This window comes from Oncorhynchus mykiss, chromosome 1 (assembly GCF_013265735.2).
Source record: "Oncorhynchus mykiss isolate Arlee chromosome 1, USDA_OmykA_1.1, whole genome shotgun sequence".
Classification (NCBI taxonomy): domain Eukaryota; kingdom Metazoa; phylum Chordata; class Actinopteri; order Salmoniformes; family Salmonidae; genus Oncorhynchus; species Oncorhynchus mykiss.
The window spans coordinates 29,138,047-29,426,404 of record NC_048565.1 but is presented as its reverse complement, the minus strand read 5'-3'; the positions used below and the strand labels follow the sequence as shown (position 1 = coordinate 29,426,404).

The 288,358-nt window shown below is 42.0% G+C and overlaps 2 protein-coding genes and 1 long non-coding RNA gene across 8 annotated transcripts; 1 reads left to right on the top strand and 2 right to left on the bottom strand.

The window, feature by feature from the left end:
• The first annotated feature begins 45,679 nt into the window (after positions 1-45,679).
• Positions 45,680-54,472, top strand: LOC118946030. Its single transcript, XR_005041213.1, has 3 exons — positions 45,680-45,748; positions 45,933-45,989; positions 53,506-54,472. It is a non-coding gene; the product is annotated as an uncharacterized LOC118946030 (long non-coding RNA).
• A 10,369-nt stretch (positions 54,473-64,841) lies between these two features.
• mctp2a (multiple C2 domains, transmembrane 2a) lies at positions 64,842-104,733 on the bottom strand. Its single transcript, XM_021598163.2, has 25 exons — positions 104,047-104,733; positions 102,595-102,777; positions 102,057-102,375; positions 101,697-101,921; positions 100,738-100,797; positions 100,538-100,634; positions 93,489-93,631; positions 93,191-93,267; positions 92,958-93,069; positions 92,828-92,860; positions 89,941-90,135; positions 88,997-89,127; positions 88,706-88,892; positions 88,432-88,525; positions 88,225-88,327; positions 88,023-88,125; positions 87,776-87,877; positions 87,608-87,682; positions 87,197-87,316; positions 76,778-76,897; positions 75,687-75,728; positions 70,489-70,598; positions 70,211-70,320; positions 68,077-68,174; positions 64,842-65,815 (listed from the first exon to the last, which is right to left on the bottom strand). Exons 2-25 carry the CDS (start codon positions 102,747-102,749, stop codon positions 65,756-65,758), a joined length of 2,871 nt encoding a protein of 956 aa, XP_021453838.2. The 5' UTR covers positions 102,750-102,777; positions 104,047-104,733; the 3' UTR covers positions 64,842-65,755.
• A 5,129-nt stretch (positions 104,734-109,862) lies between these two features.
• Positions 109,863-237,447, bottom strand: mef2aa (myocyte enhancer factor 2aa). Of its 6 annotated transcripts, none has more exons than XM_036975371.1 (11): positions 237,205-237,447; positions 230,761-230,889; positions 197,013-197,205; positions 174,387-174,590; positions 148,992-149,126; positions 145,808-146,021; positions 119,322-119,506; positions 117,360-117,383; positions 114,183-114,306; positions 113,903-114,026; positions 109,863-113,713 (listed from the first exon to the last, which is right to left on the bottom strand). In XM_036975371.1, the coding sequence occupies exons 3-11, from the start codon at positions 197,064-197,066 to the stop codon at positions 113,356-113,358; spliced, it is 1,422 nt and encodes a 473-aa protein (XP_036831266.1). In that variant the 5' UTR covers positions 197,067-197,205; positions 230,761-230,889; positions 237,205-237,447; the 3' UTR covers positions 109,863-113,355. The 6 variants fall into 6 exon arrangements, with proteins under 6 accessions (XP_036831266.1, XP_021453782.2, XP_021453788.2 ...); XM_021598107.2 differs by lacking the exons at positions 148,992-149,126; positions 237,205-237,447 and adding exons at positions 149,194-149,328; positions 233,548-233,716; XM_021598113.2 differs by lacking the exon at positions 237,205-237,447 and adding an exon at positions 233,548-233,716.
• Positions 237,448-288,358: the final 50,911 nt, after the last annotated feature.

Sequence of the window (288,358 nt, the reverse complement as noted above, 5' to 3'; positions counted from 1 at the left end):
TGTGCATTTGAACTTCACAGTTGAGATAAGAATTCCAATCCGGCAGTATGTATGCAAAGAGAGAAAAATCATTGATCCCTTATTGCTGTCCCAAAGGGTCCACTGGTGAAGTAAAATTAAGAAGCCTTAATAATAAGCTATCATCACTCAAATCACAACAAGCACTGATTGGGTTTAAAGTAATGAAGAAATCAACATGATCAATCATCATCAAGGGCCCTGGCCTTCATGTATGAGCCCAGGCCTTGTACAGGGTGGAACCTAGTGTGGCAGGGAGTAGGGCTCTATTTACAGGGGCCAGGCTGGAGCATGTCCGTGGGGCACACATCCATCCTCCATGATCAACCTCTGACTGTCTGGGACACAGCAACTTTGGAAAGCTGACATTAACTGTTCTCACCAGCCCCATACTGCAGTAGAAGATACTGTAATTGTATTTGATAGATTATTGTATGGAGGATTTAGTCAGGATTAATTTGGGTCAGTGCTCATCAGTAAATCCTAATCCATGGAATTTGCTACGCGTTTATGTTCATAATGAATCAAAACGTTTTGGAGAAAAGCTCTTGATATTGCCTTTATTATTGCCAGAGTTTAAATTGAATTTGAAAGAAAACGATGAATTGAATAACTACTTTTTTATAATCCCACTTTTATAGAATAGAGCACTTGCACCACCTATTATCATTCTAATACCCTGCTGCACTTACTTCAATCTGAGTTGCTGACAAAATGGTTTTCTAAAGTAAGTAGTCTTACGGAAAGGGAAGTCATTTACGCCCATGGTTCATCGTAGATAGCTCTATGAAGATAAGAGACTCGCATAATAGAGCAAATTTAAGAAATATTAAGGAGAATATGCAGATGTACAAAAGTAATCCCTGTGGTGATTAGGAACTATTATGTGATGAAGTATGTGATGGATGACTAGAGAAAGTAAGTGTGTCACAGGAGGCTGCTGAGGGGAGGACAGCTCATAAGAATGAACAGATCAAATGGAATCAAACACCTGGAAACCATGCGTTTGATACCATTCCACCGATTCTGCGCCAGTCATTACCCAGAGCCCATTCTCCCCAATGAAGGTGTCACCAACCTCGTGTGTGTTTGTGTGCATTCACACACAAAATGTATTACGTTGCTATTATCTTGGTGAGCTCACCTCATGTTTAATATGCCACCATTTCATGTTGCTGTTTTTTTGAGTAGTAGTTCCTCACCTATTTCTCCCCGTTCATCTTCCCCATTTTGTTGAAGCAAGACGTACAGATGTGGGATCTTAATTTGATCACTCTTGTTGCTGAGAATTTTCCTGCATTGCAAGAAATGCAGATGAGCTTTGTGATTTACATAATGTCAGTGAAAACAGACACTAACACATGCTGATATTAACAGTACTGCACTTTTCATGTAGCATACTTTGTGCCAGTTAATAGCCTAACCACTGATCATGCAACATTACGGACTACACTAGAGTGTAATGAATACACAGGGAGAAAAAGGTGTAGATTCACGCACAGAGCGTGGCAGATGTTTATTATGCCTTCGCAGAAGGCAGGAATCGTGGTCACAGGCAGGCAATGGTCAAACACAGGTAGGCAGACAAAACAATACCTCAACCATACAAACAGAATGAACTAAATAGGGAGCAGGTGAGAAATGAACAGTGAAATAAATGAACAAAATGAAAAACAGGGCTATGTTCAAGAACACAAGGTTTACTAAGAAAAGAAAGGCAGAACCTTACAGTTCATAAAGGATTGGAAGAATGCGGGGGCGTTCGTAAGGCATGACCAGGTATTCGTAGTGCCCTCGAGCGGTGATAAAGGCCGTCTTGCATTCGTCGCCTTCATGTATACGGACATGGTTATATGCACTTCACAGGTCAAATTTAGTATAGATGTTGGCGCGGCCCACTTGTTCAAGGGATGCTGGGATCAGAGGGAAATGGTTATTGACCGTGATGTCATTTGGGGAATGATAATCAATACATGGACGGAGACAACTGTCCTTTCTTCCAACGAAGAAGCTGGACGCAGCCAGGGAAGAAGGACGAATGAAACCATTTGAGTGATTCATCAATGTAGTTCTCCATTGCCTCCTTTTCAGCGATAGATAGGGTGTAAACACGGCCCTTCAGTGGGGACACTCCAGGGAGTAAGTCAATAGCACAGTCTCCTTGGCGATGTGGTGGCAGAGTGGAGGCCTTGGTTTTGTTGAAGACATTGCTGTACTGGGCGTATTCAGATGGTATGGTGCAGAGCCACCACCATTGAGAGTCCTCAATGGTGGTGGCTCTGCAGGGTAGGCTGAGACAACTGGAGAAGCAGGTAGAAGACCAGGACAGTAGTTCACCTTGTTGCCACGAGATGGCAGGGTCGTGACGACAAAGCCAGGGGTGTCCGAGGATGAGTGGATGTTTGGGGGATGAGAGTTCCATGAGTTGAATGGTTTCAGTGTGGAAGACTCCAATCTGGAGGATGAAGATGTGTCAGGTGCGCGATGAAGCGTGTGCCCAATGGCTGTCCGTCCAGGGTGTTAATCCTTAAGGGAGGGGTGACAGGTGTTAAATCTATGTCAAGCTCTTTTACTAGCTGGTGATCTATAAAATTACCTGCTGCTCCCGAATCTATCAAGCCTTCTACGTACTTGGTAACCCCCTTCACGGTTATCATTACTGGGACGGAGAATTGCTTCTGGGAGATATTTATAAATAAGGACACGCCTACCTGCATGGCAGCGGAGGTACCCTTCGCATCTCTTCGTGGGGGCGAACAGGGCAATGGCTGAGTAGATGATCTTTCCCCCACAGTATAGGCAGAGCCCTTCTTGGATCTGCTTTTGACGTTCGATACGCAGGAGAGGAGCATGGCCCAACGGCCTCAAACAGGAGTTCTTCGGCGGAAGGCGATCGATGGAGATGGACATACAAATGTATTGATTTAAATCCTGAAGTTCCCCACTACATGCCAGCGCCGCCTGAAGTTCCCTGTTGAGCCCTCTTTGGTAGACGGTAAATAAAGTAGCCTCATTCCATCCATTCCCTGCAGCCATGGTGTGGAACGCTAGGGCATACTTGGCAGCTGAAATGCGTCCTTGTTGAAGTTCAATAAGGAGGTCTCCTATAAGATGACTGGAGGAAGAGTGATCGAATACCTATTTGAAGAGGGTGTGGAAATGGGTCTTGGATCCGAGTTCTGTGCTGTTGGCAGTCCATATGGCGGTGGCCAAATCCAGGGCTTTGCCTGCGAGTAGAGACAACAAAATCCACCCTTCTCTTGTCTGTGGCGAAGTTAGTGGGGTTGTGCTCAATGTATTTGAGGCATTGCATCAGAAATCCCTGACATTTCCCAGGCAAACTGTCATATTTTCCAGGCATGGTATGAACGAAGGAGGGCTATGGGTTACAATACCTGGCATCGGAGGAGTAGGAATAGGCTGGCGGAAAAGATGGCAAATTTCCTCAGCAAGCTCCTCTTGCTGGGTTAGGCGCCGCTGTAACTCCGCTGAAGCCATTCCGTTTTTAGGTGAGGTATTGTGTAACTCAGGGAGAAAAAGGTGTAGATTCATGCACAGAGCGCGGCAGATGTTTATTTAATCCATTTTAGAATAAAGCTGTAACGTAATAAAATTTGGAAAAAGTCCCAAAAATTCTGAATACTTTACGAATGCACTGTATCTGCCAATATACTGTTTTACAGCTAGGAAATTAATTAGAGTCATTTTGGGGCCTCCCGAGTGGCGCAGTGCTAGAGGCGTCACAGATCCGTGGTTGATCCTGGGCTGTGTCTCAGCAGGCCGCAACCGGGAGACCCATGAGGCGGCACACAATTGGCCCTGCGTCGTCCTGGTTATGGGAGGGTTTTGCTGCTCGGGATGCCCTTGTCCCATCACTCTCTAGCGACTCCTTGTGGAGGGCCGGACGCATGCACGCTGACTCGTCGCCAGTTCTACGGTGTTTCCTCCGACTGGTGCAGCTGTTTTCCGGGTTAAATGAGCAGTGTGTCAAGAAGCAGTGTAGCTTGGCAGGTTCGTGTTTCAGAGGACAATATTTGTTTGAAAGCCCTGGACAAATACTGTTGCTGCAGGTTTATTATGCTATGACAATATACTCTAGGTCAAATTAAGATCCAACATCTGTAGACCTAAACCAGCAAAGTTTTTTTGCTGATCCAATCCCTACACAGATTCAGTGTGCATGAAACCTCCTAAAGTTGCCTACCATCAATAATGAGGTCTCATTTACACAAATTACTCTGAACGCTGATTAGGTATTATCTAACGGCAAGGGCCACCTCGATCAATCATCATCAGCCCCTGGAGTGTCAATGGACATCGAAAGGTTAACCCAGATCTAGGAGGCCCCTGGCAGTGTCAGCAGAATCAGTGAGGGAGGGCCTCTATAATGTCGATAGAGCAGCCGGACAATTAGGTAATGATTAAAATAGCGGCACCTGGGAGTCAATAAGAAAATGAGCCATCCCGGCATAATTTGAGAATGATTTGTTTACCAATCTATACAGCCGTAGAAGAAAGTCACTCAAGTGCAATCTATTAAATGCAGTTGGTTCTTACGTTCGGCCATTACAAACTTCCTGAATTGCTCTCCTGCATGTGTTCAACAGTTAATACATAGCAGGTAAGCAAGCTCACTCTGTGCTAATGCATGATCTATCACCAGTGTGGTTCTCAAATAAAATGTTATTTGTCACATGTGCCATATACAGCAGGTGTAAACTTAACTATGAAATGTGTGCTTACGACCCCTGCCAAACGATGCAGTTAAAAAAATAATTATAAAAAGAAAAATAGTAACACAAGGAATAAAATACACAATAATGGAGCTGTATATAGGGAGTACCAGTACCAGATCAATGTGAAAGGGTATGAGGTATTTGCAAGGTAATGTTCTTGTTGTCTACGATGACACTGTAGTGGTTTGCAGTAGTGGTTTGCAATGGTACTGATTTATCATTATGAAACTGATGAAACTGATGAATGCTCCCTAGAATTGAAAGGATTTGAGAGCATTCTCTAGGTTCATATTATATTGAAATGTTTTTGGTGTCGATTCTGCATGTTGAAAACAGATGTTTTCTATCCCACCTACTGCAATTGTATTGGCTCAGATATCATAAAATTGTTTTGTATTTTTTCCAGTTTCAGCCATTTGTGTTTGTTTATGGGTGGTATGTGTTTGGCTGTTTGTGTATTGAGACAATTTGTGTCAAAATGTTCTATCTGTGTGCAGTTTGTAATCTGTGTGGGTGGAGTGTTTATGTAAACATATGTTAGAGCCACATAGACACGGGTCAGAGATGTTCAGAGCCTCTGTTCCAAGAAACAGCTGGTAGTTTGCCATGAAACATAGGTGATAATGTCACGTTGTGACAGGAGACAATATACAGGTTATGGATTGATAATAAAGATGGATAATGGGAGATGCTTCTGTTTTTAGAGTCTGCGGAAGTTGAAGAAGACAGAGGAACAATAGGCCTATAGAATCCTACAGAAGAACAGAGATGTCGGTCTGAGACTGCATGCAGAGGCTATTGGCTGGTTGCTGACTCCGGGTTTGAATATATTTCTTGGTCGAATCTAGAAAATAGGTGTACACTCTTGCGTGAGTATTTCAGTGCAAAATATGAGATGTATTATTCAAACCTAGGGTGGTCTTCACAATTTCTGACATTTGCCCAGCAATCCAGAGCATGCAAATAAAGCTAGACTATATCCTAGCAATGGACCAACTATTTTACATTAACTTTAATTTACTCTCTACTTTCAAAGAATGTCAGGTTTGTGTTAGTTTTCTATTGGTGTTTTTCCTAGCATTCATCATGTCTCATTACAGTCATGAATTTTACATTCAGGGAATAAATAACCTCATCACTGGTTAAGCCAACTCTAGGTTGATTTGAATAAGGAAATTAAATCACGTCTCTTTCCTTCCTCGGCCTTCATTGTTTGACTATCACTTACTCTGGGACAGAATATGAACATGACCCCTAATTTAAAAAAATATTTGCACTGCATTGCTGAGAACAGATAGCAAATTAGAGCCATCGTGAAGAGAATGAGAGTGCAGTCTCCTAGAACATCCTTCACTCTCTACAAAAAAAAACATTAGTAGGTTTTACATTTAGTAGGTTATGCAACCTTGGATGGTTCTGTTGAATTGTGATGAATTTTTATTGCAATTTGTTTGTTTCCTTATTGGCCACAACAAAATTATTATAATGATTTTATGGAAAGCTTGTTTTACATTTACATGTACATGTTTTGTTAAGGACACATGCCTAGCACTGATATCACCTGATATTGATCAACAAATCTTCCCAAAGGCTCATGTAACACTAAAACATAATCCTAAATATCGCCTCGGAACCCTGAACCCCATACATTACATCTAGTTCAAGTCAAACATTTGCTCTTAGAAAAACTTGTTACCCGTATCAGTTGTTGGTCCTTGGTATACATACACCCCATAAGTCAGGAGTGCAGAACATGCTGTGTGTATCCCCTAATACAAATTAACTCCTTTGCCTAGGTTCGGCAAACTGATGATAGCTTATAGCAGTGAACAAACTGAGCAGGGTTCTTATCTAATGGATAGCAGTGGGGCATGGCAGTGTTATTATGAAGCACGCAGGCCCATTGCCTCTAGATGGAGGGTAGTGCTGTCTCACAACTGGGATTAACACATGTCCCCCACAGCCAAGTAGCATGCAGCTCCATGCAGTTCCCTGTCTATGGGGCACAAGTAGGGTTATGAGTGTTATTACTCTCACCTTTTAGAAGGGCTTTAGACAGAGAGATTATTAAATGAACCACAGGCCACAGGCCACCTTTGTATCCATAAGGCCATGCTCTCAGTATCTTACGATGCAGAGCCAGAGAAAGCTAGAACCTGTGTGGCACAGAGGTGACAGTAGGTTTGCACCTGTAGTTGCCTTTTTGGCGAAAGCAACTCTGCTCTTTAGATCTGATTAACTTTCTCCCCCCTGAAAGGACACAGACGTAATAGTTTACAATCACTAGAATAGTATGTTATAGCTAGACACTGCCTTCACATCTTACCTTTTTCATTTTGTCACTAAACTTCCATAAACATCCTGCTGTCGGGAGAGTTTGTTTTATCTAATCTAGCTGAGATGGCTATACTTCAACATGAGAGAATGATTGGCAACATCCCCTCACAGAAAATGGTACAGTGTATTGTCATAATCGTCCCTCATTTTTAACTGGCAAATATGTCTGAGTACTTCAGCTATGCTTTTCACAAAGTGTATCCTTTAAATCATTGTCAATAAATACATCTGATAATTGTCAGAGCAGACAGCTGTTTGTGAAAGCTTTGTTGTCTTGACTCGCTGCTTCCTGTCATTCTCACAGAGGGAGAAGTGAGTTTTATACACCCTGACTGCCATCCGGGGAATAGAGACATTTGCACATGAATCAATTGTCAACATCATTGTACTCTGACAACTCTGAGACAGCTCAAATACATTGAGAGATGTTGTTATGCACTTTTTTCTTTGTAGCATCCAAAGTTTACGCAGGTATTTTTTTACTCATCATGTGATTCAGAGATGGAATATCAAGGTTATCTCATCATTCTGAAAACATAACTGCAGAAAGCTTCAGAATTATGGACATGACGAGAACAGGAAACTATATTAAATATTTTCCTTTTTTCAAAATATCCCCTCTTTCAACAACTACTTGAAAGTGAGTCACTCAGATTATGATTGAGGCTCTTGTTGCTCAAGATAACTGCTTGACATTTGCTTATTCAGTCAGTGTCAGTCTTGCATAGTCAATTTTCCCTAAACTTGAAAGCTCTCTCCAACTTTGGCATTTTTCAATGTTCTGTCACTCAAGCAGGATTTGCTATGGTATCAATGAACAAAATATACACATAAAGTGTCTTTATTCCAGAAATAACATACAGTGCTTTCTATCCCTACAATCTGATTAAAAAAGATGGAGACAGTATAGGGGAAAAACATCTCCACAAACTAGGCCCAATAGCTGGTAGATATCAAGTCCTCCTTATGTCTTTTAAGCATTTCATTGTGGGGAAATGTTAATCTTCCTCCTTAACCCCATTTTGGAGGAGGTCCTCAGTAGCAGTCTTGGTGTAGGCAACAGTTCATAAAAGCTTGTTTAAATGCCAACATTAACAACCCATGATGATTTTCAGTCCAGTTAAGCAAGGGCTACTCCTAGACATTTGAAAGCCATTGGCCTCCGAGTCACAGCCCATGGGTTAATAAGTATTAAGAAAATTAAGATGTGCTGACCTGCTGTCGGCACAACAAGCCACTTACACGCCCAGGCAGGCAGTAGCACATTTATCCTCTGTGGTGAGAGGAACGCTCTCCAGTTACATGTCACCCTGCTGAACATCTCTTAAACGTTGGACTTGTGTCAGTGCTCTCAGAGTGCTCCCAGTGAAAAGATAATCACTGCGATCAGTGTTCTTTTAAAGCTTGACCAGCCACAATAATCTGTTCACATCAACAACAGTGCACTCACTTGTGCTTAATGGCTCTTAAGTTCCCTGGCCCCAGACCCCTTTGGCCCCCTCCAACTCACAGCGCTCCAGCTCCAAGGCTGATCAATTAAAACAACTTTATCATTTACAGACCAATCAATAAGCAGTCCCGTTTGGCTCAACAGTTCTTGCCTACATTTGGTTTGCATGTGAGGAGTCAGTTGTTTCCAATCAATTGACTTCAATGTCATAAACAAAGCAAATTCACAGCCAGGGATCCCATTACATGGGAGCTAAATGTTTATTTACTTTCAGTTTTCATGTCTCCAGGAAGGGCTTTTCTCTCCTCAGTCTGTCCACACCTTTACAGTAGGCTATGGAAGCTCATTAAAAAGGCAGCAGATTGTTTATGGAATTCATATCATACAGTATAGGTATTTTCTTAATGACTGGTGGTCTATTCTGGCTTATTTTCCATGTAATGTTTTATCTAATTAAACGGTAATCTTATTGTACTGCACTACAGATCGTTAAAGACTGATACAAATCCTAATTTTATTAGGGAACAATCTACTCTACTTTAGGAGTGAAGCGGGAGTTGCATTCACATCAGTGTGGTAGGGAGATGAGTTGGAAGTTGATGCTATAAATGGGCTGATCCCTTAAGGGAGCCTTACTTGACATGTGTTACTAAATCTTTCAGAGCTGCCATCTGCCTCCGTGTTAACTGCTGGGAATGCTGACCTCTGCCGGCAATAAGGTCATCCAGAACTGATTAAATCCTGAGTGGCATACTCACAATCCTCAGGGATGCTAAACGGAAGTTTTATACTTTCCTAATGTTGCTATTTTGAGACTTCAACTCATTCGATCGGTATACAACTTCCTTACTGAAGCAAATGTGTCAGCTCATTGTAAATTAAGGGTGTTGCTTCTGGCTATTGACTGGACAGCAATGACCTCCTGCAACCTAAACATGCTGAACACAGATGTATCACACAGTTGCATTAGCTTGTGGCTAATAGGCCTCAATGGTAACTTATTAGTTTTGTCATTGCCTGTTGCTAGCAATCCTGAGCTTCACAGAAATATTCTATCCTTCAATACTTAATTTCCATAAGGACAACTGTCACCTTTTTCTCCTTCCAATCGCAGAGTTTTCAGTCGTTAACAAGGCATGAAAATCCCGACAATTCTGTTATTTTCTTCCGTGGGCATACACAGTGTGATATGACGGTGGTGGCAGGCTAAACTGTGGTGGCAGGCAAAACTAATGAAGCTTTGAAGCTAAACTAATGAGGTGTTTCCTATACAAATGTCCATAATGGAATGTTCTAAATATGAACATTTCACAAATATGCAAATATGTGAATCACCACCTGGATTCGATCTTATGTAGCAACATTTGAAATTGTGTTTTTCACATGACATGAAAGTAGAGACTCAGAGCTACAAAATGGTATATCATTCACTGCATTTGAGGAACAATGGGAAAGCAATTATGTTTTGAAAGTTGATCAACTTTTGAGAAAATCACCTTTGAATGTTTTGCTATCTAGTGAAGAGCTCTTCTTTGTCTATCTACATCCATTCAACATAGTTCACAACCTCACCCTAAGCTTTAGCCTCACCCATCTCGGTTCGCTCTAAAAGTGCACACTTAACGCTCTGGCCGATGATTTGTTTACCTCTGGATAACATGATACAGCCTAACCGGGTCTGCAGGCAACAATTTCATTACGCTTTTTGGCAGAAGTTTACTGACACCGACCGTATTCAACGAGTGGTGTACACAAGTCACGTAATGTTAGCTAATGAGCCAGCCAGCCAATGTTAGCTAGTTAAACAATAAACAATGCAAACAATGTCACAGTACTGGGAGCTAACCAACCATGTTCAATGTTAGCTAGCAAACATTAGGCTCTAACTAGAACAGCACACGGCTCTAGGAAACGAATAATAACGTCAGCTAGGGAGCCAGCCAGCTAACGTTAGCTAGCTAGCTAACAGTACACTTTAGCTTGAAATGAATTCACTTTCTTAAAAAATGTGAAAACGTGTAATATCTGAAAATGTAATGTTACCTGTATACATCATTGTACATGGACGTGTCTCCCTGTCAGGAATGAGTGATCCTCCAGAAAGTGGAGAGCCACACTTATGCAGCTCCACTAGACAATACATTTTTTTTAAACCGTGTTGGACAGGACTACCAACACAAACTGACGAGCTTCTATGGCAGACCAATCCGAACTCCTTACTCTGCCTGTCCAGTCCTCTCATTATCTCAGCCAATCATAGCTAGTGGGAAGGTTGCTAACTTTTTCTGTGGCTTAACCAACAAGGCTTGTAATTTAACAATTGTATTCGTATTTACAAATGGCATACAAGTTTGTTATTAAGGCACATGAAAGTTCACATGTTCAACAAGACATTTGGGCCAAATCTTCCACTGTAGGTGCTTTCTTATCCAGTGTTGCTTTGTATTTATTAATGTGCTGCTCTAGAAGAGTCTTCTGTTTGTAAAGGGTTAATCTCCGGCTGACTGATGGAAGCATGAAACTATTTTATTTTACCACTCAGGTGCAGCAGGATTAGGTGCAGCAGAAACCATACCCCTTTCTTAAGCTGATGCCAACCTGAGTAGTGATTGATGAGTTTGTTCACCATGTCAGAGTTATTTTCTGCACTGATATGGTTGACTGTGACAGATTTCTTAATCTCAACGTCATACTCGAACTTGACTCGTTTGATCTGGTCGTCTGGCCATTCATTTCGGTCCGTGAATCCAATCTTGACTATAGATTATTCGTTTTCAGGTTTCAAGTCTCTTGAAGCCTGATCCACTGGGTTCACTGAGGGGTTGACATACTTCCATTGGGTTGGTTCTGTAGCCTCGCAGATAGTATCAAATCAATTTTATTTATATAGCCCTTCACCTTGCATCACCTCATATCTCAAAGTGCTGTACAGAAACCCAGCCTAAAACCCCAAACAGCAAGCAATGCAGGTGTAGAAGCACGGTGTAGCGATTCTGCTGGCAATGAAGGTCTTGAAACTGTATGTACTTCAGCACTGTAGTGCTATCTGTCCAGAAGATAAACTCTTCAAGCGGAACTCGAAGTTCTTGCCTCATCATCTTGTCAACTTTAACTGCGATGACAGCTGCTATATCCTGTGGATAGTGATCTGTTTCAGTGGTGATATTCTGGATTTTCCTATCAGGAAAGAACCATGTTTCTTGCCTTCTTCGTTTGTCAGCAGGAGGTATGTCGCTGTGACATTGCCGTCCTGAATTGCTTCGGAAAAGTAGTGTAGCTGTGCTGTCTTCGGAGGTCCAAAACTTGCAGGCTTGGTACATCTGCTTAATTTAAAGCTAGAAAGCTGCTGCAGGTCTGTCAACCATTTCTGCCACTTCTGAGTTTGCCCATATTGGATTTCTTCTTTCCCGCTTCTCTTCATTCTACATATGTCTCTCAGTAGCAGCTTCACTGTTAGAATGAACACTGCCAGAAACCAAGAGGGTCGTAGACAGAGCTGACCACAGAGAGGATACCTCGCCTTGTGATTGGTTTATCCTGTACGTGCATCTGGAACTTAAACGTGCCCGACTCAGGGCATGAATAGACACTGTGCTCTCTCCATGAAGTGCAGGTTTTTGACTTCAGTGACTCTTTCTTCTTCTGGGATTGATGACAGGACAACTCTGTTGTTGCTCACCCACTTTGTCAAGCAGAATCCTCCACTGGAATACAGAGTTCAGCAATTCCTTGACAGAGCAACGGCGTGGTCTTCTGATGACCCAGATTTCAAGCAATCATCAACATGGACATTTTTGAAGACTGTGCCAACCATATCTGGTGTTGTCTTGTCTTTTCCATAGTCAGCTGTTCTTTGCAGTGCATATAATGCACAACTGGGGATGATGTGGCACCGAATAGGTTCACAACCATTCGGGACTCCATTATGGCTTCACTCAGAATGCCATCTGGCAACCACAGGTAACTTAGTAGATCAGCATCTTCCTCTGGAACTCTGACCTGGTAAGATATCAACCCAATGTCCGACATCGTAGCCACAGGCTCTTCTCTGAATTTTGTCAGGACACCAATGAGTTAGTTGGTGAGGTCGGGTCCCTGGAGTAGCTGCTCGTTCAGTGAGGTTCCCTGGTAAGTCGCAGTGCAGTCAAAGACTACACATATCTTATTTTTCTTTGGGTGGTACAACCCATGGTGAGGAATATACCACACTCTTCCATATTCTCGATCCTGCCAGAAGGACAACAGTCTCCACAGCACTTCAATAATCTGGGTTTTATGGGATAGTGGCCAGACGCAAGCCAATCCTGAGAAAAAGGCACATAACAGCATGCCTGGAGTTTGAAAAAAGGCATGTGAAAGACTCTGAGATAATAAGGTAAACGATTTATGTGGTCTGATGAGACAAAAATTTTACTCTTTGGGTTGAATGCAAAAGGATATGTCTGGAGAAAACTAGGCACAGCTCATCACCCGTTTAACACCATCCCTACCATGAAGCATGGTGGTGGCAGCATCATACTATAGGGAAGCTTTTCAGCAGCAGGGACTGGGAGACTGGTAAGGATAGAGGGAACAATGAATGGAGTCAAATATAGGCAAATCCTTGATGATAACCTGCTTCAGATTGCAAACGACCTTAGACTTGGGCGAAGATTTACATTCCAACAGGACAATGACCTCAAGTATACAGTCAAAGCACTGCTGGAATGGCTTCAGAGAAAGAATGTGAAAGTCCTTGAGTGGCCCAGCCAAAGCCCAAAAGATGTGGTTCACCTCCACTCCCCATCTGACTTAAAAACTTCTTGCTCCTACCTGAGACGCAGATGTCTCATCTAGACACCTGGAAATGCAAATGCACTACGCTAAATGCTAAATGTACTCGTTAAAACTCAAACGTTCATTAAAACACACATGCAGGGTATTGAATTAAAGCTACACTCGTTGTGAATCTAGCCAACAAGTCAGATTTTTAAAATGCTTTTCGGCAAAAGCATGAGAAGCTATTATCTGATAGCATGCAACACCCCAATATACCTGAAGGGGACGTAAACAAAATAATTAGCGTAGCCGGCGCTACACAAAACGCAGAAATAAAATATAAAACATTCATTACCTTTGATGATATTCTTTGTTGGCACTCCTATATGTTCCATAAACATCACAATTGGGTCTTTTTCCCGATTAAATCCGTCCATGTATGCCCAAAATATCCATTTGTATAGCCTGTCTGGTTCAGGAAAAAAACTCCCTTCCAACACGCAACGTCATTTTTAAAAATTATATAAGTTGCCTATATTCTTTGACAAAACACTTCAACCTACTTTTGTAACCCAACTTTAGGTATTTGTAAACGTTAATAAGTGATCAAATTGATCACTGGGCGATCTGTATTCAATAGCAGCTACTCAAGAAAACGATGTCCTTTGTCTCTCTTCCAAAATCGATTGCTGTATGCTGGACGAAATGAAGGATCTATTTGTCATTACACAAAGGATTTTTGTCAATGAAAATGACGTTTTTGGCGACATCGTGTGGAAGTTGTAGGAACTGCAAGCTGCTATATATTTTTGCTTGCAATAAACAATTCAGAGACTGGCGGATGAATACTTTTCTGTGGTTTTTGTGACCAGGTTTTTCTTGGGATTTCGCTTGCTGTTCACATTCTGTTATTGTCACAGACATTATTTAACCAGTTTTAGAAACTTCAGAGTGTTTTCTATCCACACATACTAATCATATGCATATACTATATTCCTGGCATGAGTAGCAGGACGCTGAAATGTTGCACAATTTTTAACAGAATGTTCGAAAAAGTAGGGGGTAGACTGAAGAGGTTATTAACAGATTGAGAAAATCTGCAAGGAGGAATGGGAGAAAATCCCCAAATCCAGATGTGCAAAGCTGATTCAGACATGCCCAAGGCTGTAATTGCTGCCAAAGGTGCTTCTACAAAGTATTGACTCAGGGGTGTGAATACTTATGTAAATGAGATATCTGTATTTCATTTTCAATCAATTAGAAAAAAATTGTAAAAACATGTTTTCACTTTGTCATTATGGGGCATTGTGTGTAGATGGGTGAGGGAAAAAAACATATATTTAATCCATTTTGAATTCAGGCTGTAAAATTTGAAATAAGGGGTATGAATACTTTCTGAAGGTACCATGTCTCCAAACAGCATGTCCATAGCAACTTTAGCTTGCATGTCAATGAAGTTCACCAAGTCTGTAAACCTGGCTCTTCTCCTCTGTCATTCCTGATCATCGAAGGCTGTCCCTCTCCACCGCTCACTCATCTTGTAAGGAAGCTTCGATGCTTGTGGGATTATCCATTACGTCCATGTACTCAATGTCTTTCATGGTGTTCCGGCATCCAGTAGCGCATACATGTGCAATGATTTCCCATCTTCTGTCTTGATCTGTGGCCACATCAAAGCTTTATCCATGTAGGCAATGGCTTTTTCTTCAGCTCATCACCATAATGCTTTTTAAGTAGCTTCCTGTCTTCTTGATAGCAGCTTTTAGGTTTCATGTTCACAGCTGCAGACAAGAACTTGTGGTTCTCCACTGGTGTACTGTTTCAGGTAGTACAACTTATCTCGGCTGCCGTTCTGTCTTGCTGTCGATGGCATGCCCGAATGCTCTGATGGAGGACTTGTAGACGAGCGGGTCACCTTTGAACTCAGGTATGTCTCTATGCTGGAAATTAGAAAAATCTTGCTGCTTCACGAGCATCTCTATAATCTCCTTCTGACGCTGCATGAATTGATCGAGATCTGTCTCCTATCTTGGTTTATCCTGTACGTGCATCACAGGCCTTTGGTGCTCTTCACTGGGATCTGGTCTTCAGCATTCTGTACCTGGGCCAACTTCCATGCCTTCATTCTTCTATATGGTGGTGCATAGGGATCGACTCTGTACTCCTCACTCTGGCTTGAGGCTCCTCTGGATCCTCCCTTGGCCTTGAAAAATCCATCCATGTCATCCAGTGTCATCATTGACTTCAAACCCTTTCAGCTTAGCATTGGATGCTGCAATAACTGTCTCTAGCATCAGTTGCTCCTTCTTAGCATTCAGCTGTGCTTTTTCAAGTTCTAAAGCTAGCTTCTTCTTTAGAGATGCTGCACATGCTAACAGTGCTGCATGTTCTGGCTCTTCTTTTAAGCGTGCTGAACCTGAGGAGCTGGTGGAGGAAGCTACTAATCTGCCTCCAGTAACAGAGCCATGTTTGCCTTTGTTCTTGCGCCGCAGCACTGAAACTTCTGAAATGCTGTCACCTGGATCAAGATCATCATCATTATCTTCATCCTTTTTTCCACCTGTACATTTGTGTACTTTTGTGGTCTATTTCTCAGTATGTCGGACAAACTTGTTGATGCTTGCTGATTTAGGTTTAAACCAGTTAAGTTGATCAGCATTCTTCTCATCTTCAGGTAAGAGAGCTACAGTAGTACTTCTTCATTAAGAGTTTTAAACTCTCCACATAGAGCCCCACAGTGGAGGTGTCATAATACCCATAAAATCTAGCGCGATCAAACATGGAAATGGTTCCAATCGTTTTTCCACCATTCATTTTTCCCATAGGGGATTTTAGAAACACTTAAAATAAGGGCTGTGTTTTGTGTAGGCTCACCCTGGCATGACGTTTTGATAACTATGTAAATCTCTTTCAACAACAACCGGCAATGTATCATTTTCTCTTTCCAATCGCAGAATTTTCTGTCATTAATGAGGCGTGAAAATTCTGTCCTTTTCTGTCGTGGGGCTACACAGTGTGTCTGAGGTCCTCAGTTTCAAGGCTTGCAATGTGAGCATAGTTTGACTAAATTTAGTGGCGCATCCTTCTCAAAAAATGCAACCACAGTAGTCTATGTAAAAAGCAGTGAGTCTGATGCGAATAAAAACATTTAAAAGCTTTGTTTTAACTTTTATATAGTAATGAAAAGTTTACAAAAAATGAATTTAACACGGTCAAAAAATGTATTGCTCCATAGACTTCTTCTTGCCTAATGAGCTAAGCAATTATGTCAGAGATATGATGTCACACAGGCTAAACTAATGGTGCATTCTAATTTCTATACAAATATTCATAATGGAATGTTCTAAATATGAACGTTATACAAATGTGTAAATATACACAAATAATAATATTGTAATCACTTAAAATAGCAAAGTGTTCTTTTCTGCATTTTACACCACTGTTAGCCAAGACAGAGTATAGCTGAGTACAACCACATGTCTCCTCCATTTACATGTACTGACCACTGTTGTTTACATGTATGTATTTGTTTTGCACAGTGATGCAATGTAGGTGGGTTAAGTTTATCATAGTCATCAGAAACAGCCTGTGTAATAGAAGCTGTGGAGATAATTGTGAGTGGAAACACTTGCCTGGAGCTTGAGGTCGTGACTTTGACATACCAGGCCCTCCGACCTTAGAAGTGACTGACAGGAGGAGGCAGCTTGCTGATGTCTTTCACATGGGAATCACAGCTTGCAGCAATTTTAAAACAAAACCGTCTGCAGGATTTTGTGGGAACATTTAATTGTGAGGTTTTTGGGTCCCTGTCTGTTTCGCAGGTTGAAGTTTATTGTCATGAATCTTGCCCTGGAGGCAGGTCTGAGCGATTTCCGCTAGATGGGCCAGCTGCAAAGGCTAAATTGTCTATATCGTAAAGTTTGTTAGTTCAGATAACATTTTAGTCCGAAGAAAGAGCAGCTGTGTTTCAGTCCTTTCCACAAGGTTGTCCAACATACATTTATCACTAAAAATAACTAAACTAATATTTTAATACCAATTCACTTTGAAGTCAATGCACCCCAATACATGTTTTGTATTTGAATCTAACTGTGGCTTTGTCATTGTCAATATCATTAGTCAAAGATTCTGAGTATGGTGTTTAAGTTCTGTTCTGTCTTTTTGAAAGATTCCCCCGGAGTTGGTGTTGAACTAGTATTGCTGTCTGAACATTGAACTCATGATGACATATAGTGGAAATGAGAAACTTCACAGTGCATCATTCTGTCAGCTGTACTGCAGCAGTGATTTAAACGGGTCTACTTATTCTCTGCCATGGACTATTGTGCATGTAAAATTCTTTAATCAGTTGGCAAGCTTATAAAACATCCATTAGTTATAGAGCCATTAAGTCTTCACACCTCAAAGACATCTTGCTTATGGGACAGCGGGGGGCTGCAGCAGACTTTACAGTATGTACTGTACGTTCTTCACTCTTTTGTGGAAGTTTAGCGGGCTTATTACTCAAGGGGGAGGGGAGGGGTGGGGGTCTTCACTGTTTTCCTAGCGTGTCCCAGGGGTGTCTTTTCCAGCTGTAATGAGGCCTCCAGGACCACAGAGCTCTCTTTTAAAAGGGGAGTAATGAGTCTGTGTTGGCACAGAGAACAGGGATTTTCACTCCTCAGTGGAACAGGAAGGTCAATGAGAGGAGTTTTATTTTGGGAAACTGTCTTGTTTCTGAACCAAACAAAGCTTGAAGGGAGACACTACAAGCCTTGGACCGGGAAGGGGCTGTGGTTGTCCATCGGAAATACAACGTCATTTTTTTGACAGCTGTGGAGACTACCCTCACCCTGACTATAGTATGGAATGTCACATGGGGTGATTTTACTTTACTCTAGGATATTTTAATGTGGGCTAGTACTTGGCAAAATTGCATATGTATGACATTTTATAGACGCTTTGAAGTTGAGTAATCAGAGCTCTGGGAAAATGTTTCAAACCTGTTTCACTTCAATCAAGCACCACTGAATAGTTCAGTCACATGTCAAATACTATAATGTCTGTGCCCTGCTTCAGCCTTTCAAGGTCAGCAGCAAGGCTTACTTTCAAAAAGGATAAATTGTAAGTTTGATGAAATGCATAAAATAAAATGTTCATGACATGCATGTAAAACAGGCTCTCTTGAAGATACAGTATAGCTTGTTCTCCTGTTCCTACGGTATCACCGTGTCCCTTAAATGGACTTGTGCATTACAAACCCTGAGAACAGGCCAGCCAATTGTATGCATGAAGAGCAGGAAAAACACTATACACTTTCAACAATTCATGCTAAGTTTAGCCTCAAATGGGTCCTTCACTTGCCCTTCATTGACCCCAGACTAGAGGAGCTTCAGTATACTGTAGCACCTGCTAACCCAGGGCTAGGTGGAGAGGACACAGCCAGCCTCACGTCATCCCTCTCCACCATTAATAGCAGTCCCCAGCCCGACGAGCCCGCCACCCTGCCACATTCAGGGATAATTACCCCTGACAAGAGGGCAAGTCATCAGCACAGGCCTGATAAGCATTACAGCCAGATGACAGCGTACAGAAGTGTATTAGCAACAGTGTGACATATCACATTACCACTGTGAATATAATAAAGGAGATAATAAACACTATGGCAGCTTTAAAGACGAGCCATCTCTCCTCTCTCCCGCCGGGCCATTACGTCCCATTTACTAGAGCTGATATGTTGATTCCAACTGTCACCTTGGAATATAGACGTTGACACACACAAAACACACACACAAACACAGATTAAGACAGATTTGAACCATGTTGATGCCAGATAAGCAATCAATTCATATCATGACTTGAGTAATTGGTGCTGATGGTTACAAGCATCCTGGTGTCTTAGGTGCCATAGTGATATTATGAAATGAATGACTTTGCTAGTATCACAAAATGAGTACTGTGCTGCACAAAGTTCAGCATCAATTGCTTGCGAGGAGCAGCAGAACTACTGCCTAGATTCCACAGGGCATCTACTTTTGGGAGCATTGTCTCATGTTTAACAGATAAACATCTAGACTATCTACACAGTTTGACCACACTAACACTAATTTTTAAAGAATGGTTTAATGACATTTTACATATTTTTCATTTGTTGGTCAGATATTTTTGATATTGACGATCAGATAATAGTGAATGATCGGTGCTAAAAATGGACATTGGGCAACTGATTTCCTATTTGCAGCCAGTGAAAGAGACATTTTCCTTAATTGTTTGAACATGTGTACTAAAGACAGATGTGTAACTGGAGCCCTGAGATACTGGGAGAGGTCTTGAACCTGATAACTTGTACATGTTTTATCGCTGTTACATTATAAATTATTTCCACAGACGGGGGCCTTGTGGGATCATATTCTGTCAGCTTCAGTTCCTGGTAACATAATTTAATGATATTAACAAATTTGCAGCTCTAGTGTTTCAGCGTTATCTGGGAAATCTTAAACGTCTATGGTAAATACTTGGTTATGATATTATCAGGAGCAGCCGATTGTACGCAGGGTGTATCCGGTGGCTATTAAATGTGGGACAGCAGTGGAAATAACTAAGCTCAGAAAGGCCTGTGACGCTGTCGAACAGCCTGCCTGCATTTCCTGTTGTAGCTGACAGAGGACGGCTGGAAAAGTAGGAAAGAACAGCCGTTTTAATGGATGCAGAAGCAACATTTTATGGTTTATTTTTCATGGCTCCGTGGTGCTCTGTTAAACCTCTCATTAACCCCCTCTTTAACTTTTGATACGGTATTTCTGCTCAGTTTCAATGGTGCCAGTGCTAATGAGGCCAGCAGTAAAGTGTGTGTCCGATATGAACGTCTTTTAGGGTTCACACTCTTATACAAGCTATTTGTAATGTTCAAATAGCCTCAAACTATTTGTACAGATTCCTATCGCAAATTGAGCATGTTCATTAGCCTGTACATTTACCTTGCCATTTATTTTTCATTAATGCCATATGCCTCATAATGCCAAGGGCAGCTGTCAATAAGTTAAGGTACACAAGTATTCAGTGTATAACTCCTGTATATAAAGTGTCAACAGTATGGGGTTGTTTTAAACCTATACCTGGTCTCACTCATTGATCTACGTTCATCACCATAGGGTTTCTATGTTCAGCCAACGACAGGGTCCTCAAACTTACCAATGACCTTATCAGAGCCCCATCATGATTAGCTAATGGGAAGAGATTTTGCATTGGAATAAGGCAATTTGAATTATGTTTAGAGTGGTAAGGTACGGCAAGAGCATAATGAACAGATGTAATCATTATAACTGGCTGAGATTTATTAAGGAATATTTCAAAGTGTGTAGCTTATGTTATCTAAATAAGAAAACTTTACTTGTAAATCTGATACTAATGAAAATGTACATGGAATAACGAGCTGCCAGATATCATTCGGAGGGACCATCCCGACATGTCCCGTCTCTGTGGCTGCACAAGACATGACACATTTTAATTTGAGCACGAAACTATGCCAAAGCCTATTTCATCCGGCGGACAGGGAGAGGGATTTGCCTCCACTAATGGAGTTCAATGATTGCAGCATGTCAGATAACTAATAACCATAAGGAGTCATGGGAAGTGAGAGACAGGACAGAGACAGGTGTTGTGTGTGTGTGTGTGTGTTGTTTAATTTTAAGAGGGGAGGCCTCCATTGTCACAGTGCTTTGTAGCACTCTGGATTTCTAACCAGCACAACAGAGGAGATGGGGAAATGTTCACAAAACCTCCTTAAAATCAGACCTAAGGGGCCATAAGCAGCATCACTCCAGACAGCTATTTATCGGAGATGACAGTTTGCAAATATCTCAATCTGGGAGAAGGCACTCGGGGTGACACTGAGGAGAGCCGTGAAATTGGAGGAGTCAGCAGCCAGCATTTATTTCATCAGGCTTTCTCCAATGAGGTACAGTCGCCTGACAGCATGAGATTGCTGGCGGATACGTCACAGCAGTCCCTTCAGACACTTTAATCCATTCTGCATAGATCAGAATTAAGCTGTCTAATGAAAATTTGAAAACTCAAAAGAGAGAAAGAAAAAGGATAAGATAGAACAGCCATTGTGAAAGCAGGGTAGACACCACACTGCAGAATCTGAATGCTAAAGTAGTAATAGTCTAAACGTCCATTACAGTAAAAGTGCTCAGTTGTAGCTTGTTTTAGACCCCAATCACGTTGGAGAGAGTATAACAGAATGTACAGTACATCATATGAATGATGTCACTGACTTTCAGTAGGCTGCCTAGCCTCCTACCTAGCATCCTGACTACAATAAGGCAAGTGCTCAGTCCGCCCTCCCTCCTACCCCTCCCTCCTCCCCCCTCCCTCTTCCCCCCTCCCGCCTCCCCCCTCCCTCTTCCCCCCTCCCGCCTCCACCTCTCTCCTCCCCTTCCCTCTCTCCTCTCCTCTCCCCTCCCTCTTTCCTTTTCCCCCATTCCCCCTACCTCCCTCCTCTTCCAGGGTCTACAGCATACAGTATATCAGTCCCGGGGCTCAGATCTAAGCCATGTCAAGGCCAATGGCTTTCATGATTCTGTAGATTAGAGGAGAAGGGAAACTATGGTGTGTCAGGAGATGTGTCCAGCTGAGGAACACAGCTGTGCAAACGTTATATAACTAATATATAATAACTCAAAAGGAAGCAAATCATTCGCCATAAAGATCGAGGGAAAGGTAAAACCTCTCTCCCCTGCCCTCCTCCACCTTCTGCCCTAGATCATTTCCAGTATGTTTTCCAAGGTCCAAACGAGGTGATTTAGTGCCATTGGCTCAGCCTGTGCTCATGTGGCTCTTTCAAATATAAACATGGCCCAAAAGGCGAACATTATGTAATTATGGTAAGTGCAGGCACAGACTTATTCTGAAGAATCAACATTTCAGCCACTAAACGAGGTCAGGAGCAAACTGACATCATCAGCATATGCTGCAATTTTTTTACTTCTAAAATAGTTTAATTCATAAGAAGCTCTGCTTGTCCCTGCCTCTTGCACGAGTTAGGACACCTTACCTCTCCCTGAAGTATCAAACGGCATAATGCTCCACTGGCCTTCATTGAGCATGGCAGTGTGTTTAAGGCCAGCAGCACACATGAGAGTGTTCATCTGGCTGACAATATGCTGTCTTCGGGGTACAGGACCTTTAGCTGTGATCAGAAGTGAAGGGGAGTATAGCCTCAGCAGTCACAATGGAATGCCTTCTCAGATACCCTCCAATCAGCAGAGACTTCCCTATCCCAGGCCTCCTGACCTCCACCCAGCATGACACAACACTGGCAGTCAGTCAGTCAGTCTTAGTGGTTAACACTGTGGCTGTACTACAAATGGTACCTCTTCATAATGCCTGTCTGTATGTCATGAATGGAATTGGAACTCAAATGGAACAGAATTGTACATACAGGTAACTGCCAAAATAATGGATTCAGGTTCCCACTGTTCAGTACGGAGCAAGGCAAGTTTCATTCCATCAGCCATCGGGCTGCTGAACAGTGGGACATAGGACAGATGTAGTCCTAATACACAGTCAGACAGTAGGTGAAAATGTAAATGTATGACTTGTACTAACCTTCCAGTTTTCCATACAGCATGTCATATGTTGTGTTTGTGTATTTTTATGCTGACGTCACAGAATTGATTTCCATGTAAATGGACTATAAAGTATATCGTATCGTTTAAAAATGCTAGGCAGGCCATTATTTTTTCCATTATTTTGGCACTCAAATCAGGGGTTTATTCATTACGTAGGATGACAATGCCCCCATCCTCAGAAAAGTTTGATGAGCATGAAAATGATGTTAACCATATGCTATGGCTGTCTCAGTCACCAGATCTCAATCCAGTTAAACACTTATGGGAGATTCTGGAGTGGCGCCCGTTTTCCACCACCATCAACAAAACATCAAATACTCCCATCCCTCCAATAGAGTTCCAGACACTTGTAGAATATATGCCACTGTGCATTGATGCTGTTCTGGCTCGTGGTGCACCAAAGCCCAATCAAGACACTTTATGTTGGTGTTTCCTCTATTCTGTTAGTTACCTGTACAATTCATGACATACTTACTGTATGATGGATTGAAAGTATGGAATCTTGAATGTTACTGTTGTAAGGGTTCATTAGAGCTCCACTCAACGCTGCTAATAAAAAACAAGGGTGGGCAGAAATGTATTGTCAAGATGTGTATTCACATTTGAATCAGCTGGGACAACAGAATCAAACCAGAAATTCCCCAAATAAACTCAAATGTATAGGATTGATCGAACCAGTTCAATTGTTAGTCTATGTAATAACCTAAAGGAAAAACACCAACATGTGTAAATAGGCCTAAGAAAAGGCCTTCCAGCGGCCTCCCGGGTGGCGCAGTGGTTAAGGGCGCGGTACTGCAGCGCCAGCTGCGCCACCAGAGACTCTGGGTTCGCGCCCAGGCTCTGTTGTAACCGGCCCCGAACGGGAGGTCCGTGGGGCGACGCACAATTGGCCTAGCGTCGTCCGGGTTAGGGAGGGTTTTGCCGGTAGGGAAATCCTTGTCTCATCGTGCACCAGCGACTCCTGTGGCGGGCAGTGCGCAGTGCGCCACACATTTGTGCGGTTGGCTTCCGGGTTGGATGGCGCTGTGTTAAGAAGCAGTGCGGCTTGGTTGGGATGTGTATCGGAGGACGCATGACTTTCAACCTTCGTCTCTCCCGAGCCTGTACGGGATTTGTAGCGATGAGACAAGATAGTAGCTACTAAACAATTGGATACTATGAAATTGGGGAGAAAAAGGGGTACAATTCACAAAAAAAAGGAAAAAATAAAAGGCTATTTGAAGTCAATAGTCCACACTCTACACAAAGGAACCTTCTCTTGATGACCAATACAATATCCCTGACAATATCTCACTTGTATGGAGTCAGAAAACTAGGTTTTAAAATTATAAACAGTTTTCTAATTACAAACATTTCTGATCAAATGTCTTGCCGTCAAGATAGCTTATTTCCTCTGACCATGTTCCTGACACTCAAATCAGGGGTTTATTCATTACGTCTTGTCATGTAAATCGTTTACCGTTTTAAGAACCCAACGACAGCAAACAGAGCAAATGGAAAGATACAGGGAGGGACCAATCTGAATTTGTCCAATAGAAGTGCTTGTTTTTGTTGCATAATTTGTTCCAGTTGGAGTAAATGTTTTGCAACAGATCGTTTTGCAACAGAATCAGTCTAATGAATATACCCCAGGGCCACGTTCAGTTGCCAAACGTAGTAGAACGTTGCAGATAGAAATTCCATCAACAGAGCTGACATGATTACTTGTTCTACATGTCGGAGTGGCATGTTTGTTCTACATAACATATTTATATCTGAACGTTCCAAAACATTGTGTCCTTCTGATTACGCCACAGTAAGTGACTGTGGGTGTGGCTAGGGAGTGACCAGGGCAGAGCCCACAGCCTATACACATCTCAAGGAACCATGGAACCTTGTGGATTACTGTATTCTAACTAAAGGTAAATATGAAGATCATATAAATGCTTAAATCTTGCACCCTGATTAGGGAACTTTGACCTCTTACATAAACACACCAGTGCAGTATGGCCAGTGGGATTGTGAGAGTAATATTAATGTTAACGTTTTTAGCGTCATGCTTGATATATGCTTGTAGCCAAATATACTGTTTATAATGTGACACAATGATGCTGCAATGGTGTTCCAGACACAAAGGGAGAAATGGGAATGTAAACCCCACAGTTTATGGTCCACTGGTTGTTTGTGTAGTGATATTTTTGAATTGCTTCAGACAAATTTGTTTTGAGACAAGCTCAAATTCTGCAACGTTAAAGTGCATTTCGGCGGATGGAGCGCGTAAAAGGCGTGTCCACAGGGAGCCCTGTGATGCGCTGGTAATGAGTGGAGGTAATGAAAGACTTCACACAGACAGATGTATCCATTTAAAGTAGTAATACCTACAGTTAAGATGGCAAAGAGCAAATTACACACTACTTCCATTAAAGCACATGTTTATCTTGGCTCTGGAGGGACCTGTCATTTTTATCCAGTTCCCAGGAAGATAAGAGCACGCACAACAACCTTCATTGCACCTCAAACAAGGTCAGAACGGTGATAGAGCCTGGATAACATGTGCAACTGGGTTAGGTTCCCCCGAGGACAGGCTTCATTCACAGTGTTATACACCATAATTCTACTGTTACATACAAAGTAACCGGACATGGGAAAACAGGGCGGAGGTGGAACTGTGTTACAGATGTCAAATCCACAAGCAGCTCCCGGCATTATACCTAAAGCAGACATTGCCATTGGCTGCAGGGGGTCGCATTAAGAGAAAACCCATGCAGCTTTATTTACACTTTCAAACACTGGAATGTGAGATGTAATCTACACCTTAGGGTTGAGTGCCATTCTCAAGGGCACGTCGACAAATTTTTCACCTTGTCAGCTCGGGGATTCAAACCAGTGACTTTTTGGTTGCTGGCCCAACACTCTAACCACTAGGCTAACGGGTGACACTGCCCACACCTCCAACACCACCAATACATCAGCTATGCAGGTGTCGGCTATCGCAGGTTAACGCTTGATCTGATTGAATCTTGGCCTCAGTCACATTCATTTTGTACAGTATACCTAAAGGAAAACATGAAAATCAACACGTCATCACAAAGGTCTTCGCTGGGGCCTGCTCGTCATCCATATGATGAGGAGGTTATAGTCCAAAAGTTGATGCTATTAGGGATATGCACATATTTACTTTTCCTAGAATAGCTTTAAATATATTACGAATATAAAATATGTTATGAATATAAGTATATGTTGTTTTGCTTCATTTGCTGCAAATGTTATTCGTACTGTTCCTTTTAATCAATGACTAAATATATAATAACTGCTTCTTGCAATGCCCAACGGCTTACATCATGTTGTAGGCCTACACAATTTACTTAATGAAAATTATAAAATGCACAGCAACAGTTTTGGCTACCATTACCAATAATTATATAAGGGATTTTAAATGTGCACTTTGCCTGAGGACATTATTGCATGACTGTCATTGTAGTTTACCATTATTAAGCAGTTTACAGCAGTAAATATATTGGTGGTGTAGTGATATTATTTCAAAACAACAATGCTATTTCAGATGATGATGCATACCATTAAAACAGTGCAAAGACATACTACAGTCATGTCTGCAAAAACACTACAGTAAATACTACTGTGAGTAATACAGTAAAGTCTGCAAAAACACTACAGTATACTGTATAAATATAGTAATACCTGTAATGTGGTGCATGCTGGTGGCTGGGAAGTCAGGCACAGGAGAATGAACTTGGTAAAAACGGAGATGTTTAATAAACATCAAAACCTCCGAAAACCAAAGTATACAAAATAACAAATAGAGGGTACAAAACCTGTCGCACACCAGAATGAACAATAAACACCTACATACAACAAACAATCTCCGCCCAGGACATGAGGGGAAACGAAACAGAGGGTTAAATACACAACATGTAATTGATGGGATTGGAACCAGGTGTGTAGGAAGACAAGACAAAACCAATGGAAAATGAAAAATGGATCAATGATGGCTAGAAGGACGGTGACGTCGACCGCCGAACACTTCGGCGGAAGTCGTGAAGTCGTGACAATACTACAGTATTTATACCATATTTGTTCATGTGGGTATTACATTACTTCTGCATGCGTGGCATGGATGACCGAGATGAGAACGTGATCATCCATATGGATGGTGAGGCTGCTCAGTGACTTGGTGAATTGCACTCAATAGAGCAGGGCAGTGGTTCTCATCGGGCTGATTCTGAGTGCTGGTGTATTGGTCTGGCCCAACCCCTTCATCCCCTGGCCTGGCAGTTGTCTCAGGTACAGACAGTCAGTGAATCATTAAAGGTCAATAGACTCCATTGACAGGCCGTAACAGTAGCTCATCCTGGTCTGATGGAGACAGGACGGCAGGTTAAAATACATAGCTGTAGTGTACAGCAGCGCTCCTTATCTGTGCACTCTTTTGTGGCCTGTAATTCCCCTGGTATCAGAGTGCTGCTCTGAAGACAGCTGTAGAACTGTTGTTGGGGAGTCACAACATGATGGATGGTGGGGTATTGAAAGAAGATCACCCTCTTCCTGTGTGTGAGAGTGTACAGTGCGTGTGTGTGGTGTGTGTGTGTGTGTGTTTCCACTCTTCAGTGTCACCTCATCCTTCTTCATTCCAGGAGGGTTTCTCTTCCCATTTATCCTGATTTAGACTGGAGCGCTAACATCAGTACTTCTCTTTGAGGCTGGACAGAAACTGACTCTGATAGATATTATTTTAAACAATGGTGTGGCAAATGACTCGAGTCGGTGGTGTGAAACTCTGGAGGGTGTGTGTGTGTGTGTGTGTTTGTGTGTCTGTTGAAGTCGCCTTGTGGCAATAAGAAATGCCTATCTCACTCTCTCTCTGTCAGCCGGCATAGAGATGGGTGGTGTGCCAATTGCCAAAGCACTCCTGCCCACACGCCTAATGGCTGCGATGCGGAAATGACTGGCTGGCTGGGGCTGTGTGTGGAGGCAGGGGATGTGTTAATTGAAAGTTAGGATCACTTTGTGACCATTACAGGGAAACCTGAGATGTGTTAACGCGGCGGAGTCAGGCAGCACCTGCTGTCACCGGCTAATTGTGTTGAGTTTGGTCATGTCTGTCAGCCAGGGCTCCCATCATGCTCCGCCTGCAGTTACATCTGTATTATTACCAGTGTTGACATTACAGCAGCAGCCACAGGAGGTTCTGGGTAACCTGCGACCACACTGCCATGTCAGACAGACAGGCTTCCAAAAGACCACTGAAATCAAAGTATTCTTTAAATGTCTAATGTTGTGATTAATTCAGTGTTTACATTTTAGCTTTAGATCCTTACATTTATTTCCGTTTTTTAATAACATCATTGTGTTTGTAGGGTAGATTGAAGCAAGAAGCTGTGGTCGCTGTAGAGAGGAATAAAAGCTATGTATTTGAAATTCAGCCTCACTCCTGAACCAGGATGCTGTGAGGCTGGTGGTGAAGCCATACTGTGCTTTTGAGAGCCAGCTAGGGGCAGTTATGTATAATCTGATTTAGACTGGAGCAACCTCCTATTTATTTTTAATTGTCCCACTGTAGCATTTAAGAGCTATTGATCGCCGGAAAGGCATTAAGTGACAGAATCACTATTACTGTTAATACTCCCTGCTTGGCAAAGGCACATCAAAGGACATTTTAATGTCACAGACTTTCTGAGGGAATTTGAAGGCCGGGTTTGAACAGGCTAGCCTATGAGTGAAAAGGACACACAATAGACAAATGCAGAAACAAATGTGAGGGCAATTTGCAGCTAATCAAATTGTATCTGAGCATTGATTTTCGAAGTAAATGTTTATCGTGCATGGATTTCAAAAGTTGGCAGCATTGAATGCTGTGTTCCCATGCTTAATCATTTAAACTGTGAGTGGATACTGTGAAAGGATGTATTGCTATTCACAGAGAAATTTACAGTAAACAGTTATTATATTGTGGGAGAGACCTGCAAAATAATGGATTGAGGATATCATTTTTTTATGAGGCCCATTGTTTTTGACAACTGTCTTCTATCAGATATTGTTCCATCAGCACATTCATGTCTTCAGGCTTTGTGTGGTTGCAAAAACAAAACAAAAAAATACAGTTTTTTTGGTCACATACACATATTTAGCAGATATTATTGCGGGTGTGGCGAAATGCTTATGAAAATGTGCCATTGGAACACAGGAGTGGTGGTTGCTGATAATGGTCCTCTACGCCTCTGTAGACATTCCATTACAAGTCAGCCGTTTCCAGCTACAATGGTTATTTACAACATTAACAATGTCTACACTGTATTTCTGATCAATTTGATGTTATTTTAATGGACAAAAAATGTGCTTTTCTTTCAACAACAAGGACATTTCTAAGTGACCCCAAACTTTTGAAAAGTAGTGTAAAATTAGGACGAGCAATGTCGGAGTGGCATTGACTAAAATACAGTAGAATAGAATACAGTATGTACATATGAAATGAGTTGAGCAGTATGTAAACATTATTAAAGTGACTAGTGTTCCATTATTAAAGTGACCAGTGATTAGATATCTATGTATATAGAGCAGCAGCCTCTAAGGTGCGGAGTTGATGGCCTTGAGATAGAAGCTGTTTTTCAGTCTCTCGATTCCAGCTTTGATGCACCTGTACTGACCTCGCCTTCTGCATCCTGTGACATCGGGTGTATCAGATCTCACACCTTTAATTTAGCCAGGCCCTTTATTGAACAGTAGCCTTGCATCCCCTCTACTTTCAAAATATGGTCCTTTCAAGTGAGCCCTCCCCCCTTTTTCTGCCACCACCCCCAGATGTTTTGATTAGCAGCGACTCGTATGCTGGTCAGATCCCCGGATTAATGATGGATAATTTGCCTAAGGTTGGCACAGCACACCGCCGCGCTGCCAGCCTTTGGATGCCATATGGGCAGAAGCAGCTGTTTTCATTACTCTCCCTTGCCCAGATGTGTCAAACAGGATGCCGACTTCAATCCACAGTCTTGCTGGCACTTGGTGGGGGGTGCTTTCTACTAGCTTGGCAGCTAATTACTTTAATGTAGCCGAGGATGGAGGCCCTGCGTGTTTTTTAAAAGCCTTTTACAAACTGCTGAATGCCAGCTGTCACCTCTGTGCACAATGAGGGAAGACGGATAGGTGGTGCCGAGCTACTGATGAGTATGGCCCCAGGCACAGACACATCCCAGACCAGGAGAAGAGCAGGGACAGACCGGGGGCAACAAGGCCTCTTCTCAGGAACAAAGGGAAGGTCATCCCGAACACACGCTGCAGAAAGCCACTGCAACAGCATCATACTGACTCCTACAGTCACACAGTGCATTAATAAACGCCCGCCTCTTTCTGATGCAACTTTTTCCATGTTGTCAGGATTGTCCTCCCAACCTCCGGAGTTGGTTGTTTAGGTTCTGTAGATAGATCAAATCAGTCTCTGATGCTGTAGTAATGTGAGCAGGGGAAGCAGAGTGCCAATTCACAGCAAATAACACACACAGGCTGAGCTGGCACAGGAGCAGAGAACAGAGCGAAAACAGAATGGAGGATGATGCCAAAATGTCAGCCATGTCTTTACACAAGATTCCAGGGACCAGTAACATGTGTTCCAATGTTCCCACTTTCTGCAGAGTAGCTCTTTGTTGTTCAGTGTTACAGTAAGTCCAGAAATGTGTTGTTCTGTTACATTTTTTTAATTATTAGCACATGTAATAAAATTGACAAGATGTTGTAAATTGCCTTTTTACAAGTTCTTTCTGACACCAGTCATATAGAACTTTCCTCAGCAAACAGACATTGACACATGTCAAACCGTTTGAATAATACAAATAGTAGCTCAGCACATTCAATCAATATCATCATTACAGCAACACAAGTCATCAATAAGTCTTCATTATGGTGAGCTATTTGTCTATATCATCACTTACGCAGCGCCCAACGGCAGAGTGGTGGACCAACTCCACTTGAGGGTCAGCAGCACCTGTCTGTTTCTGATATGTCCACCAATAAGGCTTTACTCTCACTCCCTCGTAAGCGTCGCTTCTCCAGTGATGCTTTGACAGATGGAATTGGTGTATGTCTTCACCACATGAGTAATGCTCAACAAGGGCTATGTATCAGTCAATACAAGTGTGACTTCCTGGAGGGAAAAAGGATGGAAACGGTCTTTGTTCTTTCTCTCCAGATATGACTTAACTGTAATGTACACAGAGCCCTGGGTGAATGTCATGTTTTGTTGCCTTATGACATGCTCGAGATAGCTTGAATTCAAACATCTGGACTTGAAAATATATTCAATCATATTCAATCAAATATGTTTTACAAAAAACATGTTTTCATCAGCAGTTGTCACAAGGTGCTATACAGAAACCGAGCCTAAACCCCCAAAGAGCAAACAATGCAGATGTAGAAGCACAGTGGCTAGTAAAAACGCCCCAGGTTAGCCTATTGATATGACAAAACATTAGTGGATCATGAATGCAGTCTGTGAAACCTTTTCTCTAGTTCACCCTAGCGCTCAGTTACTTGTTTTGTTGCAGTTGTTGTGTTCAGTATTGATCACAAGCTTGTGTTTGCTTTCATTGGGGGAAAGAATGAGAAAAGAGTGCATTTAGCTGAATCAAAAGAGACTCTTCAGGCAAGTATATTTTATTTTTTGGTTACATTATGCTCAATTTACATAGCTACTGCACCATAGGGGCAGGGAAGAACTTAAACGATTGTTATTGTACAGACACATTTTTCTTTATTTTCCTGTTGTGGCACATAATTGGATATCTGTTGTTTTGTTTATCATGGCCTGCCTCGTACTCTACAGTGTGGTGAGGAACCCTTTCATAGTCCTACTTTAGTCACGCTCACTCATGGGCATCCGCGTATTTCTCCCATAGGAACCCATTAATATCCTTTACCTACTGTATGCAAGAGCTCGCTGGTTTGTGCATCATACTCACTGAGGGACTTGACACACTTGTTTTTTGTAGAACTAACGCTTGTGTACAGTTTGCTCATGTCTATCGTGGAAGTGATTCTCATTTTGAAACACCTACTCAATGTGAAAGTGTTCATATTGAAAGTCACACTAAGTTTGGCGAGAGCATGGAGGGTTATAGAATGAAGGCAAAATGGCAGGGATACCTCATTTGAAGTGTGGGCTTGATTTTCCTAAATGTTAAAGAATCTATAACTTGATGAAAATATTAGATCTTGTTTGCTCCTATCACCTATTCATTTGCTAATTGTTGAAGTGTGCACTGGCTTGTAGGCTGTAGCTGTTAGCTTTACCTGAAACCATGCATTTTGTACAGTACTTCAGAATTATCCCTATATTTTTAGCTAGTTGGATACTCCCTAAGTGGTGATTTTCTCTCACTAGTTTCATGGCACATTGAGTCTCCATCTATTGGATTTGGAGTCACATAATCAGTTCTAACATAGAACCCTCTTCATTTAAAGTACTAAAGAGCACAGCTGATCAGAGTTTGAGCTAACTACTGTTAATCGACAAGAACTTTACAGTGACTTGAACATTTTAGATTTTCATAGCATGAGGTTAATCATTTTGTGATTTTAATAATTGTTCTTTCTTTTTTTTTAAGTATTGTTATATTAATTTATTTTACATCATCATGATATGTTGAATCCCCCACCACACACTTTAAGCAACATGTTTGAAACTGAAGTTTTCTGAAATACTTAATCCTATAATTGTTGTCTCTGTTTTATGGAAATATGGAAATGTTTTAATAGGTTTTGGAGGGATATGAAATTCTGAGTGTCTGCATGCCCCCAATGAAAAGCCTTCTCTCCAGAGATGCTTTAATTTCAGCTATGAAATTATAATTTTAAAAAGAAAGGGACATATTGCACTTATTCAAATCTAACTTTGTTCCCCATACTGGAAGATTGGATTTTCTTTATTAAATAATCCTTCTTGTTCACACACTCAAGGAGGACATTGGCTCAAGGCATGGAGAAAAATGTGTCTGGGTTTTGGGATGTAAGGTTGGCATAATGCTGATTTGTGAAGATAATGAAATGTTTTGTTCTGGTGGTGCCCTTTTTCAAGAAAGGGTCCATTTGGACTCCCTTTTTTTAACTGGCCTTCCTTGCTTTCTTCTGTGCTCCTCTGTGTTGTGCCAGCATCAGCCCTGAGAAGGCTTTGATGTGGCCCCGCTGGGCCGCCGCCCCCCTGTGCCCTGATTGGTGGATGGCAGGCGGGGCTAGCGGGGCAATGTGGGAGTGGATGGGGGATGAAAGCATGCGGGGCAGCAAGGGGGCACCTGCACACAGAGCCTGGCCTGTGTGGCTGCTTCATCTTCGACTGCTTCCCCGACCGCCGGCTGAACTCCTGTGTCAGCGACCATCACGCGGTTGCTGTGACCTCTCCCTCTCTCCCTGCCTCTCCCTCTCTACTCACTCACTCACTCACTCACTCACTCACTCACTCACTCACTCTTCCTCTGCCCCCCTCTCTTTCTCTCTCTCTCCCTCGCTTTCCATATCAATGTATTATGAGAGCAGAGTTGTCAGTTGACAGGTGTAGTGTGTGCTGTGTAATGTGCAGCTGAAATATGTGAGGTGAAATAATATGTTGCAAGAATATTGATGTCTCTGCCTCTGGAATTTAACTGGTCTTTGTACAAGAGATCCCAGCATGTGCTCAGAACTGTTCAATGTTATAAAGCATTTATATTTTTTTGTTGGCTCTTCATACTAACGTCAGTTCATACTAATATTATAGAAATGCAGAAATTGGTTTCACTGTGAGGGTGTGGTAAGGAAAATTTAACTGAAAATGTAACATTTTTGGCATAATAAGTCAATATCCATTTAATGTGAAGCAGATGAACATTACCCAACATCTGTCAAGTTTCAACTGTAGGGCTGATTTGCCAGCTCTTGAGCTCCGTGGGAATTTGATTAACCATAAAATGGTACATTATGTCACCCCTATTAGGGCCATTTAGTATTGCCAGAAGGTCAGATCAAAAAAGACAGCTTTTTCAGTTTTATTGAGATGTCTCAGCAATAAGGGTACTGTTTCAGTTCAGCTGTATGCCAAGAAGGCACAATCAACTACAATGAACTCCTCTGTGCCATCACATTTAAAGTAATTTTACTGTCCAAAAGAATATGTGGTGTGTATTCTTTTTTCAATTCTTTTTTTATAAAAGGAATGCTGGCCCATGTTGCTAGTTCATAATATCAAATAAATGATGTTTAATTTGAGTAACATGATTATCAATTAATTTGGGTTCATCATGTACAGTTGAAGTCAGAAATTTACATATACTTAGGTTGGAGTCATTAAAACTCATTTTTCAACCACTCCACAAATTTCTTGTTAACAAACTATAGTTTTGGGAAGTCGGTTAGGACATCTACTTTGTGCATGACACAAGTAATTTTTCCAACAATTGTTTACATACTGATTATTTCACTTGTAATTCACTGTATCACAATTCCAGTAGGTCAGAAGTTTACATACACTAAGTTGACTGTGCCTTTAAACAGCTTGGAAAATTCCAGAAAATGATGTCATGGTTTTAAAAGCTTCTGATAGACTAATTGACATCATTTGAGTCAATTGGAGGTGTACCTGTGGATGTATTTCAAGGCCTACCTTCAAACTCAGTGCCTCTTTGCTTGACATCATGGGAAAATCAAAATAAATCAGCCAAAGACCTCAGAAAAAAAATGTAGACCTCCACAAGTCTGGTTCATCCATGGTAGCAATTTCCAAATGCCTGAAGGTACCACGTTCATCTGTACAAACAATAGTACGCAAGTATAAACACCATGAGACCACGCAGCCGTCATACCGCTCAGGAAGGAGACACGTTCTGTCTCCTAGAGATGAATGTACTTTGGTTTGAAAAGTGCAAATCAAACAGCAAAGGACTTTGTGATTATGCTGGAGGAAATGAGTACAAAAGTATCTATATCCACAGTAAAATGACATGACCTGAAAGGCCACTCAGCAAGGAAGAAGCCACTGCTCCAAAACTGCCATAAAAAAGGCAGACTGCGGTTTGCAACTGCACATGGGGACAAAGATCATACTTTTTGGAGAAATGTCCTATGGTCTGATGAAACAAAAATAGAATGGTTTGGCCATAATGATCATTGTTATGTTTGGAGGAAAAAGGGGGAGGCTTGCAAGCTGAAGAACACCATCCCAACCGTGAAGCACAGGGGTGGCAGAAACATGTTGTGGGGGTGCTTTGCTGCAGGAGGGACAGGTGTACTTCACAAAATAGATGGCATCATGAGGGAAGAAAATTATGTGGATATATTGAAGCAACATCTCAAGACATCAGTCAGGAAGTTAGAGCTTGGCCGCGAATGAGTCTTCCAAATGGACAATGACCCCAAGCATACTTCCAAAGTTGTGACAAAATGGCTTAAGGACAACAAAGTCAAGGTATTGGAGTGGCCATCACAAAGCCCTGACATCAATCCTATAGAACATTTGTGGGCAGAACTGAAAAAGCGTGTGAGAGCAAGGAGGCCTACACACCTGATTCAGTTACACCAGCTCTGTCATGGGGAATGGGCCAAAGTTCACCCAACTTATTGTGGGCAGCTTGTGGAAGGCTACCCGAAACGTTTGACCCAAATTAAACAGTTTAAAGGCTATGCTACCAAATACTAGTTGAGTGTATGTAAGCTTCTGACCCACTGGGAATGTGATGAAAAAATAAAAGCTGAAATAAATCATTCTCTCTGCAATTATTCTGACATTTCACATTCTTAAAATAAAGTGTTGATTCTAACTGACCTAAGACAGGGAATTTTTACTAGGATTAAATGTCAGGAATTTTGTATAACAGAGTTTAAATGTACAGTGCCTTGCGAAAGTATTCGGCCCCCTTGAACTTTGCGACCTTTTGCCACATTTCAGGCTTCAAACATAAAGATATAAAACTGTATTTTTTTGTGAAGAATCAACAACAAGTGGGACACAATCATGAAGTGGAACGACATTTATTGGATATTTCAAACTGTTTTAACAAATCAAAAACTGAAAAATTGGGCGTGCAAAATTATTCAGCCCCTTTACTTTCAGTGCAGCAAACTCTCTCCAGAAGTTCAGTGAGGATCTCTGAATGATCCAATGTTGACCTAAATGACTAATGATGATAAATACAATCCACCTGTGTGTAATCAAGTCTCCGTATAAATGCACCTGCACTGTGATAGTCTCAGAGGTCCGTTAAAAGCGCAGAGAGCATCATGAAGAACAAGGAACACACCAGGCAGGTCCGAGATACTGTTGTGAAGAAGTTTAAAGCCGGATTTGGATACAAAAAGATTTCCCAAGCTTTAAACATCCCAAGGAGCACTGTGCAAGCGATAATATTGAAATGGAAGGAGTATCAGACCACTGCAAATCTACCAAGACCTGGCCGTCCCTCTAAACTTTCAGCTCATACAAGGAGAAGACTGATCAGAGATGCAGCCAAGAGGCCCATGATCTCTCTGGATGAACTGCAGAGATCTACAGCTGAGGTGGGAGACTCTGTCCATAGGACAACAATCAGTCGTATATTGCACAAATCTGGCCTTTATGGAAGAGTGGCAAGAAGAAAGCCATTTCTTAAAGATATCCATAAAAAGTGTCGTTTAAAGTTTGCCACAAGCCACCTGGGAGACACACCAAACATGTGGAAGAAGGTGCTCTCGTCAGATGAAACCAAAATTGAACTTTTTGGCAACAATGCAAAACGTTATGTTTGGCGTAAAAGCAACATAGCTGAACACACCATCCCCACTGTCAAACATGGTGATGGCAGCATCATGGTTTGGGCCTGCTTTTCTTCAGCAGGGACAGGGAAGATGGTTAAAATTGATGGGAAGATGGATGGAGCCAAATACAGGACCATTCTGGAAGAAAACCTGGTGGAGTCTGCAAAAGACCTGAGACTGGGACGGAGATTTGTCTTCCAACAAGACAATGATCCAAAACATAAAGCAAAATCTACAATGGAATGGTTCAAAAATAAACATATCCAGGTGTTAGAATGGCCAAGTCAAAGTCCAGACCTGAATCCAATCGAGAATCTGTGGAAAGAACTGAAAACTGCTGTTCACAAATGCTCTCCATCCAACCTCACTGAGCTCGAGCTGTTTTGCAAGGAGGAATGGGAAAAAATTTCCCATTTTGTCTCTCGAAAAATTTTGTCTCTCGATGTGCAAAACTGATAGAGACATACCCCAAGCGACTTACAGCTGTAATCGCAGCAAAAGGTGGCACTACAAAGTATTAACTTAAGGGGGCTGAATAATTTTGCACGCCCAATTTTTCAGTTTTTGATTTGTTAAAAAAGTTTGAAATATCCAATAAATGTCTTTCCACTTCATGATTGTGTCCCACTTGTTGTTGATTCTTCACAAAAAAAAACTGTTTTATATCTTTATGTTTGAAGCCTGAAATGTGGCAAAAGGTCGCAAAGTTCAAGGGGGCCGAATACTTTCGCAAGGCACTGTATTTGGCTAAGGTGTATGTAAACTTCCGACTTGAAATGAAAACATGACTTACATTTTAAGGCTAGACATTTTTGTTAATGTTTTCCTTTTTTAGGCTCTCTGTTTTGGAGAGTTTGTGAGGGACCGACAAACTATTTATTTTTCCCACTTACGGAGGTACTGCTACACTAATACTTCAGAGGCTTGCGACAATGCATCATCTATTAGGCTGAGATGAAAGTTGTGTGTAGATTTACTGCTGTGTGTCCGTGTGTGGGGTTGTCCAAATAATGCACTGTATTTCCTGCTAGACCGGGGTCATGACCGTTCTCGCATATGCTGCCGGTGTGCACCAATGCCCCAGGTTTCAGGGAACACTACATGATTAAGATCCCTCTGCTTTTTAGAGCTTTTTAGAGGACAGAGATCTTAGCTGACCCTGTGTAAATGCAGTTGTTGCAGAGTTGACCTGCTTGTAAATGAGGGTCATGGTTCAGGTGCTAGAGGTCACAGGGGTTGGCCCTCTATGTGCATGAGGGTGCCTCTGTGCCTGCCTCCTCTTCGACCCCCTTTCGCTGAACGTGCATTCGATTGTGTTAGGGCCGATAACGTATGGAGCTCAGTGGCAACAGAGTCACCTCTGGGTGAGAGGTGACAGAGAGCAGGATCTCAGCCAATAAGACCTCAAAGAGCATCTGTCATATGTCACAGACCGAAGTGTGTGCCCAACAACCACAAAGCACTCTTTAAAAGACACATGGATATTGTATGGATGGACAGGTGTTACCTCACTATTGACTGGCACTGAGTTTTGTTTAACCTTTTAATACGTTCCATGTTACTTTGTTGTTTACTTTTCTCCCACAAAGCTTGAGAGATCTTTCAAACTCTCATTTATTCTGACGCTAAAGTTTCAACTTAGAAATCTCCATGTCATGTATCTAGTGTTTAATTATTATACCCACCTACCTGTCCAGACATACAGTAGGAATAGCTTGAAGGAATTGCCAAAGGAAGTGTGAAAGTGCTGCGCTTCTGGCCGTGCAAGAGAATTTCAGAGCAAAGCGTCAGGACTCACAGCACTTAGGCCCAGTCCCAAAGGCCGTGACTGGCGCAGCGTGGCCCACATTAGCTCAGCCACAGCTCTCTGAAATGGACTCGCCTGAGCGGAATGAAGCACATGAGGCACCATGCACACCATGCCAAGGGCTTTATCAGGCACAGATCAATGGGCGCCTGCATTCTCTCAGAGCGCCCGAGTCGCAAGGGCAAATACAGTATCTTGGGGGGTGGTGGGAGTCATTGATAGGCTTAGGGTGTGTGTGTGTGTGTGTGTGTGTGTGTGTGTGTGTGTGTTTGTGTGTGTGTGTGTGTGTGTGTGTGTGTGTGTGTGTGTGTGTGTGTGTGTGTGTGTGTGTCTGTGTGTGTGTGTGTGTGTGTGTGTGTGTGTGTGTGTGTGTGTGTGTGTGTGTGTGTGTGTGTGTGTGTCGCCTGCTTTAATCAGGCTTTCCAAAAGCAAACACTGGCCCGTCAAGTGAAGCGTTTCAGGCGGCAAGGCCTTTCAGCCAGGACAAAAGGTGGGAGAAGCTGTGGGACTGCACGGCCCAGCCCTCTCATTCGCTGAATGCTCCTCAGTTCTCCAGTGGAGCTCAAAAGGCCTTTGCCCTTCCAGCTGTAAAATTGGCTGACAGGGAGCCTCTAAAGCCCCCCACTCATAGATGAGTCCACACAAACTGCAGCATTTACTCAGGCTGATTGAGTCCTGAAGCAACCAAGCTTTTCATCAGGATGATATTTCACCCAGGTAACGACTGAAAATTAAACATTACTTCAGTGGCTGTTTTGGCAAATGTTAAGATGATCATGATTAGAATCATAGTGGCATTTTAACTAAAGCAATCCACTGTTACATAGTTTATGATAATATAACAAAAATATATATACATTAGCGATGAATGATAAGCTTCCATTAAGTTTGGTAAAGATCGATTTTAAATAATCAGAGAAAATGAAATCACACTAATTGAGGAAATGTGTTTTCAGGACCAAAGATGAGTGATACACATTTCCCTGGAAAACACATTGCAAACATATTGATTTCCATTTTTTATCAGTGCAGAATGAAAATATTTATCTCTGAAACCATAGGGATAGCCTATACACAGAATGAAGAGGAAAGAAAAATCAATGGTAATGTCCCAGTAGATTCTGTCTTCTAGCTAGCTATTAAAACAGTCTCTCAGCCTGTCATGATGGTGTCTATGTGAAAGCAAACACAACCATTAGTTTTTCAATGTTGATATTTGGTAGCATCTTGTTAGCATGTAGTTCCTAGAAGGCTTAGCCTATAATTCTGTGATTTTGAATCTGTGTGTGAAAATACACCAAAGTGCATCCTTTGGAAATTGACACTGTGACCAAAGATTACAACAAAAGGACTGCTGATTAGAATAGGAGACAAACCATTTGCGTATGTATGAAATTGGTTAACGACAAGGTTGTGGCCGTGGGCTCCAGGACACTGAGCAGTACAGTCGAGGAAATCTGCAGTCGGCACAGAGCACCAACAGTCAGGTGCCTCACCATGTTGTTGACATGATTCCTAGGACTCTCCTTTCATCACGGCCGCTGCCACTCTCTGTCAGGAGGAGAGAGAAAGGATTGTAACTTTGGCCTATTGTTTAACAGCTCCCAAAGACAGAGGACACAGAAATGATTCTGAAGAGCAGGAGACACACGGTGGCAAATGACCTTTAACTGCACTTCCTTAGCTGAATCTCATCCAATTAGAGCACTGTATATTTTCTCTAATAGCGGCTGATGAGGCAGGGCGTATGAGCGAGCACGCCCGACTGGCGTTGCTATGCAGCGAGATGGCTGCTTAGCACCGGCGGAGCGCTAGGGAATAAGTGAGCAGAGAGCTTTAATTTGATAGGGTTAGAATCCTGCAGGCTCCAGGGTCGAGGGTCATCAGGAGCTCGTCTCACACTGAATATGAAGAAATCACAAGTAAATTGCTTACATCTGCTGCCGGTGGCTGGGAGGGCTGTGATTGGTTCCCAGAGGTGTGCACCATCTCACGCAGGCAGCGGTGGGTGCCTTGGTGCAAGCAAGGCTTGTAATTGGAGTAATTCTGCATTAATAGATGTTAAAAAATCCTTGGAGCAGCTGGTTTGAAAAGCAGAGCCTTTATGAAATGCTTGTGGATCATGGGGTCGTTTTTTTACCCTTCTTCTTTAAATGTCTCTGCTATTATCACTACAGCCTCCTGCAAGTGCTCTCTCTCTCCCTCTCTCTCTCTCTCTCACTGATGGAGGCGATGATGGGTGCATGTGCAATATGTCAGACAGGAGAGCAGATAAATAAAGCAAACAAAACCGCCATGTGAAAATGACTATCCATCAACATTGTCCAAGGCCTGGAATGAAGAAAAACAGCTTGTAATATTACTGCTCATGAATAATGTTACTGGGGGTTAGAGTTCAAGATGCAGAAAATTGCACTCCCCACATTTTTCTTTTCCATGTATAGAATGTATACGTAGGTACCCAACCCAAACACCTCCTCTGTAATTGCTTACCCATTGAATGTGTTTTGTTTATGTTCAAAACTTTGATAGATACAGGCATGCATTTGGCGAGGAAGTAGTTACTTTGAAATTTTTATTTGGATTCAATCACAATTAAGATATTTTGTGGAGCTAAAAATGTATTTTCTCTAGCCAATATAACACTCGCCGGGCGTTCGTATTTCTCATCGTAGCATTTAATTTGGGATTGTGTCCAACAGAAAATTAGACAGGCTGTGAATTATCACAAATGCTCTGGCAAATGACACTCCATTGGAAGGTCTTTGAAACCAATTATGTGTCTATTAAGAAACAGTCAATCAGTCAATGTGCAAATAGCCAACCCTCCAAGGGCTCAGTCATTGACAGGATGCTGTCAATAGCCTATTTGATATGATTTAACTGAGGAGGAACTAGCTGCTCACCTTAGGCTGTGTCTACACTTGACACTTACATGCGACTTCTGCCATCAGAATACAAAGATCGCATTGAAAAGAACAAGTCTCCAGAAAACGTGTGTTTTGAGAGCGAGAGCCATCTTTTCATTATAACATTGGAGGAAATACGTTACTAGCTTGTGAGAAACATGTTTAATGGCCGCATAAATGCTAGCCAGCTAACTGTTATTTAGAAAAATATTTTTTGGTTTGGCTAGAGTTATGGTAACCCGTTTGCAATCCTTTTAGCTTTGCTTGCTAGCTAGCTACAGAGGTTAGCGGGCTAGTTAGTAACAGTAGATAGCTCATGCCATCAAGTTGTTGTTGTGTTATTATAAGATTTAGCCTATTCCATTTAGCCTAAACAACAAAAAAATGAGGAAATAATCTGGAGAATGGACATGGGATCGAATTGCTTCTCTCTCTCTCACTCTCTCTCTCTCTCTCTCTCTCTCTCTCTCTCCATCTCTCTCTCTCTCTCTCTCTGCCCTACAGCAGTCAAAGCAGCAGCAGTACATTTGACTAAACAAAAACGCAAATTGGATGTCTGGTGGACTAATTTGATTTCCGAAAAGCTGAAACTGAGACCCTGTTAGCTACCTCGAATGATGGACACTAATATTATGTTCTCACTTTGTAACTGCGGTTTTAGTGGGTATCCCTTCCCAATCAAAACAACTGCCTCCAAAACATTATTGCATTATGTTACCATTTTGAACCAAATGACTGTGAACTGTCTCCGCTTCATCGGAGAAGTCCAAGCACAAACACATTACAATTACTGCTGCTTGACTCCTGTTTCATAGAGTCCAACTGTCTGTGTCAGCTAACTCACCAACTCTAGATAATGGACTGTGTTGGAATATCATCTCTCTACCTGTCAAGTCCATTACTAAAGATTATTGACAGTGACATAGTTAGACATTTCTATACCATTTATACTAGAAATCAAACTATTTCAACCAAGTCTAATTCTTCCCTCACAGTCATAAGTCATAAGTGACAGGTGCTATTTATGCATTTCACTATAATATGGTCTGTATTTTTTTGTAAGCATTATTCTGCTGCAAAATCTGTCAACGGAGGCACGGAAATGAGAAAAGAAAAGAAGTCTGGATGCTTCATAAGAGTGCTGATGGATATTGGCTGCAGCTTTCACATCTTCTCCCTGTCAAGAACTCACTGGATTGTCAGCTAACATAGCCTCGAACGAATGACAATCCTGTAACAATACATCTGCCTTATTAACCAGTGAGCTGGTAACCTTTATTCCAGTTCTGACATAAACCAACTAGATGATCTAATATGGAAAGTACATTACATTACATTAGTACAGTACATTACGTTTGTAATACATTATTTTCATGACATACAATGCATGTGGTTTTCCTCAGCCACTCAGCCAGTGCTTTTAGGTAGATAAAGTACTGTATGTATTTTCAATATTCCAGTGCTCAGGAGACTCTTTACATCCAGTTTATAGATCAGTGTACCTCAGAGCTAGCTGAAGACCTGACCATCCTCCATAATTACTATGACAGCCTCACTTAGGCTGCTCTTCCATCCAGCTGCATTATCGACATGGATATATCTAAGCATCTTTGTGGTGGGGAGAGAGAGCCTTACAGACAGTCCACCACATAATGGCTGGATATGTACAGTGTGGAAAGGAAACTAACTTTGTATAATGACAGGTGAATAGTATCCCACTGGGAACGCTTTTAAGAAGGAAAGGGATTAGAGAAATTAGTCACATACTCCAAAGTCAGGCGACCATTTTGACGTTCCTTTGAAAACCTTTCCTGTATCCAAAATGTATAAAAACAGGTTGGTGACAAAGCCCCAGATGATGGTACTCATCCAAAAAGGAACCGACTTCAAAATATCCTGTTCAAATGCACAAAAAAGGATGTTTGACCTAAACTTGTTTTCCTCCATCTGTCAAATAATCTTCCCACTAAGCAGAAGGCACCATTACTTTGAATCCCACTTGATATACATTTTAATGTCTAAATGTTTCCCATAACCTTGTTGATTTACATGATCTGTTAGGGAAATAAATTCCTTAATAATTATAAGATGAGGTATGTTTGGCTCGTGAATCAGTGGTTGGCTATTATGGTTGCAGCTCCAGCTGAGGCTGAGGCTGAGGTAGCTAGCTCAATAAGTCTGCTCTCTTCTTCAACGTTAGGCCATGGTAATGGGAATATCTGGAGGTCAATCAGGGTTACTCAGTCTTCCTCAACAGGAAATTGGCTTTTGGTGGGCTGTGTTCCCAAGGTAATGAGCAATGTGTGTGTGTTTAATCTTAGCTAATATTGTTATAATAACTGAATTAATTATAAAAAAAAACAAGCAAATAGCTACATTCTAAAGACCACCAATGTGAGAGGGATCCGTAGATTCTGCATTAGCCTACTAGTTCTATCAGTACAGTGAAGCTTGGTTGTGAGGTAGTATAATTATGATCATTTGGAGAGCAGGGTCAGACAGTGCCTACGGTGATCAAATGTTACCGTGGATGTAGCTAGCTCAAATTTGATTTGATGTACCACAGAATGGGGGCCATGGTCTCTAAGGAACTAGAACACAACCTTAGTTTGCTGGGGTCGAAGGTCATGGTTACTTTGCAAAGCCCATCTTCACTATTTGTTATTCTATATTTACTAGAGAGCAATTTATTGTAAATCATATCATATGTGAGTAGTTCTTTTTTTATACTTTATTAATTAATATTTATTAATCTTTCCTCCCACACACGTTTAACCAGTCCAGTTAAAATCTGTTTAATCTTTTTGACCATTGAAAGGTCATCATTTCCCTAATATCTATTGTTAAGTAGTGAGGATTCTGAATCTAAATGTATTCTCCATATTGTATTCTCCTTATTGTATAACCAAATGCAACTGGTATGATTGGGTAGAGAGGGACAAATTGTCCTCTGCCAAGACGTTTTGCGACTGAGAGCAAAAGCTAATGCTGATCTTCTTAATAGCACAGCTCTGTTCAGAATCTCCATGATAAAGTTGAGCATAAAGAGAGAGGAGGTGAATAAATTGCAAAATGAAGAGCCTCTGTTTGCACGGCATAGTCTTTTCTCCTGTATGTATATGGAGTGGAGCTGGACACACTTCATCCAGAAACCACAGAATGACAAATGCAACTGTTTGGTGCAAGACGGTGTAAATACTTTATTCATACGATGCTAATTACACCCTGTCATTTTGATCACGTCATTCTCTCTGGAAAATTGCAATTAAGTTGGGAGAGATAAAACATGCCAACTGCTCTGCATTTCAAGGCTTGATTGGACTATCAGCTAGTCAGTATGCCGCTGTGGTTTTCATCACTGTTAATTGATCCTTTCTTTAATTAATCTGGAAAGGAAAGCCCATATCTCTATCCTGTCTGATGGTTTCCTCCCTCCGTCATAACATAATAAAGGCCCTATCCTACTCTGCCTTAGCCCCTCGCTCTGGCACTCTGCCAACTGGACTACAGTATGTATGGAACACCTGTCTAAAGGCAGGCACTGCTATATACATGCCCAACATCTGGGTCCATTAACAGTGCTTTACATGCAATCGCCTTAGTATGCCTTTAATAAGGATGCATGGGTTAGTCGTAAGCCAAGCTTCAGACCCCCGTTTGACGTCCAACTCCTCTCTATTTTCCCCTCTCTCTCTCACCATCATATCCTGCTTCCTCTCATCTTCCTCACTGTATTTCTCAGCCCACTTGCTTCATGTCATAGAGGCACCAATGCCTTTTTTTCCCTAAATCCTACTGCTACCTCCTGCATAGTTAACATTTTACTCAGATGGTGGTGCATAGTCCATCACTAGTACCATTATCATCTCAGATACAATCTTCATTCAAGAGTTAACTTATCAGCCTTAAGCCGTATGGCTTTCTTGGGGCAAAAGGGTTGCCCAAGATCTAGCCAACTTCAGTATCATTCATTCTATTCTTCACATCATTGTCCTCTGTTTAGGACATTCACAGCCATATAGTATTTGGAACAGCAGGTGACTAAAGTTGGATATGGTACTTTATTTTTTCAGATTCATGGCTTTAAGACATGGGCATAAGACAAAGGCTTACCTGAGGCATTTTTCCAACTGGTTTCTTTGTTCAATGTAATTGCCTCAGTACTCTCAATTCAGGATTTTCACAGCTCTACTATGATTTTGACAGAGCTACCTGCTATAATGATTACTCGTAGGAGGTGTGAAACAAGGTCTTAACTCTTGGCTTTTTGCAATGAAAGTGTGGTTCTTTTTTTGTGGTTGCAGTTAAACTTACAATAGGACCATAAAGCGTTTCCCCCAATCAGACTGGATGGGAGGCAGCTGAGAAATGAACATGTAAGTATCAGTTTCTGTCTAATTAAATACGGAGAGCAGTCTCAGACCTGCTTCTGCCTAGAGCTGGATCCTCAGCACTGCTGGGTATGCTGCTATTGGTTTTTGTGGTAGCACACTGCCACCTATAGCTCAAACCACAATACTCCTCATAACCACAAACCTTTGTCTGTCTGTCTACTTTCAGATTACTGAAGAGGTTAGGTAGTGACAGATACCTGATGCCAGTTTCATCAGTCAGCTGGTAAGATAAAACATTCTTTTTAAGATCACATACTTCTTTTGATGCTTCCTTCATCACTATTTGTACAACATACACCTGTAATAACACTAATCATCAGAACAGGGGATAATGCAACTTCACCTCCTTATCTGCTATGATATGAGAGTGAAATGTGTTTTCTTAGTGTGAGGTTTTGTGAAGCCACATTTGTTGTTTGCTCCTCCTGAGAAGAAAGGAGAAGAAGAGGCAGCTGGAGGAGCAATTTTTGTCCATCAAGGGCTATTGAGAGTTCAATTATTTATCTTGTGAAGTGTTCCAAGGATGTGGTCAGCTCATCAGGGTCATAATGCACACAGAGAGAGGACATGTGCATGAGGCAATAAGAAGAGGATGTTATTGTAGTTAGTGAAGAAAGGCAAACGAGTGTTTCCAGATCCTCGATCCTCCCACGGTTCATGCAGTGGTTGTGAGGAAGTCTTGGACTCACCACCTACTGTATACATCTCAGCTGGTGAGCTGTAGCAAGACTTTAGTGGTCAACTCTCTGACTTTATTCAGCTGTTTAAGACATCAGTGAAAGACAGACAGACAGACAGACAGACAGACAGACAGACAGACAGACAGACAGACAGACAGACAGACAGACAGACAGACAGACAGACAGACAGACAGACAGACAGACAGACAGACAGACAGACAGACAGACAGACAGACAGAGAGACAGACAGACAGACAGACAGACAGTATCACTGTACTAACATACCACAGGAAGCTGTACACCCACTCATTTAGAGGATAGTCAATGTGAATAGTATAATGAAATATTATTATTATTAGCTGTATAATTTGTTCTTTAGGCCTTTTTGCTCGTGTTTGTAGATCAGTGGCACAACACATTTCCCTTGCCAGGATTCTGAGAATTATGAAAACTAGCCTTTAGCTACCCTACTTTCACAATTCTCAAAGCACATCTGAAAAATGACAGTGAATTGTATAGCAGTGGTTATAATGTTATCTGTTTCAGAATCCATCACCAGACTGTTCACAGAAAATATCACCTTCAAATGTACAGTTAATGCCATCTATTGCTCTCAGTGAAATGGACTGGGAGACTTAAGAGAAGTGACTGATTTTACACTGAACTCAATAATCCATGAAGCCGGTTTTGCTTAAGTCATTGTGCCGTGCTGTGGGTATGTTAACACCATTAAATCACCTCAAATGTCTTATTGATTCAATCTTTTTCACAGTGGACGACAAGTGAATTGAATTCCCCCAAAGTGCCTGTCCATTTCCTGTCTGTGTGCGACGAGCAGCGAGGCTGCTGGGAGAAGCTCAGATTCACTCTGTCTTTCAATGCATTTTACACACTTACAAAACATGACAGCACATATTTCAAATATAAAGATTAGAAACTTAACTGATCCATTTTTGTTGTTGCAATGCTCAAAATATAATATTTTAACCTTCAATGACTACAAAATAGTGCAGCACCAAGTGTGATTGAATATAGTATTATAGTATAAACACCATTCTTTCTTCAACCAATGCACTATACAATAGCTAATTAATTTTACCTCGGAGCGATGTATAATCTTTTCTCTCATCCAGAAAAGTAGTATTAATCCTCTCTCTGTTTTTGAGAGCAGGCAAAATACATGCAAATTCTGGCTCCTCACTCAGCCACCCACCCACCCACCCAGCTGCTGCCCCAGCCTTGGCCCAGCCTGTCAGTGGTACTCTATAGCACGGCTGCTCTTAGTAGCCGTGACTCTGTGACCTGCTTTCCCGCTCTGCTGCGGCGACTCCTGCGTGAATAGCTGCTGGCGCCTCTCTGTGGCCTGTCTCCCAGATCAGGACACAGTCTGAACACATAGAATGGGCACCATTACCACGCACTGTGGATAGTCTTTGATTGTGTTATTTTACTATACGCTTCTTTATGTCTGCCTGTTTCTGCGCTGCTTGACAATGCCCTCCAGGTCAGGTATAAGACTAACAATAGGCGTCTCCTTCTATGTTCCTCAAAGACTCTGTATTGTTCCATTTGCATGCTTCATTCTCTCCCTGCTAACGTTCTGCATGAATAAGGAATATGAGAGAACACAGACAGAGATATAGGCCTTTAGATTTATTTTCAGAAAGACGTGCATCAAATGCATCCCTTTGACCATCATTTATACAAAGGACCAGCAAACAGGGATGGATGTAAGGAATGTGTGCAATGGGAATGAAACAAAAATTGGCCTCACAATGATGCAGGGGCAAAGCATGCAAGTTTTTGAAAGCCTATGTAAAAGTCCAGTCAGTTACCTCTAAATGCCTAATTAAATATGTCTGTAGCCATAATAACTGTGATAAGTTTCATGATGATGATATGATTGCAAGTCCCTTATGCACGAGCACTTATCATCTGTGTGGGAAAGCTGTCCACCATCCCAGTAGCCTACGGATGGAGTGAGGCAGGGTAGACTAGACTCTAGGCTGTGGAGCAATGATTCCCTCTGATTCCCTCTGCTTGCTACCTGCCTAATCCCTGAGTCTTTAAAATTGTGTTTGGAATAAACTCACTAAAGGGAATAGAGATTCAGAGAGCTGAAGGAAATTGAGAGCTCTTTAGGTTTGATTGACAGCTCTTCTCGGTAAGTGTCTCTTAGTAAGAGGCACCTGCCTCAGTCCTGGTGGAATCTGCATTCCAAAGCGAAGCGCAAAGGCGCTGTCTTAATTATCCCCAGGAAAAAAGAAACACAATTAACAGTAAAGTGTTTAGGGTAGACAGATTATTAACTGGGGTCTATTCAGAGGAGACAGACGCTGGGCACTTCTGGGATACGGACATGTCCGTCAGCATGGGATGGGATTGCCAACCAATCCAATTAAATCTCAAATCTTTCAGCCGGTCAGCACTAGCCAACGGTGTTCATCATCCAACAATGACATTCCTTTGGTTTTTCATTTAAATCCAATGTGTTCTCAAGACAAAAGGGTTCTATTCAGTCCAAGATTGCGCAACAGCAATAGTTTGCATTGATAAAGCAATCCTTACAATACACTAAAACACATATGATTACATTATGTTTATCCAAGGTTAAGTATGAGTACAGTATTCATGAAGGTTGTCTGCATAAGGTTCAGTATGGCTGTGAGTGGCTGGTAAAGAGGTTCCTATTTGAGCCTGTATGTAGCCTGTATATTAGAAGCCCTGGTTCTCAGCCATCTACATGGGAGGTTGGTCACTCAGGGTCATGGACATGGGGATTCGGATTAAGACGTTGATGGATGTAACAAAGGAGATGGGGGCTGTGACAGAGGGAAGATGCCAGTGCTTTTCTACATGCACTTCACTGGAGAGCAGACCCTCCAGGCAGTGGCATGCCAGAGAAAGAAGGATTGCAATGAGCCAAAGAACTTTACTTCAGGAGAGGCAGACCAAATGAAAGTCTGGAGCGCTGGGTCTCCGGGTCAGCTAGCAGGTGGGAATGAGATGGAGAAGAGAGGGAAAAACAGGGTGGCGGAGCAGGAACGTCACATCTGGCCTGAATTAGGAAGGTAATACGTTGGGCCATGAAAAAGTGTTTGAGGATCTCGGAGGCAGATCTCCTTTCCTAAGTAACACCAGGTTAGTGTGTCAGCGGGGGCAGATGAGAGTGGTTATAGCTGGTCTTTGAGGAGCAGGTGCCTCTTCTACTGCTGTGTCATACCCACTGCTGCTTAACTGAATGGAATGTTGTTAGTCTAACATTGCCATAGGATATCTACGCAGAGGATAGTTTCAGTTTTACATACTACTCAGTAGTTGCACTAGATCTTGTTCAGTATTTCTCATTTAGAGGTACTTCATCAGATGTGCTATATCATGTTGAAGAAAACAATGGCTGTGGTGAATGTTGAACTTGACCAGTGCACTGTGGTGGAAAAGCAGAGTGTCCCATTTAATCATAGTAAGTGGATTACCTCACCTCACATTACCTCATCCTCTAATTTGTGAACATATTATTTAAAGATATCACAATATAAAACCCCTTGGCCAGCTGATTTAACATCCCCTGACCGCCCACTGTCAACTATTAACAGGGAGATACATTCAGTGACAAAATCCTTGGAGAAGCCAAGAGTAACAACAGCGTCTCCTAATCGTCTCATAATTCCCCCTATGGCTCGATCACATTCAATGTCTCACACGGCTTCTTTCCCCCTGCTACCATAGCAGGGACTGACATTTTGGAGAATTGATTCATCGCTACATTAAGTAATGTAGTAATCAATTACTCAAACACATTTTTTTTGGGGGGGGGGGGGGGGGGGGAATAAGCATATTAAAGAGGCATTAATGTCACTATTGGAGGAATAAAATGGTTTGGTTGCAATGTGAGCTGTATCTGACTGGGAGCTCTCGGAGCCCCTGCTCAGTTGGTAACCCGGGCAGCACAGTGAAGTGGAAGGTCTCTTTTTCACGCTACCATTTCTATCCCATTTCATCGAATCCCCCACTATTGTTATCACATGTTCAAAACAATTCAGTGCTGAGGTTACCCAGTAAGTGAGCCTGCATCTGCTCTCACCGGCGAGTGGGATGAGCAGCTGTGGACAAAGAAGACAGTGTGAGGATCACAGTGTAGGAGTAACTCAGAGATGAAAGGCGGAGACAGTGCTATAACACACTTTTACAGAATACAGTGTCAAACTGGAACACAGCTTTGTTATTCAAGGTTTTCGACAGGATATTGGTCACAAAAAATATGGTTTCATTGTTGTTGTACACTATTATATTCCCCATCCACTTTACTAGAATGCTATATTTTTTTGTACTACATAGTCAGACAAGGTAGTTATGAAGTAGCTTCAGGACTATTATAACAGAATTGAAACACAAATATGCCTTTGTTATATTATCTATACATTTATTGGCACTTTTTTTCTCCCCAAGTTCGTGATATCCATTTGGTAGTTAGTCTTTTCACATCACTGCAAGGACTCCCGTACGGACTCAGGAGAGGCGAAGGTCGAGAGCCATGCGTCCTCCGAAACATGACCCCGACAAGCTGCCCTGCTTCTTGACACACTGCTCACTTAACCCGGAAGTCAGCCGCACCAATGTGTCGGAGGAAACACCGCATGTGCCCGGCCGCCACAAGGAGTCGCCCTAACCCGGACGACGGGTTTAACTTAAGTTTTTTAATCAGAACTGTATGGTCTCCAGAGCTATACCTGAAACCTAGCCCAAAGACACAGAGATGGAACCAAAATCAGATTTTTTTAAATAAAAATAATTGTTTGTATTATTGGCCCACCCAACACCTATGAAGGACAAAGGTAAGTTTGTTTTACATTTTCATTTTTTTTTTGTTTTTTTGTTACATATACACTTCAAATACATGGTACTTTTATACACACATCAGAAATACAGTTTGATATACATTAAATGGTACTCAGCCTTACAGTATCTGATATACATGATATTTAGTGTTTACATATTACAGATCATGAGCTTTAATCACCTCCTCAGATACTCTTAGCCCATCTCACCTATCTCCACAGACCACCCTCTCTTGATTTCCATGTCCCACATATTTTTCAACTGTGCTGTGATGTTTTACATGAATTCTGAACCTTTCTGATCTCATAGTATCCACAGATTGTAAATTAAAGATTACAATTTTTGCTAAGCGTATTATTACTGTATATTGTTAATTGATTGACTACGGCTTTCCAAATCCAACAACATTTTAGTTTGAACAGCTTTTTAGGCTTGCCTCGAGTACATTGTACACCCTTGTGGTTTAACAGGACATAATAATTATACTTATCTAGTAATGGTTGGTGCAATAGTATTGGACCAGTTTAGTATCTAGGATCCTCATCAGTCCATAAGGATATTTATAAACTGGGTGGTTCGAGCCCTGAATGTTGATTGGCCGAAAGCAGTGGTTTACAATATCAGATCATATACCACAGGCATGACAAAACATGTATTTATGCTGCTCTAATTATGTTGGTAACCAGTTTATAATAGCAATAAGGTACCTCTGGGGTTTGTGGTATATTGCCAATATTCCACGGCTAAGGGCTGAATACAGGCACTCCCCGTTGCATCATGCTTAAGAACAGCCCTTAACCATGGTATGTTGTCCATATACCACACCCCCTCGGGCCTTTTTGCTTAAATAGTTCATTACGGATATGAAAATATAATATTGTTGAATATTGAATTATGAAGCATTATGCATAATTTCCCCCATAGCCACCATATCAACATGTATTATTTGTGTCCACACAACAAAATTCAACAATACACAAACTGGGTTCACATAACTTTTGCTGTGTACTATACCCCAGTTACCCACACTCATTGGGTGATGATGGGGGGCCGGTTGGTCGCAGCTCTGTAATTATTTACAAAGAACAATAAACAAAAGACTGACCAAATCAATAAATCAGTAGATCTCTGGATATTTGAGAGGCAGCATTATTTCTTTATTTATTTGGGTGTTTTATTTGTTTTCGTCTCTCCAAGGCAGGAGCAGGAATCCCAAATTATCCAAGGGGTTAGGGGGTGCGGTGCCCCTGAGCCCCTAGCCCCATAGCGGAGGTAACATATTCAATGGCCTGGGGCGAGTGGTGGAGAGAAGCAGCCCTGCTGCATACTGATGGTAGGGAGAGGAGGCAGTAATTGGAGCTACAGAGGAGAGGGGAGAGGAGGGCAAGCACTGGGAGATGATGGCTTTGTTTTCTCTCTCTGTCTGTCTGTGCTGCTCAAACTCCTCCCCCCATACCTCTCCCTCTCACGCTCACACTCACTTACTGCAGATAGGGAGGAATATAAAAGAGATAGTTGCTAATTGGTTCTCTCCTGCTGCATGCTTAAATATCCATAGGCATTCAGGGGTTTTCTAGGGGTTGTATGTCTATTAAAACTAGTAAATGACATATACAGTACTTTGTGTATGGTAATTCAAGAATTAGATAAACGTATAATGTATTGTTATAGTGCACAGTGGCATGTGTGAAAGACTGGTAGTGAAGTTATTAATTAGTCTACAGCGCTTTCAGAAAGTATTCACACCCCTTTACTTTTTCCACATTTTGTGTTACAGCCTGAGTGAAAAAATAATATGTTTTTTCACTGGCCTAAACACAATACCCCATAATGTCAAAGTGGAAATGTGTTTTTTGAAATTTTTACAAATTAATAAAACATTTAAAGCTGAAAAGTCTTGAATCAATAAGTATTCAACCCCTTCGTTATTGTCATGATTGCTCCCGCACTTCCCCCCTGGCGCTCGAGGGCGCCAGGCTCCCCGGCATTGCGTCCTCCTGTCATCATCATTACCCACACCTACCTTCCCCCCGTCACGTGCATCAGCGATTATTGGACTCACCTGGCCTCAATCACCTCTGTCATTACCTTCCCTATATCTGTCTGGCTCCCCGCTCTGTTCTCTGCTTCTGCATTAATGTTCGTATGTCTTTGTATAACCGTGTGTTCCGCATGAAATGTTCAACTTCCCGTACTTGCTTCTCATCTCCGGCCTTACAGATTGCAGAAGCCATCACACGAAGCATCGGGGAGTGCTGACGTTCCGGTTGTGGGTGACGTCGGGTCCGGGGACCGACACCTATGGAACCGGGGGTGCCTAAGCCAGCTCGTCGGTCTGTCACGCCCTAGCTGGCTCGAGAGGTTCCTTGCCCCGTTTGGCTCAGAAGGCCAACCGGGGCCTCAGCCGTATCGTCAGGTTTTTACGCCCAGTCGGCTCGTCAGGCTGCTACGCCTCCGCCGGATCGACAGGCCTTCATGCCTCAGCCAGCACGCCAGGCTCTCACGCCTCTGCCGGTTCGTCGGGGTTTCACGCCCAGCGCCTGTGCCTCGGTCGGCCCGTAAGTTGGGTGCTCCTGTGGGGGTGGTACTGTCACACCTGCCTTCTCCCCATCATGTGCATCATCTATTATTGGGCTCACCTGGACTCAATCACCTCTGTCATTACCTTCCCTATATCTGTCGGGTTCCTCGCTCTGTTCCCTGCTTCTGCATTCATGTTTGTAAAGCTAACATGCTGACCGCAAAATAAATTTACACATACACGTTATTCGATAATTTCACCCACACTGCTCGTGCGCGTCAATGAGCGTCTGAGTAGCCAGCCGCTAAAATATAACTTGGTTCTATTTGTGACACTTGACTCGCTGCAAGTCCCGCCTCTCCCTCATTGGTTTATAGGAGCATATACCCATGTGGGTGATTGAAAGATGAACGGTCCACATTCCAGTCCAGTTGGTAGTGGTAATGCACCTTAAAGCTGGTTGCCAAACGCCATATAGTCCAAAGAAGGAGAAGCCTGAAGGAGGAGAGATTACTAGAAACAAACCTTTAACCTTTTATCTGTGGATGAACTGTCAGAGTAGAGGACCTTGTGCATTTCAGGTAAAATAATAACCCAATGTTTATGTCCCAGGACAAGTTGAATGGCTGTGATAGGCGAAAACTAGGATGGATAAACAGCATTGTAGTTACTCCACAAAAGTAACCTAATTGACAGAATGAAAAGCAGGACGCCTGTAGAGAATACAAATATTCCAAAACTTTCATCCTGTTTGCAATAAGGCACTAAACTAAAACTGCAAAAACTGTGGCAAAGAAATGTACTTTATGTTCTGAATACAAAGTGTTATGTTTGGGGCGAATCCAACACAACACATCACTGAGTACCACTCCTCATATTTTCATGCATGTTGGTGGCTGTATCATGTTATGGTATGCTTGTCATCAGCCAGGACAAGGGAGTTTTCTTAATGATAACATGAAACTGAATAGAGCTAAGCACAGGCAAAATTCTAGAGGAAACCCTGGTTCAGTTCAGATGACCTCAGTTCATCTTTCAATCACCCACATGCTTTCCAACAGACGCTGGGAGACAAATTCACCTAAAACACAATAACCTAAAACACAAGGCCAAATATGCACTGGAGTTGCTTACCAAGATGAAATTGAATGTTCCTGAGTGGCCTAGTTACAGTTTTGACTTAAATCGGCTTGAAAATCTATGGCAAGACTTGAAAATGGCTGACTAGCGATGGTCAACAACCAACTTGACAGAGCTTGAAGAATTAAAAAAATACTAATGTGCAAATATTGTACAATCCAGGTGCGCAAAGCTCTTAGAGACTTATCTAATCGCGATATATTCGTTTTTATTTTTTACAAATGTTAGAATGTGTCTTCCACTTTGACATTACAGAGTATTTTCTGTAGATGGTTGACAAAAAAAAATTGTGAAAATAACACATGCTTCCACATGTATGTGTTCATGCAAAATAACACACAACTCTTTTAATGTTGTGTAGAAACATGAGTAGATATTTTACGCTCTGTTTGTATCTCCTGGTTATAAAACACATGCTTGGAGTCTATGAAAGGCAATTTAAAGCCTGAAAGGATGTAAATTGGTAAATATCAGTTTAATCAGAGCACATCGAAGTTAATTAAGAAAATTACTCTGACAAACTGTCTGAAGCTGACATAAGAATGCAATCCAACATGGCAATCAGGACCTTTTCTTGTGGAACAGCCACACAGCTCCCTCATGTAGGTAAGAGACCTGCTCATTCAGTATGCTGCAGCACTGTACAGTAGATGTTGTTTAACATCTCAATCTAAGAAACAGTACAGGAGGTAGCCATGCATGATAGTAAATGTCTAGCCTACCAGCCTAGCCTCAAAGACGTAACATAGTAAATGTAAAACTGTGACACTCAAATTTTTATATGTTATGTTTGGTATGGTTACGTGAGACCGAAGCTTACTTTAGCCAAAAACAAAGGAGGGTAGTTAGTCAGGGAGAATGGGTGGGCATATAACACGAACGTCTAGCAACCCAAAGGTTGCGTGTTAGAATCACATATAGGGTAACCACATTTCCAATACCCAAATGCGGGACAAAGGGATGAAGTTGCGAGACTTTCTAGGGTGACCACATTTAAAATACCCAAATGCAGGACAATTTAGGTATTGTCCCGCAAAAATCCTCCTCCTGCTGCACAGAACGCCCGCTGCACCGAACTAGCTAATTGAAGCCCACTTTTTTGCCCCATGCAAAATTTGGTAAAGCAGAAATGAGAGAAAAAATGTGTGGCTGTTTTATGAAAATCTGGGAATATTTGGCCACAAAACATTTCTGGTTGGTCTCAAGGAGACATTGAAGGGAGACATTGAAAACTGCATTGAGTAAAGTAGCAAAAAATATGTTGAATGAGCAACTAATGAGCATGGAGACAAGTTTGACAAAATCACCTTATATATTTTCAGTCTAATACAGCTATTTACGTACTTTTGTAGCTCTTTGTCAGACGCAGGCTTTAGTTAGCTGTCCTCTTCAAGTTTAGCTGGAATTTTGACCGAAAGGATTTGATAAAAGTGATTGGTTGATGATATGACATTGGCCTACCTCGCATCTTTCTTTGAACAGAATATCAGATCTCAAGAACAATTGGAAACGTGTTTAACATCACCAGTACCACATTCTTATGATATAGTGTATATCTTATCAAAAGCATAACTTCACTGCAAAAGAGACAGGTTGGAATGGCTGACTGAAATAAGGGGCAAATCAACTTTTTTTTGTAAATTAGTGGCTTTTGCATTTGTTGATAAAATGCGTGACAAGGGGCTAAAATGGTCTGGTCTGCACAATCCGGGACATGTGGTTCCCCTAATCACATCATGGACTTTAGCATTTTAGCTCATTTGCAACTTGGCCACTACTTGCTACTTTTTGTCTACTTTGCAACTACTTAGCATGTTAGATAACCTTTCCCCTAACATTAACCTCTAACCCTAACTCCTAATCCTAACCTTAACCCCTAGCCTAGCTAACATTTGCCATCTAGCCACCTAGCTAACTTTAGGCACAAGAAATTGGAATTCGTAACATATTATACTTAATGCAAATTTGTAACATATTGTATGAATTGCAATTCATAACAAATATGAAATGGATGATGGACATCCACAAACTAAAATATACCATATGAAACGTAACATACTGTATCATACTACATGGAGGGAGACAGGTTTACATTTAATATGTTACACCTAGGTTAAGTCCAGGTTAAGCCTACAAGACCATTTGTGTCTTATGAACTTGCCTTGAAGAATTGTATTCCTTAAACGTTCACATCATCACGGAGCTCTGCTCTGTTGACACAGATAAGTGATGTGACATGCTGGAAAAAGTCTGAGACGACTAACTAGAGGAACAAAACGCTGTTCTCGTGGCGGTGTGTTGAAGTCATTGCTCCCCACCAGCCTAGACTGCAGTGAAACAGGTTGAGCCTGGAGCCTGCGGGTCAGTGGAAGGACGTGAGCAATTGGAGCTTTCATTTCCTGTCAAAGAGGAGCAGCAAGGAGCTTTCAGAGGCATCAGTCACAGCCTAATTGGGCCCCGGTGGGTGACACGGCAGCGTCGTAAATAAAACACAGTTTTAGTGTCTCTACCACTGGACTCTTTAAACCTTCATCACAGAGCAAGCACTTCCAATGAAAGTCTACGTCTAATTACTCAGCTAGAGGATGGATTTTTTCTGTCCCTTCCTGTAATTGATCCTTTTTTCCATATGCATTTATTTTTTAATCTGAAATGAGAGCATACATTGCCTCAGCACTGGAGGACCTGTTAGGAGACAGTAATTAGCAGGCCTGGTTAGTGGGCCTGATGGTATCTGCTGCTGTCTGGCACACTGGTCTGGTGTCACTCTGACACTACTACTGAGGAGAAGGCTGCTGCTGTGTTGGAGGTGAACTCCATGGGGTTATTCTCTTCACTCAACTGCCCAGCCAAACACACACTGTCCAGGCTTAAACATGACTTCACTCACAGTTAAAACTCAGCAACAAAGGGTTTTGCTACAGAACCTTCACAGTCATGTGTAGCCTAACGGCAGTCATTTCATAAACTTAAAAGGACCACTATTATACAGATTTAGAAGAGGGATACATCATCTATAAAGCTATGTTTATTAGGATTTGCCACTTTAATTCAAGCATCAAATTAATAAGCAAGAGGATAAACCTATTGAAAATATGCATGGCCAAATGCAATATGCATTGTGCTGGGGAAGAAGGAGAGGCATGAAACACACAAGTAGCTTTGAATAAAAACATTGATTGAAGATATACGAGAGGTAGTTCCTGCAATACCGTTGGTATCTCTATAAGATTAAAGTAGTATGGCCATGTTATGTTTGTAGTGTGTGATTGTGTGGCTGTTGAAATTTCAAATGTGTAGCTGTATAAATGTATGCTAATTTGTGTAAATACACAACTTGTCCTAGGCTGTGAATTATGAATAGGGCTTATAATATACTTTTAGTCTCTTGGTTCTTTTAAATTCACAGCAGATCAAAATATATCAGCTCCTGATTGTCATGTTGTGGGCTTCTTCATTCTACTAGGTTTGCCCACTGTGATTTCACTTTGTAATTCTGCTATGTCTCCTTCCTAGAGACTGCATATACATATTCATTCTGATGCTATAGAATGTGTCAAATAGAGGTGTCCTAATTGTGTCCTTGATGAAAGGCCATTAATATTGAACATTTTTGCAGTCACACATGTGCCAGCCACTGTGGAAATGTGTTTTTCCCTCCCTCTCTTTCAGTGAGACAAAAAGGAGATCTGTCCTTATCTATAATGATACCGGATTCCCCTGGGGTTAGCAACGGCGAGACTATCGGTGGCTTTAGCAGATTCATCAAACCAAATATTGTGCTCTTTCCTCAGGAGGCTTAGAGTCACAATGTGTTATATCACTGTTAATTAAAATGAAATTTGCAGTTAGATTATTCTGCGTATTGTTGCCTGACGCTCACACTAAGTACAGAGCACCGAGGTAACACAAGAAGTTAACAAAGGCTTTACAGTTCTGTTGCTTTTCTTTTTTTTAAAGTCAGCCCAGTGCTTTTCCTACAAATATGTAAAAGGTTATTTGTCAAGGTTGTATAGCTTCATTTTTATTTTATATATTTTACCAGGATAAACACAGTAACAGTTGCCACTGTTTTTCAGGGAGTCTTGGGATAGGTATTTTGAAGAATAAGAAATTAAGGTTGAAACCAGTGCAAATGCCTCTGAATGACATTGCCCTAGCTAGCTTAATTAAAGTACACACAGTATTTTGAAATAGTGCCCATTTATAGATTACAGGAAGTTTTTGTCAACACTTCATTCACACTTCAAGTAACAGTAGCACAGTAATAACAGCAAGGCTGTCCTGATTTGATGCAAGGCCCTGGTTTCTGTTCACGTGTGACATTGTTCCGAGATAGGCAGAACGGTCGCTGCCCTGAGGCCCATGTCAGTACCCAGGACCCCCTGATCCAAGAGCAGCGCCTGTCAGGCCTGCACCTGTAACACAGAGACCTTGTGGCCCTGCATCCAGCACGCAGGGCCGCCGCAGTGCATCAGACATGCTTTGCATTCAACCACCACTCAAGACCCAGGCAATACTCCAGAGACCGGCCATGAACCCAGCTGTTCGCTTCATTTTAATGCACTCTGAATAATATTAAAGCAGTATCAGTTGAATTTATTAATGCAGGCTGCCCCCGGAGAGATGCTTTTAAAGGCCAATGATTTCATTTAATATCTTAAAGGCTACCATCTATTCTTGATATGTTACAAAGAATTATGGCTTTTGAAAGTTCTTTACACCACAGAGTACAGTGGACCACGGTATAAATTATTAGCAAACTGTGACTTTTGGAAACAGCCACCATTAGCAGTCATATTTCTCTTTGTTGTTAACATTGTCATATTTTCACCCCTAATCCTAGAGACCATATCAGTCCCTGTTCTTGCGCTTTCTAGTATTCCTGTCATTAGAGCTGGTTCTTGAATAAAGAGCGACACTGACAGTATAAAACTGTTTGATTGGCTTTTTTATAGTTGACTTTGAGGATAAACCGACTCCTACAATGCAAACTGGCACCTGAATAAAGCCCTGGACGTCTTTTTAAAAGCTCTCCATGCAGTCTCCTCAGGCACATGCTTATGGAGGCTGAACAATCTGGGACTGTAGCAACACAATCTGGCCTTCATTTGGATCTCGTTACTGAGTTGATTCCAGGAAAGCCTGCCACTTTATTGGTGTCAAGGTCCTCTTAGGATAGGCCCTGACCTCTGGCGTTTTAATTCATGGCAGCCCAGACTCAGGGCATTAGTGCTAATCTCTTTGGCCCGTTTTTCAAATGGTACAACTAGAACAAATGACTAGAACCAAATAGATTTGACACCTGTAAGTATAACCAAGCGTAGTGCCTCTGTTACTCTGCTGCACTGTGGTAATATAGTGTCTCCATGATGGGAGGTCAGAGAACCATCATGAAATCGCTCATGTAACAATTACTAAAAAGAGGTGCGGAGTGTAGTGGAATATTAAAATGAAGCCCTTGCTGGCATCCTCTGAAAGGCAGGGTGGTACACCTGTGAAGGACAGAAGGGATCAGTGTTCTATGTGTTTGCGCTTGCGCTTGCTAGTTTGACGCCCGCTTCGGAGCTACACATCACAGAAGCGACTGTTGAAAAAACAGGTTGTAGGGGTCCTTGCGCACAGCCTGCCTGTGGTGCTGCCTGAAGGACTACCATGGAAACAAGGAGTGTGACAGGCTCTGGGGGGGGATCTACCACAGCTGCAGGCGCTTTTTTTTGACAGGCTGATGAAGACATCACTGCCACGCAGTGCACAACAACAACAACAACTAGTGGAAAAAATATGATCCAGGCAATGTTAACTGGCTCAAATGTTCATTAGCGAGCTTGTAAAATATCCAGGGAGTTTCTAATGCATTCAAGGACCAGATTGCATGGTGGCTTCCTCTGATGAGATATGGGCTTTTCCCGGGAGGAAATAAATGTATAAATAATTTATTAAATATGATTACCTCTATAAAAAGGAGAGAGAAAGTATGGTCTGTGAGAATGCAGTGGCAGTTCTAATCCTATCTATTTATTATCTTTATTTCGTTGACTTCGAATGTCTCAAAATTACACAGAGAGCGTCCAAGCCCAAAAGCTCAGCTATTGACTTGACATCTAGGAAGCAGACAGCCTATTCACCATGACCTCTCAATGCCAATGATGTAATTTGCCTCGATAATATCTTTACTGATGAAAGCTCCAACCTCTTTGTTCCCAGAAGTCCCCAGAGCCAGGTTCAATTCATCAATATTGGCCAACAATGCTCATGTCATACATTATGGTACATGAAGTGGTTTTAACATCAAGACAAAATGTCACATTTTATAGTAATTTGGTCCTTTCTTACAGAAACAATTTATCATCAGTAAGCAATTGCAGTATTTCTCTTTGGAAAGTTCTGTTTTGTATTTTCAGAAGTCCTGCATTGAATCCAAACAAGAGTCTGTAGGATGAAAGATACTGCAGAACACATCTAACTGTATATGTGAGATACAGACGTTCTGGTGTGGCGTTTTTGGAGTGTTAAAATATGATGATTAACAGTACCCTGGGAGCGAAGCTTAATTGGTTTCACCTCTCAGGGACACCTCATTGGGTCTCCTCAGTGGTCTGTGGGAACCCCACCCCTCCTCATTCTCCATGCCAGCCCCACCCGCCCCCAGTGGAGCCCAGAATGCAGCAGGGCTTCAGCTTGTGTGTGGGATTTAGCTCGTCAGAAGCTCAGGGTCACCTCGACTCCCCCTCACTTTGAAATGGACCCCTGGTGGCAGCTCCTGGGAGAGCCCAGTGATGTCTCTATCAGGCTGTCAAAAGAGATAGCCCGGGGCTCCACCAGGTCCCCCTGAGCCAATCAAACTCTTCACAAAGCACAGACGGATGCTCTTTCACCAGCTTGCTACTGCAGAGGAGGGGGAGCGCCCGCAGCCCGACTGGGATGCTCAGCACACCAATCAGTAGGAACAAATTCCCAGTGCTGAGGTCCAGGGCTCACCGTAGCCCAAACTCTTCTTAAACTAGGGCTATTTGTAAGTGTTGCTTACATGTTTATTTATTTAACTAAGAAAACACACCAAATTAACAATAAGTTATTTTAATGGCCTACTGTTTGGAGAGCCAATGATAAAAAAGGCCTATCTCTAAGAACTCTGATAACATGTTATATGTTTAAAGTTCCACTGTTATATGTGCGAAAAGTATTCCACATAGATTTGATCCATCAAGCAATATGTCCTTAGTCTAGAAATGTCATGAGAATAATTGATTTCCCATTGAAAAGAGATAGTAATTTCTCAAAGGCAATGAAAGAGCCAGTTAATGTAGGCCCATCAAGGATAAATCTGTTTGAAAATCATCACATTCAAGTCTAATACATATAAGATCTAAAACAATCTTCCAAACACACCAATAATCATCTCTAAGTAACATCACATCAGTGCTTGAGGCTAATCATTGTGAATAACTTGAAGATGCCTCGAAGCAAACCGTAAAATACCCTCTGATTGGGGATTATGTCTGATGGAAAAGAAACCATATGTTACTCTTCCAAGAACTCCATCGTGGAGAGAAAGACTATCATGGAGCTGTGTGTGTGCGTGTGTGTCTGTGTAGCCACCATTAGGCAGGGGAGGTGATTTTAATGGAAATGTGAAGCACTAAGTGCTGAGGATGGGGAGTACTCTCTGGGAGAGATGAGCTCTCTCTCATGTGGACCCTGTTATTGTGAGAAGGCAACAAAGCGCTGCATTAGCCACTGCACTGGACCGACGTACAGTGCTTTGATGTGAGCTCAGTAACCAAGGCACAGTGGTGGCCAATGCATGAGCTCTGTTCCAATGGGTGTGTTGTGCAATCAGATGTGTTTACTGTGTATACAGGGATAGAAGTGGCCTAATCCATCCCCAGTACAGTGTAGTTAGGGACAAAATCAGTCTGCAACAACTCCAGTCGGAGATGGGATTGTTTCTATATTTTACAATTCATAAAAAATTGATTTGAGGATATACAAAGAAGAACATACCAAAACAGGAAATCTGAGAAGTTGCACAGTAGACTGGAAACTCAAAGTTACATGTATCAAACTTTCCTTTGGCTCGATTCCGAAAATGTATTCTTCATTATGAAAAATATTCTGGTAATTTATACAAATGATTGTACAGTGAATTGACATTTTAATTAAAATAATGATATACAAAGGTTTTAGTTTCTCTTTATTTTTTTAACTATTTTCTAAATTGTAGATGAAAAGTGAAGACAATGAAATAACACACATGTAGTAAATTAAAGTGTTACACAAATCCAAAAATATTTTATATTTGAGAATCTTCAAATAGCCTCCCTTTGCCTTGATTGACAGCTTTGCACACTCTTGGCATTGTCTCAACCAGCTTCATGAGATAGTCACCTGGAATGCAATTCAATTAACAGGTGTGCCTTCTTTAAAGTTAATTTGTGGAATTTCTTTCCTTCTTAATGCATTTGAGCCAATCAGTTGTGTTGTGACAAGGTAGGGGGTATACAGAGGATAGCCATATTTGGCAAAATACCAAGTCCATATTATGGTAAGAACAGCTCAAATAAGTAAAGAGAAATGACAGTCCATCATTATTTTAAGACATGAAGGTCAGTCAATACAGAACATTTTAAGAACTTTGAAAGTTTCTTCAAGTGCAGTTGCAAAAACCATCAAGCACTATGATGAAACTGACTCTCACGAGGACCGCCACAGGAATGGAAGACCCAGAATTAACTCTGCTGCATAGGATAAGTTCATTAGAGTTACCAGCCTTAGAAATTGCAGCCCAAATAAATGCTTCACAGAGTTCAAGTAACAGACACATCTCAACATCAAATGTTCAGAAGAGACTGTGTGAATCAGGCCTTCATGGTCAAATAGCTGCAAAGAAACCACTACTAAAGGACAACAATCATAAGAAGAGACTTGCTTGGGCCAAGAAACACGAGCAATGGACATTAGACCAGTGGAAATTTGTGCTTTGGTCTGGAGTCAAAATTTGAGATTTTTGGTTCCAACCGCTGTGTCATTGTGAGACGCAGTGTGAGTGAACGGATGATCGCATGTATATTTCCCACTGTAAAGCATGGAGGAGGAGGTGTTATGTGGTGGGGGTGCTTTGCTGGTGACACTGATTTATTTATAATTCAAGGCACATCCCATCTGGTTTGGGCCCTACACACCACCAGGCTGTGTAGGGGCTATTTTTCCAGGAAGGAGAGTGATAGAGTGCTGCATCAGATCACCCTGCCTCCACAATCACCCGACTTCAACCAAATTGAGATGGTTTGGGATGAGTTGGACCGCAGAGTGAAGGAAAAGCAGCCAACAAGTGCTCAGCATATGTGGGAACTCCTTCAAGACTGTTGGAAAAGCATTCCAGGTAAAGCTGGTTGAGAGAATGCCAAGAGTGTGCAAAGCTGTCATCAAGGCAAAGAATGCCTACTTTGAAGAATGTAAAATATATTTGGATTTATTTAACACTGTTTTGGTTTCTACATTGTAGAATAGTAGTGAAGACATCAAAATTATAAAATCACACATATGTAAAATATATGTGTGATTTTATAGTTTTGATGTCTTCACTACTATTCTACAATGTAGAAAATAGTAAGAAAATAAAGACTGGTACTCCATTTGTTTTGTACACAGCTGCTATTATCTATGCATAGTCACTTCACCCCTACCTACATGTACAAATTACCTTGACTAACCTGTACCCCCGCACATTGACTTGGTACCGGTACCCCCTGTATATAGCCTCGTTATTGTTATTTATTGTGTTACTTTTCATTATTTTTTACTTTAGCTTATTTGGTAAATATTTTCTTAACTTCTTGAACTGCACTGTTGGTTAAGGGCTTGTAAGTAAGCATTTCACTGTAAGGTCTACACTTGGCGCATGTGACAAATACAATTTGATTTGATTTGTTAATTGTAGCAGAAAAGCTGTAAATAAATAAACAAGGGGGGTTAATAAAAAATATATATAATAATAATAAATAAATGTGACCACAAAGTAATAACTGGATTTAGCACATTTACAGTATTGTATTTGACCTTATATGAAATGAAAATGTAAATGAGTCAAAGCATTGCAACAGTTCAGTTGAACGCCTTGATCTGACCGAAGGCGCATTTTGTACATCAGAAGTACATTAATTTCCAATGTAACGCTGTGTTTGACTTGCAGCATTGCGTTGCAGAGGCAGTTGCAGTGTGCTCCGTGTGGTGCATATGTTGGATAAATACAATGTAAACATCAAATTGTATGCATAGACTTGACAGAAATAGTAGCAAAAGGGAAATGTTTAACTTTTGTTGCATACACTTCCAGCACAAATGTTGGATTACATAATGAAAAAAGTTTGACTGCAGAATATTTTACGCAGCCTTGATGCAATGAGGCTGTTAAGTCTGATCAAGGTGTTACTATTCAAATCTATAAAAGCAAAACAGCAGTGGTTTGAGTTAAACCAAACTCTAGCTCTCATTCTTTTTATAAAATGCATGAATGGATGCAAGCTGGGCCGGAGTGGGCGGATGGTGTCTCTGGCTCTATGATTGACAGCTCCATGTGCTGCCCTCCTAGCCCGGTGCAGTGCACAGCCCCTGTCAGGGGGGTGGCAGAAACACAAGTGGGAGAGCGGCTGACTGCACCCCTGCAGCACGGGGCAGGGGAGAGGGGGGAGCAGGGGGATAAGGGGTCGCAGGTTCTGCTGGCACTGGAGCGTTGTCATCGTAGCAGACTGGGCCGTGCCATTTTCAGAAGGAGCCTGGTCCTTTCATCCAGCACGTCCAAGGGGCTTACCTTCTCCTTCGTGGTGGGCTCTGGACGCTGGGCGCTCTCAGCTCGCTGTACTGCACCTGTAAAAACAAACAGGAGTTTGGTTAGAGACAGGTAATCTGAACTCAGTAGAGCGCACGGTAATGGCTCCCCCGAGGAAAGCTGGTGCAGAGGAAAGCGAGGCGGGCTCGCCTGTAATGAATCATTTTATAAACACAGGAGCAGAGGGGATTAATCACAAGGAGGAAGGATTTGAGAAGTCAAGGGTTCCGTACCAGTGTACGCCCCCCTCCTCTGCCACAATCGCAATATTAGAAGCTGTCATCAACTTTTGAGACAACCTGCCAGTGAGGGAGTAAACAGCATAATCACTCGTGCAAGTTGTGTCCTTTCTGAGAAAACTTTATATGAAGCAAAGAACAGCCTCAGCCAGGTTTCTTGACTAAAGTAGCAACTAGCATCGATGGGATGTCGACTTTTACATGCTTCAATGGGATCTCAAAGATGGCAGATGTCATACGAAAAAAAGAGACATGCCACTTTGGCATTTGATCTTAAACCCCTTTTTCCTTTCAGCTACAGTATGTTTGCACTGTAGAATTATGAGGCTCAACATCAATGATTGTGTCATGTCAATGTTCTGGAGATCAATCTTTAACACAGATTCCTATATGTCCAAAAATATTTGTAACAGGAATTAAGGTGGAAAATCTAGAATTAAACTTCCAAATTGGAGCTTACTATGACCAATGGTTTAAATAACGTTAAGTATCTGAAATATCTGGTATCATTGTGTCATTTTTGTAATGTGTGTAGTGAAAGTAACAGGCCAAAAAACATGAAATAAAATAAAAACTATGTGAAACATTAGTTTGAAAAACATTTAGAAACTCAGCATGATGAAGTTTTAAGAACATTTGCTTTCAAAAGCATTTGTTTTTGCTACAACAGTAACATGGTTCGGTTGAATCAAGGTAGCGACTCCATACTAATTACCAAATCCTGATTATTAGAATGGGAGATGGAATGAATGAGGGAACAAAGTGACTGCCGTCTGCATCAGAACATGAAACTGTTCTCAGAACTGACAGATGCTTCTTATTTCAGGACAGACACACTCCTGTCAGAAGTCCCGGTTTGAGGGGGGCTTTGTAGATTTGCACAGGCTCGAATTGCCAAGTAATTTTGCTGTGAGAAAGGAGTCCATTTCCAGCCTTTGTAATATGGCTCGACTGTGTCCATACCTAGGCCTTTCTAAGGGTTGAAGTTGTAAGGTAACAACAGCAATCTGTGGTGTATTGTTATGGTTATTGTGTTTGTATTATTCAGCAACATTATTGTTCACAGAGGTTTATGTAGTGGTGAGTCATCATGAATGATTTGTAGCCATCATCCAGGACATAGCTGAACCATAAACTAAAAAGTACTGTCCCCATGGTCATTTTCAAAACTTGAACAATTGTGTCACATATAAATGATGGTGAAATTAAATGTATTCATGTTGTTTTGCCAACTTGCTCAGCTGAAAAATCACATAGGCTTCTCTCCAACAACATCACTGAACATTTGGCAATAACTCTTAGAGGGACATCAAGGGGACAGCAGCGAAAGAGACTGGGGTTCAGAGTGTCTTTCCATATCCAGACAGTCACATATCCTGGCTGAATACTGTCTGTAAAGTACCTGGGAGAGGAAGGAGCAGTGCTGCTCTATTTCCTGCCCACACTCAGCCTCTCTCTCAGTCAGAGAACAAAACAGAGAGTGAACAGGATGAACACCCAGCTCCACTTAAAGTACAGCACCCTGCCCTGGCAGCTATTTACTATCAGCCCTGTGATGTAACCGCAAATGACATATCAGCCATGGCTAATATATGATCACATATGGCAGCCAGCAGGACGGCCGGGGCTCACGACTACATTCATTGACACCCCCACCCTGATGTGACAGGGGCCACGTCAGAGTGTCTCAACTGACTCAGAGCTGGGCACACCAGCCACACACAACTACAGCCATCAGGGGCCCGCCACCATCCCCTGGCCAATCATAGGCCCGGATGCCACAGCACTTTTATCACAGAGAGACAAAACTGCTAATCAGGAACGAGGCTGGAGAGATATGGCAGAGGACAGATCAGAGTAGAACACATCCAGGCACCGGGGCGACTGCATCAAACCACTGCCAGAAATAATTGGGCCATGGGTGCTTTAAAGGCGTGAGTCCATTAATAATCAAACAAAGCCAGAGGATATATTTCCACAACACTTGGGAATTCTGTTAGAGCAAATAATGCAGATATCTTCAGGGAATTCCCTGTCTGTATGGAAAATTGGACCCTTACCTTTTGAACATCAGAGGGCACCCTCTTGATGAAATCCAGTATTTCATTATTGTCAATGGCATACGGGTTGCGCAGCTTCTTGGTAAATTTGTTAATGCCTGTGAAAACAAGGACACATTAATAAATAAAGGTGTCATCCAGACCTGCATATTTTTACAAGGATAAAAAAATATTGCTACCCATCGCTAGCGCTTTCACCTCCATAGCTACGTTGATATCGGTCCACTAATCCAGGACTACACTAGTAAAGCCTTTGTGAAAAATGTTCTACATAATGTATTTGAGTGTTTACCAGCATTTGTAACTTGAATGTGATAATTATATGTACAAAACAGTTAATCTGATAATATTTGTGAAATATAAAAATGTTTTCTAGTTTCTTGAAATACTTTGTAAATGCAACTTACATTTTATTTCTATGTGAAAACTGAAATGGTCTATTCATTCCTTTTCCATTTTAGTAGACGCTCTTCCAGAACAACTTCCAGTAGTGAGTGCATACATTTTCATACTTTTTAGCACTGTGGCAATCAAACCGACAACCCTAGCATTGTAAGCTCCATGCTCTACCAACTGAGCCACATCATCACAAACCACTTGATGTCTCAATGTACTCAATTACAGTACTGTGCATTGTTTTTCTTCAGGCTGATGGAACGTCTGCAGGTACTACTGCACAAAAAGTGGTTGTTTTACATGTTATTTGATCAAGACAAATATTTAATTTGATAAGGATGTTTTGTGTCTTTGCCCATAACTTTGCACGTGTTGATGTACATGACAGGGCAACGACTCTTACAATTCATTCATTGAATCTTGCAAGATACTGTTCTTAATTGTGTAACTACCTTTCTTTCCAAAGCAAAGCAACAGACGTCTATATCGATCAGCTAATACTAGTAAAGGCCCAGTGCACTACTTTTGTGAGGAAAAAAAAAATATACTGTATATTTGTAATTATTTTTGTATGATTTTATTTTTCAGGAGGTGCTTCAGCACCCTCAGCACCCCTATTTCCCACATCTATGTTCACCACTGTATGAAATTGCACCCTGTGATGCTATTTGAATTGATCCCCAAGAACTAAATTGAATCAGTACATCAATAAGGTGGTGGGGTTGTATGGACAGTGCAATGGATATGTATCATCACAAATGTAGAAGTTGTCAGCACAACCGTACAGAGGATGCTATAATGCAGGCAGACACACACACATCCATGACAGCTTTTGAACAACCTAACCTGATAGTTGACTGCAGAACATACACTTTAGTCTGTATCCAAAGGCGACTCAGGTCCTCTGAGTACACATTCAGTACAATAGCCCAGAGCAAAGATTACCACCAACCTCCCCTCCCCCTATCACCACCCCACTCCCAACTACCTTTCCATATCACTCAATCAAATACGTTTATTCTTTGCTCAATACTGTTATTTCTCCCCATTTGGTTGCATTCCACAGTAGTTCTGGAAAGAAAACAGACCACAATGGGACCAAATACTCACTGCTAGCTACAGCGCTTACCTCAACGTGTACACAAAGAACCTAAGGACCTAAATGTGTGCAGACTACATGAAAGGCTTGCCTTGCAACCAGACATGGGGGTTAACTGTGGAGTCAGGAGAGTGAATCAGTGCTGTTGTTTGATATGATTTTGGTATCGATTGTGTTGGAGGCAGTGTAGAAGTACAGTTAGTTGTTGGCTAACAGCTGGAGGAGGAGTGTCTGTTTCCCTCTGACCGCTGAGGCAACTGTCTATCTCTGTAGGACTGGAGCAGATAATGAGGGTTTACACCAGTAGCCTACACTGCCCAAGGACATCCTGTTTTATATACAGCATGATGTTCTCCCTGCCTCGCTGCTCGGCTTTGTTTTCTCACAGACCCTGGGCCTAGCCTTAGACTGTCCTGCTTACATCTCACACTGAGCAGAGCTCTGAGCACAATGGGCCTCTGGAGCTAGCAGCCTGAGCTCTGGGCATTCAAGAGGTGTGAGTGTTCAAATTACTGTTATATAATGGATGTAAGCGCTATCTACTGTGATTGTCTTCTTCAACAATGTTTTGCCGAAGGGGAGCTATTCATTACAAATGACAGTATTTATAATAAAAATAATGCTGTATATTTGACTTACCCCATATGAAGATAATGTAGCGCAGTGGGATGTAGTATAATGCTGCTGTTGCCACAAAGAGAACCAAGCAGGCCAGGCAGGACAGGAAGGGCACAGACCAGTTGAATGTGCTGTGGATTAAATATTACATCAAATAAAGTCAGAATATCATTATGACTAGGATGTTACAAGATACTGCACAATCAATAATGTAGTTGCTAGCCAAAGCATTATACACCCACTGCTGAAGAGAACGTTGAACTCACCAGTATACTGTAAGCATAAAATGTCAAACTTACTTCTTGACTCTTTCCCCTATGCATGCGATTTCATCCAAAATGTTTTGGACAGTGATGATGATCTCTTGAACCATATGGATTTTCTCCATCAGTCCCTTTTTCCCAGATTCCTAAAAGTACACAGGCACTGATGAGGTCTACTGTGCTGCATGTCAATTGTTTGAGGAAGCAAACAAAGCCCAGTTCCTCTCTGCCGTACTATCATGAGTAATTCCATCTATTGAATGGCCTATAATGTCTTTTCAGACTATGCTTTTGAAAATGAGGCAGATTCAACGTTGGAAAGCTGTCAAGATTTCTGCTTTTGTCCGCCACAAACAATGGAAGTGCTCTACATCTAAATCACAGATTAACTGGAGGATGAGACGGACATAAAATGGCCATCAGCAATCAGGCAGCATCCCAGATGACCCAGACAGGAAGAGTAGAAAGAGGCTACATGGTGCAACCAATCCACTAGGCGGGTTTAGACTTGTTTTGCCAATTCTGTCCCACCCACCTCTATACTTTGTTTGGCTCTCTGTCCTCACACCTCTGTGTGTGAGAGAGCAGTGGCTCAGCCATCCCAGATCACAGGGTTGTAATCATTGGATATATTTTCACTCATATAAGACTCTAATTTAATGTGAATGGGCTTTGGCTATGTCCACTTTCATCACCAAGGTAGTGTTAATAGTGTTATATTGTTTTTTTGTATTGCTAAATTAATATCATGGTGCAAAAGCCGTGATATGATACAGACATCCTATATAGACCAGATGGACATGGTATGGTGTCTGCCAATTTCAGTGTGGGGAAAAAAATAGATATTCTTCAGTTGAAATAGACATGATCAGATGAGTGCTGGTAACGGCAGAGAAGAAGCAGCACTGTGAAGCTTTCCAGAGGGAGAGGAGAGGCTGCAGATGATAACACCAGTAATGTGAGCTAAAGAGGGCTGAGAAGACATCAAAAGGAGGAAATAATGACAGAAATGATGACAGAGAAGCGCAAGAGAGAGGGGGAGGAAGATATCTGATGGAGTCTAACAGGAGGCTTGAGGATGTCTATATGTTTGTGTTAGAAGGCAGTTCCAGCCCCAGACTGGGCTCAGTGACAGCGTCCAGACAGAATGCCTTTATCAGAGTCTCATGAGGCAGCCCCTGGGAAAACACGCTGTCCGCCAGCCCAGCACAGATCGACTCCCCACTGTCAGTCCCAAGTCTCCTCCACAACAAACACAGGAAGAGAGCAATTCCCACCCCTGTAGAGAGCCTCCCCTACCAGGCCGCTGGAAATATCTCAAATATGCTTTCTCTGAGAGATCCGTGAAGAGATTATTATCCCATAGTGTCATACAATAGAGACAGAGGGATAGTACTGTAGCCTATCATCCTATAGAAGAGACACGGCAATGTCTGCAGCAAGGCATAAAGAAAACCAACCTCAGTCTAATGTGAATGCAGATCCTTTACTTCACATTAGGTGTTAATTGAGCTCTTTCTCCTGAGCTCTCATTCAAAGCAGATTTTTGCCTGCTAAAAGCCATTAAGATCCATGTCTGTGTGCTCCTGATGGACTGAGAGAGCTGCGCACAGGGAAATTAGAGCTCACTGGATATGGAGCCTCATCAGTTAGGCTCAGATTCCCTTTCATATCTCGATCTAAACTTGTTTAAGGCCCCCTAAACATGAATTAGGATTCAAACCTGATAAGAGATATGAACTCTTATTTAACTGTAACAGATAGGCCTGTGTGCACAAGGTAAATGTAGACAAAGATTATCCAAAGATAAGCTTTCATTTGAATAAAAAAAAAAGGTCCAAAAGATATGTACTATAAAGTGCGCATCAACAAGCTCTCCTGATTATCACCATTCATCTCCCTTAAGACCCTTGAAGTACTCCATCTCCATAGTAATGAAAATTGGAAGTCCTTTACTACATCACTCATTTGATGATATTATTTATCTTTGTTCATTTCCCTTTTTAGCCCCTTACAAAACTGTTCTGTGCTCCTGGCAAACAAAAAAAATAAAACAGCTTGGAAAGGGATGGGTATACTGAGGGGGGTGGACCACATAAATCGTAAATGTGTACTGATTAGAAAACATGTGTCAAATCATATTCTCATTTCAGAAAAAAATGGTAAACGCTACCTTTTAAGGCGCCGTAATGGGAACAGATTTGATCTTCTGCACAAAGGTAAATAGCAAATGTGGTTTCACAGGCATGTTGGGCATAATCAAACGCTTAAGAAAGCTCATTTAACATTGCTTTAATTTGAATAAATGGCATCAAATTTGAATATTCATTCAAAGCTTGACTGAATATTTTCTAGTGACTTATTCCACAAAGGCGCGAAAATGCACATCTTAATGAAAAACACCTGTGATTTTGGCATAGGTTCTGGTATGGTGTTAAAACAAGCTAACAAACAAATGAATACACAAACAAACGTGTGAGCAGTGAGCAGCTCTCAGAAGCAGTACGTTTTAGCGGGTACATACCTACCATAATGCACATAACTGATCACAGTCTGCAGTCGGTCTGGCCGGTGTGCTGAAGGTGACCCAGTGGTGACAACGGTCTGAGGGGGTAAGCGAAAGCACCCCTCCAGCTCAATCTGCCACCTCCTCAACCCCCCGAATCCAACCCCCTGCTCCCCTGGACAGTGCTTGAGGAGAATGTGCGCCCTCTCCCTCCCCCAGACCAGCCATACCAGCCAAATGCCATAGGAGACCTATTTTATCTTCTCTGTTCATTATGATGGAGATCTATGGGCTTGTTTTGCTTTGTATTTTTTATGTTATGATTAAATATTGTCTATCTGCACAATTGATACCTAAGGCCAAAAGGAAGTCACTTTGGCCACATCATTTGTAAACCGTCTCTTTCCCTGAGGACAGATTTGTTCACAGAGAGAGAGAGATCTGTTATCCTGCTGTAACGTAGCCGGGCCTTTCGTCTCTCCTTAACGTCATGCCTTCACATTCCTAGTGCTCTAGCGGAGGTTTATATATTTCCTTCCTCCAGGGGAAAACAGGGGAAACACATATTTGAGTGTTTTTTTTCTTCTTTTTTTCTCCCTTTTTTAAGGGGTGGATCAGCTAAATATTGCGGAAAGAATATTGGTTCCATCAATGTAATTGTCTGCATCATTTCCAATCCCCCATATATTTTTGGGGTAAATATATATATTCATACACACATGCATACATATACACATACTGTATATACATGCACATACCTATATAGACATATACTTTTTTAAAGAATATACCTTTATTATTATTCCCCGCAAACCCTACCACCGATCCCCCAATTGGAGTAAACTAATAAACACTTCGGCTTTTACCTTCAATTTATACATCTTATACACATTTTACATTCACAGTCTATTTTACAATAGTTATTTTTGGTTTGTTTTTAGTCCTTCCTCTATTTCTGATGTCCATCCAGTTTGATTTCTATTTGTAATTGTGCTATTTCACAAAAGTTCTGAACATATATCCATTTTACAGACCCCGTATGTTCTACATGTTTAATCTATAACACTCTCATATTTGAGTGTTAATGGTAACCTTCTCAGAGGAGATAGCCTTTCATTCACATCTTCGCAAAAGGACTAGGGAAAAAAGTAGTGCCTTTTGAAGTCATCTCATCTTTAACACTGACCACTCTTTAACCCCAAATAGTTTGAAAGAAGACCTTGATATGAAGTGTAAAGCTACACTGCTTGATCTGCCTGCATGATATCACATTTAAGTGTCAGCAAACCCATAATACGACAGAAAATAAGCCACTTTAAATGAAATCTGACAGCTTAAAACAAACACAGGCAACTGCTTCATTAGTAAATTAAAGAAGAGAGTGTGAATGGTCTTAGCTGGCTCATGTTAAACCGTTCAGAGAGGACTTCAAGGAACAGGAATGATTTGGTTTAAACTGTTACTCCGCAACACATGAAAAATCTCCTCCCTGCTTTTTGAAAATCGCATTTCTTTTTTAATCTTAAAGAAAAAAAGTAAGGTGAAAGGAAACCAAAAACTGTCAAATCATTGAGATGATAAAGACCTGCTTCTAATGATCCTATTTCAGTAGTAGCGTTATTAAAAGGAACACCATAAAAGCGGGCACATCCTCATTCACTATTCATACAAACACACAATTGTCACATCATTGCTATATATATTTGGCCGCAGGATTGTCTCTTCTAAGCTCTTATTACAAATGCAGTGCAGCTAAGCGTACGCTGCGTTATGTGTATCCACACATATCATGAGAGTTTCATCCATGAATTAGCCTTTGCTTTCAGACAGGATTTGGAGGACGGGCCTGTTTTTTAGCGGAGGGTGTTCCTCTCCATATGAAGGTAGCCCCTGGTCATCACAACAGAATATATTGAGCATATTATGGATATGATTCCTGGGCCTAGACGTACTGCAGAGGGATCATTGCTTGGAGGCTTTGCAGCAGATCCACACTTCCCCACCATAAAGCAATAATGCACATCCCATTAACTCTTCGCTCTCCTGACTAAAATGAAAGGAAATGTCTGGATAGGAGGAATAAGGAATAAAGACCATGTCTCTTTTGTCTTCTCCTTTTGGTGTTGGCGTGCATTAAAATAATTGTTTTGGTATTGGGTATCAAGAGAAAAAAAAATCACATTCAGATTAACAATTAGAAATATGACATCATTATGAATACAGAGGTCCAATTGTTTAAGTGAGTGATAATCTTTATAGAATAGATAAGTACATACTGTTCAGATGTCTGTAAATATGTATACTGCTGTACCGTTGCGCTTAGCCTAATTTGTTAGGGTAGGGAAAAGGTAAATCTCATAGTAACCATCCCATTTAGAAAAGTGAATACATCTTCACTCGCTACTAATATCCCCAATGGCAGACAAACTTCAATTAATGATGCAGTTTAACATAGATTTTGACTTTCAAAGGACTGGGATACTGCGGCAGAGCACATTTGTAGTGATACTGAATACCCAATGGAATAGAGTGTAGTAAGTGCTGAAGGAGACGTGTTTGTCACATGGCATTACTATTTCCTACATTCTGTCCTAATTTTGAATGCATTAAATGTTCGTTTCTGCGAGACCATTTTCAGTGGAACAAAAGTCACAACTAGATATTGGATAACTTGGCATACAGAATATTTGACTATTAAGATAGTTAGAAATAAATCAAAATAAAATACCTTCTCATCTTCCTCCTCATCATCGGTCATGTTCATGTTTGTCTACAAGAGAATGGAGAGAGGTGGAGTGTGTTTTCAAATGGACAGGGACACACGCGGGCACTGGAGCATTTTGAACAAACACCTAGTAATGAAATCCTGCTCTAGTACATATACCCCTATTGGGAGAGGCCTGTTTCATAGAGACGGCATCACAGGGGTGACCTCACACAAAAGGAGAGGTGAAAGAGGGCCTTCCTCACAAGAGCACTGTCACAGCAAAGCAATCTCATTTCTTCACAACATCAAAACAGAAAGAGGAAAAAAAAAACATTTAATTTGGATGCCGTTGCCTAGTTTACTTTATGTCAACTCATCCCTGATGCCTACATGGTGCACACTGTGACATTGCCTGTGAACAGGGCTGTGTTACTGCTGGGCACAGGGTCACGGAGAGGTGAAAGAGGCTCCACGCTTGATATGAGGGTGAACCCGGGCTTTAACATTGCCCAGGGACTGGATCTTTGCCAGCAGCCACAAACACAATCAGTGGGTTGGTGTTGGGGATGTTGCTGCAGGGAGGGGATGTTTGCAGGCCAGGGCCCTGGCCATCAAGATAGCTTACAACACAGTGAAATTGGGGGACATTGAGAAGTGGGAACAGCATTAACCTTTACAGACATGGCTAGGGGAGACTTAATTTCCATAACCTCGACTTTGATACAGAGGAGATAGCCGTACCATCTTGAGAATGTAATAAATACCCTGTGTCTAGAACAGTATCAACACAGCATCAATGCAATGTTGTATGCTCAAATAATACTGTGTATGCCTCAACATAGTAAATAAATGAAAAAAATGAATTTTGCTCATATTTTGGAAGAAATGATGTTAACGGCATACTCTTCATTCACTATAATAGAGCATTGTGGGCAGTTCGACACAGCCAAATTCTAGTGGGAGTGCCAGTCTATGTCCTGACAGCCAGAGGCTGCTCTGCTCTGTATGCTTCTGACCAGTGAGTGGGCGAGGGGGACATGAAGAGCTGCTATGACGTGTGTAGTATAGACCAGCTCTGTATAGAGTACAGTACAGTAGGAGGAGACACTCACCAGGTCCTGATTGCTGCTGACCCTCCCCGGGGTGACCTGGAAGTAGTTCCAGCCGATAAGCAGCAGCAGGAAGATGGGCATCATAAAGAGCTCCCAGGTCCACACCATCACCATGAAGGTCTGGAAGGACAGGGGGAGGTCGGGGTGTGAGACTCACAAACAGCACGGATACAGCACGAAGGGTGGCATCGCCGTCATACAACATGGGCTAGAACCCAAGCCCAGACACAATGTCCTGCTCACCCCACACATCCCAGCATGCACCTCTCCAAATAAACATAATAGGTTTACCTACCGCCCAAGCCCCATGAACAGCACAGAAGAATGCAAAGCTACGCCACTAAACTACACAGCATCTTAGTGGCTGGGAGGTAAGAAAGGCATTTGGGGATAATTTTTTATATTCCAAAATCCCATTTATTTACAGTGATAACAGTGCTGGCAGTGTGCCTTTATGCAGAACGGAAAGTCTGACAAGGGTAGGCATGGAATCCTGTATTTTATACAGCATATCAAACCCTCTTAGACTGGGAAGAATTTGGGCTGTCTGACTGACTGTGACTAGGAACATATGGCAACTGGAGAAGCATTTGCAACATTTACCCCTCCACAGTGATGATAGTGAGAAAAGCCAAGACCCCTGGTAGAAATAAGATGGATCACACTGAATGAGTAATCCCTCATAATTCTGTAAAGAAACGGCGGTAAGCATAGCACACAACACCCACTGCACTTCACAGCAGAGCACTAATTGGACGGCTGCATTTAAACCCATTTAGTGACAGCCTAATGAGTTTGGCTCTTGCTGAAATTATCCAGTGTGTGAGGAGGAGCACACCAGCAAGTTGACAATGAAGAAATGAAGTTCTCAAAGTTAGTATTATTTTATATCTATTACTGTGTAACACTCTGCCTAGACATTCATTTTACCCATTTCTGAGGAGGCCATTTTCTTTTGTAATGGATATAAGTACTCCTTTCTATATCATAAAATATGATTTACTCTTTGAAAAGGTACAAAACTTTGTTTTCATGAGAGGAGGAACTTAACCATAAGGCTAGAAGAAAACAAACCTAGTAACCTACAACACCCAATGGAATGAGGAGTGGGATGGATTCTCAAAACTCTACACTAGCTCACTACAATAGCATGCTGTGCCGTTTGAGTGTGGACTGCTGGGGGCTTGTTACAGTAGAAACAATATGTTTGACTTAGACCTTAGACAGGATGTGAACCGCTTGGGCCTTCAGGCCTCCATTTGAGCCCTGTAAACAGCAGACTGGTCCTGTCATATCAGCCTGTTTCCAGCCCTACTGGCTCTGGGGCTGTCTACCTACTGCCACGCCAGGCTTGGGTTCAATGGATTCAAACTGCCTCCAGGGAAACGTGAACCATGAGTAATGCTCCAAACACTGGTCCCTCACAGCCCTAGGCTTCCTCATCACATAGGTTTACTATCGTTCAATAATATATATATATAATAATGTGAAGTGTAGTAACAACACCGTGGGATGACCAAGATGTGAGGACACAATATGTTACTGCAATTTCTCCATATCAAATTATTTGAATTACGCATCCACAACTAACGCTGGTGGGAAAACCTAAAGGTAAACAATGAATTTGCATGATGTGCAGAGGTAGCTTTAGCATGTCTGCTTCTATTTATGAATAACCTACATCATATGTTGTCACCTCTATTCCCATGAGACTATTCTAAACCTACACTAATTTCACCCCAGAGGAATTCAGCAGGCTGCTGGACAGGTAGCTTGTCATATTGAGAGCATTCCCGCAACAAAAAAATGCCTGGAAACTGACACGAGCCCAGCAGGAATGTTGAACCCTTTGCCCTCCCTGCAAAAGCTGCTACATAAACCACTAAAGTCTAATTGCCTGGTCTCTGTCTTCCTGTGCGAGTCAACAATGGGAGGCAATTCATTTCCTCCCAGGGAGTCAGTAGAGAGAATCTGTCACAGGTATTCATAATCGCCCACTAATGCAAATTTCTGCTCACAACGCTCTGGCTTGGTGGACAAGATAAAAGGCTAGAGAAATACAATGGCTTGTGTCTAAACTGAGCACCTAAATGAGGGTATAAACCAAAACTGTCAGAAATATCTCCACAATTCCTCCCTCGCGGGGTGTCAGTTCGTGTTTGGAGAATTTACATGCTTTTTTAAAAAAAAAACACGAATAAAAATGTAACTGTGAACATCTGGGAAAGCTGCTGGAATTCCTTCACTCAGGCTCACAGAGCTGCGTCTTCACCATCAGATATTTCTCTTTAATGAGCAGAGGCAAAGTTATACCTTTCCCCCCGTCTCCTCACATTCTCTGAGGCTTCTGTGAAATGGAGAGAACTAATTCCTTGCTAAGTGGTTTATGTTTTATTAGTGCCGAGCGTGAGTGATTAAAGGACGGGGTGGACAAAGTGCAACCTGTCAGGCTTAAGTGTACATTTATATTGAAAATAATCCACCTTTTAATGGGCCTCAAAGTTGGGCTCCATTTAATTTCAGTCCTATCGTAGTTTTTTTTTATCCCACTACAAATTACACATGACAACGGAAACCTTAAAATCCAAAACACCTCAACACTGATATTTTACATTGGCGGTAAAGCAGTCATTTATTTCACTAAAAGGACAGAAAGCAACAAACAGAAAGCAGGGGAGCTAATAATGAATGATCTACCTGAACGGTACGTTTACACACAGCAGAATTGTATAATGAACGACTTGTAATTGAACAAGTGTTAGTATGTGTGTCTGGGAGGAGTGTCTTTAATGTAGGAAACCTCCCTTGACAAACACCATTTTACTGAAAAATGCCTACATGATTATGCATGGGGTGTCTAATAATGAATGAATTAAAAATATTAGCGCACAGTGGATTAGGTGATGGAGATGTACTCTCCTTAGCCACCTGTAAGAGCCTGGAGAAGGGCCGACCCTGGGCAGCGCCACTCTAACAGTGGGGTTAACAACAGGCTGACAGATTTGTTTTATAGTGCCATTAATATGATTTCAGTAAATGCATTCTGCGCCTTCTCATGCAGATCCCCTGGCCAGCAGAATCCAGCACCTAATAATAAAGCACTCAGCGATTAAAAGTGTGAATAAAATAACTCTTAAAGCTGAGCAAGCATGGCAGCTCACACCACCCACACTCTCCCAGGAGGGGGAGAGGGGACCGCAGTAGGAACAAAAGGTCGAAGACGCCTTCTCCAAGAGTTTCTACCATCCTGCAAATTGATTAATGGGAGAGAGAGGACCCACTCTACCAACCAGACGACTGACTGACTGACTAAACACTAGACAGGAGGGCTGCCAAACCCTGCACATATACACAGCTCCATGTAAACATATACTGTATGTGCCAAAGTAATGCAATGTGTTATGGAATCATATCATTGAATGTATTTAATCCTACAATTATAGCAATTATTACCAATAGTGTATCACTCATTATTACCCTGACATTAAGCTTGCATTAAAGAGGACACCGTAATTACAAATACAATACTAAGCAGCTCTAATACTGTAACTATAGGAAATCTATAAAAAGGGGAAATTCTGATCTCTTCTGTGTCTATCTTTGGTTGAGCTTGTAAAGCTACTGTAAACTAAGAGAAAAACAGAGCAGAGAGAGGAGAGAGCCAACTAGCATTATGGGGGTCAGTCAGTGGGGCTGTGGATGGATGCCAGATTACATGAATGTAGCTGAATAAGTTTAACAAGGCTTACTACAGGCTCCAGGGGTATCTGTCTCTCTCTTTCTCTTTCTCTCTCTGTGTGTGTGTGTATGTGTGTGTGTGTGTGTGTGTGTGTGTGTGTGTGTGTGTGTGTGTGTGTGTGTGTGTGTGTGTGTGTGTGTGTGTAGATGTACTTTTTCTGGGTGAAATCAAGGGCAGTGGGAGTAATCTGCATTGGTTCCTCAAATTAAAATACAAAAAAATAGACATTAATAATGAATCAAAGGCACCAGTGGCTGCTCGGCTCACGCAGGCCTTTTTTTCAGCCAGGCTGGAACAGAGAGTCTAGCTGAGGGCTAATGTTGGGGACGCTAGTCTGTGGTAGGCTTTAAAGCAGCTGTAAACGCAGAGAAATTAGACATGTAATTTGTGGTGAGCTCGGGCCAATAAGGGGACAGGCTTTCAGGGGGTGTCGGAGGCAGAGAGGAAGCACGGATGAGATTTCTCTGCAGGGCAGGTAGAGATGGTGTGGGCAGCCATGGTGCTCGGAGCTAACGCTAAATAAATATTTCACATACGCTCAGCTCAAGTCTTATTGACTAGGGAGAGCGAGAGAGAGAGAGAGAAAGAGAGAGAGGGGAAAATCTCATCTCCCTCTTGGGCATGAATGTATCATCTGTAGCAGCTCGGACCACTAAAGAATGTATACACAGTACACACAAATAAACCATTGGTATAGACAAGTTTCTGATAATCCAAGCCATATCTAAAAAACAATAAAAAAAACAATATGAACCCAAGTTTTACTTACTGCAATGGCTTTTAAGTATGCCATGAAACAAGGCAATACATTTCAATGTAAACTCTATCAATTTAATTAAATTTGAACAATGAATCTACTTGAGTTTAATTCAATAATGATTCATAAATAAGGAAATTGAAAGCTTAGAACTCTAGGAATGTTAAGAAAATTCAGTGGCTGCTAGTAAGGATGCCAGTACTAGTACAGTATAGCGATAGCGGGCTCCTTATCAAAGGGAAGGGAAGACAAGAGAAGATCAGCAGCACTAGGCAGGGCATTAGCATTTCCTTGCAAGACCGGTGTTGGCCATTGTCTCCCTGCCTGTCTGACACATGCCAATGCTAAAGCAGGTCTGGAGTCAGGGTGGAGCGGGGCTGGACCAGGGTTGTACCAGGGCGGTCAGTAGGGGCCCCGTGGTGCCTGTCAGTAGTGACCACTCCAACCCCAAGCTCCAGCACTGGCCACAAGTGTTTAATCCGTGTCGGGAGCGTTAGCACTGAACGACCTCCTGGGTGACAGATCCTTCATGAGAGCCTTTTCCCCCGAGGAGGTGGGGAGGGAGGGAGTAGCGTTTACTCTCTCTCCCTTCCCTCCCTGTCAGCTCGGCTCACAGACATGTTAGCGCACACGGTCCGAGGTCTGCCCCGTTACAGCCACACACAGACACGGTCAGGTCACAGGCTCTTGGGAGAGGTGTCCTCTGTGACTGGGGAGGTGGTGAGCATGTTAGAGGCAGTCATTACGATACGGCACACACCACAGGGTTAAACACAGAGCACACTTCATCTGGGGCCAAAATAAGGACAATATTAAAGCGCTACGGAGGGACAGACAAAGCACCACGGCGGATGCACCAACACAGAAGGGCTGCAGTGTTATTCATAGCAACATCATCTTGTTTATCCTCCGAAATTATAATTTCATACTGCTTTATATTTGTAATGAAAATGAATATATTATACAATACAAGACAATTAATTATTAAAATGAACTTGAAAATAACAAGTGTACTATTTTGCAGAAAATATGTTATTTAATGCTCTAATTGAGAGAGGACAACTGTCTGCCAGAGAAAGGCTCTCTGTATAATAAGAGGACGTGTCTCAAGGTTACGGTTACCAGCTAGCCCCTAGAGCTGTCAACCGACACAATCCAATGTGGCACCTCAATAGCAGTACCGACTATTTCAAATAGGAAGGCGGCTCTCAGTAATTGTACTGATATACTGATATCCCATTCTTTAATAATTAATACATCTTAGACTATTTTCAAAAGGGCTGTCTCCCTCTCCCTCCCTGACATATTCCCAATGCAAACTATGTGAGAACTCCCACAGCCATAGAGTTTAAGAGTGTAACCCCCGAGACGCAAGAACCCAGTCTTTTAAGGCCAGCCAGCCGAGCCACACACAGTCCTCCAACTTTTTCAACAGAAAGAAAACAGATGCAGAGAAAGAAACGAGAGGTTTCACATGCTTGGATACAGTTTGACTTTACAGTCCTCTCACACTCTTCTGGTCATACATACTGCATTACTGCATCGCAGTAAACCCAAAAGGGACAGATCAGTGTTCACCAAACATGTCATTTTTGGGGACGGTGTTAACTAGAATAATTATGACAGCACTGACTATGGCTTTGATCCTGGCCGTCCTGGTATTCTGGGTACTGGGCCCGGCTGGGGGGCAAGCAGGCGTGGTGCGGCGACACCTCACAGGTGGTCCCTTGGGACCTCTGGATCCAGATCTGACCCTGTCCTGCTCTCATCTGGGAGATGAGGATTCTATCAGCCAAAAAAAGCAGCCGTGGCAGCTGCCAACAGTGTTTTTCAGCTGCATCGCATCAAACATTCATCAACAGCCATCTTTACAGTCTGTGATGTGAGGCAATCAGCATTTCACAGGCTGTCAAATGATGTCTAAACCAGTTGCTACCTGGCAGTGTCAAAAAGAAAGCTGTTCAAATAATCACATAAGATATAGAGGTTTCTTTCTAATCAGAACTCCTGACAGACGAGACCACCTAATATGTTAAAATATTAATTCTACTTAAATACTTAAAGCGCTCTAATGACAGAAAAGCTCAAAATCAGCTTTCATGTGTAAATAATCCCTTTTCTTTTTTTGAGGACCTCCATCCATTTAATCTAAATCTAAATTGTTCTCAACTTTAAACCTCTGAAACAGATTAATGTGTCTGGCTAATACATGCTCATTTTAGTAGGTTTGAGAAACTTCTGTTCTGTTGGTCCAGCAGATCCACAGAATGGAGGCTTTCCCTTTTACAGTTTTTCCCATGAAGAATTGTAGCTGGGAGAAGAGTTATCGCCCATCAGGCTCTCCACTACATAGTTCAGCAGTGCTATTGCGCCATCTACAGGCACTGGAAATATCTACAGGAAAGAACTCTGGGTGACCCCTCTCTCTGCAGTTGCTGCTGATGTATGGCACATTCATCTAGCTCAGTATTGGGAAGCAGCATATTTAAAAGGGAGTTATTTGATGAAGATTTTAGCTGTCACACTCTCTCTCTCTCCCAGAAGAAGGGAACAGGCCATTGACAAACTTTAGAAAAAGGCACATCCTAGGCTCATTACTGTGGCATAAACAAGCACTGAAAGAAATCCAAATTTCTTGTTTGTATTTCTGTTTACCAATGAAGACGTTTATGAGGCTTTGCCAGAAGTTTCTTTAAATGCTTGCAAAGTATTATTTGAACATTACATAATTAGAAAGTTGCTATTTTGAAACTGAAACCTATGGGTGGAAAATCCAAGGTATAACTTCAAATAGTATAGACTCCATTTACAAAGGAGATTACGCAATCAGAATCAGTAACCTCAAGCCCTGCAAACAATGACAGCACTGCAGAAGTTTGCATTCTTAACAGGCTTCCTCTTCGCATTATAATTATAAGATGAGCCATCTTGATTTTAAAACAGTGTACATTGTATGCCCAATTTAAATAGTCTACTCAAAATACTCACTTTTCTGATTGCCACACATGAGGGAATTTTTATTTAACCATTATCATACCAGGTAAGTGACTGAGAACACATTCTAATTTACAGCAACAACCTGGGGAATAGTTACAGGGGAGAGTGGATGAATGAGCTAATTGGAAGCTGGGGATGATTAGGTGGCCATTATGGTATGAGGGCCAGATTATCTTATGATAAGTGCCATGGGATCTTAAGCGACCACAGAGAGTCAAGACACCCATTTAACGTCCCATCTGAAAGACTGTACCCTATCACTGCCCTGGGGCATTTCTTTTTTGGGGGGGGGGCTCCTATTGGCGCTTCAACACCCCTTCCAGCAGCATCTGGTCTCCCATCCAGGGACCAACCCTGCTTAGCTTCAGAGGCAAGCCAGCAGTGGGATGCAGGATGATATGCTGCTGGCCAGTTGAAGGGAGAAGTTATGTGACTGAGACGTTTTTGTTTTAAATGATATTCTCAATGATACCTAAGGCTCGAAACATTGCCAATACAGCTCATGGGAGACTAGATTGCACTGTTCCTTTTGTGAGACAAATCTCTCAAACAAACAAAAAATACTTCACACATACCAAAAGGTATTTCATAATGCACACACGAAGATCCACATTCCCTGAATTGACTGCATGTTTTGAGCAGGTCAGAGCATTAGCCTATGGGACTTACAGCGGCTTGGCTAAGGCTTTCTGGTAAGGCACTAGCAGAGGATCCCACAGTCCAGAGATGAAACCACATCAGCGGTAATGCATTACAGGATGCATGTGGTGTAAAACGGCAGCAATGGTCTGTCTGGCTGATAAATAATGTATTGTAATGTATATTAAAGTCTAAGCCTACACTGCAGCAGTCCATAGCAGCATATTCTGAGAAGCAGCAGAGGCAGAGTGCTGCTGTAGAAAGGAGAAGACAATCCTCTAATTATGCACATCTTAGAGGCAAGCGGAGGCCATCTGTCAGTGTCTGAATCAGTTACCTATTAGCAGGGCCTAAAGATATAAATATAGGAGCGGTAGCTTGTTTCATTAAGGCACGGTGGCATGCTGCTTCAGACAGCTCCAAACACAAACTTAATTGCAAATTGGGAGGAGGAGTGGTCCTCGTGTCGTTGTGCTGTGGCTGACCCCACAGAGGGCCAGGGCAATGGCGTGTGTAATGGTACGCCACTGGGCTTGCAATGGCTGTAAAGGCCCCTCGGCTGCACTCTTGTCTCACATGGCAAGGCTTTTGTCTGTGTTAATACTCAATAGTTATCTATCCCTGTCGCTCCAAAGGCCATATTCAGGTTTTGATTGTTGCTGCTCTTCGTGTAGTGAGGTGTTGAGGATGTGATGCCTGATTAGAAATCAGAACTTTTCTCCAGTCTAACTCCTATCTGCTGGTGAGTGGGTGATTAACACGGCTTATTTATCAGCAGGCTGATTCACTCTCTCCTCAGGCAAGTCTTGGCAGACACCTTTAACACAAGCGCGATGCTTTATAGAGGAAAGAGGAAAGCATTTTCCAGAGGAAAGAGGAAAGCATTTTCCAGAGGAAAGAAGAAAGCATTTTCCAGAGGAAAGAGGAAAGCATTTTCCAGAGGAAAGCATAGGGCTCAGTGGACTGCAGATAGCCAGACTGCTCTATTGCAGTCTGTCTCTAAATAGAACTGCATGGGTACAGCTGTGCTGTCCACAAACTGTCCATCTTACTCAGAATCAAGATAACACATTTTAAAACACACCATTTCATCCCTGCAACAGGAGCACTCAGCTCTTACACAAATTCAACAAAACATTTCAAACTGTTAATCTTTAGGTACAAATACGCAACAACAAAAAAGTACATATTTTTGGTCACAGTATGCCAGAGAGTAAGTCTTGTTTTTCCCTTCCCAGATCTCCTATTTGTGGGCTCGTCTTGAACAGCAGGTGTAGTGGAAGTGGAAATGAAAGATTAGAGTGTGCCACCACACACTGGTGGCCTGCAGAGCATCTAATTATAGGTGGGGGCCAGGAGATGGCCCTATCCCGCTGACCTGTCACCCGTCAGCCCGCCTACCCTCCTGCATGCCCGCATTGCTGACTACGTGCCTTTCTCCCTCCCAGTCTCCGTCTATCTGCCTGCACACACTAGCTTCCTGTCTGTCTCCTTGTCTGTCTGTGTCCATACCTGTACTGATACCGTGAGACTGGCCATTGCCTGAGGGGATATGCACTTGAGGATCAGTGAGCAGAGCTTATAGAATACACCAGGTATGAAATACACGTCGCCCCCGAAACAGAACATAGTGAGGAATGAAGGCTGTGAAGAAAGGAATCTTCACACACCCTGTCTCTGACCGCTTCCTCACCCTGACTTGATGCTGCCAGGGCTTTATGGCACGAGGATGCTCTTACTCATGATGACATTACATGTGCTTTAAGGTGGGAGATTCACAGGGTGAAATAAAGATTATTTCAGCTTAGGGTATTAGATCACAATGCCTCATTAAAACAGCTAGACAGAGACATTTAAACAAGGATCAAATCTCCCAGGCCAACTGTCACTACTCCTCCACACAGAGGACACCGTCCCCAGGAGGAGAGGGCTTAGCTAAGAAGTCAGATGACCAAACAGCCAGACCCAAGGCCTTCACATAAAGCCCTCGTGCCAGAAAAACACTGAAGGAAGCCAAGTGGGGTTTGAATTAAAGGATATAGCACAGCTTGTACTTTACTTTCAAATTCAGAATGGAGATAAAGACTGGCCGTGTCAATTCTAGGGAGCATGTGACTGAGAAACAGTAACAATGATCTAAGTAGGCCTATACCTGAACATACTGTACCTATCATCTAACGCAGCTGAACAGAAGAAAGTGTTAAAATAGTGCTGCAGTGAAATAGGATACACCAATTGCACAGCCCAAGGCTTGGAACTAGTTCATTAGCATGTGGCGATGACTTACCAGGAAGGCTATTATACTCCGCTGCCTGCTCTCCCACTGAAAACAGCTTTTAATGTACTGTAACGTATGCAGCACTGCCAGGGTGATTTTCCGAACTCGGTAGATATTCTGGGCAAGGACCTAATGGGAAATAATTCAAACAAAATGGCAGCTAGCATGATTTGATAAAAGCTTTATGTGTATGATTCAAAATCAGGTTTATTCAAGGCCTTATTTGCTGCTGTGTGGCTTTTCTGGTTTGTTGTCTTGAGCCAAATAGTTAGACTATGACCAATCAAAGCTAATATGCTGCTTGCCTATGGAAGCTTTGTTCCAGTACTCCTTTATCCAACAAACGGTATCTACCATGCTCTATGTGTATAAATCGTTATTTTAGACTCTATACGCCTAACATTCATTGCGAAGGCAAACCTTTTTGGAGAATTTTCTGTTGTCCTCCATGAATTTCTCCTCTTTTGGTTTGAAGGTTTTGATGCCGGCTCTAACCTGAGAAAGATGTTACAAATTGTCAAAGACAAAGTGATTGTGTCAATTGTCAAAGAGCATGAGCTTGGCTAGAATCAGCCAGTGAGTTCTTACTGGGTTATAGTGGACCTCCATCACCAGTGAGATGGTCCCTTTGGCTGGACCCCTTAAGTTCTCATTCTTCAACCCTCGGGTGACCTGCTGTCCATTCTGAACCTGTAGCATTAGAAAAAGCATGTCAATCAATTGTACCACATTAGTATTTACTGAAGATGCTCCTACCTCTCTGACCCATGACATGTTTTACAACTTGTCAATGTCAATGAATAAACTATTATGAATCAAAGGATCCCCAACTTACAGAGAGTAGTGGAATGGCCACTCTGCCCAAAAAGTCTGGGGCTTTGTCTCCGTCTTCATCAAAGACCTTCAGCTCCAACACATCATGGATGTCCTTTACTGGGCTGTCAACAGATAACGAGTTAGTCCAGATCTGAAGGAATACATTAATTTGCATTAATGTTTTCAATGTACACTTTAAGACCAAGGAAAAACACATGTACAATGTAAAGACTTTGTTCCACTCAGGGCTGAGTGTTTTGTAGATGGTGTGAGTCTGTAGCCTGCTGTTCCCCAGCTCCAGTACACAGAATGGATCACTTTTCCCTGCAAAGAAAGAACAAAGCTGTGTTACATTGTGTGGAGATGGACTCAGCCATAGAAAGTAACCAGTTCAAAGGGGAATGGTTAAAAGTGGAGTGACATATCACCATTGAGATCAGTTGATGTGAGATCTGTTGCATTGAAAACCTTGACTTGAAGGAAGCCAACCTCCCTCACACCTTTGTGAGAGTTCTTCAAACTCTGCAAAGGTAAAATGATACCATGTCTTAGTTAAATGTATAAACGCAAGTTAGTATTCTGCAAGTTAGTATAGATCGCTTTTGAAATGTATTTCCTTGTCTGCTTGTACTTACTAATTCAAGCATGTAAAATGTCAAAAGTAACATGAATAAGTAGTAATATTTTCCTAAAGATACTAACATATTTCTCCAGTATTTGGTCCCTCTCGTCTGGCTGTTCCAGGGGAGGTTTGTTAATGTCTGATATGGAGACCTCACTGCAGGGGTTGAAGGTGGCCAGTAATATCAGCCTGCCTTTGCCTGGGTCCAGGGCTTGTGTGTAGAGCTGCTGTGTGTTTACTGGCAGCTTGGACAGGTCCACCTCAAACCTGCACACAAGACGGTATCAGCCTTCAATATCACGGCTGAACCATGTCCATTTAAAAAAAACAGTCACGATAACAAACAATCAGACAATCAAGGCCATACTAACATTCCCCAGGATTCCTCACTCTTCCTGCCTCTCTTAACAAACACCTCCACATTCAGTGGCTCCAGCCAGTTCTCATACTTGTTGAAGTCAAACTTCTCCCTCCACCGAGGGTTGGCCTGAATGCGCAGGTTCTGAGGGAGAGAGCGATAGAGCATAGTGCTGATACAGTACTGTAGTGTGGGTGGGCACTGGAACACACACGGCCTGATGTAAAGCGGTGTCAGGTTTAATGCAGTGTCACAGTGAGCAGAGATTACATGACAGGTGGATTTCGTTTTCATTCAGTGCGACCAGGACGGGGCGGGGGAGAGGAGAGGAAAGGAGAGAAGGGGTTATTGTGTGAGCGCTCCTCAGCCTCTTCTCTAGGATTGTAACTACTGACAGCATCCAGTTAGAATTAGCTTTGTTCAACAAACAAACAAGCCAAAACAAAACCAGAGAGGTTTACAGAGAAATGACATGAGAACACAAGACTGGCACGCTGCAGAATCATCAGGAGGGAGGCCAATAAGTAGAGGTAGACGAGCAGGGCCTGCTGGGTATGCAAATCAAGTGAAGCATAGTGAAGCCCTCCACCTGAAGGGGAGCATGGTGCAGAGAGATGCCCAGTCTAATGAGCTGCTCTGCCATGCTCCAGTGAGCCAAGGTGGAGGTAAAACACTGACACACACCTGCTGAGAGAAAGGGAGGGACAGAGAAAGGGAGGGACAGAGAAAGGGAGGGACAGAGAAATGGAGGGACAGACAAAGGGAGGAACAGAGAAAGGGAGGGACAGAGAAAGGGAGGGAGAGAGAAAGAAAGTGAGGGAGGGAGAGAAGGAGAGAAAGGGGAGTGGGAAGAAATTAGTAGCAGAAAGGAGGGTGGAGAGCATGTGCAAATGGGAAGGGAAGAGACAAAAGGAAGGGAGGAGGCAAAAGGACTAATAGATCGAGAAATAAGCTCACCTTGCTCTTGTACTTCTGCTCTCCCAGTCTGTAACGCACATAGACGTCCCCCTGGCCGTATTCAGGCATGTCCTGTCCCTCTAACAGGGTAATACTAAACACGCCACTCCACAGCTGGCTCATATTGGTGGCCTCAGCTGAACCCTGGGTCTGGTCCTTATCCTGGGGCTGGTCCCCCTTCTGGTTCTGGCCTCCCTGGGAGACACAAACATGGACACACAGCTGCATTAGGACACCCTCCATGACAAAACCCTCTGAGTGGCTACCCCACTATTCACCGGTGCCTCAAGTCTGGCACCTCATCTGCATGGACTGCATGGGCTACAGCCTCTTTCTGTTTGAGCACATTAGCCTTTCTCCAGTGAATGTAGCAGAGCCACGTCAGTGGGGAGAGGAGAGGTTCCTGGAGAGAGGGGGGTGTCAGTGAGCAGAGCCGCCAGATGTCCCTGGCTGTGACAGTCCCACTCATCACAGACCTAGAGACAGAGTGTGGGGAGGCAGGACACTTGGCATACTGCACAGGAGACAGCCGGCCGCAGTGAGTAATGATGCAAACCAACCACACAGCCCTCTCATCAGCAAATTATGCATGGATGTACATAAAGCCTGGCAATGACATATACAGCATTGTACACATTGGTCTATTCTTCACTAAATCTCAATTATCCAATCAAATCTCTAAAATCAGCAAGAAGGGTATGAGAGGAACAAGATGTCCAGGATATCAGAACACAGAGACATCAAGGACAGCCTTTCCCAAATCTAACCGTCCTTCCGGGCCACAGGGGAAGACGGGGAGGATCTATTTAACATCAAAAGGAGATCGTCTACTGGCCTATCAGGAGATTAAACTGTGGCAGATGTTGCGACTGAATAGGCGTGAGAATAAACCCACAATCACCATAATGAGAGAAGCGTCAGTCTAAAAAACAAAACAATTTAACTGCCTCCAATTTCAGCCTAAATCACAATGCTTAAAAAGAGATAGATCTGAGGCTCTACAGAGTGGGAGAAACATGCCTTGATACGCATCTATGTGTTCAAAGTTCCCTTGAGCCTGTGCAGTGATAGGCCATCTCTTTCAAAACAAACAGCAGAGAGAGAGGGGATGTGTGTGGCTGACCGTAATTAAACAACAGGACTGTAAATTCGCTCCGACCTCTTTGATACTCTGTCTCCCTCTGCTGCCCTGGCCGGCACGGCTTCAAAAGGCCCAGCCCAGCCCCAGCTATGGCCCCCCTGCCACCCCGTCCCTCCCCTCCTCTCCGGGGTCACTGCCCACACCGTCACCCAGGGGCCAGGCCGCTGGGGATCAAAGCCTGTACGTCTCAGGGACCTGTATTAACATGGAATACCACGGCACAGTGCTGCTCGGCCCTATAAATATCCCCCATCTCCTCTTTAAAGAGGAGGAACACAGCGGAGTGGAGGAGCGACATGAAGCAGGGCCCGCCAAGTGTTTATCTTGGACACATTTCTATCTCAGCGGCCAACAAAACAATTCCACTTAACTGTAAGTGGCCCCTAAAGAGAGTCTATTCCTGGTCCTTAAAGGGGTCTGCGATTGCTTCCATATGCTAGGACAGCATGGGGACGAGCAGGATGGGCTCAGACCTACATCCATTTGGCTGGTAACTCGGCTCTGTCCATCCACAGCTGTGATATTACATCCTAACATCTGGGTTATTGCCCACTATGCCTGGGAATTATCAGCATCACGAATCTTCGGCATCTCATACTGGCAACGTGCCTCAAACAGCAGAGCCCCCGCTCTCCCACACAGCCCCCTCCAGACAGAAACACTATCACACAACGCACAGGGACAGAGTTTTACTGTGGCATTTTCTATTTACTGTCTCTGTGGTAGTTGTACTGAACAGGAGTGGGGAGTAGCACTGGGAGATGAAGAATGATTAAGAGCTTAGTGCTCAGTCCCAGACACCAGGATAGGTGTCAAATGGAACAGGATTTTATATTTATATTTATAAAAAATATTAATTCAATCGTGTCACAAAATTAACATAGTCATACTGCTACAGACAAATCTTGGCACTGCCGTCTGCCTCTGCAGAAGTCTACATTTGTACCATAATTTGAGCAGAGGAACATCGGGAGAGTCGGATCACACATTTCTGTCTCTTTGTCTGTTCTTTTGTCCATCTGCAGAGCATACAATGTGCATATGAAATGTGTTTTATTTCTTATTTATTTAACATCAAATGGAGATCGTCTACTGGCCTATCAGGAGATTAAACTGTGGCAGATGTAGCGAGTGAATAGGTGTGAGAATAAACCCACAATCACCATAATGAGAGAAGCGTCAGTCTAAAAAACAAAACACCTTAACTGCCTCCAATTTCAGCCTAAATCGCAATGCTTCAAAAGAGATAGATCTGTATATTAAACCCCAAAGAGGCTCTACTCCTAAGTGAGCTTATTTAACATGTAAATATGAAGTTAAAATGTTTAGATCATTCTAATGTATGGTTTGGTCTGACATTGTAAACACAATACAATTCCAAAAACAAAACTTGTCGTTGGCAATGTGACAAGGAAGTTAACCCCATTAACTAAGAAATACATTATTTCACACAATTAAGATTGAAAACGCATGCACAAAAACAAAAATCCTCGGACTTGACTTCATTCTTTGTGATGATCATCGTTTATAATGCAGTGATATACTGCCCCCTGCTGCTGGAAATTAGGCATAATATCAGCCATATTTGTATTTCTCATCTGACGAGTAATGAGTATACTGTTAGTATAACTTGTAATGGGAATATCTATTCTAGCAATAGACACATTGCCAGATATTGACATAGAACACTTTTTAGAATTACATGTACACAACAAAAATACGCAAGTAGAAAATTCAATGTCCTACCCTAAATCTTCTTCTATTTTTCTGGTGCCGTTTCTGTAATGGAGATAAACATTTACGGACAAACGTGAAAATATTGAGATTGAAAATCTGAGATGCAACATTATTTAGGCTCCAGTCAAATGAGGCTTACTGGACTTTTGATCGTAGCATCTCTGAAAGTCAGGCATGTGTCAATGACGATGACGCCCATGTCATCCTCCAGACTGCTGGGGTCCTCCAGAATTAGCACCATCTCACTGGTCCTGGACAAAGAGAGAGATACAGACACATACAATCATTTACCAGATTGAGTCTACACAAGACGTTCTGCAGTTTACTAGATGATATACAGGCTGAGTGATTAGTAGTGTGTGTATTACTCACTTGTCTAATTCAAGGTTTTTGATCACAATTGTGCTGGAACCCATGAATTCATCAGAGGTACGGTCCTTATCATAGACCTACAGCAATTAGAAACACCATACTCGGAATGAAATATGTTTTTTGTATGTCAATCAGGCTTTGGCACAATTAACTCTTATTGTATGCCAGTTGTGTATCCTATACAGGCCATAGCTATGACACTTTTAAGATGCTATGACACTTATAAGTACATTGTCGTTCATGTGCAGGTGTTACTTAGACAACGAAAGTCAAAACAACAGATTAATGGGATACTCACCCTCACGTCGACAACCTGCTCCCAATCCTGCAGGGGGAAAGAGAAGGACTCACTCCATTTTGGATTCAGGTTCTTATACACAACTTTGCTTTTGTAAAACGTCTTTCCTTCCAGTTTGAACTTGACATAAGGATCACTTGTACCTAGAGAAAATGAAGGAAAATGGAATGTTCAGATAATAGCAGATAAAAACCATTATAAGATCACAACATTATCAACAAAATCAATCATGACACAAAATCATACTTGCTAAGGGGTGAGTATCATAATTTACAAAAATGGTATAAAAAAAGATATCACACACATACATATATATATATATATATATATATATATATATATATATATGACAATATATATCCACACCCTTCCCCCAGCTAGATAAATCAAAGAGCTGTTGTGTGAGAAACTGAGATATGCAGGGAGGAGGTGCAGCCCACATTTATTTCAGAAAACAGAGGGATGTAGCTGTTTAATTGTGAAAGAGTAGAAACTCTCGCCAGCATGAGAGAACCAGTAAATAAAGTCCAGCAACCAGGAGCAACCGGTGTTAATCTCCCAAGCCTGTTAAGAAAGTCTGCCTGGTGGTGGGGTGGGGGGACGGGGTGTCTTTGTTTCAGCCATTGCATGCAGATTGGCTGAAAAATGAAAGCCAGTCCCATACCTTCATTTGTATGGAGGAATAAAGGGGTGCTTGAGAGAGCCTGCAGGGAGGCTTGAATCACATGACAAAGCCCTGCGGGGATGGGCTGTCAGGCCTGTCAGCTCCCCACTCCAAATGAACATCTCCCAAAGGCAGGCAGGACCCACAGCAGCTCCACCCTGCCAGTCTGTGACAGGGAAACCTCCAGGCAACTTGACAGGAGGAGAATGTGGCAGCCAGTGAGAAGAAAAGCTCTGGCATGACTGAGAACGGTGACGATGGAAATTAACGGTGAAAAGGGAGAACAAAAAAATAGAAGTGGGGGCTGGTGGCAAGGGTCCTTTTAGAATATGTAATGACAATGGATGGTGTTGGTGGGTCTCTGGCACCATGTTGATTGTTGGGAAAATGGTGGAGAGGCAGCGGGCGTGTGGGGATTGCATCATCATCATGGTGACATCCTGTCAGGAAAAGTAAGGTCTCAACTAGCAGGGAGCTGTGGCTCGAGACAACAAGGCCAGGGAAGCCATGGCCACAGTTACACAGGAAACCTCAGCATAAGCGGAGGGCTACATAATTATATCCTCCTGATTCCTGCTTACAAGCAAAAACTAAAGCAGCAAGGAACAGTGACTCGCTTAATACAAAAGTGGTCAGATAATGCAGACGCTAAGCAGATGCTAAGCTGGACTGTTTTGCTAGCAGAGACTGGAATATGTTCCGGGACTCATCCGATGGCATTCAGGAGTATGCCACATCAGTTACTGGCTTCATCAATAAGTGCATCGATGACGTTATCCCCACAGTAACCGTATGTACATACCTCAACCAGAAGCCATAGATTACAGGCAACATCTGCACTGAGCTAAAGGGTAGAGCTGCCGCTTTCAAGGAATGGGACTCTAACCTGGACACTTATAAGAAATCCCGCTATGCCCTCAAACGAACCATCACAGGCAAAGCCTAAATACAGGACTAAGATTGAATCCTACTACACCGGCTCCGATGTTTGCGAGGCCCAGCCGCGAGCTGTCCAGTGACAAGCCTACCAGACAAGCTAAATTACTTCAATGCGTGCTTCGAGGCAAGCAACACTGAAGCATGCATGAGAACCCCAGCTGTTCCAGATGACTGTGTGACCATGCTAGCTGTAGTCAATGTGAGCAAGACCTTTAAACAGGTTAACATTCACAAGACTGAAGGGCCAGACGGATTACCAGGACGTGTACTCCAAGCATGCCCTGACCCACTGGCAAGAAAATGACATTTTCAACCTGTCCCTTGCCGAGTCTGTAATACCTAAATGTTTCAAGCAGCCCACCATAGTCTCTGTGCCCAAGAACCTGCCTAAATGACTACCGACCCATAGCACTCACATCTGTAGCCATGAAGTGCTTTGAGAGGCTGGCATTGGCTCACATCAACACCATCATCCCACTCCAATTTGCTTACCGCCCCAACAGATCCACAGAAGAAGGAGAATTATGGAGTGCTGCATCAGATGACCTAGCCTCCACAATCACCCGACCTCAACCCAATTGAGATGGTTTGGAATGAGTTGGACCGCAGAGTGAAGGAAAAGCAGCCAACAAGTGCTCAGCATATGTGGGAACTCTTTCAATACCGTTGGAAAAGCATTCCTCACGAAGCTGGTTTGAGAGAATGCCAAGAGTGTACAAAGCTGTCATCAAGGCAAAGGGTGGCTACTTTGAAGAATCCAAAATACAAAATATATTTAGATTTGTTTAACACTTTTCTGGTTACTACAGGATTCCATGTGTGCAATTTCATATTGTGATGTCTTCACTATTATTCTACAATGTAGAAAATAATAAAACATTAAGAAAAATCATTGACTGAGTAGGTGTGTCCAAAATGTTGACTGGTACTGTACATATTACCTCAATTACCTCGACGAAACTGTACCCCTGCACATTGACTCCGTACCGGTACCTCCTGTATATAGCCTCGTTATTGTTATTGTTGCCCTTTTATTTTTTACTTTAATTTATTTAGTAAATATTTTTCTAAACTTTTATTATTCTTAAAACTGCATTGTTGATTAAGGGCTTGTAAGTAAGCATTTCATGGTAAGATCTACTACTCCTGTTGTATCAAGGCAGCAGGTAGCCTAGTGGTTAGAGTGTTAGACTAGCAACCAAAAGGTTGCAAGATCAAATCCCTGAGCTGACAAGGTAAAAATCTATCATTCTGCCCCTGAACAAGGCAGTTAACCCGCTGTCACTGAAAATAAGAAATTGTTCTTAACTGACTTGTCCAGTTAAAATAAAATGTATGCATTTGACAAATACCATTTGAAATGGAGAAAATAAAAAGCCTACATATGGCAGCGATGGTCGATGAGGCGAAACTTAAGATTGGAGATCTAAGAAGGTTTTATTGAAATGCAGCCAAAAACATCCAACTGTTTATAAAATCAAACAAACAAAATGTTGCAGTGATGTTAGTTTTCAATAGCAGAGGAGAAATGAATGAAGGCCACGCGTTACTTTCAAACAGCAATTCAGTCTATTGACACTTGAGGTTGCTGCTTCCCCAGACAAAATCCCTTTGCATCCCTACAAGGACTGAGGAAACGTAAAAAAAAATGGAGGTATCCATTTGAGTTATATTTTGGAGGTGAGATTAGAGAATTCATATTCAGAAAATGTTATGTCTAACAATCAATCATTTTTTGGATCCAGACCCCAAACAATCAGTTAGTATTCGACAGTCGATGAGTATAATTCAGGGATGGGCAACTTTGATGGGGCCGACCCTAGCCTTTTGGGGGCCCTAAAGTGTGTATGTGTGTAGGGCCCTTAAGCGAGATTTGGTTGGGGGGCTCCCCCACCTTAAAGGCAAAACATTTTACTGGCCCCTGTCTTGGCGGCAGAGAGACAAGTTTATGTTTTAAAGTTAATTACCTGCAATTTTACAAATGTTTGCCATGGGGCAGAGAGAATTGAGCAATTGTATAACACATTTCATGCAATTCCACAAATTTTGCCATGGGACAGATATTTATTTATCCAGTTAATGTCCTGCAATTCAATCCAATTTGCCATGGGGTGCAGAGAAATGTTTGCAGTTGTAAAGTAAATTTCCTGCAATTATACACATTTTGCCATGACTTATGCCACGTTAATGTGATATTTGAGTGAGAGTGACTAACAAAATCAATGTGGGCCCCCTGGAGGTCAGGGCCCCTGGGCACGTGCCCTGCATGAACGGTCGATATTCAGCCATGATTACTACAAGTTTAGATTGCTGACTAGACTAATTTACCAGTCTAAAAATTGTTAGCTGACATGGCTAATTGAGTGACTGTCAGTGACTGATAAAACACGAGAAACTGCTGATGCACAACCAAGTTTCTAAATTGCACCTTGTGTATTCTACTATTCTAACTCTCAAAAGTACATTGAGACCCTGACTGAGTTCCATAAACAGTTGCCCATCCCTGATCTAATCTGTGTAGAATATGACAGAATATAATGACATTCCAACAAGTCAACATCTACTGTCCTATACAGACTGAACTCATAAGTATGACAAAGTAAACAAACATTTCACACCATAATGATGTGAGATCAGGGATTTCCTTTCAGGGGTTCAGAACACACAAAAAGGTGAGAACTTCTTAGGATGTATTTTAGGACATCTCCAGCAGGTGGCAGTTTGTCATTTATGGCAGGAAAATAGTTTGCCAGCAGCTGCAAAACATTGCATGCACTCTCTAACTGACTTAACAATTTAGCCTCTAAAATTTGCATTGGTTATTAAAACCACACCACATAATTTGTTTCTCCACACACGTTTGCCTACATAGAAACCGCCACAGTGCTTCGCAATCTATTCAGCCCACCACTAGGAATACTGTGGTGGAGCTTGGCTGGCAAAATAAACTTCTGCATTATATGAAGATAATCCATATTTTCCAGTGACAGAAACCTATCTAAGATACCAGGCCCATGTAACCTCTAATGTAGCTGCTAATATGGAGTGGAGCAGGATGTGCTTCCATAAGGAAAGGCTCCCAGGTGTGTTTTGGAGACAGAGACCAAATCTAGTCTGACTGCATGCCTTTCTGGTGTCTCCCTGCTCTTCACCGACAACATTTAACAGGGACCTTCACTTGTAAACAGTAGCATTGATCAAAAGCATTGTCATTAGGCCTACACATACTGTAGACCACACCATTACCCCCTGTTTGACTTCTGTGTGTATGAGACACACCCTGAAAGTCAGGGCGGGATTAATGTTGAGTGAAAGTGGAACACAGTTTCTATTGGAAATTACCATAGTAAAGCAAACAATTTGAGGGACAGTTTCACCAAATATACACTACTGTTCAAAAGTTTGGGGTAACTTAGTTTTTTTTTTTAAAGAAAGGCAACATTTTTGTCCATTAAAATAACATCACATTGATCAGAAATAAAGTGTAGACATTGTTAATGTTGTAAATGAATATTGTAGCTGGAAACAACTGATTTCTAATGGAATTGCTTTTCTATCAAAAACAAGGACATTTCTAAGTGACTTTTGAACGGTAGTGTATAATCTCAATTGCTCTGCTTCAGTTTGTCTAAAACAGTGAAAAAAATACTGTTTAGGGCAGCTATTGTGATATGAACATATGTCTTTACGCAGGTGAAAATAACGATGAACAAGAACAGCATGCTGTAATCACTGTCAAAAATACATTCGACACAGGTAGGTGCCCTTTGTACAGTACTTGCTTCCACAATAGTTTTTAAGATCAGCAAAGTAAATATGATTAACTGCTTTTTCATCATCTGACTCGGCATAATATACTCCTCCTCAAATTGTAAGTATGTACAGTGGAAGTCGAAGTTTACATACACTTATGTTGGAGTCATTAAAACTTGTTTACAGACAGATTATTTCACTTATAATTCACTGTATCACAATTCCAGTCGATCAGAAGTTTACATACACTAAGTTGACTGTGCCTTTAAACAGCTTGGAAAATTCCAGAAAATTATGTCATGGCTTTAGAAGCTTCTGATAGGCTACTTGACATCATTTGAGCCAATTGGAGGTGTAGCTGTGGATGTATTTCAAGGCCTACCTTCAAACTCAGTGCCTCTGCTTGACATCATGGGAAAATCAAAAGAAATCAGCCAACACCTCAGAAAAAAATTCATAATTGGGAGCAATTTCCAAATGCCTGAAGGTGCCACGTTCATGTGTACAAATAATAGTACACAAGTATAAACACCATGGAACCACGCAGCCATCATACAGCTTGGGAAGGAGACGCGTTCTGTCTCCTAGAGATTAACGTACTTTGGTGCAAAAAGTGCAAATCAATCCCAGAACAACAGCAAAGGACCTTGTGAAGATGCTGGAGGAACAGGTACAAAAGTATCTATATCCACAGTAAAACGAGTCTTATATCGACATAACCTGAAAGGCCGCTCAGCAAGGAAGAAGCCACTGTTGCAAAACCGCCATAAAAAAGCCAGACTACAGTTTGCAACTGCACATGGGAACAAAGATCGTACTTTTTGGAGAAATGTCCTCTGGTCTGATGAAACAATGGCCATAAAGACCATCACTATGTTTGGAGGAAAAGGGAGAGGCTTGCAAGCCGAAGAACACCATCCCAACTGTGAAGCACGGGGGTGGCAGCATCATGTTGTGGGGGTGCTTTACTGCAGAAGGGACTGGTGCACTTCACAAAATAGATGGCATCATGAGGCAGAAAAATTGTGTGACTATATTGAAGCAACATCTCAAGACATCCGTCAGGAAGTTAGAGCTTGGTCGCAAATGGGTCTTCCAAATGGACAATGACCCCAAGCATACTTCCAAAGTTGTGGCAAAATGGCTTAAGGACAATAAAGTCACGTTATTGGAGTGGCCAACACAAAGCCCTGACCTCAATCCTGTAGAACATTTGTGAGCAGAACTGAAAAAGCGTGTGCGAGCAAGGAGGCCTACAAACCTGACTCAGTTACAGCAACGCTGTCAGGAGGCATTGGCTAAAATTCACCCAACTTATTGTGGGAAGCTTGTGGAAGGCTACCCGAAACGTTTGACCCAAGTTAAACAATTTAAAGGCTACCAAATACTAGTTGAGTGTATGTAAACTTCTGACCTACTGGGAATGTGATGAAAGAAAGAAATAATTATCTTCTATTATTCTGACATTTCACATTCTTAAAACAAAGTGGTGATCCTAACTGACCTAAGACAGAAAATGTTTACTAGGATTAAATGTCAGGGATTGTGAAAAACTGAGTTTAAATGTATTTGGCTAAGGTGTATGTAAACTTCTGACTTCAACTGTATATATCAATATATCCAGCATGTCTCAGAGATTACATTCATCCATTTGTAGACCTCCAGAAGTTCCAGGTACTTTCCTTCCACTTACCGTTACGGTCTCTGATGACCAGGTTCCTGCCCTCCTTCAGGTTGACAGTGAGGAGGTACTTCTGAATAGGACCAGGTTGGCTCTCTGCTGCCATAGCCTGTCAATGAAAGGAATCACATTAATATGATGTTCTATAGTCTACAGCCTTAGTGTTGTCCATTATCATTAACAGGGTCTGAATGTCCAAGTCCAGTACTCACATTGTTGCCTGCTTGATCCTGCAAGGGCTGGGCATAGAAGTCATTGTGCTCGTTGGGTAACTACGGGAGAAAGAATGTAAGCATATCAAAAAGACATCTACAAAGTATGGAACAAAGTTACATGTTATAATGTTCGGTTGTCATTTTTGACCAACGTTGAACTTACTATAATTGTGACTGCAACTAGTTAGATCAGCAAGTTTCCGGCCATGCATAGCAAACATCAATTAGACAGATCCACAGATAATAGATTGGAAGTGACTTTAGGTCTACACAAAAGCTTCCAAAAAATGTTTGCTTCTATTTGACATCATATCGGGCTCCCGAGTGGCACAGTGGTCTAAGGCACTGCATCTCAGTGCTAGAGGTGTTACTACAGTCCCTGGTTTGAATCCAGGCTGGATCACATCTGACCGTGATTGGGAGTCCCATAGTGCGGCACACAATTGGCCCAGCGTCGTCCGGGTTTGGCCTGGATTTGGCCTGGGTAGGCCGTCATTGTAAATAAGAATTGGTTCTTGACTGACTTGCCTAGTTAAATAAAGGTTACATTTCTAACAAAGAACCACTGAAGCATTATCTTAAGCACAATCCATGACTTTACGCAATTCTATTGTAACAGATCTAGAGACTGATCATAGAAAACCTTGAGGCAGAGAGCAGGCATAACAGCTCAAGAGTGTGAAAAACCAGTCCACATTATTTGAATGTGAAAAGAGAGCTTGCAAATGTTAATGCTAATGAGACCACAGTGAAAATACACTACGTCAAACATACTGTCTTATGGTCACTAAAGTATCCTGTGTTACTGTGACATACTGTAGATACATTTATTTTATATGAAAATGTGTGTGAAAACTGTATTTTAGTCTGTATTTTGACTTTACACTGTGTGCACTAGGCCTATAACTATATCTGTGGAGGGTATGATAAAGTTCAATATTAGTGTGTCATCTGACCTCAATGTCTTCCTGAAGCTCCCTGCAGAAGATGTCTCTGATGTCTGTGGATACGGGGGGCTCTGGCATATCCAAGTCCTCAGAGTCAGTGGGCCAGAACATGTAGGGTTCTTTCTCTAATGGGGTTCCACACGCAGAACCGTCCATGCTGTCAGCAGGGGTGCCCATCCTGTCCACCCTGTTCACTGGCAGAGACCATCTATCTGGAGGGATGTTCAATCTGTCCTGTGGATTTGGAGGAAAAGATCATTTCACTTCTGCTGGTTGTTTCCCTCCCTCACTGGAAGCAGACAGTCTCTCTGTAACTAGGTTTGTTTGGTCAGAGACAGAATAAGCAAATCTTTCAGCAGATGTACTCACTCGGTCCCTAGCAGCCACTCTGTCTTCAGAGAAGAGCAATCTTTCTGTAGAAACATTAATTCCCTCCACTGATGAAGTCAATCTTGTTGTGCACACATGTATATTTGGAGCATTTGATTTCGGGGTAGGTACGGGTGAGTTCCCTCTGTCAGCTGGTATTTTTACTCTTTCTGCTGAAGTAGAAGAAGCAGAAGAAGTTGATCTCTCTGCAGGTGTGTTCCATTTGTCTGATGGCATGTGGATTCTGCCCATAAAGGTTGCCATGTCCTCCTCTTCTGATTCATCATAGAGAGTTTGTGTCTCCACAGGTGCACTCATTCTAGAAACAGACACATTCATGTTATCTTTGAAAGCCAAATCATACACAGTCTTTCTACCTGAGGGGCCTGCATCAGTTGCAGTCAGCCCGTCCATGAATAGAGGGACTGAGATAAAAGAGGCGTTATCACTTGAACCTGAGGAGCTACCAAATAAGATGGCGTTCGAGGCTGTGGGGAATGCACTTTCTACTGCAGAGGATTCAGCTTCCTGAACAAACCTCAGATCCGGCACTGACATACTGCGTCTATAATGCAGGGGCTTGGGCTTTTTCTCATCCAGCTTCCCCGGGGTTGTCTTCTTCTTTATGTTGTTAAACTGGGTCTTGGTCTTCTCACGCAGGTTCTCCCAGACACTTTTCTTCTTGGGGCCCATGCTGAGAGATGCAGAGCACAGGCTACACCTTTCTCACAGAGACAAGATAAAATGACAGCATTATTGGTTCATCCTTGACAGTATATTGACCCACCCGTTGGTCAATCTAAGTAATATAATAGCAACAATCCCCATCAAAATCCATCAGTTTAAGCTAGATTTTTCTTTTGCATGGACTGTGTCTCAATCCACCGCATCCACATATGTCAGCCTTCCGCATCTGTGGTGGAAGATGGCCGAGCTACAGCGATGTTTGTCAGACCATGAGACATCCGGAAACTCAGTTTTCTCATGAAAACATATGTATTGTCCGAATGGTCTGGGCTACACTGTGAAAATGGCTCTCACGATGGTGTTCTCCGTTTTGCTTTACGACCCCCACAAGTGTCACGGGAGTCGTCTGAAGGTAACCCATACAAATTAATGGAAGTATGGAGATATTTTTGTTGGCATAAACTAAAGGGTTAAATATGTGTAAATATATATATTTCCTGGGCTTTATTATATGTCCTAGATATAGGACAGACACTTCAAAACATTATTCATTGTGATTAATTTTCTAACTATCTTTTTTGACATTTATGAATGTGTTATTGAATGTGTTTCTATGGGCTATAGTTGTAAAGACCAAATGCTAGATTTTGTCAAATAATTTTGAAATATATATTTTTTTAACCTAAAGTGGTCCTAAAATGCAAAATCAAATAGAATCATGTTATGACCATCTTAAGACAATTCCATATGTTAGCTTAGTGTGTATGCACATTTCTGGGTTCTCATCAAAGAAATGTCGTTCATTGCGTATCCTATAGAGATTGTTAAAGGCCCAGTGCAGTCAAAATTCAAAATTCCTACTCTACAACTGTTCATGAAACGAACACTGTAAAAGTGTGAAACAATTTGATCATTGTCTTTTCCTGATAGTTGCTGGTTGAAAATACAATCTACACAGGACCTTCTAATCAGCAGGTTTTGCATGAGTGGACTTTTGGCTTGCCGGGTGACATCACCAGGTGGTAAATAAGTTAATAGACCAATAACAAAGTAAGTTCCAAACCTCTCTGCCAATAACAGCTAGTTTTCAGGTTTCCCCTCCCCACTCAGATCACTCCTAGCAAACTCTGACTTGATAAAGTATTTTATGCTTTTGTTTCTTTTTTACAATTTTAATGAAAAGCTGTACAGGAATGTACTTGATACTCAGAAATAATTTGATATTTATATAAAACCGGCTGCATTGGGCCTTTAACAAATTATCATCATATTACATAATTAAATATGAAAAACATCCACATACCTGTTTAGACAGTACACCGCTGCTTCACGACCTTACAGAAAGGAAATATAAATATGTTCCAAGTATGTTGTTTGAAATTTCCAGAGAGTTAGTGAGTTGACAGTCATCAGACAACAGTATGGTGAAAATGAGGAAGTCACTTGTGAAGGAACTTATAAATACATGCTCTTGCTTCAAGACAGGTTTGACAATTGGTGGAGAGAAACAACAACGCCAAACAGGCCACACCAGTTCCACCCTTTTAATGTTCATGGCCCAACCAGGTGAGTTTCATCACAAGGTAATGCTTCCTGTCCACCAACAGCAGGTTTAAGTGGTGAACAGGCTTCTATGTCTTTACTTACCCCATTCATAGATGCAAACTACCTTTAGCACATATCGATGAAGGTATCTTCTTACCAGGGAATTTTTGTGAAGAGCTCTGACAGTCGGTCTGAGTGTGAACACACATTGCCTGTGGTACCTTTTTGGAAACATAAGGAGTGTATCTTTCATACCAGCGAGGCATTGTTTTCAAAAAAACAAAAGGTTAAATTATTACACACCTTTATAGGGTTAGGGTTAGCGTACAATATTCCCTGCCATTTTGGGTGCTACGTCACTCACCTGTTTCTGCATATGCAGAAATGTGCATATTCTGCGGTCAGAACCTGCCCTAACTTGTTAAAGCAGCAGGGAATTTTACGCTGGTGCCAACATTGCCTTTGTTATTTCCTTACTTACAATAACTTTGTACAAGTTTGTGTTCATGCAACACTAAGTACCTTATCATAATGCATTTTGTGTTATGTCGTTTTTTAACTTTAGCACACCGAGTTGGTATTTTTACTAGCCAATTGATTTGCACGTGGCAGCCTCATGTCCAGCAATTTGTATATGTATAGAGATTTGTAATTTGTTGTAACTGCTTACACATGAGTTCTTATTTACCACAAGGTATTATTTCTATAACCTTTAAGGTATGTGCTTATGTTCCTTCCTCCACTAGTTCTTTAGCTATAATCTGTATGCTAGTGAAGATGGGGAATTGTTAGTTTGTACTGCTAAAAGCATCCGCATTCTTCCGAGCCAAAACAGTTCCGAATAATTTGTTTGTTTTGGACTTCGGTGAGGGTTCTTTCGGTTGTTCGAGCACACAAAATAGCATTAATCTCTGTTGGTGTCCGGTTACTGAGTAGACTAAATTAGCTGCACTAACAAATGTATTTGTTCAAAACTGTTCAACTATGGTCTTTCTCTCTTTGAGTTAACTACTTAAAACATCTTATGCACTGTAGTGCTAGCTAGCTGTAGGTTATACTTTCAGTACTAGATTCATTGTCTGATCCTTTGATTGGATGGACAACATGTCAGTTCATGCTGCAAGAGCTCTGATAGACTGGAGGACGTCCTCCGGAAGTCGTCTCAATTACTGTGTAAGTCTATAGAAGGGAGTGAGAACCATGAGCCTCCTAGGTTTTGTATTGAAGTCTATGTACCCAGAGGACAGAAAATAGCTGTCCTTTGGCCACACCATGGAGCTAACCTAGAGAGCGCTGTTGAGCTACTATAGACCTTCATTGCAAAAGTGTGTTTTTAATCTGTTTTTTTGGTGACGTGAATATATTTAGTATAGTTTCAGACATTTTTTTATTTTTTATGTTTCACTATTTATTTTTCTTCTGAAATTCACTGAGTAGGATGGTCATCTCTTCCTCTTCTGAGGAGCATCCACTAGTGTACAGGAAGTGCATGTTTTGCATTTGTGAAATGATTTTGAAGTGGTATGAAAGTAAAGGGCTTTATGTTTCTAGAACCATATTGCAATTGATAATCGAGTCACATTTAGATGGCTGTTTTGGCTGCCAGACAAGTCTACCTCTGAAAATAACATAAGGTCCTTGAACCTTGTTACAGGCTTTGGCTTTCAATTTCGAGGTTGGTTATATTTGGGTGTGGACGTGCACCATCTTCGTTGGTCAGTATGTGTTGCACCGGGCCCCTCGTTAGTCAGTTGTTAGTTTCACCGGTGCTGGCACAGGTGATATTTAAGAGCTGCAGACCCAATGCTCTAGTTGGCATGAGAGCTGTTGAACGACTGCTGTTTAGCACTCTAAGTTGTGAAACCAAGCCTTTTTATCTTGTCTCACCTGTTTCATTTGCACTCCCTTACCTGTTGTTGGTTTTCTTTTCCTTTAGTTTGTCTGATATCCGGCAAAGCGAGTGGGCATCCAGGGTGTTTAAGATCCTACTCGAGGTTGCTTTGCCAGCACCCAGTCAGGAGGAACCCCCATGGATGACTTTCAGAACACATTTTAAAAACCCACCTGTTTCCTTCTGGTTGTCAGTGGCTCATTTGTTAGTCACCTTTTTCTGTTGAGGAGTGATATTTTGGGTTTCTTATTAGGGAACGTAACAATCTTAAGATGTAATGGTAGGCTCGCCTACACTCCTTAAGAGTAAATTGTTGGGCTAGTCGTTACTATTCTTCACAGGCACAAGGTAAAGGCACAATGACGATCATTCTCCACTTTAAATAAATAGAGATCATTTGTTGAGCAAACAAACAGGCCTACAGTGTGGACACGGAAATCCTCAAGTTATGGAAGTGCTTCAAAACAAAGGAACAGTAGGTCCCAAAAGATGAGTTACTGTACAGTATGTCTAATAGTTTTACATTCTGTAGCCACAGAAATTAAGAGGAAAGTACATACACAGGAATGCTTTGATGTTCATATTTATATTGGGCAAACAATATGATACAGATGGATTCTGAGTCATGAAGTCTGAGTAAAGAATGCAGGCTATGGCTGTGATCTACTACTACTGATCTCCAACACTAACATCCAATCACTGCATCACTTGTCTGTAGATAACATATCCAGGCTCTGTTTCTTTCATTCATCTCCGTTTGTTTACAGTGCAACATGGTAAAGCCTAAGCTCATCAAAAGTGAGCATTTATGTTTGCTGAGAATCACCAATAGCTTTGTCCACACACGGATGTTAATACAACAGGCCTAGCGATGCTCACACACTGATCGTCTCTGCATAACAGCGGTGACTCTGTGACAACCGATGCATTTGAGTCTGGACCAAGCCTTGTTCAATATTTGCCAATGTCTTAGAGCTCAGGCACACATGAAAGAAGCCCCAGCTTGGCAACCAGTTAAAAGTTGAGGACTTGGGGCCCAGAGTGGGCAAGCCCCTGTTGCAGGTGGTCTGTTGCCCTCTATTTCAAAAAGTCCCAAATCATTCCTGGTTACTTTACACATGCACACTGGACCTCTTCCAGTACCATGCACAAGTGGCCCAGAACACTGAACCCCAAAAACATGCACTAGTGGAGCACTAGAGGTATATACGCTGTTTGAGGGCAGAGATTAGTAGACCCATGAAAGATGGCCTGTAACACAGAACTTTCAAGTGCCATTGGTCCATTCAAGGGTCCAAATGCACTCATTAGAGTTGCCTTCTACACTCTTACGTCCGAAGTCTACAACAGCGCAATACATTGAAAGTGCCGAAGATATATTTTTTAGATTGCTTGTACATTTTATTCATACCTTTTTTGGAAGTACATACTGGCCAAACGGTAATAAATTAAGATGGTTGCTCAGCTAAACATCATATTTGGAGAATAACGAATGCATTTTGACATAACACTTGCAGAGCTTTCGAATGGGAGTTGGAATCTGAGCTTCCTGGGCGTTAGAGAGGAGACACGTCATGCACTTTTCAGTTTGTGGCAGCTAGCAACTGGAATGAGCTGCAACAAACACTCAAACTGGACAGTTTTATCTCAATTTCTTGATTCAAAGACTCAATCATGGACACTTACTGACAGTTGTGGCTGCTTTGTTTGATGTATTGTTGTCTCTATCTTCTTGCTGTTGTCTATGCCCAATAATGTGTGTACTATGTTTTGTTCCGCTACCATTTTCTGTTGCTACCATGTTGTTGATTGTTGATATGTTGTGTTGCTACCATGCTGTGTTGTCATGTGTTGCTGCCGTGCTATGTTGTTGTCTTAGGTCTCTCTTTATGTAGTGTTGTCTCGTCGTTATGTTTTGTCCTATATTTATTTATATATTTATTTTATTTTTTATTTTAAGTGTGTAAATTTCACAATTTTCCGGTCCTGCTAAGCATTCAAAATGTAACAATACTTTTGTTTGTCAGGGAAAATGTATGGAGTAAAAAGTACAATATTTTCCATAGGAATGTAGTGAAGTAAAATACTTTAGTACTTTAAAGTGTTTTTAATTAAGCACTTTACACCACCGACCTGCTGCCAACTCACTTTCTAGCCAAAAGGCTGGAAGATGGTGATATTGAGTAATTTCATCTTATCGTCGAAAAGGAATTTATACAGCTGCCTATACACTCGTACTCTGTGGTGGAAAATGGTGTTTCATAAAAATGTATGCATATTTTCCAAGTTTTCTTTTGCCTTCTCGCCATTAAATCGAATTAAGGAGGAAATCGACGCCTTTGCAGCCTGAATGGAGAATGCTGAATTTACGAACCGGTTCACGGGGGATATGAATCTATAGCCAGTTACTAACATTAACTTTGGATGGTAAGATGAAACGACTCAATATGGCCATCTGCCGGCCTTTGGGCTACTCACCTTTCAGATTGTTTGTGAACTGATTTTGGACTGATCAGATGCTATGTTGTGGGGTGTTTTCCTAATATCTTTATCCATTGAATGCTTGTGATTTTACAGGGTATAGCCTGATATTGTGAAATGTATTGCCTATTTGGTATATTGGCTTTAGAGAAATATTGATTATAGGATTACATATTATTGATGAAATAGCCTACCTGTTCAGTTATAGGCGATCTGCCTAGTTTGGAGGCACTCATAACTTCAGTTATTGGCTATTTCGATTATTATTATTTTGAACGTCTACGTAGGACAGAGTCAATCAATGTCTTGTAAATACTTGTGGATCCAGCTTACCTTCTAGCCCAAAACCTGTAAATATACAACAGCATGTTTCACCTGATTCCGTTTGACTATTTATGCTTCACACACACTGACAGTAGGGTCCTCCTATTTTACTGGTAGTATTAATGTTAGCATATGATGGCTAAAAAGTGTATTGATTATGGTCAGGCTATGCAGGAGTTCCAGAATATTTTTCACATCCACCTGCCAGTAAGCATTGGTACTGCACAACTGTAGTTCAACATTCCTGCCTGTGTGTACACGGAGTATACGAAACATTAGGACACCTTCCTAATATTGAGTTGAACCCCCACCTTTGCCTTCGGAACAGCCTCAATTTGTCAGGGCATGCTGTACAAGGTGTTGAGCGTTCCACAGGGATGCTGGCCCATGGTGACTACAATGTTTGCAGTTCTTGTCACAAACCAGTACGCCTGGCACCTGCTACCATACCCAGTTCAAAGGCACTTAAATATTTTGTCTTGCCCATTCACCCTCTGAATGGCAAACACCCACAATCCATTTCTCAATTGTCTCAAATCCTTCGTTAACCCATCTCCTCCCCTTGAAGTGGATTTAACAAGTGACATCAATAAGGAATCATAGCTGTCACCCGGTCAGTCTATGTCATGGAAAAAGCAGGTGTTTTTAAGGTGTCGTATACTCAATGTTTAATAGCCTGTAGTGTCTGAATGAAGGTTTTCCAAAAATATCAATGACAATGTGAACTATTAGGTCTGAAAACGCACTTCCTGCACTTCTGTATTATGAAAGCCAACTTGTGCTGACCTTTTGTGAACATTAAATGATGCTTGTAAATAATTAGGACACTTTCCTCTCCATCACTCCCATATGAAGGCACATAGAGTTAGTGTTTAAGCATACATTGAGGTGTTTAATAAAGCTGACAGTCTCTATTGTTGGGGACTTCACAGGGGGACAAAATCTAGGTAAGAGAGTTGTTTACTTCATTTTATACAGGATGAGTGAGAGAACCTAAAATACACAGTAAAAGCCAATAGTTTTACTTTTAGTGAATGTAGAATACAAATTTGTACAACAATCTCTAGCTTGGTATCTTAGTCATTCAATAAAAAGTTCACTAGAATATTTATTGTATAATGAAGATAAAACAACACATTCAAGGGAAATAAAATGCAGATTAACTTAAAATTCTCTCTTGATTTTGAAACAGTTTGTTTCATTCATGGCAACAAAGTCCAGCTTGTGCCGCCAAACGGTTTGAGCATCCAAACCGCAAACAGCTTCTTTAAGTGAACTATTAACTACAACAATTACCAAACACATAGTTCTGTTTTGTAAAAGCCATAAAGCAAAGCATTGTAGGCTTACTCTCGCAAAGCAAAGTGAAGAAAGTACTTCAAACAAAGTTCTGTTGTCTCCTTAAATCCTGTTCTTTCACATTCAATAGTTGTGCATATTTTTACACAGCACATAGACCAAAAAAGCAAGTCTATCCCTTTACATTCTCAATACATTCCTTGTGTGAATCTGATTTCAGGGGAGTGCAGGGTGGGCAAGATTATCCAGTCTATGTACTGTAATGTATGCCAGCTTCTTTAGCTGTAGGGGTGCAAGTTTGGAGCTTTGTGAGGCTTTTCTTGATGTATAACATGAGTAATTCTTTGGGATAAGGCTATTTTCTAACCGTGCATATAAAGAGTGAACCTAGAAAAATTCCCTGATATCCTATCAAGTGCTAAAGTGTGCATGTAATTGTGTGATGAAGTTATTAAAAAAAAGACTGCTACTGCCTTTTAAGAATAGTGTAATGGTTTTATTGCTATTCTGTAACCTGAAGTGTTAAATTTGATATTAATAAGTTATGTTGTTTCTTATGCATCTCTAAAATATTTCTGAATTGATCAAGACTGAGGAAAACAATGTGTTCAAAAAGGTTTACATGATTTCAAATTGATGTGCAACTGCCTATCAAGCTCCCTCACACAGTGGCACTTAAGGACTAAAGGTTAACAGTCATATGTTCATCTGCTCAGGCCCTGTAGGCCCTAAGCACATAGTTCCTACTTCATCATATCCGCAAATCTTCATTCAAGTACTGGGACTTGCAATAACATCTAATAGTAGACTGGACCCTTCAAGTCACATTTTGTTGGGGTCCCATCTGGACAGAGTATGAGTTGTGAACTACATAGATCACTATTGGCTTATGGCCAACTGCTATGGATCAAATGAAAAGGGGTGGAGGTGGGCATGGAGAAGAAACACACAAGGGAAAATATAGCAAATATAAAGAGAGACTCCTTTTGTACAACACAATTCTCATACAAATGTGTGCAATCCAGCAGTGTGAGATCAAGTCAATTCAGTTGCATTGTCTCTACTACGTTTTAGCTGCTGAATTCTCTGACACTTAGCCACTGTGAGGATTGGGTATAATGAAAACAGGGCCACCTGTAACAGACAATGACCTACATGCCTCTGCATGGTCTGATATGCTCACACAGGCAAACATACAACAATGAAACAGAAAATGGCTGTTTCCCCTCACCAGTACTACACCCTGTTTATGACATCATGATTTCTGGATTATTCATTTCCTACTAGTGATGGGGCATTTACAAAGGATATTTTACTGTGCCAATTTATAAAATGGATACATTTTATACATAATCATGACTGAGATGTACATTTAGGCTATGATATTTACAACGTTTGTAACTTAGTTTACTCAATGTGAAAAAATTCACCAGAGTGATCTATCGATGGATAATTTAATTAACCATAAATAGGTTTATTGGCATGGTTCATGAAATGGCATATCTTTCGATTGAGCTAAGCACAATCACAATGGACGGTTTTTCAATGCTGAGATGGGACCTTGGGTTTGAAAGTTGGCAGAGTATCCAGCAGCTGCAGGTAAATAGTTAACACAATAGACGGAACCATGTTATCCTTAGCATTGCGATTTTCCTTCACAACATACGGTATACAGGAACTTTAACCTCACAGCACTGTTATTACAATTTCCTAGGGACAGATATTCACCACTATTAAAGGGAAAATGACCCAAAAAACTACTCTGGAAATAAATCCACTGATTTTAAAACAGTAATAACAAAATTTGAAAGAAAGCACAGTATAAACAAAATAGTAAATATTAACCAGTGAATACTCTACTTAATAAGGATCTCGCTGGGTAAACATGGCAGTAATCCACAAAAATATACCTTTTTCTTGAATCTGGTGATGGTACAATACATACGTACTTAACACCAATGTGATAAATATTAAAGTTGCTATTTACATAACAAAAGAAAACATTTGGCTCAAATTTAGAATTTTACAAACAGAACATCAAGTGTTCATGGCTTTAGATATTGATTCAAGATCTGGCTTGCATGTCTTCGTATTGGATGTAACAGAGCACAGTAAAAACATAACTAAGATAAACAGTTGTTTTTGAGAGAATTGCTAGGAAAACATAGCTACAAAATAACAAATAAACATACAGTACAGCTTTGGCTTACATTACCAATGAATTGTTGGAGCAATGAGAATATTTCTTACTATTACTATGCTACCAGTTCAACTGGACGATTTCCCATTATCTTAATTTCCCATATCAGATTATAAAATGAATATGTTATTATTGCAATATACTTTTCCTCTCTTTTAGAACTAATCACATGACTGAGCCATGTCCTTCCCATACATGATAGCTTTTCCTGTCTCAAACCCCACGAGATAAATTCTACCTCTTTCAAATTACTATGTTGTAGTGTCTCTGAGGTCGATTTTGTTTTAAAATGAGATTTCACATCGATTTGATGTAATAACTTAATAGAAGAGACAAATTGAGTCAACATTGTATGAGATTAAAGGTGTATGCGGTTACACCATCATGTTGGAAACTTGCGCTCTAACAGTGGACGCCACAAGCAGGGGCCCTCAGCCACTAGGCAACACTCAGACTTTCTTTGATTGTTTGCAACTTGCAACCACAACAGCAAAAACAGCAACTACAAGTAAGTGCCAGACTAGACCAGTGACTACAATAAACTAGATTGTTTCATTTGTTTTTTTTCTTTGAACATTGGACTCCTGCAAACATAATCTTGATTGCACCCAGTACCTGATAACATCTGTTTGTGTACATAATTCAGTCCAACTACTTGAATGCTCTTCTTATTCATGTGAGACGTATTTAATTTAGATATGTCCTTTAATTGTATTTGCCATTCTCCTTCTTACAAAATGAAATGGAGTTAAATAATAATATTATAATGATAACTATAAGGACCTTTCCTACCCCATCCATCTCTCCCCCAAGTCTACCCCCTCCCTCCCTCCATCTGACTAGCTGGTGACTGGAGGCTTGACCATGTGGCTCTATGTCACCCAGGTGTCCATGCGCATGCGCTTGACAGAAGGGCTTGCCCTGTTGTCCTCGGTGCCGGCCGGGGGTCTGCCCAGCCCCATGGAGGAGGTGTGGAAGTCTGGCCGGTGGTCCTCGCGGTCGCTGCCATCGTATGAGCTGCAGGAGGAGCTGAGGCTGTCCACTGGCGAGCGGCCCAGGTCCTGCCGGCTGGACGCCTGATGCTGCTGATGCCGCTGCTGTTGCTGCTGCTGGTGGAAGCCAGAGGGGGTGACACGCTCCCGAGGAGGGGAGATGGGTTCTGACTTGATATTGATGTTTTGGCTGGTGTTGATGGAGAGGTTGGAGCCCTGAGGTAGGTGACCACCACCCCTGTGAGAGAAACAGCACGGGCTCAGTGGCCATTTGGAAAGTGACATAGATCAGGTTCTTGGAGTGGTGGTTGGAAAAGGGATATTTAAAGGAGCACAAGCTATGTAGTTTGAATGTGTTTATAATGTGTATTCATGTGTGGGTTTCTTAATGTGTATGTGTGTGTGTGTTTGCTAATGTGTTACTCACACCAAAGAACTGAGAGCTGCCTGGCCCAGTTGATGTTGTTGCCATGCCGACATGGAGCCCAGAGAGAGCCCTGGAGAGCCGAAGCCCTGTAGGGAGGAGATCTCTGCACTGCTCAGGGAGTACTCTGCAACAACAGCACCAGAGAACAGTGAGTTACACACAATCCCCCTCCCACTGTTACTGCAGCAACACCTCTCACCACAGGAGACCAGACCAATCAGTAACAGCCAGGCAGGCAGGGCTGAGGCAGCTGTGGCAGGGGACAGAGGGGTAGACTCACCGGTGTTGTAAGCGGTGGGCATGCCTGAGTAGACCAGGCCTTGAGGGGGCAGGCTGGGGGTGGTGACAGACACTACTGGGGTGGCCAGTGGCTGGGACTGGGAGCTGCTTAGCCTTTGGGTGTTCTGCAAACAAAACCAGGAAAACACAGATGTAATGAACAAAGCAACAGTATGGCCCTATAGGCCTTACTGTAGTGAACCCACATTATACAAAATGTCAGTTGTTATAGATTACATTTTATGTTTTTAAGTAGTAACTTGATAAAGACCATTATTATTGTGACAGTGGACAAATGTGTTGTGATACTACTTTCCACCAAGAGGGGGCATTGTAGCTTCATGTCACAATCCAGATAACATATTGAGGCTTGTTATATGACAACGGCTTGACAATATGCACAATAAGCATTAAACTCAATCCCATTAAGTAAAGACATTGCATGTGTTTGTCCAATATTGAGAAGAGGGCTGTTGTTTGTGGATGAATCTCTTAACAGTTATTCAATGTAGGGATTATGGATAAGGGAATATAGTTTTGAAGTATGATATCGTTTTACCATATACAATAGTGGGATTGGTGCTGATATGCAATCTTTTTCATATTCAATTTTCCTTACAAGCTAAGGCAAATGCTCTTCAGCACTCAAGTCGTTTACAGATGGCAGATTTCTTAAGCCTGATACAAAAAGAGATGGGTCCTACATTTGGATAATATACAGGAGCGACTACTAACTCCTTTTAAAACCGCAATCCTGGCTGCAGTGGCTGGCATGCTGTCCTAAGCATACAGTCACACACAACGCAGTGCCTTCATAAGGCAGCAACAGGACCACAAAAGCTCTGAGGCAGCCTACTACACTCACCAGGCCCACACACTCACACTGAACTCATTTCCCACAATGTATAGATCTATGCATGCTTTTTTTCAAATCTTCTGAGGTTATAACATTCTGTCCATTATGTACCTCTATCAACTTTGAATGCTACACTTGTTCGTTCTGATCTAAAAGTGAGACATACAGTGCATTCGGAAAGTATTCAGACGACTTCCCTTTTTCCACATTTTGTTACGTTACAGCCTTATTCTAAAATGGGTTGAATAAAAATGTTTCATCAATCTACACACACTATCCCATAATGATAAAGCGAAAACAGGTTTTTGACATTTTTGCAAATGCATTCAAAATAAAAAAAAACAGACCTTTTGCTATGAGACTCAACATTGAGCTCAGGTGCATCCTGTTTCCATTGATCATCCTTGAGATGTTTCTACAACTTGGAGTCCACCTGTACTATATTAACTTGATTGGACATGATTTAGAAAGGCATACACCTGTCTACATAAGGTCCCACAGGTAACAGTGCATGTAAGAGCAAAAATCTAGCAATGAGGTCGAAGGAATTGTCCGTAGAGTTCTGAGACAGGATTGTGTCGAGACACAGATCTGGGGAAGGGTACCAAAAAATGTCTACAGTAATGAAGGTGCCCAAGAACACAGTGGCCTTCATCATATAGTGGCCAGGGAAGCCACTCCTCAGTAAAAGGCACATGACAGCCTGCTTGGAGTTTGCCAAAAGGCACCTAAAGGGAAAGATTCTCTGCTCTGATGAAACCAAGATTGAACTCTTTGGCCTGAATGACAAGCGTCGCATCTGGAGGAAACCTGGTACCATCCATACAGTAAAGCATCGTGGTGGTAGCATCATACTGTGGGGATGTTTTTCAGAGGCAGGGACTGGGAGACTAATCAGGTTCGAGGGGAAGATTAATGGAGCAAAGTACAGAGAGATCCTTGATGAAAACATGGTCCAGAGCGCTCAGGACCTCAGACTGGGGCGAAGGTTCACCTTCCAACAGGACAACAACCCTAGGCACACAGCCAAGACAACACAGTGGCTTCTGGACAAGTCTCTGAATGTCCTTGAGTGTCCCAGCCAGAGCCCAGACTTGAACCCGATCGAAAATCTCTGGAGAGACCTGAAAATAGCTCTGCAGTGATGCTCCCAATCCAACCTGACAGAGTTTTAGAGGATCTGCAGAGAACAATGGGAGAAACTACCCAAATACAGCTGTGCCAAGCTTGCAGCGTCATACCCAAGAAGACTCAAGGCTGTAATCTCTGCCAAAGGTGCTTCAACAAAGCACTGAGTAAAGGGTCTGAATACTTACGTAAATGCAATATTTCTGTTTGACATTTTTTATACATTTGCAAACATTCCTAAAAACCTGTTTTTGCTTTGTCATTATAGGGTATTGTGTGTACATTTATTAAGAAAAAAAGAATTTAGAATAAGGCTGTAACATAACAAATTGTAGAAAGAGTCAAGGGGTCTGAATACTTTCCGAATGCACTGTATTTGCTAGCACCTGATAGAGGCAAAATTACATTTAGCATGAGCAGCAGTACTGTTTGGGATCTGGGTGGGAATAACATCAAGAGACACCTTTACTCAATAAGTGTAGCAAACACATAAGGCATATCCTTGTAATATAGTGCAGCTGTAGGTTACATTTGAGGCAATATTGCATCATGACAGTTTGATAAATATTTGCTGCTCCTATTCTCTCCAACGAGGTGACATCATCAAAAACAAACTTCTTCAGAGACTTAATCCACAATGAAGTAATCTGCCCCTCCCAATTAGAAAAATAAATCCAAGATCTGAAATCTCTTCTTGGGAAGTTACTTTGGAATTTTTGTGATATTACGAAACCTTTCGTTTGACTAAATAATATTTGGTGTCTGTCCAAACTACTTTCTTGAAGTAACCAGACACAAGATTGATGTAGGACCTGTCTGATAGTTCTTGTGAATATGTGCATTGTGTGCTCACTCGCAAACAAACAGAAACACACATAAACCCAGTAGGATGTCTGGCATTCCCTGAACAACACATGGGAGTGGCGGTACACAGCACATTAGACAGGTTGAGGCATCTTTAACAGGCCAGGCCTAAAACATGCAGTAACACACTGATGCTACTGTTCATTTCTCAATTTAGTCTTTATAAAAATAAAATGCATTCAATCAAATCAATTCAATAAACCCAGTTCAAGTTATTCAAATCTACAGTTCAAGTACAGCTGTCACTACTGAACACGTGTTACTGATCTATATGCCTCTTTCTATTGTTGCTCATTCAGCCATTTTTCTCAGGCATTTCTTAAAACTCACCAAATCCATTTCCTCTTCCTCTGACTGCTCTCAACAGAAGAGAAGAAGAGAGGCAGGGTTACAAGAGAAGGTCAGGATGGCTTCTACAGTCACCCTTTTAATGTTGAAATCCAAAGTCCTAACTGCCTGATTGTATTCCACAACTAAAAGTCATCTAGACGTGCCTGACCTCTAGACTTACACATTCACTCTGTCCTCTGCTATTCATGTTACCTTGCAAAACCCTCTTTGTCAAACGCAATGTCAATCAATTTCTTTGTGGACTCATGAACTTCCCTGAAATACTTTGGATAGAAGAGTCTGCTAAATGACCATGTTATAACACTTTAGCATTGTTTTTGTGACCATTTCTGAGTTTGACCTATGATTTTGGATCCACCACTATTCGCTACTCAGAAGGTTACTGATGTAAAACCGAAATGGATAAACTCTAAGGTGAAGAGTTTAAGTCAGCAAACACACTTTGACTTGGACTTAACCTCACATTGAATAAGTTCTTAACCTCTCATGCATCAATACATAACTATGTCAATCTAATTACTTCATCAATCCTGAGGCTCTAACGTGACTCATTTGGAAGGCTCTCCACTTTTAAAAAAACTGTGTTCAAGAAACTAAAACTGACTAGTTAGTTCAACTCATGAAAAAACAAATCTTTGTAGCTCATGTAAAGTAGTCAACGAGGTACCAGTCAATGTAATATATTGATACAGTATTACTAAGCCTGCATATTGTGCATGTTTGTTTCACCTAGGGATTACTGGGGTCTCTCTGTATCTGAGGGCTACTGTTCTGCTATACAAGAGACTAACTGGAAGCCCCTCTTCCAACTTCCCTGTGCCCTGGCCAGGACTGTCTTAATACCACACTCAATCAATAGCATCAGGAAGACACGACAAGGGCGACAAGATATTATCTGGCTCACACTGGGCCCCTGATTAAGCCTTCATCCCCACTCTGTCACACTGAGATGTGATTAATTTAATACCATTATGGCCTAATGACAGGCTGTCTGCAGACCTGCCAGCCCCCAAAGCCTTAACCTATCTGGAATGTTGCGTTTACACTGACAAAGCAAAGCAGGCCCTCCCTTTCGTCTCAATACAACTGACACATTCAGGCCTTCTAAATTCTCTCTGTCTGAACCATTCTACCAGTTATATCTAAAATAATGCTTTGTCTTTGTGACGTATGGAGCTCTACCACTTCCAGATGCTGGCATGGTAACAGTACCATACACATGTTGATCTCCTGCTCCAGGCTGGTGGATGGATCACGGGTGCCCAAGCTACGGGCACCCCTGATCCAAACAACGCCTCTGTGTCTTGGAGGAACTCCCGTTGCTGAGAGCTCCAGCAACATGCAGGTTGGAAAGAGTCTATTACTGGCCAATTTTGGAATACTTTTTTCCTCTTTCTCTTTCTTCTCATTTAGATTGATGAGACAGTCTAGTGGAGCCTCCGGTGCTCTGCACCTTCATTATAATAATTAGAGAGGGCCTATCATTTCAATATGAATAATTGAGTGACTGGGCCTCAGAAATATAGACCAACTAGCTATACTGCTGTTTGTGTTCTTGGCACTGTCCAGAATCTTGCTCCTGTAGGTGATCAAATAAAAATGCAGCATGAGAACGAATGCCACTTGCTGATTGGAAGTGAGGAAGTGAATCTAAGCTGCACGTCAACCAGTCCCACCAGGAAGAAAGGGGTCCTCAGACGGCACTGATATCCTCATGACATTGTCTCCTGCGCCAAAACATTTCCAGCATGGCACGCTATACCACAATGATACCGTCACGATCCTGTGTAGGGAAAATTAAACTCCCTCTGTTGCACACATGTGAGGGGAAAGGAGAATGCTTCTAAGCCAGAATCTAAGCCAGCCCTAGGACTGAGAGATACATAGTGTTCCTACAGTCTGCTCATGTGCAGTGAGGAGTGGGGACTGTAGACTACTCACCAGTGGGGGCATCATGCCTTTGCTGGATGGGGGGATCACCACTCTCAGGTCTGGCTTGCGGTTTCCCATCCCCATGTTCACTCCAGGGGGCGGTGGAGACTTGGTGGGCATGACTTTCCCCAGGCCGTTCCCGCTGGGTGTGCCCAGGAGTCCCGGAGAGCCCCTGGAGTTGACAAAGCTACTCCCTGGAGAGACACACAGAGACAAAAGCCATCATGGGACTGTGAGCCACCACAACAACAGGCATCTGCCAAATCTCCAACCATTTAAAGCTGCATAGCTTGCTACGGCATGCAACGTTAAGTGTTCCCAACCCTCTGGGAAGTTTTAATAGACTGATAATTATCCTGCACATTTACCAAAATAAAATGTCCATTTCAGAATTGATGAGCCTTTCATTCTTGCTGTGAGTGACGATATCAAAGTCAACTCCTTGTATCCTGGGATGAGGAGCAATTCACTTAACAAATGTACTGTGACTGCTGTTTAAGGTGGGAATAGCATGCCATTACAGTTGGGTAAACAACTTTGCTAAAAGATAGTTACTTTTTTTAAAGTGACAATATGGGAATACTATGTCTGGCTAAGCAAAACTATGTACTCATAGTACTGTATTCGTGGTACTATATACATTTGTGTGAAATGTAATTTCCTTGTTTTACTCTAATGGTAGATTTACAGAAGAATGAGTCATAAGGCTGGTTTACCCCCCACCCAGAGTCATTTCCTGTGGCAGCAGCTCTAAAACAAAGTGAAAGAAAGCACAGGGCAATGACACCATCTCAGAGCTGATCAGGAGAAGGACCATTACAGTGCATGTCACACCATGCATACAGTGCCTTGCGAAAGTATTCGGCCCCCTTGAACTTTGCGAACTTTTGCCACATTTCAGGCTTCAAACATAAAGATATAAAACTGTATTTTTTTGTGAAGAATCAACAACAAGTGGGACACAATCATGAAGTGGAATGACATTTATTGGATATTTCAAACTTTTTTAACAAATCAAAAACTGAAAAATTGGGCGTGCAAAATTATTCAGCCCCTTTACTTTCAGTGCAGCAAACTCTCTCCAGAAGTTCAGTGAGGATCTCTGAATGATCCAATGTTGACCTAAATGACTAATGATGATAAATACAATCTACCTGTGTGTAATCAAGTCTCCGTATAAATGCACCTGCACTGTGATAGTCTCAGAGGTCCGTTAAAAGCGCAGAGAGCATCATGAAGAACAAGGAACACACCAGGCAGGTCCGAGATACTGTTGTGAAGAAGTTTAAAGCCGGATTTGGATACAAAAAGATTTCCCAAGTTTTAAACATCCCAAGGAGCACTGTGCAAGCGATAATATTGAAATGGAAGGAGTATCAGACCACTGCAAATCTACCAAGACCTGGCCGTCCCTCTAAACTTTCAGCTCATACAAGGAGAAGACTGATCAGAGATACAGCCAAGAGGCCCATGATCACTCTGGATGAACTGCAGAGATCTACAGCTGAGGTGGGAGACTCTGTCCATAGGACAACAATCACAAATCTGGCCTTTATGGAAGAGTGGCAAGAAGAAAGCCATTTCTTAAAGATATCCATCAAAAGTATTGTTTAAAGTTTGCCACAAGCCACCTGGGAGACACACCAAACATGTGGAAGAAGGTGCTCTGGTCAGATGAAACCAAAATTGAACTTTTTGGCAACAATGCAAAACGTTATGTTTGGCATAAAAGCAACACAGCTGAACACACCATCCCCACTGTCAAACATGGTGGTGGCAGCATCATGGTTTGGGCCTGCTTTTCTTCAGCAGGGACAGGGAAGATGGTTAAAATTGATGGGAAGATGGATGGAGCCAAATACAGGACCATTCTGGAAGAAAACCTGATGGAGTCTGCAAAAGACCTGAGACTGGGAAGGAGATTTGTCTTCCAACAAGACAATGATCCAAAACATAAAGCAAAATCTACAATGGAATGGTTAAAAAATAAACATATCCAGGTGTTAGAATGGCCAAGTCAAAGTCCAGACCTGAATCCAATCGAGAATCTGTGGAAAGAACTGAAAACTGCTGTTCACAAATGCTCTCCATCCAACCTCACTGAGCTCGAGCTGTTTTGCAAGGAGGAATGGGAAAAAATTTCAGTCTCTCGATGTGCAAAACTGATAGAGACATACCCCAAGCGACTTACAGCTGTAATCGCAGCAAAAGGTGGCGCTACAAAGTATTAACTTAAGGGGGATGAATAATTTTGCACGCCCAATTTTTCAGTTTTTGATTTGTTAAAAAAGTTTGAAATATCCAATAAATGTCATTCCACTTCATGATTCTGTCCCACTTGTTGTTGATTCTTCACAAAAAAATACAGTTTTATATCTTTATGTTTGAAGCCTGAAATGTAGCAAAAGGTCGCAAAGTTCAAGGGGGCCGAATACTTTCGCAAGGCACTGTATATGGAATGGAACTGATGTGAGGTATATATTCAATGAAATCCTATGGTATCAATGTGAGAGTATATGCAAATTCAATAGCAGTTTCTAACTTGTTTTGATCCATTATTCAGCTTTTTTTTTTAAGATTACAGATAGTAATTTTTTAAATTTGAAACAGAGGGATGAAAGAATCTATGCTATCTATTATTTCATCAAGAGATCAGTGACACAATTCAACAAGTAACTGAGTACTCCATTGTGTTGTATAGAGCCTAGTGAAACACAAGCCAGCTGCAGAATAAGCAGGACCTCGCTCTGTGAAATAATGGAACAATCACCTCTCTAGCTACAGATAAGAAACACCACAATACATGGCCAAATAAACAGTTATGAGACATACAATGGTATCTCACAGCTGAATCAACAACATACGCAATGCAAACTACTATAGCTCCCAGCACTCGCTTTCATCTTATACTGGAAGTGACTGCTGCAAAATCCAAGGTGCACGCATATAATTAGCCATGTAAATGACCCAAACCCTATAAATAGCAGACACTGCAATTGCTTATGGCAAAACATCCAATACGTTAACATAAGCATAGGTCCATTGGAGGACGAGTACCATCTGGGTCAACAACCGTTGGTCAACAACCATTGCAAAGAAAGTATCATCACTATTGGAAAGTCAGTACAAATCAGAATTCTTTATTTCTAAGAAAGATAAATTATTTTCTCAAAGGCAAACTCTGGTTGTGGATTTCCACACAGAGGTTTCTTCTCTTCTTCGCTCTACTCAGAAACCATTGTGGGAGTGGGCGAGCAAATCAAGTGAGGCAATATCTGGGCTGGAGTTTGGGAGGGGGAGGGTCCTATCTAGCTTGATATGACTGTAAAAGGTGCAGCAACACAGCTCTCTGATAATGATCAGAAGCTATGATATCATCGTAAGGAATCCGTCCAAAATGAATATCTTTTGTAGCACAAACGTGGATGTGTAGGCAGTAACTAGGGCCTAACGGAGGAGAAACATGCTCCTTGAAGCTAATTTGACATGGACTAAAGCCAGTTGTGCACAAAAGCAACATGCAGAATAACTGTAGTGTACATTTGTACAGATGACCATGCCTAAAAATTGCAGATGAAGAAAATACTTAAATGTAATTAGTGCCAGCATCCCTTTTACACCTTTAAATGGTTTCTAAATGGGGCACTGTTACAAGATAGAAACAACAATTTTTACCTCACAGTTCATTTTAAAACGAGAAACTGATCACAAGAATGGAGCCAAGCCTTTTGGCAGAATCATATTTGTGGATTTGTTTTCTGCCATCAAATCCTCAGTGAATGACCCCAGGACATGTACAATGATGTTTAGTTTCTGTTTGGGTAAATAAATATACTTTTTGTTGTAAGTAATTAACACCGCCCACTGTGGGAGCAAACTTACGAGGTTGTCTGTACCACTCAAACATTCAGTTTTCATCTGAACGTAAGACAAAATAAACTCTGTTGACTAAATCGTGATTTCACCAGAATGAACCGCAGAGCAAGTGAGGCAGATCTGACCAGACCTGACTGTCATTAAGCAAACACCAGAGGAACATGAGTCTCAGTGAGGGAAGAGAATACACATTAATGAGAAAAGATTAATGGGTGTGAATCAAGAGCCTCTAATAGATTAAGTGGAAAGGAGAGCAAATTATAATTAATGAGCCTGGACAGAAACTCTTTAGCGGGTGCTCTGGTATTGATTTGACTCAGGAAACAGAGGGCAGGGCCACAGTATGTGAGAGATTACAGTACAGTCACTCACTCGGTAGTTGTTCCAAGAACGCCAATCCATATTTCACTTGGAGGGCCCCTTAAGCCCCTTAACATAAAACAAATACAGTTTAGAACGCTTTTTAAAAGGAAAAAAAACATACACATTGGAAGTGGTAATCTACTGGGAACAGCTACGGCTTCCACGGTTGTCTAGAAATAAAGGAATAATATGTTCAAATAGACTCTTTTTGACACACAAACATCCCTTGTAATTGCTCTTCAAGAGACTGTAACGCTCCGGCATTAATGAAAGAATCTGCACAACTTGCAGGCATATTGCACAACAGAGAGAAGAGTGACATCCCTTACATATTGACAAGCTCTCATTCTGAATGCTCGTCAGAGTGGGAATAGAGAGAGCATGGCAAGAGTGGAACCGTGTGCAAAGCAGCCCTAATGCATTGAGCAGTGTGACTTTATCACATTAACAATTCTACATTAGAATGCTAATTAGGAATGTATATATATATATATATAGAATGCTAATATATATATATATATATATATATACATACATACATACACACACACACACACACACACACAGTGGGGCAAAAAAATATTTAGTCAGCCACCAATTGTGCAAGTTCTCCCACTTAAAAATATGAGAGACGTCTGTAATTTTCATCATAGGTACACTTCAACTATGACATGACAACAGCCCCAAAACATCACTGCTCTAGAGGAGATCTCCATGGAGGAATGGGCCAAAATACCAGCAACAGTGTGTGAAAACCTTGTGAAGACATACAGAAAACATTTGACCTCTGTCATTGCCAACAAAGGGTATATAACAAAGTATTGAGATAAACTTTTGTTATTGACCAAATACTTATTTGCCACCATAATTTGCAAATAAATTTGTTAAAATTCCTACAATGTGATTTTCTGGATTTTTTTTTCTCATTTTGTCTGTCATAGTTGAAGTGTACCTATGATGAAAACTACAGGCCTCTCTCATATTTTTAAGTGGGAGAACTTGCACAATTGGTGGCTGACTAAATACTTTTTTGCCCTACTGTATATAACACCTACTCATTCAAGAGTTTTTCTTTATTTTTACTATTTTCTACATTGTAGAATAATAGTGAAGACATCAAAACTATGACATGACACATATGGAATCATGTTGTAACCAAAAGTGTTAAACAAATCAAAATATATTTTAAATTTAAGATTCTTCAAATTGCCTCCCTTTGCCTTGATGACAGCTTTGCACTCTCTTGGCATTCTCTCAGCCAGCTTCATGAGGTGGAATGCAATTCAATTAACAGGTGTGCCTTTTTTAAAGTTCATTTGTGGAATTTCTTTCCTTCTTATTAATGCATTTGAGTCAATCAGTTGTGTTATGACAAGGTATGGGGGCTAACTCCATATTATGGCAAGAACAGCTCAAATAATCCAAGAGAAACGACAGTACATCATTACTTTAAGACGGGAAATTTCAACAAAGTTTCTTCAAGTCCAGTCGCAAAAACCATCAAGCGCTATGATGAAACTGTCTCTCATAAGGACCGCCACAGGAATGATCCAGAGTTACCTCTGCTGCAGAGGATAAGCTCATTAGAGTTTCCAAATAAATGCTTCACAGAGTTCAAGTAACAGACACATATCAACATCAACTGTTCAGTTGAACATCAACTGTTAAGACAAGAATAAGAAGAAGAGACTTGTTTGGGCCAAGAAACATGAGCAATGGACATTAGACCAGTGGAAATTTGACCTTTGGTCTGGAGTGCAAATTGGAGATTTTTGGATCCAACCGCTGTGTTTTTTTGAGATGCAGTGTGGGTAAACGGATGATCTCCGCATGTGTATATCCCACTGTGAAGCATGGAGGAGGTGGTGTTATGGTGTGGGGGTGCTTTGCTCGTGACACTGTCAGTGATTTATTTAGATTTCAAGGCACACTTAACCAGCATGGCTACCACAGCATTCTGCAGTGATACCCCATCCCACCTGGTTTGGGCTTAGTGGGACTATAATTTGTTTTTCAACAGGACAATGACCCAACACACCTCCAGGCTGTGTAAGGGCTATTTTACCAAGAAGGAGAGTGATGGCGTGCCGCATCAGATGATCTGGCCTCCACAACCCCCAAACCTCAATCAAATTGAGATGTAGTGGGATGAGTCGGGCCGCAAAGCAGCCAACAATTGCTCAGCATATGACGGAACTCCTTCAAGACTGTTGGAAATGTATTCCAGGTGAAGCTGGTTGAGAGAATGTCAAGTGTGTGCAAAGCGGTCATCAAGGCAAAGGTGGCTATTTGAAGAATCTCACATGTAAAAAATATTTTGATTTGTTTTTGGCTACTACATGATTCCATATGTGTTATTTCATAGTTTTGATGCCTTCACTATTATTCTACAATGTAGAAAATAGCAAAAATAAAGAAAAACCCTTGAATGAGTAAGTGTTATAAAACTTTTGACCGGTAGTGTATACAGTTGAAGTCGGAAGTTTTACATAAACCTTAGCCAAATACATTTAAACTCGGTTTTTCAGAATTCCTGACATTTAATCCTAGTAAAAATTCCCTGTTTAGGTCAGTTAGGATCAACACTTTAAGAATCCGTATTTGGTAGCATTGCCTTTAAATTGTTTTACTTGGGTCAAACGTTTCGGGTAGCCTTCCACAAGCTTCCCACAATAAGTTAAGTGAATTTTGGCCCATTCCTCCTGACAGAGCTGGTGTAACTGAGTCAGGTTTGTAAGCCTCCTTGTTCGCACACACCTTTTCAGTTCTGCCCATAAATCTTCTATAGGATTGAGGTCAGGGCTTTGTAATGGCCACTCCAATACCTTGACTTTGTTGTCCTTAAGCCATTTTGCCACAACTTTGGAAGTATGCTTGGAGTCATTGTCCATTTGGAAGACCCATTTGCGACCAAGGTTTAACTGATGTTGCTTCAATATATCCACATAAATTCCCCTCCTCATGATGCCATCAATTTTGTGAAGTGCACCAGTCCCTCCTGCAGCAAAGCACCCCCACAACATGATGCTCCCATCCCCGTGCTTCACGGTTGGGATGGTGTTCTTCGGCTTGCAGGTCTCCCTCTTTTTCCTCCAAACATAACGATGGTCATTATGATCAAACAGTTCTATTTTTGTTTCATCAGACCAGAGGACATTTCTCCAAAAAGTATGATCTTTGTCTCCATGTGCAGTTGCAAACCGTAGTCTGGCTTTTCTATGGCGGTTATGTCGATATAGGACTCGTTTTACTGTGGATATAGATACCTTTGTACCTGTTTCCTCCAGCATCTTCACAAGGTCCTTTGCTGTTGTTCTGGGATTGATTTGCACTTTTCGCACCAAAGTACGTTCATCTCTAGGAGACAGAACGTGTCTCCTTTCTGAGAGGTATGACGGCTGCATTGTCCCATGGTGTTTATACTTGCGTACTATTGTTTGTACAGATGAACGTGGTACCTTCAGGCATTTGGAAATTGCTCCCAAGGATGAACCAAACTTGTGGAGGTCTACAGTTTTTTTCTGAGGTCTTGGCTAATTTCTTTTGATTTTCCCATGATGCCAAGCAAAGAGGCACTGAGTTTGAAGTTAGGCCTTGAAATACATCCACAAGTACACCTCCAATTGACTCAAATGATGTCAATTAGCCTATCAGAAGCTTCTAAAGCCATGACATAATTTTCTGGAATTTTCCAAGCTGTTTAAAGGCACAGCCAATTTAGTGTATGTAAACTTCTGATACACTGGAATTGTGATTTATAAGTTAAATAATCTGTCTGCAAACAATTGTTGGAAAAATGACTTGTGTCATGCACAAAGTAGATGTCCTAACTGACTTGCCAAAACTATAGCTTGTTAACAAGAAATTTGTGGAGTGTTTGAAAAACGAGTTTTAATGACTCCAACCTAAGTGCATGTAAACTTCCGACTTCAACTGTATATATCACAGTTGCTTTAATTACATCCATATCATTTATGTTTGAGCAAAGCATGAGTTCATATTCTTGTGAGCCAAGGTCTAGGTATTTGAACGAAAGCCAATACAGATGGCTCATTCCAGACAGAACAATTTAAAATTCATTTCTAACAAAAATCTCTCTGAAAATATATAATTAATATATATTTAAAATATGGCTAGAACAATTTGCCTGCAAAACCAAAACTGTACTTTGTGAGTCAATATTTAGACCCTGACTCGCCTTTTGTCATGGGCACCAAGACCCAGGCTACTTTATGGAGCCCGGGGCTCTTCAAACATAATCTCAGCCCCATCTCCTTATCTATCATGATTCATGCCTGCAGAGCACTGGGACTGAGCCACTGCGAGACCTCTCCAGGAGGAATATTGGAGCACTTTTTCCCCCTTATTTAAACACTGGCTTGTGTGCTCCTCATGTGCTAGATGACCCTCTCTGCTGATACTCATTTACCCAAGTTAAACACAGTGTACATTTAGCACTGCCTGTAATGTTCTACGGGTGAAATTAATGTATGAAAATAGAAAATCCTATTGTGGCTTAACGCGAGATGTGGTGCATTAACAGAAACACACTTTCATGTTTTTGTTTTAATATTATTATGTTCTCGGATTGAAAACAGGCTCATGTTCATTCTGAATCAATTCATACTCAATTCCAATCAAATGACAAAGGCCTCTAATGTATTTCCTTCACACTGCTGCAGAAAGGAAACTATGACAACGGCTCCAAAAAGCTAAAGCTCTCCAGCTGCAGTACTTATGCTTCCACAATGTGGAAGAGAGAAATGCTAAGGTGCAATGAGATGTCATGTCCATGGACAAAATTATTAATTTTCACTTTGTCTGTGCATGTCAATATTAAGAGAGTTTTCTTTCCAAGGACAAGAGCTGGCATGACAGGTAGGATTAGTGTTCGGATCAGGGCCACCATTCCCAAGGCTTAATCATTGATCCTGAGCATTTCCCAGGACATTCTCCATGCTTGTAAGCTCTTCTTACTAGAGATATCAAGCCACACCACCGAGGGAGAAAAGAGAGCAACCAGTACAAGACAAGAGCATTCCGTCTGCTTTGTCCAAAAGGCCTCTCTCCCAATAGCTGCAGCTTGTGAAAAATCTGAGCTATGCAAGAAATGGCCATCTGACAGCAGCACTGAAGAGAGATGTTTCTCTCCCAAGCAGTCTGTCTCTGCTGTTCCACCCAGTTTGGTACATACAACCCCACAACCTTACCGCTTACCCAGCACAGGGTCAGGGCTCCGAGCACTGCCAAAGACCAAATACAGACAGACCAAACATTTCACACAGCACTGACTCAGAGTATTGAATCACCTCACCAACCTCTTACTAAAACTTCTACCCAGCATGTCTAGGCTCACAATTCAGGACAGAATTACATTTAAGATCTATAGCTTTAAAGGGATACTTCGGGATTTTGGCAATGAACCCCTCTATCTACTTCCCCAGAGTCAGATTAATTAATGGATACCATTTGTATGTCTCTGCATCCTGTAGGAAGGAAGTTAGAGGTAGTTTCGCAAGCCGATGTTAACTAGCGTTGGTTACCATAGACTCCCAATCATTGCGCTAACGCTAGTTAGCAATTCCGCTAAAGATAATAAGAAACTTCCTTCAAACTCCACAGAGAGATATACAAAAATGGTATCCACAAGATCATCTGGCAAAGTAGATAAAGGGCTTACATTTTTGTTTTTTTACCCCTTTTTCTCCACAATTTCATGATATTCAATTGGTAGTTTACAGTCTTGTCCCAACTCCACTACGGACTGGGGAGAGGCAAAGGTCGAAAGCCATGCGTCCTCCGAAACACAACCCTGCCACGCTGCACTGCTACTAGCTTAACCCAGAAGCCAGCCGCACCAATGTGTCGGAGGAAACACCGTCCAGCTGGCAACCAGCCACAAGGAGTCGCCAGAGCGATATGGGACAAGGAAATCCCTGCTGGCCAAACTTTTCCCTAACCTGGACAATTGTGTGCTGCCTGCCTGGGATCGAATCCAGGTCTGCAGTGACGCCTCAAGCGCTGCAACATAAAAAAAAAAAAATTATATCTTTATTTAACTTTAAGTCAGTTAAGAACAAAACTTATTTTCAATGACGGCCTAGGAACAGTGGGTTAACTGCCTCGTTCAGGGGACGATCACCGCATGTGTGGTTCCCACCGAGAAGCATGGAGGTGTGATGTTGTGGGGGTGCTTTGCTGGTGACAGTCTGTGATTTATTTTGAATTCAAGACACAAGAAACTCAATTTCATCCTGTAGCTCTAACTCCAAAACGTTTTGGGACACTGTAAAGTCCATGGAGAATAAGAGCTCCTCCTCCCAGCTGCCCACTGCACTGAGGCTAGGAAACAGTGTCACCACCGATAAATCCACGATAATCAAATTTTAAAAAGCATTTCTCTACGGCTGGCCATGCTTTTCTCCTGGCTACCCAAAACCCGGCCAACAGCTCTGCACCCCCACAGCTACTGGCCCAAGCCGCCACAGCTTCTCCTTCACCCAAATCCAGATAGCAGATGTTCTGAAAGAGCTGCAAAACCTGGACCCGTACAAATCAGCTGGGCTAGACAATCTGGACCCTCTCTTTGAAAAATGATCAACCGTCATTATTGCAAACCCTGTTACTAGTCTGTTCAACCTCTCTTTCTTATCGTACGAGATTCCTAAAGATTGGAAAGCTGCCGTGGTCATCCCCATCTTCAAAGCGGGTGATACTCTAGACCCAAACTGTTACAGACCTATATCCATCCTGCCCTGCCTTCCTAAAGTCTTCGAAAGCCAAGTTAACAAACAGATCACTGACCATTTCGAATCCCTCTGTACCTTCTCTGCTGTGCAATCCGGTTTCCGAGCTGGTCACGGGTGCACCTCAGCCACGCTCAAGGTACTAAACGTTATCATAACCACCATCCATAAAAGACAGTACTGTGCAGCCGTCTTCATCGACCTGACCAAGGCTTTCGACTCTGTCAATTACCGTATTCTTATCGGCAGACTCAATAGCCTTGGTTTCTCAAATGACTGTCTCGCCTGGTTCACCAACTACAGTGCCTTGCGAAAGTATTCGGCCCCCTTGAACTTTGCGACCTTTTGCCACATTTCAGGCTTCAAACATAAAGATATAAAACTGTATTTTTTTGTGAAGAATCAACAACAAGTGGAACGACATTTATTGGATATTTCAAACTTTTTTAACAAATCAAAAACTGAAAAATTGGGCGTGCAAAATTATTCAGTCCCTTTACTTTCAGTGCAGCAAACTGTCTCCAGAAGTTCAGTGAGGATCTCTGAATGATCCAATGTTGACCTAAATGACTAATGATGATAAATACAATCCACCTGTGTGTAATCAAGTCTCCGTATAAATGCACCTGCACTGTGATAGTCTCAGAGGCCCGTTAAAAGCGCAGAGAGCATCATTGAGAACAAGGAACACACAAGGCAGGTCCGAGATACTGTTGTGAAGAAGTTTAAAGCCGGATTTGGATACAAAAAGATTTCCCAAGCTTTAAACATCCCAAGGAGCACTGTGCAAGCAATAATATTGAAATGGAGTATCAGACCACTGCAAATTTACCAAGACCTGGCCGTCCCTCTAAACTTTCAGCTCATACAAGGAGAAGACTGATCAGAGATGCAGCCAAGAGGCCCATGATCACTCTGGATGAACTGCAGAGATCTACAGCTGAGGTGGGAGACTCTGTCCATAGGACAACAATCAGTCGTATATTGCACAAATCTGGCCTTTATGGAAGAGAGGCAAGAAGAAAGCCATTTCTTAAAGATATCCATAAAAAGTGTTGTTTAAAGTTTGCCACAAGCCACCTGGGAGACACACCAAACATGTGGAAGAAGGTGCTCTGGTCAGATGAAACCAAAATTGAACTTTTTGGCAACAATGCAAAACGTTATGTTTGGTGTAAAAGCAACACAGCTGAACACACCATCCCCACTGTCAAACATGGTGGTGGCAGCATCATGGTTTGGGCCTGCTTTTCTTCAGCAGGGACAGGGAAGATGGTTAAAATTGATGGGAAGATGGATGGAGCCAAATACAGGACCATTCTGGAAGAAAACCTGATGGAGTCTGCAAAAGACCTGAGACTGGGACAGAGATTTGTCTTCCAACAAGACAATGATCCAAAACATAAAGCAAAATCTACAATGGAATGGTTAAAAAATAAACATATCCAGGTGTTAGAATGGCCAAGTCAAAGTCCAGACCTGAATCCAATCGAGAATCTGTGGAGAGAACTGAAAACTGCTGTTCACAAATGCTCTCCATCCAACCTCACTGAGCACGAGCTGTTTTGCAAGGAGGAATGGGAAAAGATTTCAGTCTCTCGATGTGCAAAACTGATAGAGACATACCCCAAGCGACTTACAGCTGTAATCGCAGCAAAAAGGTGGTGCTACAAAGTATTAACTTAAGGGGGCTGAATAATTTTGCACGCCCAATTTTTCAGTTTTTGATTTGTTAAAAAAGTTTGAAATATCCAATAAATGTCGTTCCACTTCATGATTGTGTCCCACTTGTTGTTGATTCTTCACAAAAAAATACAGTTTTATATCTTTATGTTTGAAGCCTGAAATGTGGCAAAAGGTCGCAAAGTTCAAGGGGGCCGAATACTTTCGCAAGGCACTGTACTTCTCAAATCGGAGGGCCTGTTGTCCAGACCTTTGGCAGTCTCTATGGAGGTATCACAGGGTTCAATTCTCGGGCTGACTCTTTTCTCTGAATATATCAACAATGTCGCTCTTGCTGCAGGTGATTCCTTGATCCACAATGCCCTTCTTTGGACATTATGTTAACAAACCTCCAAATGAGCTTCAATGTCATACAACACTCCTTCCGTGGCCTCCAACTGCTCTTAAATGCTAGTAAAACTAAATGCATGCTCTTCTAGCATCACTACTCTGGACGGTTCTGACTTAGAATATGTGGACAACTACAAATACCTAAGTGTCTTGCTAGACTGTAAACTCTCCTTCCAGACTCATATTAAGCATCTACAATCCAAAATGAAATCTAGAATCAGCTTCCTATTTCGCAACAAAGCCTACTTCACTCACGCTACCAAACATAGTTTTACAAGGGTGACTATCCTACTGATCCTCGACTTCAGCGATGTCATTTACAAAATAACCTCCAACACTCTACTCAGCAAACTGGATGCATTCGATCATAGTGCCATCCGTTTTGTCACCAAAGCCCCATATACCACCCACAACTGCGACCTGTATGCTCTCGTTGGCTGGCCCTCGCTTCATATCCGTCGCCAAACCCACTGGCTCCAGGTCATCTATAAGTCGTTGCTAGGTAAAGCCCTGCCTTATCTCAGCTCACTGGTCACCATAGCAGCACCCACCCGCAGCACACGCTCCAACAGGTATATTTCACTGGTCACCCCCAAAGCCATTTCCTCATTCGGCCGCCTTTCCTTCCAGTTCTCTGCTGCCAATGACTGGAACGAATTGCAGAAATCGCTGAAGTTGGAGATTTATATCTCCCTCACTAACTTTAAGCATCTGAGCAGCTTACCGATTGCTGCAGTTGTACACAGTGTTACGGTTTTCTTCTATCTCCTCCTCTGAAGAGGAGGTGTAGCAAGGATCGGACCAAAATGCAGCATGGTAATTTTGATTCATGGTTCTTTAATAAAGAAACTACACATGAACAAACTAACAAAACAAGAAACGTAACGCGAAAACCTACATAGCCTAACTGGTGCAAACAAACACAGAGACAGGAACAATCACCCACGAAACACTCAAAGAATATGGCTGCCTAAATATGGTTCCCAATCAGAGACAACGATAAACACCTGCCTCTGATTGAGAACCACTTCAGGCAACCATAGACTTTCCTAGATAACCCTACTATATCACAATCCCAATACCTACAAAAAAAACAACATAATAAAACACAAAACACACCACATAATAAACCCATGTCACACCCTGGCCTGACCAAAATAATAAAGAAAACACAAAATACTCAGACCAGGGCGTGACACACAGCCCATCTGTAAATAGTCCATCCAACTACCTACCTCATCCCCATATTGTTTTTATTTACTTTAACAAAAATATATTTTGCACTCCAGTATTTCTACTTGCACATCATCATCTGCACATCTATCATTCCAGTGTTAATTTGCTAAATTGTAATTACTTCGCTACAATGGCCTATTTATTGCCTTACCTCCTTACTCCATTTGCACACACTGTATATAGATTTTTCTATTGTTATTGACTGTACTTTTGTTAATCCCACATGTAACTCTGTGTTGTTGTTTTTTGTCGCACTGTGTTGCTTTATCTTGGCCAGGTCGCAGTTGTCATGAGAACTTGTTCTCAACTGGCCTACCTGGTTAAATTAAAGTAAAATAAAAATGTTAAAACAACTTTTTTTTGAGTCTCATAGCAAAGGGTCTGAATAGTTATGTAAATATGGCATTTAAAAAAAACATTTCTAATAACATGTTTTTGCTTAGTCATTATGGGCTATTGTCTGTAGATTGATGAAATTGTTTTTTAAAATCAATTTTAGAGTAACAAAATGTGGAAAAAGTCAAGTGGTCTGTATATAGTATTCAGTGCATTTGGAATGTATTCAGACCCCTTGTCTTTTTCCATATTTTGTTACGTGACAGCCATATTCTAAAATTGATTAAATCAAACAATTTCCTCATTAATCTACACACAATAACCCATAATGACATAGCAAAAACAGAAATAGCTTATTTACATAAGTATTCAGACCCTTTGCTATGAGACTCAAAATTTAGCTCAGGTGCATCCTGTTTCCATTGATCATCCTTGAGATGTTTCTACAACTTGATTGGAGTCCACCTGTGCTATATTAAATTCTTGGACATTTTTTGGAAAGGCACAAAACTGTGTATAAATAAGGTCCCACAGTTGACAGTGCATGTCAGAGCAAAAACCAAGCCATGAGGTCGAAGAAATTGTCCATAAAGCTCCGAAACAGGATTGTGTTGAGGCACAGATCTAGCAAAGGGTCCCAAAAAATGTATTCAGCATTGAAGGTCCAAAAGAACACATTTGCCTCCATTATTCTTAAATGGAAGAAGTTTGGAGCCACCAAGACTCTTCCTAGAGCTGGCCCGCCCAGCCAAACTGAGCAATGGGGGGAGAAGGGCCTTGGTCAGGGAGGTGATCAAGAACCCGATGGTCACTCTGACAAAGCTCCAGAGTTTCTCTGTGGAGATGGGAGAACCTTCTAGAAGGACAACCATCTCTGCAGCACCACCAATCAGGCCTTTATGGTAGAGTGGCCAGACAGAAGCCACTCCTCAGTAAAAGGCACATGACAGCCCACTTGGAGTTTGCCAAAAGGCACCTAAAGGACTCTCAGACCATGAGAAACAAGATTCTCTGCTCTGATGAAACCAAGATTGAACTATTTTGCCTGAATGGCAAGTGTCACGTCTGGAGGAAGCCTGGCACCATTCCTACAGTGAAGCATGGTGGTGGCGGCATCATACTGTTGGGATGTTTTTCAGCGGCAGGGACTGGGAGACTAGTCAGGCTCGAGGGACAGATGAATGGAGCAAAGTACAGAGAGATGCTCCAGAGCGCTCAGGACCTCAGACTGGGGTGAATGTTCACTTTCCAACAGGACAACAACCCTAAGCCAAGACAACGCAGGAGTGGCTTCGGGGGAAGTCTCTGAATGTCCTTGAGTGGCCCAGCTAGAGCCCGGACTTGAACCCAATCTAACATCTCTGGAGAGACCTGAAAATAGCTCTGCAGTGACGCTCCCCATCCAACCTAACAGATCTTGAGTGGATCTGCAGAGAAGAATGGAAGAAACTCCCTAAATACAGGTGTGCCAAGCTTGTAGCGTCATACCCAAGAAGACTCGAGGCTGTAATCACTGCCAAAGGTGCTTCAACAAAGAACTGAGTAAAGGTTCTGAATACTTATGTAAATGTGATATTTCCATTTTTATTTTTAATACATTTGCAAACATTTCTAAAAACGTGTTTTTGCTTTGTCAATATGGGGTATTGTATGTAGATTGTTGAGAAAAAAAACTATTGAATACATTTTAGAATAAGGCCGTAACGTAACAAAATGTGGTAAAAGTCAAGGGGTCTGAATACTTTCCGAATGCAGTGTATATATTTATATACAGCAATATAACAATTGAAGTTTATTGGTCGCGTACACAGATTTACAGATTTTATCGCAGGTGCTTGTGTTTCTGACTAGGTATTCACTCTCCCTAATATTGTATCATATGAGACACAGTGGCCTGCCTGGCAAGGAAAGTGGTTAATGTCCACCTGCCTCTGCCTCTGCCTCTCACAGAGCACATAGCAGCCATGACAGGCTGTCCGGTCATTGTGTACAGAAGACTTAGAGGGATGTCATGGCCGGAATACCTCCAGGGTTCTGCTGGCCTAGGCATCTTGCAGGCTCTCTCCAGCCATATAAGGGCTGCCTTGTTACTTCCTGGGAATAACAGATGCACCTGTCAATAGGAGGAAGGAAACTGGAGGAGGGATGGTGGTATGGAGGTGTCAGTCTTAAAGGAAACTTTGTATTTATTTACATGCTAAAGAGAATCAGCCTCCTCAACACTACCCTTTAGTATGTTAACTCCTTCAGGCACAGACAAGTTCCTAATGAAGGGAGAGCCCCTTAGAAAATATAGTGACTGTTGTCATCTCTAAACCCTTAACAAAACATGTTTGGAGCAACACAAAGTGAGCAATCTATTGAGAACAAAAGACAGTCTAGTTCTGTTACTATCCAGAAGGAACAGTTGGATGTGTGACCTTCCTGGTGTCCTTGGTGATTTGATTGTGTGTTACTATAGCGGAGGGACAGACATTAGCAGCTGTCGCCATTTTACTCGGTTACTGTACTCAACCATCTATTCCTCTTCTTTGGAACAAATTGCCAAATAAAGACCTGTCCCTCTGGTCTTGGAGCCTTGGATGCATCATTACTCCAACTCCAACATGTCACGGATCACTACTTCACAGGAGAGCCATTTGAATGTGAACTTATTTTTATTTTATTTTAATCAAAATATGTTTTTGGCAGAATTGCCTTCTCGTACATGTGAACTTTCATGTGCATTAATAACAAACTTGTATGCCATCTGTAAATAAGAATGACATTTTTAAATTATGAGCCTAGTTGGTTAAGCCAATGAGTGGGTAATGAGTGGGCTGGACATGCCGAGAGATGAGTTTGGATTGGTCTACCATATAGCAAGCTTCTGTCTATTTGAGCAGGTCAGTATCTCAAGGGAATCCTGTCGAACACACTTTTTTTTTTTTAAATATCATGTAGTAAAACTGCATAAGTGTTTTGAAATCAGTTGAATTCGAGTATGATAGCTAAGGAGATGGAGAAAACACCTGTGTCCGGATTACATCTTCAAATTAAGGGCAACCATGGCATCCGACAGGAGATCCATCCATGAATGATGTGTATGGGTAAGATAGTCTAGCTAGCTACATTTTCAGATATTACACGTTTCAAATTTTGACAGAAAGTGGTTTCATTTAAAGTTAAAGTGTACCGTTAGCTAGCTAGCTAACATTAGCTGGCTGGCTCGCTAGCTAACGTTACGTGTATGATCTTATTATTCATATCTCAGAGCCATTTGCTTGGCTAGCTTTAGCCTAATGTTACCTAGCTAACATTGAACCTGTTTGGTTAGCTACCTGCAGATTCATGCAGGGTAGTAATGTCATGTGTTGGGATTATGGTTCACTGTTTACCTAGCTAGCTAGCTACATGTCTTCATAAAAGACTCCACTATGCAAGTAACCACTTCGGGTGCGTTCGTAAATTCAGTCTGGTCATCTACTCAGATTTCAGAGCACTCTCGTCTGAGTGTGTCAGAGAGAAGAATAGCTGATGAATTTACGAACACTCAACACCCTTTGAATATCGGCAAAAAAGCATAATTCAATTCTTGCCAGCAGCACAGTTACAGTCACCAACGATCTGGATAACATAACAGCCTAACCAGCTCTGCTAGGGCGAGTAATGTTCAGTGTTCTCTTATTTGTGTCTGGAAGTAGCTAGCAAGTTAGCTTGGGTGCTTGACGGCTGTTGTTAGTACAGAACGCTCAGTCAACCCTTAAAGAGATGGGTGGGGATAAAGCTTCAGAGGGTGTGAACGATGGGTGTAGACAAATAAGGGCTCTCCAATAGTAATAATCAAATCAAATCAAATACACATTTTATTGGTCACATACACGTGTGTAGCAGATGTTATTGCGGGTGTTGCGAAAGGCTTGTGCTTCCAGTTCCGACAGTGCAGCAATATCTACAGTAACCATTAGTATCTCACAATTTCACAACAAATACCTAATACACACAAATAAAGGAATGGAATTAAGAATATATGGATGAGCAATGTCAGAGCGGCATAGACTAAGATACAGTAGATAGTATAGAATACAGTATATGCATATGAGATGAGTAATGTAAGATATGTAAACACTATTAAAGTAACATTATTATTACAAATCAGCCAGGCTAGATAATATGGACCCTCTCTTTATAAAATTATCTGCCGAAATTGTTGCAACACCTATTACTAGCCTGTTCAACCTCTCTTTCGTATCGTCTGAGATTCCCATTGATTGGAAAGCTGCCGCTGTCATCCCCCTCTTCAAAGGGGGAGACACTCTAGACCCAAACTGCTACAGACCTATATCTATCCTACCCTGCCTTTCTAAGGTCTTCGAAAGCCAAGTTAACAAACAGATCAACGACCATTTCGAATCCCACCGTACCTTCTCCGCTATGCAATCTGGTTTCAGAGCTGGTCATGGGTGCACCTCAGCCATGCTCAAGGTTCTAAACGATATCAAAACCGCCATCGATAAGATACATTAATGCGCAGCCGTATTCATCGACCTAGCCAAGGCTTTCGACTCTGTCCATCACCACATTCTTATCGGCAGACTCAACAGCCTTGGTATCTCAAATGATTGCCTCACCTGGTTCACCAACTACTTCTCTGATCAAGTTCAGTGTGTCAAATCGGAGGGCCTGTTGTCTGGACCTCTGGCAGTTTGTATGGGGGTGTCACAAGGCTCAATTCTCGGGCTGACTCTCGTCTCTGTATACATCAATGATGTCGCTCTTGCTGCTGGTGATTCCCTGATCCACCTCTACGCAGACGACACCATTCTGTATACCTCTGGCCCTTCTTTAGACACTGTGTTAACTAACCTCCAGATGAGCTTCCATGCCATGCAACTCTCCTTCCTTGGCCTCCAACTGCTCTTCCTCTTGCGACGAGCAATCCCGGATCCGGGATCGTAATCATAGCCTCAAACGAATTAGCATAATGCAGCGGACATAAATACCCCTAGTAACTTTTCCTATTCATGAAAATCGCAAATGAAATGAAATAAATATATTCAAACACAAGCTTACACAAGCTTTTTGTTAACAACACTGTCATCTCAGATTTTCAAAATATGCGTTACAGCCAACGCTAGACAAGCATTTGTGTAAGTTTATCATGGCATAATGCTATGCTAGGCTCTGCTGGCAGCAGGCAACATTTTCACGAAAATAAGAAAAGCAACCAAATTAAATAATTTACCTTTGAAGAACTTTGGTTGCTTTCACTCAGGAGACTCCCAGTTAGATAGCAAATAGCTCCCGCTTGTTCATCATGCTTGGCTGAGAAATCGACCGGAAAATGCTACCATTACAACGCAAAACTTTTTTCAAAATTAACTCCATAATATCGACAGAAACACGGCAAACGTTGTTTAGGATCCATCCTCAAGGTGTTTTTAACATATATATTCGATAATATATCCGTCGAGGCAATTGGTTTCTCATAAGAAGCGATTGGAAAAATGGCTACCTCAGTATTTTACGCAAGATTTTCTGCGGGAGACACCATGTGACCATTGCTATATGTGGTCCCTTACGGCTATTCTTCAATGGAAATGCGTAAAAAGACGTCACAATGCTCTAGACACCTTGGGAAATACGTGGAAAACGTAAGCTCATTCGTAGCTCATTCACAGCCATATAAGGAGTCATTGGCATGAGGCGGTTTAAAAAAATGCGGCACTTCCTGGTTGGATTTTTATCTGGGTTTCGCCTGTAACATCAGTTCTGTGGCACTCAGAGACAATATCTTTGCAGTTTTGGAAACGTCAGAGTGTTTTCTTTCCAAAGATGTCAATTATATGCATAGTCGAGCATCTTTTCATGACAAAATATCATGTTTAAAACGGGAATGTTTTTCATCCCCAAATTTTAATAGCGCCCCCTAATGCATAACTGGTTTTAAATGCAAGTAAAACTAAATGCATGCTCTTCAACCGATCGCTGCCCGCACCTGCCTGCCCGTCCAGCATCACTACTCTGGACGGTTCTGACTTACAATATGTGGACAACTACAAATACCTAGGTGTCTGGTTAGACTGTAAACTCTCCTTCCAGACTCACATTAAGCATCTCGAAATCTAGAATCGGCTTCCTATTTCGCAACAAAGCATCCTTCACTCATGCTGCCAAACATACCCTCGTAAAACTGACCATCCTACCGATCCTCGACTTCGGCGATGTCATTTACAAAATAGCCTCCAACACTCTATTCAACAAATTGGATGCAGTCTATCACAGTGCCATCTATTTTGTCACCAAAGCCCCATATACTACCCACCACTGGAACCTGTACGCTTTCGTTGGCTGGCCCTCGCTTCATACTCATCGCCAAACCCACTGGCTCCAGGTCATCTACATGTCTCTGCAAGGTAAAGCCCCGCCTTATCTCAGCTCACTGGTCACCATAGCAGCACCCACCCGTAGCACGCGCTGCAGCAGGTATATCTTACTGGTCACCCCCAAAGCCAATTCTTCCTTTGGCCGCCTTAACTTCCAGTTCTCTGCTGCCAATGACTGGCATGATCTGCAATAATCACTGAAGCTGGAGACTCCTATCTCCCTCACTAGCTGTCAGAGCAGCCTGTACATAGCCCATCTGTAAATAGCCCATCCAACTACCTCATCCCCATACTGTAGGTATTTATTTATTTTGCTCCTTTGCACCACAGTATCTCTATGCACATTCATCTTCTGCACATCTACCATTCCAGTGTTTAATTGCTATATTGTAATTACTTCGCCACCATGGCCTGTATATTGCCTTAGCTCCCTTATCCTACCTCATTTGCATACACTGTATATAGACTTTTTTCTACTGTAATATTGACTGTATGTTTGTTTATTGCATGTGTAACTCTGTTTTGTTGTATGTGTCGAACTGCTTTGCTTTATCTTGGCCAGGTCGGAGTTGTAAATGAGAACTTGTTCTCAACTAGCCTACCTGGTTATATAAATGTAAAAAATAAAAATGTAAGTGACTATTGTTCCATTTATTAAAGTGGCCAATGATTTCAAGTCTGTGTATGTAGGCAGCAGCCTCTCTGTGCTAGTGATGGCTATTTAACAGTCTGATGGCCTTGAGATAGAAGCTGTTTTTCAGTCGATCGATCCCAAATGTGATGCATCTGCACTGACCTCGCCTTCTGGATGACAGCGGGGTGAATAGGCAGTGGCTTGGGTGGTTGGCTTTGATTATCTTTTTGGTCTTCCTATGACATTGGATGCTGTAGGTGTCCTGGAGGGCAAGTAGTTTGCCCCCCGTGAAGCGTTGTGCAGACCGCACCACCCTCTGGAGAGCCCTGCGGTTGTGGGCGGTGCAGTAGCCATGCCAGGTGATGATACAGCCCGACAGGATGCTCTCAACTGTACATATGTAAAAGTTTGTGAGGGTTTTAGGTGACACACCAAATTTCTCCAGCTTCCTGAGGTTGAAGAGGCGCTGTTGCGCCTTCATCACCACACTGTCTGGGTGGACCATTACAGTTTGTCAGTGATATGTACGTCGAGGAACTTAACTTTCCACCTTCTTCACTGCTGTCTCGTCGATAGGGGGGGTGCTCCCTTTGCTGTTTCCTGAAGTCCACGATCATCCCCTTTGTTTTGTTGACGTTGAGTGAGCAGTTATTTTCCTGACACCACACTCCCAGAGCCCTCACCTCCTCCCTGTAGGTTGTCTCGTTATTGTTGGTAATCAAGCCTAATACTGTTGTGTCGTGCATTGTCATGCAGTCATGGATGAACAGGGAGTACAGGAGGGGGCTGAGCACTCACCCTTGTGGGGCCCCAGTGTTGAGGATCAGCAAAGTGGAGATGATGTTTCCTACCATCACCACCTGGGAGCGGCCTGTTAGGAAGTCCAGGACCCAAATGCACAGGATGGGGTTCAGACCCAGGGCCGCGAGGTTAATGATGATCTTGGAGGGTACTATGTTGTTGAATACTGAGTTATAGTCAATGAACAGCATTCTTACATAGGTTTTCCTCTTGTGCAGATGGCATAGGCCAGTGTGTAGTATGATGGCGACGGCATCGTCTGTGGACCTATTGGGGCGGTAAGCAAATTGAAGTGGGTCTAAGGTGACCGGTAAGGTGGAGGTGACATGATCCTTGACTAGCCTCTCAAAGCACTTCATGATGACAGAAGTGAGTGCTATGGGAAGATAGTAATTTAGTTAGGTTTCTTTTGCATTCTTGGGTACAGATACAATGGTGGCCATCTGGAAGTGGGGACAGCAGACTGGGATAGGGAATATGTCTGTAAACACACCAGTCAGCTGGTCTGCACTTGCTCTGAGGACGCTGCTAGGGATGCCGTCTGGGCCAGCCACAGAGAAGGAGAGCCCACAGTCCTTGGTAGCTGGCTGCGTCTGTGGCACTTTGTTATCCTCAAAGCGGGGAAATAATGTGTTTAGCCTGTCTGGATCCAAAACGTTGGTGTCCACGATGTGGCTGGTTTTCCTTTTGTAGTCCATGATTGCCTGTAGACCCTGCCACATACGTCTCGTGTTTGAGCCGTTGAATTACAACTCCACTTTGCCTTTGCCATATTCCCAGTCACATTGCCATGGTTAAATAGTAACAAAACATTCAAAGGACATTTTCTCAAAAGTGAGTTTACAAGTTTATCAACTTTCAAAGCATAATGACTTTCCCATTGTTCCTCAACTGTACAGTGGTGGCCAACATTTTTGAGAATGACACAAATATTAATTTCCACAAAGTTTGCTGCTTCAGTGTCTTTAGACATTTTTGTCAGATGTTACTATGGAATACTGAAGTATAATTACAAGCATTTCATAAGTGTCAAAGGCTTTTATTGACAATTACATGACGTTGATGCAAAGAGTCAATATTTGCAGTACTTCTTTTTCAAGACCTCTGCAATCCGCCCGGGCATGCTGTCAATTAACTTCAGGGCCACATCCTGACTGATGGCAACCCATTCTTGCATAATCAATGCTTGGAGTTTGTCAGAATTTGTGGGTGTTTGTTTGTCCACCCGCCTCTTGAGGATTGGTCACAAGTTCTCAATGGGATTAAGGTCTGGGGATGTTTTGTTCCCCGAGCCACTTAGTTATCACTTTTGCCTTTTGGTAATGTGCTCCATCATGCTGGAAAAGGCACTGTTCGTCACCAAACTGTTCCTAGATGGTTGGGAGATGCTGCTCTCGGAGGACATGTTAGTACCATTCTTTATTCATGGCTGTGTTCTTAGGCACAATTGTGAGTGAGCCCACTCCCTTGGCTGAGAAGCAACCCCACACATGAATGTTCTCAGGATGCTTTATTGTTGGCATGACACAGGACTGATGGTAGCGCTCACCTTGTCTTCTCCGGACAAGCTTTTTTCCGGAAGCGCCAAACAATTGGCAAGGGGTTTCATCAGAGAAAATGACTTTACCCCAGTTCTGAGCAGTTCAATCCCTGTAACCTTTGCAGAATATCAGTCTGTCCCTGAAGAGAAGTGGATTCTTTGCTGCCCTTCTTGACACCAGGCCATCCTCCAAAAGTCTTCGCCTCACTGTTCGTGCAGATGCACTCACACCGGCCTGCTGCCATTCCTGAGGAAGCTCTGTACTGGTGGTGCCCCGATCCCGCAGCTGAATCAACATTAGGAGACGTCCTAGCGCTTGCTGGACTTTCTTGGGCGCCCCGAAGCCTTCTTCACAACGATTGAACCGCTCTCCTTGAAGTTCTTGATGATCCAATAAATGGTTGATTTAGGCGCAATCTTACTGGCAGCAATATCCTTGCCTGTGAAGCCCTTTTTGTGCAAAGCAATGATGACGACACATGTTTCCTTGCAGGTAACCATGGTTGACAGACGTAGAACAATGATTCCAAGCACCACTCTCCTTTTGAAGCTTCCAGTCTGTTATTCGAACTCAATCAGCATGACAGAGTGATCTCCAGTTTTGTCCTCGTCAACACACCTGTGTTAACGAGAGAATCACTGACATGATGTCAGCTGGTCCTTTTGTGGCTTGGCTGAAATGCAGTGGAAATGTTTTTAAGGGATTCGGTTAATTTGCATGGCAAAGAGGGACTTTGCAATTAATTGTTACGGTTTTCTTCTATCTCCTCCTCTGACGAGGAGGTGTAGCAAGGATCAGACCAAAATACGGCGTAGTTGGTGTTCATGTTCTTTAATAAAGGAAAAACTCAAACATGAACATAATACAAAACAACAAACGTGAGAAAACCTAAACAGCCTATCTGGTGACAACAAACACAAAGACAGGAACAATCACCCACCAAACACTCAAAGAATATGGCTGCCTAAATATGGTTCCCAATCAGAGACAACGATAAACACCTGCCTCTGATTGAGAACCACTCCAGACAGCCATAGACTATGCTAGAACACCCCACTAAGCCACAATCCCAATACCTACGAAACCCCCAAGACAAAACACACCACATAAATAAACCCATGTCACACCCTGGCCTGACCAAAATAATAAAGAAAACACAAAATACTAAGACCAGGGCGTGACATTAATTGCAATTCATCTGATTACTCTTCATAATATTCTGAAGTATATGCAAATTGTCACCATACAAACTGAGGCAGCAGACTTTGTGAAAATTAATATTTGTGTCATTCTCAAAACTTCTGGCCACGACTGTAGTGTATGATTTACCATTTTGAGTCTCTACTTTTATCCAATATAAAACACACAATTTCAGATATTGCTACATAAGACTGATTTGAGCCGGTTGAAATCGCTCCACTATTTCCTGGTTGCTAAAATTCTAATAGTTTGACTAATTTCAGTTTGTGGCAAAACAAGCACTCTATAGTGTAGAGAATCATTTTACCATCTAAACTTGGGTGAAAAAAAAACAATTTTTTTTAAACCACTAAAAATATTGTATTTTCAGCTAAATGAAGCTGGTGTACAAAAACGAAAGTAAAAGACACACAAATTAAACTTATGATTGGAAGAATAGAAATAGAGCATATAGAAATGATATACCACTTCTTAGACTTGCTTTCAATGAGAATGACATATCTATAACTCACATTTCTATGGGAATTTGCTTAGGTCTGCCAAAAAGTTACATATTACAGCTTTAATGCTCCCCTCACATACAGACAACACAGTCCCCTCGCATGCAATGAAGTGTGCCAAAGAGCATGGAATGACCAATTGAAACTGACAAGAGAGGCCGTTGACCATGTCGTAGGCAAATGTATGCAGCCGGTTGAGCTGAGGGCCTGTCGGGCAGAGCAAGAGTGAACTAATCAGTACCTCCTGAGGACATACTTTTCCGGCTGGGCTGGGGCCCACGCCAGGTCTGTCCTTCCCAGCATGCCAGCTAATAAGATGCATGAAATTATATGATTAACCATCTGCATCCTTCAGCTGGGAGCCAGGGATCAGCCTGGATACAGCACTCAATCCTTCCAAAGAAGCTGGACTCATGCTCCAGAATACATGGAATGTAGAATTCTTACTCATCTTTTTGTCAAGCAAAACTTTTTGTGGAAGGTAATAAGTAACCCACAGACCATCACGTACTCAACATCATCGAGATATGTCGTGTTTCCTTGTAGGCCTATTTGGTGGGGAAACTGTGAAGCCAGCTGTGTAGCCAATTGCCTGTTTCTGTTTATTAAAGAATGTGAAACAATGTTGTGTCTGTTTTCTGCTTTTCATTAAATCATGTTCTTTATATAACCTAAAATAAACGTGTTCATATGTGACTCGTTTCAGGAAACTAGGCGTATGTCGTGCATCACTACTTCATAGGAGAAGTACATACATAGTTACCACCATGTACGTACTATTGTCAGGTGTAGTGAAAACAACAGTGAGGTGTAGTGGAACTGACCCGCATTGCCTTGAGTGGAGGGCCTCTGCTGACCCCCGCTCCTGTGTAAGGAGGCCTGAGGGGGGGAGAGCATCCCGCTGTCACTCAGAGAGGCTGCGGCCTGGGTCAGGGCCTGGCTGCTCATGGATCCTCCTGGGTTGTAGGACATGGTATTCTGGTTGGAGACTGGCACTGCCACATGCATGGGGAAGTTCTGCTGGGGCAGCGTTGTGGGCTACAGGAGGGAAACACAGAGACATGAAGAGAATCAAAGACCTGGCGCTGGGCTGATGGTCACACTGGGAAGGAAATGGCAGAGATGGCGCCACATCAATCACATTGGTATGGTTAACAGAGCAGTCCTATTAACTGATGGCAATGTTCCAAATCTAGGTTTATTGGATGCTGACATAAGCCTGTATAATATATAAATACTAATGTATAAAATTAACAGATGACCACTATATTTCTGTAAATGCACAAAACAATAACTTTGCTATTTAAAAAACATTACAGATCAAAACGTGCACAATAGCAAGTGTCTTGTACCAGGTGTTCAGACTTGCATTGTAATAGTCAGCACTGCAAATCATCAACGTTTCTTATTTTTATCCGGATAGTCTAATTGTGTTATTTCCCAAAATATACAGTTGAAGTCGGAAGTTTACATACACTGAAAAACTCGTTTTTCAACCACTCCACAAATTTCTTGTTAACAAACTATAGTTTTCACAAGTCGGTTAGGACGTCTACTTTGTGCATGACACAGGTAATTTTTCCAACAATTGTTTACAGACAGATTATTTAACTTATAGGTCAGTAGGTCAGAAGTTTACATACACTAAGTTGACTGTGCCTTGGAGAATTCCAGAAATGGCTTTAGAAGCTTCTGATAGGGTAATTGACATCATTTGAGTCAATTGGAGGTGTATCTGTGGATTTATTTCAAGGCCTACCTTTAAACTCAGTGCCTCTTTGCTTGACATCATGGGAAAATCAAAAGAAATCAGCCAAAGAATTTTTGACCTTCACAAGTCTGGTTCATCCTTGGGAGCAATTTCCAAACGCCTGAAGGTAACACGTTCATTTGTACAAGCATTAGAACGCAAGTATAAACACCATGGGACCACGCAGCCATCATACTGCTCAGGAAGGAGAAGCATTCTGTCTCCTAGAGATGAGCGTACTTTGGTGAGAAAAGTGCAAATCAATCCCAGAACAACAGCAAAGGACCTTGTGAAGATGCTGGAGGAAACAGGTACAAAAGTATCTATATCCACAGTAAAACAAATCCTATATCGACATAACCTGAAAGACTGCTCAGCAACAAAAAATGCACTGCTCCAAAACCGCCATAAAAAGCCCAGACCGGTTTGGAACTGCACATGGGGACAAAGATCATACTTTTTTGAGAAATTTCCTCTGGTCTGATGAAACAAAAATGGCCATAATGGCCATAAAGACCATTGTTATGTTTGGAGGAAATAGGGGGATGCTTGCAAGCCGAAGAACACCATCCCAAGCGTGAAGCAAGGGGGTGGCAGCATCATGTTGTGGGGGTGCTTTGCTGCAGGAGGGACTTCACAAAATAGATGGCAATATGAGGAAGAAAAATGATGTGGATATATTGAAGAAACATCTCAAGGCATCAGTCAGGAAGTTAAAGCTTGGTCGCAAATGAGTCTACCAAATGGACAATGACTTCCAAAGTTGTGGCAAAATGGCTTAAGGACAACAAAGTCAAGGTATTGGAGTGGCCATCACAAAGCCCTGACCACAAAGTCCTGACCTCAATCCTATAGAAAATGTGTGGGAAGAACTGAAAAAGCGCGTGCGAGCAAGGAGGCCTACAAAAACCTGACTCAGTTACACCAGCTCTGTCAGGAGGAATTCACCCAACTTATTGTGGGAAGCTTGTGGAAGGCTACCCGAAATGTTTGACCCAAGTTAAACAATTTAAAGGCACTGCTACCAAATAATAATTAAGTGTAAGGAAACTTCTGACCCACTGGGAATGTGATGAAAGAAATAAAAGCTGAAATAAATCATTCTCTCTACTATTATTCTGACATTTCACATTCTTAAAATAAAGTGGTGATTCTAACTGACCCAAGACAGGGAATTTTTACTAGGATTTCATGTCAGGAATTGTGAAAAACTGAGTTTAAATATATTTGGCTAAGGTGTATGTAAACGTCCGACTTGCATTTTGGATCAAAACTCCATGTCAGTGCAGTGCAGTGCTGACAATCCAAATAGTTTGTGAGAGTAACTGGTGACAGTGAGACCACTCCATTCACAGCATAGTTCAGTGAGGCAGTCAGTTAGTGATATTATTAGTGTGTTAATTGCAAACAATGGTGCTCTCCATGTCAGAATTAGAGAGAAAACAACAGTTGAAGCACTATACTTTATGCAGGATTCTATGATTGCCACCCGCAATAAGATCACTATTGTCTTAAGGTAAAGCTCTGTGTAATTCCAGGGTACTTTGGTCACCTCCAGTCTGATAGTAGCTTGATGAAAGAGTGGAAGATAAACAGTGATAGTCCACTGATGTTGTGATTTGGCGAATACTTATTGAATTGCCCAAGTGAATGGAGGACCCACCAAGATGAGAAACCAGGAAAGATCATACAATGAGCAAAGGGGAGGGAAGATTAAAAAAAAAGAATAAAAAATTATCCCCCCCTTCGCCAAATGATCCAGGCACTGAAAGAGATTCAATTTCTCGATCTGCTTGGGGGTGAAAATTGGGTTTTGGGAAAAAATACATAAATCACCAAAGCTACAGAACCAGTCAATATTTAAGCCAGTGGAGGAATCTTCCTCTTTTTTTCAGAGGGAAATGTGTCTTTTATAATAAAGAAGCTTCTCCTCCACAATAACAAAAATGCACTTTCCTTTTCTTATAGTTTTCAATATGATCTTCCCAATAGAGCTTTAAAAAGGTTCAACCTGTCATAACAATGTGATCTTATCAGGGTGTACCAAAATATAAGTTGCAGAACAAATCAACAAAATAAACAAATACACTTCCAATGAACAGAAAAAAGGTTATGCTTGAATAGTCCATGTTTGCTTATAGTAGTTGACAGAGGTTGCAGGGTGGGATAATTAAAAAAAGAAGAAAAAGTCAAACCAAAAGGAGGTCAAAATCCTTTGTGCCACAAAGCCAAGCAGCAAAATCATTGCATTTACTTACGATTTTATGATTTCTCATCATATTATCAAACTCCTCATTAATTTTTTTATACTTTTCTTCTGTGTGAGGGGTGAGGACATATGAGGCATCAGGGTCCGGGCTATCACAGCCTCTGTGTTCTTTCTTGTTTAGCGCCTGTAGTGAACATCAACATAAAAACAGGAATCAACACAAAATGGCAGGAGAGGGAAAAAGTACTTACACCACAGCGCTTGTACATTAAATCACTCTCTTCGCTTAGTTTGCCGAAACGGTCGTCCATGAGGGGGCTGTGCCCAAAACAGTCATCTGGATCAGGACTGGCACACAGGTCATTATGGCCTTTGTTTCTTAATTTCTGAAATAAAATTGCACAATTCACACATACAATATATACCGCAGGATACTCAGTCTACTACCACATGACTCTCTGGCTAGGTAGGTTACAATACACCTCTACAAACCTGTTCCCATAACAAAACATGAACAAAAATACTAACATAAGTAAAAGGCATCATTCAAGTCAAGACACTAATTAATTGAATACATATGACAGATATTCAATGACTTGTAATACATCAATTATAATACACCTGCCTTCACATGTACATTTATAAATAATCAAAAAAAAATTGAATTAATTTGTTATTTTTTGGCTTGCCAGTGTGCTGGTATGAGCAGGGAACGGGATGAATACTATCTTCCTATGCAATGGTTAATAATGATAGGCAAATTGAAATGTCAATCCTTATCCTTTCATCCTTTAGAGACCATCACATATTAAACTAAATATTTCTCTGCACTCTTCTCCCTGCACTCTCTCTCTCTTTCTCTTCTCAACCTCTACCCAACCCCCCTTCTCTCTCTCTCTCTCTATCTTCCCGCTCTGTTGCTGCATGTGTGTGTTTCAATGCATATTTCATTATCTCTCAGTTATCATAAGCCACCCAGCTGGAAGACACCCCGGTATAAGAGGATCCAACAGAGCAGCAGTTTAAAACATTGCAGACTTTAATTCAGCATGGCTGCCACTCACGGGATTTTATCAATGTTAAGTAATGTAGGAAATAAAATGGATTACTATACTGTATGTGGTCAAATACGCTTATTAGAGCATGAAATGGAGTGATTATTGTAAGAGTAAAGAGCACACAGTATGGTGTGATATAGCTTCATTTGACCTCTTAAAAAGACTGCACACTATCAAATTAACTAAATAAAAAGAGTGAAACTGTGTTGCGCTTGTTATAACTTTCTATCAAAGGAGCAGTTCTCTCCGCTTTGTTAAAACTGTGAATGATGGTGGTAACGAAAACCCATGACAGCACGTGACAGCATGTGATATCAAGCCAGTCAGAGAACATCAAGTTTGATTTATATATGTGCTGTTCAGGTTCCCCTATCAGGCTGTTGCAGGCCCAGAGCGGTGACCTACCCTGTCTCTGGGCTGCCTCTGAGCCGGATGTCTACAGCAGTCACTGACTCCTCTGGATGGAGGGGTCACAGTGTGAGGGAGAGGAGTAGGACTCAAAGGCACTAATGAGCCCTTCGTCTCTGCCTCCATCTCCATTATCCTGGAGTGCAGGAGGTAACGCTGGTGTGTGTGTGGGTGTTCATGGGCGTTGCAGCAGCAGCTGGCATCTGCTGACAGCTCTCTGACAGTACAGTGGTGTTTGGGCTGATCTCTATCTAACAACATGTCTTACCCAGCCCTGCTTACAGTAACTAGGTCGTTCCACGAAAATAGTGCCTTTTGCAATGATTTTTATTTTAAGTATTGTGCACCAATACTGAATATTACATTTTCAAAGCCTGTTATATTAAATTAAGTGCCCTTTAATATAGACCACATGGTGAATTCAATAAATGTTATTTTTTTTATGAATAAAGGTATTTAAGATTACATCTTCAACTCTAATATGGTCAACCCTGTTACTTTATTTGGCACTTAATAGACACTTACTATAGTAATTTGAGATGGGAAAACATGTTTTTTTCTATGAAGTTGAACATGTGCTATTTATGACAGAATGTTAACATTTTGTGAAATCTAAAGTTTTTTATGATCAAGTTACACTTCTTAAAGGGCGCCGATTTGGTGGAAGGACCCAGATCCCAACATGCTGACAAGCTCTGTATGACACACTACTGTCGGATTTCCTAGGATTGAAATATGAAACTTTACTGGTTTTCAATGATTTCCTACTATACAATGTGCGTGTCTACCAAGGCACAGTTTACTTTAACTTTTAACTTTTACAAATGTACCAGTACTGAATCAAACTACAGCTATTGTATGCAGTAATCAAGTGCCTATGAACCAGAGTTATACTGTTAGCACTGAGGCGGTGTGTGCCCTAGTAGGAAGTCCACTGTGTGAAGCTCACCCTAATCAAACATAAATAACATAAGCATGTCTACATCTGATAAGCTTCCCAGTAAAGCAATAAAAACAATCAAGCATCCCATAAAATTGCTAAAAAATAGCCCACATTAAAATATGTAGGCTAAGAAACAAAGTTCATGAAATCAATAACTATAACTAGCTAGTAACAGATGGCATTCATATTCTAACTATATCTGAAACTCACTTATATAATACATTTGATGATACAGTGGTAGCAATACATAGTTATAACATCTACAAAAAAGACAGAAATGCCAATGGGGCGGTGATGCGGGTCTATATTCAGAACCACATTACTGTAAAGCTTAGAGAGGATCTCATGTTAAATACTGTTGAAGTAATATGGCTTCAGGTTCATCTGCCTCACCTAAAGCCTTGTGGGAACCTGCTATAGACCACCAAGTGTTAACTATCAGTATCTGAATAATATGTGTGAAAAGCTTGATAATGTACGTGAAATCAACAGCGAGCTTTGGAACACCTTCAATGACATTTTAGGGAAAATGGCAAACTCAGCTCCATCATTCTCTGAATCAGATGGCTCATAAATTTAAAAAACACTGATATTGCCAACTACTTTAATGATTTTTTCAATTTTCAAGATTAGCAAACTCAGGCATGACATGCCATCAACAAACGCTGACACTTCACATGAAAGTATAACTGACCAAATTATGAAAGACAAGCATTGTAAATTTGAATTCCATAAAGTGAGTGTGGAAGAGATGAAAATAATTGTTGTCTATTAACAATGACAAGACACCAGGGTCTGACAACTTGGATGGAAAATTACTGAGGATAATAGCGGACGATATTGCCACTCCTATTTGCCATATCTTCAATCTAAGCCTAATAGAAAGTGTGTCACCCAGACCTAGAGGGAAGCAAAAGTCATTCCACTACCCAAGAATAGTAAACCTCCCTTTACTGGCTCAAATAGCCGACCAATCAGCCTGTTACCAACCCTTAGTAAACTTTTGGATAAAATTGTGTTTGACCAGATACAATACTATTTTACAGTAAACAAATTGACAACAGACTTTCAGCGCACTTATAGAAAAGGACATTCAACAAGCACATCACTTACACAAATGACTGATGATTGGCTGAGAGAAATTGGTGATCAAAAGATTGTGGAGGCTGTTTTGTTGACTTCAGTGAGGCTTTTCAGTGAGGCTTTTGACATTATTGATCATAGTCTGCTGCTGGAAAAACGTATGTTAGGCTTTACACCCCCTGCTATATTGTGGATAAAGAGTTACCTGTCTAACATAACACAGAGGGTGTTCTTTAATGTAAGCCTCTCCAACACAATCCAGGTAGAATCAGGAAATCCCCAGGGCAGCTGTCTAGGCCCCTTACTTTTTAAAATGTTTGAGTAAAGCCAGTGTATCTACTGTATGTATGCGGATGACACAACACTATACACGTCAGCTACTACAGCGAATTGAAATGACCGCAACACTTAACAAAGAGCTGCAGTTAGTTTCAGAATGGGTGGCAAACAATAAGTTAGACCTAAATATTTTAAAAACTAAAAGCATTGTATTTGGGACAAACCATTCACTAAACCCTAAACCTCAACTAAATCCTGTAATGAATAATGTGGAAATTGAGCAAGTTGAGGTCATGGTCAAAACATACAACAGTAGCTAAGATGGGGAGAAGTCTGTCCATAATAAAGCGCTGATCTGCCTTCTTAACAACACTATCAACAAAGGCCTTAGTTTTGTCCCACCTGGACCACTGTTCAGTTGTGTGGTCAGGTGGCACAAAGAGGGACTTAGGAAAATTACAATTGGCTCAGAACAGGGCAGCACGGCTGGCCCTTAAATGTACACAGAGAGCTAACATTAATAATATGCATGTCAATCTCTCATGGCTCAAAGTGGAGGAGAGATTGACTTGTTTTTGTAAGAAGTGTTGACAAGCTGAATGTCTGTTTAAACTACTAGCCCACAAGACATGCCACCAGAGGTCTCTTTACAATCCACAACTCCAGAACAGACTATGGGGGGTGCACAATACTACATAGAGCCATGGCTACATGGAACTCTATTCCACATCAGGTAAATGATTTAAGCAGTAGAGTCAGAAGAATAAAAATATTAAAATACACTTTATGGAACAGCAGGGACTGTGAAGTGGCACACACACAGGTATAGACACACGCATAAGCACACACACACTAGCACACACACTCTACACACACGTAATATTGTTATATTGTAGATATGTAGTGGTGTAATAATATTATATGATGTACTGTTTTATCTTTTGTTTTATGTGTGATGTAAGTGCCTTAATGTGTTTGGAACCCAGTAAGAGTAGATGCTGCCTTAATAATACAAATACAAACTATACACTCTACTCTAGCTTAAACACTTGATGAAATAGTGTATGAGCTAAAATCTGAAGCAGGGGAACTCTGAAAAGCACCGAAATCATATCAGTCATATCTGTCTGATAATGTTACTGGAGAGAGAGAGATGAATGATACACAACATGTGTAAATGTGCATTTAGATCCACTAGTGTTTGGTGTGGTACAGAGCCGGGGCATTCTTCTCATTCGAAGAAAACGCCTTCCTGGTTCATTTCCTGTTTACTGAGGCTGCTCTTCAGTTAGGCTCCTGTTAAGGCTATGTTTACCAGGGAAACTATGCACTTTCTCCGCCAGACTGCCACAGATCTGATCAGGACCTGCAAATTAAAGTCCAAACCTGCTCATTATGGGAATAGCTGGGTTGGGCTGGCCGGCCATGGCTATGTGAGATGGGCAGGGCCGCAGGCAGCACTTCCATCCAGCCGCACCCTCTGCCCCTGGCCCCGTGCCCTGCTAGCCACTCAGGGAGGGGCCAGAGTGGAAACATCCAGTGCCAGGGACACTCAGCACTCAGAACAAACCATGGAACATATTGCACTGAGACTAAACAGCACAAACCCCAACAGTGAGTGCTCATATCTAGTTAATTCATTTCACAAGTCAATATTGACCTCTGTGATCTAAGATGAATTGAAATTAAACATTATGACAGCATATAATGTATTCATGCCTAAGAAAGAGTGAAGAGTGACAGATTTCCTCTCCGAGAAACTCCTAGCTGAGCACGTTACAGAGTGAAGGTCTGGGACAGCACGGCAGTAATTCCTCCTTAAATGACTTGGCATGTTTCGGGTGTCCCACAGACGCTGCCCGCAGCTCCCAGTAAATGGATCACTAAATCAGCACATGGCCAAACAGGTGTCTCTCCCCCAAACACCTGTCAGGCCCTGGCTCCCCGGCCCGGCCAATCACACACAGCCTCACACTAACATGGCCTTAGAAGGGGCCACATGGAACCCTGAAGGCCATCAGACATCACTCAACCCAAGGTTTTTACTCTATACTATTGGTTCAGTAATACATACAAACGTTTACACAAAAAAAATACAATCAATGCTGAATTATGGTAAACAAAATTCAAGTTGTGTTCGTTCTATTCCATTTCTTCCTTTCTATTCCTATTCCTTCTATAGTTCAGAAATTCACTTTCAAAGGTCATATCATACTCTGACAATTTCTGTATTTTGAAAGTTCAATATTTTGAAAACTTGATTGCTGACATGAAAAACATTTAGGGACTGTATCAATAGTGGACAAATGAAACAAATACCAAAAGTCCTTTAAGAAAGCAAAGCTGGAGGTGTGTGAATACATTAGAACTTATAGGGCTTTTCAACAACAACATTTATAATGGAGGGTGTGTGGTGAGTCTGTCTGTATATGGGGCTGCAGACAGAGAGTAGTGATGATTGAACTTGTGTAATCTATTCACAAGGCTCATGGAGGCTCATAAAGAGCAGCGGGAACCAGGCCAGCAGATATTTTCTCACAGCCATCCTGGACTGCTAGAAAGTTGGCTCTATACACCAAAAATTAAAATCTGGTTGTCTGACGTCAAACCAGCGGGGCATCATAGTGAGTGTGTGAGTGTAATGTTAAAAGAACAGGCTTTTTTCTGATGTTCCGAAAGTGAGAGAGGCCTTGAAATGTGTCTGTTCACTCATAGTACTGTATGCCCAACCCCCATACTGATGATAACATCTACAGTATCACTCATCTCCTCCAGAGCACCTGTTGTTCATTTATATTAAACTTACAAACGCAAGAGTATGAGCTATTGAAGCAGTGTCTCAATTGTACGTTATATAGAAAATCATTGTTTTCATATGATGTTAGAATGGAGCGATCAATTCTATCTCTATGTCAGGTAAGGTAAGTGACTGTTGTGGGCGGGGGGGGGGGGGGGGGGTGCTCCTGTACTGCCCGCGCCTGAGCGATTGAAGCGGGGAGAACAGGGCATGGCTTGAGAGGCTGGGGTCCTGGATGATCTTCTTGGCCTTCCTGCAACACCTGGTATTGTAGGTGTCCTGCAATGTGCACCCAACAGCTGCACGTATCACCCTCTGAAGCGCCCGTCTGTCTGCGGCGGTGGAGTTGCTGTACCAGGCTGTGATGCAGCCCGACAGTATGCTCTTGTTGGTGCTCCTGTAGAACACTGTGAAGGCCCTCGAGGACAGGCCACCGGAACTTGACCACCGGAACGTCCCTCTTGAGTCTTTGTTTGTAGGCGTGGAGAAGCAAGATGGAGTCATGGTCGGATTTGCCGAAAGGAGGATGGGAGAGGTTCTTATATCCGTGTCGAGGGTATAAGGCCTGAGCAAGAGGACAAGTACATTAGAGTGTCTAGTTTTAAGTGAAAATGCAACTCTGGGATGCTGGCCTTCTAGGCAGAGTTGCAAAGAAAAAGCCATATCTCAGACTGGCCAATAAAAATAAAAGATTAAGATGGGCAAAAGAACACAGACACTGGACAGAGGAACTCTGCCTAGAAGGCCAGCATCCCAGAGTCGCCTCTTCACTGTTGACGTTGAGACTGTTGTTTGCGGGTACTATTTAATGAAGCTGCCATTGGAGGACATGTGAGGCATCTGTTTCTCAAACTAGACACTCTAATGTACTTGTCCTCTTGCTCAGTTGTGCACTGTGGCCTCTCACTCCTCTTTCTATTCTGGTTGGAACCAGTTTGTGCTGTTCTGTGAAGGGAGTAGTACCCAGCGTTGTACGAGATCTTCAGTTTCTTGGCAATTTCTCGCATGGAATAGCCTTCATTTCTCAGAAGAAGAATAGACTGACGAGTTTCAGAAGGAAGTTATTTGTTTCTGGCCATTTTGAGCCTGTAATCGAACCCACAAATGCTGATGCTGCAGAAACTCAACTAGTCTAAAGAAGGCCAGTTGTATTGCTTCTTTAATATGGACAACAGTTTTCAGCTGTGCTAACATATTTGCAAAAAGGTTTTCTAATTATCAATTAGCCTTTTAAAATGATAAACTTGGATTAGCAAACACAACGTGCCATTTGAACACAGGAGTGATGTTTGCTTATAATTGGCCTCTGTACGCCTCTTTAGATATTCCATAAAAAATCAGCTGTTTCCAGCTAAAATAGTAATTTACAACATTAAGAGGGTCTACACTGTCACACCCTGGCCTTAGTTATCTTTGTTTTCTTTATTATTTTGGTTAGGTCAGGGTGTGACATGGGGGATTTATGTGTTTTGTCTGGTCTAGGGGTTTTGTATGTTTATGGGGCTGTCTTCTTTCTAGGTAGTTTTGTATGTCTATGGTTGCCTAGATTGGTTCTCAATTAGAGGCAGCTGTTTGTCGTTGTCTCTGATTGGGAACCATATTTATGCAGCCATGTTCTTTGGGTATTTTGTGGGTGATTGTCTTCTGTCTTTGTGTCATTGCACCAGATAGGACTGTTTCGGTTTTCACATTTGTTGTTCTGTATTTTGTAGTGTTCTTGTTTATCATCTATATTAAAGATGTTGAACACTAACCACGCTGCATTTTGGTCCTCCTCTCCTTCAGCGGAAGAAAACCGTTACATACACTGTATTTCTGATCAATTTTATGTTATTTTAATGGACAAAAAATTTGCTTTACTTTCAAAAACAAGGACGTTTTTAAGTGACCCCAAACTTTTGAATGGTAGTGTACATATGATGTAAGAAATAATACATAAAAAAAAACAAAATACTGCAAAGTTTCCAAATGACTAGAAGTGAGGCGACCTTCTCTGTCGGCGCCATCTTGCTCGAGACGAGGCAAGGTGCCTGCTGTCGAAGCCATATTAGCCAAATATAGTGTTCCATTTAGATCTATGTTTATGTCACAGAAAATAAACATAACTGTTCCAATCAAAACAAAAAAGTTGAGTCTTTTGAGTGTATGATTTAACCACAACCGCAGAGTTTATATTATAGCCCCATTTACATTGAACTTTTAAGAAAACATAATTTAATGAGTTAAAGATAAAGTGGAGCCAAAGCTGTTGCATAAGCCACCTACCATACCTGCTCCTTGTGAAACACTTTCACTGAAATGGGCCAAAGCAATTGCTGCAGTCTGCCTTAGATGGAACACCATTACACTCCAATGCCCCCCGCTTGTGCCGAGCTTTTTACATTTCACTTATTCATGTACTGAATGTGAATAAAAGGGAGTTTGGAAGTAGACAGTAGATGTCGTTACAAAAGCCAAACTTCTCAAATGTGGGGAGAAGGCAGGTTGTGGCTGAACTGTCAGTGTCTTCCAGTGGTAGCTATATAGAACACACACCAAAATAATGCTTTAAGAGCCATTATAATTTGATTAAAGTCTATATAAATAATGTATATTTGAACTATTTTTGCTTCTGTAGTGTTCCTCACCTCATTTCAACTGTGTCCCCACCTTGCACACCCACCCTGCAGTGTTGTGAATTCGCTGTTGTGCACGTTGCCGCACTAAGCAAGGTAGCGTGCTAATCCTCATGACATCACCATTGTGTCCGGCCCGTTCCATCTAATGTGGTTATCAAAGGGCCTCTTTGAGTGTGAACACTGTTGAGAATCAGCATGGGGAGGCGGCTGATAGCAAGGCTTTCATCTGCTCACAAATATTTTAGCTTTTATATAACATCTTAAGAGACAAGTCTTTCACTGTGAGTATGTTCCCATTTTTCCTTTGGTGATGTAGATTTCACTTGAGGGGGAAAAGGGTATGTTGGTTGTTCTCGTGAAGTCTCCAGCTAGTGGCTGTATGTACTGTATGCCATTACCGAGGGCCCTAACAGCTTCTCCTCTCTACACACTGGTAATGGTCATATTCCTGGTCTGAGAGTAGGGAGGGCTAGATAAGGAAATTGGTTTTGATTCCCAGACATATCTGGTTTAATCTCATGACCATTCCACATCATCAGTGATCTAACTGATATCAGGATATGACCCCATGCATGTCCTTCCCCTCCTTCGGCCCATTGTCTGACAGGAAATACAGCAGGAGGTGCACCTTCTCAGCTGTACAGGACAGACTGTGTTTTGTTAGGTTATTATGACCGGACTGCAGCTGTTTGGAAAACAATATATCCTAAAGTCTGATCCAATCCTCTCAAAAACAGGACAATGGCGAGACCACGGTTAGGTCTGAGCTGATACACCAAACAGAGTAAGACATATAAAAGTAGAGTAATCCTGACTGAGCTGTGGTCTGCGTGTCCCTAAAGGACAGACAGGGAGGAGAAAGCCTCTGTCTCAGGTCAGCTCAATTTACAGTAGAGCAGAAAATGATTGTGGTTGACTGGCTAGATTGAAACTTTGATAAATATAGCCGCTATATTATTGAGTAAGAATAAATTGCACAGCAGAGAGCAATACCATTCCCTCCGAGAGACAGGCAGCTGCTCAGAGACTTTGTTGAATAACGGACGTGGCAAAGATATTAGTTGCCACAGTCAAAGAGAACACATTTTCAATCAGTGGCTTGGATATTTTCAGACAATTTAGTCAACTGGGAATTGAAGTCCAAATTGAGGATAAAGGCATCTCAATGTCATCATTATCTACATCTTTAAAAGATTGGGAACAAATGAGACGAACACGTTCCATTACATCCAACTAGCTCTAGACAGCTATATTAAAGATAAAAAGGTATAAACAACCATTCACAAAACAAACTATTACTACTACAAGAAGTTCACTTAACATCTTTTTCCCCGCTCCCACCTCCCTCCCCCTCTCTCTAATTCATCAACATCTCTCTCTCTCTCTCTCTCTCTCTCTCTCTCCCTGTCTCCCTCTCCCTGCACCCACAGAGTGGATCATTAGCTGTCAGAGCCCTTGAAACCAAACCCCCGTCCTCAACCCCCATACTTGCTCGCCTTTAAAATATTCATAAGGACAATTAGGAGTTCCAAAAAGGTGGGCGTAGAGAGCTGGGGCAGGTGTGGAGGGCTGGGGCGGGTTTGGAGGGCTGGGGCGGCGTGGAGGGCTGGGGCGGGCGTGGAGGGCTGGGGCGGGCTTGGAGGGCTGGGGCGGGCGTGGAGGGCTGGGGCGGGCGTGGAGCGGGCGTGGAGGGCTGGGGCGGGCGTGGAGGGCTGGGGCGGGCGTGGAGCGCTGGGGCGGGTGTGGAGGGCTGGGGCGGGCGTGGAGCGGGCGTGGAGGGCTGGGGCGGGCGTGGAAGGCTGGGGCGGGCGTGGAGCGCTGGGGCAGATGTGGAGGGCTGGGGCGGGCTTGGAGCGCTGGGGGCGCACAGCGAAGGGAGAGGGCAGGATATGCCAGCAGGAAGTATGTTCTGTAACACTCAATACCCAGACCACAGACCTGGCCTCATCAATCTTAGCCACAGCTCCCCTCCCTGCCCACCCACCTCCTCACTCAGCCGGGAAAGGCAGGGGAGGGTGGCATGATGCCAGCTAACCCCCCTCCTTCTCCTCCCAACTGGCTGTGCTCTGCTTTGTCCTCACCCCTGGGTAGAGGAGGGAGGTCTCACACTGCCCATGATGAGACGGGGGGAGGGCAAGCTGATTGTTGCCCAACGGAGCTAACATACAGAAGCCGTTCTATATGAAATAAGGGTCACATTTCTGTTACAGGGACCACAAGGTCAGTAGAGAACATGGGGGTGGTCTCATGGTTTGGCCTTCAGTTCCTCTGTCCATATTGGTCACTGTGGTCTCTCATGTCAACTATACATTAGACAGTAAACACAAACTTGGCAAGGGCGTCCATTGGTGGCATGACTGTCATTAAAGTACACTATATAAACTCAGCAAAAAAAGAAACGTCCTCTCACTATCATCTGCGTTTATTTTCAGCAAACTTAACATCTGTAAATATTTGTATGAACATAACAAGACGCAACAACTGAGACATAAACTGAACAAGTTCCACAGACATGTGACTAACAGAAATTGAATAACGTGTCCCGGGGGGGGGGGGGGGGGGGGGGGGGTGCTCTTCGCTGACCATGGCAGAACACTGACATTCCTGTCTTGCAGGAAATCACACACAGAACAAGCAGTATGGCTGGTGGCATTGTCATGTCAGGATGAGCCTGCAGGAAGTGTACCACATGAGGGAGGAGGATGTCTTCCCTGTAACGCACAGCATTGAGATTGCCTGCAATGACAACAAGCTCAGTCCGATGATGCTGTGACACACTGCCCCAGACCATGATGGACCCTCCACCTCCAAATTGATCCAGCTCCAGAGTACAGGCTTCGGTGTAACGCTCATTCCTTTGACGATAAACGCGAATCCGACCATCACCCCTAGTGAAACAAAACCGCGACTTGCCAGTTCTGTCTGGTCCAGCGACGGTGGATTTGTGCCCATAGGCGGCGTTGTTGCAGGTGATGTCTGGTGAGGACCTGCCTTACTACAACAGGCCTTCAAGCCCTCAGTCCAGCCTATTGCGGACAGTCTGAGTACTGATGGAGGGATTGTGCGTTCCTGGTGTAACTTTGGGAGTTGTTGTTTCATCCTGTACCTGTCCCGCAGGTGTGATGATCGGATGCACCGATCCTGTGCAAGTGTTGTTACACATGGTCTGCCACTGCGAGGGCTATCAGCTGTCCGTCCTGTCTCCCTGTAGCGCTGTCTTAGACGTCTCACAATACGGACATTGCAATTTATTGCCCTGGCCACATCTGCAGTCGTCATGCCTCTTTGCAGCATGTCTAAGGCACGTTCACGCAGATGAGCAGGGATCCTGGGCATCTTTCTTTTGGTGTTCTTCAGAGCCAGTAGAAAGACCTCTAAGTTTTCATAACTGTGACCTTAATTGCCTACCGTCTGTTAGTGTCTTAATGACCGTTCCACAAGTGCACGTTCATGAATTGTTTATGGTTCAATGAACAAGCATGGGAAACAGTGTTTAAACCCTTTACATTTAAGATCTCTGAAGTTATTTGGATTTTTTATGAATTATCTTTGAAAGACAGGGTCCTGAAAATAGGTTTCTTTTTTTTGCTGAGTTTATATACAAAAGTATGTGGACACCCCTTTAAATTAGTGGATTCGGAGAAACAATGGCTCAGCTGTGAAGTGGTAGGCCACACAAGCTCACAGAACGGGACTACCGAGTGCTGAAGCATAAAGCATAAAAATGGTCTGTTGTAACACTCTCTACTGAGTTCCAAACGGCCTCTGGAAGCAACATAAGCAGAATAATTGTTCGTTGGGAGCTTCATGAAATGGGTTTCCATGGCTGAGCAGCCGCACACAAGCCTGATATCACCGGGCGCAATGCCAAGCATCAGTTGGAGTGGTGTAAAGTTCGCCGCCATTGGACTCTGGAGCAGTGGAAACGCGTTCTCTTGAGTGATGAATCACATTTCACCATCTGGCAGTCTGACACACAAATCTGGGTTTGGCGGATGCCAGGAGAACGCTACCTGCCCAAATGCATTGTTTCAACTGTAAAGTTTGGTGGAGGAGGAATAATGGTCTGGGGCTGTTTTTTATGGTTTGGACTAGGCCCCTTAGTTCCAGTGAAGGTAAATCTTAACACTACAGCATACAATGACATTCTAGACAATTCTGTGCTTCCAAGTTTTTGGCAACAGTTTGGGGAAGGCCTTTTCCTGTTTCCACATGACAATGCCCCCGTGCACAAAGCAAGGTGCATATAGAAATGGTTTGTCGAGATCGGTGTGGAAGAACTTGGCTGACCTGCAGAGCCCTGACCTCAACCCCATCGAACAGCTTTGGGATGAATTGGAATGCCGACTGCGAGCCAGGCTTAATCTCCCAACATCAGTGCCCAACCTCACTAATGCTCTTGTGGCTGAATGAAAGCAAGTCCCCGCCGCTACGTTCCAACATCTAGTGGAAAGCCTTCCTTCCTAAAAGAGTGTAGGCTGTTATAGCAGCAAAGTGGGGAACAACTCCATATTAATGGACATGATTTTAGAATGAGATGTTGACAAGCAGGTGTCCACATACTTTTGGTAATGTGTGTAGTTCAAACCAAATTAGGGCTGACCTATTTGATGTATTCCGATGTATTCTGACTATGTGTAGCTCTTCCTACATTAACATAAACGCAAAGTAAAGTGGTTATGAAATGACCATGGTGTTGCATGTTGCTGCTGAGCGACATGTATTGCATTACTTTTCATTACAAGTTAGGCCTTCTTTTACAAAGAGTTTTACCATAAGCCATGGTAGGCCTGTGCCAGCTAATCAGTGGCATGCCTCTAGAAACTAAAGAATACATCACTTAAGACATTTGAATCAAGTAAAACAGCGAGGAATCATATATCATGGCAATGTTGAAATCATTCAAGTGTTTATGGGATGATGTCAGCAACATGTAATTCATAGTCAAGATATGAAAACATTTGCCAGAACAATGAGATGCTGTAGAAAGCAAAGAATTCTATTACTGTAAAGGTCTTCATTCCTGGTGTTATTGAATTACATTAAACCATGTAGTTGAGTGTTGGAGATGTTTCATTATCTCATAGACTACTTGAAGTTTGCAGGCCTTCCATTTACGTTAAGGCTTTCTAAATTCACTTTTTAAGGCAGGAGTGTGTTAACCAAGGTGAGACTGGCAAACAGTTTATTCTTAGTTTTAACTGGCGCCACTGAGTCTAAAGCAGCCTGACACATGTCATTGAAAATGTTCAACAAATCATGTGTGATGACAAAGAACATGATCAGTAGTAGAGCATTTAATAGCATCTGTAAATTTACTAACCGTTGTGGAGTTAATGATGCCAGAGAGTGGGGACAGACGTTTTTAAGAGGAGGAGAAAGCATTTTTAAAACAATACAGAGATGGTCAGAAACAAACACATCAATAGTTTCCAAGTTATCAAAATATTCAAGTCAAAGGACAGGTTAGGATCTGTCTCTCTCATCTCAAGACCGGGTTCAGCAAGAAACCAGAAGAGAACTACACCGACACCAACCAGTTCTAATCTAACACAAGAGTGTTTGTGTTAACTAATTAACAGCAAAAATCATCAGTGGGAATATCCCACATCTGTACACACCTAGGAACATAAAGCACTGAAACACTAGTAATACATTTCATTCATATGGGGCCTTCTAACACAAGTACATGAGAAAGAATCAACATAATACAAATTCTACTCAGATGAACAGCAGAGGGAAATGTTTATTTCACAAAAAAAAAGAGCCAGAATGTAATTTGTCATTCAGTTTAAAAAACATGTACTCGTGTCATCTCTCTTGTTTCCTTTCTGAATGAGTGCTAGTGTTTTTTGTACAAAGCCGCCAGTGCAGTGCTCCAGCACTTGAGATTAGAGCATGGCTCATTAGTGTCATTGGAGAGTAATGTTTACAGGGACTGCAATGGCTGGGGGTCTTTTGTTGTTCTCTCTCCTTTTATTTTCACCCTCTCCAAGAAGACCTAGTTTTGAAATGAAAAATACATATCACACTTGAGAGTGAAGGATGAAAAGAAGCTCTGACGTCAATGAAGCATGAAAACAAAAAACTCTTGACTGTAACCTGGTAACAACCATCGCAGTGAAGAGTGCAGGGGCTTTGTTTGAAGAACAGGGGCAAAGGGCTAACACACATGCACACACTTTAATGGGACTCTTCTGGTTGTGATAAACTGAGGAAGATTTATTTGTTCACTGTCCATGTCCTGTTTTTCTGAAACATTAACATGAGTTTCCACAGCAACCAAGCCATAGTGAACATGAGGAAAAAGAGACAATTATAGTCCATTCACGGCTTGTTTCATAAATGTGGTGTGAAATAGGATGTTCTATAAAAGACTTGGATAAAAATGATCACAAGTGTTGCTTTCATAGAATGCAAAAAAACTCCAAAGAGAGTGGTGACCCTTTTTCTAGTGAAAGCCCAGAGGAAATGGAGTCCTTGTCCTATAAACTTTGAAACCCAGCAGGAGACTGGCTACAACCCCATTAGTACTCCTACACTCAGCATGGCAAATTATGGCTTTTCAACCAGAATGCGTACTGCACCTCAGTACATGGGAAAAGGGTACGTTCTGTCATCTAGAACTACAAAGACAATTCTGAAAAGTGTATCCAGCAATATCAAAACATATGAAAAGTGGACTTTAGCTTCTCTTCAGAGAATGACGGAAACATTTGTTCAACAAAGCCTGACTAACAACTTGACTTGTTTTTATGTGTGTGTGACATTTTTTCATCATGTAGTAATAAAGTACAGTGTGTGTTACTAGAAATCAGACTCAACATATCATACCTCCCTATTCACATGTGGAAGCAGATGAAATGCCTTGGGTAGAAGAGAATTGCAGTGCCAAGCATATTTCCTAAAAACACAATCAACAAAAGTAGATCAGTGTTTTATCTTGTCTTTTATACACTTGACAGAATGTACAGACATATGCCACTAGTAACACTCACGACATAATCCTCAGCTATGAGGTTAGAGCTATTATTGCTAGGCCAGTGTAGAAGTCTAATGTTGAATTTGTTAAATGAGAATTGCATTTGTTTTGATTAAATGTAAACATTTATTATGGTGTTGAAATGGTAGTTTTTAAAAATTGTAACCTGTAGGTCACCATAGAAAATGAGACCCTGCTCTCAATGGGCTCCCCTGATTAAATAAAAACACTTATTTTTCTGCTTTCAATATATACATTAGTGATTCCTTGATTATTTTTAGGTGGTTCATCATTACACTTTCCCGCAGATATATCCATGGCCTCATTGGCCTGCTCATAATAATGTGTTTATTTTGACAGTGCAGACTGACAGTACAGGTTAATTTCACTGACCTTTCCTGGAATGCACAGCAACACCTACACTGAACTGGATACACACAGCACAGTAATAGGAAACTAGCCATTTGCTTTGTTTTTCAAAACAAATCCATTACTTTAATATGAGCATTAGAACAAAATCAAATGTTTTTTTTTTCTGTATTACATGATTACAGATAAGCCCAAGCAAACAGGTTCAGGACTGACCCTTGCACACAGTGCAGTTACATTTCCAGTGACAAATGCAGAGAATAATCCCAGACACTGACAGCCTCAGTTTATAGTATGAATGCATGGATAAATGGACACTTCTATTCATATCCTACTCATTACAGACCAATTCCATAGAGAATCCAGCTGCAACAAATATATCAATACAGAGACGGCTTCAAAGATAATGAGCCAATACACCTTATCAGATCCTCAGCTGAGCATTAGATATAATACACTATCTCACCATAAATAGTACTCCACTACACCAAACCCCCTCTATTGGAATAAACATACAAACCGGGCATAGGTAGAAACTATTTGATGTCTCATAGGTTATGAAAAAGAAGGGAAAAGCAAATGAATGTCATTTTAATAAAGCTTGAGAGACCAAAAGGTACACATTTGGTTTGCTGCTGGAAAATTAACATTGGGATCAGCAGTTCATAAATCCTAAATGCCCTAAATCTACTTTAATTCAATGATTATATGTCAATAGAACTGACATTAGTCTTAGCTTAAGATCTACTTCTAATATTGTGGGTGCTCAGAGAGAGCTATAGCGGCATAGCAGTAAGAATGAGAAGGTACTGCTGAAGAAAACAGATACCAAGTGGTGCCAATGATCAGTGAAATGAAATGAGACCATGATGCAAACTAATCCCGACATATGTTAAAGTACAATTTATGAGTAAATATACAATTAAATCATGGCACTATAAAGATAAAAAGGCTGCTGAGACTGTCTAAATGACTTTGTTAGATAGATGTTTAAACTGAGGAAGAGAGTATTGCCCAATGGGTTTTGAAATGCCCAATTGGTTTTGAAATCTTGCCAGATTATATCACTTTGCAGGCAGTGGTATGTAACCCTGATGTATAGTGTGGACATTGCATTGGACATTGTACTCTGTTAAAGTGAGAGTTTTTTTTAGTGGTATAAGAATAAGTATAGTAAAAACATGCTTTAATCAGGGGAAGTGGGCTTTTAGATTCTCCCTCAGAGCGACCTTACACAGGCAAGCCAGTGCAGCTAACCATGTGTACCCTTCAGCCATCTCAAATGTCAAACAAGGCTTTAGTGGATCAGAGGGATTCTGGCTTCTGGCCAACCCAAAGTCAAGTCGCTAAGTTAAGCACTTGCCAATTAAAATGTAATACTTTTCATTTGTGTTGTCATCTGTGCATATCAAACATAAATTAGGCCCCTGACCCCTTTTAGATTAATCTTTCAAACTTGGTTAATCATCCAGGATTGGGAGAGTCAGTAACATCACTGGAGCGTGAGGTAAGTGCAATAATCCATGTGTGATGCCAGTAACTATAAGGCAGAAGAATCTCCTCAGCACACGGCAGCTCCATGTTCTCCTACGACGCAACACTTTGTCACATGATCATACAATATGGTGATTGCTGACTGTTCACGACTCGCACAAAATGTCTTTGAAAATTAAACTAAGTATTCAATTTGAGACTGAAGCTTGTAATTTTATCACCGTTTTCTTGTTTTACTGAGACAAATACTGTAAGGTGCATGCTTACAGCAGACTTCATAGTATGCACTACATTCTATCTGTTCCAGAGAGCCAGCCCCTCTAGAGGAGTGGTATGTTTGAGAGGATTCAGTGGTGAAAGCTTCTCTCTGTGCCAGCCAGAGCCTCATGTGACTGTCCCCATTATCTTGGAATGTCACAATTAGAGATACACAGCACTCAGGCCTGAATCTGTGTCTGATACTCCACAGAGGGAGCCTTCACCACTGGGCTATGATGTTCATTAAATCTGCTTACTCACTAAGCCAACATGACTATGTTCATAATATTCCAGGAAGATAACACACTAGAAGGCAAATCATTTTGATGATTACTTCCTATACTTGAGGAACAGTTGTTTATACGAGTATGAACTAGTGGGAAGCCTTGGTGGGGTCACTTCAAACTGGAGTAAGACACTAAAATGAAAGGACAATGGTTTCCATCATGTAATTACAGCATTATGTGGGCCACTGAAGTGTAGTTGTGTTGTGCATAAATACACAGCATGTCACGTTGTTGCAAGAGACCTGGTGTCCACTGCCTGAGAAACATGATTCATTGGTCCAAATGAAAGGAATTCATCAGGTAAAGTGCCGACTCAGATTAAGCAATTTATATATGACACAAAATATCCTCCTGCTGTTCCTCAAGCAATTGAGAATTGGAGAAAACACCAGCAATAAACATGTAAATGAGATTGCTAATTGTTTTGTCGCACGGTGTCAACCTGACCTGAAATTTGACTCATTACTCACTTAAGTAATTACACATCATGACCCCTTCATCTTGATTGAAAGTGACATCCATTAACCTATCAAGTCCACTTATGTGTAATATAATGCATCTATTACATGGTGATAACCATCCTCTGATCTCTGGTCCGCCTCTTACGAGTGGCAAAGTGCTCAAGACAGAAGTCTTTTGATTCTTCCTCTTTTTTAGATCTAATATCATTACACAGAAATGTACTCAGAACATTTCCATGATTTTCAATTCCACAATTCAACGTCTATTTGAGGACTACATCATTAAATTGAATGCTCCACTATAATAAAATGAAAGAAATTCCATCATCATTTTTGCCTAATCAAATAAAGCATCCGTATTTTGATCGGTAGAGTGAAGGGTTTCGAACAGAGGGCTTCCTTTCCCTCTCCTCCTGTCGATCTTTCTGTGCTGACAATTTTCTTCCCTGTCACGTCCTCCGCAGAAGCACCGGGAGGAAGATAATTGATCAATCAGGCTAATTGAACAGTCTGGACAGTTAGCCCACCATAGCAGATGTGCCAATTTGCATTCATTAAGACAGAGATGAGTCTTAATCACTGTACTGGCTTTGATTGACAACATAAACACCTCCTGTCTCAAACCCTGGATACACTCGCTCTTTTCTAAAAAAGAAAATACAGTCGTTTCTATATGTCAGAGGCCTTTATTTCAGGATCCACTGCCAATGCGGTTACTATAAGCAGGCTTTGTGGTGAAAGAGTGGAATGATTCAAATGGAAAGTAGTGGAGTAAAGAGAGAAAAGCAGACCCAATAGACCTGACATTATGAAATGGTCAGGATTTACATATCTTATTGGATTATTATTCTGAATAGTGAGTGCCATTCATAATAATAGATGATCATTGAAAGTAACAATACTGATAAATCTATGGAGATGATGCAAGTAATATTTACGCTAATTTTCTTTCACTGAATGAGCTCTTTATCTATAGAACACTCAACAATGAGGAACATTGTTCTATTTCCAAAACCACATTTAACAAATACGGCCTCTCTAATGTCGGAGATAAAGGTGAATTTGCGTATGACTGCTCTAGCTTTGTTTACTCCAGAAGATGGGCATGGGAAAAGACAAAAAGAGAAGAAGCAAAATGTCAACTTTTTATGTCCATTGTAGTCCAGCTCTTTACATGCCCAGGCATGGTATTTGAGTAAAACTGCAGCTCCAAATTTGATTAAAGCCATTATTCCCATCATGGACTAATGGGGATCCTAATAAATACCAATGGAGTAAAGTGTAGTCTACCACTCGTGTTTAAACTATTACAGCTGTATAATCCCATTCAATTATATCCACATCCCCTATTTTATGACATTACTTTAAATGTGTTTAGTCCATGTCAATTTCATTTAAATGCAAACTTGATTAATCCAAGCATAGCTGCAAACAGTAATTGTGTTGAGATGTTTTAAAGAAAAGCACAGATGGACGCCAAATCGTTCCTGTGAAGTTGATATCTGATTTTAAGGATTCTCAGCTAGACAGTGAGCTGTCTGTACTCAGAATAACGGTAGGTTATAAAACAGCTAAAGGAAGATTTCATTATCTCCCGTTGGGAAGGAAGAGGAGAAGGGATGATTTGATTATTTTAATTACCTACAGCAGCATTTTCATTTATGGTACAAATGAAATTCAATAAGAGAAGCAACAACAGCTACTATACTGTAGGACTTTTGCCACAGCACCCAACACGAACAGCAATGGTCTAATTATACAGGGTAGTCTGACATACAGTATGCAAGCTGGAGTCGATCTGTTTCTTTATCGCAGTGATCTTGCTCAAGTTGACCTGCATTTGATGTATCCTCCGTACATCAGTCAGATAAAAGGTTTGATGTATCCTCTGTACATCAGTCAGATAAAAGGTTTGATGTATCCTCTGTACATCAGTCAGATAAAAGGTTTGATGTATCCTCTGTACATCAGTCAGATAAAAGGTTCACAGGTTGCCCACTGCAAATTGTTTGTAAAGAAAATAAAATTAGCTAAATTGTATTCTCAGCACAGCACAGCACAGCACAAATGTTCACTCAGCACAGGAAAATGAGTTTGCTCTGGCAAGATATTTGCTATAAAGCCCTTACAGACCCAGACAAGCTTGACCTAACCTCTGAGGAAAGGAACCGGTGAATCAATCTATCCAGCATAGCTACTCAGTAAATAAAAGGCTGCTCTGTAAGCCGGGTCTTTAAAAGGCGAGACGCAGGTGGGATCAGATTGAAGCGGGGACACTTCTAATCAAACGGAGAAGTGGACGTGATCCACAAAGGGAGATTTCATGCAATAGTTCAGTTGTCGCCCGGAGTGTTGCTGGAGTTCAGACCACCACACACACACCCACACATACATATTAAGATGGCGCCGAAGAGGATGGCAGATGTTTTACACGGCCATAACCAATTGTGCTATTTTGTTCGTTTTTTTTTGTTGTTTGTAACTTATTTTTTAAACTTATTTTGTACATAATGTTGCGTCTACCGTCTCTTATGACCTAAAATAACTTCTGGACATCAGAACTGGGATTACTCACCACGAACTGGAAGAAGGTTTTTCCTTTAACGAGTCCGACGAGAAAGATATACTGCTCTCCCGGGAACAGGCCCAGATCCCCATCATTTGCGAGTAGAAAAGACAGAGGAAAAGATGACGCAGATCGGGCTGTATTTTTGGGAATCCGCGAGTAAACTCCCATTGTCATCTATTCTACTTGCTAACATGCAAATCATTGGAAAATAAAATGTATGACCTACAATTACGATTATCCTACCAACGGGACATTAAGAACTGAAATATGTTTCACCGAGTCGTGGCAGAACGACGACACGGATAATATAGAGCTGGAGGGATTTTCACTGGTTGCCATGAAGTGCTTTGAAAGGCTGGCTCACATGGCTCACATCAACAGCATCCTCCCAGATACCCTAGACCCATTTCAATCACGAGACCCCATTAACATCACGAGGGCTGTAGTGGAGCGGGTCGAGAGTTTCAAGTTCCTTGGTGTCCACCAACGATCTATCATGGTCCAAACACACCAAGACAGTCGTGAATAGGGCATGACAAAACCTTTTCCCCCTCAGGAAACTGAAAAGATTTGGCATGGTCCCGAGATGCTCAAAAAGTTCTACAGCTGCACCATTGAGAGCACCCTGACCAGTTGCATCACCGCCTGATATGGTAACTGCTCGGCATCTGACCGTAAGGCCCTCCAGAGGGTAGTGTGTACGGACCAGTACATCACTGGGGCCAAGCTTCCTGCAATCCAGTGTCAGAGGTGTCAGAGGCAAGACTTCAGTCAACCAAGTCATAGACTGTTTTCTCTACTACCGCACGGCAAGCGGTACCGGAGCGCCAAGTCTAGGACCAAAAGGCTTCTTAACAGTTTCTACCCCAAGCCATAAGACTGCTGAACAATTAATCAAATCGCCACCAGACTATCACATTGACCCCTCCCTCCATTTGTTTTGTACACTGCTGCTTCTTGCTGTTTATTATCTATGCATAGTCACTTCACCCCTACCTACATGTAAACATTACCTCTAACCTGCACCCCCGCACACTGACTCAGTACCGGTACCCCCTGTATATAGCCTCGGTACTGTGTTACTTTTTATTATTTTTTATTTTTTACTTTAGATATTTTCTTAACTCTACTTGAACTGCACTGTTGGTTAAGGGCATGCAAGTAACATTTCACGGTAAGGTCTACACTTGTATTCGGCTCATGTGACAAATCAATTTTGATTTGATTGACGCACGCATACACACATGCACAGACACACATTCATGCTCAAGCACAGCTCTCTGAGCCTGCTGTTCTGGTATCTACAGCAGAGCCAAGTTTAAGACAAAGTCCATAGCTCTCCACTGGGCTATCAAACTGTGCCCCAGGCATACATCCATCTGTGAGAAACATGGCAAATGCTCTCCCACACTGCAAGGCCCAGCCTTTATCTATAGATGGTACTACTGAGCAGGAATGTGACCTTTGATTTGGCTTCGCACATGGAATTGGACCGTATGCTGCCCAATGAAAACTCAGAAAGGATTTGCTTGGTCTCTCAAGCGAGGCAGATGAGCAAATAACTGTTTGTGTGGCAATTATCCGTTTAATGCAATTTATACATTTAGATAAGTGTCAGGGTAAGTGTCTCCATGTGAGACACATCAACACAGAGAGAGAGAGAGAGGGAGGGAGAGAGAGAGAGAGAGAGATGGCTCATTAGGAGTGCAGTCATCCTATATCCCAATGACACTGACTACACCAATAGGAAAGCAGCAGCCAGCCAACCAGGTAGACATTCATATCATGTCTTTTCAAAAGAGTAGTCCGTGTTCTAATGATAAAGATCATGTTTAAAAGTGCAGACATCTATCGGCAATCTCTGTGCTCTGCGAGAATAAAAGGATATCCTTTGTCTTTTATTGAAGAGGCTGTCTGGCTTTCTCTATAAGAACACTCCACAACAAGATGCAGCCAACAGCCTGGGCTATATCAGATAAGCCCACAGCAGACACTGAGCTCAGTGAATGACACACGGCTCTGACGTTTGCTCTTGTGCCGCAGCACTTTTTGGACCAGTGAATGGTGGCTTGTGTGGAAATGTTCAAAAGTGGAGCCTGGACAAGCCTGGTTACTTCTGCTCTGCTTCTTCACTTCTGAACCTTGGCCACATAGCCAGCAGGGCTAGAGGGATTTGCACATATCTGCACAGATGCTGGCCGAGTGAGCAGGGACAACGCTGCATTGTTCTCGTCTTTCATTCGTGCAGCAAGAGCAGGGCAGTATCCTTGCAGATGGCTAGAGGGGCTACGTGGGAAATGGACAGATCCCCACCAGCATGTACTACACTTGAGTTAGTGATGGACCATTGGCAGTGCTCCCTAGAGATGACACTGTGTGCCGTACTGAGTACAGTACATGCCAATTACAAGATACAGCTGACACGTACATCAACAATATACAGTACTGTAGCAATAGACACATACACTACCATACTGTAGAATCTCTATGGGTATCTCTACAAAAAGGAAACATGTAATAAATAGCAAACAATGAATCCTCTTCCATCTACAAGAATCAGTTGTTGTACTTGATAAGTACAAGGACTCTCAAGTCACAACAGAAAACAAACATGGTATCACTGTTACATAAGGGAGTGTGTCCATTTATTTGAATGCAGGTGAGACCCATCTCAGCTCAGAGAGAGAGGGCATAGGACCCCTGATAGAGGGCTTAGACTGCTGGATGCCAGAGCACTGTTTTGCAGCTCTGCCAAGCAGGTAATTCAATAGCAGCAGTAACATGAACAAAATATACCTGGCACAGCTGACTCCTTTTATGCAATTTGACTAATTTCTTTAAGTTAATTTTTTAATTTTTTTTTATGTGGGATTCTTGGAATTGGTGTATTCATCATGCTCTTTCAACTCATGAAGTGTCTCTGTTGGACAGATTAATAATAAGGTATGTTTGAGTGAAGTCTGCCAGTGAAAACACAAGTGTATTACGATGCCGCTAGCAGTGCAGAAACCAGGGAAATGTCTGTCCTGTTTAATGAAAACACCTCAGTCAAAACTTGAAACACAAGACCTAGTCTGTGTCTACTTTAAATATTGGCTTGCAAAACAAATAAAGCACATTTATTGTTATTATCATGAATTTTAAACTGGGCCTGAATGTGTTTGTTTTTCATTTAGTCAAAAGTGAAGACACTAGCTTCAGAAAACAGATTCTGAATAGGTTGAAAAACAAAGTGCGTCAGTGGGAGGGATTTGGATCCCGATGGATCCACAATCTCCCCCATTTTCTTTGCAGTGATACTCTTGGCCGACAAATTTGATAGGCTGGCATAACAAGCGGCTTCTTCTTCTTCTGTGAGTGTTTGGGCATGTAGAGGGACACTAGCTGCCAGGGAGACCAAGTGCTGCTGGAATTCTCTCCAACACTCTCAGAGCCAATAGGAATCTCGAAAGTATGTTCATTACATAATGCTATGTAATTAAACCTAACATCTGAGTAAAGTATAGGCTTTTTGTCTTAAACAGTGGTATAATGATTATGGGATTCATCCATGCAGGTATAGACAGTATAGTATCTGGGGGAAACAGAGTTTCCATGCTGTTTGGACAGCTACTGAGTGCACGCCTGTGCAGCGGTAGATTTGTCTTGTCGGTTGCTGGACTGAACTGAAGCTCAACTTATCATAGGCTGCAGATGTCCCTTGCCCTATCTGACTGGTAGCTAGAAGGAAACTGTTACAAACCCTTCAGTCTTCAAAGCCCAAACATTGTATTTTTTTCTGCATAAGCATATGCATGGTTTCCTGCCCTGATACAGTGAAAATGTAAAAGCAACTCACCTCGACAATGTCGGAGTTGGTTCTGCTCTCGTGGGGCTCGTTGTACTCAGTGTATTTGAGCAGGACCTTGTCCATATCTGTGCTCGCATACTGAAAGAGTTTGTTTGAGCTGTTGAATATGATCAGGGCTATCTCACAGTCACATAGAACGCTGAGCTCATAGGCCTTCTTCATTAGCCCAAACTTCCTCTTCGTGAAGGTAACCTGAGGAGACAGTGACCATCATCATCAGTTACACACAGAACAAAATCAGGTTTAAAAAAATACTATTCAAATTCAGAAATTATGCATAGATACATCCACACATATTTAGTATGCATGTATAAAAGAGGGTGATTAAACAGAATTGGAAATGATGTTGAGCAGCAGCCTGGGGGTGTTCTTACTGGTTGGATAGGGGTCAGGCTGCAGCAGCACAGTTTCAGAACTAATAATAAGACACTTTCCTATCTCCATCTCTCATAATACAGAAGTTATAAGTGTATCCCTTTAGGACAACTACAGTGAGGATATGAGGCTGGTGTGATTGGTTAGCAGACCAGAGGTCAGGCAGTGTAAAGTCATGTAGCGGTTAGGTAAGCTGAATCAGGGCGTTGGGAACAGGGATCCATACATTACATTAGCTCCTGACTCCATGTACGGTACGGACAGCGGTCCCTCCCTGCCCCTGCATCACTCTGCCTGTAACACGAGCCCACAGATGGGACTGTAGGTCATGCATCACTCCAGGGGTACTGAAACCTAACCCTCTCTGCAGACTTTCTGTCCTGCATCTCTTCAGCTCTGTATCTGTGGTTGCCTGTACCCAATACACATGTCATTATGTAGCACTACTTTATTGCCTATGCAGTAATGTATGCTATGACCCTGTTCATTGTAGAACCTCATCCAGACAAACAGGGAAACAAGGAATGCAGATGTTCTTCCATTGGTATATTTTACAGGCAGTGTACTTTGAGACTGTACAAGCGGTTCTGTAATGTTGTTTATGTGAAACACCTCCTCGATAGCATTTATGCAAGCTTATCATCCTCACAGTGTGCGTCATGTAAAGTGCATTCAGTTACAGTACAGTGAGAGCTATTCTATGGATATGCCAGTGAAAGCTGTGCTTCAGGCCAAAGCAGAGTGAATGTGTCTGTATTCACTTCCACCAATTTCACTGACCTACTAAGAGGAGCTAGGCAGATGAGCTAGCTTTGTTCAACATTAATTGGTCACAGCTTGTGCCTACTCTCATTTAAAATGGCATAATGCAACATAATCTTATGAGTTGTATAGCTTCTCTGTCTCAACTGAGCCAGGGGGTCACTTCAACTGTGAAAAATGAATTTCAAATGTTCCACACTACAGGTAATTACACAGGTCCATTATAACTCTGAGAGACACACAGGCCCTTTCCACATGTCAGGTTTGGACATGATGACAAAACCAAACACCAGAATAACATTTCCTTTAAATGCATGAGTTGCAAGTCTTAGAACATGTTAAGTTAATGACCTTTGACATATGGATATATATGAGTCCTGCTGGAGAGCAGTCTCTCTATCCATTGCTTTAGTGCATGTCATAGTGTTTATTTGTGCTGTGGAGGCAATACGCTCCACGAGGGCAGACAAGGGTATGTGCCATCTCTGTATCCTTGGTCCACAGAGGACCAGTCCCCACTCTGTTCTCATCAGACCTGACTATAACAATGTATAGTACAGTAGGCTACAGTAGCTCCTGGAGCAGGTTAATGGGCCGGCGTATGACAAGCCAAACCACCTGACATTGACCTCCCTTGACTCACTCTCCTCCTCAGAGTTGCTTGCTTGTTTACTTGTTTGTTTGTTTAACCGTCTGGAAAGCACTGACTGTCATGTGGGGAAATAATTAACAAATTGACAACGTTTTCGCAGATGAGTGTGTCTGCTAAGCTAAGCCATGGAGAGAGGGAGATGTCACCTTTCAGCAGGAAGCAGGCAGCTAACCCTGGGTGAGTGAACTGAACTGGTGGGCTGGGACTTTGTTCCACCTGGCTGGGCTAGCCATCAGTGTGCTGAGTGGAGTAGCAGGGCCACAGCGCTGCGCTGACCCAGGCTCCTGCTTCATTTCACCCAGAGAAGCACAGAGACCTGGATCAGCCCGCATCGCCCCCGCAGAGCCAGCTGCTCTCAAAGAGGAGTGTTCCCTATTCTAGTATACTCTCTGTATCCTTTCACTGACTGGAGATACTGTAGGATGTCTAAATGGTTTCTGTACTGTATTCTCTTATCAGAGAGTAAAATACCATGTCAAACATGCCCACATACTGTGCTTCATACTAATGTACAATGAGCGACATTTTGATCATCGACTAATATCTTAGATGCAGCGAGAACAAGCTGCTTGTGTCATGATTGTCAGTAGCCTACACCGCAGAGTTAAGACCTTGCTAAGGCGTGGGCCTTTGGGTTGACACCCCTCTCAGTGGAAAACCACAAGCACCTTTGAGTTCACGTGGGCTAGTCTATAGGTAGTGTTTTCCTATGGCTCGCAAAGAAACCCACACACACAGACACCATTCTATGGGTTCCTCAAGAATTACGGTGGTGTAATGATTATGTTCAGTTAATGTACTGTCTAATTCATGCAAATCACGGTGACAGCAAAAGTGGTATCCACAGTAAATCATGTGAAACAAACTTCTTTTGAGTACCACAAGTTACTAGTGTGTTACTATTATTCTCTACCAAACATTCAACTGCAAATATGGAAACAAGAAAATGACTAAACTATTCTAAACTCTAAACTTAAAATGCATCTATTTCTCCATCTTTTTGCAGCCTTTGATAAGGTTATTATAATAACCCACACAGAAATTATATTAGGATTTTTCACCTGACTATGAGCCTGGCTGAAAACCTTGACCTTTTCAGATTCTCTCTCATTGCTAGTGACGAGCTGGGGGTGCTAATTCTGCTCTCATAGAAAACTTTCTCCAACTACTTTTCCTTCATGGCTCCACCATTCATCCTATGAAGTGCACATCTCAGGCATTGCTGTTCCAAAATTCTCAGTTGACAACTGTAATCAGCAATGAAATGTGGGAAGACGAACGAAGAGGAAAAGTGATGTGACATCAATAGAGTGTCTAGCTTGGTCAAGTGGTTATATACAGAACCAGTAAAACGTTAGGACACACCTACTCATTCAAGGGTTTTTCTTTTTTTTAAACAATTTTCTACATTGTAGAATAATAGTGAAGACATCAAAACTATGAAATAACACATATGGAAACATGTAGTAACCAAAAAAGTGTTAAACAAATAAAAATATGTTATATTTGAGAATCTTCAAAGTAGCCACCACCCCCCAAAATAAAAGAAATTGCCTCGATGACTGTTTTGCACACTCTTGGTATTAATTCAACCAGCTTCATGAGGTAGTCAGCTGGAAGACATTTCAATTAACAGGTGTGCCTTGTTAAAAACGTCTTAGGGCTGAAATCCCGGGATTGATATGACAACAGCCAGTGAAAGTGCAGAGCGCCAAATTCAAACAACAGAAATCTCATACTTAAAATTCCTCAAACATACATGTATCTTATACCATTTTAAAAGTACTCATGTTGTTAATCCCACCAAAGTGTCTGATTTCAAATAGGCTTTACAGTGAAAGCACCACAAACAATTATGTTAGGTCACCGCCAAGTTATAGAAAAATTCTGCCATTTATCCAGTCAAAGAAGAGTCACAAAAAGCACAAATAGCACAAATAGAGATAAAATGAATCACTAACCTTTGATGATCTTTATCAGATGACACTCATAGGACTTCATGTTACACAATAAATGTATGTTTTGTTCAATAAAGTGCATATTTATATTTAAAAAATCTCAGTATACATTGGCGCATTATGTTCACTAGTTCCAAAAACATCCGGTGATATTGCAGAGAGCCACATCATTTTACAGAACTACTCATTATAAATGTCGATGACAATACAAGTGTTAGACATGGAAATATAGATATACTTCTCCTTAATGCAACCGCTGTGTCAGATTTAAAAAAAGCTTTACGGAAAAAGCAAACCATGCAATAATCTGAGAACGGCGCTCAGAAAACAAATAGAGATATCCGCCATGTTGGAGTCAACCGAAATCAGAAATAACATTATAAATATTCACTTACCTTTGATGATCTTCATCAGGAGGCACTCCCAGGAATCCCAGTTCCACATTAAATGTTTGATTTGTTCGATAATGTCCATCATTTATGTCCAAATGGCTACTTTTGTTAGCACATTTGGTAAACAAATCCAAAGTCATGAAGCGCGTTCCCTAATTGCAGATGAAATGTCAAAAAAGCTCTGTTACTGTCCGTACAAACATGTTAACGATGTATGGAATCAATCTTCAGGATGTTTTTAACATAAAACTTCAATAATATTCCAACCGGAGAATTCCTTTGTCTTCAGAAAAGAAAAGGAGCGTGAGATACCTCTTATGTGAAATGCGCATGACCAGCGCGTAACTGCTGGCAGACCTCTGACTCATTCCCTTCTCATTCTCTCCCCTTTCACAGTAGAATCCTAAAACAGTTTCTAAAGACGGTTGACATCTAGTGGAAGCCTTAGGAAGTGCAACATAACCAATATCCCACTGTGTATTCAATAGGGGCTGGGTTGAAAATCGACCAACCTCAGATTTCCCACTTCCTGTTCGGATTTCTTCTCAGGTTTTTGCCTGCGATATGAGTTCTGTTATAGTCACAGACATCATTCAAACAGTTTTAGAATCTTCAGATTGTTTTCTATCCAATACTAATAATAATATGCATATATTAGCAACTGGGACTGAGGAGCAGGCAGTTTACTCTGGGCACCTTTTCATCCAAGCTACTCAATACTGCCCCTGCAGCCATTAGAAGTTAAAGTATTATTTGTGGAATTTCTTTCCTTCTTAATGCATTTGAGCCAATCAGTTGTAGGGGTGGTATACAGAAGATAGCCCTATTTGGTAAACAAAAACAAGTCCATATAATGGCAAGTACAACTCAAATAAGTAAAAAGAAACGACAGTCCATTATTACTTTAAGACGTGAAGGTCAGTCAATACGGAAGAATTTAAATGATAAAACTCTCTCATGTGTAATGAACACGATGGGAAACAGAGAGATGGTTTCAAGTGCAGGGCGCAGCAGGTGTTTATTGTAAAGGACCACAGGAAGAGGCAGGTAGATGGGTCCAGGGGCAGGCAGAAGGTCATACACAGGGGTCCAAAAAGGCATCAGTACAGGCAGGGAAAAGGCTAGTAAAGTAGTTCAGGAGATCAGGCAATAGGCTGATAACAGGAAATCCGATAGGCTAAAGTACAGGCAGGGAATAGGAAAAAGGCGTCGTTCATGAAGCAGGGAAAAACTTTATATACAGGAGGATGAAATTACACGAAAAACAGACTTCCAAATAGAAGTTTGTCACAAAACAAAAAATATCTCAATGATGGAGTGCAAAGAACTGAACTAAATAGTGTGTGATAATGACATACAGGTGTGTAAACAGGTGATCAGAACTCCGGTGATTGGGATCTGGAGCATGAGCTGCGTTCAGGGGATCTATGTGTTTGAGAGTGTGAGCTGGAAAGTGGGCTGGAAAGTGAGCTGCGTTCAGGGGATCTACATGTTTGAGAGTGTGAGTTGGAAGCAGACATTACATCATGAGGACCGCCACAGAAATGAAAGACCCAGAGTTACCTCTGCTGTAGAGGATAAGTCCATTAGAGTTACCAGCCTCAGAAATTGTAGCCCAAATAAATGCTTCACGGAGTTCAAGTAACAGACACATCTCAACATCAACTGTTCAGAGGAGACTGTGTGAATCAGACCTTCATGGTTAAATTGCTGCAAATAAACCACTACTAAAGGACACCAATAAGAAGATACTTGCTTGGGCCAAGAAACATGAGCAATGGACATTAGACCAGTGGAAATCAGTTCTTTGTTCTGACAAGTCCAAATTAGAGATTTTTGGTTCCAACCTCCGTGTCTTTGTGAGATGCAGAATAGGTGAACGGATGATCTCCGCATGTGTGGTTCCACCCGTGAAGCATGGAGTATGAGGTGTGGAGGTGCTTTGCTGGTGACACTGTCTGTGTTTTTTTTTTAATTCAAGGCACACTTAACCAGCATTGCCACCACAGCATTCTGCAGCGATACACCGTCCCATCTGGCTTGCGCTTAGTGGGACTGTCATTTGTTTTTCAACAGGATAATGACCCAACACACCTCCAGCCTGTGTAAGGGCTATTTGACCAAGAAGGAGGGTGATGGAGTGCTGCATCAGATGACATGGCCACCACAATCACCCGACCTCAACCCAATTGAGATGGTTTGGGATGAGTTGGACCGCAGAGTGAAGGAAAAGCAGCCAACAAGTGCTCGGCATATGTGGGAACTTCAAGACTGTTGGAAAAGCATTCCAGTCGACGCTGGTTGAGAGAATGCCAAGAGTGTGCAAAGCTCTCATCAAGGCAAAGGGTGGCTACTTCGAAGAATCTCGAATCTCAAATCTATTTTGATTTGTTTAACCCTTTTTTACTTTTGATGTCTTCAGTATTATTCTAAAATGTAGAAAATAGTAAAATGAAGAAAACCCCTTGAATGAGGTGTGTCCACACTTTTGACTGCTACTGTATATGACCTACTGTACTGAAAATAATGTGTTGCCAGAGATCAAACTGAGTGCATGGCCGTCTTGCTCTGCCATGAAAGGATCATGTAGACTAGGGATGGGCAACTTTGATGGAGGTGGAGCCACAATAAATCTGAATTCATTATGAGGGTCCGCAGTTGCTCACAGGTCTGTGTCCATACCCACACATTCATTCAATCAATCTATTTGTGCAGTGAAACTACTTAACTCTCTTAACAATGCATTATACCAGTAGCCAGGGCCGGCCCTAGCCTTCTGGGGGCCCTCCCATCTCGCAGGCAAAACATTTTACTGGCCCCTGTCTTAACAATGGAGAGAATAATTTAAGTTTAAAAGTTATTTTCCTGCAATTCTACACATTGTGCCTTGACTTATGACATGTTAAAGGTAGACTCAGTGACATGACGTAGACGGAGAAAGTAAACAGCATAGTTGGTGCTGATGCACAACCAAATTTCAAAATGGTACTTTGCGTATTCTACTATTCTAACTCTCAACAGTAATCTATCACTGTCCATCTGTGCGCCCTGGCACCAGCTGAGAGAGTGACCCGGGCCCCCTGGCTGTGCAGAACTAGAGTACAGTACTAGGCACAGGGCCTTCCTTCATGTCCTGTCTGGCTGGATCAGCTCTGACGATGGGGACGGACATCCACAAGTCCCCCATTCCAATGGATCACCGTAGCACCCAGAGGTCTGGCCAGCCAGCTGCGCTTGACCTTGAAACCCAACAGTAAGTTTCTTCCCATTAAACTCCATGAAATGAGCCCACCGTTCAAGCTCTTCTGCTAGGTCTACATTGATAGTGTATGTATAGAGTTTAGTTGAACAATTTCACTATTCAACTCGGCTGAGCCGGTGAGAGGACTGCTGCTAGAAAAATAATGTAATTATTGTTCAGTATTAGACGTCATTTGAATCATTACAGTCATTACAGTTTTTCTGCTCCTGCTGCTTTCTAACCTGACAACAGGAGCAGACCACTAAACTTCCCTCACTAACCTCTTGCTAATACTTAAATACGTGAAAACAATACATAATAGTCTGTATTATACAGCTGCTACCCTCTCATTTGTAAAGGCAGTTTAAAGATTCTACTTTTCAAACATGCGTCATAGGCAGTGCACTCCATCTAGCCTCCCCTGTTTTCCCTGTTGTCTCTCTCTGCATTCTCTATCAACACGGATTTTACCTGTTCAAAAAAGAACGGCGTTGGCCTGAGAGCTTTCAGAGTTTCAGAGAGGGGAGACTAAGGGATGAAAAATAGTGATGTGCTCCGATGCTTCCCCCGTGAGAGAGGGAGAGACGGGGAGAGAGAGCGAGAGAGAGAGAGAGAAGGAGAGAGCAGCACTGTGCCCACGAGCATGTGACATGCCAAAGCCAAATCCAAAGTGAGCCACAGCTAGGGCAGGCAACCCTCCACCCAGCAGGAAAATCATCAAACTTTTAATGACTTGGGCAATTACCCCCGGTGAGCCTGCTTAATGGCATCCAGAGGACGTCGTTAGACATGAGGAGCTAGCTACGCAGAGCTCTCTAGGCCAGCCACAGCCAGCCTCACTCCACTCCACTACTAAACAAGGCCACTCTGTACCTTTCACTGGGAGGGAGACCCCACACATGCTGCTGCTAAAAAGTCCTTCTCGGCTCTTCCATGGGCTTTCACGTTGTTATTTTGTACTATTCATGAGGCATGGACCGTCACAACACAATCAAGCCACAACAAAGAGTTTCTCTGTTTGCAAGGCACTTCTCATTAGGCCATGTGAGCGTACAAGCTAGATTCGCCCTCAGGGATTCATCTCAGAACATTCCCCTACTCTTTAATTATCCAGCCAGACTGTCTAAATGAGACAGGTGAGTGTTATCATTAGGAGTTGTAATTGTAGGGTGGTGCTGAGCTGAGGATGGATCTATCCACAGTGATCCTGTTGTCCAGCTCCATTATAGCATTCATCCCTTACACAGGTTTTCAATTAGCATGTCAGGCAGGCTGCTCTGCTCTGTGAGGCTGGCTGAGCTGAGGCTTCTCTCTCCCTCCCTTTGCCTGCACTAAGGGCCACACTCAGGGACTGGTGTCTAGAACGGTGTGGGCCCTGTGGGCCCTGTACTCATGACAGGACCTCAGCCTCCATCTTTCATACACCTAGAGGATGAAGAGAACAGTAGAACCAAGGGGATCTAGGATGAGCATCATAAAATAATGCTATGGTTATGAAATCTACATCTATTCATAAAGAAGTGATATGGCTAAAACGTTGGCTATTATTACATTTTAGAGAATTGATAGGCGAGTCAATCCAAAGGTAATCAAAGAAACATCCTAGAAATGACACACTTTACGTGCTCTGCCTGAGCTCATTCCTGCATGGGCTCTTGAGTCTAATCCATTTGTTTTGATAGATAGTGCAATTACAGACCTCCTAGCTCATGCCACACTCGCTGCCATAATTTGTGAAAGGTCAACAGCCCTTCCAGAGCACTTCCAGTGATGATATGAGAAGACGACCCCCCCCCCCCCCCCCCCCCCCCCGCGCAGCGTCCTGTATTACCACGCTATTTAATTAGCCTACTTAAGGCCTTCGTTCACTTTAACGCTATGAATATGGATTGCTGGCAGTGAAGCCACACGGATAACGATTCTAATTGTCTTCCGACAATGAGCTCGTATGCTAATGGTCGTTTCCCCTTGGTTAGGAGCACACCCCAGGGACAGGACACTGTGTGTTTCAAGGTCCATGGAGAGAAGATACACACACATCACATTACCATGGTGAAGCTTCATTTTAGCAGCACTCCCAGTGTATTCACAGTGTGCCCTATTCTCATAGAAGAGTCTCTGTTGCTGAGCCAGCGAAACCACAGTAATGGCAGCGCCTGGGCACTACTGATAACCATTATGGGAGATGAAGTGTGACATTTGAAAATCATATGGAAAGACAACACACACATAAATGACTAAGCAGTGTGTGTCTCCACGCCTGGACTTTTCTGTAAAACAATACAGTAATGTAAGTGTATTTCCCTTCTACACTTTACGCTACAAGCCGCAAGTTTTCAGAGGGTTTCCAGCTTGTCAATTCAGCAATCAGAAACAACCTGAATCTACGTTCTTGCTTCCTTCCTTTTCCTTTTTTGCTGATGTCACAGGTCAGTGCAGATGGTGCAGATACTAATGCTCTGGCATGAGTCTGCTCACCCCTGGACTGCTATTTAGATCCCACCCAGAAACAGGTGTTATGCTGATAATTGGCCCATTGTGTAGATTTTGGTATCTCACTTGGCTGAGCTGCAACCCACACAGTAACTGTCAGAGACATGGGGGAGCAGGAGCAGAGCAGCTGAGGGGCAGGGTCACGAGGTCTCATGTTATCACCCTCAGGAGGGTGAGCAAAACCCCAATTAACTTTCTGTGCACATTGCATGAAAGTTGTTCCACCTGCTAGAGAGTGCAAATTATATTTTGAGATGGTGCGAATAGGAAACATCCTATTTTTATATTTATTCTCAGTAATACCAATTACACCACCGAAGACATTCTTTTAAAAACTATACTCGGTCATAGTATGAAAAAGTATATTTGGAAGAATATTAAGCGTATTCTACAAGAACCAATATCAAATTCTAAAAACACAACCCTATGGAACAATCTTTAGATAGCTTTTCAGAATTCCCCAATAAATTGGTCCAAATGGAAAACTAAAAACAGAGAAAGCGTAAATGACTTGGTAATAGGAAATACATTTATTTCGATGACATAATTAAAAAGCAGTTTTGACTGACCAATGTCGATATTTTCAAATAGATGTAACATAAAAGTTTCATATCACAAAATTTAAATTTGAAATCGTTTGGACATCAGAGCAATTTTGAGGGAATCTTATTTGAGTCAGAAAAGGATGTTCATATGATAGGTAAGATATGCAAAACCTTGCAGAGAGCCTATCCAATTTACAATCTCTTAGAAACTAATAGTAAATAAACTATTGGAACCAAGACTTTAAAACAACTGATGTTGGCACAAGACGGAGTGAATGTTGGAATATACAGTTAACAAAAATGTACAATTAATCCAGTATAAAAAATGTACAAAATGTATTATGTAAAAGACAAAATTCACAAATTCTATAGCACAACGGCAGAGTCATGTCTTAAGTGCAAAACTAACAATGACTCTATAATCCATGCCTTCTGGGAATGCAATAAAGTTGGCTGTCAGAAGTGTTACAATGCAAATGTACACTTAGAAATGTCATTGTTTTTCAAAGAAAAGCTATTTTTTTTACCATTAAAATAACATTGAATTGATCAGAAATACGGTGTAGACATTGTCAATTGTAAATTACTATTGTAGCTGGAAACAGTTGACTTGTAATGGAATATCTACATAGGCATACAGAGGCCCATTATAAGCAACCATCACTCCTGAGTTCCAATGGCACGTTGTGTTAGCTAATCCAGGTTTATCATTTTAAAAGGCTAATTGATCATTAGAAAACCCTTTTGTAATTATGTTCGCACAGCGGATAACTGTTGTCCTGATTAAAAAGCAATAAAACTGGCCTTCTTTAGACTAGACGAGTATCTGGAGCATCAGCATTTGTGGGTTCGATTATAGGCTCAAAATGGCCAGAAACAAAGAACTTTCTTCTGAAACTCTTCAGTTTAATTTTGTTCTGAGAAATGAAGGCAAGAAATTGCCAAGAAACTGAAGATCTCGTACAACGCTGTGCATTACTCTCGTCACAGAACAGCACAAACTGACTCTAACCAGAATGGAAAGAGGAGTGTGAGGCCCCGGTGCACAACTGAGCAAGAGGACAAGTACATCAGAGTGTCTAGTTTGAGAAAAGTCCTCAACTAGCAGCTTCACTAAATAGTACCTGAAAAACACCATTCTCAACGTCAAGAGTGAAGAGGCGACTCCGGGATGCTGGCCTTCTAGACAACGTGCCATTGGAACACAGGAGTGGTGGTTACTGATAACGGGCCCCTGTACGCCTATGTAGACATTCCATTAAAAATCAGCCATTTCCAGCTACAATAGCCATTTACAACATTAACAATGTCTACACTGTATTTCTGATCAATTTGATGTCATTTTAATGGACACATTTTTTTGCTTTCGTTAAAAAACAAGGACACTTCTAAGTGACCCCAAACCTTTGAACAGTAGGGTACTTTTAATCCGTCTGTCTGCGTATTTCAAGACATGGCATATGAGGGTGCAGTGAGATACTCAATGGGTTGGACGGTACTTTAACTGTCAATCATCTTGTAAAAACGTATACTTAAAAACTGGAAATCAACCAATCGTCCCTTGTTAACATAATGGAAAGGTCAAATGCTATATTATCTAAATGTTGAAAGTACGTGGGCAACGGAGAGAAACAAAATGGTACAGTTTGAGGCCATGTGGCAGAGAGTGATGCGGGCGCTGGAGAGAGGGTGTGAGCAGGTGGGTCTGGGTAGGTCTGATGTCATTGATGTGCGACAGTATGCTGTCATTTGTAAATGTATGTTTTGTATTGTTAAATAATATATACATATATACATCTTACCCCCCAAAAAGGATATATATATATATATGTCCACTTCTCCATACTTTATCAAAAGTGCAAACTCTAGGGATCCCTCTTCTCCACGGCTATAAAGTAGGCCTCTGAGACAGTGGTTGAGCAGACAGGACTGGGAAGTGTTGTGCTGTTTATGGGTTTATATTTAGCGTGAGCAGGTAGACAGACTGAATTCCAGGGCAGGCCTCTCTACTCTGTGGCTGGCCAGTACCAGAGCCATGGGAGTTAGAGTCGAGGGACAGAAGGGTGCTGTGTGTCCGGCTGACTGACCCACCCTGCTAATGACAGGGTGCTGTGGTGAAGTGGCTGCTCCTAATTACTACCAAGTAGCTGCAACCGCATGGAGCCGCGCGGAGCCCAGCGAGGGGCCCTGCCAGGCCAAGGGACAAGTCCTCCAGTGTGGAGAGGCCGCAGTCACCCCACTTCGCCCTGCTCACTCACTGCTCAGTGCTCTGGGTTCACTCCCACGCCAAGCAGCCCCTGCTGCAGCTTGCTATACTGCTGCTGCCTCATCAACTTCTCTGGCTGAAATTGCAGGGTGGCGGGGGAATCGTGTCTGTAAATACGACTGCACTGACAAAAAATGCCATGGTGCCTGTTGATCCGGCTGGGACTTTGGGGACATAAGTTCTTTCTGTTCAGATTCATATTGTCAGTGACAGCAGCCGAGCTGCAGTTCCATAAAACCTATCCTAACACTACCCTATATAGAAATGGCCTCTCTTCTGAATGGCGTGAACAGTATTTCAATTGACAGTCAATATAATGGATTAGATATGTTTTGCATTATTTCTGCATCTAATATTTTCTGATAATAAATGCTGTTGAGATGAGGCTTAAATTATACATTTAGTTTAAATTACATGATTACATTACTTTGTTTCATAACACCAGTTTATACCTAGAAAATCTATCTTTATATGGAATATAAACATATTTAAAGCCAGCTGATCCCATCTTTTCTCAACATTGAAGGCATATCATTTTACAGCTAACCCCTACATTGGATAGATGCACTTTATCTTACAGTCCTGGAGAATGGTAATGTATTACAAACAATAAATTACATCTATTGGATTGAAAATACTTGAAGCACACTTGAATACCAGAGAACATTGCAACCTCAAAACAAACAGTCCTGTGCAGGGCCGTGCACAGACCTTTCAGGGGGCAGGTGCTCAAAATGAAAAAAGGGCGCACATCCCCCTTTCATAATCAATATCTAGGAATTCATAACATACCAATTGCCTCTTTAGTGAACATTTTTACATTTTTGAGCATAAGCCTATTTATTTCTGCAACAAAACACAAATTGTAAGCAAGCTATTATTTACAGTGCCTCCTAAGACATGATTGACATTGGGAAATAAGGGTGGGCAATCAGCTGATCATTGACGTTGATGATTGATGTATTTGGTATTTTATTAGGATCCCTATTAGCTGTTGCAAAAGCAGCAGCTACTCTTCCTGGGGTCCACACAAAATACGAAACATAATACAGAAAATGAATAGACAAGAACAGCTCAAGGACAGAACTACATACATTTTTTAAAAGGCACACCTAGCCTATATATCAATGCATACACACAAACTATCTAGGTCAAATAGGGGAGAGGCGTTGTGCCGTGAAGTGTTGCTTTATCTATTTTTTTAAACCAGGTTTGCTGTTTATTTGAGCAATATGAGATGAAACAGAGTTCCATGCAATAATGGTTCTTTATAATGCTGTACACTTTCTTGAATTTGTTCTGGATTTGGGTACTGTGAAAATACCCCTTTTAGAGTTTCAGGACCTGTTTATTACTGCCCACCCATTCCAAAACAGACTGCAACTCTTTATTAAGGGTTATTAAGGGTTTCAGTGACTTCTGTAGCTGTGGCTGCTGATGCGTATACGGCTGAATCATCAGCATACATGGACTCACATGCTTTGTTTAATGCCAGTGGCAGGTCATTGATAAAAATAGAAAAGAGTAGAGGACCTAGAGAGCTGCCCTGCGATACACCACACTTCACATGTTTGACATTAGAGAAGCTTCCATTAAAGAAAACCATTTGAGTTCGATTAGATAGATAGCTCTGAATCCACGATATGGCAGAGGTTGAAAAGCCATAACACATACTTTTTTCCAACAACAGGTTATGGTCAATAATATTAAAGACTGCACTGAAATCTAACAGTACAGCTCCCACAATCTTCTAATTATCAATTTTCTCTCTCTGTTTCCATTACATACACTATCAAGCATTTCACACATGTTATTTAGATAGGGACTGTTCGCACTTGGTGGCCTGTAGCAACACCCCAAAAGAAAGGTACTGAAAGCATAAGCTACAGCTAGCTACCACTGCAGTGCATAAAAGGTGGTGAGAAGTTGACTCATAGAGCGAGAAAGACAATAGTTGAACAGTTCAACAAATTCATTTCTTCAAAAATTAAGGTGAAGCAAGAGAGAGAGATTGTAATTTTTTTCACTTTCAGTTTCACTTACTTAGCTAGCAAATGCAGATGGCTTGTTTAGCCTACTCAACAGAGGGATGCTATGTTAGCTAGCTGGCTATAACTATCCAACACAACATTGGAACTGATCCAAGTCAAGGTAAGCTTTTGGTTTTATTAATGTATTGCCACAGGGGCCTGCCGGTATAACTGGTAAACTGCTTGATTGTAGTAGGTTTTACTAACTCATTAGTTCTATTAGCTATGTTGACTAGGACGTTACTTTAGCTAATATTGGGACAACGATGTAGGCTGTGTGAGGGGGTTATGACATGTTTTTTTTTTCTTCTGGTCACATAGAGCTGATGTCTTGTGCATTGAAGTCCACAAACAAATGTAAAAGGTGAGAGGAGGAGAGTGCATAGAGGCTAGAAGGAATACAATGTGGCAGCTATGAAAGTGAACTGTATTTAGGCGCGATCAGGGGTGTATTCCTTCCAACGATTCTGTTGAAAAACTTTTATTAAACGGAAGAAAACGAAATGGGGATAAAAATACCTGAATTTGTCCAATAGAAACACTCGTTTGCAACTGTTGAACTAATGATTACACCCTAGATAAGCTAGATGCAGACAAGAGTGTGCAAGGCAGTATTGAATGTGTCACAGTCTGTCAGCTCATATTTTTCACTCGACCTGTGTGCACCTACAGCGTAAACTTTCATTCATAGGCTTGGTTGTAGCAACCTCAAGGTGGGTATGGGGAAAATTAGAGTATAATGTAGTAGCCTAAACCTATCGATGCTACATTGAACTGGGTGAATGGAATATGAATGTCAGTCATCCAACATCCTGTAATAGAAATAAGGCCATGCTCACAAAAAAATATATTCTTCCTCCCTCATAGCACAGTGCCTCCACTGTGCCAAAGGCGACTTTAAAACAGTTCGAGATTTCATTGGTTGTGATAGGAGAAAACTGAGGATGGATCAACAACATTGTAGTTACTCTACAATACTAACCTAATTGACTGAGTGAAAAGAAGGAAGCATGTACAGAATAAAAATATTCCAAAACATGCATCCTGTTTGCAACAAGGCACTAAAGAAATACTGCAACAAATGTGGCAAAGCAATTAACTTTTTGTCCTGAATAGAAATGGTTATGTTTGTGGCAAATCCAAAACAACACATTACTGAGTACCACTCTCCATATTTTCAAGCATAGTGGTGGCTGCATCATGTTATGGGTATGCTTGTAATCGTTAACTGGGCAGTTTTTCAGGATAAAAAATAAACGGAAGGGAGCTAAGCACAGGTAAAATCTTAGAGGAAAACCTGGTCCCATCAGCTTTCTACTAGACACTGGGAGATTAATTCACCTTTCATCAGGAAAATATCTTAAAACACAAGATTAAATCTACACTGGAGTTGCTTGCCAAGAGGACAGTAAATGTTCCTGATTAGCCGAGTTACAGTTTTGACTTAAATCTTCTTGAAAATGTTTGTCAAGACCTGAAAATGGTTGTCTAGCAATGATCAAGAAACTATTTGACTGTGATTAATAACCTGAACCAGATTACAGGCACTGGTTACAGTGGACAGTTTGATGAAAACCAGTCAATATTCAGGTCCCCAAGAAAGTACACCTCTCTGTTTACTTTACATACGCTATCAAGCATTTCACACATATTATTTAGACACTGACTGTTAGCACTTGGTGGCCTATAGCAACACACCAAAAGAAAAGGCTTTGGATGTGCCAGGTGAACCTGAAACCACAACACTTCAATTACACTTGACATGATCTTCTCTAAGCATTACAGGGATATGGCTCTGAATATATATATATATATATAAATCAACACCTCCCCATAAGCATTCCTGTCTTCTATAGTTATATCCTTGTATTGCTACTGCTGTATCATCAAATGAAATACACTGCTCAAAAAAATAAAGGGGACACTAAAATAACACATCCTAGATCTGAATGAATGAAATATTCGTATTAAATACCTTTTTCTATACATAGTTGAATGTGCTGACAACAAAATCACACAAAAATTAGCAATGGAAATCAAATGTATCAACCCATGGATGTCTGGATTTGGAGTCACACTCAAAATTAAAGTGGAAAACCACACTACAGGCTGATCCAACTTTGATGTAATGTCCTTAAAACAAGTCAAAATGAGGCTCAGTAGTGTGTGCGGCCTCCACATGCCTGTATGACCTCCCTACAACGCCTGGGCATGCTCCTGATGAGGTGGCGGATGGTCTCCTGAGGGATCTCCTCCCAGACCTGGACTAAAGCATCCGCCAACTCCTGGACAGTCTGTGGTGCAACGTGGCGTTGGTGGATGGAGCGAGACATGATGTCCCAGATGTGCTCAATTGGATTCAGGTCTGGGGAACGGGCGGGCCAGTCCAAAGCATCAATGCCTTCCTATTGCAGGAACTGCTGACACACTCCAGCCACATGAAGTCTAGCATTGTCTTGCATTAGGAGGAACCCAGGGCCAACCGCACCAGCATATCGTCTCACAAGGGGTCTGAGGATCTCATCTCGGTACCTAATGGCAGTCAGGCTACCTCTGGCGAGCACATGGAGGGCTGTGCGGCCCCCCAAAGAAATGCCACCCCACACCATGACTGAACCACCGCCTAACCGGTCATGCTGGAGGATGTTGCAGGCAGCAGAACGTTCTCCACGGCGTCTCCAGACTCTGTCACGTCTGTCACATGTGCTCAGTGTGAACCTGCTTTCATCTGTGAAGGGCACAGGGCGCCAGTGGCGAATTTGCCAATCTTGGTGTTCTCTGGCAAATGCCAAACGTCCTGCACGGTGTTGGGCTGTAAGCACAACCCCCACCTGTGGACGTCGGGCCCTCATACCACCCTCATGGAATCTGTTTCTGACCATTTGAGCAGACACATGCAAATTTGTGGCCTCCTGGAGGTCATTTTGCAGGTCTCTGGCAGTGTTCCTCCTGCTACTCCTTGCACAAAGGCGGAGGTAGCGGTCCTGCTGCTGGGTTGTTGCCCTCCTACGGCCTCCTCCACGTCTCCTGATGTACTGGCCTGTCTCCTGGTAGCGCCTCCATGCTCTGGACACTACGCTGACAGACACAGCAAACCTTCTTGCCACAGCTCGCATTGATGTTCCATCCTAGATGAGCTGCACTACCTGAGCCACTTGTGTGGGTTGTAGACTCGGTCTCATGCTACCACTAGAGTGAAAGCACCGCCAGCATTCAAGTGACCAAAACATCAGCCAGGAAGCATAGGAACTGAGAAGTGGTCTGTGGTCCCCACCTGCATAACCACTCCTTTATTGGGGGTGTCTTGCTAATTGCCTATAATTTCTACCTGTTGTCTATTCCATTTGCACAACAGCATGTGAAATGTATTGTCAATCAGTGTTGCTTCCTAAGTGGACAGTTTGATTTCACAGAAGTGTGATTGACTTGGAGTTACATTGTGTTGTTTAAGTGTTCCCTTTATTTTTTTGAGCAGTGTATCTAAGTGAGTCTCAGAAATTGCTAATATATGAATGTTATCGGATGTTAGCAAGTTATTGATTTCATGAAATTCCTGGGTAGCTTATCAAAGATAGACATAAAATGGAAAAGAGCAAACAAAGCAAGAGAAAAATATATACATTCAGCAGTCCATTAATCAGTTGGTGTATGTAAGTATGTGTGTGCGCTGCAGGGTTGAAGCTACAAACCCATAGGCTTGGCTTTCTCATTCCTTCCAGACTTTTTGAAGAGAGGGTGGTCAATGAGCCTGTCATAGCGGATGTAAGCAATGTCCCCATGTGCTCTGGCAGCTTTCATGGCTGGGATAAGTTATTTCCTCTTCTGGCACACAGCTTAAGGACAGTCCTGATTGAGGAAATATACGTTCCTCTCAAGTTCTTGGCACTTTCCAGAACAGCTCCCTTGTCCTTGAACCTCAGGAATCTGACCACTATCGGCCTGGTCCTGTCACCTGGGCCGGTGGTGAGTTTTCCAGTCATGTGGGCGCACTCCACCTCAACCTTCATGTGGTCCAAGTTCAGTTTTTCCAAGATCATTTCCCTCACTTTGTCCTCAGACTCCATCCAGGTCTCATGTGGAGATTCTGCAGTTCCGTCCACAACAATGTTGTTCCGCCTTGATTGTCCCTTGAGATAATCTGATTTCTCCGTCATTGTTATCATGGATTCACATACAAAACTGATGTCCTCTCTCAATGACTTACAGATTGATGTCATTTTGCCATTCTCCTGAGTATTCACACACCTGTGTCAATACTGTGTAGAAGCACCTTTGGCAGTGATTACAGCTGTGAGCCTTTCTGGGTAAGTCTCTATGATCTTGGATTGCATAACGTTTGCCATTATTCTTTTCAAAATTGTCAAATTGGTTGTTGATTATTGCTAGACAAGCATTATTGCTAGACAACCATTTTCAGGTCTTTCCATAGATTTTCAAGTAGATTTAAGTCAAAACTGTACTCTGCCACTCAGGAACATTTATTGTCTTCTTGGAAAGCAACTCCAGTGTAGATTTGGCATTGTATTTTAGGTTATTGTCCTGCTGATAGGTGAATTAATCTCCCAGTGTCTGGTGGAATGCAGACTAAAACAGGTTTTCCTCTAGCATTTTGCCTGTGCTTCGCTCCCTTCCGTTTATTTTTTATCCTGAAAAACTCCCCAGTCCTTAATGATTACAAGCATACCCATAACATAATGTGGCCACCACCATGCTTGAAATTATATGGAGAACAGTACTCAGTAATGTGTTGTATTGTTTTTTCCCCAAACGTAACACTTTGTACTCAGGATAAAAAGTTAATTGCTTTGACACATTTCAGTATTACTTCATTGCCTTGTACAGGCTTCCTTCTTTTTTTCTCTGTCAATTAGGTTAGTATTGTGGAGTAACTACAATTTGTTGATCCATCCTCAGTTTTCTCCAATCACAGCTATAAACTCTGCAACTCTTTTAAAGTCGCCATTGGCCTGATGGTGAACTCGATGAGCGGTTTTCTTCCATTCCGGCAACTGAGTTAGGAAGGAAGCCTGTATCTTTGTAGTGACTGGATGTATTGATACATCATCCAAGTGTAACTAATAACTTCACCATGCTCAAAGGGATATTCAATGTCAATGTTTTTGTTTTTTCACCCATCTACCTATAGGTGCCCTTCTTTTTTATATATTTTTATTTCACCTTTATTTAACCAGGTAGGCCAGTTGAGAACAAGTTATCATTTACAACTGCGACCTGGCCAAGATAAAGCAAAGCAATGTGACAAAAACAACAACACAGAGTTACACATGGGATAAACAAACGTACAGTCAATAACACAGTATAAAATCTGTATACAGTGTGTGCAAATTATGTAAGGAGGTAAGGCAATAAATAGGCCATAGCGGCGAGGTAGTTACAATTTTAAGCAATTAACACTGGAGCGATAGATGTGCAGATGAGGATGTGCAAGTAGAGATACTGTTATGCAAAAGAGCAGAAAAAAACAAAAACAAATATGGGGATGAGGTAGGTAGTTGGTTTAATGGGCAATTTACAGATGGGCTGTGTACAGCTGCAGCGATCTGTAAGCTGCTCTGACAACCGATGCTTGAAGTTAGTGAGGGAGATATACGTCTCCAACTTAATTTTGCAATTCGTTCCAGTCATTGGCAGCAAGGAACTGGAAGAAAAGGCAGCCAAAGGAGGTGTTGACTTTGGGGATGACCAGTAAAATATACCTGCTGGAGCGCGTGCTACGGGTGGGTGTTGCTATGGTGACCAGTGAGCTGAGATAAGGTGGGGCTTTACCTAGCAGAGACTTGTAGATGACCTGGAGCCAGTGGGTTTGGCGACAAATATGTAGCAAGGACCAGCCAACGAGAGCATACAGGTCGCAATGGTGGGTAGTATATGGGGCTTTGGTGACAAAACTGATGCACTGTGATAGACGGCATCCAATTTGCTGAGTAGAGTGTTGGAGGCTATTTTGTAAATGACATCGCAGAAGTCAAGGATCGTCAGGATAGTCAGTTTTACGAGGGTATGTTTGGCAGCATGAGTGAAAGGAGGCTTTGTTGCGAAATAGGAAGCCAATTCGAGATGTAATTTTGGATTGGATTGTAGATGCTTAATATGAGTCTGGAAGGAGAGTTTACAGTCTAGCCAGACACCTAGGTATTTATAGTTGTCCACATATTCTAAGTCAGAACCATCCAGAGTAGTGATGCTAGGCAGGCGGGTGCGGGCAGCAATCGGTTGAAGAGCATGCATTTAGTTTTACTAGCGTTTAAGAGCAGTTGGAGGCCAAGGAAAGAGGCATATTCCAATCTCCCTGGCATTTGTGGTTGAATCTGTGTTTGAAATTCACTGCTCGACTGCGGGACATTACAGATAATTGTATGTGCTGGGTACAGAGATAGGTAGTCATTAAAAAAATCATGTTAACCCTTTAAGGTCGATGTCCGTGCCACCGCGGAAATCAAATTAGCATAATAAAAAAATCTGTCATTTTAACCCCCTAGAGTTGATTGACGCACTGGTGCATCAATCTAAGTTACATAACAAAAAAATTCCCACAAAAATGTGTCAGTTTAAGCTAGAGATATGTTTTTTTACATTCACCAGTGTCGCACTTACGCATCTACGGTGAAAGGTGGCAAAGCTAGAGCTGTGTTTTTTAACACCATGAGACATCCTGAAAATGTATTTTTTCATGGAAATGTATGTAGTGTCAGTATGGTCTGCCCTACAAGATGGTGTTCTCCATTTTTCTCTACGACCCCCAGAAGAGAGAAGTAAACTCAGGGAATAGGGAGAGCCAGAGCAATAGAGCATGAGACAGAGAAATTAATGGATAGACATTGGTGAGATAGTTACCCGTCTCTCCCCCCTCCCCCCCAAAAAAGTCAACCTCAGAGCCCATCCTTCCTTGCCATTGGATGAGAAGATTGTGACATCACCAGCCCCAAACACTTTCTCTTCCTGTGTCCCCCTCAGCCAATCATAGAGCCCCTACCCAAGTAGATCCATCCCTTTTACCTGTCCTAATTTTGCCTGATTCCGTATAGTTTTTTTCATAAATTCCGTTTTCCATTTTTCCCAGTTCCGTTCACAAAAACCAAATTGAATGTTCTAAATCCACAACAATGTTTACATCACAACAGGAAACCACTTTTGAGGTTGGGGAAAAATGAAACATTTAAAGTTTTGTGTGTAGTCACCCTTTAATGCGAACCAGGAAGAGACCGTTGTTTGGTTAGTGGTGTTTCTGTAGACTCGTGATTGCAGAGTTTGCAAAACAAATGGCCACTGGATTAATTTAAATTATCATAATATCATTCTGTCAGGTAGGCATAGGCTACATTGTAGTTAACATTTTAATGAAAAGGTTTTTGGGAAAGCCTTTCCACCTCTACCAGAAGATTGTTATCATTTGCTTCATCGCTAACGGCTACACAAAGTGTAGACATACGTGCGCACCGTACACGTACACACAGACGTGCATTCCTGTGCCGTTTCAGAAAGTTTCTGGAAAATACGAATCACTGATGCATTTCGTGGCGAACTTGACAATGTCACAACGACTTGCGGGCAGTGGGTTCAGAACAACAACAACAAAAACTGTTTATAAAAAAATGGTATACCCCCACCCAAAAAGGCACTTGGTAAGTGGGAGGGCAAAGGGGCATGTGTTCTGCACAGGTATAACCCTATCTGTGCACATGCCTGGTCCTGTGTTGTCAGTAGGCACTCTAAGTCCTTGTCAAGAATTCAAAACAGGTGGTTAAGTGTTGAGAACTTAGCTCCTGTTTTCAACTCCATACAGGGCAACAGTAGCCTACTGCCATTAGCCTGTGTGTGGCAAGAGAGAGAGAGGCTTCTGTTGAGTGGAGGGTAGGGAGGATGGGGGGATGACACTGACCTGCCTGTTCCTCTCATCCATGATCCTCGTGATCTGTATCTTCTTCCGGCCCATCTCTGCGTCCTGTTTGGTCTCTCTGACACCTCGAGAATATCAGAAAAACAACAGAGCTTGTCTTCTTTCCTTCACTCCTAGCACATTGTACAACACTCTACTCGGTTTTACTCTGTCCTTCTTGTGACCACACCACAATCTGCAGGAGAGAAAGAGAGAGAGAGATAGAAAGAAAGAGGAAAGAACAACATATTTGTTTTATTTAACCAGGCAAGTCAGTAAAGAACAAATTCTTATTTTTACAATGACGGCCTACCCCAGGCAACGCTGGGCCAATTGTGCGCCGTCCTATGGGACTCCTGATCACGGCCGGTTATGATACAGGCCAGGATCGAACCAGGGTCTTTAGTGACCCCTGTAGCACTCATATGCAATGCCTTAGACCGCTGCACCACTCGGAAGCTAACATAACACTGAGTGATCTTTTCTCAGACACATCAAAGCAGCCAAGGAGTCTGTATTCCATTCCCTGACACATACAGAGAGGATCTGAGAATGACCGGAGAACCTTATCTCCCCACATGCACTTCCACAGCAGCTGGAGCCACTGGCAGAACACTTCAGACTTTAAGGGGAAACTGCTTAGAAAATGCTAAACGCAATTGATATGTCCTTAGTGTTGAATAGGCCTGATTCAGAACCAATGAAAAGACTTTCAAAAGCATTTTAAACTTAATTGTGAAATTATGTTTTCCATTTGAAGTGCGAAATTACTGCATTGAGCTGTTATTGAAGTGCACCTTGCCATTTATGACTCCCAACCAAGTACATTTCTACTGTGTTTATCTTTCTTCGATCTTAAAGCCAGTAACAGGACGACAGAATCACAGAGCTTTAACTAATATACTTCTGCTTCACTCTTCCTTATCTGACTCAGGCTGCTCCCAGCTTTGCTCTTAAGATGATTAAGAGTGCACCTAGTCTCAGGTTGACATCCTCAGGTTTAAATCCTCTGAGATGGATGAGGTAGTTCCCACGTGAGGTGCTCTGTAACCTGCCAACCTGGCGACTGGTTCAGACTTCAGCAGGCCTTATGAACTCTGCCCTCTAGCTGCTCCTCTGATCTAAGGGAAATACAGTGCCTTCGGAAAGTATTCAGACCCCTTGACTTTTTCCACATTTCTGCAGCATTGAAGGTCCCCAAGAACACAGTGGCCTCCATCATTCTTAAATTGACATTTTTTTGGAACCACCAAGACTCTTCCTAGAGCTGGCTGCCCTGCCAAATTGAGCTATTGGAGGAAAGGGCCTTGGTCAGGGAGGTGACCAAGAACCCGATGGTCACTCTGACAAAACTCTAGAGCTCCTCTGTAGAGATGGGAGAACTTTCCAGAACGACAACAATCTCTGCAGCATTCCATCAATCAGGCCTTTATGGTAGAGTGGCCAGACGGAAGCCAAAAGGCACATAAAGATTCTCAGACCATGAGAAAAACCAAGATTGAACTCTTTACCACCAAAACTTCTCAGACCTGATGAAACCAAGATTGAACTCTTTAGCCTGAATGCCAAGAGTCAAGTCTGGAGGAAACGTCTGGAGGAAACCTGGCACCATCCCTACGGTGAAGCATGGCTGTAGCAGCATCATGCTGTTGGGATGTTTTTCAGCGGCAGGGACTGGAAGACTAGTCAGGAACGAGGCAAAGATGAATGGAGCCAAGTACAGAGAGATACTTGATGAAAACCTGCTCCAGAGCGCTCAGGACCTCAGACTGAGGCGAAGGTTCACCTTCCAACAGGACAACGACCCTAAGCACAGAGCCAAGACAGTGCAGGAATGGCTTCGGGACAAGTCTCTGAATGTCCTTGAGTGGCCCGGCCAGAGCCTGGACTTGAGCCCGATCGAACATCTCTGGAGAGACCTGAAAATAGCTGTGCAGCAATATTCTCCATCCAACCTGACAGAGCTTGAGAGGATCTGCAGAGAAGAATGGGAGAAACTCCCCAAATACAGGTGTGCCAAGCTTCTAGCGTCGTACCCAAGAAGAATTGATGCTGTAATCGCTGCCAAAGGTGCTTCAACAAAGTACTGAGTAAAGGGTCTGAATACTTATGTAAATGTGATATTTCAGTTTTTTTATTTGTAATAAATTAGCAAAAATGTAAAAAATTAAAATAAAAAGTTTTTGCTTTGTCATTATGGGCTATTGTGAGTAGATTGATGAGGGGGAAAAAACTATTTAATACATTTTGGAATAAGACTATAACCTAACAAAATGTGGAAAATTTGAAGGGGTCTGAATACTTTCCGAAGGCACTGTATATACATACCTCCCCCTGGAGGAGCATTCATCACTGACACAAAAAAAAATCCATATACAACTACATTTCACCATAGAGCATAACCTCTGAATAAAGTTAACGTTAGAGTATTCAGCCCACGTCCAGAGATACAGTCAGCATTACAGACTACTGTGTGGTTACACTTGAGAGCTGACTAACATCATGGGACCAGAAATGGCCAGTTCCAGTTGCATACAGTAATTTGGGGGTTTGTGACACTGGCATTATAGTGTCTGGCTGTCTGAATCTAACCTCCACTGTTAGGCAAACTCAACATGAGTTCACCGAGCCAACAACCCACGCATGGCTGTCCACAGTAAGGAAACTAACCACGTAAAAACCCATTAAGAATTTCCCTAAACCACATCACAACACACCAGTGAGAACGAGTGTACTTTTTCATTCACCGTTTCCAAATACTCATACTGACACTTTTTCTACTGGTGTGTCTATATGAGTGTTTGTCTGTCTGTCTCTTACTTTGAAAGTAAGTTATCTTGCTTGTCTTGACACTGTATTGTACAATTGTACAGTAGGCCTGAATCTATTGACGGTAAAACACACACATTCCACCATGTCTCTAAACTGTGAGAGGATATGTCATAGCAGTGCAGGACAGTACAGGTTCTTGTGGTGTAATGCCTTGTGTCATGACATTTCTGTTACATAAATATGAGATGACAAGCTGAAGTCCCTCAGACACCAGGTGTGCTACACTCCGCTTGGTACAGCCACTCTGAAGAAATATATTTCCTTATTCTATCTGTAAACTTAGATTGACTTGCATCATTTTACTTGAATGAGAGTAATAATTAACACAGTACAAGTTGTTTGCCATTACAAAAATGCAGACCAATTTTATCCTAATAAAAGGTGTTGTGAATCCCAATGTAAAATCAACACATAATAACTGGTGAATGTTAAGGCATACTTAAAATTTTTTTAACTAGGCAAGTCAGTTAAGGACAGATTCTTATTTACAATGTCTTGGTCAAGTGCAGAACAACAGATTTTTACCATGACAGCTCAGGGATTTGATCCAGCAACCTTTGGGTTACTGGCCCAACGCTCTAACCACTTGGCTATCTGCTGCCCCAAAAGAGAAACCAGATGGGAGACAGACAATCAACACCTTTACTGTTTTAATTTACTGCTTTAAACCTTTCACATAACTGCCTACACAATAAAATTCAAAGTAAAAATTAAGTTAAACTTCATCCATAACTAAACTAAAATAAATGCTTTTGGGTTGGTTAACTGCTTGATGGATGTGAAGTGAACAGGTGTAAGAGTTAGGTAGGTAGAGAGCAGAGTTATAGTCTTGACTGTGAGACCTGTCCTAATCTTGTTGGGTGACAGAGCAGAGCAGGGCAGGGCCGAGGCAGCAGAGGGGATTAAAGTAGTGTAGTGGAGATATGTGGCCTATCAATTAATAGAGCTGATGGAACAGGTCGGAATGTTTAGCTTAAAATGTTGAAAAACTATACTTTTTTCACATTTTAGGCGCAGCAATGCAATGTACACACGGCAGCAGGCCTACGAGTGAATGTTCCAAAATGCAATTTGCAGCAAAACACTGTTCTAAAATGTGCACCGCACATGCAAGTGGTTTCATGGACAGAGATGGAAATATCCGTTAGAAAGACTTAGAGATGCAACTATCATGGGTTGCCAATTTGATTAGGATAATGCCTTTGGCTGCTAGACAATGAAAGGAAGTTTAAAGAAAACTAATAGAACAGGACACCACATATGTGTAAGTCTTTATAAAAATAATTGCCTCCACGTTTCTACGGTGGGATTTTGTCTATATGCTACTTTGAAGCAAGGTAAGACATGCCTCATAATGAGGTAAAACATTCAGGTTTCAGACAATTAAGGAATAGGAAAGATATAGCCATGGTAATGATAGGCCTAACTGTCTTCTGGTAAATGGAAAGACTTTCCCAAAAACCTTCTCAGTTAAATGTTAAATAATAATGATATTTTGAGCTAAAGAAACACTACTAATCAAACAATAGTACTATGTGCCTGCACACTGGAATAAAATGGTAACTACCCTCAAGTGTGGTTTAAGCATTGTTATGGACTTAGAACATACATACATCATTTGATGTTTTTCTGTAAAACAAAGAAAGTGTGACTAAGAATGAAAACCTGAAAAATGTGGGAAAATATGACTCAGTTTATCTGTTTCAATAGTAGGCCTACTACAGAATGAGCCTACTGCACAGAACAGCTTGGGTTGGCCTGACTGTCTTCAGTTTATCTGTTTCAATAGTAGGCCTACTACAGAATGAGCCTACTGCACAGAACAGCTTGGGTTGGCCTGACTGTCTTCAGTTTATCTGTTTCAATAGTAGGCCTACTACAGAATGAGCCTACTGCACAGAACAGCTTGGGTTGGCCTGACTGTCTTCAGTTTATCTGTTTCAATAGTAGGCCTACTACAGAATGAGCCTACTGCACAGAACAGCTTGGGTTGGCCTGACTGTCTTCAGTTTATCTGTTTCAATAGTAGGCCTACTACAGAATGAGCCTACTGCACAGAACAGCTTGGGTTGGCCTGACTGTCTTCAGTTTATCTGTTTCAATAGTAGGCCTACTACAGAATGAGCCTACTGCACAGAACAGCTTGGGTTGGCCTGACTGTCTTCAGTTTCTGTTTCAATAGTAGGCCTACTACAGAATGAGCCTACTGCACAGAACAGCTTGGGTTGGCCTGACTGTGAAAGATATGGGATTCATCATTTTAGGTCATTCAGAGTGTATGTCACTGTTTCTCATATCATTTTTCACACAGGGTGCCTTTCCTTTGCCAGGGGTGCCATTTGGAAAGAATTTGGCAAAATTAGAGTATACCCACTTCTCCAGGCACCACTACACCATTGGCTAGCGCTAGTTGGCTGTACCTGCACCAAAACTTCTGTATTTTTCATCCTAAATCTTGTTCTCCATCCTCTTTTTAAATAATGAGCCAACATGTTTTCAGCACTTTAATTTCCATCACTGATCAAAACTCATTTTCTCATGTTCTCGTTTGTCTCTCTGCAGAAGACATACTGTATAGTGAGAATTATGTTTGGAACATCAAATCGGAAGTAAAATCGCAGTCTCGAATCGCAATACACATAGAATTGGGAGAATCGCAATACATATCAACTTGGCACCTAAGTATAGTGATAATATCATATCATGAGGTCCTTGGCAATTCCCAGCCCTACTATCTACAGTTGAAGTCGGAAGTTTAAATACACTTAGGTTGGTGTCATTAAAACTTGTTTTTCAACCACTCCAAATTTCTTGTTAACAAACTATAGTTTTGGCAAGTCGGTTAGGACATATACTTTGTGCAAATGACACAAGTCATTTTTCCAACAATTGTTTACAGACAGATTATTTCACTTATAATTCACTGCATCACAATTCCAGTAGGTCAGAAGTTTACATACACAGTTGACTGCGCCTTTAATCAGCTTGGAAAATTCCAGAAGATTATGTCATGGCTTTAGAAGCTTCTGATAGGCTAATTTACATAATTTGAGTCAATTGGAGGCGCACCTGTGGATGTATTTCAAGGCCTACCTTCAAACTCAGGTACTCTTTGCTTGACATCATGGGAAAATCAAAAGAAATCAGCCAAGACCCCATAAAAAAATTGTTGACCTCTACAAGTCTGGTTCATCCTTGGGAGCAATTTCCAAATGCCTGAAGGTACCACGTTCATCTGTACAAACAATAGAACGCAAGTATAAACACCACACAGCCGTCATACCACTCAGGAAGGAGACACGTTCTGTCTCCTAGAGATGAACGTACTTTCATGTGAAAAGTGCAAATCATTCCCAGAACAACAGCAAAATACCTTGTGAAGATACTGGAGGAAACAGGTACAAAAGTATCTATATCCACAGTAAAATTTGTCCTATATCGACATAATCTGAAAGGCCGCACAGCAAGGAAGAAGCCACTGCTCCAATACCGCCATAAAAAGCCAGACTACGTTTTGCAACTGCACATGGGGACAAAGATCATACTCTTTGGAGAAATGTCCTCTGGTCTGATGACACAAAAATTGAACTGTTTGGCAATTAAGATCATCGTTATGTTTGGAGGAAAAAGGGGAAGGCTTGCAAGCCGAAGAACACCATCCCAAGCATGAAGCACGGGGGTGGCAGCATCATGTTGTGGGGGTGCTTTGCTGCAGGAGGGACTGGTGAACTTCACAAAATAGATGGTGTCACGAGGGAGGAATTTTTTTTGAAGCAACATCTCAAGACATCAGTCAGGAAGTGAAAGCTGAGTCGCAAATGGGTCTTCCAAATGAACAATGACCCAAAGTCATACTTCCAAAGTTGTGGCAAAATGGCTTAAGGACAACAAATTCAAGGTATTGGAGTGACCATCACAAAGCCCTGACCTCAATCACATAGATAATGTGGGGGCAGAACTGAAAAAGCATGTGCAAGCAAGGAGGTCTACAAACCTGTTACACCAGCTCTGTCAGGAGGAATGGGCCAAAATTCACCCAACATATTGTGGGAAGCTTGTGGAAGGCTACCCGAAACGTTTGACCCAAGTAAAACAATTAAAAGGCAATGCTACCAAATACTAATTGAGTGTATGTAAACTTCTGACCCACTAGGAATGTGATGAAAGAAATAAAAGCTGAAATAAATAATTCTCTCTAGTATTATTCTGACATTTCACATTCTTAAAGTGGTGATCCTAACTGACCTACAACAGGGAATGTTTACTAGGATTAATGTCAGGAATTGTGAAAAACTGAGTTTAAATTTAGTTGTCTAAGGTGTATGTAAACTTCCGACTTCCACTGTAACTTAATTAACTACAGCATTGGATTGGTGTAAACATGGCCGAGAGAGTTTCTTAATAACATCTTTTTTTTCACCAGTCTCAGCATTATTCTTTTCAAATTAAAATCACATTGAGTTATGTTTTATTTATTTTGTTTTTTATTTCACCTTTATTTAACCAGGTAGGCTAGTTGAGAACAAGTTCTCATTTGCAACTGCGACCTGGCCAAGATAAAGCAAAGCAGTTCGACACATACAACAACACAGAGTTACACATCGAATAAACAAACCTACAATCAATAATAACGTAGAAAAATCTATATACAGCATGTGCAAATGAGGTAGGATAAGAGAGGTGAGGAAAAAATAGGCTATGGTGGCAAATGAAATACAATATAGCAATTAAACACTGGAATGGTAGGATGTGCAGAAGATGAATGTGCAAGTTGAGATACTGGGGTGCAAAAGAGCAAGATAAATAAATACAGTATGGGGATGAGGTTGATTGGATGAGCTATTTACAGATGATCTATGTACAGGTGCGGTGATCTGTGAGCTGCTCTGACAGCTGGTGCTTAAAGCTAGTGAGGGGTGTAAGAGTCTCCAGCTTCAGAGATTTTTGCAGTTTGTTCTAGTCATTGGCAGCAGAGAGCTGGAAGGATAGGCGGCCAAAGGAAGAATTGGCTTTCGGGGTGACCAGTGCTGCTAGAGTGTGTGCTACGGGTGGGTGCTGCTATGGTGACCAGTGAGCTAAGGCCAGTGAGATAAGGCCTGGAGCCAGTGGGTTTGGCGACGAGTATGAAGCAAGGGTCAGCCAACACTGGAGGATAGTATATGAGGCTTTGGTGACTAAATGGATGGCACTGTGATAGACTGCATCCAATTTGTTGAGTAGAGTGTTGGAGGCTATTTTGTAAATGACATCGCTGAAGTCAAGGATCAGCAGGATGGTCAGTTTTACGAGGGTATGTTTGGAAGCATGAGTGAAGCATGCTTTGTTGCGAAATAGGAAGTCGATTCTAGATTTAGTTTTGGATTTGAGATGTTTAATGTGAGTCTGGAAGGAGAGCTTACAGTATAACCAGTCACCTAGGTATTTGTAGTTGTCCACATATACTAAGTCAGAACCGTAGTGATGCTGGACGGGCGGCAGGTGCGGGTAGTGATTGGTTGAAGAGTATGCATTTAGTTTTACTTGCCACAGAAGGTGAGTTGTATGGCATTGAAGCTCATCTGGAGGTTAGGTAACACAGTGTCTAATGAAGGGCCAGAGGTATACAGAATGGTGTCGTCTGTGTAGAGGTGGATCAAAGAATCACCAGCAGCGAGAGCGACATCATTGATGTATACAGAGAAGAGAGTCGGCCCGAGAATTGAACCCTGTGGCACCCCCATAGAGACTGCCAGAGGTCCGGACAAAAGGCCCTCCGATTTGACATACTGAACTCTTATCGGAGAAGTAGTTGGTGAACCAAGAGAGGCAATCATTTGAGAAACCAAGGCTGTTGAGTTTGCCAATAAGAATGTTGTGATTGACAGAGTCGAAAGCCTTAGCCAGGTCGATGAATACGGCTGCACAGTAATGTCTCTTATTGATGGCGGTTATGATATCGTTTAGGACCTTGAGCGTGGCTGAGGTGCACCCATGACCAGCTCTGAAACCAGATTGCATAGCGGAGAAGGTACGGTGGGATTCGAAATGGTCGGTAATCTGTTTGTTAACTTGGCATTCAAAGACCTTAAAAAGGCAGGGTAGAATAGATATAGGTCTGTAGCAGTTTGGGTCTAGAGTGTCTCCCCCTTTGAAGAGGGGGATGACCGCGGCAGCTTTCCAAACTATGGGAATCTCATACGATACTAAAGAGAGGTTGAACAGGCTAGTAATAGGGGTTGCAATAATTTCGGCAGATAATTTTAGAAAGAGAGGGTCCAGATTTTCTAGCCCGGCTGATTTTTAGGGGTCCAGATTTTGCAGCTCATTCAGAACATCAGCTATATGGATTTGGGTTAAGGAGAAGTGGGGGAGGTTTGGGTGAGTTTCTGTGGGGAGTGCAGGGCTGTTGACCGGGGTAGGGGTAGCCAGGTGGAAAGCATGGCCAGCCACAGAAAAATGCTTCTTGAAATTCTCAATTATTGTGGATTTATCGGTGGTGACAGTGTTTCCTTGCCTCAGTGCAGTGGGCAGCTGGGAGGAGGTGCTCTGATTCTCCATGGAATTTACAGTGTCCCAGAACTTTTTTGAGTTTGTACTACAGGATGCAAAATTCTGTTTGAAAAAGCTAGCCTTAGCTTTCCTAACTGCCTGTGTATATTGGTTCCTAACTTCCCTGAAAAGTTGCATATCACGGGGGCTATTCGATGCTAATGGAGAATGCCACAGGATGTTTTTGTGCTGGTCAAGGGCAGACAGGTCTGGAGTGAACCAAGGTCTATATCTATTCCTAGTTCTACATTTTTTGAATGGAGCATGCTTATTTAAGATGGTGAGGAAGGCACTTATAAAGAATAACCAGGCATCCTCTACTGACGGGATGAGGTCAATGTCATTCCAGGATACCCCGGCATGGTCGATTAGAAAGGCCTGTTCGCTGAAGTGTTTTAGGGAGCGTTTGACAGTGATGAGGGGCGGTCGTTTGACCGCAGACCCATTACGGATGCCGGCAATGAGGCAGTGATTGCTGATTGTGTATTTGGAGGGCGAGTTAGTTAGGATGATATCTATAAGGGTGCCCGTATTTACGGATTTGGGGTTGTACCTGGTAGGTTCATTGATAATTTGTGTGAGATTGAGGGCATCAAGCTTAGATTGTAGGATGGCCGGGGTGTTAATCATGCCCCAGTTTAGGTCACCTAGCAGCACGAGCTCAGAAGATTGATGGGGGGGGGGGCAATCAATTCACATATGGTGTCCAGGGCACAGCTGGGGGCAGAGGGTGGCCTTTAGCAAGCAGCACCGTTGAGAGACTTGTTTCTGGAAAGGTGAATTGTTAGAAGTAGAAGCTCGAATTGTTTTGGTACAGACCTGGATAGTAAGACAGAACTCTGCAGGATATCTCTGCAGTAGATTGCAACACCGCCCCCTTTGGCAGTTCTAGCTTGGCGGAAAATGTTATATTTAGGGATGGAAATTTCAGTGTTTTTGGTGGTTTTCCTAAGCCAGAATTCAGACACGGCTAAGACGTCCGGGTTGGCAGAATGTGCTAAAGGTAGTGAGTAAAGCAATCTTAGGGAGTAGGCTTCTAATGTTAACATGCATGAAACCAAGGATTTTACGATTATAGAGGTCAACAAATGAGAGCACCTGAGGAGTAGGAGTGTAGCTAGGCATTGCAGATCCTGGATTAACCTCTACATCACCAGAGGAACAGAGGAGAAGTAGGATAAGGGTACGGCTAAAGACTATAAGAACTGGCCATCTAGCACGTTCGGAACAGAGAGTAAAGGGAGCAGGTTTCTGGACACGATAGCATAGATTCAAGGCATAATGTACAGACAAAGGTATGGTAGGAAGAGAGTACATTGGAGGTAAACCTAGGCAATGAGTAATGATTAGAGAGATATAGTCACTAGAGACGTTTAAACCAGGTGATGTCATCGCATATGTGGGAGGTGATACAACATGGTTTGATAAGGCCTATTGAGCTGGGCTAGAGGCTCTACAGTGAAATAAGACAGTAATCACTAACCAGGACAGTAATGGACAAGGCATATTGATATTAGGGAAAGGCATGCGTAGCCAAGTAATCGTATGGGTAGTTGGCTAGTTTGTGCTTGCTCCAGGCTAGTTGTTGCTTGCTCTGGGACGGAAACGTTTTCCAGGAGTAGTCAACCCGGCTTGCGGTTAGCTAGCTGCCATGATCCAGATGAAAAGGTTCAGAGTTTGCGGTAGCAATCCGAGGATATGGAGAGAAAAATAGGTCCGGTATGCTCTGATTTGAAACGCGTTGTATGAACTGGTGAGAGATTTCTGAACTAAAGGTTAGCTGATGACCACTAGCAGGGGTTAGCTGACTGATAGCTGATAGCTGGTAGCTAGTTAGCTAGCTAGCTTCAGTTGAGGTATTCCAGTTCGGAGGTAAATAGAAATACTTTAGAAAAAAAACAGATCCACACCACATTGGGTGAGGCGGGTTGCAGGACAGTATTTTGAAGTTGAGGTTTAGGAAAAATCGTAAAAAGAATGCGAAGAAAAATATATAAAAATATACATACGAGACAAGACAGAGACATAGACGTCTGACTGCTACCCCATCTTGGAAATGTGACGAACCTCCCACTCTGTCTGCCGTATTCTTTCTCTTTAGTCTTGTTTTCCTTATTAGGATGCCGGTGGGCGGAGCCGAGAGGGTCGTCAGCGACATGGGACACCTCTTCCCCATTCATTGAGGAGACTCTCTCCATGCAGACGCACTGTTAGAATTTGGTTGTGGCATTTTTGTGTGTTTGCTTGCTTTGGCACCTTTCAACACCCTTCATTATCACATTTATGCACGCAACCACTCACTTACACTACTGATTACTGACTACACACCCCATTGTTAATTGTATTTACGTTACATCAGTTAATTATATTTTTGTTATTCCAAATCTCCATGTTGTCTCCCTTTTGTTTTACGGACCTCGAGCCGGTTCGTGACAAGTGGGGGCTCATCCGGGATTTTGAAGGTATTGTGTTTGGGAGAAAATATGGAGTTCATGTTAAACTCTCTAGGTGCTTTGTTTGAATCTTTTGTTACAGATTTTTCTGGAGTTGTAATGTTTGGTAGGCCCAGTATTGGTTGTCTTTGTTTGGTAAACTTGCCACTGCGGTGGATAGTTGGTTGTGTGCTGTGTTGGAGAGAGTACATTGGTTAGTTTCCAGGCCCCTGCTAAGGTTGGAGACTCTCGCTCTACTCGCTGTTGAGACATTGGTCTGAGGAGGTGAGTACAATCGGCTGTGTACCTCAGTGGGAGATTTGGGTAGGGTAGTGACACTTGCTACCCGGCGCTAAAGCCTTTATTTTTCCCCTGTTAGGTTTAGTGACGTGTTTCACTTTGGAATACGTTGGGCATGGTTATTTTGTTATTTTTGTGTGGTGTCTGGACTGAGTAGTTGTCTCGGGTGCACATATGTGGCTTGGGGGAATCTGCCAGCATGATGAGTGTTTTTTGTTTGTTTTGTTTTTCCTTGCCAGCGGGCTACAGTGCGTAATTACCCACCGCAAATCCGTACGAAGACTATGGTTGAGTTATTGTTGATTTTGGGGAAGCTCCATATATATCTTTATCTTCTGTGGTGCCCAGTGTGATTGTCATTTCTCTTGTTGTGGTCTGGTGTGCTCAGCCGAGGGGAATAGAGATAATTTTTTTATGGTATTTACTTGTGACTATGGTGTCTAATGTAGATGAGTTAATTCGCTTTCCATCAGAGGAACTGTTAGAATTATGTACTGAAGAACAGCTGTTAAAGATTGCTGAACACTACAAGATTGAAATTAGTGCTAAAAGTCCAAAATTCTGATAGGTTGATATTGAAAGCCAATCTGATGGAAAGTGTTATTCTTGAAGTTACCACTGGGGCATCCTCTGCCGAGGACTCGCCGTCTCCCCGTTTCGTTACAATGGCCACGCCAACTGTTAGACCTAGTGGTCTGTCTTTTGAACAGGAAGAACGGCTTCTGTTACAACTAGAGCATGATCATGTAAAGTATGAAAAGGAATTGGCATTTAAACAGGATTTGGAGCGTGCAAAAATCAAGTTGCTACCAGAGGAGAGTTTGCTCTGGGAAGGTTTCTTCTTTCCTCTTAAGGGGGCACAATTTTTATGTTTGGAAAAATAAGGTTCCCAAAGTAAACGGCCTATTTCTCAGGACCAGATGTTAGAATATGCATATAATTGACAGATTAGGATAGAAGACACTCTAAAGTTTCCAAAACGGTAAACCTGATTCCTTTTTCTGTGGCTTCCCTAAGGTGTCAACAGTCTTTAGACATAGTTTCAGGCTTTTATTTTGAAAAATGAGCGTGAAGGATCACATTGCGTAAGTGGAGAGGTGGGGGCTCTCAGAGTGAGTTTGTGAGCAATTGAGTAAAGCCGCCATTGTTACTCCCGCTGTTATGGAAAAAGCTACACACTCGGTTGATATATTATCGAATATATATTTTAAAAACTACCTGAGGAATGATTCTAAAAAACGTTTGACATGTTTCTGTGGATTTTATGAAGACTATTTGGAATTTCCGTCTGCGTTGTCGTGACTGCTCTTTCCTGTGGATTTCTGAACATAACGCGACAAACAAACGTCGGTATTTTGGGTATAAAAATAATCTTTATTGAACAAAAGGAACATTTGCTGTGTAACTGGGAGTCTTGTGAGTGAAAACATCCGAAGATCATCAAAGGTAAACGGTTAATTTGATTGCTTTTCTGATTTTCGTGACCAAGCTTCCTGATGCTAAGTGTACATAATGCTATGCTAAGATATCGATAAACTTACACAAACGCTTGGATTGCTTTCGCTGTAAAGCATCATTTCTAAATCTGAGACACCCTTCATTATCACATTTATGCACGCAACCACTCACTTACACCACTGACAAACAGTAAAAAATATAATTTTTTGTCATAAACGTGGTACAGTATATGATATACCACGGCTTTCAGCCAATCAGCATTCAGTCCTCGAACCACCCAGTTTATAATTTAAAATAATGCCATTGTTGATTAGATGCTTTAAAAAAAAATGTTGGGCTATTTCTGTTGAACCATATGGTCTATCTACTAGAAACTCATTGACAATATGGACACAGATATAAAAAATGATTTTATATATGAATACTTTTTTTATTCAAGTATAAATTACCAAAGTTATAATAGATTGCCTTAGATTTTCTGTTAATTACCAAAATTACTGAAGATTCCAGTAAATTTGGTAAATTACCGGTAGCTTTGCAATCCTAACTACAGTTAAATAAAACTAGCAAATCAGGTCTAAAACTAACTGAAACTAAACAGAATTTCAAATAAAAATAGAAAAACTAGGATAAATAAAAAATAACAAATATAAAAACACAAAAACTATAATAACCTTGCACTCCAGGCCAATACAACAATTTGATCCATAAGGTGAGGTAAACTGAACTCTCCCTTTGAAGCATTACTCAATGCTAATGATGCTTGATAGGATGATTCTGTCCATTTAACCTTGCTTAAGAATGTAAACATATACATCTCACCATGTACTCTTTAGAAGACCTTGATAATGTACACCTGGACCACGTTGTCTTTAAACCGGTCCAGCAATTCTGAAAGGTTGCTTACCAAACATTTGCACCACAGAGATCAATGTACAGTGAATATGTCTCTACGGAGACCACATCAGGCTGACATCAAAATCAATACCAGCTACATGTCCCACAGAATGTCCAGATGAAACCAAGCCTCACGACTACCATCTGAGTGTAGTGAAGCTGTTAAAATAGTGGAACGGTGTTGTGCATTGTTTAGCTTAAAAAGCCCCTGTAGATCCTTGGTATTCATCTAAGGTGGAGTGATGTTTGACCACTTTTGTTGTGTGTTACTGTTTGTGTGAGAGACAGGCCCAGAGAGGCAAGCCCAGTAGCAGCCACTCTCCATCTCTCTGTCCCCTCCTCCCTCCCGTGAGACAGGCCTCTGGAACACGGGGAGGGTTGGTGACGGGATCGGCCCTTTCACACTCAATAAAACATAGTCCACTACCACTGTAATTACTGAACACAGCACATCTGCCTCCCTCACTCTTTCGCTCTCAGTCAGTAAGTCTGAATAAGCTCTGCACGTATGCCTAGTATTACTTAACCTTACAATACATCTCGCAATGCTGGCAAACACAAAATATGACATCCTACATGGTTTATTTCATAAAAAAGGATGACAACAGGAGCTATTATTGACCATGTTATTATGCTGTTATCAACTACAACACAAGACTCTAAAACTACATCCAGAGCATGATGTGGTTACAATGATCTATAAAAACTTAAAGCCAAGAAAAACATCTAATACTTTGAATGTTCAGCTCTTCCTTGCATAATTAAGACTCTGTACTTTCAAACGTGTACTGTGCTGTCTGTCTAACTGAGTGTTTAATATGAGGAAAGCCTTCCCTATTTCCCTTATTCCTCTGACTGCGATGGACATCAGTCATGGTCCTGAGCATAGCCATGACAGTTGTGCTTCCTGTGTGTGATGACCTCATTTGACTATCCTACCACAGGGCCAGGCCACAGCGTGAGCAGACAAGGCTCAACCTCCTGCCTCTCTACTTCCTGTTTTTCAGGACCCCTCTAAATGCCCACTGCAGGGGAGGTAGGAGAAAAATGGAGGGAGAGAAAAAAGGGAAGGAGTGTGCCTTGGGGACACCCTTCCTCTCTGATCCCTCTGCTTGTTACCTTCCTGACTGTAAGTCTGAGACTAAACAACAACACTACTCCATCTCCTGTTGATACTCTCCGTGTGTTTATTATATTTACAGTACATGGCCATTAGACAGGCTGGACAGGCGCATGCTGCCACACCAAGCACACAACCACTTTCTATTCTTTTAGACGTCAGGCCTTTCCTTGTTTTGGCCAAGGATAATGATTTGAAACATAACCTGAGTTACATAATGATGAGTTATGCAAGTTCATACATAACAAGAAAATAGCCATGTAAAACAGTATAAATATTAAATTCAACTCCAAAACTTGAAAGTGTAAGGAAATGGCTCAGTTCCAGTTTGTAAGGCTTTAAGCGGAGTGGGACATAGAGCAAAGAAAACCCTCACGGTTCTGCTGCTTAATTTCAATGAGACCCTGACATAAGTGCATTAAGAAATGAACACCCCAACTCTTTGTTCTTCCTGTCATCAGGCTGTGCTGTACCTGTAAATGGGGCTGTTGGCCTGGGGGCGAGTGGAGGCGAGCCAGCCTCTCTCTCCTGCTCCTACACTTCCCTTTGTGATTGCACGCTTATCTCCCACTCCAGCAGAGCAGGGAGACGGAGGATTGTGGTCCCAGAAGAAGCATCACTAGTGTTAATGTCTCCTGATGCTAATCTGACACAAGGCTGATCCTTCACAAACCACTTTCTCCATTCCTCTCTCTCTCCTTCTTTTTCCTTCTCCCTCTGTCTCCCTCATCTATCTCCCTTTCTCCCACCCCCATCTCTCACCCTCTCTATCTCCCTCGTATCTCTCTCTTTCGCTCTCTCACTCTGTACATTCCCTCACCTCTGTTTCCAAGGCAACTAATGAGATATTAATAAGATCTACCAAAGGGATGTGTGAACAAAAATTAGTGGGAAATAGGCTTTGAGAAAAAGAGGGAGAGCTGCTTGCCTTGTGAGTTAAATAAAATGCTTTAAATATGTGCTCGTATTGGACTTCCTACAGCCTGTTAACTTTATTTGTAAAACATTTATTGGGGTGACATTATCATCCTAGACAATGACTTGAAAAACAGTACTGAGAAGCTAAAATAATAACTATATGAGGGCCATGACTGTTATAAAGAAATGTAATTTCCACAGAACATAGGTTTATGTTTTTGGGATGAACTGATATATGTAGAGATTTTCTACATGGTCATTAAGTTTAAAATGAATTGCTTGGCTTAAGATTTAGATTTTTAAAAAGCATGAATGCTATACTCTGAAGAGGTTTGTTATTTCAATTGTGAAGAAAAAAACATTTGACTTGCAAATCCCAACAAATGATAACTCCTAGGAACCATTGTGTGAACAATGAGTTTAAACCCACACCCTTTGAAATAGCTGTGATACGTTGAACCACTAAAAGCTATGTGAGAAAACTCATAATGAAAATGTTACATTGAGTAATGGCTTTATGTCACTGACGGAATGAAGGGTGAATGTGTTTTTTTTTAGATGACCTCGAGATACCAACAGACAATAGAAAGTATTTTCCTTTGTTTATTTCAATGAATAGTTATACTCAAGTAGGGCTTGTTATGATGTTAGTAGATCCAGCCCTGACATACTGTACATTGGTAATTCAAGTCAGAGTTCAACAAGGGTTGAACAGTGACTCACAAACATTCCAGAGCATGTTCTGCATAGCTTGCATAGTAAACAATAATGGTTTATTGAGCTTATGGCTACTGGGGCATGGCAATGCTTCTCCACTTTTATAACTATTTTAGCATGCATTTTAGACCTACCTTGATCAAGTTGATAAAAAAGAAATCCATTGACATGTATGAGTGTGTGACTTGTAGGGGAAAATGATGCAACGGTTAGCGTTTTCCGTCATGAATCTTGCTCTGAGTGTTTGTGTTGAGGAGTCAAACCAAAGCAGGCCAGGCTGCAAGTGGTTAATCTCTCCAAATGATGACTGCTACCTCAATCCAACTCTCCACTGACCCAGCTGTAATCCCTCATTGGAACAACGCAAGTTCAAACCATGATCCATCCTGCTAGCACCCAACTCTGGCTGGGAAAATGGAGCTACAGACAGCGGCACGCAGAGACAAAGATACTTATCACCTCCACAATGACATCCTCAGGAAAACCCCACTGGATCAACTGAATATTCTCTTGGGGAAAATAGCTTTAGACCCCCACATCATACATCATCCATCAATAACCTGGGAGACAAATGCAAAAAACGTAGCTCTTTAGGAGAGAGCACAATAACAGAACATACACCCTTGCCAATCACTACAGGTATCCTATTGTTACTTTTGAATGTATTCCTCTATTGCATGCTGAAATCAGCTGAATTGAGCAGGTTTCAAAGGTATGGTAAGGTTTGGATAATAGGCTACATCTTCAGAAATATAAAGGACATCAGATGCTGACAGTGAAACTGAGCGCTAGCAGACAGACACCCTCACTCTCAGTCACACAGTAATGTCAGGGGATGAGAGGACTATGCAAGGTGACTTTGACAAAATGCCTTGGGGTCCATGAGAGAATTCCATTGAAGTGACTTTAATATGGCATTTGTTTCTCATTTATCACCATATTGAGTCTGGCAAACCTGTATGATGGAACCAGCAGGAAGAACAAAACCAATACACATTTTCCTCTGGCTTGAAGGCATAGTGAGAAGAATCTGAGGCCAGTAAGACAACTGCAACAAGCTGGAGATACAGTGTACTGTAATCACTGCCAACATGTACACTCTAGCAGACAGAGCCAGTTACACTGCACTGTTCAGGTAACTTCTACTGACAGTGCAGTGAAGTTCAGACTTTGTAACTTCACAGTCTAAACAGATGTTGTTGTGCTGGAGTTTGTGTGTGTGAGTATGTGAGCGCGCGCATGTGTTTCTGTGTGAACTTAAATGGAGAGGAAACAGGGATAAAACCTTGAGATGGATTTGAGGAAGAGTTCTCCCCACCCCCAGCCCCGGTACGCTGGTTGTGTGCAGTAGTCGCAGCGTTGTAACATAATTACTGCTGGGACAATTCTATTCCCAATGATCCATTTGTGTCAATCAAGTTTTCGAGCCTAGCGAATGAATGGATTCTCAGTTTCTCAAGGATAAAGAGATGACCCTCTCCTAACTGGTATATCCATTTCATGTGCAGAGGCCACTCTCCTTCTCAAGGTTCGTCTCGTTATGCTAATTGTTGTACAAGTTTAAGCATGTAGAAACGGATGCAAGCTTTGATTATTCTTGATTAAAAATATCTGGTTTTGGCAATTGAGAAATGCATGATGTACATTAATGCTATCCTAAATTATACTGGCATTGGCAATTATCCATCAATAGTCAACAAACCACAGGCTAAACCCAAACAATATGCAAATATATTCACTTGAATATGTTGCTGTTCTTAGATGAAGCCCCAAATGTAATATTGTTCCATCATCCTTAATACCTTGTTATGTGATAGTCAGTAATCACTTCTAATCAACCAAAATGCTATATTCTACTGCAAAAAATGTACTGACTAAAGTGTCTAACTACTTACATCAAATGAACTACTCACATAAGATTTTAGGGCTCCCGAGTGGCGTAGCGGTCTAAGACACTGCATCTGCATAGAGTTTCAGTGCTAGAGGCATCACTACAGACCCTGGTTCGATCCTGGGGTGTATCACAACTGGTTGTGATTGGGAGTCCCAAAGGGTGCGGCATAATTGGCCCAGCGTCGTCTGGGTTAGGGGAAGGTTTGGCCGGGGTAGGCCGTCATTGTAAAATAAGAATTTGTTCTTAACTGATTTGCCTAGTTAAATGTAAAAAATAAACAGTAACAGCCACTTAATGTCTCGGAGCCAAAACCTCTCTCCAAAAACATTTTATCACCAACATCTCTTACGCCAATTTTACCAGTGGATTTCCTGGCAGGAGTTAGTGTCAGAATCTGACATTCTCCCTGTATGAGCACTTCAAGTGTCACAACGCACCAAGTTCTCCTTTTCTAAATCATTCGGATGGAGTCACAGATGACACAGGTATAAAAGAAATTCACAGACTACACATTCCTCCGTTTTTCTGTACAGTTCTGTAGATTTTCTTCTTCAATCATAACTTCAACTTTTCAGGGATATCAGGAAAAGCCCATTTCAGAGTCTTCTGTAAACATGCATGCACCCACACCCAAATTTACGCATTCTAAATCTTAACCTGTTGTCTGATGTGGTGGTATGTGTCCATTTGCATGGTTGTCCATCATCACAGGGACTTTTCACCAGGGAGAGATAATCCCACCAACGCAGAGGGGTGCGACAGCCCCCTACCCCCCAGGCCCCCTACAAGCTGTGCTAAGTGGCATGGCAGCCTTTTGATGTTCCATAGAACACAACACTGAAATGGTAAACAGCACAGATGAATCAAGATCTTCCTCCTGGGGGAATACGCTGTGTAAGGATGTTAGGGACGTCATGCATTAATGTGTATCGGCAGCACTACAGTTCCTCACTCTCATCCCCTCTCTAAATTCACTGAATATCCAGATGAGACTTTCCGATTCAGTTTAGATATTTCATTCTCCTTCAAATATGTTGTTTGATCAACAGCGGGCAGATTTAACTACACAAACAAATTAAACTGCTCTGAGTTTACCATATTGTGTTGTACACATCCTGTCTAGTTTCTGTTGGCTGTTAGTGTGTTTCTTCCTGTCCTGACCAACAGAGCACTGGTGCTTCTTTTAATGGGAGTTTAAAAATGGCTTGGAATAAATATTAGATTTTCTCTTCCCATTTTTCTTGTGCTCTCCATCCCTCTGTTGCTCAGTGTTCCATTACATAAAATGTTTATGCAACCCAAGCAGCATGGACGGTTATGACTCACAATAACTGTGAAAGGTTCAACATTGATTAGATAAAAAATTAAAAATATGACTCCACACAAACCTAGGCCTACATGGATGATTGTGGAAATGACTAAATGTAACACTAATCCCTTGAGGTAAAAGTACAACAGTTGGAAGATTTTCTAATGCTAAACAACATAATTGTAATTGGTTTAATAGACTGATTTCAACATACAGCCAATAAATCCATATCACTTTGGCAAGATGAAACCATTTGTTTCCATTACAACGTAAGCCTTAATTTTCAACAAATCAGTTTTATGTCGGCTGGTTCCTATTGGTTGTTTAGTGTTTTTGGCATGATAAAACCTCTTCCGTTTATTGTAAATGGGTCCTTGTTAAAACCGACAGGGAGAAGAGGAAAGATGTACAGTAGAGATAACATTAAACACAATCACATCATGTAGGCACAAGGGAGAACGTTCATGGGATGCAAGGTAATTTTACTTCAATACCAAGTCAAAGCTGAGTAACAATTTTCACTTTGAAATAAAAATGTGCTCTTATATAAACAGTGTCTGCCCGGTGCATGACTGGTGTTTATGCAATCAGGTTTGAATGGGGGCATATCCTTGGAAAAGCTACGTTCTTACAGGACACAAAGGACACAAAATGAGTCATATTAAAGTATTTTCTCTATACTTGTTGTTTGTTGCTCAGAAGACTGAATCTGAACAAAACATGAAAACTTTCCTCCAACTAATCCGTCTCAAGATCAAGGATAAAAGTATTGTAAATTATGCAAGAATGTATTGTTTAAGCAAAGGGCTCGACATCAAATAAACAATATTATGAATATTTCCAGGCATTCCAGGAAGAATTGACTTAGTTTGCATAATGATTCAGTACCTTCATAACATACCGGTGCTGGGGAACAACAGGAATTGTGTATGGGTGGAGAAAGTAGAGCTGATACAATCCATCTTTAACACAATTTACATGTTTTGTAGATGCACAACTCAGCCTTTCGGAATTCCCTAAATGTCCTCAGACTCGATATTATACCAAATCAAACCCATTCCTTTTAAAGTCAATAGGACAGACACATTGTGATCACCACTTTGATAGGTCATCAAACAAACATACCCTCACATCCATACATAACTACACACACACACATAAGCATGCACGCTCGCACGCACACACACACACAACACAACACACAGTGAGATAAACCCACTGGCCCTGCTGCCTGCCTCTCCAGGAATCTTTTCAGCCTAACTGTTCTGTGATAGCCTGTGGCCCAGTTGCTGGTGACGGATGCCTCTCCCCCATACATGGTCTGAACACTGTTGGCAGCTGGGTCAGTGACAGGAGGGCGGAGGGGAGGGAGGGAGGGGACTAGGAACAAGCTGGGGAGCATTGAGTGTGACACTGGCCGAGTACAGCCAGAGAACAGCTGATAGACTAGTGGGTTTTGTCTACCATTTCACCTGGATCAGCAGCTCACGGAAGCCACACAGTCTGCTCCCAGGCAGAGAGAGACTGGACTGGTAGAGAGAAGGAGAAGAGAAGGGAGGGAGGGCACAGACAACTGGCAGCCTCAACACACTCTCAAACAGAGGCTTCAGAGAGCTGGGCTCTGGAGATGGAGAGTAGGGTACAACTACTGCAGCCTGGCAGGGATTAAATATATTTTGGGGGGATGAAGAAAGACAGAGTGCCCTAATATAAATCACCATATCAAAACAGCTCACTTTCAAACTCAAACATTTCAGACATCTACAAATGTTTTTCCATTCCAGGTGATAACCTGTAATGTATTACCGCTCCCAGCACTAAGTTGTTATTGTGAGACTACATGTTTTACTACAGGAGTGATGTAATGTTTTCCCTGGTTGGATGCTGCCAGGGCTGTAAAGGCCAAGGAATGATGTCATGCCCAGCCCAGTATTAGTGACACGTCCCTGCCCCGCCTTCCACTTCTCCTCATTTGGCAAGGGTCAAGTCTCCTTTCGTACACTGGTGTAGGAGCATAGTAGGGGAAATTGATGGGGAGAATGTTTTTGGGCTGCACCTACTTCTGATATAATTGTACAGTGTCAAAGCAAAGGTGAGTAAAGACATTCTGAAATCAAGATCAAGTTCGTACGCGTCACACACACAACGCTACATGTTTTGCTGAATACAAAACAACCATGTGGACTTAAACCCCCTACCCCTAGTGTCCCTAATTACTTAAAATGCTCAGTTTGAAAACAAAACTACCGGTCATCCTGCTCAAACACGACCCTCAGAGCAGAGAGATGGTGGGACTTATAGTCTGTCCAGAGGTGGACCCGACCAGCTTTCAAACCAGAAGAGGGTGTTAGGTCACCACCAGCAACTGTACTTACTGACTGCATGGGGTCACACTAGGGACAAATACAAGCCATACACCTGCAAATCTGTTTATTATTCAGGACACACCTAATCAGATTCAATTCTATACTTTTGTATGTATAGTATCAGTCAAAGGTTTGGACACACCTAATCATTCCATAGTTGTTCTTTATTCTTACTATTTTCTACATTGTAGAATAACAGTGAAGGCATCAAAACTATGAAATAACATTTATGAAATAATGTAGTAATCAAAAAAGTGTTAAACAAATCAAATATATTTTATATTTCAGAATCTTCAAAGTAGCCACCCTTAGCCTTGATGACAGCTCTGGAATGTTTCCGGAAATTTTCCATGGGATGTTAAGCCTGGGTATTTCGGGAATTTTGCTTAAATTCATCAAAAATTTAACTTATAACAGTGAGGTCTCCTGGCATATTTTGGTTAAACTATCCCCAATTCAATGGAATTGCAACCCTTTGCATGCACAGTGCATTCTTCCATCACATGTGCAGTGCACTCTTCCATGTACAGCTGATTCTCAAGATCTTGCACACTAATGAGATGCAATTGAGCCCTTACTACTACACTGTCTGAGCCAAGGACTACATGCTTTTAAAGTTTTGATTACAATACTGGGTGGGGTGAATATATTTTATATGACATACATTATTTTTTTGTTAACTAGTAAATAGTAGCCTACAGCAAAGTGTGTTGAAATAATTTATAACTTGTTAACAGTTTCTGCTAGTTAGTTTTTGTTACCATGTGGGTTTTAGCTTGCTTGAGCCTGCTAACTGAGGAGTGTTAATTCACCTATTTCCATACATGTTTCATTTTTAAACATTTATCTTACAAAGGAGTAAGTAACTGCTTAACTATTTACAGTGCCTTGCGAAAGTATTCGGCCCCCTTGAACTTTGCGACCTTTTGCCACATTTCAGGCTTCAAACATAAAGATATAAAACTGTATTTTTTTGTGAAGGATCATCAACAAGTGGGACACAATCATGAAGTGGAACGACATTTATTGGATATTTCAAACTTTTTTAACAAATCAAAAACTGAAAAATTGGGCGTGCAAAATTATTCATCCCCCTTAAGTTAATACTTTGTAGCGCCACCTTTTGCTGCGATTACAGCTGTAAGTCGCTTGGGGTATGTCTCTATCAGTTTTGCACATCGAGAGACTGAAATTTTTTCCCATTCCTCCTTGCAAAACAGCTCGAGCTCAGTGAGGTTGGATGGAGAGCATTTGTGAACAGCAGTTTTCAGTTCTTTCCACAGATTCTCGATTGGATTCAGGTCTGGACTTTGACTTGGCCATTCTAACACCTGGATATGTTTATTTTTGAACCATTCCATTGTAGATTTTGCTTTATGTTTTGGATCATTGTCTTGTTGGAAGACAAATCTCCGTCCCAGTCTCAGGTCTTTTGCAGACTCCATCAGGTTTTCTTCCAGAATGGTCCTGTATTTGGCTCCATCCATCTTCCCATCAATTTTAACCATCTTCCCTGTCCCTGCTGAAGAAAAGCAGGCCCAAACCATGATGCTGCCACCACCATGTTTGACAGTGGGGATGGTGTGTTCAGCTGTGTTGCTTTTACGCCAAACATAACGTTTTGCATTGTTGCCAAAAAGTTCAATTTTGGTTTCATCTGACCAGAGCACCTTCTTCCACATGTTTGGTGTGTCTCCCAGGTGGCTTGTGGCAAACTTTAAACACTTTTTATGGATATCTTTAAGAAATGGCTTTCTTCTTGCCACTCTTCCATAAAGGCCAGATTTGTGCAATATACGACTGATTGTTGTCCAATGGACAGAGTCTCCCACCTCAGCTGTAGATCTCTGCAGTTCATCCAGAGTGATCATGGGCCTCTTGACTGCATCTCTGATCAGTATTCTCCTTGTATGAGCTGAAAGTTTAGAGGGACGGCCAGGTCTTGATAGATTGGCAGTGGTCTGATACTCCTTCCATTTCAATATTATCACTTGCACAGTGCTCCTTGGAATGTTTAAAGCTTGGGAAATCTTTTTGTATCCAAATCTGGCTTTAAACTTCTTCACAACAGTATCTCGGACCTGCCTGGTGTGTTCCTTGTTCTTCATGATGCTCTCTGCGCTTTTAACAGACCTCTGAGACTATCACAGTGCAGGTGCATTTATACGGAGACTTGATTACACACAGGTGGATTGTATTTATCATCATTAGTCATTTAGGTCAACATTGGATCATTCAGAGATCCTTACTGAACTTCTGGAGAGAGTTTGCTGCACTGAAAGTAAAGGGGGCTGAATAATTTTGCACGCCCAATTTTTCAGTTTTTGATTTGTTAAAAAAGTTTGAAATATCCAATAAATGTCGTTCCACTTCATGATTGTGTCCCACTTGTTGTTGATTCTTCACAAAATAATACAGTTTTATATCTTTATGTTTGAAGCCTGAAATGTGGCAAAAGGTCGCAAAGTTCAAGGGGGCCGAATACTTTCGCAAGGCACTGTATCTGTACATGGAATTGTATTTGGGGTTTTTCTTACAATTTTTTTCTCATCTTTACAGGAAAATGCCACGGGCACTCTCTGATGTGTGGAGACATTTCACTGCAACTAATGTAGAAGGAAAAGCAGTGTACTTTTGCAAATACTGTGCCAAATCATATGTGAAGAATGCAACAAAGATACAGAATCATCTGGCCAAGTGCATAAGTTCCCTCGGTGCTCACAACAAGCAACCTCTGACAAAAGTCCCTCTACTTCTATTCAAGGTGAAAATTATGAAACAGACACCTTATCGATAGCAACAGCTCATGGTCCTCCTGGAATCAGAAGTTTATTTGACTCAATGAACATAGTCAGAAAAATGCTGATGAATGTCTTGCTCAAGCTGCATATGCAACTGGTTCACCTCTGATTCTCACAGGCAATGTGTATTGTAAGATATTTCTGAATGTTCTTTGCCAGCATTTAGCCCTCCAACCAGACATGCTTTATCTACTCACTTGCTGGATGCAGAGATTAACAGAGCTCAAGTGAAGGTCAAGCAAATCATAGAGGAAGCAGACTGTATTGCAATCATCTCTGATCGGTAGTCGAATGTTCGTGGGCAAGGAATAATTAACTACATCATCTCCACCCCTCAACCAGTATTCTACAAGAGCACAGACACAAGGGACAACATACACACTGGTCTCTACATTGTAGATGAGCTGAAGGCAGTCATCAATGACCTTGGACCACAGAAGGTATTTGCACTGGTGACAGACAATGCTGCGAACATGAATGCTGCTTGGTCTAAAGTGGAGTCCTACCTTCACATCACACCCATTGGCTGTGCTGCTCATGCATTGAATCTGCTCCTCAATGACATCATGGCACTGAAAACAATGGATACACTCTACAAGAGAGCCAAGGAAATTGTTAGGTATGTGAAGGGTCATCAAGTTATAGCAGCAATCTACCTCACCAAGCAAAGTGAGAAGAATAAGAGCACCACATTGAAGCTGCCCAGCAACACCCATTGGGGTGGTGTTGTCATCATGTTTGACAGTCTCCTGGAGGGTAATGAGTCTCTCCAAGAAATGGCCATATCACAGTCTGCCGATATGGACAGCCCCATCAAGTGGATCAGCCTGAAACTCCTGAAACCTATAGCAGTAGCCATTGCATGGATTGAGGGAAACGATACCATCCTGTCTGATTTTCAGACTCTGCTTGCAGATGTAAGAGAAAACATACGTACTGCCCTGCCCACTTCACTGTTGCTCCAAGCAGAGGAAACTGCAGTTTTGAAATACATTAAAAAGCACGAAGACTTCTGCCTGAAGCCCATATACGCCGCAGCATACATGTTGGGCCCCAAGTACGCTGGCAAGAGCATCCTGTGTAGTGCAGAGATCAACAAGGCTTATGGTGTCATCACTACAGTGTCTCGCCACCTTGGCTTGGATAAGGGCAAGGTGCTTGGCAGTCTGGCGAAGTACACTTCCAAGCAAGGGCTTTGGGATGGAGATGCAATATGGCAGTCGTGCCAACATATCTCATCAGTCACCTGGTGGAAGGGGCTTTGTGGATCTGAGGCTCTTTCCCCTGTTGCCTCCATCATCCTCTAAATCCCACCAAAATCAGGCGCCTCGGAGCGCAACTGGTCGTTGTTTGGAAACACACACACCAAAGCACGCAACAGGCTGAACAACAAGGGTTGAAAAATTAAGGCTTTTTAAGCCTGACAACGAGCCATCCTCAACATTGTTGGAAAGTGACCGTGAAGATGAGGCCTCAGAGTCTGATGTTCAAGAGGTGGACATTGAGAAGGTCCAGGGAGAAGACATGGAAGCCTGAGAGGAAGACAACCAAAGCTTTAGTTTCCAGACTAAATCATTTTACACATTTTGGGAGATGCAATGGATCATTGGGGATCATTCAATATTCCCTTTGTTTTGTTGTTCAGTAAAATCATCCCATGTAAAGAGTCAACTCATTTAATTAAAGTTACATTAGTAACTAAATGGTTTTTTTTCTAGTGGAAGGATTTAATCATTTGCTATTTTTTTTTTACCTTTACTTAACTAGGCAATTCAGTTAAGAACAAATTCTTATTTTCAATGATGGCCTAGGAACAGTGGGTTAACTGCCTTGTTCAGGGGCAGAACGACAGATTTTTACCTTGTCAGCTCGGGGATTTGATCTTGCAGCCTTTCGGTTACAAATCCAACACTCTAACCACTAGGTTACCTGCCGCCGGAATTATGTCTACTTATGATATGGTACAATGTTTATGTTTCTGTCTCCATATGATATGGTAAAAATATCCAATGTAAAACACATCTACATTTAAATGGTATTAATATTAATTTGCATATATTCCCATTAATTCCCATATATTCCCGTTAATTCCCATGGAAAATTTCCACTTCTGAATATTCCCCAAAATGTGCAACCCTATAGACCCTGCAAGACAACTCAGGTCCTCCATCGGGACTCCAAACTTTTTATGTTAAGATTACCGTAAGTGGATGTGTCTTAAATGGGATACAGGGGAGCATATTAGCGGTCACAAGAAATCTTTTGATCTGGCAAATTAGATTATAATGTATTCCTTAATGTTTTTTCAAAGTCTCATTGAAATTCAGTCAAACTGCAACTCAGCAAAGTGATGTTTTCCTTAAATGAATGGGAAAATTCCTAAAACAATTCTGATCTATGATAATGCATGTATTTCAGTGTTATCTGTTAGGCTAGCGCTTTTTTTTTCTTCATCTGCTATTACGATGCAACAAATCTTCAACAACAAAATGAAATCCATTTCTGACACCTACAGTATCATGCAAACAAAGAACAAACAAATCAACCACAGGATGGACTTCCTTGACTATGTACATAAGGCTCTTGTTTTTATGATGCACAACATGATTGTGGTTTTGCTAACGTATCAATAGTGACACTAATATTGTAGAATGAGAGACCAGAGGTCCATCAGGTGCATGGTGACTTTGTTTGTTGCCATCCCCTCTGCTCCACCACATAGCAGAAGCTTTAACACGCTAACCTCAGAAGCCACACTGCAGCTAGCATGCATGTACTACTTATTTTTTCTCAGTTTATATCTTTTGTCAGTCCTCGGTATAACTCAAGTCACTTAACTTGACTTGGTAGAGGTGAATATATCAAACTAAAAGTATGGTTCTTGTCCTACTCCAATTAAGTAACATAGCGGTACACCTTAAAGTTCACATGCAATACAAGTGTGTCACATTTGTTATGACAATGTGTCAGTTTAGCCCTCAGTTTGTTTTAATGATGTGTACCATTTCTTCGAATGCCATAGTGGCGTGGCACTGCTTTATGTTTTATCTGTAGAGAGCCTGTCAGAAATGCACTCAGAAAGAAAGACATCTAAAGATTGGAGTGCACTGTTGATCCAACATGACTCAACATGAAAACTGCTCTAGTCAATTTCACTTAGGGGCGATTCCACGACAGCATGTCCCAAATAAAAAAAAATCTGTTAATTCTCACATAGAAACTTCATTGGAAGGAAGGATGTTTGACATGCTTTTTACATTTGTATTTTGAGACCTATACATGCCTCCTGTCAGAACCTTTGATCTGTGAACCGCACATGATACAGACAATATCTTGGTGTCATTATACTCGTTATGGAGTCCTCTAAAATATGAGGTAAGTCTATGTTCTGAGAAAAATTCACATTGATTTATTCAACCTTGAAAATAGCAATATCAATATCTCAAAAGTACCCTTTTAGATGTCCGTATCCTGCACGGTTCACGTATCATAAGCTGCGTTTAGACAGGCAGACAAATTCTGATATTTTAGTCCACTAATTGGTCTTTTGACTAATCACATCAGATCTATTCACATCAGATCTTTTTTAAGCAATTAGTGAAAAAAAGATCAGATTTGGGCTGCCTGTCTAAATGCAGCATATGATATGTGAACCGTGCAGGATACGGACATTTCAAATCAAATCAAATGTTTTATATTGTATTATGTGATCAGGCCACACAGAGGAACATCTGTGATAATCTGAAGTATCCAAAAAGGCCACGAGATGTCATTTTATAAAAAATTAACCCAAAACTTGAAAGCTAGTAAAATTCTGGTAGTTTAGTGGTAAACTTAGAAAGTTTCCAGTAATATTCCCTCTTTCCGCACTACCTGTGTCAATTTGGATTCGTAGAATACGTTATTTTCTGTTACTGCTGAGCCTTTTAAAGGGAAATCTGATGGAAAAGGACTAAATTAAGCAAATATGAGGGCTCTTGTCAGAGGTAGGCCTTACTGTCAATGCTTTGAATCAGCCTACAGGAGACATTCAAATGGCAATAGCCCAAATCAATGCCATATAGAAAGACAGCTGTGATCATCTAATACCTGGTAACAAATGGTTCATAATGTCCTTATGAAACTTTTAAAAATATCTTTGTGATGATTTATAGATTTAAAAGGGAAAGGTTATCATAAACCATTGATAACTCAATTTACACTATGAACTTCCTCAAGACTGTTTACTTCAACAAGTAAAACATTTTCACATTCAAAGTTGACTTGCAGTCTTAACCCTGTGTGGGCCACTTAAACAGTGAAGGGGAGAGAGAGACAGGGATGATAGTAGTGAAAGAGGATTAGCTGCAGATTGAGGCTGCCGCTTTGGTTCAGCTGATTCTTCAGTATGACCAGAGAGAGCTGAGGGGGTAAGGACAACTCTGTCTGACTGAGGGCTCGAAGGGGAAAGGCAAAGAAGACAGGAAGAAGCTGTCTATCTTTAAGCCGCTCTGCCCTGCTCAGCAGCACATGTGCTGAGTGGGCCGTATGGGGTGGCTTACTACCAGAGGTCACAGCCAAGGGCAGGACAGTTGAAAGGTCACTGTTAGGTGCTCCCTTAGACAACAGTGCATTAGTGAGTGGTTCACTCATGCTTCTGTTAGAAACAGTTTTTCAGGCTATCAGATGTTTATAAGCCACTGTAGTTTAGGATATTGATATTTAGGTCAGAATGATAGGGGGCTAATTGTCAACAGAGTTGCTTTGTTGACATACTACAGTGACATAGCAGGCAGATGTGATGAGAATTATAAATAGGTCTAAAGGAAAAATGTGTGCTTTTTACATTTGCTTTTCCAAGTATACACTGACCATCGGCCGCACCACTGTACGTTATTAGTATAAATCTTTCTTAATTTCAGATTTAAAAACACGTCTAATTATATATTTCAGTGTGGCTTTTCTTTCAAAAAAGAAGAAAAAAAGAACTGCATAATAAGTGTTTGAATATGATTTCAAAATATTTTAATTATATTAACTTTGAAACCGCACCGCCATGTAGGATATTAAGCCGTATTTATAAAGTGTACATGTGGTATATTAGCCTGTGCCAGGGCTGGTCCCTGATCCACAGGCTAACGGTTTGGAAGTCATCATCACAGCACATTAAGGGCCTGCCTAATAAAGTTCCAACTGTGCAGCCTCATAGCATGATAGTTTGATTTGGCACACTCCACAACGTATTTGCAGAATAACTTGACTCAGTTTTGTGAGACTGGAGGAGAGAGGAAAAACGAACAAGGAGCTAATATTTTGATACACATTTTAAATGATAATTTTGTGTGTTTGTCAAACTGGCTGGTATCCTGGGGGTAACTAACCCATTTAGCATCAAAGGTGAGGCTCTGTGACCAAATCAAATCAAATCCAATTTTTTAGATTGTATTATGTGATCAGGCCACACAGAGGAACATCTGTGATAATCTGAAGTATCCAAAAAGGCCACGAGATGTCATTTTATAAAATTCCTCCCAAAACTTGAAAGCTAGTAAAATTCTGGTAGTTTAGTGGTAAACTTAGAAAGTTTCCAGTAATATTCCCTCTTTCCGCACTACCTGTGTCAATTTGGATTCGTAGAATACGTTATTTTCTGTTACTGCTGAGCATTTTAAAGGGAAATCTGATGGAAAAGGACAAAATTAAGCAAATAATGAGAGCTCTTGTCAGAGGTAGGCCTTACTGTCAATGCTTTGAATCAGCCTACAGGAGACAGGAGAGAGGAGAAAGGTGAGGCTCTGTGACCAAATCAAAATCAAATCCAATTTTTTATATTGTATTATGTGATCAGGCCACACTCCACAACGTATTTGCAGAATAACTTGACTTAGTTTTGTGAGACTGGAGGAGAGAGGAAAAACGAACAAGGAGCTAATATTTTGATACACATTTTAAACGATAATTGCGTGTTTTTGTCAAACTGGCTGGTATCCTGGGGGTAACTAACCCATTTAGCATCAAAGGTGAGGCTCTGTGACCTGGTGGTCAGACAGGAGGGAGCCAGGGGTTTCTGGGTTTGGAGCTCAGCTCTCTGTTGGATTGGGTTGTGGGGTTGGGTGACACCGCTAGGACACTGTGCATTCCTCTGGGTTACACAGCCATTGCAGTAGCCACACACGATAGAAGGGGAAGTCAGAGTTGATTTGATGCAGTGTATAAACACAAGAATGAACATCCATATTCATGGTTCGCCCTTTCTGGAATAGAATAACTACATTTATACCCATTTTATTTATTGAAGTACTCAGGAAGCGTTCCTTTAGAATAAATAGTCTAGAGCGTACACAATTGTCTGCTAGGCTCAAGATTCTGCATCCTGCCTCCAGGTCTCACGGGAGAATGCTGGAATCTCCAGTTTGATGATGGAGTGCCATTAAACAATGAATCATGTTGCTGAGAGCATGTGCAGAGGGCTTTGTAACACAGAAACTAAGCAAAGTGGACATAGAGAAGAAGCATAGTGTTTTTCCTGTTGTTGCTCTGACAAATATCTTGAACATAATTGCCAAAGTTCCCTCACACCTAACTCTGAGAATAAGAGAGGACTTCCTACATAGGGCCGCAGTCACACTAGTGAATAAAGAGAGAGTAAGAGTGAAACAACTACTAATTTACACCTCAATGTATAAACACATTCAGTACTTTGATGAGAAAATGTAATATCATGACCTTTGCTGATACTTGTTGATTGTGGGGAGGTGTGATACACAACCTGTATTCTTTGCTTCTCTTCTTTGTTATTGTATCTATCTAAAGACGTTTAAAGGTTAATTGTGTTAGCTACTGGTTCTCTCAAAACAAGTAGTCTTGTAGAACTCTCAAAAAATGTGCTAGAAAACTGTGCCTGATGAGTCAGCTGCAGTTGACACCAGTTCAGCTCTCAAGTGTACTGTAGGGGAAGTGCTGTGCCACAGTACAATGGTGTAACATGGTGAACACTACAAAATCCATGTACAGCTGACACTCTCATGAAACCAGATGGTCTTAATGATGTTTCCCACTTGAGATAAAGAGAATAACCAAAAGGACCAAAGAAAGCATAAAACATTACTGGAGATCTAGGGTTGGGCGATATTACAACAGCATCATCTATCAGCGATGACTGACAGCCATCATCGATGTTGACGACATCGTTATGTGACAGACGATGGTTTAGCCTATTTGAACTTGACTTGCACCGTGCCGCAAAGAATGGAGTCGGAGAGAGCAAAATATTTTTTAAATTCCCTAAAAACTTAACTTAGCCGGGGGACTAATAATGAGAGTGAACAAACAATATAAATAGACTACAGAAAAATAAAGTTCAATCAAGTTTAAGCTGATTAAGAAATAGATTTTCTGTGTGTGCCAGGAAAAATCCCCCCATGCGAGGTTGAAAACCAAATAGCCTATAACCTATCCTCCTACTAGGTCTATCATAAAAGCTTCAAGACAAGTCGTTTCCTAAATATTCAAATAGCTTAAGAAGGAGTTGTCTATAATGTGCCGCTATCAAAAATTACAAGAATGAAAGATGGAATCTATAGGCCGAGGCATATGCTATTCTCAATCACAGCTTTATGAGAAATATAACAAACAATTATAGTTCTGAAGACGGTACGCTTCTATCAAGCCCATGATTTATAACCTAACTCACTATGGTTAAACAGCCCGTTCCTCATCAGTTGACTGTCACTCCATCATGTGCATGCCACACAGACACACACACACACACACACACACACACACACACACACACACACACACACACACACACACACTGACCTGGCCATACGGAAGCTCCACCCGAAATATTATCTAAGTTTTTCCTCCACATAGGCTTTGTCCAGGCTTTCAACAAACATATATTTCGTCAAGTTATAGCATGCAATTTCTGGCTATAGCCCAACAGTTGTTTTAACTGAGTTTTTTTTTCTCACAAAAACAATTTTGGGGGTTGGCCAATAGGGGGCGATGCCATCTTATATCACAATGTTTTATGAGTACCTAATCACCATAGGACAAAGGTTGAAATCATCCAACCCTATGGAGATCCATGGCATATACAATTAAGTAAGTTAAGTGACACTTAAAAAAACAGGAGAGTAAATAAACAGGTAAACAACAACAACAATACCAAGATTTTTAAGAACACGTGGCTTACCCAACTATCAAAGCAGTGATATTCTCTTTATGGGAAAATCCAGCTCCTGTCTGTCTCTTCCTTTCCCTTCAATGCTTCCCTCGCTTGCGTTAAGCTTCCTGCTGCGTTTTCCTCCTTGGGAAAAATGTCCTGGGAGGGGGAGAGGAGAGTTGAGAAAGTGTTTCGCTCATTAATTCAGAGGCATGGTGTAAACGCCAGCATTCTCTTTCTGACAACCAGCGTTAATTGCATATCCGACTTGCCCACACACTCAACGTTTCTCCTGTGTGTCTCCTGGAAGGAGCTGAATCCAAGCTGTGATATTCTGGTGCTATGAAGAGAAGCGAGGTGGGAGACACTCCAGACCCCCACTCCTCACACCAATCACCACCTCAGAACTTCTCCCTTTTACCTGGGTCAACTTTCTTCACTCACAACAAATACTGTATTTACACATCTATCAATTTACAGAGAGACATTTAGGCCTGAACACACAAACACACACATTATGTAATATGGTACTGAGAAAGATGATATTAAATTAATATCTGTATCTACTGCACCCTGACATAACAAACAAACAAAACATTGCATTGCTCTTTCGTTAATAAGGCCACAAATATATATATTACAGACAAGGATGTATATTACAGATCAGGATACTATCATACTATGAGTGCCATATGACCAATTTTACTATAAGTTGTTAAATAAGTTAACTGTACTGCAGCAAATCACCTTTCTATAAGCTGGGGCAGTAATCGGTTGGGGGAAAAATGAATGCAGACGGGACCAAAACAGACACTCAATAAAAATACACACAGATATACCTTTATATTGCTTCCAAGACTGCCGTCCCTTAAAAAATGTTGCCATTTTCATTATCAACAAGCTATGTATACCTCATGGTTGGGGAAACGGGGGGGGGGGGGGGGGGGGGGGCATTAGACATTTATCAGTCAGTATCAACTAAACACTCTCTACTGTTATCTGTCTGGAATTATATACAATGGGGTCAATTCAAGTGGAGATGCCATAAACTTTTGTCCTCATACTGAGGTTCACAGTGCCAGTAAATCATCTACAACAAACTAAGGTCCTGGGGTTTATTATTTGACCATTTGTGTGAGTTTACGAGCTCTTGATTGTACATAACTCTTTACACTGACACCTACAATATGGCTTGTGGCCTTCCAAAACAAATATGCTGAATCAGAAAAGTGTAATTTGTTATTATGTTGAACCTTCATTTAATGATGTATGTTCATTTTAAATTGCAGATAAATGATCACAACAAATCAACACAGTCAATACCACCATGGCTCCTTCATAATACTGTAGCTGTAAATCTGTTCAATCCATTCAGTCATTAGTGCAGAAAAACACTGATGTTGAGGTCATTCTCCTAACTATTCACTGTGACCAGACTGCCTCTCATCAGGCTTGTAATTAGAAATAAAACCATACAAAACAGGTGCAATGACTCTTCCATTCAAAAGATTGAAGCATTGCTGTATTAATCCTTTACTGGGAATAAGTTTGATGTAGCTGGGATGAATCCTTACTGGAGATATGCTCCAGGCTAAAAAAAACCCCCATCAGATTCAAACTATAAATATAATATATCATCAAAATAGTCCCTTATAACTGAGAACAAGACATAGGCCTACTATAAGAAAACAAAATTGCTTCAAAAATAGACATACGTCACATCTTATTGGTGGCAAACATACATTGCTCCATAGCAGAGGAGATGTTGCCCTAACTCAAGCAAATAGCAGTGATAAAAGCAACAATAGAAGTTGAAGTAGCCTAGTTCTAAATGGACAAATGACCACCACCAGCTGACCAGCAAAATGTAGATTTCAGAACTAACAATGCAAAGTATCTTTACCAATAAACTGACACTGTATAGACTACTATATATTACTATTATTTGTTTATAACAAAGTAATCACATGTTTAGGCTACTAACTTATTATTGTGAACCTATTAAAATAAGGAAATATTCTAGTCCACAACTAAGAAAATGCATTCGATTTTACAGTGGTATGCAATGGAATGGATAAAGTCAAGTTTTAGTTGTTCATACAGTTATTGTGCACATAGACGGTTATATTAATTCGCCTAGTCTACACAGACAATTATAAAGGATTTCAAAGCAACCAAAGCAAAAAGCCGAAAAGTAATCTGATGGCATGTAATCTATTGTGATGTGATGGCATTGATGTGAAAAAATGTATATATATTTCAACGTAGATAATACAAAACCAAGTAAAATTGCAAGCAAACGCATTCCTCCTGTTGTCTGAGAAGTCCACGACACTGTTAACTCTACGATATTGCGCGCTCACAAACATAATCAGTAAACAAGTTATTGTAAAGTCATAGCTAGGCATTAGTAATTCAAGACGATTGATATAATCTATTATTCTAAGAAATATCCTGAAATTGACAGACTACGATAAAGTTGATCGAATTACTGTAGGCTACCAAATAAGATAAAGCATAACTGTTTACTTATTGGAGCTATAAGAGCAAAGACGCACGGGCATCTAGGGTAAAATCAATGTATATCTAAAATAAGTGTCGCCTATTATTAGGAATACTAATAAACAATAGTTCATACTATATTCATCCAGAATATAAACACAGAAACTGGCATGGCATAATCACATAGCGCTACATGTAGGCTACAGTATGGGATGGCTTTTCGATCCCAAATTCACTCTACGTCTTCCTCTTGCGCTTTCTCTCTCTCTCACTAGTGCCCCTCTGTGCAATATTGTTGCTATTTTTGCTACTCACCTTGTCTCCCAAGTTCCTCGTTGTATATAGACACTCTATATCAGAGGCTCCAATAGACATACACGTAATTTCAGTCACATTTACACACGAACTGCTATTTTAGGGAGCAGACAAACTCAGAAGAGCCAGTCTCTTGTCAGTGAGAGACTCCTCCCCTTATCTGACTAATACCAGACGAGGTAGAAAATCAACCTCCTCCCACTCGTCTCATCGTCACTACAAAAAACTTAGGTTTGTAGTTTAGCCTACATTGTAGGCTACCTATATCATCTGGATTTCCAAAAGGTGACTCTAAAAAGTGAAAAAGTATGTGGAAAGGACACTTCACGAGCGGGATATCTATGGTTTGTAATACATGTTCAATGATATTAGCATTATAATTCCAGTCTTACTACATCATTCTTTGAAATCTTGTTAAATGTTAACTCGGCTACGTTTGTTACTGATCCTCTCTTCGGTAGGCAGCTACAGTCAAGTGATAGCTACAGTCAAGTGGTTGACACGTGGGTAGTGTAACGCAACAAATGATCTTACATTGTAAGTGATTGACAAGGTTTACTTGTGGCAGAAACTACAGTCAAATGAATTGAAACTACAGTATGAAATCTCAGCGACAATTTTTTTTTTTCTGGTGTTAATTATTATTGTTGGCCCGTCACCTCACACCCCTTAGATACGATTGACGTCATATCTCTAAAAGACAACAGCAGCATAGGACCATTGATTTTGAAAGGACATGTTTCTGATCCAATAGAAATCCTCAGCGGCTGGTCAGAACCAATTACAGAAGGGAGGTGGGACCTGCATAACTCTCATGTGACAAAGTCACGTGTAAGTGCAGGATCTGAGGAAGAGGTGTGGTGCAGATCCTGATCTCAGATTGTTTTTACCGGGATTTAAAGGAACATGTGCATGTGAAAGAAAACGTAGGTCAATTCTAGTTTCAATGTCATTTTTTTTTTTAAATAAGATTTTGAATCGGCACCTTACTGGAGTGGGTTTTGGAAGCAACAAGAAAACAAGTAAATGATCTGGCACCATATTTCCATCAATGTGCACAATAAGCACGGGAAGGTTCATATAGTTGTGTTTTCATATTCATTTTTATTTATATTCGTTTTATTTGAAATTCAGTTTAGTTTCAGTTAGTTTTCATACCTGATTTGTTTTTATTTATTTAGTTTTAGACCTAGTTGTATAAAAATATTTAGTTTCAGTTTTAGTGTTGCGTGGGAGGCTAGTAGCCATTTGTGTTGTATAGTTTTTAAAATTATAATACATAAGGTGATGGGTCAGGTCAAAGGTTAGATTTACATTATAATGTCAATCTCAATATGACTTGGATTTAAAAGGAATCATGCGAGACTGGTGCAAAAAAAAAATGTTAAAAGGACACTCCCTCGCCAATGTTTACACCAATCAAATGCTTTTTAACTGTAGTGCATGTAAGAATTAAGTTAGATATTAGAGCTGGGAATTGCCAGGGACCTCACGATACGATATTATCACAATACTTAGGTCTCGAGGTGATATGTATTGCGATTTTCACAATTCTATATGTATTGCGATTTGATAATGCAATTTTATTCCAATTTGATGTTCCAGACATATTACTCACTATATATCTGCTGCAGAGACAAGAGAGAGCATGAGAACATTCGTTTTGATCAGTCATGGAAATATAAGTACTGAAAACATGTTGGCTCACTATTTAAAAAGAAGATGGAGAACAAGCTATAGAATAAAAAATTCCAGAGTTTTGGCGCAGGTACAGCCGACTAGCACTAGCTAATGCTATCTACAAATCGATACTTGGGATTCAAAGTATCAATATAATATAGTCCCCCCCCCCCCCCCCCCCCCCCCCTCACTATTAGCTATAGCCACATTTTTCAAGCATGGTTAACTGTTAGCCAGACTAGATTCCAACCTTACGGTCATTTTTATATATTTTTAGTTTATTTAACCTTTATTTAACTAGGCAAGTAAGTTAAGAACAAATTCTTATTTACAATGATGGCCTAGGAACAGTGGGTTAACTGCCTTGTTCAGGGGCAGAACAATCTTTCGATTACTGGCCCAAAGCTCTATCCACTAGGCTACCTGCCACCCCAATTGTTCTAAGTACACCTTACCCTATATGGTTGGACATGGCTTCTGTTTTGATTAGGACACAGCAGAGCCGGTGCCAGTCATAAAACGTACCTCAATCCAGGTTATACTATAAATGTACCCATTATCCAAAAAACTACATTTTGGATTGTATGTTGCATTGAACAACAAAGAATAGTCAGCCAATCAGGCCCCTTGTTATTCACTGCAACATGCATTCCAAAATGGCTGCTGTGGCTGCTGCTACCTAGCATGAGGATGGCAAAGGCAGTTTAATTAAACAAAATAGCAGTATTTCAATCTCCTCAATGTAGTTTTTTTGGATTATGGGAAATTTTGGACTACAGTGCTATTCCTGTATTAAAGTATGTTTCTGAGCCATATCTCATGCTGACTCTGTCTTGTCCTAATCAAAACATCATGTTTTTATTTTATTTTAGTTCATTTTGGAGTCAAAGGTAATAGTTCCAGAATAGTTTTAGTTTTTCAAAAAGGTTTGTTAATTATTGTATTTTAATTTACTAAATCGTTTTTTGATGATTAGTTTTCATTTTAGTTTCAGTTTTAGTTTACTATAATAACTTTGGTGCACTGTCTACACACTCTGTTATGACCTGGGTAACACTTTATCATAACTTTCATAAAGCATTATCAAGGATGAAATGTTCATATATGTGTATAAATGCATTATTTGTTATACATGCTTACAAATAATGAAATACTTATTCATTAACAGTTTATACATAATTTATTAATGATTACTCAGGAAAGTTAAAGTTTTTCCCTAGGGGTATCACATTCTAGCTATTGTATAAGTTTATTCTATACCCCCATTAAAGATCAGGGAATAAGGTATACATTGACCTTTTCATACTAATGTACATGGCATTTGTGTCAGAGCTTGTGTATGTTAGAGTAGAAAGGACCAGCACCTGTGGATGGAAATAGGGTGTATACAGACACAGAGTTACATCCCAGATCTCCAAACCACATTAGGTGTCTAAATAATGAATTCCTCAAATGAAGCTCTCCACTGTTAAAATCCCTCATTAGATTGTTCCTACGGTTCGACTATGATTGATTTTAGTGGGTTTATTTATCCCTCTCATAGCTAGACTTCAGTCCTAGCAAAACCCAGACCGTCTACAAAAATAGTCCTGCCAGGGTGAGGCAGATTCTGTAGATCCATTCCACAAACACTTGTAAGCTCTGGAACCCTGTAACCTCAGCCTAATATACCCCTGAAACCCTCTCTGTATACCCCTGAAAAACCTCACCATATACCACTGAAGACCTCAGCATATACCCAGTCACCTGTGATACGATTGGGAAACAGTTATATTCCTATACATCATCACCTTGATAATAATGCATAATACTTTGACATCTCAGTAGAATGAGCCGTTGCTCACCACATGAAAGCTCCTTGCCTGGGTAACACTCCTTCATATAAAACCCTCCTCTTCCATGTGTCAAGATGGAGACGCTACTCATGACACCCCCACACTTTGTGTAACACCAAGCCTATGTTGCTGTGTGTCTCACCTGTTTGAGTTTTTGCACAAATACCTTAACAGAACCAAAAAGGGTCTTCAGGTTTTTTCCTGCAAGGATTCACTTTCTGTATCTCTTGTTTCCTCTCTTTATCTGACTCTCTCTCTTCTTTGTATCACGGCTTCTCTCTTGTTGTTCAAAGCCAGACCAGCTGGCTTTGGATGCTTTCCTTCTTGCCCCTGACAGGCCTGACTTCACACCCTCTGCCTCCTCTTGTCCCTTGGTCTTTCTGCCGGGAGGGAGTGGGGCGACAGCAGTTGGAAGGGTAGTACCCCAGATGGACGTAGACATGCTGGGCATGCGTTGTGTGACAGGGCTCTGGGGCTCTCTGGACGAGCCACAGCTGTCAGTCATGGGCACAGAAGGTATTAGGTTTTTTCTCCTTGTGTTATTGTGATTAATATAAATGTGAAGATGGAGTGCAAACATCATGACTTATCAAGTTAAAAATGACTTTCCAGATAAATTGTTGTAGTGTATTTATGAGCGTATGCTTAAACTGACCCATAAACCCAATTTACTTTTAATGTTACGTTCAGAAAGTTAGATCCTTCATCTTTACAACATGGCATTAGAAGCATGGTGCAACGCCTTCCAAGTATGAAAAATGTTTGTAAACAAAGTTATATTTGTATTAAAAACGACATATGTATTTTTTATGTTTATTTTATTAGGGAGTCGTACTGAGACCAATGTCTCTTTTACAGATGAATGACATAAATTACAGAAAATACACACTTCAAATATGAATACAAAATGCAAGAAGAAAGAAAAACAAAAACATTCTTCAATAATAAGATCCTCAATCAGCTTTCTGAATTGCCCAAGAGGCACCAGAGTACAGATGTAAGAACATTTTGAAGATTGTTTCACAAAAAACTAAAAGCTGGTTTACTTAACTCAATAGAGACCAAAGGAATTTCCAGAGTTAGCCATCCCTGAGACCAGTTGTGGTAACTCGTGCCTACATTTTTAGTAAAGATTTTAGGTACAGTGGGACTTTTTGTAAAAAGGATTTGTAAATGATAACATAGCAATGCATCAAGCTACGTGACAGCAAAGAGGGCCAACCAACTTTTTGGTAGAGAATGCAGTGATGAGTACTTAAAATGTCACCTGTAATAAAGAGCTGTGCGCTATGATAAACTGCATCTAGTAGCTTTAATGAAGTGGCAGCTGCGTTCATATAGGTGATGTTGCCGTAGTCTAGGAGCGATAGGAACGTCGGTCCTATCAATATGCTTTTTAAAAGACAGCTTTCCATCTATCCAGATGCCCAGATATTTGTAAACAGGGACACGATCGATTTGATCACAATCCAAAGTACAGTGCATTCGGAAGGTATTCAGACCCCCTGACTTCATTTTGTTACGTTACAGCTTTATTCTAAAATGTATTAAATATATTTTTCCTCATTAATCTACACATAATACCCCATAATGACAAAGCAAAACTGTTTTTAGACATTTTTGCAAATGTATTAAAAAAAATACAGAAATACCGTATTTACATACATATTCAGACCCTTTGCTATGAGACTTGAAATTGAAAGATCCTAGCTGAGAATTAATCAAGGATTCTAATAGTTTAGCTAGGCAAGAAAGTTTAGAAATTGGCCGATAATTATTTAGGTCTCAAGGTTCACCACATTTGGGAATTATGTATCAATAACAAATCATATTTTACATGAATATTAAGTTGGACAAATACAAACAATAACAACCGGTTCCATCAGAGTACCAACTTTGCACCAGACTACAAAAAGCTCCAGAGACACTTTCCCTCCAATAAAAAAAATATATTGAAAAAAATACTGGTATATGATATTGAAGAAAGATATGGATGTTTACTTGGTAAATTAGGACTCTGCAAACAATGTGTCTCACAGTTTTCCAAGACGTAGTCTGGCCATGCAGCTCTGAAATAACACTTATATATGGCTCATTAGAACAGCCCCTCTAAAAAGCCTTCAGTGCCCCTTTCCAATCTGTGACTCTCAAATCTCTGACTCTCCAATCTTTAACTGTCCAATCTCTGCTTCTCGATGGGGGTACTCTCTGAATACTTTTCAAATCCAGTCATGGGGCAGACAGTCAACAAGCCACATACAATGCATTTGAAAAGTATTCAGATCCCTTGACTTTTTCCATATTTTGTTACATTACAGCCTTATTCTAAAATGGATTAAATCGTTTTCCCCCCTCATCAATCTACACACAATAACCCCAAATTACAAAGCAAAAACAGGCTTTTAGAAATGTTTGCAAATGTATTCATTTTTAAATTCTGAAACATCACATTTACATAACTCCAAGCGGGCTGTTATGTGCCTTTTACTGAGGAGTGGCTTCTGTCTGGCCACTCTATTATAAAGGCCTGATTTTTTTAGGGCCCCTGAGTGGCGCAGGGGTCTAAGGCACTGCATCTCAATGCAAGAGGTGTCACTACAGTCCCTGGATCAAATTCAAGCTGCATCACATCTGGCTGTGATTGGGAGTCACATAGGGCGGTGCACAATTGGCCCAGTGTCATCTATGTTTGACTGGGGCAGGCTGTCATTGTAAATAAGAATTTGTTCTTAACTGACTTGCCTAGTTAAATAAAGGTTAAATAAAACAAAACAAAATAACAATTGTTGGAGTGCTGCAGAGATGGTTGTCCTTCTGGAAGGTTCTCCCATCTCCACAGAGGGACTCTGGAGCTCAGTCAGACTGACCATCAGGGTCTTGGTCACCTCCCTGACCAAGGCCCTTCTCTCCTGATTGTTCAGTTTGACTGGGCGGCCAGCTCATGGCCGGCAGTTTGACTGGGCGGCCAGAAACATCTCAAGAACGATCAATGGAAACAGGATGCACCTGAGCTCACTTTGGAGTCTCATAGCAAAGGGTCTGAATACTTTAGTAAATAAGGTTTTTCAGTTTTTTAATTGTTATAAATTAGTAAACATTTCTAAAAATAAAAAAACTGTTTTTGCTTTGTCATTATGGGTTATTGTGTGTAAATTGATGAGAAAAAAATAATAATTTAATACATTTTAGAATAAGGCTGTAACATAACACATGTGGAAAAAGTCAAGGGGTCTGGATATTTTCCAAATGTCTTGATTTTAATTTTTCAAACTATTTTATATATATATATATATATATATATATATATATATATATATATATATATATATATATGAACATAAAGCAACTTTAAGAACTTGTATATACAGTAATGTCTGAATGTAACAATACACAAATATGTTTTATTAAAGCCTCTATAAAAGACAGTGAAATCATCACTAACACTATTACATATCTACAGCATGTTATTTGCCGCAAAAATATTATTCAACAAAACACAGGTAGCAAGTCTTCAGGTGAAAGCACTGTTTATTTCTAATGGAATAAAGCAGTAAGTAACTTGAATAAAGAAATATTACGTTGTCTCTGTGCAGACTCCAGCTATGTGTTAGATAACTCTGTCAAAGATCTAAAAATACCCAATGTCTCAGCCTGGATCAGTTCTCTCATTACCAACTGTAATTAACACTAACCAAGCCCAGCCAACTCAGAGTAGTGTAGAGCAGCACACAACTGTTATGTGGAGGTATGACATGCGCATTGAGAATGACTGATTACAATATGTCATCTTAGTTCCCTGAGGGAGAGGAACGAGACGTAGCACATAGACAGGGGAATACAAAACCATGACTCACAAGTCAGGCTGATCAAGATCTATAATCATGTGGGTAGGCCAAGAGACATGTCACTCATGAATGCAAAAGTCCTGCCATCCAAATACCCAGTCCAAAATAAACTCCTATCCTCTGGTCAGTTGTACAACCGAATGCATTCAACTGAAATTTGTCTTCCGCATTTAACCCAACTCCTCTGAATCAGAGAAGTGCGGGGGTTGCCTTAAATCAACATCCATGTCTTTGGAGTCCAGGGAACATTGTGTTAACTGCCTTTCTCAGGGGCAGAACAACAGATTTTTACCTTGTTAGCTCAGGGATTTGATCCAGCAACCCGACCTAACGCTCTAACCACTAGGCTACCTTCCGGCCTAGACAGATTCCACCATGTTGCTTACACCCATCCAATCCTTTCAGATCCATGAAAACTGTTTAGGAGTGAGAGTTAGGGTCATGTACTATAGTTGAGGAGTCATAAGCCCTCACTACCTCTGCAGAATTGGTGAATATCCTGGGTGCAGGGGAGAACCAAAAGGGAGCACAATGCATTTGTACGATCCACCGTCGAAGACAAAGCACAGGTATTTGTGTGCCTCTGTTGATTTATGTACAGGAGTGTATCATGTATGTTTTTTCTAGTGAAATAACTTTAACAGCGTACATAAAGGTTATTGTAATTAGTACCTGCATCTGTGCTTATCTCAGGAGTGACTGAGGTGGCATGTAAAGCATGTTGTTTTAATGATTAGATGATCTCCCCTGGGGATTTCTAAACCCCTTGGGCTGTGGTTTTCGAGCCCATGCTGCTCTGTTCTTCACACTGCTCGATGTTTACGAGCTCCGAAGGGGTGAGGAGCCCGAAACAACTTATTGTCTGTTTGTTTTGGCCAGGCCCTTTCTCTGATAGAAGTAAATAGTTCCTGGCAACAATATGAGCTCCTTAATTATCTCAAATATTCAGACTTGTCTTCATTTACAAAATGTGCCAGCCGTAGTACTGAGCTCATTAAAAATTGAACAAGGTTAGAAATGAAACTCTTCTTCCCATTATTCATTTTGGCCTTAATTTCAACTATCATTTCATTTATCACTTAAAATGACTACCAAATAATTCACTCTGACATTTTGTGGTCAGGTAACATTAGCAGTATCTATGCAATAAGCACAGATTGAAAAGTCTGAATAGTGTGATGTTGTACTCTGAGCAAACAAGAGGTACTACCCATTATTGGGATTTTTTATCATATCTTTCTGAAGATGATTCACTAATGGATTGTTGACTTTCATTTATGAATGACAATTGAAAGAAACCACCTGTAATCGATTGAAAAAATACTTAAGATCAGTCAAAATACATTGTTATGAGATGGTTTCCTGAGTACATTCATGGGGTTTTGACTGATATTTTGGTAGCAGTGCTATTATTCATGGCTATGGTCCTGTACGCTAACATGGGATATTGATATTCACTAAGCATTATTATTTAGTTTTGTTTATTTAGTTTGGTCCTTCAGCATTATTACAGGTTCTTAAAAACACTGAATTACTTTGCTGTTACAATAAAAAAAACAAATGTTGAATAAATACAACTAATTTAAAGTGCTAAAAATGTCTATGCTAAAATATAAAATCCTTTTTAATTTAGGAGCCTGCTCAGATAAGGTATTGGTGATCTCCTGTATCTCTCCGTTTGACAGTTTGGGATGACGAGTTTGTTTGAGTTTCTTGTATGACTACCTGTGAGCTCCTCCCAGAGGGTGGAGGGGGGGGGGGGGGGGGGGGGGGGGGGGGGCGGGGGAACCAGGCTCTGAAGTCGGTCTTCATCAGCTTCCTGGCAAAGTCAAGGCACAGTTTAGTGCATCTGTCAGATAGGGTGCACAAGTTGAGGGCACAGACTGCCTCTGGGTACCCTAAGTAGTACCCTAAGTACCTCTGACCAAGGATGTGTGTGTTCTAGCCTTTCAGCCTGGTCTGTCGTCAGCGCCAGACCGGGGCTGCGCATTCCAGTACAGGGCACACATAATCTGTGTAGATGGAAACCAGTTCTGGGTATAGGATGCCACATTTCTTCTGATTCTGCAGAGTAAACGGCTTCCTGTTGGCAGATATCAGCATGTGGTACGCTTGACTGTCCCATCGTAAGTTATTCTGGATGGTGTCACAGACTTCAAGGGTGTTCTGGTCAATGGAGAGAGTCGGCAGGCTGAGTGGATGCCTCATGTGGGTGACATGGAGAACTTTACATTTTCGTTGGGTTAGGTTCTGTGCTCCTCTACCCAGATGTTGAGACCATTCAGGGTCTGTTGGAGGGTACAAGGTAGTTGAGGTGTCCAAGTCTGAGCCAGATACATGTCATCCACGTATTTCCAGGGGTTTGTTGTGTCCCGAAGAGGGCACTGTCAATCAGGACTAGAACGACTATAGGCCCAAGCATGGTCCCCTGTGCCACTCCACAAGTGGGGTATTCCCAGTCAGAGAAATGCCCCTGGTAGGGCACTTTCTGATGGTGGTCGGTCATTAAACTGCAGATCCATGGGATCAAGGCAGGTCTCACACCAAGATCAAGGAGGCACTGTACTACTGTTCTGTGGTCTACAACTCTACAACATTGAATGCCTTGTCACAATCAGTTGCAACTAGTGTGCACACTGAGCCAGAAAAATCAGACTGAACAGGCAATGTTCTGTGGAACGGTTCTGACGGCCATGGTTTGTCTGAAGGCTAGGTTTTCACAGTCTTCATAGGGAATTTTCTATCAATTTCAGGCAGGAGGGTGTTTCAGAAGGCGTCGGCTTTAGCATTAGAGTTGGTTGCTTCATTCACCCCCAGCCATGGATGTGGTTACTTGAGCTGACGGGAAGGAGGATCTCAGTCTTCAAGTATGTTTTCGTGTTGGTGACAATCATGTCAAGGATGGCTTCAACTCTGGTGTTTTTCTGAACCACATGACAGTTTGTTGTCAAGGCAGATTTCATGCACACTGAGGCGGTAGAAGTCTCCAAGAATTGCCAGTCCGATGTCTGGGTACTTAGTACAGAGCAGGACAGATGAGGATATTAGATGTTCAATGAGTTCATCCTGATGTGGTGATTGTGGGGGTACACCACAATAGCAGATATGTGCTGTAGGATTCCCAGGTGTCTCACTTTCACCCACAAGCATTCCAGATGGTCGGGAACACTAATGCAGATTAAGGGGTATGATGGAACACTGTCACGCCCTGACCCTAGATTGCTTTGTATGTTTCTATTTTTCATTTGGTCAGGGTGTGATGTGGATGGGTATTCTATGTTGTATGTCTAGGTGTTGTGTTTCTATGTTTAGTCCTGGTATGGTTCCCAATCAGAGGCAGCTGGTTATCATTGTCTCTGATTGAGAACCATACTTAGGCAGCCTGTTTTCCCACTATGGGTGTGGGTAGTTGTTTTCTGTTGTGTGTCTGCACCAGCCAGAACTGTTTCGGTCGTTCTCTTTGTTATTTTTGTTATTTCTGTGTTCATTAAATAAATATGGACACATACCACGATGCACCTTGGTCCTCTCCTTCCAACAGCCGTTACAGAACTACCGACCACAACCGGACCAAGCAGCGACCAAGCAGAGGGTTCTGGACTACTGGACATGGGAGAAGATTTTGGACGGTAGGGGACCCTGGGCACAGGCTGGGGAATATCGCCGCCCCAGGAGCTGGAGGCAGCTAAAGCCGAGCGGTGGCGATATGAGGAGTTAGCACGGTAGCGCAACAGGGACGAGAGGCAGCCCCCAAAAATTATTGGGGGGGACACACGGGGAGTGTGGCTAAGTCAGGTAGGAGACCTGAGCCAACTCCCCGTGCTTACCGTGGCGAGAGGTTGACCGAGCAGGCACTGTGTTATGCCATGAGGCGCACAGTGTCCCCAGTGCGCAGGCATAGCCCGGTGCGCTACATTTCAGCCGGGCTAGAGTGGGCATCGAGCCAGGAATAATGAAGCCGGCTCAGCGCATCTGGTCTCCAGTGCGTCTCCTCTGCCCGGGTTATATGGCACCAGCCCTACGCACGGTGTCCCCAGTGCGGTCTGTTCCACCCCGCCGCACTTTCCGGGCTATCCAGCCAGGACAGGTTGTGCAGGCTCGGTGCTCGTGACCTCCAGTGCACCTCCACGGCCCGGTCCATCCGGTGCCTCCTCCACGCACCAGGTCTTCTGTGGCAGCCCCACGCAGCAGCCTGTCTCTCCGTCTCCCTCCAGGTGCTCCCTCCTGTCCAGCGCTTCCGGAGTCTCGCTCCTGTCCAGCGCTTCCGGAGTCTCGCTCCTGTCCAGCGCTTCCGGAGTCTCGCTCCTGTCCAGCGCTTCCGGAGTCTCGCTCCTGTCCAGCGCTTCCGGAGTCTCGCTCCTGTCCAGCGCTTCCGGAGTCTCGCTCCTGTTCAGCGCTGCCAGAGTCGCCCGTCACTCCGTGGCTGCCGGAGTCGCCCATCGGAGTCGTAGTTGTTTTTTGTTGTGTGTCTGTACCAGCCAGAACTGTTTCGGTCGTTCTCTTTGTTATTTTTGTGTTCATTAAATAAATATGGACACATATCATGCTGCACCTTGGTCCTCTCCTTCCAACAGCCGTTACAAACACAGTCTCTGATTGACAGTGCAACACCTCCACCACGGCAAGTGGTTCGCCATTTGGAAAAAAGGGTGTAGCCATCAGTGCCCAGTAACTCTTCAGGTATGTGGAGGGAAAACCAAGTCTCTGAGATTGCAGCAACATCTACGTGTTTTTTTGTCACAATGGCTTGAAACTCATCAATCTTACTTACAAGAGATCTGGGATTCGACATCGGGAAAGTTGATAATGTTACGGTGCGTGAATGAGGACCCAAAAGCGAATTAACGTAAACAGAGCTTCTTTAATAACAAAACAAACGTAGGCTCAGATGGACCGGCAGATTCCGACAGGACAGGACAAGGTTGCAGCAAACATGACGATAGTCTGGTTCAGGCATGAATAACACAAACAAGAATCCGACAAAGACAGAAACAAAAACAGAGAGAGATATAGAGGACTAATCAGAGGGAAAAAGGGAACAGGTGGGAAAAGGGGTGACGAGGTAGTTAGGAGGAGACAAGGAACAGCTGGGGGAAAGGGGGGGAGAAAAGGTAACCTAATAACGACCAGCAGAGGGAGACAGGGTGAAGGGAAAGGACAGAAACAAGACACAACATGACACTACATGACAGTACCCCCCCACTCACCGAGCGCCTCCTGGCGCACTCGAGGAGGAAACCTGGCGGCAACGGAGGAAATCCTCGATCAGCGCACGGTCCAGCACGTCCCGAGAGGGAACCCAACTCCTCTCCTCAGGACCGTACCCCTCCCAATCTACTAGGTACTGATGACCACGGCCCCGAGGACGCATGTCCAAAATCCTACGGACCCTGTAGATGGGTGCGCCCTCAACAAGGATGGGGGGGGGGGGGGGGAAGACGAGCGGGGGCGCGAAGAACGGGCTTGACACAGGAGACATGGAAGACCGGGTGGACGCGACGAAGATATCGCGGAAGAAGAAGTCGAACTGCGACAGGATTAATGATCTGAGAAATACGGAACGGACCAATGAACCGCGGGGTCAACTTGCGAGAAGCGGTCTTAAGGGGAAGGTTCTGAGTGGAGAGCCAAACTCTCTGACCGCGACAATATCTAGGACTCTTAGTTCTACGCTTATTAGCAGCCCTCACAGTCTGCGCCCTATAACGGCAAAGTGCAGACCTGACCCTCTTCCAGGTGCGCTCGCAACGTTGGACAAAAGCCTGAGCGGAGGGGACGCTGGACTCGGCGAACTGAGATGAGAACAGCGGAGGCTGGTACCCGAGGCTACTCTGAAAAGGAGATAGCCCGGTCGCAGACGAAGGAAGCGAGTTGTGGGCGTATTCTGCCCAGGGGAGCTGTTCTGACCAAGACGCAGGGTTGCGAAAAGAAAGACTGCGTAAGATGCGACCAATAGTCTGATTGGCCCGTTCTGCTTGACCGTTAGACTGGGGGTGAAAGCCGGAAGAGAGACTGACGGAAGCCCCAATCAAACGGCAAAACTCCCTCCAAAATTGAGACGTGAATTGCGGACCTCTGTCCGAAACGACGTCTGACGGAAGGCCATGAATTCTGAAAACATTCTCGATGATGATTTGTGCCGTCTCCTTAGCAGAAGGAAGCTTAGCAAGGGGAATAAAATGAGCCGCCTTAGAGAACCTGTCGACAACCGTAAGAATAACAGTCTTCCCCGCTGACGAAGGCAGTCCGGTGACAAAATCTAAGGCGATGTGAGACCACGGTCGAGAGGGAATGGGAAGCGGCCTGAGACGGCCGGCAGGAGGGGAGTTACCGGACTTAGTCTGCGCGCAGACCGAACAAGCAGCCACGAAGCGACGCGTGTCATGCTCCCGGGTGGGCCACCAAAAACGCTGGCGAATGGAAGCAAGCGTACCCCGAACGCCAGGGTGGCCGGCTAACTTGGCAGAGTGAGCCCACTGAAGAACGGCCAGACGAGTAGGAACGGGAACGAAAAGAAGGTTCCTAGGACAAGCGCGCGGCGACGGAGTTTGAGTGAGTGCTTGCTTTACCTGCCTCTCAATTCCCCAGACAGTCAACCCGACAACACGCCCCTCAGGGAGAATCCCCTCGGGGTCAGTGGAGGCTACTGAAGAACTGAAGAGACGAGATAAAGCATCAGGCTTGGTGTTCTTAGAGCCCGGACGATAAGAAATCACGAACTCGAAACGAGCGAAAAACAGCGCCCAGCGCGCCTGACGCGCATTAAGTCGTTTGGCAGAACGGATGTACTCAAGGTTCCTATGGTCAGTCCAAACGACAAAAGGAACGGTCGCCCCCTCCAACCACTGTCGCCATTCGCCTAGGGCTAAGCGGATGGCGAGCAGTTCGCGGTTTCCCACATCATAGTTACGTTCCGACGGCGACAGGCGATGAGAAAAATACGCGCAAGGGTGGACCTTGTCGTCAGAGAGGGAGCGCTGAGAAAGAATGGCTCCCACGCCCACCTCTGACGCGTCAACCTCGACAACGAACTGTCTAGTGACGTCAGGTGTAACAAGGATAGGTGCGGATGTAAAACGATTCTTGAGGAGATCAAAAGCTCCCTGGGCGGAAACGGACCACTTAAAGCACGTCTTGACAGAAGTAAGGGCTGTGAGAGGAGCTGCCACCTGACCGAAATTACGGATGAAACGACGATAGAAGTTCGCGAAGCCGAGAAAGCGCTGCAGCTCGACGCGTGACTTAGGGACGGGCCAATCAATGACAGCTTGGACCTTAGCGGGATCCATCTTAATGCCTTCAGCGGAAATAACAGAACCGAGAAATGTGACGGAGGAGGCATGAAAAGAGCACTTCTCAGCCTTCACAAAAAGACAATTCTCTAAAAGGCGCTGGAGGACACGTCGAACGTGCTGAACATAAATCTGGAGTGACGGTGAAAAAATCAGGATATCGTCAAGGTAAACGAAAACAAAGATGTTCAGCATGTCTCTCAGGACATCATTGACTAATGCCTGAAAGACAGCTGGAGCGTTAGCGAGGCCGAAAGGAAGAACCCGGTATTCAAAGTGCCCTAACGGAGTGTTAAACGCCGTCTTCCACTCGTCCCCCTCCCTGATGCGCACGAGATGGTAAGCGTTACGAAGGTCCAACTTAGTGAAAAACCTGGCTCCCTGCAGGATCTCGAAGGCTTAAGACATAAGAGGAAGCGGATAACGATTCTTCACTGTTATGTCATTCAGCCCTCGATAATCTATGCAGGGGCGCAGGGACCCGTCCTTCTTCTTAACAAAAAAAAACCCCGCTCCGGCGGGAGAGGAGGAGGGGACTATGGTACCGGCGGCAAGAGCTACAGACAAATAATCTTCGAGAGCCTTACGTTCGGGAGCCGACAGAGAGTATAGTCTACCCCGGGGGGGAGTGGTTCCCGGAAGGAGATCAATACTACAATCATACGACCGGTGTGGAGGAAGAGAGGTGGCCCTGGACCGACTGAACACCGTGCGCAGATCGTGATATTCCTCCGGCACCCCTGTCAAATCACCAGGCTCCTCCTGTGAAGAAGAGACAGAGGAAACAGGAGGGATAGCAGACATTAAACATTTCACATGACAAGAGACGTTCCAGGAGAGGATAGAATTACTAGACCAATTAATGGAAGGATTATGACAAACTAGCCAGGGATGGCCCAAAACAACAGGTGTAAAAGGTGAACGAAAAATTAAAAAAGAAATGGTTTCGCTATGATTACCAGAAACAGTGAGGGTTAAAGGTAGCGTCTCACGCTGAATCCTGGGGAGAGGACTACCATCCAGGGCGAACAAGGCCGTGGACTCCCTTAACTGTCTGAGAGGAATGTCATGTTCCCGAGCCCAGGTCTCGTCCATAAAACAGCCCTCCGCCCCAGAGTCTATTAAGGCACTGCAGGAAGCTGACGAACCGGTCCAGCGTAGATGGACCGACAAGGTAGTGCAGGATCTTGAAGGAGAGACAGGAGTAGTAGCGCTCACCAGTAGCCCTCCGCTTACTGATGAGCTCTGGCTTTTACTGGACATGAAGTGACAAAATGACCAGCAGAACCGCAATAGAGACAGAGGCGGTTGGTGATTCTCCGTTCCCTCTCCTTAGTCGAGATGCGGATACCTCCCAGCTGCATAGGCTCAGCACCCGAGCCGGCAGAGGAAGATGGTAGTGATGCGGAGAGGGGGGCAACGGAGAACGCGAGCTCCTTTCCACGAGCTCGGTGACGAAGATCAACCCGTCGCTCAATGCGAATAGCGAGTTCAATCAAGGAATCCACGCTGGAAGGAACCTCCCGGGAGAGAATCTCATCCTTTACCTCTGCGCGGAGACCCTCCAGAAAACGAGCGAGCAAAGCCGGCTCGTTCCAGCCACTGGAGGCAGCAAGAGTGCGAAACTCAATAGAGTAGTCTGTTATGGATCGATTACCTTGACATAGGGAAGACAGGACCCTGGAAGCCTCCTCCCCAAAAACAGATCGATCAAAAACCCGTATCATCTCCTCCTTAAAGTCCTGATACTGGTTAGTACACTCAGCCCTTGCCTCCCAGATTGCCGTGCCCCACTCACGAGCCCGTCCAATAAGGAGAGATATGACGTAGGCGACACGAGCAGTGCTCCTGGAGTAAGTGTTGGGCTGGAGAGAAAACACAATATCACACTGGGTGAGGAACGAGCGGCATTCAGTGGGCTCCCCAGAGTAACACGGCGGGTTATTGATTCTGGGCTCCGGAGATTCGAAAGCCCTGGAAGTGGCCGGTGGATCGAGGCGGAGATGGTGAACCTGTTCTGTGAGGTTGGAGACTTGGGTGGCCAGGGTCTCAACGGCATGTCGAGCAGCAGACAATTCCTGCTCGTGTCTGCCTAGCATCGCTCCCTGGATCTCGACGGCTGAGTGGAGAGGATCCGAAGTCGCTGGGTCCATTCTTGGTCGGATTCTTCTGTTACGGTGCGTGAATGAGGACCCAAAAGCGAATTAACGTAAACAGAGCTTCTTTAATAACAAAACAAACGTAGGCTCAGATGGACCGGCAGATTCCGACAGGACAGGACAAGGTTGCAGCAAACATGACGATAGTCTGGTTCAGGCATGAATAACACAAACAAGAATCCGACAAAGACAGAAACAAAAACAGAGAGAGATATAGAGGACTAATCAGAGGGAAAAAGGGAACAGGTGGGAAAAGGGGTGACGAGGTAGTTAGGAGGAGACAAGGAACAGCTGGGGGAAAGAGGGGGAGAAAAGGTAACCTAATAACGACCAGCAGAGGGAGACAGGGTGAAGGGAAAGGACAGAAACAAGACACAACATGACACTACATGACAGATAACATAGCATGGTTGGATGGCCTGTTGTTCACGAGTTTCATTGTGATTTGTTATCAGACCTTCTAGATGAAGGTTGGGGTCTAATGAGGTCAAATCTTCTGCCAACGACAGTCCTATTCTTGCGCAAGATGTTCTTGCGCATCCCCTCTTTCTGATGAATTTCCATCAAAGCCATTGCACCCCATCTTTGCTTAGGATCTTTCTCAGCTAAGGAGTGGATATACGAGCAGATTGTTTGAAACTCTTGAGGAATTCCATAGAGTACTTGAGGACAGGAGCCATTTCTGAATCATACACCCAATCTATTCCCATAATGCATTTTAATTAAGAGAAAAGAAAGGCAGGATAGATGATTAAATAAAAAGTAACTTTATATTTAGTTTTAACTTATTAAAGATGTCGCTAGCTAGGTTTCCATCCAATTGGCGACAGATTTTAATGTGAATATTCTCAAATCTGCATAAATAAAAGATGCGCTTTTTCCCACCCAAAATGTTATTCCATTAAATTGACTGTTGCGAATAAAAGTCTGTGCGTGATGACATAGTGTACATAAAAATGACTTTTGTGGTTAAATTCCCATGTACCGAATTAAAAATACAAGTTAAATGGGTTTCCATCATATTTTCAACTCTACTGATGGTTTTGTTACAAAACATGTGTTATATAGCAAATTTGTCCGCTCTGGTATTGGCATGTACCCCAGCCAAGCATCAATAATCATGTGACCAGAATAAGACCCTCAATATTTATTGGAAAGGAGCATCAACCTTGTCACCTTCCACTTTCACCACCTTGTGAAGTTCATTATAATTTGTTTCATCTGCAGCCAAAAAACTGCATGCTTTACCAAGTTGTAGTGGGAGAACCAAACAACATGTCTTCGTGTTACTCCAATATAGACATTTTAGTAATTTAGCAGACACCCTTATCCATAGTTAAGTGCCTTGCTCAAAGACACATCGATTTTTCACAGAGTCAGTGTCACACCCTGATCTGTTTCCTCTGTCTTGTGCTTGTCTCCACCCCCATCCAGGTGTCGCCCATTTTCCCCATTATCTGTTGCCAGTTTGCCTTGCCTCGTCAAGCCTACCAGCGTTTTTTCCCATACTCCTGTTTCTCGTTAGTTCCTGTTTTCTAGTTCTCCCGGTTTTTGACCATTCTGCCTGCCCTGACCCTGGACCTGCCTGCTGTTCTGTACCTTACGACTATGCCCTGGATTACTGACCTCTGCTTGCCCTTGACCTGTCGCTTGCCTGTCCCTGTTTTGTAAATAAACTTTTGTTATGTCGAACTGTCTGCATCTGGTTCTTATCCTGAGATCTGATAGTCAGCTTGGGGATTCAAACCAGCAACCATGCAGTTACGGGCCCAACCCTCTAACCGCTAGGCTACCTGCCGATGGTTATTACAGCAATATTTCTTGCATAATTCATTTTACAGACACAAAAAGATCCCACCTTATATAAAGTATTTTGTTTTGTCAACATTTGAAAAGTTTACCGACAAATCGTGGCATTTTTTGTATCCAACATGTACTTTAATTCAGCTTAAGAGCTGAATTTTCTGCATGAATTTAGTCATTAATAATGAAAGTGTCATGACATGTTTGAGAGTGGGATGCATCTCAGTTTATATCATACCAGACAACATTTTTGACTCTTTGCATTGTGCTGACTGGGCCTAAAAAGCCAATTTGGAAGCAGTTGTTGCTTGTCATTTCCAGTGTCTCTGTGTCTGCCATTGCTTTAACGAATCAGCAGTTGCCATCACTTCACTTTCCCACCACCTTTAATGTAAGAACATGTTGACTAGAAGCAGGATCAATTGTATGCCTAATAGAGACTTTTTAATTTTATTTGTTCGTTTCAAGACCTCATCTTCTCCAGATGTTGGGGCTTCTAAAGCATATCCCTGTACTAATACTGCCACACTGACCAGGGAAATGCATCTGAGATACTACATAAAAGAGCTGATAGTATTGATTTGATAAAGAGTAAGTTTAACGTCTAAACTTATAATAATGCACATACAAGATATCTGCTTAACAGAAAAACATCTACTTCATCTTATTTAATCTGCTGTGTTCATAAAATACAGGCATTGCTGTCTACCCATCTAATAGTGTTGCTTTTGTTGTGAGTCATTTAAAAAAATGATTCTGTTCCCATCCTTTCACATCTAAGATCAATTTACACTTGAATTCTCTAACACAATCTGTTCACCTCCCACTGATTGGGTGGCACCCAGATTAAACAACCTGTTTCCTCACATATTTTAAGGGATAGATTAAGAATAGAAAATTGTCCACAAAAAAATGTATTGTGATTGTAGGAAAATAACTGTAATATTCTAACAAATGCAGTACGTTACTTACTGCATTTCTATTTAATACATTGCATTCGTTCAATTTGAATAATGACTAGAATATCACATTGCCCTGTGTTCATAGTATACACTAGATCAGTGGTTCCCAAACTTTTTATAGTCCTGTACCCCTTCAAACATTCAACCAGCTGCGTACCTCTAGCACCAGGGTCAGCGCACTCTCAAATTTTGTTTTTTGCAATCATTGTAAGCCTGCCACACACACACTATACAATATATTTATTAAGCATAAGAATGAGTGTGAGTTTTTGTCACAACCCGGCTCATGGGAAGTGACAAAGAGCTCTTATGGGACTAGGGCACAAATAATAATATAATAATAATCAATAATTTTGCTCTGTATTCAACCATCTTACATCTTACATACCTTATTTGTTCATTGAAAATTGTGAATAACTCACCACAGGTTAAGGAGAAGAGTGTGCTTGAAAGGATGCACATAACTTGGGTTGTATTGGAAAGAGTCTTAGTCGTAGATCATTTTCCGCACACAGTCTGTGCCTGTATTTCGTTTTCATGCTAGTGAGGGCCGAAAATCCACTCTCACATAGGTACGTGGTTGCAAAGGGCATCAGTGTCTTAACAGCGTGATTTGCCAAGACAGTATACTCTGTGCGCAGCCCAATCCAGAAATCTAGCAATGGCTTGTGATTAAATTCAATTTACACAGAACCTCTTGTTGCAATTTCGATGAGGCTGTCTTGTTCAGATATCGGTAAGTGGACTGGAGATGGGAAAGTACCTACGTAATTGCGGACCCAACTAACTCAGGTGCTTCACTATATCACATTTGACATTGTCTGTAAGCTTGAGTTCAATTACACACAAAAAATCATACAATGATGGAAAGACCTGTGTGTTATCCTTGTTGATGCAGACAGAGAAGAGTTCCAACTTCTTAATCATAGCCTCAGCTTTGTCCCGCACATTGAATATAGATGTGGAGAGTCCCTGTAATCCTAAATTCAGATCATTCAGGCGAGAAAAATCATCACCCAGATAGGCCAGTCGTATGAGAAACTCATCATCATGCAAGTGGTCAAACAAGTGAAATTATGTTCAGTAAAGAAAACTTTAAGCTTGTGTTAATACTTTGCCCCTTGATAACCGGCGCACTATGGTTGCTGACCATATCATTGCATAGTTGCATCCAAAGAACACCATACCTACTGTGAAGCATGGGGGTGGAAACATCATGCTTTGGGGCTGTTTTTCTGCAAAGGGACCAGGACAACTGATCCGTGTAAAGGAAAGAATGAATTGGGCCATGTATCGTGAGATTTTGAGTGAAAACCTCCTTCCATCAGCAAGGGCATTGAAGATGAAACGTGGCTGGGTCTTTCAGCATGACAATGATCTCAAACACACCGCCCGGGCAACGAAGGAGTGGCTTCGTAAGAAGCATTTCAAGGTCCTGGAGTGGCCTAGCCAGTCTCCAGATCTCAACCCCATAGAAAATCTTTGGAGGGAGTTGAAAGTCTGTGTTGCCCAGCAACAGCCCAAAAACATCACTGCTCTAGAGGAGATCTGCATGGAGGAATGGGCCAAAATACCAGCAACAGTGTGTGAAAACCTTGTGAAGACTTACAGAAAACGTTTGACCTCTGTCATTGCCAACAAAGGGTATATAAGTATTGAGATAAACTTTTGTTATTGAGCAAATACTGATTTTCCACCATAATTTATTTTTGCAAATAAATTCATTAAAAATCCTACAATGTGATTTTCTGGATTTTTTTTCTCTCATTTTGTCTGTCATAGTTGAAGTGTACCTATGATGAAAATTACAGGCCTCTCTCATCTTTTTAAGTGGGAAACTTGCACAATTGGTGGCTGACTAAATACTTTTTTTGCCCCACTGTAACACAATAGATCTGGTTTAGATAATACAATGAAAAAAAACATACGTTTTTTATTTTTATTGTTGTATCATCATCTTTAAAATGAAGAAGATAAAACAAACATTCAGGTAGGATGATGGGGACAATATCAGTGAAAAACATAAGAGGGCAACAGTACTTGTGCAAAGTTTCAGAATGATAACTTCCAAAATGAGTGTGCTACATGACATTTATCATGAAGTGACCCAAGTGGCCAAATTGGTGAAGTTATACATTTTGAATGGAATAACTATATACAAAATACCAACATGGTATTCTAACACACCACCCCCCCTCCCCCAAAAAATAATGAATGGAGAAAAAACACGAAGAAAAAAATATATACATTTACAAAATAACACTTTCAATATTTGGAAGACCCTTAATCCTCTACACACAATATTATGCTGCTGCTCCATACCTGCAGAAATATATCTGTACAGATTAACACCACTTGTGGCAGGAACTGGATGAACCAGCTTCAGTAGGGGATGGACACCTTGGCACTGGGGGCTCCCATTCGGAGTCAGTGCCACTGTGAAAGAAAATGTTCAGTTAGAATAGTTTCACATATGAGCCCTGTATCAACAGGTATAATAAACATATATATATATAGAATACAGGGAACATAAGGTTGAATATATTATTATAGACCTGCTAGATCTACTGTCTCATTTATATTATGACATTACAGCTAGATATACTGTCTCTATTATATTATGACAGACCAGCTAGATCTACTGTCTTTATTATATTACAACAGACCAGCTGTATCTACTGTCTCCATTTCACTTTGGCCATTGTTGTGGGCCTGCCCTCCCCTCAACAGCCTCAAATTAGGCTATTTTATTTCACAAATAATTTTTATATTATTAATTTCAAACAACGGCATTAGCATGAGAAGAACTTACCAGTCCAAAACGATGTCCTCTCCGTTCAAAAAATATTCCTCCATTTGGGAATCGCTAAATGAATCGTCCTCGATCAATTTCTTCTAAAATTGTGTGTACATCTGTACATCTAGACTTAGATTTAGCTTTCCCTGACTTAGTCGCCATACTGATTGATATATAAACAGCTGAATATACGCTTTACCAAAACAATGCTGTGCGCATCATACGTTGCTCCTTCCGGTATGAAACTTTATTGGTGAATGACCCTCTTTACGGCGGAGTTTACTACATGGGTTGGTCTTCCAACACATAAACATTACATATTGCCGTTTACCTCAGCTCATTGGCTATCTACCCAGCTAGATTTCAAGACAATCAGTGGTCATTGGGTTAAAATACAGTCAATCAATGAAACAGCGGGCAAATCATTGGTGCACAATGATGTCATTACTTGTTGTCTTCAAATCGGTTTCTTCCAGTCAATACGTCCCGCGAAATGACCCATCAGGTTTGGTTGTGTTACAAACAAACCAGTTGATTGCAATGAAACCAAACATGACTGGAAAAGTCACGTTCTGTGTGTGTATTTACCTCGAGTGTGTCGTCGAAAATGGAATGAGACGGAATTCACGACACAAGCGGTTCACAAAAATGTTTCGTGTTAGGCTATAAAAATAGATTTTATCAAACAATAGACCATTCATTGTGTAACAATGAGCATTGGGATTGCAAACAGAAGAAGATCGTCAAAGGTAAACTATTTATTTTATTGCAGTTTGTGATTTTGTTCCGCCTGTGCTGGTTGAAATAGTTGTTTTATATGGGGCTCTATCCTCAGATAATCACATCGTATTCTTTCGCAGTAAATCCTTTTTTAAATCTGACAACGCAGTTGGATTAGAATGATTCTAGGCTTTCGATACATGTGAGACACTTGTATTTTCATGAATGTTTAATATGACTATTTATGTAGCGATCACCGTATGTTGTCGAATTTCATCCCGCTACCGAGAGGTTAATGGTATCTGTTTCTTTTATACATATCTTACTACTCGAAAGTTGTCTTAATTCTCACTCAAAAAACTCCTGTGGCTTATTTTTCATATTGGCATGTTTTGTTTCTAAATGTCTGCGCAAGATTTATGGTTTCATCGAGTTGTGAGATAATACTTTTGCACATATAACACACTGGCTGAGGAAAGGCACTACTCCCAATATACATGAACCCCAAATCAATGTAGTTCTCATCATATTTGTTCCTGTTCGGTAGTCCAATATCCCTGTCTGTTCGGTGCTTTCCCAGGTAAGGGGGCAGTAGGTCTTCGGCTGCATCAGATTCACAACTGTAAGTTTCCATGCAAGCTGGGCTAACAACAAATGTAGAATTCCTGATGCTAGCATTGGATGTGCTCGTTGTACCTAAAAGTTTTGAGAATGACACAAATATTAATTTCCACAAAGTTTGCTGCCTCAGTGTCTTTAGATATTTTTGTCAGATGTTACTATGGAATACTGAAGTATAATTACAAGTGTCAAAGGCATCTCACATCTGCCTGCTGCCATTCCTGAGCAAGCTCTGTACTGGTGGTGCCTCGATCCCGCAGCTGAGTCAACTTTAGGAGACGTCCTATCGCTTGCTGGACTTTCTTGGGCGCCCTGAAGCATTCTTCACAACAATTGAATCGCTCTCCTTGAAGTTCTTGATGATCCGATAAATGGTTGATTTAGGCACAATCTTACTGGCAGCAATATCCTTGCCTGTGAAGCCCTTTTTGTGCAAAGCTATGATGACGGCACGTGTTTCCTTACAGGTAACCATGGTTGACAGTGGAAGAACAATTATTCCAAGCACCACCCTCCTTTTGAAGCTTCCAGTCTGTTATTCGAACTCAATCAGAATGACAGAGTGATCTCCAGGCTTGTCCTCGTCAACACTCACACCTGTGTTAAAACCTATTGTGACTAGGGGGCAGTATTTTCATGTTTGGAAAAATAACGTTCCCGTAGAAAACAGGATATTTTGTCAGGACAAGATGCTAGAATATGCATATAATTGACAGCTTAGGATAGAAAACACTATTGTCTGTGAGTATAACAGAACTGATGTTGCAGGCGAAAGCCTGAGAAAAATCCAATCAGGAAGGGACTCTTATTTAGAAAGCTTTTTTTATTGAGCAGTGAATGAGATATCAACCAGATTCCTTTTTCTATGGCTTCCCTAATGTGTCTAGTGTCACAATACATAGTTTCAGGCTTTTATTTTGAAAAATGAGCCTGAACGACAACATTGCGTCAGTGGTCAGCTGAAGTCTCTCAGAGTGTTTGGTGCGTAAAGGACAAATGCGGCCATTGTTTCTCTCTATCCTACTAAGAAGCCACCAGTCCCGGTTGATATATTATCGAATAGATATTTGAAAAACACCTTGAGGATTGATTATAAACAACGTTTGCCATGTTTCTGCCGATATTATGGAGCTAATTTGGAATATTTTTCGGTGTTTTCGTGACTGCAATTTCCGTGCGATTTCTCAGCCAAACGTGAAGAACAAACGGAGCTATTTCGCCTACACAAATAATATTTTTGGAAAAAAGGAACATTGGCTATCTAACTGGGAGTCTCGTGAGTGAAAACATCCGACCTCATCAAAGGTAAACGATTTAATTTGATTGCTTTTCTGATTTCCGTGACCAAGTTACCTGCTGTTAGCTGGACAAAATGCTATGCTAGGCTATCGATAAACTTACACAAATGCTTGTCTAGCTTTGGCTGTAAAGCATATTTTGAAAATCTGAGATGACAGGGTGATTAACAAAAGGCTAAGCTGTGTCTCAATATATTTCACTTGTGATTTTCATGAATAGGAATATTGTCTAGGAATATTTATGTCCGTTGTGTTATGCTAATTAGTGTCAGTTGATGATTACGCTCCCTCATGCGGGATGGGGAGTTACTAGAGGTTTTAACAAGAGAATCACTGACATGATGTCAGCTGGTCCTTTTGTGGCTGAAATGCAGTGGAAATGTTATTTTGCGGATTCAGTTAATTTGCATGGCAAAGAGGGACTTTTGCAATTCATTTGATCATTCTTCATAACATTCTGGAGTATATGCAAATTGCCACCATACAAACTGAGGCAGCAGACTTTGTGAAAATTAATATTTGTGTCATTCTCAAAACTATGGATGCAGGCCTTACTTTTTTTTACCATATATACATTTTTGAGAAAACGGAATGAGCAGCAGCTACATACAGACCGTTAGTGGAATTCCCGCGAGAGAGTAACGGTTAATGTGATTGGATGTTAATTATTTGACTAGGCTACATGTATTTGACATTATGTTGTTATTTCGCTGAACGCTAGATGGTATCGTTTTATTTTTGGCAGTGAAACGAGGCTACTCTGGCAAGAAAAAAAACTCACCCAAATGTATAGCCTCGTTGGAAAATATAAATGCACTGTTTGAAAGTAAATGTTAAAAAATACAAAAGATATATGTTATTATTATTTGGCGTACCCCCAATAGCATTGCGCGCACATACCACCGTTTGGAAATACCTGCACTAGATAACATTTGTTCCATTCGCCGACTCTAAAGGTTGCCATAAAATTGAAGGTACACAATTTCAACAAAGTGTTATGACTCATAGCAAGCATAGACGATCCAACTCTTATCCATGAAAGATAATTTGGTATTCATGTCTTACAAATGCATGAGTAAAATCCTTAGCTAAATCTCCTTGGCAAGAGCAATCGAACAAATCGCAAGCACGTCCTCCGCCATAAAATGCCAGTGAAATGATCCAGCATTGCCAGGCTGTGTCTCTGGAATTCTACAGAAAAACACTGCCATCATATAAGCTTTCCTGTGTTTTGTTTCATGGTTTTTAGTTTTTCCCTTTATTTGACTATTTTCTCAAAGGTAAACAGGAGACAGACACAGGGGACTCATGCACTTTTCCTACAACAGGTAATGAATGTGCGTGTCAGGCCTGTGCATCACAGATTAAACATGCTTTGTTTAGGAATGATTTATAGCTTTGATGCCTGGGTGCACTTGGCTGTGAGGAGCTGAGGGTTTGATGGCGGTGAGGTTAGAGGGGGGGGAGCCAGTGTCAAATTTGTCTTACAGGAAGACTGATCTGTACCTGCTCTGAGGATACCCACTACAACACACACCTCGGCCATTAATCACACGAAGCCTCAGAGTGCTGTGTGCTTTGTCTTCTCCTCCTCTCTTCGGTGCTGCATGCTGCCAGGAGACTGGGGTCTCACCAAGCCCTTCACAGCAGCTCCAGGGCATCAAAATACTTAGGCACAGAGGCCTCTGGGACTTACACAGTGCATAGTACTGTGCTCCCGGTGTAAAAGCAGGCAGATTTTAGGGGGCTGGGGTTTATTTAACCCAAAAAGGAGAGCCCCTAACTCTTTGTACCCCCTCTACTCCAGCTCTCAGGCCTTCTGTATAACTACGGCATGGAAATCTGCCAATGTTTGTCATGCTATGGAAAAAAGAATGAGAGCAAATTATCCCTGAGAAGTTACTCATCCGTAATTCAATCCAATCAATGCTGGACCTTATAACCATATTTTGTTTTAATGTCTAGGGCTTCCTCACTGTTTTGCTGTGACAAAGCATGGAGTCTCTCTGCCTCATATCCATCCTCCTTCAGAAAAGGTCTCCTAGATACACAAGATTAAGATAATTCACTATCCTTGCAAAGAAAGAGCTGAGTCAGCTGGATGCACAGCTACTGTAAAAGCGTCTCGAATTATAAACCAAATACGGTTGGCCGCCGATACTCTTTTAGAAATTTGCAGGCATTCTGGTCCCGGTATCCAGAACTGCCTTTACAGTGTTGTATCCTGGGAGAACTCACAGGGTTAAACTGCCCCCAGATCTCCTCAGTTTTATCTGTGGTTGGAAGGGTGTCCTTGAAGCTGACATTGTACATAAAGGAGGCAGCCAGTGTTTGACTTTGATAGGCTTAGGGTTGTTTTTACATGATAGGCAGCTCTGTTTAATAACCACTTCCCAGCCAAGTTCAGGGGACCATTGTAATCCAGATACCTGCAGTAGTGATAGGCATGCACTGCATTTGTGCAATCGGGTGACTCTTTTTCAAGTAGTGGCACTCAAGCAGTGTTTGTTTAAAAGCAAGTTGATATGTATATCAGATAAAATGTCCAGGCATGTTGAGTGGAGGTGGGCTGGTCATAGTTTACATAGCTATACAACTTGTTATAGCTTCCTCCCCACAATCTGAGATACACTATACAAAAGTATGTGGACACCTCTTCAAATTAGTGGATTTGGATATTTCAGCCACACCCGTTGCTGACAGGTGTGTAAAATCGAGCACACAGCCATGCAATCTCCATAGACAAACATTGGCAGTAGAATGGCCTTACTGAAGAGCTCAGTGACATTCAATGTGTCACCGTCATAGGATGCCACCTTTCCAACAAGTCAGTTTGTCAAATTTCTGCCCTGGTAGAGCTACTCCGGTCAACTTTAAGTGTTGTTATTGTGAAGTGGAAAGGTCTAGGAGCAACAGCGGCTAAGCCGCAAAGCAGTAGGCCACACAAGTTCACAGAACGTGAGTGCTGAAGCATAAAACGCGTAAAAATTGTCTGCCCTCGGTTGCAACAATCACTACAAAGTTCCAAACAGCCTCTGGAAGCAACGTCAGCACAATAACTGTTCGTCGGGAGCTTCATGAAATGGGTTTCCATGGCCAAGCAGCCGCAAACAAGCCTAAGATCACCAGGTGCAATGACAAGCATCGGCTGGAGTGGTGGACAGCTTGCCGCCATTGGACTCTGGAGCAGTGGAAACACATGCTCTGGAGGGAGGAATCACGCTTCACCATCTGGCAGTCCGACAGACTAATCTTGGTGTGGCGGATGCCAGGAGAACGATACCTGCCCGAATGCATAGTACCAACTGTAAAGTTTGGTGGAGGAGGTATATTGATCTGGGGCTGTTTATCATGGTTCGGGCTAGGCCCCTTAGTTCCAGTGAAGATTAAATATTAACGCTACAGCGTACAATGACATTCTAGACTATTCTGTGATTCCAACTTTGTGGCAACAGTTTGCGGAAGGCCCTTTCCTGTTTCAGCATTACAATACCCCCATGCACAAAGCGAGGTCCATACAGAAATGGTTTGTCGAGATCGGTGTGGAAGAACTTGACTGGCCTGCACAGAGCCCTGACCTCAACCCCATCAAACACCTTTGGGATGAATTGGAACGCCAACTGAGAGCCAGGCCTAATCTCCCAACATCAGTGCCCGACCTCACTAATGCTATTGTGGCTGAATGGAAGCAAGTCCCCGCAGCAATGTTCCAACATCTAGTGAAAAGCCTTCCCAGAAGAGTGGAGGCTGTTATAGCAGCAAAGGGTGGACCAACTCCATATTAATGCCCATGATTTTGGAATGCGATATTCGTTGAGCAGGTGTCCATATACTTTTGGTCATGTAGTGTATATTTTGAGATTATAGTTATATGTAACAATATCATTGAATAGTTTTAAAAGGAAAGAATGGTAATAATACTGGCAAAAATATATTGAGAGGGTTACCCAAGGACTAGATCTATTGTACCCAGGAGCCTTCGTTCATCACATCCTGATTGTCCAGTAAGGACATTCGGAAAGGGCTATTGTTCCTGTTCCCAGCTCCAGAACAGTGACGGCAGACATAAACTTGAGGCAGCATGGAAAGGCTCCAAAAAAGGAGGACTGTGGAAAGCAGGATCGATGAAGAGGAAGAAAGAAATGAGTGTGCAGGAAGGAAGGCTCAGACAATGACAGGAAGCTCATAGAGCTAGCAGGTAACAGATAGCCTACATACTGTAATAGCATTAGCTTTAAATTCTATATGAAACAAATCTAGGCTTTCAGTGTGTATTCAGAATTCAGACATCAAGTTGAAATACTACTTGATCAGTCACCATAAAATTCCATGATATCGTCAACATTTTAATATCAAAATATGTTTTCCTGGCAAATATTTAGAATTTTATTTCTCATGCACCATGAGTGTTTATTCACAGCTAATAAATAGTTCATCTTTGGATGTAATAGTAGTAGCTCAGGAAGAGGAATAACGATATTTCAAAATAGATCTTAAGCACAGAAAGACATGCTTTCAGTGTGTAGGGCCAGATATGTTAAGTCTTTAATTTCATGCACTGTTTAACATTTACTTAATTCAGTCCAACATTGCGGTTTGTTTATCGAAACCTCCAGAGCAAACCATTTTAATGTGTGCCTAAGCAAATATTTGCAGCCCTATATAAAATGAAATTAAAAAAAGGGTTATCAGGGAGGCCAAATGGGGTTGTGTGAGAAATAACAACGTTGTTAGACCCTGTGTTAACCCAAAGAGAGATGGGCCTATCACAGGAACAGCTCAAGTGTTAACCCAAAGAGACATGTGCCGCTTCCATGCTCATAGATCACACTGTGCCTTCCTTATTAAGATCTTTAACAATGTCTGGATTTCACTAACACCCCCCTTATTCACTGATAGGGTCTGCACTGCAGGCATGCAAGCAGAGTGTCCATTTTTACACTACTCTGCCTTAATTCCCACTAGTATCCCTAAACAGATTGGAAGAGTACATTTTATGTTATGGATTTTTATTGTATTTATTTATTTCACCTTTATTTAACCAGGTAGGCTAGTGGAGAACAAGTTCTCATTTACAACTGCGACCTGGCCAAGATAAAGCATAGCAGTGTGAACAGACAACAACACAGAGTTACACATGATGGAGTAAACAATAAACAAGTCAATAACACAGTAGAAAAAAAAGAGTCTATATACATTGTCTGCAAAAGGCATGAGGAGGTAGGCGAATAATTAAAATTTTGCAGATTAACACTGGTGATAAATGATCAGATGGTCATGTGCAGGTAGAGATACTGGTGTGCAAAAGAGCAGAAAAGTAAATAAATAAAAACAGTATGGGGATGAGGTAGGTAAATTGGGTGGGCTATTTACCAATGGATTATGTACAGCTGCAGCGATCGGTTAGCTGCTCAGATAGCAGATGTTTAAAGTTGGTGAGGGAGATAAAAGTCTCCAACTTCAGCAATTTTTGCAATTCGTTCCAGTCACAGGCAGTAGAGAACTGGAAGGAAAGGCGGCCAAATGAGGTGTTGGCTTTAGGGATGATCAGTGAGATACACCTGCTGGAGCGCGTTGCCATCGTGACGAGTGAACTGAGATAAGGCGGAGCTTTACCCAGCATGGACTTGTAGATGACCTGGAGCCAGTGGGTCTGGTGACGAATATGTAGCGAGGGCCAGCCGACTAGAGCATACAGGTCGCACTGGTGGGTGGTATAAGGTGCTTTAGTAACAAAACGGATGGCACTGTGATAAACTGCATCCAGTTTGCTGAGTAGAGTATTGGAAGCTATTTTGTAGATGACATCGCCGAAGTCGAGGATCGGTAGGATAGTCAGTTTTACTAGGGTAAGTTTGGCGGCATGAGTGAAGGAGGCTTTGTTGCAGAATAGAAAGCCGACTCTAGATTTGATTTTAGATTGGAGATGTTTGATATGAGTCTGGAAGGAGAGTTTACAGTCTAGCCAGACACCTAGGTACTTATAGATGTCCACATATTCTAGGTCGGAACCATCCAGGGTGGTGATGCTAGTCGGGCGTGCGGGTGCAGGCAGCGAATGGTTGAAAAGCATGCATTTGGTTTTACTAGTGTTTAAGAGCAGTTGGAGGTCACGGAAGGAGTGTTGTATGGCATTGAAGCTCGTTTGGAGGTTAGATATCACAGTGTCCAAGGAAGGGCCAGAAGGATATAGAATGGTGTCGTCTGCGTAGAGGTGGATCAGGGAATCGCCGGCAGCAAGAGAAACATCATTGATATTTACAGAGAAAAGAGTCGGCCCAAGAATTGAACCCTGTGGCACCCCCATAGAGACTGCCAGAAGACCGGACAACATGCCCTCCGATTGACCCACTGAACTCTGTCTGCAAAGTAGTTGGTGAACGAGGCAAGGCAGTCATTAGAAAAACCGAGGCTACTGAGTCTGCCGATAAGAATATGGTGATTGACAGAGTCGAAAGCCTTGGCCAGGTCGATGAAGACGCCTGCACAGTACTGTCTTTTATCGATGGCGGTTATGATGGCTGAGGTGCACCCGTGACCGGCTCGGAAACCAGATTGCACAGCAGAGAAGGTACGGTGGGATTCGAGATGGTCAGTGATCTGTTTGTTGACTTGGCTTTCGAAGACTTTAGATAGGCAGGGCAGGATGGATATAGGTCTGTAACAGTTTGGGTCCAGGGTGTCTCCCCCTTTGAAGAGGGGGATGACTGTGGCAGCTTTCCAATCCTTGGGGATCTCAGACGATATGAAAGAGGTTGAACAGGCTGGTAATAGGGGTTGCGACAATGGCGGCGGATAGTTTCAGAAATAGAGGGTCCAGATTGTCAAGCCCAGCTGATTTGTACGGGTCCAGGTTTTGCAGCTCTTTCAGAACATCTGCTATCTGGATTTGGGTAAAGGAGAAGCTGGGGATGCTTGGGCGAGTAGCTGCGCGGGGGGGGGGGCGGAGCTGTTGGCCGAGGTTGGAGAAGCCAGGAGGAAGACCTGTTCAGCCGTTGAGAAATGCTTGTTGAAGTTTTCAATCATCATGGATTTATCGGTGGTGACCGTGTTACCTAGCCTCAGTTCAGTGGGCAGCTAGGAGGAGGTGCTCTTGTTCTCCATGGACTTTACAGTGTCCCATAACTTTTTGGGGTTAGAGCTACAGGATGCAAATTTCTGCTTGAAAAAGCTGGCCTTTGCTTTCCTGACTGACTGCGTGTATTGGTTCCTGACTTCCCTGAACAGCTGCATATCGCGGGGACTATTCGATGCTATTGCAGTCCGCCACAGGATGTTTTTGTGCTGGTCGAGGGCAGTCATGTCTGGAGTGAACCAAGGGCTATATCTGTTCTTAGTTCTGCATTTTTTGAACGGAGCATGGTTATCTAAGATGGTGAGGAAGTTACTTTTAAAGAATGACCAGGCATCCTCAACTGACGGGATGAGGTCAATATCCTTCCAGGATTCCCGAGCCAGGTCGATTAGAAAGGCCTGCTCGCAGAAGTGTTTTAGGGAGCGTTTGACAGTGATGAGGGGTGGTCGTTTGACTGCGAATACAGGCAATGAGGCAGTGATCGCTGAGATCCTGGTTGAAGACAGCAGAGGTGTATTTGGAGGGCCAGTTGGTCAGGATAATGTCTATGAGGGTGCCCTTGTTTAAGGATTTAGGGTTGTAACTGGTGGGTTCCTTGATGATTTGTGTGAGATTGAGGGCATCTAGCTTAGATTGTAGGACTGCCGGGGTGTTAAGCATATCCCAGTTTAGGTTACCTAACAGAACAAACTCTGAAGGTAGATGGGGGGTGATCAATTCATAAATGGTGTCTAGGGCACAGCTGGGAGCTGAGGGGGTCGGTAGCAGGCGGCAACAGTGAGAGACTTATTTCTGGAGAGAGTCATTTTTAAAATTAGTAGTTCGAACTGTTTGGGTATGGACCTGGAAAGTATGACATTACTTTGCAGGCTATCTCTGCAGTAGACTGCAACTCCTCCCCCTTTGGCAGTTCTATCTTGACAGAAAATGTTATAGTTGGGTATGGAAAAAGGAAAAGGAAGGACTTACATTTAAGGGGAAGAATAGAGATGTCATGGTTCAGAGGTGTTCCAAACTGATAACCCCCTCTCTCTGTGTGTTTGTCTGGCCCCATGTTTTCTATACGCTCTCCCTGAATCGGTCTAATTAGGACATAAGGATCAGACACATACTATAGGGGAGAAACACGATTGGTACATACCACTTCGAGAGAGCGAGAGAGAGACAGCAGGGCTGAGGTCTCTGCATCCTCAAACACAATAACCCTTAGCTTTAAGCACTGGCATAGCACGCTCCCTGCAGCCCCTGCAAGGTGGGGGGGTCCCCCCGGAGGTCATCCCCCCAAATAGCATATGAACATATCATAAGACATTAAATACATTTTTTAAATTGCAGGAAATTAGCTAAAAAAAATGCAAACATTTCTGTAATCCTTATGGCAAAATGTGTAGAATAGCAGAAAATTTGCTCAGAGATTCTTGAAAGTCTGGAAAATCCTTGTCCGGATGGGAAACATTTGTTTAATAGTTTGGTTACATTATTTTAACTTAAAATATATATTAAGCGGATTTGTCTAAAATGAATCACGAATGAGCAGGGTCAGCTATACCATAATGACATCTTAATCATATCCTCATTACATGTAGTGCAACAAGACCACTCATGGTCTGTAAAGTTCTCTACTTTTGATATATTTAAACAATATTGGAATCACCATGGTCACAACGATAAACTGTCAACTCCACCTGCCTGATAGATTAAAATAGAATATGAATTTTGGATCAAATATGTTACATTTAATTCGGTTTTAGAGTCATAAAGCAACTGAGAAAAAAACTAAATTGCTACTGTGTATACCTTCTTGAATGAAAAATGCAATTATGTCAACTCTGTAAAACATGAACTCCGTCAGATTTTTTTAAACGTCAACTCCATCAGAGTGCTGAAAGGTCTGACAGAATGGTTGTACTTTTGAGAATTTTCAAATTAAGTATTTTCCATATTTGACAAAAATTTGTATTAAACTATTAATTTTAAAGGGAAAAATAGGTCTGTTTTGAGTATTTGTTGTCAACTCCATCATTAATGGAGTAAAGATTTTTTCTCAATATTCAGAAAAAATATTTGAATCACTGTTCTGCAACATATGCTTTAACAGTTGAATTATTTGCTGTTCTAGACATAAGGGATAATGTTTGCTTTATAAATGTAACGTTTGTCGTTAAGGGTAGACCAAGGTGCAGCGTGATTTGGGTTCATCATACTTTATTTAAATGTGAACCAGCAAAAAAAAAACTATAAACACAACGTACGAAAAGCTTTGTCGTGCAAAAATACATGCAACCAAACAAAGACCAGATCCCACAACTAAAGGTGGGAAAAAGGGCTGCCTAAGTATGATCCCCAATCAGAGACAACGATAGACAGCTGCCTCTGATTGGGAACCATACTAGGCCAACAAAGAAAACATAGATATACAAAATCTAGAGTACTCACCCTAGTCACACCCTGACCTAACCAAAATATAGAGAATGAACAGGGATCTCTAAGGTCAGGGCGTGACAATAAATGTCGTTTTTGTCTTCCAAATCTATAGAAATGTGCCTAAATGCTAACGAAATCAGCCCTGGAATATTTAATAGTGCTATAAAACCAAACAAAAGGAAGTTTTGGAGATTATTTAAATACATATTTAAATAATCTAATGTTAGAATTAAACAATCAAAGCTTTTCAACATTTGTTAGGCAATAATTGTAAAAATGAAATGCTTTTTATGGTGTCAGACAGAGTTGACATGAATCCAGTTGCATATTCTGGATTTTAAAAAATGGGGTAGGCCAGGCAGGCCAGGCGGACTTCGCGGGAGGGCCCCGCGAAGCTGCGCTACGCCACTGGCTTAAAGGAATGTTATGCTTTGACGTGATAACATTTTACACCACAAAAGCATTTCTAGAAGATATTCATATTTGCTACAGATGCTTTTTAGAGTTCAGAGAGTGCAAACCAATAGACATCATTTTTTCTCCCTGAAACGTCAAATAGTCCTTAATGTAGTAGCACATGCAATCAATGACAAGCTCTATTTTGACCAACATTAAGGGAACAGAGAGGATATTTAATTCATTCTAATCACATGGCAGGGACTTTTCTACTCTGAATTATTAATCATTATTTCATAAAAACTATTTAGCAGTCAAAGATGAAATCAAATCTCATCAAATGTTATTTGTCACATACATGTGTTTAGCAGATGTTATTGCAGATCTAAATGCTTACAGATCAAGACTAAAATATTTAATTTGACGATTAGTGTTTGAACCACTGGCCCATAGATTAATTATCAATGCCTACAGACTAACCCATTGAAAATGGTTGCATTCTGTACATTTCCTGCAGTGATATATTTACTGGGTGTAGCCTAATGCCATTGCTTCAATTATTAAAATAGAAGGCCCAGTTTTATGACATAATGCTGGGAATTCCCCACGATTTCCCATGCGCTTGACCGCCCACCTCCCATTGTTTGAGAGAGAAGGGGGTTTGAGGCCAGAGGAGCCAGCCCAGTGCCCCTGGCAGGCTGACGGATAGGCCTTCCATGCCCTCTGCTGCTCCGCCTTCACTGCGGACCCATTGTTCTGCCCGCTCAGGCAATGCTACAGGGAACACCTCACCATTGTGTCTGACAGATCTGCAACCTGATACCATGGCAGCAGGCGCCTGCATCCATCCCAGCTGACTAGTGATGCAGAATGTCTCTGCCAGCCAGCCAGCCAGCCAGCCAGCCAGCCAGCCAGCCAGCCATAGAGCAGAGGAGCCATGTGATTGAACAATGGTGTATGTGCATCGGGTGGGGGTAGGGCTTGATATCAAGAATGGTAATATGGGAAGAGGGAAAGCGAAAGGGGATACCTGGTCAGTTGCATTCAACTGAAATGTGTCTTCTGCATTTAACCCAACCCCTCTGAATCGAGAGGTGTGGGGGTGTTAGATACAATGTATAGAAATACAATCTGATAGATGTGTATTTATTGTGAAATAAGCTGCTCACTATTTGCAGATATACTCGGATATACACTCACTCATTACTGTATCAGCATACTTTAGGGGGGATGAATGTGTAGACAACCCACTATCACCAGGGGACCAGGGTCGTGTGGGTCCAACCCTGTAGTGCTCTGTGATAAGGTGCAAGTCTACACAAGCCCACTTGCCACATCTGGGAACACTGACACTGCCCTCTCTGTGACAACTGCTCTACCATGGGGAAAGGAATAGTTCTCTTACCCTGACTATCCAAGAAGAGCAGTAGTAAGACAGCCTGTGTATAGTACATCAAATCAAATCCCTAACTGAGGGTGGCTCCATGTGTGTTTCACATAGGAATAGTCCTCTTTTTATCTAACACACACAGATGATTAAAAAGTTCAACATGGCTAGGGGACTAATGACTCCATTGGGTTGGAGAGGAACTTAAGAGAGAGGACTCTATGAGTAGAGAGGGCCCCTGGAGAATACTAGCTGAAATAAGAATACACTTACACGAATGTGTACTAATCAAAAAGCCGCGCTCCTGGTTGTGCCAGCAGATGAGAGAGAGAGAGAGAGCGAGAGAGAGATGGGAGGCCTGATACTGATCATCTCAGGAGAAAACAGGGCAAAAACACAGGAGACAGGAGGAGTATCTCTATTATTATGTTTTAATAATATCAGCTTTCTAAATATAACAACTTTAGAATGTGATTTATATACTGTAGAATTTCTTGTAGTCATGGAGGCTGTGGTTACAGTTTGCGTTTCCTCTTCACACAGATAAATGGAGGGTGCACAGTCCCATGTGAGAGACAGGTGACAGAGTAACACATGGCTGTGGTGTCCCTTGCACAAAGTGCAGGGATTATTGTCAGTCACTGTAGGGGATGGGATTAATGACCACAACCCAGTGGCAAAGGGTAATCACAGTAGATTAAGAAGAAGAAATCCTCCAGGCAGAAGACGGTAATGGCATCTCTGTTGCCAGGTCTATAAGGACTAAATATTACCCATGAGAGGGGAGGACTGAGGCTTCCAGGTAATATTACCACAGTGATACATTGAGATGGTGGTATGAATAACAAATGGTATTCATTGAAATGGTTGTTTTCATATAGAATCTCTTAATATTATCTAATATATTTATATACTGTGTAAAGTATTTATCTAATAAAAGTTGAATAGATATTTAGAGCTTTGCTGCCCCTTTTCTGGTAAGACGATAGTCAAGTGCAGCACAAATTTCAGGCTGAGGACTACATTGTGGGCTACACAAGAATACTTGTTTCAAAGAGATGTTTTCATTCCTGGTTACGCCATTGCATGCGATTGTAACTACAAATCCACTATAATGATTTTCTGCATGAGACCGAGAGTATGACAAGATAAACAATGGGGCAGATACTTGTTAGAATCAGCAGCATGATGTTCACCAGTTGGGATTAGGATGAGCAGCTCAGAACAAAGAAACGCTGAAAGTGATCACCATAAAGACGCATGATTAGCCTAGGTGGATAAGTCATTGTTCCTCTAATTCTGCCTCTGCTGCAGTCAGCAAAAACCTGAGCTGCACATTTCTAGCAACTTAGGCATTGATCCAAGTATTATAAATGTACCCAGGTAGCTGGGCTGCTATGTGGTGCAACCAAAGATGTTGTTCAAACCACACATTTTACTGGACCAAACACAAAATACCACAGGGAGACTGGTAGATAGATGGTGGGACTATCAGAAGAGACTGGTAGATGGTGAGACTATCAGAAGAGACTGGTAGATGGTGAGACTGTGCAAAAGCACACTGAAGAAAATCAGAGATAACAGGGTCAATGGTCAATAAATAATGGGAAAGGAAAGCGAGAAATAGAGGGTGAAACAGAAGAGGAGAGAAGAGAGTGAAAGCCCCTCTCTGACTAGAGGGGCAGAAGGCATGCAGCGCTTGGCAGGAGTTGTGCTTCCAACAGCAGCTGCGGCCCCAGCTTTATATCTTAAGGTGGTGCCTATTCCACCCGCCATCCTATCTTCTGCTCTCACTCATGTTTTCAATCAGGGGGACCATAAATTATTGTCAGCATTAATCACAGTTGTCCACTGGGGCACCGCCGAGGGGTCCCAGCCTGTCCAGGTGCATCCATTCACACTTTCCTGGCACCACTGACAGGGGCAGCGGACCTGGCCAGGCCAGGCTTGCATGTGGGCCAAGCCAACAGCTCCAACTTAGCTCCAAAGAGATGCTGCCTCTCCTCTCCCAGGACAGAGCTAAGGAAACTGATTTACTTATCTGCTCAGCATGGGATGACAAAACCAGAGCTTATTACATCAGCACTGGGAACGGGTCAACATCTGAAATATGTTGGACTGACTGAATTCCATGTTATTAAAGCTCCTTCCGCCCAAAAAGTGAATATGCTGTTTTGTTGAACTTGAGCTAAAGGCTTACTTGAGCCGCCCCTTGTTTCTAGGAAACCATACACAAAATGAATCATGTGACCAAATATGTAGGAAGCGGTCATCATTTCATGGAGTCTGTCAAAGAAGAAACTACATGAAAAACGTGGTAAGCAAGTTAGGTCCAAAAAACAGATTTTCACAAAGTCCAATTAATGTATTGTGCTTGTATCTAAACCCAAGTAGATCGTTTTATACAACAGTTGGGGTCTCTATACGTTTCAATATGAGGTCATAAACCTAGGATGAAGGTGCATCCTTGTATCTGTGTGAGCTACTGTAATATAGTCAAAATGTTTGCCTTGGGGTAAGTTGAGTCAATGGCCATGGGGTAAGTTGAGTCAATGGCCATGGGGTAAGTTGAGTCAATGGCCATGGGGTAAGTTGAGCCAATTGCCTTGGGGTAAGTTGAATCAATGGCCTTGGGGTAAGTTGAGCCAATGGCCACAGGGTAAGTTGAGTCAATGGCCACGGGGTAAGTTGAGTCAATGGCCACGGGGTAAGTTGAGCCAATGGCCTTGGGGTAAGTTGAGCCAATGGCCTTGGGGTAAGTTGAGTCAATGGCCATGGGGTAAGTTGAGTCAATGGCCATGGGGTAAGTTGCACCAATGGTCACCATATACCCAATACAAATTATGATTACATTCTGTCAGTTTTGTCCGTAGAATGCATAGTATTGTTGCAATGTGCCATGCATATGAACTCAAGGTAGTGCATTTTTATTGTTACAGAGCAGATATCATCAAGCCCCATGTTTACAAAATTAAAGCAAACAGGGGCCCAGCCCCCCTTGAGGTTTTTGAGAGAGCAGCCAATGAAGTGGGAGAAGGTGAGAAGTCCATTTGAGCAACAGCAAGGAATTAAAGAATTGACTGAATGACACTGAAGAGGTACATTGACAAAAATGAAACGAAGATGTACCTGTTTGAAAGAGAGTCTGTGATAGAATATCAGAGGCATACAAGGTCTTATCTGAAGTCCTGGAGTATTCTGTATGTAGGCATACATTTAAGATACACAAGTTGGTACAATATACACAATATACCACACCCCCATTCCATGATTTGAACATTGACCTACAGTACCAGCACCATCACCCTTCTTTCACAAGACACTATCACCTACTTACCCCAAGGTGGCTCAACTTACCCTGTCCCTCAGCTCAACATACCCCATAACCAGGGTATGGGGTAAGGTTGTTTCCACGTAATTTCAATAAAATGACATTGAACCAACGTGGAATAGACGTTGAATTGATGTCTGTGCCCAGTGGGATGTTTTCAAAACTGTTATGTTTACAGTTTAGGCTACCCTGGAGTGGCAGGGTAGCCTAGTGGTTAGAGTGTTGGACTAGCAACCGGAAGGTTGCAAGTTCAAATCCCCGAGTTGACAAGGTACAAATCTCTTGTTCTGCCCCAGAACAGGCAGTTAACCCACTGTTCCTAGGCTGTCATTCAAAATAAGAAATTGTTCTTAACTGACTTGCCTAGAGGTAAAAAGGTAAAGTAAAATAACATTAATTCTCATTATTTCTGGGGATACACAACATCCTGAAATATATGGACTAGATTAACAGCACTGCCATTTTAAGGCTCCTAACCAACTCTGCTATTGTGTTAATTTTTTTGCGGTGTTTGTAATTTCCTTTTTTACTTATTTACTACATAATGTTGCTGCTACAGTCACTTATGACCGAGAAGAGCTTCTGGACATCAGAACAGTGATTACTCACCTCGAACTAGACAAAGATTTTTTCTTTAGTGAATCCGACGTGAAGGATACTGTATACTGCTTTCTCGAGAACAAGCCCAAATTCCCGTCATTTGCGTGAAGAAAAGACGGAGAAAAAGGCGGCGGAGGTCGGGCTGCCTTCTGAGTATTCGTAGGCGTGTGAGTAAACCTCCACTACCATCCGTTCTATTGGCCAACATGCAATCATTGGAAAACAAAATGTATGATCTATGATTAAGACTATCCTACCAACGGGACATTAAAAACTGTAACATATTATGTTTCCCTGAGGTGTGGCTGAACGACAACACGGATAATATAGAGCTGACTGGGTTTACTGTGCATCGGCAGGACAGAGAAGCTATGTCTAGTAAGACGAGAGGCGGGGGTGTGTGTCTATTGGTCAATAACAGCTGGTGCGCAATGTCTAATATTAAAGAAGTCTGGAGGTATTGCTCGCCTAAGGTAGAGTACCTCATTATGAGCTGTAGACTCTATCTACCAATAGAGTTCTCATGTATATTATTTGTAGCCATCTATTTACCACCACAAACCGATGCTGGCACTAAGAATGCACTCAACGAGCTGTATAAGTCTATAAGCAAACAAGAAAATGCTCATCCAGAAGCGGTGCCTCTAGTGGCCGGGGACTTTAATGCAGGCAAACTTACATTTGTTTTACCTCATTTCTATGTGCAACCAGAGGGGAAAAAACTCTAGACAACCTTTACTCCACACACAGGGACACATACAAAGCTCTTCCCCGCCCTCCATTTGGCAAATCTGAACATAATTATATCCTCCTGATTCCTGCTTACAAGCAAAAACTAAAGCAGGAAGTAAGAGTGACTCGCTCAATACGGAAGTGGTCAGATGACGCGGATGCTCCGCTACAGGACTGTTTTGCTAGCATAGACTGGAATATGTTCCAAGATTCATCCTATGGCATTGAGGAGTATACCACCTCAGTCACTGCTTTCATCAATAAATACATCGATAACGTTGTCCCCACAGTGACTCTACGTACATATCCCAACCAAAAGCCATGGATTACAGGCAACATCCACATCGAGCTAAAGGCTAGAGCTGCTGCTTTCAAGGAGAGGGACACTAATCTGGACGCTTATAATAAATCCCACTACACCCTTGGACGAATCATCAAACAGGCAAAGCATCAATACAGGATTAAGATTGAATCCTACTACACTGGCTCTAACACGAGCTGACCAGTGACGCGAGCCTACCAGATGAGGTAAATGCCTTTTATGGGACTAAACACCTGCCTCTGCAACTGGATCCTGGACTTCCTGACGGGCCACCCCCAGGTGGTGAGGGTGGGTGGAGCTCCCCAGGGGTGCGTGCTCAGTCCCCTCCTGTACTCCCTGTTCACCCACGACTGCATGGCCAGGCATGACTCCAACACCATCATTAAGTTTGCAGATGACACAGCAGTGGTAGGCCTGATCACCGACAATGACGAGACAGCCTACAGGGAGGAAGTCAGACCTGGCCGGGTAGTGCCAGAATAACAACCTATCCCTCAACATAGCCAAGACCAAGGAGATTATTGTGGACTACATTAAAAGGAGGACCGAGCACGCCCCCATTCTCATCGACGTGGCTGTAGTGGAGCAGGTTGAGAGCTTCAAGTTCTTTGGTGTCCACATCAACAACAAACTAGAATGGTTCAAACACACCAAGACAGTTGTGAAGAGGGCACGACAAAGCCTATTCCCCCTCAGGAAACAGAAAAGATTTGGCATGGGTCCTGAGATCCTCAAAAGGTTCTACAGCTGCAACATTGCGAGCATCCTGACTAGTTGCATCACTGCCTGGTACGGCAATTGCTCGGCCTCTGACCGCAAGGCACTACAGAGGGTAGTGCGTACAGCCCAGTACATCACTGGGGCTAAGCTGCCTGCCATCCAGGACCTCTACACCAGGCGGTGTCAGAGGAAGGCCCTAAAAATTGTCAAAGACTCCAGCCACCCCAGTCATAGACTGTTCTCTCTACTACCGCATGGCAAGCGGTACCGGAGTGCCAAGTCTAGGACAAACAGTTTTTACCCCCAAGCCATAATACTCCTGAACAGGTAATCAAATGGCTACCCTTACTATTTGCATTGTGTGCCCCCCCAACCCCTCTTTTTACGCTGCTGCTACTCTCTGTTTATAATATATGCATAGTCATTTTAACTATAGATTCATGTACATACTACCTCAATTGGGCCGACCAACCAGTGCTCCCGAGCATTGGCTAACCGGGCTATCTGCATTGTGTCGAACCCACCACCCGCCAACCCCTCTTTATGCTACTGCTACTCTCTGTTCATCATATGTGCATAGTCACTTTAACCATATCTACATGTACATACTACCTCAATCAACCTGACTAACCGGTGTCTGTATGTAGCCTCGCTACTTTTATAGCCTGCCTTTTTACTGTTGTTCTCTTTCTTTACCTACCTATTGTTCACCTAATAAAACATTTTGCACTATTGGTTAGAGCCTGTAAGTAAGCATTTCACTGTAAGGTGAAACCTGTGGTATTCAGCGCACGTGACAAATAAACTTGATTTGCTCCCAAGCCATAAGACGGCTGAACAAATAATCAAATGGCCACCCGGACTATTTACATTGACACCCCCATTTGTTTTTTCACTGCTGTTACGCAATGTTTATTATCTATGCATAGTCACCTTACCCATACCTACATGTACAAATTACCTCGACAAACCTGTACCCCGCACATTGACTTGGTATCGGTACTCCCTGTATATAGCCTTGTTATTGTTACTTTTTGTTGTTGTTTTACTTTAATTTATTTAGTAACTCTTTCTTGAACAGCATTGTTGGTTAATGGCTTGTAAGTAAGAATTTCACGGTAAGGTCTACTACACCTGTTGTATTCGGCACACGTGACAAATAAAATGTGATTTGATTTGATTTGATATGTAGGTATCTTTGTTAGAAACAGACCTATATTTCCCTTGACAGAGTGATGCTGAATGTAAAAAATGTCTCAACATACCCCACTCTCCCCTACGCATATGGGCCTCTTTGAGTGTCACATAACACCGAAAGAGAACTCCTTCCTGGAGTAATAAGGCAGACAGAGTGGGTTTTTCCCTTTCCTCTCTCCACAAAACTCATCTGGCTCCTTTGGCTGACTGCCCAGGTAATCGTAGCACGGACTGTATTTTTCACGACAGAGCTGTTATTTCACTGTGAAAACTCCTAGCATGGGGTGGCAACCCACCTCTGGCAAGACACTGCTGTCAGAGCAGATCATCGGAGAGCAGCCTTCCCTTTCAATTAGCCCTCATCTGTCTGAGAGGAGGGCCAGGAGCACCGGAGCACAGGCAGGCACCTAGCCCAGCCAAGGAACAGCAAGGAGAGCAGGTGGGAGGAGAGAGGAGGAGAGAGAGAAATAAGCCCCAAAACTCCAGATGGGGACTGAAATACCCTCCACTGCTGCGTGCTAAATCCCTCTGTACCAGAGAGGCCCTGCCGTCACAGTAAACACAGCCCAGCGCCATGGAAACTCAGCCATTTGGCCCTAAAACATGTGATGAGATATGGCACCAATGAGCCGTTTAATTCCCTGAATGACTGTATCTCCTCATGCGCTCCAAGTGACTGAGAGGGAGGACAGACCAAGACCATGAAGCAGGGCTGCAGTACTGTGAGGCGTTCCAATGAAAGCACCCATCTCACATGTTACCAATGGAGTGAGACAAGAAACCACAACATATATGGCACTAATCAGGGGACAAATGAGGGGGCTGTTCAGTAAGCTTGTAAAGGGATGTATACGGGGAAGGGGCTTCAGGGGGAACACACAAGGGACCAAGGATCTGGTCTAGAAAAATGGTTTCGACTGCTCCTATAGTCTTGCTTCGGTACTGCAGTTTAACTGATGCCCAGAAAGACAATTTCCATAGACTGCCACATAGAGAAGTCAGATTTGAACAAATATATTAAGACACTTCAGTCTTTAGTCTTTAATCTCCTTTGTTCACAAACCATCCATTGAATTGTTCAAATAATTGTCACTGAGGACTATTTTTTTTTACATCACGAAGATATTAACATTTAATATTCATCCAGTCTGGCATGTTTTTGGATGACGTGATGACTCGCTGCTCGCGCTTCTCCTTGTGCGCACTGAGTGCTAGTGATTATGTGTTGTTGGTCCTATCCATGAATCGAAGTGTGCAAACGCAAATAGATTACCTTGAAAAGAACAGGTCGGACATCTCCAGCTCTTTATACCTTAGTGGGAACACAGGGAAAGGGATGGGAAGGGTGGCATTCATACAGCTATGCCTGTAGGTTATTTATTACAAATGCCACATCCAAGTGGGATTACCACTGTTGCACCCCAGCCATCTCTCTCTCTCTTTCTCTCTCATTCTCAGCGGCCTGAGAGCCTCAGAGCCTGAGGGGAAGGGTGGTAAACATGGGCAGCTGCACCAGGCACTGCTGGGGACCTTGAGCAGGGACATGGATAGGGGGAAGTTCAGCAACAATTTCCCACTGTATGTTTACATTAATGTTTATATTACATTGACATTCAATCACAGTACTCGAAGGAGAACAAAGAAATGTATTGCAGAATGAAAGACAAATGCTGCCCACATAGTTATCATCTTTCTCCTTGGAAATCATTTTCACAATATGCAAAGCCTCAAAAACCCAAGGCATGTCTAATTCACACACCTTGATGGTTAAAGCCACCTGCAGAGAGTTTGAGGCGAATGTCTGGCTGTGCCTCCACTGCTGTGGTTGTGGGGGAATGTGAGGAGAAAAGCCAAGCTTCCACACTTCTCCCAGACTGTTAAGAGAGCCTGGGGTTTACTTGGAAGCTCAGCGTAATTCAATGCAGAACACCTACAGTCCATTCTTCCTGCTCCATTCCAGACTGTGTTAGATCTCACTGTGGCCAAATTGGCGGACTAAACCCAGACTATATTAAAAATCACAGGGATGCTTTGGTATGCTGCTCCAATTAGTTTTCTAAGCAGGTTAGTTTTTCTCCAGCAGAAAGCAGAAGCAGAAGCAGAGATGTTTCAGTGTAGTGGGCTCTGTGTGGTTGGAACCTCTACAGAGGACCATTGTAACATCTCTCAAACCAGCAGGCTGGCACCTAGAGAACACATTTCATATGGAGCAATATTTGGTCCAGAACTCAGAGATTGGACTGAGGTTTTAAACGTTTGAGACATTATTCTGTTGATTTAAAAGTATTCTCTGTTCCATGAATTCTTGAAGCTTTTGCATTTAAAGGTAATATTCTATGCAGATATGTGGGCCACAGGCAAAGGGAGACAACTTGATCCTATTTGTGGACAGGGAAACCAAAAGGGCAAAAGGCACAGAATAACCCGTTATTACAAGACTGTCCTCCATTGTCACAACTCCATTGTCCATTGTCACAACTACATTGTCCATTGGCACAACTCCATTGTCCATTGGCACAACTCCATTGTCCATTGGCACAACTCCATTGTCCATTGGCACAACTCCATTGTCCATTGGCACAACTCCATTGTCCATTGGCACAACTCCATTGTCCATTGGCACAACTCCATTGTCCATTGCATCATTCCATTGTAGTTGTGGATCAGAGACATAGAGTCCCAGAACACATTCCAAGCATGCCCGACTTGGCCAAAATCCATGTGAGTCCATGTGCATCCTGTTGAATCCATATGTCACAGAGGACATCTCTCTTTATATTTCTCTCTTTGTTCCTCTGCCATTCACAAAACTGCCATAGAGCATTCAAGTTAAATTGACAAAATGTTTAATCACTTGCATGATGATATGGTTACCCGTTCATTCCTGGACCTTAATGAAAGGACGTTGTATAATAAACCTTCATCGATAGAATATATTATGTGAGATGTATTCATCGATGTATTGTATTTTCTTTTTTCCATATATGCTGTACAGATGCCTCATTTGGTCAGGTTATGGTTGTAAGTATCTTTAAATCTAGGAAATGTCCTGGCACCAAAATATCCTCACGTACCTTCAACAAACCTCATCACAGGCCCAACAATGTTGTTATTCACACAACTCATGTATTGCCATAGCTGTATACCTTAGGTCCCTCAGAGGTGGACTGATTGCTTTGCAATTTTTGAGAGAGGGAAGAAAAAAAGAAAAGAAATATAAGAAGAAACCAAGAAAGCAGGAGAATAGGGCAGGGCAGGATAGGAGTGCACATCCTCTATCCCCACTAGAGCTGCTGTGTTGGATGGAATTTCGGGTCCCTTTGGTGAGCACTAGCTGTTGTCAGCGGAGACAAACTGCAGCTCATGGGAGTGCCCCAGATCTGACAAAACTCTCCCCATCCATCAGTCAAGTCATCTGACTCAGTGAAGGAGTCTGTGCCCTGCTGGAGGTCACTCTAACCAGGAGACACACAAGCTGTTCTCTCTCCTCCAGGTGTTCATTAATGCACTTGTCCTTGATGCCTCCCTCCATGATACACAACACAAAGACACAAATACAATACAGGTAGCTACATCCCATCCTGCACTGCTCTAATTACACAAAAGAGGATATGCATCATGCAAAACACTAAAAGACTTGTAAATGTCAAACACAGCATATCCATGACACAGGCAGACACAGTTTGTTGTTGTAGTGTTTGTTCAGGCGTCCCATCCAGCTCAGGCACCGACATGGCTGTGTATAGCCGGGAGTGTGAATCCTATGCAGTTGTAAAGATGGAGCAGCCCTTTGAAGATGAGGACATTGGGGACAGCTGATGGGAACACCAGGCAGCACTGGGCTAGAGAATGGAGAGCCGGATATTAATCAAAGCTCCTCCACTATTAGCATATGGTGCTCATTATCATATGGAACCAGTCCCCCATATGGCTCTCTGCCTGATATTCTACTCCTCATCCTGGTATCACTCTCCCCACTCAGGCAGGCCAGAGCAGAGAGTGGGACGACCCCAGTCCATCTCACTGTGCTACTCTACAAAGGTCTGCCTGAGTAACTACAGCACCGCAAAAGTTCCTGTTTCCATTAAGCTATTAAGCGACACAGTTAATTATCCAGGACCATGGAGGCAGGGGCTCTTTGCAGGCTGTGATGATGATATGCTTTGCCGGGCAGGGAATGGAGAGGGCCAGCCGGGGGAGCTGTGTTCAAGCCAGGCAATCTTTCAAAATAAAGGGGCAGGCAATTAGATGCAGCCGTGCGACCAGAGATGACTAGTGTTATTTAAGATACTGGGTCGATGCTCTAATGGGGGTATTTAGGGCTGTTATGATAAAGATGTCAGGCCGACCTCCCTGCGGCTGCTGCTCTTACATGTGTTACCTCTGTATGCAGGGTCATACAGTACAAATACTGTAAGTGCGATGCTTGCAAGTGATCCATGGCCATCCACGTATGGAGCTCTGATGAGTCTGTAATGTCTTGTTCAACATTTTGTTCAAAGACCTATTTCATAGACAAACAGGGAGGAGACTATTCAATGTGTTATTCTTTCAAAGGAAACATCAGTCAATAATAGCAAGGCAGAATTATTTATCTTTACTTAATTGCTTGGAAAGTTTTTCATTTTGGTTGTGGTGAGTATGGGTATGATTGCTCAGGAATGGCTGACCTGGATTTGAGACTCTTTAAACAAGTGTGACAGGCCATTGCAGGATGGCAGACTGGAGAGAATTGTGTCCATTCAATGGAGAAAGAAAGTTTAAAAAATACTTGTGACCAGCTACAGTAGCTAGTGTAACGTCCAGTGGTCCTGGTTCTCCCAAACAGCTACCATGATTCATCACATCTGGCCTGGAGGAGGATTTACTGGTATTCTTTAATGGCTGAGGGAAGCTGTCCATCTGCGAACTAGCACAATCCCACAAAGGCTCTTTTCATGTGGCTACTGTCGAGAACACTGCTTGCGTCTGAATTGTTTCCATTCCCCACTTTGCCTCAGACTGCCCCACCCCCCCACTACTACTACCCTCAGATCAAAGCCCTAGTGTGGGGAAATGACCAGGAGCTACTGGTCCCCTCATACAAACGCTCCACTCGGCTCCTTTACATCATAATGTTAGCATATGCCATCCACATGGCTGGCATGGATCAAAACGCACACTGTAGTCGGCAGTTCGCACTGGCTATTGTTTGAAGCAGGTTCAAAGGAAGATAGTGTGGAGACAGAGTGCAATGTGGAAGCAACCCATTAATGTGTCTCCTCCTTTAAAAACGCTCTGTTATCTGCCAACTGTCCAGCCAACAACCTCCTCCCCTCTGAGAAAAAGAAATAATATAAATGCGTTAGTATTTGGAAATTCTATATTTTCCTCTGTGCATTTCTGTGATTAATGTGTAATGTAAAAGAGGGTCACCTCCTTTGTTATAAATATCTCTATAGCCCTCCTGATAGAGGTTTGACAATAATTTTGGGATCAGCAAATCCCACTTAACTGAATGAAGAAAAGCCATGGCGATTCCAACAAGGAAGGAGTGTTTATGTGCTCGGCAGAGCCTGAACAGGCACACTGCAGCACACTCTGGAAAAAAGCCATACACTAATCAGGAGAGATTTGTGAGATCAGATCAAATTTGACTTGCCTAGTTAAATAAAGGTTACATTTTAAAAAAATGAAAAATTGAGAGATCTGTGAGACCACTATAAAATCCCCAAACCATTACGACTTTCAGATTTGTATTTTTTACTATTGCAGAGTAAATACGTTTCCGGGACCTTTATGCATAATTATTTTACAGGAATAAAAGTAAAGGTGGGGGAGAACTTTCAAAAGGAAAAACCTTTTGATGTAAATGTACGGGGTCCTGGAATACATTTCAATACACTTTGTAATACTACACCCCCATAAAGCAGGTGGAAAACAATCCCAGGAGAGCATACAGCGGAGAGACAAGGAATAAAGACATACATACATAGTAAAGAAAGATATTTTTGTGTTTTCTGATCATGAACAGTCAGTAGTCTAGACTTTATGAAGTCAGATTCTCAACATGACCTGCAAGTGCATGCGAGTGGGTTAGTGTGTACCGATGAATGTGTATTTATCATACACTGAAATATCAGGTGCTCTGTATTTAAACAATAACGCAGAGCATATTGTATGATAAGATCATTTTAGGTCAGAGCCCTTTGGCGTGACAGCCTGATCTCATAGACTGGACGTAACATAGTAAATTTAAATCCGGGAAACTCAAATCAAATCCAATCAAATTGTATTAGTCACCTTAGGGTGAAATGCTTACTTACCAACAATGCAGTTAAAAAAATATGAATAAGAATGTAATAAAAGGAGCAAGTAATTAAAGAGCAGCAGTAAAACAACAATAGTGAGATTATATACAGCGTGGTACCGGTACAGAAACAATGTGCGGGGGCACCGGCCAGTCGAGGCAATCGAGGCAATATGTACATGCAGGCAGAGTTATTAAAGTTACTATGCATAGATAATAACAGAGAGTAGCAGCGGTGTAAAAGAGGGGGTGAGCAATGCAAATAGTCTGGGTAACCATTTGATTAGATGATCAGGAGTCCTATGGCTTTGGGGTAGAAGCTGTTCAGATGCCTCTTGGACCTAGACTTGATGCTCCGGTACTGCTTACCATGCGGTAGCAGAGAGAACAGTCTATCACTAGGGTGGATGGAGTTTTTGACCATTTTTGGGGCCATCCTCTGACACCGCCTGGCATAGTGGTCCTGGTTGGCAGGAAGCTTGGCCCCAGTGATGTACAGTGCAATACGCACTACCCTCTGTAGTGCCTTGCGGTTTGAGGCCGAGCAATTGCCATACCAGGCAGTGAAGCAACCAGCTCTCGATGGTGCAGCTGTAGAACCATTTGAGGATCTGTGGACCCATGCCAAATTTTTTCTGTCTCCTGAGGGCGAATAGGTTTTGTTGTTCCCTCTTCACGACTGTCTTGGTGTGCTTGGACCATGTTAGTTTGTTGGTGATGTGGACACCAAAGAACTTGAAGCTCTCAACCTGCTCCACTTCAGCCCAGTCAATGAGAATCGGTGCGCGCTCAGTCCTCCTTTTCCTGTAGTCCACAATCATCTCCTTAGTCTTGATCACGTTGAGGGAGAGGTTGCTGTCCTAGCACCACACGGCCAGGTCTCTAACCTCCTCCCTATAGGCTGTCTCATCATTGTCGGTGATCAGGCCTACCACTGTTGGGTCATCAGCAAACCTAATGAGGGTGTTGGAGTCGTGCCTGGCCGTGCAGTGAGTGAACAGGGAGTACAGGAGGGGACCAAGCACACACCCCTGAGGGGCCCCTGTGTTGAGGATCAGCGTGGCGGATGTGTTGCTACCTACCCTTACCACCTGGGGGCGGCCCGTCAGGAAGTCCAGGATCCAGTGCAGAGGGAAGTATTTAGTCCCAGGGTCCTTAGCTTATTGATGAGCTTTGAGGGCACTATAGTGTTGAACGCTGAACTGTAGTCAATGAAAAGCATTCTCACATATTAGTATGCTAAGTGGTATGATATGTTACGTTTGGTATGGTTACATAAGACAGATGGTTACTTAAGGCAAAAACGAAGGTAGGGTGGTTGGTTGGGGTATAATACGAACGTCTAGCAACCCAAAGGCTGTGAGTTCAAATCTCATTATGGACAATTTTAGCTTATTAGCAACTTTTCATTTGCTTACTACTTTTTAGCCAGCTAGCTAATGTTAGCCACCTAGTTAGAATTCGTAATATATCATACGTTTTGCTCATTCTTAAACTGTATGTTTTGCAAATTTGTAACATATTGTACGTTTTGAAAATTGGTAACATATCATGTGATTTTTTATTTGTAACATATCATACGAATTGGGTGCTGGACAGCCACAAATTAAGTCACACCATACAAAACGTAACATATCATACTAAAGAGTATCTCGGATTTACGTACAGAATAATACGAAATTCTCTGAGACCAGGTTGTGTGTGAGCCTGCATGTGACTCCCTGCATCATATTAACTAAGGAGTGGCAATGAAGGAGTTTAACAAAGAAAATAAGGATCAAAGTGAGGAACTGGAACTGGTCTGTCAGCCCTGCATTAAAGACCAAAATTGGTTAAAGAAAATTGTGATAAATAAAAAGGTAGACCAGTTTCATTTAAGGACCCAAAAATTGACAGCTGTGGCATATAGATATCAAAATAGTTGGGAAGATTTTCGATATACCGATTCCATTGCACATGGTTTATGAACTGATACGCAAAATTCAATTCCGGATTCAAAACGTATAGTTTTTTTATAAAAATTGTTATACAAAATTATTGCATTCAATAGAATGTTAGATCAATAGAATATCAATAGAATATATATATATATATATATATATATATATATATATATATATATATATATATATATATATATATATGGGGGATACAACCTTCCCAGCTTGCAGATTTTGCTGCGAAGAGACAAAGTCATGAGAACTTATTTTGGTACTGTCCATATGTAGCTTGTTTTTGGTCACAGGTCCAGGAATGACTGAAGAATTGCAACATTTACCTGAAGCTAACTCTGCAGATAGCACTACTGGGTGATTTGAAAAGTCATAGTCAATTGATCAATAATATAATTGTCACACCCTGATCTGTTTCACTTGCCTTTGTGATTGTCTACACCCCCCTCCAGGTGTTGCCCATCTTCCCTATTATCCCCTGTGTATTTATACCTGTGTTCTCTGTTCGTCTGTTGCCGGTTCGTCTTGTTTGTCAAGTCAACCAGCGTTTTTGCCTCAGCTCCTGCTTTTCCCAGTCTCTCTTCTTCTCACCCTCCTGGTTTTGACCCTTACCTGTCCTGACTCTGAGCCCACCTGCCTGACATATCTGCCTGCCCCCGAGCCTGTCTGCCGACCTGTACTTTTGCCCCGACTCTGGATCATTGACCTCTGCCTACCCTGACCCTGAGCCTGCCTGCCATCCGGTACCGTTGCCCCACCTCTGGTACACTGACCCCTGCCTGCCTTGACCTGTTCATTGCCTGCCCCTGTTGGATTATTCAACCATTGTTAATTCGACGTTGTCTGCATCTGGGTCTGATAATAATAAAACATTTTGCAAAAATTTTTCTTTAATTTACAATCTGTAGAAATGATAAGAATAGAAAGATTCAGAACTTTTGTGAAGCCACAGCACAGTTGAAAAATATATGGCAAATAGAAATCCAATATAGATGGGAGGGGTTGAATGGAGATGAAGGGTGGGGCTAATAACTCAAGGCTAACTCATGTAAAATGTACTGTGTCCGTAAAAAGTATATACTGTAGGTTCAAAAGTATTGTGAAACAGCAGATTTAAAAATATATGGCAAATAGAAATCAAACTGGATGGACATCAGAAATACAGTACCTGTCAAAAGTTTGGACACACCTACTCATTCAAGTGTTTTTCTTTATTTTTGCTATTCTCTACATTGTAGAATAATAGAGATGACATCAAAACTATGAAATAACATTGTGTAGTAACCAAAAAAGTGTTAAACAAATCAAAATATATTTAATATTTGAGATTCTTCAAAGAAGCCACACTTTGCCTTGATGACAGCTTTGCACACTCTTTGTATTCTATCCACCAGCTTCTTGAGGTAGTCACCTGGAATGCATTTCAATTAACAAGTGTGCCGTGTTAAAAGTTAATGCGTTTCAGCTAATCAGTTGTGTTGTGACAAGGTACAGTAGGAGCGGTAGAAAAAGAGAGCCTTATTTGGTAAAAGACCAAGTTCATATTTTGGCAAGAAAAGCTCAAATAAGCAAAGAGAAATGACAGTCCATCATTACTTTAAGACATGAAGGTCAGACAATTCTGAAAATTTCACGAACTTTGAAGTTTCTTCAAGTACAGTCGCAAAATCCATCAAGCATTATGATGAAACTGGCTCTCATGTGGACGGAAGACCCAGAGTTACCTACAGAGGAGTTCATTAGAGTTACCAACCTCAGAAATTGCAGCTCAAATAAATGCTTCACAGAGTTCAATTAACAGACAGATCTCAACAGGACTAAAGGACAGGACTAAAAACACGCGAAATATAACTGTTGTAAAATAGATTGTGTCCGTAAAATGTATATAGTATGTATAAACTGGACGTAGAAGCCTAAGTGTTGTTGTTCATTAGTTTACTCCAATTAGGGAAGGGGAAGTAGGGTTAGTGGAAAAAAAACAAAGAAAAAATATTTGAAAAATATACATTTGAAAAAGATATGTATGTACTGTATGTATGTATATATATATACAGTCGTGGGCTTTGTGATGGCTACTCCAATACCATGACTTTGTTGTCCTTAAGCCATTTTTCCACAACTTTGAAAGTATGCTTGAGGTCAATGTCCATTTGGAAGTCCCATTTGCGACCAAGATTTAACTTCCTGACTGATGTCTGGAGATGTTGCTTCAATATATCCACATAATTTCCCTTCTTCATGATGCCATCTATTTTGTGAAGTCCTCCTGCAGCAAAGCACCCCCACAACATGATGCTGCCACCCCCGTGCTTCATGGCTGAGATGGTGTTCTTTGGCTTGCAAGCCTCCCCCTTTTTCCTTCAAACATAACGATGGTCATTATGGCCAAACAGTTCTATTTTTGTTTCATCAGACCAGAGGACATTTCTCCAAAAAGTAAAATATTTTTCCCCATGTGCAGTTGGAGCAGTGGCTTCTTCCTTGCTGAGCGGCCTTTCAGATTATGTCGATACGACTCACTTTACTGTGTAGTTTTGTACCTGATTCCTCCAGCATCTTCACAAGGTCCTTTGCTGTTGTTCTGGGATTGATTCACACTTTGACACCAAAGTATGTTCATCTCTAGGAGATAGAACACGTCTCTTTCCTAAGCAGTATGACAGCTGCGTGGTCCCATCGTGTTTATACTTGCGTACTATTGTTTGTACAGACAAACATGGTACCTTCAGGCGTTTGGAAATTGCTCCCAAGGATGAACCAGACTTGTGGAGGTCTACAATCTTCTGAGGTCTTGGCTGATTTCTTTTGATTTTCCCATGATGTCACGCAAAGAGGACCTGAGTTTGAAGGTAGGCCTTGAAATATATCCACAGTTACACCTCCCATCGACTCACATTATGTCAATTAGCATATCAGAAGCTTTTAAAGCCATGACATCATTATCTGGAATTTTACAAGCTGTTTATAGGCACAGTCAACTTAGTGTATGTAAACTTCTGACCCACTGGAATTGTGATACAGTGAATTATAAGTGAAATAATCTGTCTGTAAACAATTGTTGGAAAAATTACTTATGTCATGTACAAAGTAGATGTCCTAACCGACTTGCCAAAACTATAGTTTGTTAACAAGAAATTTGTGGAGTGGTTGAAAAACAAGTTTTAATGACTCCAACCTAAGTGTATGTAAACTTCCGACTTCAACTGTTTATATGTGTATTTATATGTATGTATATGTATGAACAGTATATTCATATCAATGTGTGTATATACCAAAAAAATATGGGGGATTGGAAATGACGCAGGCAATTACATTGATGGAAGCTACAATCTATCTGCAGTATTGAAGCTGATCTACCCCCTAAACAAGTTTTT

What these genes read in the sequence shown, in the direction of transcription:
- mef2aa (XM_036975371.1), bottom strand. Translation starts at nt 197,066, where the DNA reads ATGGGCCGGAAGAAGATACAGATCACGAGGATCATGGATGAGAGGAAC. An exon ending in TGGATGAGAGGAACAGGCAG is followed by an intron (nt 174,591 to 197,012) that starts GTCAGTGTCATC and finishes CTGTCTCCTCAG; the next exon opens with GTTACCTTCACGAAGAGGAA. An exon ending in GCCCACCGCTTACAACACCG is followed by an intron (nt 114,027 to 114,182) that starts GTGAGTCTACCC and finishes CTGTTGTTGCAG; the next exon opens with AGTACTCCCTGAGCAGTGCA.
- mctp2a (XM_021598163.2), bottom strand. Translation starts at nt 102,749, where the DNA reads ATGGGCCCCAAGAAGAAAAGTGTCTGGGAGAACCTGCGTGAGAAGACC. An exon ending in ATGTCAGTGCCGGATCTGAG is followed by an intron (nt 102,376 to 102,594) that starts GTTTGTTCAGGA and finishes GTCTGTTTCTAG; the next exon opens with AATGAGTGCACCTGTGGAGA. An exon ending in ATGCTACGATCAAAAGTCCA is followed by an intron (nt 92,861 to 92,957) that starts GTAAGCCTCATT and finishes TCTCCATTACAG; the next exon opens with AAACGGCACCAGAAAAATAG.